Source organism: Neovison vison, chromosome 9, assembly GCF_020171115.1.
Source record: "Neovison vison isolate M4711 chromosome 9, ASM_NN_V1, whole genome shotgun sequence".
Taxonomy (NCBI): Eukaryota; Metazoa; Chordata; class Mammalia; order Carnivora; family Mustelidae; genus Neogale; species Neogale vison.
In genome coordinates, this window is record NC_058099.1 from 10331343 (window position 1) to 10610084 (window position 278742).

Here is a 278742-nt window from a genome sequence, read left to right on the forward strand (position 1 = left end):
CGGCGCTTTCGGGCTCCCGGTCCCGGGCGCCGTCGTTCTCCGCCTCCCTCGGCGCGAGTCCCCGGCGGGGTCCGGCCCTGCGGGGCCGCGCCTCGGAGCTCGGGCGCACGGGTCCGGCCGCTTCCCGCGCGTCTCCCCGGCCCCGGCCCCCTTGCTGGGCGCCTCCGTCTCTCCAGGTTTTCCCCCAGTGTCTCTGTCCCCCCTCTGCCTTCCTCCCTCCCGGGTTTCTCTCGCCTCTCCGTGTCTCGGGCTGTCTCTCGTCTACCGCTGTGTCTCTGGCTCCGCGTCTCCTTCTCAGGTTTTCTCCTGGGCCTCTGCCTCTCGGCGTCTCTGATCTCTCTCTCTCTCTCTCGTTCTCCACCTCCTTGTCTCTCTGTCTCGTCTCCCCCCGGGTTTTCTCTGCCCGGCATCCGTGTGTCTCTGTCAGCCTCGGATTTTCGTTGTCTCTGTCGCCCCAGGGCGCTCGCTCCGTTAGGCGGCGTCGGTCGGTGTCTCTCGCTCTCGCTCTGGCCGTCTGTCTGTCTCCCCCGGACTCTGTCTCTGTCTCCTTCGTCCCTGTCCGATCCGCAGAACACTCGAGGCCCCACTCCGGCCGGGCTCGCCGGTGTCTCCCCCGCGGCCGAGACCATCTCGTTTTCTCAGAATCGGGGTTTTGTTCTCAGACGAACGAATCCAGACCCGAGCGCACCGAACCGAGGGTCCCGGAACGGGCGCGCCGCAAACCCCGCCGGGGGAGCCCGCGGGCGGGGGCGGGGGGCGCGCCGAGCGGGAACCCGAGCAGGAGCAGAGGGACAGGGCCGGTGAGGGCCGAGGCGCGGGCCGCAGCGGCCGCATCCCAGGACGGGCTGCTCGGGGCGCTCGAATGGGCGGCCTCGCCCCGGGCGCGGTGATGGGGGACAGCGGCGTGGGGGCGCCGACCCCGCCGGCCCCGGGTCTGCCGCGCCGCCACTCGCGTCCCGCCCGCGGTGACCCTCTCCTCCCTCCGCAGGCGGACGCCGCGGGCATGGACTATTCGTACGACGAGGACCTGGATGAGTTGTGCCCCGTGTGCGGGGACAAGGTGTCCGGCTACCACTACGGGCTGCTCACATGCGAGAGCTGCAAGGTGAGCGGGCGGCGGGCGGCGGGCGGCGGGCGGCGGGCTGGGCGCTCGGGGGCCGCGCGGGCGGGCGGCCGGAACGCGGGGACCGGCCCGGGGAGGGGGACACGGGGCCTGCTCGCCTCCCGCGCGGACTCCGCTCTCCCCTAGGGCTTCTTCAAGCGCACGGTGCAGAACAACAAGCACTACACGTGCACCGAGAGCCAGAGCTGCAAGATCGACAAGACGCAGCGCAAGCGCTGTCCCTTCTGCCGCTTCCAAAAGTGCCTGACGGTGGGGATGCGCCTGGAAGGTGGGCGCGCGGCGCGGCGGCCTGGGACCGCTGACTTCTGACAGCCCGGCTTGGGGGGTGCGGGTGGTGGAAGGGGTGCGAGGAGGGCACTCGTGACCTTCTTAAAGTTTCTGGGGCCAGCCGTGGGCCCCGCACGTGGGGTGAGGCCGGCTCTCCGCGCGGAGGGGTAAGGAGTGGCTCTGTCTGGCGAGGGGATGCGTGCAGGCTCCGCGGGCTTGGGTCCAGAGGCATCCGCAAGGGAACCCCAGGGAGAGGACCGTCTCTCCAGCCTCTGAGAGGGTGTGCAGCTCCGGGCAGAGCCCGGCCTACCTCCTCCCTCTGTAAGGAGACCTAGGACACCCCCACTGACACCCAACAACCACGGGAGCCAGGGTGTTTAATACCTTAACCAGACAGAGTTCAAGTCCCAGGGCCACCACGCACAGGATGATTGATCCTGGGCAACTTCCTTAACCTCTCTGAGATGCAGATTCCCCATCTGAAAAGTGGACCTAACAGTAGTTAGGTCCTTCTTTATTTTTTTTTAAAGATTTTATTTATTTATTTGACAGAGAGAGAGATCACAAGCAGGCAGAGAGGCAGGCAGAGAGAAAGAGGAGGAAGCAGGCTCCCTGCTGAGCAGAGAGCCCCATGCGGGACTCGATTCCAGGACCCCGAGATCATGACCTGAGCCGTAGGCAGCGGCTTAACCCACTGAGCCACCCACGCGCCCCAGTTAGGTCCTTCTTGAGTCAGTGTGACGGAATTGTCAGTGTGAGGGAATTGAAAGGCTAGTATAGAGCAACTGCTATTATTATTATTATCATTATTTATATTATTATCTGTCCATCATTACAGCCTTCATTCATCCAGTCCACCCAAATGTTTGTCCGTCCAAAAGTTCGCTCAGGTCGATCACTTATCGGGTGAAAGTCCTTATACCATGTTCTTGGGAGGACCCTGAGAGGATGAGGGAAGGGGAACAATGGGTCCCAGAGGACCCAGGCCCATCCCTCCCACCCCCTCCATCCACAGGGGAGGGAAAACGTTTCAGCAGGAAAACCTCAAACTTTCTGAGTGTGGACAGTCCTAGGCGTCCGCCCTGCTGGCCCCAGTCGGGCTGTGTGCCGAGCAGGCAGCTGTTGGCTCAAGTTTTCAAACAATGTAGAAGGTCCCTAGTGGCTCTGGGAGCCACTGACTACAAGTCCTGCCACCTAGAGGAAGGACTCCCAGATGAGAGGGGAATGTCCCAATATCCCCAGCTCTGGGTCCTCCGGGCCAGGGGAGCTAGCTGTGTGCAAGGAGCAGCAACACTCCGGATGCAGCAGAGGGAGCAGAGCCCGGGCTCTTCACCCCTGGGGCAGGAAGATGGGCTGAATGGACCTCCAAGGCACTTCCCTCCTGGGCACCACCCTCTCCCTCCTGCTCTGTCCCTTTTCCAAGAACTCAGGGTGGGGTCCTGTCTGAGCAAGGCCTGGGGCCACACTCCAGCTGCAGAGATGCACCTGCTGGGTCCAGCTAGTGACACATTCTTGGCCAGGCGGTGGGACATCTGGTGAGCCAGGGAGGTCCCTTCTTCCAGCTGGGAACCCTGGCCAGCCCTAAATTCAGCGTCATATCTGAAGGCACTGGGGGAAGCCCGAGTCATTTTGCAGTAGGGGCTCGACAGAGTCGGCCAGTCGGTCAAGAAGCAAGCAGCTGGACCCTGGGCACTGGAGGGAGGTTGTGAGGAAGGCTGACCGGGGTCTGCTTCCTGCTGCCATCTCCCTGCTCGGCCTTGTACTTGGCACCTGAACCCGTTACTGAATCCCCAGAAACTCTCAGCCGGGGTCACATGGCATGATACCCCTCAGCAGGATGACAGCGGACAAGAGGCAGGACATTTGGGGCAAGGACAGTGGAGTGTGCCTAGATGAATCCAGGAACACTTCTGGAGGTGGTGACCCTAGGGCTAGATGTTTGGCAGAATGAGAGAAGGAAAGGGTTGGAGGCAGAAAGAATATGGGGGGTGGGGAGCAGGGGAGGAAAACGACACGTGCCAAGCCAGAGGAGCGGAGAGAGAACACGGTGGGGAAAGAACATGGGGTCTTGGAAAGGGTGATCCGGGAGGGCAAACAGGGCCTCGAATGCCAGGCTAAGGAGATGGACTTCCTCTGTGGGCAGTGGGAGCCACAGGAAGGTACTGAGCGGGGGAAGTGACGCAGTTTGGGAAAGATCTGTGACCGTGACCTTATGGTAGGTGGCTCGGAGGGGCTGAGACCAACGCTCTCCTTCTGCCCGCAGCTGTGCGTGCTGACCGAATGCGGGGTGGCCGGAACAAGTTTGGGCCCATGTACAAACGAGACCGTGCCCTGAAGCAGCAGAAGAAGGCACAGATTCGAGCCAATGGCTTCAAGCTGGAAACAGGCCCCCCGATGGGGGTGCCTCCCCCACCCCCTCCGCCGCCGGACTACATGCTGCCCCCTGGCCTGCACGCGCCTGAGCCCAAGGGCCTGGCCTCTGGTCCACCTGCTGGGCCACTGGGCGACTTTGGGGCTCCAGCACTGCCCATGACCATGCCCGGTGCCCACGGGCCACTGGCCGGCTACCTCTATCCCACCTTCCCTGGCCGTGCCATCAAGTCTGAGTACCCAGAGCCCTATGCCAGTCCCCCGCAACCGGGGCCACCCTATGGCTACCCAGAGCCCTTCTCTGGAGGGCCTGGCGTGCCCGAGCTCATCCTACAGCTGCTGCAGCTGGAGCCAGAAGAGGACCAGGTGCGGGCTCGCATTGTGGGCTGCCTGCAGGAACCGGCCAAAGGCCGCCCTGACCAGCCCGCGCCCTTCAGCCTTCTGTGCAGGATGGCTGACCAGACCTTCATCTCCATCGTGGACTGGGCACGCAGGTGCATGGTCTTCAAGGAGCTGGAGGTGAGTCCCTCCTCCCGCCTGGCTGGCCACTGGGCCTGGGGTGTCATCCTGGCGCCCGAGCCTCCGTCCCAGTTAACCTCTGGATGGAGCTGTCCTGCCCACTGGCTTCAGGCAGCATCTGGGCACAGGGAGGTTTCTCTGGGGACACTGAGGAGTGTTTCTGGCCTATCGCAGCCTTCCCTGCTCTTCACCCCCCTCTCCCTCACCCTCCTGCTCTCTTTCTTTCTCTGTGTCTTGAATCTCTATTTGTCATAGACTCTGCTGCTTTGTCTCTGCCTCTATCTCTTTCTGTTATCCCTCTCTCCCTGATGTGCTGTCTCTCTGCATCTCCGTTTCTCTGGGCCTCTAGGTCTCTGTTCCGTTCTCTTCTGGTCAGGGTCTCTGTAGGCATTTATCTCTCTTCCTCTGAGACCCCGAGCTCCCCCAAAGGACTAGCTGAGTTCTTTGGAAGCTGTCTCTGGCTGCCCCAGCCCAGTGTCGAGAAGAGGACACAAGTGATCCCATCCTCCTGTTTGGAGAGGCCGCCAATCCCTGCCAGCCTCAAATATGATAGGTGGGGGTCTTCGTATCTCGGAGTGTGGAATGCTTGTGGACGTTCTCCTTCCCAGCTAAGGTGAAAGTTCCTGCTGTCCCTGCGTCTCTCGTTCATGATGGCTGGTCTCGAGGGTCTGTGTGTGCAGTGGGGGCTAAGTGGGGCTTGTGCGTCCTTGTGTGTCTTCCCAAAGGAGCCCGACTACCTCTTGCCCAAGTCTTCCCTTCCCCTGGATTAAAGTACCTGCAGCGAAAGTAAGCAAGAAAGCAGCGGGAAAAACTGAGGCCAGATAGGATAGAGGTTCCCAGTCCTTCTGCCGGGCGGCTTAAAGGGCCCAAGGCCTGGCAGCTGCCCCTCTGGGGCCCTGGCTCCCTGCGAACAGGCTGCTCTGCCAACCTCTGAGGCCGCTCAAGCCCAGGCAAGGCCCTTCTCGCTGGCCGGCGCACAGACCATCTTTTGTCCGGGCTGATTGGTGTGCGGTTTTCCCCGGCCGGCCTCCCTGGCTGTTCCCGGGCTGGGTGTAAACAGCAAGGCCCGCTGCCCTCCCTGCTGGGGCCACCGCAGCCTTGAGCAGCATTGTCAATGCTGACGCCTGGGCTTCCTCCAGGGGCATGTGGCCGGATGGGCCGGGGGCACTGCCTGCCTGGGCTGGCCACGGACGGGATAAAATAGGAGGTTGGGCCTGTAAGCCCTTGAGGCATCATGGGGTTGGGGGCCTGGAATTGGTGGTGATGATTCCTGCTTCCACAGTGGAGGAGCTGGGGATGTGCCCTCCATCTGCCGCAGGGTGGGACTTCTCACCCTTGTCCCCACTCTAGGCCAACCTCATGGATGGGACAAGAGGCGGGACCTTGAGCAATCCCATCTGCCTTTCACTCCTGGCTGGAGGCCCTGGTTGGGGATGAGGATCCCAGGACCCTTGGGTTGGTTGCCAGCTTCCCCTCCAGACTTCCCATGAGCCCCTTGTGCAGAGGGGAGGAGGAGCAGAGCATTCCTGGCTTTCCAGAACCCTGGATCCAGGGGCAGGGCACTTCCTCTGGCCGCCTTCCTAGTCTCTTGGGGTTTTTCACGCAGGATGGGAAGGGCTTTTGTCCCAGCTTGGCTGAGTGTTTTTTCCTGCTTCTGGCTTCTCTGTGGTCCAAACCTTCCTGCTTCCCCTTCCCAGAATCTCTGAATCGAGCCCAGGAATATGAACCATGGTCACCATCTTCTGTAGAGGAACCTTGCAGCAGCCCAGCCCATAGTGGGCCTCTTCGTCAGCCATGCGGAACTTCTTTCCTACTGGTCCAGCGAGCCTGGCTGGTGTCTGTTTGCAAAGCCAGAGGTGGGGAAGCAGAAAAGTGGGAATGGGGCTGAATGACCCTGTTCTCCCTCTTAGGTGACCATTCACCAGCCCCCCCACCACCTCCAGCAGAATACATCTTAGGAGACAGAGTGGGGAGCTCTCGAGCTCTTAGAGTGGGGCACTGGGGCTGGGCAGTGGGCACCTTGAAATGAATTGGACCCAGGAGGCAGCCAGGATTTTGCAGGAGACAGTCATGCAGACGCCATCCAGGGCTCTGGGAGTGATGGAAGGGGGGTAGTGGGGCCCAGCAGCAGGGCAAAAGGCCCTATCTAAGGAAATCAGGGTTTTCTTTGATCTCTGCCTTTCCAGAAAGCAGTCTGAGAAGGTTAAGGACATCCCAGGAAGGGGGAAGAGCATAGGGAAAGACCTAGAAATGTGAAAAGGTGTCCTATGTCAGGGAGTTTCAGGTGGTCCTCTGTGTCTGGAGAGGTTGGCAGGGTCAGAAGCAGAGCTTGGACCAGGAGCCAGGGCTGGCAGAGGCCCCACATCCTGGGACAGGGACGGATCCTACCATGGAGGCTGAGTTCTCCCCAGAGGCCACCCAGCCCCCTGTGATGCTGATGACATCTCGCTGCCTAGGGGAGGGCCTGGGGTCCTTGCTGAGCTGCCAGGGATGCCGGGAGCCTGGACGCCCTCTCGGGGTTCTCCTCCTCCATCCCCTCTCCCAGCTTAGATGTCCCTCTGCCTCAGTTTTTCATCTCACGCAATTGAGGTGTGTTGGCGCTGACCGTGGCAGAGAAGTTCATAACAAAGACCAGGATCAGAGCAGCCTGTGTTCAAGTCGCAGCTCCATGGGCTCTGCTGCCTAACCCCGGGTGTGACAGTGGGCGAGGCACTACTCCTCGGCCCGCGGTTCCCTTAGCTATACGATAAGGGAAGTTGAAAAACTTCTGCCTCGTAGGGCTGTTGCAAGGATTTAGTGAGCCGGGACAGGTCCGCGGTCCCGCACAGGGCCCAGCGCACAGGAGAGTTTGGTAGGTTGCAGTGGTGGCTCCCATCCTTCCTGTCCCCTCTGCCGCTGCTCCCGACCTGCACTTGCAGGAGGTGCTCAGGCCTGGCCGGGAGGAGTGCGAAAGCATAGGCTTTACCCACGCTCCCCTGGGCACTATGTCCCGGGAGCAGACGCGGGCCAGGCCACCTTGCCCTGGGCTTAGAAAGCCACTGTGTGGCAGCAAGGTGGCAGAAACACCCGTCCCTGCTGCTCTGCTCGGTGGAGGGCCATGTGTCTGCCCAAGCCGTCAGCCTCTCGGGACGGTTCCCAGGAAGGGCAGGACGGCCCATAGGAGTCAGGGAGGGGGAGGGGAGCCCCCAGAGGGCCTAATGACCCATTTTGACATCACTTCACCCTCAACATCCAACTGCGAGGCCCCCGATGGGCAAGAGAACGGCTCAGATTGATGGTTTCATTTAAACAGCAGTAACTCTGTCACTCCCGGCCTGACAAACGGCGGCCGGGCGACCGCTCCGCGGGGACCGCGCCCCGGCCGGCCTGCGGCATGTCAGTCACTGGAGAGTTACAGAGCCCGTTGGCCTTCGGCTGCCAGACGGATCAGACCCCGGGGGGCTCCGGGGGGGGGACCCTGCTGGGAGGGAGGTCAGCTCGGCACCCATAAATACCCCTTCTCCAGGGCAGGCTGCGAAGCGTCAAGGCTCCGGGAGGATTTATGGCAGACTGGCGGGAGGGGTGGGCGGCTGGGAGGCTGAGCAGACAGGCCAGGCCGGCGAGGGACCCCAGGGCCAGGCCGCTGGCAAACGTCCTTGTTCCCTGGGTGCCAGGGAGGTCCGAGGGCAGAGGAGGAACCTTTGCTTAGGGAGAAAGCGAAGCAAGGTGAAAACCAGCCTCTTTGGTTAAGTGAGGCTCTTAGCCACCTGCTTTACTATGGAGAGGGGCCTGCAGCGAGGGCCTTCTGGTTTTCTTTGAAATAAAAAGAGATGTGTGTGTGCGCGCGCGCGTGTATCTGTATGCGTGTGCGTGCTCATCTGTGTGTGGGCAGTGTTTGAGAGTTTAGTATGTGTCCATCTGTCCACCTAGAGGAGGAACAAGTGACAAGTCCATTGGCCAGGGGTAGATGGGCACGTCAGCGGGGGCAGGATCTGCAGGAGAGCCTGCCATGGGGCCACAGAGCCCTTTGCAACAGAGGCCCCTGGGTTCATACATCTTCTCTAACCAAAAGAGGGAGCATTTGTTTTTCCAGTTCCTCAGAACAGAAAATCAGGGCAGAGGAGGATATGGGGCTGAGTGGGGACTCGAACAGAGGGACAGGGCACCGCGGCTCAGCCAATATGGCATCTGGCCGCCCTGCCACCCCTATCAGCCCCGTGGCCAGGGCTGCCCCCACTCCTGGGGTCTGAGGTCTGGGTACAGAGTCTGCTCCCAGGGCTTGGCCAGCCGGGTCACTGTGACCCCTCTTGCTTTCTGCCCAAAGCTCAGCCTGCTTATCTCCTAATTCTCCCCTTTATCTCTCACTCTTCCACCTCCCCACCCCCCTGGTCCTTTAAGCCAGGCCCAAGGGCCGCAGTGAGGGGTGAGCAGAGCCCAGCCCCGCACGTCCTCCCTCTCTCTCTGCCTCCATCTGGGTGGCCCAGGGTAGGCCACTGACTCCTAGCAGGCGCCTTCCATGCTGGCCTCGGGACTTCCCGGGGCCCTCCAGCAGCCCGGCCCAATTAGGGGCCTCCGGTTACCTTAGGCAAGCCTCCGTTTCCTCATCTGTAACATGGGCAGAATGTTGACAGGAGGGGTGAGGAGGCCGGGGCCGGCGTGCTGAGAGTGGGCCCGGTCACAGGCACTCCCCGAGCCTTGCCTTCCTCCTCAGAAACCGGTGGGGAGGCCTCCTGCCTGTGGGTCTCCGGGGCTTGGCCACTTGCTGAGGAGAGATAGGAGAGATGTCTCTGTGATTGACCCTTGCCCGGGTCTTCCTCTCTCCCGGCCCCTTCAATCCAGGGCCCCTTGCGGCTGAGCCTAGGACCCCGGCCGGGCTTCTTGCTCTGACCACAGCTGGGCTCTAGGAAGCACTTTCTGCTAGGAGGGGAGGGGAGAGGTGTGCAGGTTCTTGACACAGAGACGAGGTGAGCAAGGGAAGATAGGGGGCTGGTGACTCAGAGCAGGACAGAGACAGGCCCTCCCTCTTGTTCTCAGCCACGGCGGGCCATGGAAAGGTGCGCGGGCGAGGCCCCAAGGAAGCCTGAGCAGCTGCTCACTTGTTCTCTGTGCACTTGTTCTCTGCCTCCATCCGCCTGAGGATGGGCCCCAGGCTGCCCCCGGGGGTGGGGGGGAACCGAGGGGAGGAGGGGGCTTCAATCCCCAAGAAAAGAGAGCTGGGCACTGGGCGTTGCTAGTTCCCCTCAGGCCAGAGGCTGCCTGGATCCTTCTGGCCCCCCCAGGGTTGGGGGCAGCCCCTCTCTGCTCCCTGTGCCTATCTCGGGAGCAGATACGCATTCATCATTGCTCACTGGCCCCTCCTCCGGGAGCCCAGCGATGAGCTGGACACCAGCCCTGCCTTCCCAGACCTTCCCAGACCCCGCAGGTGTTGGGGGAGGCAGAGGCGTGAACTGGAGTCCTCCGATGTGGCAGGTGCCACAGCCAGAGGATGGTGAGGGCACCGCGGGAGGAGAAGGGATTGAGGGGAGCTTCGTGGGGGAGAGAACGAGTGAGCCGTGAACTCCTGAGTGGCCTGGCTGGGTCCTCTTCCATCCCAGGCAGTTCGGAGCGCGGATCTGGAACCAGATGGGGCAGTGTGACCTCGGGCAAGTTACTTGACTCCTTGGGGTGTCTTCTCTCCTTAGACTGGGGTTAGGGACTGTCCCAGCCTCCTAGGGGCATGGATCTGTAGCACGGAGACTAGTAGCTGTCAGAGTTGGCTCTCGTCACGGGGCAGGGCCCAGGAAGTACCAGCTGGGCAGATGGTGGCGGGCGAGCGAGCCGCGGGGGCTGGGAGGGACTGGCATCTGTAGCGTGTCTCCCCAGGGTGACCTGTGGGCCCCTGTGCCCCGGGCACTTGGGAGCACCCAGGAGAGCGCGGTATCTGTCACTGTAGAGGGTTGTGGACTGAGAAGGCCAGCCATGGCTCTGGTCTTGCTCTACCTCTTTGTGATCCCAGGATAGTCCCTCGCCTTCTCTGGGCAGGAGATTGTCATCGGAACAATAGAAGTTTTGGCCAGAGGTTGCCTGAGGGCCCTTCAGGCTCTGGCATCCCACGGTCCTGAGTCCCGCTCACCATGGTCACAAGTGTCTACTCTTGCGGTGCTAGAATGCCTTGACCCTCTGGGGCGGAAGGACCACCCCCACCGGGTGCTGTACTTTGCCCACTTCACAGGTGAGACACTTGAGGCTCAGAAGGCTATAGAACTTGCTTAAGATCATACTCCTTGTAGGAGCAGAGCTGGGGCCTGCAGCCAGGCCCGTCGGAGTTCTGAGCACCTCCAGTGGCTTTTTTTTTTTCCGCTTGATCCCTGCTACCCTTTGATGAAGCAGGCAGATAAGCAAAAAGGGCACAGAGAGGGGAAGCAGCTTGCCCAGGTCACATGTCCAGGTGAGCCTCTGCATCGTGGGCTGGGAGAGGCAGGGGTGGGAGGAAGGTCCCCGGCGAACCCGGCAGGACCCCAGCCCCACACGTGCCTCTTCCCTGCAGGTGGCCGACCAGATGACGCTGCTGCAGAACTGCTGGAGCGAGCTGCTGGTATTCGACCACATCTACCGCCAGATCCAACACGGCAAGGAGGGCAGCATCCTGCTGGTCACCGGGCAGGAGGTGACCAGACCCTACTGTGTCCTGTGCCATGCCCTGAAGGATGCTTCCAGAATTCTGAGCCCAGAAGAGGTCCTAGGCCTCTCCAGGGCTGGCTCTGGGCACCCCCAATGTCAGCCCTTTCCCCAAGTTCATGCCCCCACCTCCGTCTGACCAGCCCTGGCCCTGACCTCGACAGGTTCCAGCCCCGAGGAAGCAGCTCAGGGATGTGGGGAGGGTCAGGGAGGCTCTTGGAGGAGGTGAAAGTGGCCCTGGGTCTTGAAAGAACACATAGGGGTTGGTCAGGTTGTAAAGGGTGGTTGGGGCCAATCCTACTCCCATCACAGCAGAGGGGACAGCATGGACAAAGGCACACAGGGGGATGGTTAGAACCTCTGAGTTACCAGAGGCTGCCCGTATGTGGGTGCTAGTAGGTGGGTTTGGGGGACCAGGAGCCCTGTAGGCGAGGGGTAGGGCTAGGGGCAGGCCCTAAATCCTGGGTGGATGAAGGAATGGGTGAAGGAGTTAGGGACCCCCACCCCGCCCTGAGCAGGGAATTACAGGCCCTAGCATAGGAGCTGGGACCTCCTGAGATCAAGCAGGGAGCAACAGGAGAGTTTTAAGTGAGGAAGGGCTCATCCAGGTTGTATTTGAGGGGGAGAGATGGGGGTTAAGGAAGTCGAGGCCCTTGAGTAATGCTGGGGACCCAAGCGGGAGCAGTTCAAGGAGGAAGGCCCCTCCTGGGCTGGAGGAGGTATGGGAGAGATGGAAGGAAGGAGGGAGAGAAAGAAGAGAGGCTGATGCCGGGATCTAGGCTGGTGGGGGGAGCATCACTCCCAAGGGGGAGACAGGAGGAAGAGCAGTTGACAGGCACTCGGGGGTGGGGTTTGGAGGCTGAGGCCCTGCTCCCCATCCCGAATCTCCAACCCTGGACGTTAGTCCTCATGCCCTGTTCTCACCCTGGGCCTCCAGGGCCAGGGAATGCTGGTCCCGAGGGTGTGGCTTGGAGGTCCCCAGGAGTGCGGGACAGGAGAGTCTGAGGTGTAAGTGTGTTTGTTGGACGGTGCCAACTCGCAGGCCGTGGTCTCTGAGGCCGTATCTCCACACACCTAAGCCTGTGGTTGTTGAGATCTGCCTGTCACCACGTGTGGGAACTCATACACCGGTGCGTGTCCGTCCCCTTACCTTGTGAGTTGACCCTACAACCGCCTGTGTGTATGTGTGTGCGTTCACTTCCTGAAATGGCTGGGCCGCCCTGCAAGTGTGCCCAGGAGTGTGTGTGAACGAGAGCTGAGTTGTGACCACGTTCCCAGTCTGAGCGGCCGCGGGTAGGCGTGGGGGCCCGGGCAGTCCCGCGGCCAACGGGGATCGGGAGGACCAGGCCCCACCCTGTCCCCGCACCCAGCGCGTGTCTGCCGCGGACAGCGCACGAAACACAAAAGCCGCTCGTGCCACGGGGTCGGCGGCAGCTCTCTGAGCGTGAGGGACCCCGGGGTTGGCTCTGCGGACCGTGGGGCCCTCAGCTCGCCCGGCAGTGAGGAGCCCTGGGGAGGCGGGGCCGCGCTGTGGGGCTGGAGGGTCTCTGGGGCGCGGGGAGCGGCCCCCACCCCCTCAGCTCCAGGGACGGGGCCACCCTCCCCAGCCTCCTTCCGGGGCACCCCTCCAGTGCCAGCCGCGCCCCTGCCCGCCGCCCCGGGTCCCCCGACCCTGACCCTGCCCTCCGCCCGCGCAGGTGGAGCTGAGCACGGTGGCCGCCCAGGCGGGGTCCCTGCTGCACAGCCTGGTCCTGCGGGCGCAGGAGCTGGTCCTGCAGCTGCACGCGCTGCAGCTCGACCGCCAGGAGTTCGTCTGCCTCAAATTCCTCATCCTCTTCAGCCTCGGTGAGTGCGCCTGCCCACCTGCGGCGGCGGCGGGAGGGCGGCCTGAGGTGGGGAGGGGGCGAGGTTGCAGGCCCCGCCCCCCCCGCCCAGCTCCGTGAGGCTCCGCCCCCGAGGGGGCTTCCGCGGCGCGCGGGGACCCCTCCCGTGGTGAGTCAGGGCCTGAAGGGACCTGGCCCCTGGCCCGGCTCTTCAAATGGAGGTTGATTCCTCCCTGGGCCTCAGTTTCTCTGTTTGGAAGTAGGGCCGACCAAGACCCGGTCTAAGATTGGCCCTCTGTGGGGAAGGACTCCGGAGAGTTCGGTAAATTCCTGGCTGGAAGCACCAGAGAAGTGCCCAGGTCGCCTCCAGAAAAAGGCCTGTGTGAGCTGGGGAGGCTCTGTTCCCTGGCTCCCATCCTGGGGTCCCTGTTCTCCAGGTTCCCTGCTCTGGGGGAGGGGGCCCAGATTCCGGCTCTGGGCGGGATTCCCACTCATTCATCCGCTCCTGTATTCATTCGTTCTATAAACGTGCTGAGCATGGGCACTCTGCAAGGCACCGGGGACACAGGGTGTCTCCCTGTCCCTATTGTCGCCGAGCCAGCCCTATCGGTGGAGAGACCATAAGCATAATCCAGTTAGTAAGCTACGGACAGGAGTGGAATGATCAGTGAGATGTACAGCCCAGAGGACCATGATAGGGCTGAGGAGGAAAGTAAAGCAGGGAAGTGGCAGAGGGTGAGCCCAGCCCAGCAGCCCCACAACCTGAGTCAGGCGTCGGGGGGGGGGGGGTGGGAGGGGGCGGGGGGGGGGCGGCTCCGTCTCATCACCTTCTGACCTGCCCAGCCAGTGCCCCTCCAGCCTCCACCCTGCTCGGGGCTCTCTTCAGGCTGGCCTCCTGTCCTCCTTCCCCTAGCAAGCCATCCGTGCCTTCCCCGGGTTCAGCAGGGCTGTGAACGCGGGCGTGTCCTTGCTCTCAGGTGGCTCCCAGTCCAGTAGAGGCCTCCGGCTTGGCTCGTGCTGCCGGGGCAGGGACAGAGATGGGGAACTCGGAGTGGGGAACAAGGGCTCTGCCGAGAAGGCTTCCTGGAAGAGGGACATCTGAGCAGGGCCTTAGAAGCTGAGTAGGAGTTTGCTGGAGGGATCAGTCTTTTAGCAGAGGTGTAGACCGGATGGAAGGTCAGAATGGAAAGGCATGACTGCCTTGTCACTCGGGCAAGGATTCAGATGTCATCTTTGTGGTAATTGACATCCTAGCCCGGGCCAGGGAAGGGAGCGCCTGCCCGAGACTGGGGAGAGCTGGGCGGGTTGGGCGGGTATTAAGGGAGTATTGATTATGGTTCCTGGGCCGTTCTCTTCTCCCCACTACTGCAATAGTTGGAGGGTTTCCGTGCAAGGCTACAGGGCTTGGTAGGGGACAACCATGGTGCTGGCTGGGGACAGAATCTGGGGCAGCCAATTAGGAGCTGTGGCCTGAAGCCCGTGGAAGGGCCTCTGGGGCCGGGGCCACACTGTCTTCAGCTGGGGGAAGCCGTCCCTTCCCTCCAGCGAGTCCCGCCTCCGAGCCGTGTCTCTGTGAGCGGCCAGGCATGGTGGCGTGTGGTTGGGGGTGTGGAGACTCTGGGAGGCATGTGCGTGTTTGTGCCTTTGCTGTTTTCACATATGAGCGAACTATGAACTTTCGTGGGCTGGTGGCTTTTTCCATGTCCCGTCGTAGAAAGAATCTGTATGTAACTGGGGAGTGACGGGAGACTTGGAGACAAGAAGAATGTGGAGTGCACATAGAATTGAAGTGCGGGGTCTGTGGCGGTCCGGCTGCTTGCTTTCTTTCTTTCTTTTTTTAAAGATTTTATTTATTTATCTGACAGACAGAGATCACAAGTAGGCAGAGAGGAAGGGAAGCAGGCTCCCCACTGAGCAGAGAGCCCGATGTGGGACTTGATCCCAGGAACCCAAGATCATGACTTGAGCCGAAGGCAGAGGCTTTAACCCACTGAGCCACCCAGGTGCCTTCGGGCTGCTTTCTTGACCTGACACTAATCAGGAGGCCTCCAGGGAGGTCCAGAGGTGGGGTGGGTAGAAGGTGGGCTGCCAGCCACTAGCCTTCTTGGCCAGGCCTCCCTGTGAGTTGCTGCCCCGCTTTGGCTTTCTAGACCCCTAGAGCCCAAGGCACACCCCTGTAGCCCCTGCCCCTCTCCCAGTAAAGCCTCGGGGGCTGGGACTACCAGGCCCAGTGCAGCTCTGGCCTCAGCCAGGTGATAAATCCAGGACTTCTCCTTGTATTGGAGGAGGTGGGGGATAAGGCTAGCAGAACCCAGCCCAGCCCTCTTTCCAGGCTCTTCCGAAGCCAGAGTGCTGGCCCCTCCTTCTCGCTAGTCTTCCTCTTGCTTGCCAGAATGGGGCCTAAGAGACAGGGACACTCTCCAGGGCTTGGCTGGCATAGGCTGGAGGGGCTGGATACAGGAGGGAGAGAGTGTGTGTGAGTGTGTGTTCACACATGTGAGACACAGTGGAACAGTGCTTAGGAATGGGAACCAGGGACAGACCCCCTGGATTCTAAATCTGAACTCTCTCTCTGGCTGTGTACCCTTGAGCAAGCCACTCTCCTCTCTGAGCCTCTATTTCCCCATCTGTAAGATGACCATCCTGATAATCTTTAACTTCTATGAGGATTTCATGAGGGAATTCCCCCAAGGTGCTCTGCATCGCTTGGGCGCTTGGAAAGTGCATTGGTGGTGTTTTTCCTCCTAACCATCATTACCACCAGTGAGCAAAGGAAGAAATGAATGAATGAACTGAATGAATGATCAAGTCGGTCTCCATCTTCATTGCCTGCTGTCTGGCACAGTGCCCTATCACAGGGATGCAGGTCTGGCTGAGGTGGGTGGGGGAACGCCCAGCCCAGCGGGTCAGAAACTGTAATGAGGCTGAATCTGGGAGGGGAGGAGGAGGAGGAGGAGGCCCAGGTGCCTGCACTTGCCTGAGCTCCTGGGAGAACAGTAAGAGAGGAGGCCAGCTGAGCTACGAGGCTATCGGCTGATAAGATTCAGGTTCCAGCAGGAGCCTGAGCAGGCCAGTGTGATCAGGGTTGGGCCAAAAAGAAGAACCCACCCCACACTTAAGATATCAAGGAAGACTTCTTGGAGGAGGGACCTCTGAGCTGGGCCTTGCAGTATGAGTAGGAGTGTTCTAGGTGAAACAAAGCAAGCGGCCGCAAAGGCGTGTGCAAAGAGATGGGGAATCCGGGAGGTCTGCTGTGGTGTGGGGCAGGGAAGGGGTGGAGAGGAGCCTGGGGAGGCGGGCAGGGACTGAGCTGTGCAAGGCTTTGAATGTCAGGCCAAGGACCTTGACCCTTCCCTTGGGAAGGCTTTTCAGCTGGAGTAACATGATCGCATTTGCATTTTAGCAAGGTCCTTCCAGCTGCTGCAGGGAAGAAGGTTGGCAGTTGGCAGCCCAGAGCCCTGCAAGAGGCTAGACCTGGGCTGGAGTGAAGTGGACAAGTTTGGGGAAGACGAGAGGAAAGATCTGCCCAGAGTTTGGAAGGTGGAGGGGGGGGTGGCTCTCCCATGGTCCCAGGCCCCAGGAGTTAAGTCCCTAAGGGACCTGGAGCCCAGAGAGGGATGGCCACTTGCTCTTAGACCACCACCTGGCATGCTGGACATCACCCTTGGGGCAGTGCCTCCCTGGGCTGGGCAGCCCTGTCCCTTGTGACGACTGTCCCCCCACCCCCCCCCCAACTGCCTGCAGCCCCCTCGTGCCTCCTTCCTGCCTGTCTCCGCAGAAGGGTGCCATTTGGCGTCTAAATAGCCTTCTCCCTGCAGGCGTGGAGGCAGGTAAGGAGGTTTAATTAAAATTAGTGCCTCTCTCCTGGCAATCGCGGTGTTTATGAAGATGGGCTCGGCTGGCATTGTTCCGCAGAGGACTTAATCGAAGCTTAATGGATTGACCTAACATTCGATTTCCTGACTCCCATTGAGGCGGCCGCCGCAGCATTCCCTTAAGCGTTTGCAATTTACCCACTGCTCCGCGCCAACAAAAGGCGGCCTGAATAGCAGCCCCACTCGAGGGGCCATTGTGCGCGGGGGCGCCTGCCTGAGTCACCGCTATTGGGACAACATTCTTTATGCCTCGCTGGAATGAAAGGATTATTCAAATATTCAATTAAACCGTGAAAAGGGGGCTTTTCTGAGAACCTGGGGGCCCCCAGCTCCGCAGCGCTAGCAGGCTGCTCTCCGAGGGGGGGTGCCATCTCCCAGCCCCCTCCCGCCTCCCACCTCCAGGACTGCTGGGGCTAAGCAGGCTGGGGGTGGGGGGGGGGACACGGCAGGCTTTTCTCCCCTGGGCCCATCTCCAACCTGCGGTGTCCCGGGGCCCAGAGCTGGGCACACAGATCAGGCCCGGTTCCCATTTTGCAGGTGACAAACAGCTCAGGGGAAGGGCCTTGCCCAAGGTCACCCAGTTGATTATAGAGCTGGGATTTGAACCCCTGACATACTAAGGGGGCACCTCCAGGTCTGTGCGACTCCTGCTCCCTCCTATCTAGTGGAAGAAGGGCGTGGCTTCAGTGGGATGTTGGCTGTCACACCCATTATTCCACAGAATCTTCACGACAGTCCCTTAGAGGGGGGTGCGGGGAGGTGGGAGAGGGGAAACGACTTGACAGTGGTCTCCTCCAGGGTGAGGAGGAAGAGGAGTCTGGAGTCCACAGTAGCCTGGGAAACCTAGGATCCCAGGGGTGCGGGCCCTTGGACAGGACTCCTAGATGGGACAAAATATAAAGTTTTCGTGTCCCATCGCTCAGGAACTGATGTCCAAGCCTGACGCTGCCTGTGCTTACCTACCAGCCTTTGGAGCCAGGAGGCCTGGCTTTGCGTCCAGACTCTGGCATCTATTCGGTGTCCCAGGCGCACCCCACGCCTGGGGGAAGCCCTTTTCTGCCTGCCTGGGTGTCTTTGGGGATTAACTGAGCGAAAGCACGACACCCTGCGGGTGCCCGGGAACCTGGGTGCGCCTACACTGCAGGGTGGTCACTGGGGCTTAACTGGTGATGGCTTCCTTTCCCCAGCCCGGTAGCCCACCGCATGGGTGCGGTGGGGGTCTCCAGGCTGCAGAGAGCTGAGAGGCCCAGAGAACTGTTAAGAGTGAGGGCTGTCCCTGAGCGCTGTCCTTGTCTGCACCATCCCCTGCGCTCCACCCCATTGTCCCTGGTGTGGTGCTGCGGGGCTGTGGGGAACAGTAAATCCTGGTAAAGCCGAGGCTCTGGTCCTCCCAGCCCCCTCCCACTCCTGCCTCTGCTGCAGCATCCCAGCCCATCCTCCTCCGCCCCCAGCTGTTTCCTCTGGGCCCCCTTACTGCTGTGTGGCCTTGAGCTGGTCCCTACCCTTCTCTGGACCCTCAGCCTCCTATTTCGTATGGTCAGAAGGCAGTATCAGAAGAATTGGCCAGCCTGGGCTAGGGTCGGGGGGTCGGGGGGTCGGGAGCCGTGAGGAGAGGTGGGGGTGGGAGGTGAAGGTAGACAGGACTCTGTGGGATGAAAACAGGTTGGGACAGGGACGGGCCAGTAGCTGCCTCTTGTGCTTAGGAGGCTGGCTTCACAGAGGGTGGGGGTTTCCCATGACCTTTGAGTGTGTCTGGAGTAGTCCAGGCTAAGGAGCAGGGCTGCAATGCACAGTTGAACACGTTGTTCACTGCACAAGGGCCCCTAGGCAGGGGATGAATAGGGGCTGATAGCCTGCTTGTGAGCCCCTTGCCATACTGTCCCTGTGGACAAGGGGAAACTTCTTTCTAATTGGCACCAAGGTGCCTTATGGGCTCATGGTGATCATGGGGAGGCAAGAGAGAAAGTGACCCTGGCTCACTACAAGGAGGTGAGGCAGCCAGGGGTGGGGGTGGAGGACGGGGTGGGGGGCAGATCCTGCCATACGCCTTAGGCCCAGCTCAGGTTTCCCTAAATCCAACTTTGGACAACACAGGCCTCGGCAGGCGTACCGGGGGCGGCTGGGGATCAGGGTTGCCAGGAGCATCGAGCCCTCCTGGCGCAGTGGGTGTTAAGCGGGATTAGAAGGGCCAAGGGCTGCACATGCTGGGCTCCAGACTCCCCCGCAGCCACGGAGCTGATGGGGATGGGGGCAGAAGGGAAATGGACGGATGACCACTGCCTGAACCCCTGGAGGCCGACTCACAGGCCAGGCCAGGCCAGATTTGGGGCTGGGGGACGGATCCTGTAAATTCCTGCTGAACCTCAGTCTCCAGGTGAGGCACCAACTGGGGGTGCGGCCCAGGAGCTGAGAGACACCCACCAAGCCGTGATGAGGACTTGAGTGACAAACTGACCCTCTCTGGGTGCCCCCCGGGGCCCAGGTACCTGCGCAAAGTGGGCTGCCCCGTTCCCAGAGGAAGGAGGCCTTGCAGGCCAGGAGGGGACAGGGCACAATGCCACGGCTCCTAACCGGTGGGACTGGGTCTTGAACCCCAATTGCCTCTCTCCAACCCCAATTGCCTCTCTCCAAAGACATTTATTTTTCGTGTCTTCACTGCACCCCTCCTGGGCATGCAGGAGGCACTGGTCACACTCCTCTGTCCCTGGCACAAGCGATCACCAGTCCACGGAGAGTGGCCAGCCCTTGCCTCTGCCACAGGCAGCCACGCCTTCATGTTTAACTTGGATTCCTTGTCTGTCCCTGTTCTTACATAATGTGCAGGCTTCTGTGCAAGCATTTTTAATTTATGTAGATGGCTTTGCCATGTAGATTGAACTCTGGACCTTCCTTTTCTGTTTTTTTCCACATAGCTCTATGCTTTTAAAGATCTGCCTGTTCGCTCTGTGCTATGTCTGCTCCGTTGCTTGTGTCTCCCATGCGGGACTCCCCGGGGTGCCCCCCCCATAAATGCAGTTGCCGTGACAGTTGCCCCCACGGCCCCATGAGAGAATCTCCTTGTGGTACTGGTGGCTCTTGATCGGTAGACAAGAGGAGTGCCTGTCGCTGTCTAGAATTGGGCCTGTCCACTGATGGCGACGGGGGTGGGGGGTGATGCAACGGGATGGTTTTTTGTTCTGTTTGTTTAAAGTAGTTTCCACGCCTGGCGTGGAGCCTTACGTGGGATTTGAACTCATGACCCTGAGATCAAGACCTGAGCCGAGATCAAGAGTCAGATGCTTAACCAATGGCCCCATCCAGGCCCCCCACGATGGTTCTGACCGTCGGGCTGGGGTTGGTGTTGATCATGGTGGAGTGAGAGTAGGGGTTACAGTGGCGACACACTTGTGTTCAAGTATGTCACCACCTACGTGTTCTTACGTGTCCAACACTGTTCTCCAAGCACTTCCCACCAAGCATGTCCCTGAATTCTCCCGACAGTCCTGTGAAGTAGGTACTGTTGTCACCTGTCACATGCGCAGGGAGACAGCTGGTGAGGTGGGGATGGTTTTGGAGACGATGGAGGTGTTCATCCTGACCAGTGGGAGGGTGATGGTGGCAGTCATGATGGTGGCAGGTGATCGTGGTTGGGGGAGTGATGGTGGCAGTGGCCATGTTTGGGATAACTGCAGAGAGGGCAGTGTTGGTGACAGCTGCTGTGGTGGGGACAGGAACGGCTGTGGTGGTTGGGGGGATGGTGGCGGCGGTGGCCACATTTGGGAGGGATGCGGGGCTGTCAATACTGGCGATGGATGCTGGGGGCTGTGCTCCTCCCCCGCTGCGGTGGCGGTGTGGTGGCCACGGGAGGCCTGGTCGCGTCTCTGACAGTAGTGGCGCCCGTGTCTTTGGTGCTTCCAGGGGGTGTTGGCGTTGGCGTTGCCAGTGACGGCGGCTGATGCGATGGGCTGCTGATGGTGACGGAGCCCCTCCCTTTGCAGATGTGAAGTTCCTGAATAACCACAGCCTGGTGAAGGACGCTCAGGAGAAGGCCAACGCCGCCTTGCTCGATTACACCCTGTGCCACTACCCGCACTGCGGGGACAAGTTCCAGCAGCTGCTGCTGTGCCTGGTGGAGGTGCGGGCGCTGAGCATGCAGGCCAAGGAGTACCTGTACCACAAGCACCTGGGCAACGAGATGCCGCGCAACAACCTGCTCATCGAGATGCTGCAGGCCAAGCCGACCTGAGCCTGGGCTGGGCGGGGCCGGGGCGGGGCCAGGCAGGTGGGCGGGGCCGCAGCCGCCGCCGCCCCCCGCCAAGGCCCTCCAGGGGACTGAGTTTTTTCTGCCGGCCCAAGAGCCCCACCCTGCACGCCCCCGCCCCTGCGCTCTCGGCAGCCCCGTGTTTGGGAAGGTGGGTGAGGGGGGACGGGGTCTGGTGGAGGTAGGGGGGCCCCCGCTCGGAGGGCCCCCCCCGAGAAGGCGGCTGCTAACCACCCTCTCACCCTCCCCTTGCTCCCCTGTCTGTCCTGGAGTCTGGACGCACAAATCCGGGGAGGAGGCTCGGGATTCCCTGGTGGGCCTCCATGTCCCTTGGGTCCCAAGTTGTCCCTTTCTCCTCTCCGGGAAACAGAAGCAGAGGGACGTTGAGGGGGCACCAAGTGGAGGAGAAGAGAGGGTCTCCAGAACTCCCTCCCAGAGACCAGGAGGGCAGCCCTCTGTTCTGTCAACAGGGGTCACTGAGTTGGCGAAGTTGGTCAGGCACTGTGGGGCCTAGAGAACACTAGGGGGCGGGTTAGGACCAAGCCTCCCCAGCCCTTCCACCCCGTCTGACTCGTGCAGGGGAGAACTGTGACATGCTATCTGAAAAGAATTTCTCCGCAGTCAGCTCTCTCTCTCCCTCTCCCACCGAAGGAGAAGTTTCTGTTCCTCTCTCGCCAGGGAGCTAGAACATTCTAGCCCCACCCATAGTTGGCCAGCCCAGGCTGGTATGTGTCTGCAAAGGCTGTAGTCAAGAGGTTTGTGGGTTTGGGGGTTTCGTTTTTTAATCTAGTAATCTAGATACTCTTGGAAAGGTGGGTATGTAGTGGGGGGTGGGGCAGGGAACGGATTTGAGGACTGAGGCGGGGACTTGAGGATTACCCCCAAGTACAGCCTATGTTTTCTCTCCAAACACCGTGTGCCAAGGACCCCATGGGTAGTGCTGGACCATTGTTTTGGTCCGGAGAGGAGCTGTTGCTTGCCCCTCCTTCGATGAACAGCAGGATGGCCTGTCCGGTCTCAGAGTCTGTGTGTGTGGGAATACGGGTGAACTTGAGGAGGGTGTATGGGTCTCCAGACAGGGGACACTGCTGATAAGCCCCTTCTGCATTGTCCCCGTCCCATTGGATCCCTTGCTGCAAACCTTTGAAGCTGGGTCTCCGCTCCCTGGCCTCCTCCTGCCCTGTGTCCTGAAGGACACTCTCCAGGGCCAGGCGCTAGGGGAGGCCTTGGCTCTCCTTGGTCCCCGGGCTGGGTGTCCGCTGTCTTTCCTGCTTCCATGTCGCCATTGCAGCTTGTGCTGAGCCTGCCCAGTTAGAGGTAACTGGGCATCCATGCCCCCCTTGCCTCCCACCACCCTGTCTCTGTCCCCGCCCCTGCCCACTGAAACATGTGCCCCTGCCAAGGCCAGAGACCCACAGCCCCAAAATGAGAAGTGCCCTTAAGAATCTCCCCAGCCCTTGCAGCCCTGGAATAAATTTTGCAATTAGTTTCCAGGTCCCTTTGCCTGTTTACATTCTGGGGCCAAAGCAGAGCCTCCAAGGTGGGTTTCGGTGGTCTGGGGCAGGGCAGTGCTCTGACTGGCATGGGCATGACGGTCAGATAAGCTTTGGTTCAAAACACCAGGCACCGTTGGGGAGCCTGTGGGCCCCATGTCATTCCTGGGATCTTGCCATACCCAGGAGGCCTGGGAGAGGCTTGGGTCTTCCTGAGCCTCGGCCAGAGTTCTAGTCCGGCCATGCATCTCAACTGACAACTTGGGAAGAAGGGAACGGTCATTTCATGAGCACCTACTGTGTGCCGTCCCCTCATCTCTCTGTCCCTGCGGTAGCCCAGTCAGGCAAGGGCTGTGATCCAGGAGAGGGACTAGGAAGGTGCCCCTCAGTCAGGAATCTACAGGGACTGATTCAAACCTGGGTCCCTCTGACTTCAGAGCACCGGACAATTCCTCTCAGTCCCGCTGGTGGCCCGGGCCTGGGATTTCTTCCTGGCTCTCTTGCCTCGCCCACCGCTAGGAGGCAGCAGTGAGCACGGCTGATTTCTGAGAAGAGCTGCCTCTTCTGAGATGGCCTTCAGGACTTCACGCGCTTTGTCTCATTTTGTTGTCCCATCTGCTCTTCAAAGCCACTTCGGTAGGTGGCAGCTCCGGATTACAGATGAGGAAACCGAGGTCCGGGGGTGGGGGGCGGATGAAGTGGGCTGTCCAAGATCACACACCAAGAAGGGGCAGAGCCATCACGGCCACCTTCATCATCCCGACCTGACAAGTTTACCCCGGGGCCACTCACGGTATACTTCAGGTCTCTGTGCGGATTAGAAAAAAGACACCCCCTCTAGGGAGAAGTATCCCTAGGCACACAGCTTGGCAGTGGCTTTCATGCAAAGAAAGTGTGTCCCTTTCCCACCTGGCATCTTCAGAAGGGAAGCAGATGCTCTGGTTCCCGCCTCTGGGGAGCCTCTAGTCCCACGCGAGGCCGCTTTCTGTCATTTTGTGATCCTGTGTGACCCACCACTAAGAGCCAGCGAAGGGGAGGAATTCTTCCTCTGGGGCGCCAGGAAGTCTTCTCGGGGGAGGTGTCATCCAAACTGGGTTTTGAGGGATGTTCAGGGGTTTGCCAGCTGAGACAAGAGTTGGGGGCAGCATGGGCATGTGTCTGGGGACCTAAGCTAAGCTTCAGAAGTCTCGACAGCCTCCATCCGCGGAATGAAATACCCAGACCCCTGTCTCTGCATGATGGGCACCCCCCCCCCCACCAGGGTAGATTTTGTCCCTGTAGACAGTCCAGGTGGTGCCCAGAGTAGAAACGACACAAAAGGCTGTGGGGAGCTACTTGGGTCTGGCTGGGTCCCGGGGCTTCTCGTGCAGCCCTGCCCCGCCTCCACGCACGTGCACCTCCATCAGGGAGGCTGCTCTGATGCCCCTGGCTGTGCCACATCCTCCACATCCTCCGGCAGCATCTGGGCCAGCCTGAGGTCAGCAGGACAGGGTACGCAGTCCCTGGGCCCCTCCTTCGCCTGGTTTCCACCTCAGGGACCACCTGGTGCCAGGCCCTAACGCTGCTCACCTTGGCCCAGAAACCAGCTCTACCTAAGAAGCGACCCGGACTCACAGAAGAATCAGAATCTTGCCGCTGGCCACGGAATTAGTGGTGGCAGGACCTGGACCTGTAGCCAGAGTGTGAGCTGCGGTCTCCCCGCAGCATGGCCCATCACACCTGGAGCCTTCCCCCCTACCCCGGTGCCTTCTCTGAGCAATCTTGCCTGGGGGACTCCCCCTCACGTGACTGCCCCCCCTGGCCCCCATGCTACCGCCTGGGGAGACCCTCTCTGAGCCTCCGTTTCTTCCTCTGTACACCAAGGGGTGACGGTGGTCACGGGGCTGAGGGGGGACCCACAGCTCTAAGGTAGGCGGGGGCTCAGTACCAGCCGGGCACACAGTCGGTGCTGGTAAGTGTAAGTGTTGGCGGCGCCTACCCTGTTGATGACACCGGGGCTGTCTTAAGTCCCGAAGACAAAGAGGCCCCTTCCCTTGTCCCACCCTCCCGTCAGCATCCTGTCCCCCTCCCCAGGCCAGGGTGACCCCCAGGGAGGAACGGGTCACAGGAGTACCGTTTATTACGACACCTTCCATGGGGCTGTCAGAACTTCAAGGCAGGTGGGAAGGGTGTGCGGAGGACGATCTTGGTCAAAGTTGGGGGGGCCTGAGCTGTGGGGTGCAGCTGCGTTTGCACAGAACGCAGGCAGGGGTCCTACTGGAAGCAGGGGGAGGCTGAGGCCGCTGTCTGTCCCGCAGGGGCCCCCAGTGGGCCCTTTCAGAGGTCTCCCCGACGAGCCTGGGGGTCAAGTCTGCACACACTCTCTCTAGAAACCTGGGAGGAAGGCGGGGGGGGGGGGGTGCTGAGCTGGCAGAGGATCATGGTGGGGGTCCCTGGAGGGGTCTGGAAACTGAGGCTGGGGGGAAGCCCTCGGGGGGATTCTGGCCCCGGGGGACCCTGGGCAGTGTCCCCCATTCCCTCTCTCGGACCCTCAGATTCTCTCAAAGAACACCTGATGCCCAGAGGTTTTCAGGAAGGGCGGTGGCTGCCTCGTGAGAGACCGGGGCTGGCAGCCTTCGCTCCCCCGCTCCTCGTCTCGGGCCACCTGAGAAGGTCGCGGGGTGCGGAGGGGGAGGGGGGGCTAGGGCGTCCGGAGGGAGGGCGACGCAGGTTGGGGGTCCGGAGGGTGGGGCCGTCGCGGGCCGAGGTGGAAGCGGCTCGTTGCTACGAGCGGCCTTAGCAACGCACCCATTCAGCAGAGACAAAGGCGCTGTCACTTGAGCACAGAGGCGCCGCTACCGCTCTTGTTCCCACCGGCGCCTCGCCTGCGGGGGTGGGGGGAGGGGCGGGGTGGGGGGCGGGGCGCGGGGGCTCGCGGGAGCTGGGGCGCTGTCGGCCCCGCGGAATGCCCACCGCGCGCCGGCCTGCAGGGGGCGCCTCCTGCCCACGTTGCGGAAGGGGGAGCCGAGGCTCCAGGAAACTGGGGACACCTGGCAGGGGAGGAAGCCCGCGGGAGCCTGGGGTCCCACTGACTAGGGTTTCGAATGTGCCTCCGCTTACACCGGTGTGACTGCCCCGGTGCCTCACTTTCCCCATCTGCACAATGGGAGGATAGTTCCCCCAGGTCCCCAGGTTTAAAGGAGTCAGCCAACGCGGGGCTTTAGCCCTGAGCCCAGCCCCAGTTAGAGCCGGACAAACAGGCCTCTTGCCCATGCTGGGAAGGACCCCTCGGCCTGAGGCGCGGCGGTGCCTGGCAGGCCCTCCTACAGCCAGCTGTGCTCTAAGACTGGGGGACTCAGGCTGAGAGAGGCTGACAGTGGCCAGAGGGCCCTGGGTTCCCCTTGGGGGCCCAGCCTCGCCCCACTGCCTGCAGACTCCCCATCAGCCCTGTGGTTGGGGAACAGAGCCTGAGAGGGAAGTGCTCGCTTCTCACCAGGTTTGGAAAGTCCTTTCCGCCCAGGAGGCATCAGGGTAGGGGCTCCGAGAGCGCTGGGCCTGGGGGGTGGGCAGACAGAGCCGGTGCACAGAGGAAGGCAGGCTCCCGCTCACTGCCCCTCCTGCAGCACCCGCTCTGGGAAGGGGTCCCAAACCTATCCCCTGAGTGCGCCTCTCCCAAAGAGCACTGCCCTTTCCTGACAGGACCCCAGTGTGCTAATGGGGGACTTGGGGCACCAGCAAGGAGCAGAGCAAGAGGAAGAGCCCCCTAAGCCGTGGGAGGCCGGGTGCGCTCGCTTCTCCAATCGCTTCCATCCTGGTGCAGTGGGGCTGCAGGGGAGGGGGAAAAGGGGAGCCTCTTGGTGGGGGGAAGTTGTACCTGACACCTTGAATGCTGTCAGCTCCACAGCCTGAGGACAGATGAGATCGTCAGAGGAGGGGGCCCCCACTCCTGCTCCCCCTTGCCCTGGGGGCCCTGGGAAACCTTGTAATGACTCCCCCACCCCCAGTGGCCTTGGCATTCAGGTTCTGCCCAGCGGCTCCCAGGGCCCTGCCACCTGGTAACTGAGGAATGGGGCTCCTCTGATCTCCGGAGGAAGCCCCCCCTCCCCTAGTCCCTGTGGTTTCCTCTACCCTGTGGGACATACTTGCTCGCACCCTGCCACCCTTGTCCCAGCCTCACCGGCCTCTCAGGTTCTGCAATGGAGGAGAAGGTTGTGGGGATTCTGGGGCTGTGGGTCCCTACAGGAGAAAAACCCTTTTCAGAGACTGAGACAGGAAGCTCACTCTCTGCTCTCCTGCCCTGGACAGGACCTCGTTATCAAAGACCCTAAGGATCCACTCAAAGGTTTACTCCACAGATTAATGAAGAAACTAAGACCCAGAGAGGGAAGGTAACATACCCAAGGGCGCACAGCAGGTAAACTAGGAGATGGGACTGAAACTCCCGGCCTAGCCTTGAAGTCATTCAGCCCATGCTCTATCTCAGGGCCCCAAACCTCATCTACCCACCTGGCTTTGGAACCCCCAAACACCCTTTGGACAGAGACCCAAGGAACGTGACCCTGGTCAAGCCCTGCCTCTGGGCAGGGCAGCTGGGGCCCCTGTTCCCTGGTGGTGATGGAAAAAAAATAAGCCACTTCTAAGCCATCCCCCAGGCCCCGTGCTTGAATTCCCTGGGCCTCAGTCTCTTTGCCTTTCAGATGGGCTAATAGGATTGCCATCGCCTCCCAGCTTTACCTGCGCACCAGGGAAACCAAGGCTCTGGGTAGTACAGACTGGAGGCCGGTGTGGCCTTACCTCTAAGAGCCAAGTGTCTTCGGGCTGGAGCCAAGGCTGCAGGGCTGTCCTGAGCCACCTCCCAGGGACCCAGGGACCTCGGGTGGGATGCTGGGCCCATGGGGCTGGAGCAGGCCTGAAAGGAAGGGGTGTGGCATTGGCAGGGAGTGGGACCTCCCTCCCCAGGATCCCCACCTGCCAGCACCCACCGTGAATGCCTCTGTTGCCTTTTTCTCCGTCATCCTCTGTAGGGCGCTCCGGACCTGGGGGTTGGGCATCAGGGTCAGGCCTAGGCCCCTCTCCCTGACCCCCAGGCACAGGTGCCCTGCAAGTTAGCCCTGCCCATCCCCCCCCACCACCACCCATATCCCCAACTCACCTCCCCGTTGTAGGCGGCATAGACCAGGAAGATGTACGGCCCCTGGGGACAGACCCAGCATGTGGATGGGTGTCACTGCCTTGGAGCCAGCCCCCTCCACCGCTTGGCCCCGGGGCCACAACAGAGACACACTGAGAGATACCCAGAGACACTGAGAGACACAGGCGGACGAACACAAATCCTACTCTGTCCCCCTCCTGCACTTGGGAGGGGACATCTGTGACATTCTATGGCAGAGAGAACCAGAAGGGGCCCTCCCCTACCTGACCCCATACCTTCAGCCTCTGGCCACAGATAGCCTCTCTGCCCTCTTGTCCCTCTTTGTCCCCCAGCTCCCGCCTGCCCCTTCCTCACAGCCTCATCATGGCTGCAGGAGTTCCTGAAATCAAGGCTAATTCCAATCCTGGGATAGTAGATATGTGAATGCATGCTGATTCATTCCTCTAGCTGCGTGTCTCTCTGACCCTCTGTCTCTTCTTCTGGAAAGCAGAAGCCAGGACTCAGCTCCTGCTGTGTGTGAAGGACTTAGCGCAGTGTCTGGGCTGTAGCTGGCTCTTCCTGCTCACACACACGAGGCCCAAGAGGGCCTGGCCACTCACGAAGTACCGTCACACACAGGGGGACCACCCTCATAACAGCTCCATGCTGAGAGGGTGGGGGTGGGCTAATCCTTCCTGCTGGATGGAGCAGGACCCTAGGGCCTGGGACAGGGGACAGAACAATGAGTCCTAGGCCAAAGTGTGACCCAGCAGGTGGAATTCGGAGCCTAGGCCTTCTTCAGATTCAACCAGGACAGGCCACAGCCCCTGCCCTGAGGCTCAGACTGGAGGACACAGTTGGGGTCCAGGGGCCCTCTTTGAGGCTTCTAGCTTCAGCCTCAGAGCCTGGCTGCTCCCCCTGGTTCTTAGCCCCTAACTGGGTTCGTACCACCCTCCACCCTAAGACAGACCCTGGTGCCCCCCAGATTCCCGCCCCTCCCCACCCCCAGCTAGCCTGTCTTCCCTCTGCAGCCTTTCAAAGAAAGGCAGCTTTCCAAACTCCACCCAACCCCGCCAGCACCTCCCTGCCTAGCATTCTCCGAGAGCACCCCTGGGATGACATCCGAGCTCCTTACAATAGCTCTGGAGACCCTGCACGGTCTGGCCCCCATGTGTCCTCCTGTCCCATTTCTTACCAGCTCACGTGTCCCCCTCTTCATGTCTCTGCTGGCTCCCCCCATATTTCCCTGACCTAAAACATTCTTCTGTCTCACTGAGGCTCAGCCGAGAATCGCTCCCTCCAGGAAGCACCCTTTCTGTGTCCCCACGAGTGGCTCCTCTGTCCCCAGCCTGCCCCCATGTCCCCTCAGCCTCTCAGCCTCTGCCATGCCCTGCCGTGGGCGTGTGGCCCGGTGCTTGGATCCTGGGCACTAGCAAGCTCTCTCCAGCACAGAGCCCACAAAGGTTCTCCCGCCCATGGTGCTCCTGGAGGGTGCCCGGAAACCTGGCCCAGGAGCCACAAGAAGACACATCAGCCCTACCGAGGGAATGAGGCCCCGCTGAGCCCAGTCCCTCTGCCCTGGGCCTGCTGTAGGGAAGGAGGGCAGTCCTGAGGGCAGGTCCTGCCCAGCTGATGGCCCGGCTACAGTGTGAGAGGGACACCCGGAGGTGGGTGGGGTGAGGAAGACAGGGAGGGATGGCAAGAGGAGAGGAAAGGCCAGGCGTGGGGAGGGACCCAGAGGACGCAGCCTGACTGGGGAACCTTCCTGGAGACGATGTCGGGAATGGCAGGGTGGGCCCAGGTCATGCGTCCGCTGACCCCGGAAGGCAGCCTTTTCCCTCTTTCAGCAGGAGACCTTGGCAAGGAAGGTCTGTGGCTGACTGGCAGGAGGAGGGGGGTCAAGCTCAAGGACAAAAGCTGGGGGCGTCAAGGGTCAACAGAAAGGGACACAGCGGGAGGACCATGCCGGAGGAGAAGGGGATGGAGAAGGAACCTCAGAGAAAATTCAGAGACAGAGACGAAGACGCGGGACAAGGGGAGAGGAAAGGAGGGAGGGGGACAGAGGGAGGGAGGCGGGGAGGTGGCCACTGCGGTGGTGGCCTTGGCAATGGGCTGCTGCTACCTGGCCACCCCCGGAAGGGGGTGGGGGCACCCCAGGCAGGGTCACAGGCTAACCCAGCAGGGCCCACGTTTGAAGCCAGGATGCTCTGGAGGCATGGAGCTTGAGGAAGGGCTTGTCTGTATCCAGGAAGGGGTGTAGCGCTGCCCTCTGTCCCCCACTGCTCAGGCCCGCACAGGTGTCTGGGAGCTGTGCTTCTTTGGGAATATCTGGAAGCCCCGTTTTTCTTCATTGTCTGGGCCCTTCTCTGGGCATGGCGCCTCCATGCTCCCCCAGCAGTGGCCCCTTCTTTCCTCTCTCCACTCCCACGCCTGGCCGAGAGTCCCCACGGCCCAGGCTGAGAAGGCGACGTGGACCAGGACCTGGTAGTCACTACCCACGGCACCCTTCCTTGCTGCCTGCCTCCACCCAACACTTAATGCCTGGCCTTGGCCGTGGCCGGCTCCGCAAGAACACGGCATTTTGTAGCCTCCGTTCCTGCTCTGTCCCTACTGCCTGGAACAGTGTCCACAGCCGACACCTCCTAGACGTTCGACACATATCAGGAGGATAGATGAACGACTGGATCGGACCCTTCCTGATGCCAGCTCCGCCCCGCTGGCCGCCCTTCCCCCGCCCCCTGCTCCTTCCTCCCATGAGGCCTGGGCCGTGACTTCATGGGGTCTGTCTCGTCATGTGTAAGGTCTGTTCACAGATGTAAATACAGGACGGAGGCTCTGTCCCGGGCCTCAGAGCACCTGGGCATCTAAGTGGCTGTTAATACCCTCAGGCCCCTTCATCCCAGGAGGGGCAGAAAGGTCCCCAGGAGGACCTCTGGGACACATGGGGTCTGGACAGAATTTGTACCTTATTTCCTGAGCTTTGTCTATCCCTGAGCCACTCCTTTTCTCAGCCCTGACAGGACCTGGGCGGCATAAGGGCGGACAGCAGGAAGAGGGGCCGGGGGTGCAAGGGAGGCTGAGGGGAAGGGCAGGGGTGGAGAGGCCCCGCCTGGACCCACCTCCCTCCCAGCACTCAGGCCCCTGGGGTGTGCCTGTCTGTGTCTATGTCTAGGTCCCCCCACAGGACCGCCACCCCCCTGAGGACAAGGACCGAGTCTGATTCCTCTCAGAGACTCTGGACACAGGCCCATGGGAGGCTGAGTGTTGTCCTCCCGACACAGCCTCTCCTCACTGCTGTCCTCCCCAGTGCCCCACAGCGGCCGCCCCCCACCCCGAGCCTGAGGGCAGAGATCCCAGGGGCCCTGCGCCCCATCATTGGCTTCCTGCTGAGGCCTGAAGTGGCTCTAGCACCAGCCTGGGGCCTGGAACCGCTGCCACACCCCTGAGGGTCTGGACCTCAGCTCCCTCAACTGTAAAATGGGCACAAAATCCTCCCTGACGTGCTGCGTCTTTGATTCGAGGGTTGGTTCCCACTCTCGCCCTCAACTTCCTGCCTCTTGACAATGTCCCCAAGTCGCTGTTGGTGCCTCCCATGACCGACAGGACACTCCTTTTCCCATCTGCTGACAAGCCAGTCCCTCCCTCTGAGCTCCACTCTGCGTCAGAGCCCTGGTCCCAGGAGGTCCAGGGCCTAGAAGTACCTGGAAGGAATTGAGGCCCACGGCGGCGTAGGCCCAAGCCGGGCTGAGGTGCACCAGCACGCCGACCAGCCAGGTCAGGCCCAGGACGGGCAGCAGGACCAGCACCGGCTTCACCATGGCCCTGCAGGAGAGCAGGCCGGGCTGAGGGAGGCCAGGCTGGCCTGGGAATCCCTGCAGGCTGCTGGGTAGGGCGGCACGTGGGAGGTGCCTGGAGGGGGGGGTCGGACGTGCAGACCGGGGACGTGCAGACTGCTCAGGACTTAGGTGCAGCTGGGATCTTCAGCGCGACTTGGCTGTCCCTTCTCAGACCCAGAAGTGGTTGGCACTGGGGAGTCCCAGTCCCAAACCTGGCTCAGAGGAAGGGTGCGGCAGCTGCCCAGAGGGAGGGCCAAGGACTGGGGAGGGGATCCAGGTGGCATGGAGTCCAAAATCTTCCCTTCTCAGGGACCCCTGGGGCGCTCTGGCTTTTCAGGGACCCATTGGCTTGGGCTGCCCTGCCCTTGGCAGAGGACGGGGGTGGGGAGAGGAAGGCCAGGGGCATCTTCCTTTCAGCAGGACATGGCCCTGGAGAGTGAGGAGAGTTCTTGCAAGGGTAGGGACCTAAATCCTCACTCTGAACCTAAACTTCTGGGGACCGCCTGATCAAGGGGTCTCCCCTACCTTGTCCCTATCAGGCCATCTGTGCTGATGTCAAAGGTTCTGTGGGTAGACAGTGAGCCCCCAGGACAGCGGCTTGTATCTACAAACACCTCCCACCCCTCAGCACTTAGGACTGATTACTGCCCCCCCAGGTGACTTGCGAGGTCACGGGCTCACCCTTGTCCACACACATGAGCATGCGACACCTGCTCAGGTCCCGCCTTGGCCCCGCGAGCACACATGGCCTTAGGACCACATCCTGCCACCACAGACTCGCACAGGCCTCCATCCAGTGAGCCTCCCGCGTGCTCCCCCACTTCTGGGCCTCACCATGTCTGGATCCTGACCTGCTCCTGCAGGCAGGGCCGAGGGCTCAGCATGCGGGCACGGCGGCGGGCGCTGGCCACAGTGACCATCACTACGCGGACCAGGATGCACGTGTTGGCCTGGAGACCGGGCGTCAGCGGGTGAGAGGGCCTCCCCCTTCCCCAGCGCGAACTGCCTACCCCTCTAGGCCACCAGGTCACCCCGCTCACAGTCAGCACGAAGAGCACAGGCCCCACAAAGGCCCAGATGATGTCTGTGTGCACGTTGAGCCAGCAGTGCCCGGCCGCCACATAGTCATGGGGAGACAGGGCCAGGGTGACGGCCACAATGGCCGCAGGCACACCTAGGAGAAGAACGAGTGTCCCTCGGACCATGCCTCGCAGCCTGTACTCTCCCAGACCCGGACCCGCCCCCAGGACCTGACCCGGCCCCCAGGATCTGGCCCCGCCCCCAGGACCTCCCCACCCCGCCCCGCCCCGCCCCGCCCCGCCCCGGACCGGCCACCCAGGGCTGTCCGCGGCAGCAGGTGCACTGTGGGCACGGGGAGCTCTGGTTGGGGCTCTGGATCCCAGGTGGAGACGGTGACCGGAGGGTGTCGGACAGCGAGAGGACACATGAAGCAGACTTGAGAACAGAGCAGGAGCGGGGAGGGGGGGGGTCTCACCCCAGCCTGTGGTGTAGTAGAGCGCCATCCGGGGGCCCGGGCGCATGCTCACGACCACCACCTTGCTCCAGAGCAAGAGGCCCTCCACCAACATCCAGGAGAATGCCACCAAAAAGAGGAGGTGCATTACGGCTGTGACGGCCACACATGCCACCTGTGGGTGGGGGGGGTGGCAGAGCCCCACCAAGGCCAGCTGTGGGCGTATCCCAGCTCTGGGCCCCACGCCCGTGTCTGGCACCACCAATGCAAGGATGTATCCGTGGGGAAGGTCTCTGGACAACCGCCCCCCCGGCCCACCTCCAGCATTCGGGATTTTGTTCATCTCTGGGCCATGCTCCCCCCAGGAAATGGAGCCTAGTGACGTGGGGGGCAACCCAAAAACGGCTGGTCCCCCCTGAGCTCACAAGCACAGCTGCTGGGTGCCCACCTTATTGGCCTTTGCCCACTCGCTGGCCATGAGGAAGCCCTCGGCCGAGGCCAGGGAGAAGGTAAGGTTCTTGTGGACCGTGGCTCGCTCTGACTTGGGGACCCTGGACAGGCAGGGGTCCGTCAACAAGGTCACCACTAGCAGCCCCCACCCACTATCCGCCCCTGCCTGCTTGGGTCCCTGTGGGTGAGCTAATGAAGACAGAGATGGCGGCTTCATGGGGGCCCACAGCCCTAAGGGAGACCCCGGACCAGGGGCTTCTTGGACAAGGATGGACACAACGGGGGCTCGTCTCACCCGGCTGCCAGGAAGAGCAAGAACGTGGTGGCCAGGGCACAGAAGGACACGCCGCAGCCCACAAAGGAGAGTGTCCTCAGCAGTGACTCCTCCTCGGCACTCCTCTGCGGGCCAGCCGAAGACCCCGGAGGACAGTAACCCCATCACGGCCCCGACCTGAGCACACCGAGTCTCGCCCTGTCCCGGCCCAGCAAGGCTCCCCAGACCTCCTTGTCTGCGGTGACGCAGGGATGGCAACGGCAGCAGCCGGCAAGGCCAGGTTTACATACAGGAGGCACTTAATACAAGAGCATTCGCCTGTCCTCTCCTGCTGGCTCTCCCTAACCTGGCCCTGACTGGTCCTGCTTTCGCTGATGTCAAAGGTCCTGAGAGCCCTGGCTGGGAGGTGACTGAGGCAGCCACAGGGAGAGGATGGCATGTCACAACCCCCCACTGGGGGCAGGGGGCATGGAGCTCACACAAAAACATGGCCACTCTCTGCTTTTACAGGACAAATGTGTCTGTAGCAGGTTTCTCTAGTGTGCTCCCCAAAACACCGAGGAACCCTGGCATTCCTGAACCCTGTGTCACTCAGTCTCTTAGCAAGTGACCCCTCCGAGTCCCTTGTCAGCTTTAATGAACACACCGGTCCGGCTCTGCTCTTGGGATTGGGTGTAATTGCTGGGTCTTTCCAGGGGCGTCCCTTGCTTTGGTCTCAGTTACTTCTAACCTCATCTCAGCCACGGCTTCACCTGCGGGCCCTTCGTCGCCAGCTGAGACCTCTCCCACCCTGAAACCCTCAGCCCCGTGGCCTGCCCCACCCACCTCTGAGATGACGCCCTCACCCCTCTGGCTGCCCAGGCCTTTGTCCCAGACCACCTCCTCCTCCTTCAGTCCCGTGTCCTCCATTGGCCCGCTGTCCACCCCATGCAGGGCCTGCCCCCTGCCCGCAGACCCCTTGAGGCTCTCTGCCTCTCCAGCTCACTCCTGGCACCAGAGGGCGCCCTTGGGGCAAAGCCAACACCTGCTGAACACATTCACGACAGTCCCCTGCAGATAGGACCCATAGGATCGCCATCTGAGTGCCTGAGCATTCTGGGCTCTGACTTCTGCCACTCGTCCCTCCATCTTTTCCACTCCTGGGCGCGGCACAGGCAGCTCCAGAGACGTCGAAGTTCTCAAATGTGTCGGAGTCGGCCTGCCATTTCTAGTCTCCTTGCCTTTGCTCAGACTGGCCCTCTGCTGGGGATGCCTTTCTGTTCAGTTCTTGGTCACCCTTTAAGACTTGGTTCCAACATCGCCTTCCCCCACACCCCCGTCCCAACCCTACCTCCCTGGGACTCACCTGAACGTCATACACCTGCAGCAGGACCGCAAAGTTGGTGCTGTGGTTGCAGAAGCAGGCGGTGGAGGCCTCGTACAGGGCGGCCACAGAGCAGCCAGCGGTGGCCCATGAGCCCCCTGTGTCCGGGCTGGGGGAGGGCAGGGAACAGAAGGGCTCTTGAAATGGGAGGGACGTGGGGGTGGGGGTAGGTAGCAAGCAGGGGACAGCCTCTCTCCAAAGCTTGGGGCCCATCGCCACTCTGCCTCTAACCAACTTTGCGACTTTGGGCAAGCCTCTGCCCTTCCTGGGGCCTCAGTTTCCCATCTGTAAAATGGACTTAACACTATTAGGGATGATAAGGGACCATGGGGCCAAGACCAGTGATTACAACTGATTAATGGCATTAATTACTAAGTGACAGTGACTGACGTTCAGCCAAGGATCCAGGGCTGAGAGCTGGGCTCATCTCTGAACCGTCTTTCGCTCCTTCAAACATCGAAGCGCCCTGGCCTGGGACATATCATCAAGTCTAACACCTATTTGACGGATGGGTCTCTCCCTAGGCACCCCACAGTGTGAGCTCGTGTATCTCCCATGATGGGGAGCTCACTATCTCCTGGGTCACAGCTTCTCTTGCTCCAGCTTGTTCTGGAGTTGGGGAGGGGCCCGAGGCAAGACAGGTAGTGACTGGTGACCCAAAACACACCTCATCCTCAAGCAGAATGGATGGCTTAAAAAAAACAAAAACAAAACAAAACAAAAAACCCAAAAAGGGGCGCCTGGGTGGCTCAGTGGGTTAAGCCGCTGCCTTCGGCTCAGGTCATGATCCCAGGGTCCTGGGATCGAGTCCCGCATTGGGCTCTCTGCTCAGCAGGGAGCCTGCTTCCCTCTCTCTCTCTCTCTCTCTCTCTGCCTGCCTCTCTCTCCGTCTACTTGTGATCTCTCTCTGTCAAATAAATAAAATCTTTAAAAACAAAACAAAACAAAAAAACCCCCAAAAAACTAACACCAAATTGCCTTAATTAAAGAACTGGGAAGTTGAAACTCACCTGATACTGAAGTTCCAGAAAGCACAGACAGGCTGCGCTAGTCTCAGTGGGAAGGCCTGAGGGCAGGAAACAGGGACAGAACAGGTGCGTGAGGTATATGGGGGGCCTGGGGCAGGGGTGTGGATGTGTATGGAGAGCGGAGACCAGGAGGGTGCAGGGGGATGGTACACAGCATATACTATGGTTCCATTTATGGGAAACGCTGGAAAAGACAGAATCTACAGTCACAAGAAGCAGATCAGGTGATTCCCTGGGGTGAAAGGGAGGGAAACCTGCCTGGCAGGGGGACACAAAGAAGCCTGTTGGGAAGGTGTAAATGGTCTTTACCTTGCTTGGGGCAGTGGTCCCTGAGTGTATATGCCGGTCAAAACCCACCATGTTGTATAGTTAAAATGGACACTGCAGTGTATGGAGATTGATTTTTACAGTCTTGGGATGACATACCGAAGACGATAAACTGTGGGGGGTGTGTATGTGTGTGTTCGTGTCCCGGATTAGAAATCCCAGTTCTGCCGCTTACAGGCTGGGGCCCATCACAGCCCCTCTGCCAAGCTCACTCTTTGCTATGTCGAATGGGCAGTTGGAGGATTACATGGATGTTGCTTATTTAAGTCCCCCAGCACAAAGTGAGTGTATAATAAACCAATTCCCTTTCAGGTCCCTGGAAGGCAATGGGGTGCCTTGGGAATGAGTATTTTTCTTGTACATTTTTAGACCTTGGTTCAAATGAATGCATGTTGGGGAAGGGGGACACCAAACCAGGGTAAGTGTAGTGGGGTGGCAGTTCCCAGAAGTACCCCCCATGCCCAGTACCTGGGCCTGGTGCTTCAGGTGAAACGTCACGGCTGTGCTGACCTCCCCGGTCTCATCCCATACCTCAGAGGAGATGATGGCCGAGCCCAGCCGGGTGCTTAGAAACCTGTGGGGAGGGAGAAAGGGAACTTTTCAAGGGCACCAGCTGGCTGTGCAGGAGAGGTTGTGGATGGCTTAGATATGCACAGATGACACCCTCTGTGTCCAAAGAAACATCAGGAAATGTCCTGTGCTTGGAATTAGGGCATATGAGTTCCAGTTTTGCCTTGGGGACTTGCTAGGAAATTCATTAAGTCCTGTCTTCTCCCTGAGTCTCGACATTGAAGCCTGGACCCCAGACAGCGGTCGAGCCAGGTTCCAGGGGCACGCCCAGCGTTGTGAGTGTTGGGGATGGGGAGGGTTTGGTTCTGGGTGCTAAAGGCAGATTTGCCTCTCAGAATCAGGGCTCTGGCATGGGATGGAGGCCTGGCCCTCCCTGGGGAGGGGATCCAGACCCTCAGCAGCTGACTGGCTGGGCCCCACTCACCTCTGCGCCTTGCTTGCCTCTTCTGAGCTGTCAGGGGTCTGGGGCTCTAGGCCGGGCTCCCCTAGGGTGTGCTGGAAGATACTGGAGCTGAACCAGCTATGGATCACGGTGACTCTGGAGAGGCCTGGCTGAGTGGGAGGGGGCCCAAGACCCCACCCTGTGTCACTTGTGTGAGCAAGTGCCACGGGTTGGCCCCGAGGGAGATGCTCTGCTCACCTTACAGACAGGGAAACCAAGGCTCATAGAGATTAATTGCCTTCCCAAAGGTCACACAGCTAATAAGTAGTGGAACCGGAATTCCAACCAGCCACGGCTCATGCGCTTAACCCGGCAGCTCTAAGGCCCTTTGCTGCATGTCCTGATCCTCCCGCCCCGGGGCGGCAGCAAGCTGAGAGCCTCCTCCACCACCCGCTTCCAAGAGGCAACGTGTGGTTCAGTGGAGGAGACTCAGCGAACATCTATGATGTGACAAGTGCTTTTAACCTCATAATCACCCGCAAGGCAAGTTCCTTCCAGGCAAGGAAACAGGCTCTGAACGGTGAGGTGACTTATCCAAAGTAGCAGAGTTAGCAACAGGAGCTGACCCAGACCCCAAGAGGAACCCACTCTCCACCCCACCCTCCGTACCCACCTTTCCTGAGGAGCTGCTCCACTTCTCCCGCGGGGATACGGATGTGGCCGGGCCCCTCCGGATGTCCACGGGGCATCGTGAACACACAGCCCTCTCTGCTGGCTTCCCCCAGGTGTAGGCTCCGCACCTCCAGACCTGGGATCAAACGGGGCTGGGTGGCTGGACCTCCGGAGGGAGGTCTTTCTGCTGAACCAGCCCCCGCGGCAGGGTCGGCTTCCCCTCTCCTTCAAGCCCAGAAGAGGGGAATCACTGAGAGGCGTCCCTGGGGACCAGGATCCGAATATCAATGCACCCCAGAAACCAATGGGTTCCCAAAGGACAGAGGCTTTTGCCAAAATTCCAACCGTGAATCCACAAACACTGAGTGTGTACTGGGGTCTGGCCTGAGAGGCAGAAATGACTCAGAGACGGTCCTGGTACTCAGGGGGCCTCAGGAGGAAGGAGGTCTGTGGCGATGACCACAAATGCAAAAAGATGTGTTTGCGTATGGGGTGTCGGCAGAAGGAGGAAATGACTGCAGGAGAGCTAACACCACACGAGGCTTCCTGGAGGAGCTGAGCTCCAGCAAGGTTCTGAAGGATAGATAGGAGTCTGCTAGGAGGTCAAGGGAGAGAGGGCATCTGGAGGGAGGGCAAACGCAGGAGACTGAATAGAAGTGATGGAGGCTGAGAAGAGATGTCTGAGCTCCGAGGGCCCAGCTGGGTGGGACGGGAGGCTCGCAGGCTCACCGGCTCCATGGCGCTGGATGCGCAGTCCCGGCCGCTCGGAGGTCAGCACGGTGCTCAGCACGGGTGCCAGGCGCTGGACACTTGCCACCAAGACCATGGGGCCGCCGACCACCTGGAAGGAGCTGCACCTCAGCTCTCTCCCTGAGCTCCCACCTCAGCTCTGCATCCTGCTGCCACCCGCCCTGACCGGTCGTGAACGTGTTCCCAGGGATCTGTGAAGTGGCCGGCCTGCTCCAGACCCTTGGTGGCTGCTCAGGGCCTCCAGGATTGAGTCCTGGGTCCTCGGGCTGGTGTCTGAGGCCCGGCCCCATGGGCCTCCTCTGTCCTCTCCGAGCCTCTCCTGAGCGGTCATCGGCGCTGGCCCAGGCAAAGGCCTCCCAGGGCTCCGTGCCTGCTGGCCGCTCGCTTGCCATCTGGGCGCCCTCCGAAGCTCACTTCCCCAGGGGAGCCATTCCCTGGAACCAGGGCCGCCTGTTGTGTCATCTCCAGCCCGTTCCCCAAGCCTCGGGCCGGGTTCCGTCCTCTCAGGCCAAGAGGCACCACATGTGCTCTTCCTGCCCCAGAGACTTTCCGGTGATGTCTCTGACCCCTCGTCTCTCCCTTCTCTAGGCCGACTGCTCCCAAGCCTACAGCCACGTCTGCCCGAGGATGTTTCCGACGCCCCTGCCATCTGGATAGCAGCTGTCCTGTTCTCCTGAGCGTCTGGGCTGCTTTGGGAGACAAGATGGCTGAACACTCAGCAGAGACGTCCTCCCTCTCAGGGGGGTCGCCAGACTCTTGGATATGGGCGAGGTCCTTATGGATTAGTGGCTCTTATTTTCGACTGTAGAAACTATTCTTCAAGCGTGGTTGTGTGTGGGAGTCCAACTTTCATAACAGATAAAAGAGGAACTTCTGGGGTGCCTGGGTGGCTCAGTGGGTTAAGCGTCTGCCTTCAGCTCAGGTCACAATCCCAGGGTCCTGGGATCGAGCCCCACATCAGGATCTCTGCTCAGTGGGGAGTCTGCTTCTCCCTCTCCCTCTGCTGCTCCCCCTGCTTGTGCTTTCTCTTTCTCTGGCTCTCTCTTTAAAAAAAAAATATATATCTCTCTCTCTCATTTTTTTTTTTTTAAAGAGGAGCTTCTTTTGATAGACAGAGAGATAAAGCTCAGAAATGGGTGCTGACTGGCCCATGGCTACACAAGAAGCTGGAGGCAAGGACGGAATGGGAGCCCAGGCCTCCCCCACCGCCCCCACCGCAAGCCCTGCCCGCCTCACCTCACTGACTGAGAGCCACGTGCCGGCCAGCTGCTCCTCCAGGACCAAGCTGGCCACGGACACGATGCCCTGGCCAAGCTGCTCCCAGGGTCCTGTCAAGGGGTCTGGCTCCCCAGCCCCGAGGGCTGTCACCCTCTTCAGGAAGTGGATGATGGCCAGCAGTGCCGCGGGCCCCAGGGGAGCTGCCTCCTTTGCCAGGACTCTCTCCAGGATACCCAGGAAGCTGCAGGCCTCAGCCGGCGACAGGTGTCCATGGACTTCAGAGAGAGGGTCCGGGAGGAGCTGTGGGCAGAGGAGCTCCTTGTGGCAGGAGCTGGCTGTTAAGAGGGACCTCCTAGCGCAAGCCACACTTGAGCCCCACTAAGGTCTTCTTTTTTTTTTTTTTAAAGATTTTATTTATTTATTTGACAGAGAGAGATCACAAGTAGGCAGAGAGGCAGGCAGAGAGAGAGAGGAGGAAGCAGGCTCCCTGCTGAGCAGAGAGCCCGATGCGGAACTCGATCCCAGGACCCTGAGATCATGACCCGAGCTGAAGGCAACGGCTTAACCAACTGAGCCACCCAGGCGCCCCAACTAGGGTCTTCTTGGCGGCCCATGTCAAACCTATCACAAGCCCCCAGCTCTCAAAGGCTCCAAAATAGGGAATATGATCAATCTTGATTGCTGAAGACATGTTAGGTGGGTGTCCCCTTTGTAGGTGAGGAAGCTGAGATGCAGGAAGGTGACCCAGAGTGTCCCCAATTCTTCAGCTCCCTGGATGGGGGGCTCACCACAGTGGTGTTGGCCAAGGCATTGACTCGGCTGATAACATCCTGGCCAGGCCATGACGGGGCTTCCTGCAGCCGCTGGTAAGTCTCTGCAAAGGAGGGGAGGCCAGGCTGGGTCCCGAGCGACACAGCCCAGAGGTGCCCCATCCACCATTTGCTGCTCTAGGAGGAAGAGCATGTTCACTGCTACGTGTCTGGAGCCTTACAGTGTTCTAGATGGGAAAACTGAGTCATACAATAGCAGAATCACTTGCCCAGGGACACACAGCTGGGATTCACCTCCAGGTCTTTCTGGCCCCGACCTCGTCCTGTAGTTTGGACTCCAAGGAGGCCCTGAAGCTTCGAGAAGATTCTGAATTCCCAGTTCGTGTTAACTGCTTACTCCCCCTCGGCCTACACTTGTCCATACCCAGCCTCCCCTTCCGCAGAGCCCTGGGGACTGCCAGGAATCACCTGTCCGGTAGCAGCAGAGGAAGGGCCGTGGTTGAAGGCAGAGCGAAGAGCCTTCAGTACGGGATCCTGGGTTCCATGTAGGGCACTCCTCTGAAGGCACTGGCAGGGATGGGACAGGGGTCAGGACCGTATCGTGGCTCCCCAGGAGCACCTGTGACTCACCGGCCTGTTCGGGCTTTGAAGGCACTTGTACACCTTTGGGGGCCAAAACGCACAGTGTCTGACTTAGGGGGCAATATGGGAACCTGCGTGAAGGGTGCTGCAGCTAGCACAAGGGGGGGCAAGGCAGCTAAGGGGTGAGCCTAGTCAAGCTATTCGGATTGGGTATTTGCCTGACCGGCTTGGGGAGGGCGTGACCAGAGCTGGGCGTGGCCAGGTTCGAGAGAGGTAGGCTGGGTCGCGAGCTCAGAAGGGAGCCTGCGGGTGCCAGGGGCGGGTCCCAGCAACCAGGGGGCGGGTCCCAGCAACTGGTGGGCGGGGCCTAGCAGCCCAAAGGCGGGGCGGGCCGTACCCGGACAGAGAAGGCGCACCGGCAGGGGCGGCAGCAGCGAGGGCGTGACGTCCAGGGCACCCAAGTCCCAGCGGAAGAGCAGGCCGCCGACTGGCGGCGCGCAGGCTCGCGCCCGCCGCAGCTCCGCGGAACTCAGCGCCCGAGCCCACAGGTGGAAGTCGGTGAGGTTGCCGCTGAAGGCATCGCGCGCCGAGAAGCCGCCGCCCAGGGAATCCTGATCCTGGCCCAGCACGAGGATGCCGCCCGCCGGCACCGGGTGGCCCGCGCCCAGTCCCCGCGCCCCGGCGCGCCGCCGCCCGTCGGCGAACAGCGTCCAGCGCCCGCCGCGCTGCTCCCACGTGGCGCACACGTGGTGCCAGCGGCCGTCGGCGCGAAAGGCGGCGAGGAAGGGCGCGTGGTGGCCGCGCACCACCAGCGCCGCGTGCACCGCGCCGCCGGGCTCGGCGAAGGCGCGCAGCTGCAGCGCGTTGGGCAGCGCGGGCGCGGCGAGGGAGAAGAGCGCCGCGGGGTCGGGCGAGGCGGCGTCCCACTGCACGTGCGCGCACGCAGTCAGCGCCCCCAGCGCGGGCAGGGGCCGCCGCAGCCGTGCCGCCCTGTCCGCGGTCCGCTCCCCGAACACTAGCGCGGCCGACGTGAGCGCGCCTGCGGGGACACGCGGGCCGGCCCCTCAGTGTCCCCAGCGGCGCACAGCCTCTGGCTACCCACTGGCGCAGCTGCAGGGCCCCTTGTGGGCTTTGGGGTATCTCCCTCTCTCGGGAAGGAAGAAATGGGGGCTCCTGTGATCATACCCATGCGGTCGACCCTCTATTTTAGTCCAGGACAAGGGAAATGGAGATGCAACGGGGACTTCTTCAGAGCTCAACCCAAGAGGACTATCACTGTGGGCTCCATCTTTGGAGGTCTCCAAAGCCTCTGCACCCCCGCACCCTCGCCTCCTCCTCCCAGGTCCTGGGCCCACACTCACGCCTTTTCGGGGCTCTCCGAAGAGAGCCCTCTTTTTGGCCCACCCAGATGGGGTTCGGCAGCCGTAGAGCCAGGGCCCCAGCAGGGGGCGCGAGTGCCAGGTGGCCAAACCTCTGCTCACAAGCCTCTTGAGCCTGCCACCAGGTCAGGTGCTGCCCTGGAAACTTGCATACCGCATCTGCAGTCTCCACCACCTCCCCGGGACCCACTGGAGCTGCAGGGTCAGAGGAGAGAGTGTGGGAGAGCAATGTGTGGGCCATGTGACCCTTCCGGTGGGGCCGGCCATGTGCACTGAGCTAGGAGTCATTCGCAAGTCAATGCTCTGTGACCTGTCAGGTCTAGTCCCTTTGCTGAGCCTGTTTTGTCATCTCTTTAGAGCCAAGAATAAGATGGACACGGTTGAAACTTTCAGTCCAGGGTCCGGGGATGATGGGGCTGAACTAAACGGCATCTCCTCCTTTCCTTTGCCTTAGACGCCAATGCACCAGGTGGACCACAGGCTGGCTGAGCTGGAGGATGGAGGAACCCCTCTGGGACCCTCATACCAACCTGTGACCCAGGAGCCCCTTGATTCAGCTGGTGAGTTGGAGAGGGTCCCAGAGAGACTCCTTATCTGAGAAAGAAGCAGACATGTTGGGGCTGGGTCAGTCAGTTACTGATTATTTACTTCATGCTCCTGCAGGATGTGTTGGAAGCTCCAAGCTCTGAGTCAGACCTGGGTTCCAGTCCCACCCAGAGGGGATCTTGGGCAGGGAGTTTCACTGCTTTGAGCTTGTCCTCCAGCCCCCCTCCACTCCCCTCCCCCCGTGAGGAATTAACAAGCTGTTGAATGAATGTAAAAGGTGCAGCAGCAGTGGATGCTTTTACTCTTATTATTGCCAAAGGCTTATCTCGTGTTACCTTCACAGTGACCTCAGAGGTGCCCACTTGGAAGTCAGCAGCTTTGAGTCCCCTTGGCCGCCCCACCCCATCCCCCACGTTCAGGTACCAGGAGGTAGACGAGGCAGTAGCACCAGAAGGCCATTTGGAATCCAGCAGGGACAGGGGAGGCACAGCAAGGGTCACAGATGTGGCCACTGTGGACTGAAGAAGGAAAAAAGCAAATGAACATTCAGCGTCCTGACTTGCTACCCGCTCTGTCTCCTGCAGGGTCATCTTCCCCCAGGTTTGGCTTCCAGAATTTACTGGGCCGAGAGCCCAGGATGGTAATCTACTTGACATTTGCTTGCACAAAAGGATGGTCTCCAGGAGCCCTTTCTAGGACCACAGCTGGGAACGCTGTAGCCCTGGTGAGCTGGGAACGGCTGGGTGTGGGAAGGGAAGGCAGCAGCAGCTGACTGGCCAGAGAGAGGTGGAAACCGAGCACAGGATCCCTGTTAGACTTCCTTGTGTTCTTTTGGGCTCACAGCTTGGCATTCAAGGCCCTGCTTCATGAGGCCTCTGCTGAGCTCGCTGGCCTCACCAGTCTCCCTATCCACCTGCCTCCTAGCTCCCCTGCAGTCACCTTTCCCCTGTCCCCCAAGTTGCCCCCATTCCTCCAGGCAGCATCTCTTCTCCAGATTTTGGGGTGCACAGTCCCTCTTGCCTGGACTGGCCTTCCACTCCTCAGGGGCACCTTCTACAGATCAGCCTGCCGTCACGACCTCCACCTGCACTGATGGCCACACGCTGCTGTGAGCTGAGGATACCCTAATTGTGGGTGGCTTGGGGGTCACTCTTAGCAGTCTGGGGGGCTTTAGGCCTCCTGGGTCTCTACTCCAGCAGTGGCCGAGCACCAGTGGGTTCCAGAAAATACTGGAGAACAAAGAATGGTCCACTGTGTCCCACCAGTCGGCTTCATGCCAGCTGGACGTCTGGAGCCATCCCAGTGACAATTCATACCCTTTCCCCCTTTCCAGATAAAGTGCCTAAGTGTGGAAATCAGACCCATTCCTGCACAGGAATACACAGGGGTTCACACCTGGATTCTGAAAAGCACCAATTTATTGTCACTTCCCCCTTTTAAAAATAATTAATTAATTAGTTAATTAATTAAAATTAAGTGGGCTCCACACCCAAGATGGATCTTAAACCCACCACCCCGAGATCAGGAGTTGCATGCTGTACCAAAGGAGCCAACGAGGCGCCCCACTTTCCCCCTTTTAAAACAGCACCTGTGCCCACCCTCCACCCCCGCCTTCAGTGGGTGGGCAATGGTAGGAGTCCAAGACTTGGTCCCTAGCATGTGCTGTGCACATAATATGGGCTCAATAAGTGGGGACCGCCTCATTCCCGTGTTCGCGTTTGCCTGTATTTGCGCCCCCGACCCCAAACTCCTTGCCCCACCCTCCTCGCTCACCGTACACTTTTTGGCACCCAAGAGGGAGATGCGAAGTCCGGCGGACACTGCGACACTGCATGTCCTTCCCTCCTCTGTGAGGGCCCAGTGGGGAATGCCTCCTAGGCTGATGAGCCAGGACAAGGGCTCCCCCTCCTTCACCCGCATTGACCCCTCCCCTATTCAGAGCCGAGCTCCTCACCTGCTCCGTCTGGCCGGGCGCCTCCGCCGGCTCAGCCGCTGCGAAGTGTTTCGGGGACGGAGGAAGTCCGGTGGCTGCACCTCTGTGCTAGCTCTCCACCGGGCAGGGGAGCCCGCGGGCGCGGGGCGGCGCGGGGGGCGGTACTAGGAGACCCCGCCCCTCGGCCCCAGCCCCTTGGAGTCAGGGACTCCCCGCCCTCCTATGCGCGCGGGACTGTCCAGTCTTCCCGCCGGCCTGAGAGCCCCGGCGGGGAGAAGGGGTGTGTCCGGGAGTTCCTCGGTTCCTGAACGGGATCTGCTGTGCTTCTCCCCACAACACGCAGGAAAAGGCAGTCGGTTAGAGGGGTTCGCTCTGTGAGGCTTGGATCCCAAATAAACTTGTGGAAGTGGAAAGATCCTTGGAATTTCCCAACCGCATCTCCGGCTGGACGGTGGAAAGGAAGGAACGTTCAGGGCCCTGAGCTGGCCCAGACCTTCTCTCTTTTACCTTTAACCCCACTTTGAGGAGGGACTGTCATACCCATTTTCCAGATAAAGACTGAGGGCTCTCTCCAAGTTAAACAGCTGGTGGGTGGCAGAGCCCGGCCTTGAACCTGGCTCTTTGGGTCTTCATCCAGACCATTCAAAAGGTGAGAGCGAGGTGGGCCGGAGAGAATCCACGTGTGTGAGGTGGGGGGGAATTAAAATGAAAGGGTTTTGGCCTCTGAGGGCAGAGCCTGGGCTAGGTGGGTGGTGGGGGAAGGAGCCAAGGTAGGTTAAGGGGAGGGAGGGGGAATGCAGAGGTGTGCTCTGAGTAGCCCCCAGCTGGGACCAGAGGCACCCCCTGGCCTCAGTGGGGAGACTTCCAGCTTGGGAGGGAGGTTAGACCGATCCAAGTTCATCTTGACTGACTTAAGGCGCGTTACCCAATTTCTCTGAGCCTCGGTTTCCCCATCTGTGACATGTGGATAAAGTACACACGTCAAGGGGCTGCTGTGTGATTTAAGTGAACTTGACAAAGCCTGTGGCTCCTACCAGGCATTTAGTACATTTATCGTTCTTGTCAAAACTTTGCTTACAGTTACCTGTAACTGTAATAGCCTGCTGGCCAAACAGTGCTTTATGGGTTTTTCTCCCATAACTTCTTCTGTTGTAGTAAAATATGTAGAACAGAATTTACCATCTTATGACAGTTTTTATTTAGTTTTTTAAAGGTTTATTTGAGAGAAAGAACATGAGAGAGCAAGGGCCAGGGGCAGAGGCAGAGGGAGAAGGAGGCTCCCTGCTGAACTTGATCCCGGGACTCTGGGATCTCGACCTGAGCCGAAAGCAGGCAGACGCTGAACCAACTTAGCCACCCAGGGGCCCCATATGATGGCTTATTTTTGAAAGAAAAGGGCAGGGAATCAAACTGGATGATATATTGGTGTGCAGCGGGCTCTTCTAGCTTTATCCAGGTTTGAGAATTTGCAGAATAAAATCGGGAGATGGGAGGTCCCCATTGGGGCTGAGTCCTGAGCATTTCCCTGGTTCCTGGGCCTACAGAATGTCTGCAGGACTTGGCTGTCCCTTGTCTTTGTGGCCCACCAGCATCCCACCCAGAATGGAGCCCTTGCTGCCTGGTCCGGTTGGGCCTTCCCGCATTTGCACTGTCATTCAAGACAGGGACTCTTGGTGTGTGTGGGGGGCATTTTTACATACGTGCTAACTGAGCCCAGAGAGAACACAGGGCTTGGGGCGGCAAGGAAAAGACGAAGCCCAGGTCTGCCACTTTCTTTCTGTGGGTGGGGTGGGCTTGGTATTTACCCTAATTCTCCCAGCTTCGTTTGTACACCTTCTAAGTCTCCCGGCCTTCCCCATTCCCAGCCCCAATCTCTCTGCCCTGTCGCCTGAGTTACAACATTCCCAGCCTCAGTAATGTCCCTGCCTGGAGGCTCTGGGCCAACCCTCTTCAGTGGGGTCACATTTCCTGGGAGTCACTCCTGGAGATGGCTAAGTACCAGGGGGCAGGAAGTAGGGGTGGGGGCCTCCATGGACCCAGGCTGTTTGGGCGCTGTTCTAGCCTAATCTCTTCACCCCAGAGCCTGGGTATTGTCTGACCTGCAGCCCAGGGCCATTCATCGTGCCTGTGGCGGTGGTTCTGACAGGCCTCTTGTCTCCTTACATAGGGCCTGGAGGCTGTGAGTGAGTGATAGCCACTGGGGTCCCTGGGCTCGTTGTCTTTGTCGATGGGTTGTGGGGGGCGGCATGGGAGCAGCCAGTGGTGTGCTCATCCCGGGGCATGGCCCTGCCCTGTCTCCTCAGCTAAGTTGTGCACAGTCCAAGTGTAGGAATTTGGAAAGAGGAGCTGGCAGCTGGGACACTTTCACCTTGGGGTTGCCACAAGCCCAACAGAATTTGAACTTGGCCATCAGCCAACTTTTTTGTGACCTGGGCCAGTCTCTGTGCCCTGTGTCTTCTCACAGAGAATGTAGAGAATCACCCCCTTTTCTCAGGGACATAATGGGTGGCTGTGAGGCGAGACGTGTGAGTGTCAGGGTTGGGGGAGCCCCACAACCTGACCCCGTTGTCACTTTCTCTGGTGGCACTGGCCTCCTGCTCTGTAGGTAAAAGAAGAGCCCCTTCCCTTCCCCCCACCCCTGCACACCTTGGTTCCTGAGAAACCGATGTGCCCAGAACCAGCCTGCCTCCCGTCTTGCCCACTCCGGCCCCTCCTCCACTGAGCAGGCAGAGTGAGCTCTGTAAAATTTCCATCTGCTCCTGTCCCTCCCCTGCTCAAAACCTCTCTGTGGCTCCCTGGTGCTCCAGGAGGAAATCCAAGGTCAGCATGTGGCTAACATGATCTGTCTCTCCACCACCCCACCCCCACCGTCCTCCCTCACTGTGAGTCTTCCCCATCACACTCCATAGCCCAGCCTGTAGCCAGGGAACCTCTGCCAGTTCACACCCCCGGGCCTTTACACAGGCTGTTCCTTTGTCCAGGAATAGGCAGTCCTCCTCCTCCTCCAAGTCCTCTGTGGCTCATTTCTACCTACCCTTCAGGTCTCAGCTTAGACCTTCTAGGATACCTTCCCTGCCCCCAATATTAAACTGTTTCAGGAACCCCAGATCCCTGTAAATGCTGGGAAATTGTCTGCCTGTCTCTACTGCCCCCACCCGCACCGCCGCCCCCCCAGCGCCAGGGATAGGGCCTGACAGAGTGAGTACTTGTGTTTGTTGAAGGACTGAAGGAATGATCTAACAGATCTAGGCATACCCAGACAGATACCTTGTGACTCTAAGATTGGGGTGCGTGTGCCTGGGGGGTTGGTATGGGGGGTGATAGGAAGAGGATTCTGCTTAGTGGACCCTTACCCACAGGCCATAATCACCCACAGTGATTATGGCCCCAGGATACTGAAGCAACTACTTCTTGCCAAGCTGTTTCCAGCCATTCTCAGCTCTTCCTAGTCCTGTCCCCACCTGTCCTCACATGTCCCCACATGTCCTTACCTGTCACTAGGGCAGCTCCAGAAGCCAGTGGCAGCTGATGCAGAGGCCTTGAGCTGGGAGTCAAGGCCAGCCCCACGCTCCATTCTGGGCCCCTTTCTGTGACCAACAAGCATCGGGACCCAAATGATCACATCTCCACTCTTGGTCTTGGTTCCTCTCTTCGGGGCTTCTTACCCCGGTTTAGAGAGAATGGTAGTGCATATCTGTGACATGCCTGGCGTGGAACCTGGCACACAGCAGGTGCTCAATAAATGTCTATTTGTAGGGGAAACCAAGAACCAGAGAGGGAAATTGACCTGTGGTCACATAGTAAATCCATGGCACAGCCTAAGCCTTCACTTTCCTCAAGCAGCCTCCCCCCATCACTTCTCTCTAAGCTTAAAATAACTTTTACCTCGATCTGACATGACAGTGAATGCTAGGGGGTTCAGAGTTTCTTTTGGGGTGGGCAATGAAGTGTTCTAAAGTTGATTGTGGTATGGTTGCCCCATGAATGTCCTAAAAACCATTAAGTTGTATACTTTATTTTTTTTTAAAATTTTTTAAACTTTTTTTTTTTTTTAAGATTTTACTTATTTATTTGATAGATATCACAAGTAGGCAGAGAGAGCAGGGGAAGCAGGCTCCTTGCTGAGCTGAGAGCCCCATGCGGGGCTTGATCCCAGGACCCCAGGATCATGACCTGAGCTGAAGACAGAGCCACCCAGGTGCCCAAGTTGTATACTTTAAATGAGTGAGTTGCATGGAATGTGAATTACATCTCAGTAAACTTTTATTTTAAAAAATAAGTATACAGCTTTGCGCAGTGGCAGTATCGTAGCCAATGAGGTTTGTCCGAGGCGCGATTATTGCTAATTAAAAAATAACTATAGGGGCGCCTGGGTGGCTCAGTGAGTTGAGCCGCTGCCTTCGGCTCGGGTCATGATCTCGGGGTCCTGGGATTGAGTCCCGCATCGGGCTCTCTGCTCGGCGGGGAGCCTGCTTCCCTCTCTCTCTCTCTGCCTGCTTCTATGCCTACTTGTGATCTCTCTCTGTCAAATAAATAAATAAAATCTTTAAAAAAAAATAACTATAGTGTGCAAGAAAAAGTGCTGGACAGAAGATGTGTAGCTGCACGGGCTTCTTGAGCCACTACCCCTGCTTGTGCTCCTTCTCCCTATCACTAAATTAAAAAAAGTCTTAAAAATACATACATCAATAAGTAAGTAAGTAGGTCATGGGGATGTAAAGTACAGCATGGAGGCTCTAATAATATTGAGAGTGTATTTGAAAGTTGCTGAGAGAATAGATCTGAAAAGTTCTCAGTATAAGAAAAGAAATTCTTGTATGTATGGTGTGATGAATGTTAACTAGACTTATGGTGATGATCATTTTGCAATCTAGACAAATATTTATTTATTTATTTATTTATTTATTTATTAAAAAGATTTTATTTATTTATTTGACAGAGAGAGATCACAAGTAGGCAGAGAGGCAGGCAGAGAGAGAGGGAAGCAGGCTCCCCGCCGAGCAGAGAGCCCGATGCGGGACTCGATCCCAGGACCCTGAGATCATGACCTGAGCCGAAGGCAGCAGCTTAACCCACTGAACCACCCAGGCTCCCCTGCAATCTAGACAAATATTTAATCACTATCTGTACACCTGAAACTAGTATGTTGTATCTTAATTATACTGCAATTTTTAAAAAAAGAAAGAAAAAAGTAGGAAGTAAGAAAAGTAGGAAACAAACAAACAAAAAAGCAATCATATAATTACAACTAAGTACAACTCTGTGTAGACCGGCAGATATTGTTGGTGACTGACATAGCATTTGCATCCTTCTCCTCTGTTTTCAAAATGCTCTTTCTCAGCCTCCCTTGCAGCTGTGGGTTGTCATGTTACCACTAAGATGTAAACCAAAGTCTTCTGGCAGAACTCAGAAATATTTTGCTTTTCTGATAACAGGGATTGTTACTGTTTTCACCACCCTCTCCTCCTAATTTCTTCTTTTAAAAAAAATCTCTTCTGTCTTGGGGTGCCTGGGTGGCTCAGTGGGTTAAAGCCTCTGCCTTCGGCTCAGGTCATGATCTCAGGATCCTGGGATCAAGCCCCACATGGGGCTCTCTGCTCAGCGGGGAGCCTGCTTCCCTTCCTCTCTCTTTCTGCCTGCTTCTCTGCCTACTTGTGATCCCTGTCTGTCAAATAAATAAATAAAATCTTCAGGAAAAAAAAAAATCTCTTCTGTCTTGAACATAGGTGAGGTGCCTGGAGCTGTGGCAGCCATATTGTGACCATGAGGCTACAACATGTTATGTCAAAAGGTAATCTATTAAGAACGATAGGAACAGCAAGACTGACATACCATGGGTCCATAACATCATTGTGCAGCCTTCCAACTTAGATACCACCTACTGCCAGTCTTTTGTTATATAAGGAAAGTAACCCCATTTATTTAAAGCACTGTTGTTAGTTGCAGCTGGGACCATTCTCAACTGGCACATGGACAAAGATATGAAAATACACTGGATGGCGTATGGGATTTGAAGGTAGACAAACAGGGTTTCGAATCCCATTTCTCCCACTCTGTGTATCTGTGATTTCAGGTCAAGCCTCTTGACCTCTGAGCCTCCATTTCCTCAGCAATAAAATGGAGCTAATGACATCCACCTGTTGGGCTTTGCAAGGTTAGAATGACATGGCAGATTTGGAAGCACTTAGTGAACAGCAAAGTGATATTTGGGTTTAGTCTTAGCAAATTAAAAGTCTAAACTAATGCAAGAACAATGAAGGAGCTGTTGTGTTAGGAAGGAGAATTGGTCATGAATATTTTTCTTTTTCATTCATTAATTAAATAATTAATTTATGTTCCAGATATTCTTCAAGACTGCTCTGGCTCTCTCTCCTCCGGGCAAGGATCCCCACCTTGGAGTGGAAGGGTCTGGATCTGAGACCAAGGGCTGTCTTCTGGTCCTGTGTGAAGGTGGCGGTAGGTGGAGCTCAAGGCTCATAGCAGAGCTGGGCCAGGGCGCTGGGCTCTTCACCTGGTCCTGGCAGGCGGGCGGGCACTGGGGAGGCTCAGCGTCAGCGGCTGTGACTTGAGGTAAAAATAATCAGGGAAGGACAGCTGCTTCCTTGTCAGCAACCAAGAGGGAAATAAAGCTCATGTCCCCTCCAGCGAAAACCTGCTCTCCAGGTCCCCAGGCTTCTGCCACCAACTGCTCGACGTCTGCGTGCCAATCCAATTTGAACGCCTGCGATTCCCCCCAGAGAGGGCTTATTTTAACTTCATCAAGCACGGAGAAAAACATCCAGGCTAGAGTAAATGGAAGGAAGGAGCAGCTGCTTGGGGGCTCAGGCTGGGAATGGGGTCCGTGGCTTCTGTCCCGCCTGTGGTTGGACTTGGGGTCCCCTCCTCCTAATCTGGTTCAAAAATTGCCCATGTGGTTCATTCAGCCAAAGCTCGGTGAGCATCTAGTAGGTGTTCCCCTGAAATCAGGTGGGGGAGGTAACAATGCGGCCCTGCTCAGAAGTTCCTCTCTGATGTCATCATCTCCTCTCCTGTGCCCTCTCTCTTCTCCAGCGCCCGCTCTGGGGCTGTGCCGGGCTTTTCACGAAGGCCCAGACTTGTGTTCTCTCCCACCTTTGTGCCTTTGCACACCACGCCTTCCACCTGAACTGCCTTTCCTATTTCTTTGCCTGGTAGATGTCCACAAGTTCTAGAGAGTTCCTAGGCATTCCTCAAGACTCAGCTCAGTATCATTGGCCGCTTCCCCAACCCCCCAGGCAGACTTGACTTGTTCTCTGTGGGGCCCCGCAGGATTTTTTTGTTCATCCTCCTGTTTTAACAAGGAACTGGGGTGTCTCCCCGCCTGCTTTCCTTCTTCTTCTGTCCCACTCTTCTTCCCTCGTTTCCAACAATCACACTGAGCGTCTCCACCAGACCCTGTGCCGGCTGCTTGGGGCAGATGCAGATCCCTGCCCTCAAGTGGCGTCTGTGTTGACGGTTGTCAGCGTGATGAGAGGTGGCTCGTGGGCTGTGGGGACAGGCCAGCAACACAGCCACCCAGAAACAGCTGCTTCCCGATGACAAAGTGAAGAATCATGTTTTTGTCTCTTTTTATCCTCCTTTTTTTTGGTCAAGGGATGAGCATAAGAGGCGTTGCTGACTTCCACTACAAGTAGTGGAGACTTACATTTTTAGTGTATTCATCTCTCTAAATTTTAAATGGTAATGCATATCAGATAAACAGTAAATTAACTAAAAAAAATTAAAATGAGGCTAAAAATAGAAGTAATTTTAAAATTAAGGTTTACTTTTTCCTGGCTCGGTCTCTAAGGCCTGCCTCCCCAGAAGGACATTTTTGTTCAGCCTGTGTGGTTAGGTTAGGAGCAGAGTGTCCCTGGGTTCCCCCAGGACGAGGAGCCTTTGTCCTGCTGCCTCCCTGCTCTGGGGTAGGATCCCAGGGGCTGTTGATCTGTGGCCCCCATGGCCATGGCTGGAGGGAGTCACTTGTGCAGGGACGGGGCTCTGGATGGGATAGAGGTGGTCTGTTTTTGCATGTTTGGTAATTCGGAATATCTGAAAATGTTCACTGTTTCTTAGGCCTCATTGGAATGTGCTAGCATCCAGGAGAGTATGTCAGCTCAGTCTTGGCTGGGGGCTCAGTGGGTGGGTGGGGTATGTGCAGATAATGGGGTGGGGAGCGTGGGTACTGCTGAGGTAGGCCTTTTGGAGGATGGGTAGATGGGGTGAGAGGCAGAAGATGGGATCCTTGGTGTGTGTGGGGTTGGCAGGGAGGGAGTGACGATAAGCCGCCAGGTAGATCTGAGGGAATTGATACGGTGGTTCAGAGAGGTTAAGCAACTCACCCAAGGCCACACAGCTGGAGGGAGCTTTGATTTCAACTCTGTCTGACTCCAGCGTTCCCATTCACCTTCCATGAGTAACTGGCAGGTCTAGCTTGAGACATGATCCCTGGGGTTGACCTTGGAGTTCTCCACACCTTTGTCCTCCTGACCCCACTCACAGTGGACTCCAGATGGACCACACTGCAAGAGGTCCACTCACCTCAGTGGGTTCCTTCATGATCTCGACCGGATGGGGAAGTTGTCTTAATGACTGAACTACTGTGGAGTAGGGTGGAGAGTGCCTAGCCCGGGGTCATGTAAACGGGGACTCCCTGCATGTTTAGCTGTAGTGGGTGCCCATCACTTTCCACGACTTTGGGGGAATCCCCCTCCCCCATCGTTCATGTGATCCCACTCTGGTTGCCTCTCCTCAGAAGCAAGCAACAAACCACACAAAACATACCGACAGCGGTTTTGGGCCATGGCTTGGCCATTTCTCTGGTCATGTGTGTATGTGACACCAGCTGTGCCATTCAGAGCTCTGCCCTAGATGTCCTGTGGAGTGAAGAGAGCAAGGGTCCTGACGCTGGGGTTTCTGAGTAGGAACAGTGTGAAATCAGAACTTGCTTGTGGCCAGGTATCATGGAGTTAAGTTTAGCTGCATCTAACAAAATTTCTAAATAAAAGCAGTTTAAACCTGCAAGGGTTTGTTTATCATGGGAAAGAAGTCTGGTGGTGGTCAGTCCAGAGCTCATATTGCTGGCATGGACGTCCAGCCTCACGTCATGGCCCAAAATGGTTACCATTGCTCCAGCCATTACACCCATGTTTTAGGCAATAAGGAGAGGAAAGTGGGGAAGGGCAAGAGAGGTGCTCCTTCCAGCTGAGTCAGTTTGCTTTCCCTTAGGCAACCTTCCCAAAAGGACCACAGAATACTTCTATTTACATATCACTGGTCCCAAGGGAGAAATGGTTTTTTATCACCTGAGCATTTTACCCTCCAGATAAAACCAGGCTTTCATCTTTGCCACAGGCTACATTTCCTGTCCTTTCTGTCTGCAGTGGGAGGAAATAAAACCCAGCCAAGAGGAGGGCACTCAGGAGATGGAAAGGAACAAACAGAGAGCAGAAGGGTGGATGGAAGGGAGAGAAAGATCCTAACAGGCAGAGAGGCAGAGGGGGATGAGGACCTCCCTGAGTCCCCGACGCCAGCCCCACCCTCAGCCTTCCCAGCTGCCTGCGTCAGCACCTGCTCTCCTTTTTTTCTCAAGTCGGGCTGAACCGAGGAGTTTCTGTGTCTTGTAACAGGAAGAGTGTGCTCACCTTGGGGAAGGATTTACCTTTCTGGATCCTTTATTTTTTCCTTCTGAGAAATGGGGATCCTATTGCCCAGCAGGTGGCGCTGTGACAAAGACGAACGGTGACACTCTGCCAGGCGCCCAGGGACCTGCTGTTCCTCCTGGGACTTGCTCCTGTCCCCCCCCAGGTGATTCCCTGCCACTGCCCCGCCCCCATCACTGAGGGTTTACTGGAAACCGCCTCCTGTCTGACGCAGGGAGCTGGCTAGGCTCCGGTGAGTTTTCTGGACACCTGAGTAGTGGGGGGAACATTGAAGAAGCTGGAAACTGGAGAGAAGGGTGGGGCAGAGCTGGAGAAGTGCCAGAAGCAGACACAGCCCCTGCCACCCGGTTGTCTGAGCGTGGGTCAGACCCTGACGCCGGCAGTTCCAAGGGGCCAGACCGCAGTGAATGTTTTTTCAGGTTCAGCACTGCAGTTGACCTGGTCCAAGCCCCTTTCCCGCTTCTTCTGGGAACAGCACATGATTTGGGGGAGCCCCCTTCCATGGTTAGCCCCCGTGGTGTTGGGAGGGGCTGATTCGCTCCATTCTCCCTGTGCGGTATTTGTTTTCTATTGCTGCCAAGCGAATTACACCAACATGACCGCTTACAGCGTGGATCCGTGATCTCACAGTTCTGGGGGTCAAGGGTCAAGGTTGGCTCAAAGGCCTCCTCTGCTCTGGGTCTCCTAAGGCCAAAATCAAGGTGTTGGCTAGGCTGCATGTTTTTCTGGAGGTTCTGTGGGTCAATCACTTGCAAGCCCATTCAGGGTGTTGGCCAAATTCTGTTCCTTTGGTTGTGGGACTGAGGTCCCCATTTCCTTGGTGGCTGTCAACAGTGGCTGGGCTTTGTCCTAGTGGCTGGCCACAGTCCTTATGCTTCTCATGTGGCTCCTTCGGCAAAGCAGGGCTTTGCTTCATGTCTTGCCAATTTCCCTTTCTTTGTCCTCCTCTTGCACCTTCCTCTTTGGTCCCATCTCCTTTCTGTTGTTTCTGCTTTCCCCTTCCGCCTTTCAGGGCTCCTGTGGTTACACTGGGCCATCTGGAAAATCCAGTGTGACCTTATTTTAAGGTCAGCTGATTAATGACCTTAATTACATCTGCAGAGTTTACATATCAGGGTAACAGAACCAACTAGAGTTATGTATATGTATAATATGGAGGGAAAGACAGAAACAAAAGGACTTTTTTTTTTTTAAAGAATTGGCTTGTAGAGGATTTTAGAGGCTTGGTAAGTCCCAAGATCTGCAGAGCAGGCTGGCAGGCTGGAGACCCAGGAATGTCTTAATTCAAGTCCAAAGGAAGTCTGCAGGCAGAATTTCTTCTTGCTTTGAGGAGGTCAGTCTTGTGTTCCATTAAGCCCTTCACCTGATTTGATGAGGCCCACCCACATTACGGAGGGAAATCTGCTTTATTCAAAGTCCACTGCTTTATTTATTTTTTTTAAGGTTTATTTATTTATTTATTTGACTGAGAGTCATGGAGAGAGGGAACACAAGCAGGGGGAAGGGCAGAGGGAGAGGGAGATGCATGCAGGCTCTCTGCTGTGCAGAGAGCCCCATGCAGGGCTCGATCCCAGGATCCTGGGATTTTGACCTGAACGGAAGGCAGATGCTTAATGAGTGAGCCCCCAAGGTCCACTGCTTTAGATGTGATTCTCATCCCACAACACCTTTAGAAAAACGCCCTAATAATGTTTTACGCAACATCTGGGAGAAAGTTGACACATAAAATTACTATTATGTAGCAAGTAGTACCTAGGCTAGTGCTTAGTTGAATAACTAACAGTGGAAATCAGGTGAGAGGGGATCTTTAGAATTCTGCCACCCGTAGGGGGACAAATAACGGGGGTCCATCTAGTCAGGGTGTTATTGCACGTCCCCGGCCAAGGAGATACACCGTAGAATGGACACGAGACCCAGGTGGGTCCCCGAATCTTCTATGAAGACTCCTGGGAGAGTCATGCTCTTCTAAGTGGGGCGGCCAGCCCGGGAGAACCGAGCTTCATCTCTATTCCACACTTTAGGGAAAAGTCAAGTGAAAGCAAAGCCAAGCAAGAAGAGAGCAAAACCAAGAGCAGAAAAGAGTTCTTTTTTTTTTTTTAAAGATTTTACTTATTTATTTGACAAAGAGAGACACAGCGAGAGAGACAACACAAGCGGGGGAGCAGGAGAGGGCAGAAGCAGGCCTCCAGGATGCCTGAGTGGGCTCAGTTGTTAAGTGTCTGTCTTCAGCTCAGGTCGTGATCCCAGAATCGAACCCCGCATCTGGCTCCCTGTTGGCAGGAAGCCTGCTTCTCCCTCTCCCACTCCCCCTGCTTGTGCTCCCTCTCTCGCTGCCTCTCTCTCTCTTAAAAAAAAAAAAAAAGAGAGAGAGAGAGAAGCAGACCTCCAGCTGAGCAGGGAGCCTGATGCGGCCGATCTCAGCGGCCTGGGATCATGACCTGCGCTGAAGGCAGACCTAACGACTGAGCCACTCAGGCGCCCAGGAAAGAGCTCTTGAGGCCGTCTTTGTCTGCTGAATCCAGTTGTCTCTGAAGTCCACACTGATCAGTTTTGCTAAAACCCAATTCTCCAAATCCAGGTTCCCACAAACCAATTAACAGATGATTCCATCACTAAAGAAATGGGCAGTTTGCCAAATGAATGAAATGTATGTGTTGGGCATCTTTGGGATGCCGGAGTGGCTCAGCTGGTTAAGTGTCTGCCTTCTGCTCAGATATGATCCCGGGGTCCTAGGTCTGGGTCCCGAGTTGGGCTCCCTGCTCAGTGGAAGGCCTCCTTCTCCCTCTCCCTCTACCCTGCCCCTCCCCAACTCATATGCATGTGCTCTCTCACTTGGGTAAATGAAAAACAACCTTAAAAAAAATTATTTATTTTAACAAAGGCTTACAAGCAAGTCCATGACATTCTGTAGCAGAGAATTTGCTCCTGTGACCTGCTGGACCCAAGTAGAGCCCGAGCACCTGACCGTGGGACATCCAGTAACTATGGGATTGAGCTACGCGCCACGAGCTGGTATTTGCGATCCCCCAAGTCACAAGGTCAGGTGGGTACAGCAACGCCTCAACACATATGAAGATAGTACATTGGTGTTTGCCCAGCCAGGACTAGAGGACCGAGTTCTAGGACTCTGAGGACCGAGTTTTAGGACTCTGAGGCCCGCGTCTGGATGGCACCAGGTCTGCTGTAAATACCTCTCCCTTTCCTTCCCCATTAGGCCTCAACTCCCAGTCTCCTGCCTCCCTCTTAGAAGGGCCCCGTGATTACCCTGGACCCACCTGGGAAATCCAGGATAATCCTCTCGTTTCAAGAGCCTTAACTTTATCACATCAGCCAAGTTCCTTGTACCATGTAAAGTGACCCCTTCACAGGTGGCAACTTTGGGGGCTGTTGCTAAGCCTAGCACATTCCTTCGTCAGTTTCACCTGTTCACCCAGGGGCTCAGTACCCAGCCAGAGCCGCGCTGGAGAGGGTAAGAGCTCCTCCCCAGGGGAAATCAGAGGCTGCTGGGCCCTGCCCCAACCCCAGGCCCTCCAGCAGCAGCTCTGCTCCCCTCGATCTCGAGTCTTGGCCACGGTCCTCCTCGGGACGTGAGCATACACACGCGGGTCACCGTGCTTGTGCCTCTCTCGGCTGGAGACTGCAATGAACATAGTCTGCTTCTGATCCAACAGCACTCACAGAGCATCTGTTATGCACTTGGCAGTCACTCGCTTTTGCCGATCTGCGGGCTGGGCTTCTTATGTCCTTTGTGGGCGTGGGAGACCCAGAGAAGCCAAGTGACTGGCCGGAGGTCACACAGTGGAAGTAGCAGATTGGAAATGAGGTCTGGGGGACTCAGAAGCTTCCTCCTCCGTCTTCAGGAAGCCATAGATGGGTCTCCAGGATGCTAGCCTCTCATCGTCCCTGACTCACTTTCCCTGGGCCCCCAAATTTAGAGTTCTAGCTCAGTTAGTTCAGCAAGAGTTGGCTGGTGGCCCTTGGGAACAGAAGACGTTAGGTTTCTGGAGCTGGGGGCCCCCCCTGCCACCTGGCCCCCAAACTGCTGTCACCTTTTAATAGATTTCTCAGGGAATGCGTAATTTGTTGCTGGTGCCGGCTTGGCATTCAGCAGGAAGTCCCTGCAGGCCTGGAAGGTCAGCATGGAGCCCCTCAAAAGCGACCGCTGGAGGAGGATAGTGGGTCAGGGCTGGCCGCTCAGCACAGCCGCACGGCCAATTACCGCCCGGCCTGCTTCCTGCCGCAGACGTGCCCAGGGCCAGCGCTTTGAACCCTCGCAGGGAGGCCGGCTTCCAGTAAACAACCCAGGGCAGCGGGCAGATTGACAGGAGAGATGTGGGAAGCCGGCCGGCCACTGGTGCCGCTCACTCCTCCTCCTGGTAGATGGACAGGACCGCAGTCCCCCGGGGCATCTCCCCCAGTCAGGAGCTCGGGGGGACCATCTGAGTGTCCAAGCCTCAAGGCTGGGAAGACGGGATTTCAAGGCCGTTTTTTTCTGGACCACCGAAGATGTCTTTTTCTGGGTGGTGAAATGAGCCTGGCCTGGGATCCCTTCCCTGGCCACCAGCCTGGGAGTGGGGATTTGGAGAAAGCAGGGTCCTGCTTCTTTCTCTCTCCCGAGGAAAGCCTCAGAAATATGTGGGGGTGCAAAGGTGGGACTGCCGGACTTTCTACCACCATGTTATTTGGCACGGGAAAGAAAGGAGCTGCACTCGCTGCACGACCCTGTTTATGGAAGTTCTAGAATGTTCGGGTTTCAGAAAGTGGTGGCCTCTCCAAGGGACTGACTGGAAATGGCACGTGGGAGCTTGCTGGGGCTGGTGGAAATGTTCATAGCCTGGTTGGGGTGCTGGTGCCCACATTTATCAAAACCCACCCAGCTATATCCTTAAAAGCTCTTTCTTTTACTGGATGCACACTGCACCTCAACATGAGAAAAAGTAAGATAAAGAAGACGGGGGATGCAGAGGGCTGGGGAGAACCTGGGGATGTGTGCACACACGAGTGTGCATGCGCACACGTGGACGCCCACACACACACCTCCTGCAGGCACACATATGTTTGTCCTCCCTAAAATCAGAGCATTCTTCCCGCCTTTTCCTCTGTGAGGTTGAGCAAGAACACAGGTGTTCCTTCATCTTTGTATTCTATTTATTTATTTATTTATTTATTTAAGATTTTATTTATTTATCAGAGAGAGAGACGGGGAGAGAGCGAGCACAGGCAGACAGAATGGCAGGCAGAGGCAGAGGGAGAAGCAGGCTCCCTGCTGAGCAAGGAGCCCGATGTGGGACTCGATCCCAGGACGCTGGGATCATGACCTGAGCCGAAGGCAGCTGCTTAACCAACTGAGCCACCCAGGTGTCCCTCATCTTTGTATTCTAATGGATGTCCTTCCATGTGCCAGCAGTAAATAGACCGGACGTGAAATGAGGTGCCCAAGCAGGCTGGCACCCTGTTCCTAAGGAGCCAACTGAAGGCAACTGGCCCTGTCTGCCTGGGGTAGGACCATGAATAAAGCACCGGCTCGTGGTCCTTCTGGGGAGGGAACTTCAGGGGCTCACCTGCCCCCTGTTGCTGCACTCGCTGTCCGCTGTGCTCCTTCAAGGCCCGTGAGGGTCCAGACGGGAGTGGCTGTTTCTGGGCCCACAAGGCTGGATGCACGTAGGGAGAACTCCGCGGACATAACCCGCTGTGCTGGAAAACAGAGAGGAACTCGAACTTGTGGGGAGCTGGTTGGAAGGGGCTCCAATGGCCAGATTGGGGGCAATGGAAGATCAAAATGAAGAATAACATGAATGGATCATGACCCAGAGAATTTAAAATGTCCTTGAAGTTGGAAAACAAAAAAGAATTTAAAAAAACTCAGACGATCCAAGATAAGGAAAAAAGATTCCTAATAGAAGCGCATCAGCTAGGGGGACACCTGGGTGGCTTAGTTGGTTGAGCAGCCGACTCTTGGTTTCGGCTCAGGTTCATGATCTCAGGGTCCTGAGATGGAGCCCCAAGTTGGGCTCTGTATTCAGTGGGGAGTCTGCTTCAGATGCTCTCTCTCTCTGCCCCTCCCCGTGCTCTCTCTCTTTTTCTTTAAAATGTATAAATAAATCTTAAGAAAAAACAAATAAAGAAGAGGGTCAACTAGGAAGTGATGGAAACAGAAAGTGGCATCTCACAGTGGACACTGTAATAAGGGATTGGGGCAAAAATTCTCAGCAGGGGTCAGCATCGCTGGGAATAGGCCATGCCCTCAGGCTGGAAGAATGACCCACAAAGTGACATTTTATTTTATTTAAATATTTTATTTATTTATTTGACAGAGAGGCAGAGATCACAAGTAGGCAGAGAGAGGGGGAAGCAGGACCCCCACTGAGCAGAGAGCCCGATGCTGGGCTCGATCCCAGGACCCTGAGATCATGACCTGAGCCGAAGGCAGAAGCCCAACCCCCTGAGCCACCCAGGTGCCCCCAAAGTGACATTTTAATTATGTAGGGAAAATAATCATTTTACAAATGGAGAAATCTGACAGACACCACTTTACCCAAATGGTTGAACTTAAGACCACTAACCTCAGGACAAGACTATCGCTGGGGCCCTGAGAAAGGATACATTGCTTATGAGGAACTCCTGCCAGAAAAGCTTCCAGAATCATCAGACAAGTTTACCCTGAAGAGTATCCTTCAGAATGACTGACCTAGCCTCTTCATGAGAGACTGTTCCAGACTAAAGGAGGCTAAAGAGTCGTAAGGACCAATTCAATGGGAATCAGATCCAAGTCACAAAAACCATAAAGGTGATATTGGGGAAATTCGAGTGTGTGGACTAAATATTAGAAAATTGTATTGCAACCTTATTAAATTATCTGAATGTGACAGCGATATTATGGTTTTGTTTTTTCTTCCTCCCCAACCTTATTGGGGAATAATTGACAAGTATAATTGGGTACATCTACAGCATTCAGTTTCATTATATGCACGACAGAATGATTACGTACAACAAGAAAATTAACAGACCCGTCATCTCTCATAGTTAATGTGTGCCCGTGGTCAGAATGCTTCTCACATTCTCTGCAACTTTCAAGTATACCGAAAATGTCTGCATATATACATTTCCCCAGAGAATAATTAGAACGCTTCGCTTTCAACTCATCAACTATACTACCCCTGGACAGGGTGCCTAGTGCTGTTCTGGGTGCTGAAATAGAAGGAAAAGAGGACCTGCTCTCAGTCTCAAAGGAGCCCTGACCTCGTAGCGAGATCACAACTAGATTTGCAGGCTCTCAGCCGATCCCTAGTCCCCGATGAGACTGGCGTCCCAAGCTCTCCAAAGCCATCTGCTCTGTTGTGGGGGTTGAGACTAATCCACTGGTCTCTAAACTTCTTAATTTCTTGCTCCTTTATCTACAATGTGACTTCCACTTGGGGAGGAATTGCATAAAATAAAAATCTAACTTGAGTGATAACAATACGTCTAAATATTCTCAAGGATGTGTTTTTTTCCTTCCAGTTTTATCAAGATGTAATTGACATATAACATTGTCCAATTTTAAGGTGTAGAACATAATGCTTTGATAGATGCATATATTGAAAAATGATTATTAACAGTTCATTAACGTCCATCTCCTTATGTAGTTACAAATCTTTTTTATCTTGTGATGAAGCTTTTTAAGATTTGCTCTCTAAGCAGCTTTCAAATATAGAATACAGTACTGCTAACTGTAATCGCCATGCTGTATATTACATCCTCGGAACTCATTTATCTTTTTTTTGTGGTTGGCATATAATGTCCTTAGTTTCAAATATTAGTTTCAGGTGTAACACCTATTGACTGGACAGTTCTATACATTACTCAGTGCCCACCAAGGTAACTGTAGCACCGTCTGTCACCATACGATATTGTTACAATACTATTGATGCCGTTTTCTATGCTGGACTTTTCATCGCTGAGACTTACTTATTTTATATCTGTAAATTTGTATTTCTTAATCCCCATTACCTGTGTAACCTATCCCCCAACACCCCTCCCCTCTGGCAACCACCATTTTGTTCTCTGTATTTTTTTTTAAAAGATTTTATTTATTTATTTAACAGAGAGAGAAGTCACAAGTAGGCAGAGAGGCAGACAGTGGGTGGGTGGGGGGGAAGCAGGCTCCCCGCTGAGCAGAGAGCCCGATGTGGGGCTCGATCCCAGGACCCTGAGATCATGACCTGAGCCGAAGGCAGAGGCTTAACCCACTGAGCCACCCAGACACCCCTTGTTTTCTGTATTTAAGAGTCTCTTTTTGGTCTGTGTTTATTTTGTTTTTTAGATTTCACATATAAGTGAAATCGTATGCTATTTGTCTTTCTCGTCTGACTTATTTCACTTAGCATAATGCCCTTTAGGTCCATCCATGTTTTCATAAATGGCAAGATTTCATTCTTTTTTTTTTTTTTTAAAGATTTTATTTATTTATTTGACAGACAGAGATCACAAGTAGGCAGAGAGGCAGGCAAAGAGAGAGAGGGGAAGCAGGCTCCCTGCTGAGCAGAGAGCCTGATGTGGGGCTTGATCCCAGGACCCTGAGATCATGAGCTGAGCCGAAGGCAGAGGCTTAACCCACTGAGTCACCCAGGCGCCCCATGATTTCATTCTTTTTTATTGGTGAGTAATATGCCATTGGAGACAGATATATATATATATATATATATTATCTTCTTTATCCATTCATCTGTTCTTGGACATTTGGGCTGCTTCCGTATCGTGGCTACTGTAAATAATGCTGCAGTAAATGTAGAGATGCATGTATCTTTTTGAATTAGTGTTTTCATTTTCTTTGGGCGAATACCCAGTAGTGGAATTACTGAATCATACAGTGTTTCTAGGTATTGTGGTTTTGTAGGAGAATGCCCTTGTTTTTAGGAGAATCCTGCTGAAATATTTGAAGGACAACTGAATTCAGTGTGTGATAACTTTACTGGCTCCTGGATCACAAAAATCGTAATGGATGGGTTTCTTCTTTTTTTTTTTTAAGTTTTTTAAAAAAGACTTTATTTATTTATTTGACAGACAGATCACAAGTGGTTTCTTTTTAATTTAAAAAAAATTTTTTTAAGGAATCTCTATGCCCAGCGTGGGCCTTGAACTCATGACCCCAAGATCAAGAGTCCCACGTTCTAAAGAGCCCTCAGAATGGTTTTCCCTATAATGGGGACACTTGAGAAGTGGACTAAATATATTTTTTTAAGATTTTATTTATTTATTTGACAGAGAGAGAGATCACAAGTAGGCAGAGAGTCAGGCAGAGAGAGGGGGGAAGCAGGCTCTCTGCTCAGCAGGGATGCTGAGGCAAGATGTGGGGCTCGATCCCAGGGCCCTGAGATCATGACCTAAGCTGAGGGCAGTGGCTTAATCCACTGAGCCACCCAGGCGCCCCAGAAGTGGACTAAATATTTGATAACAATACTAAATCCTTACAATGGTAGTGTGAAATGTAGGAGAATGTCCTTGTTCTGAGGAGATCCGTGCTCTAGTATTTAGGGATGGAACCTTGTGTAAAGTCGTGTAACTTTCAGTTGATTGAACGGAGAGAGACAGAGACAGCAAGACAGAGAGAGGGAGGGTGGGAAGGGGAATGGTTCGTTGTATTACTCTTGCAACTTTCTGAAGTTTTGAAAAACTTCGAAATAAAAAGTTGGGAAAAAATAATGTCTATGTAGAGAATTTGAAAAATACTGTAGGAGGCACCAAGAGGAAAATGAGAATGATCTGATATTCTAGGGAGGAACTATCACTATTGGTAATATGATTCTTTTAAAATATATAATATATACATATATGTTATATACATATGTAATATGAATATATATTATAAAGTTGGAACCACATACATTCTGCTTGCTTCTCTTTCTTCTGTCATTAAACATGCATTGAAAAGCACACTCTTAAAGCCTCTTACATTCTGTCATAAAATATTCAGCCACTCTTCTGTTGACATTAAAGCAGTTTCCAGATTCACATTATCATATTGCTAGAGATTATAATATGCAGAATCCATTATAATCTCTATCTGTGTAATCCAATATCCTATATATATCTGACACATAATACATTATAAAATTCAGTATAATCAAATATGCCACCTCGGACATCTTTACACACCAATCTTTGTTTGAGGATACGAGTCTGAGGAGGGGAACTTGGGGGTTAAATGTTAAAAAAAAAACCAGCTTTACTGAGATAGGATTGATACACCAGAAAAAGATTGTGTAGATTTAATATACACTGTTGTAGGAGTTTGGACATAAGGATGCCTATACCAAGATGTTATCACCACGATCAAGGTAATGAACGTATCCGTCACCTCCAACAGCTTCCTTCTGTGCCTTTTTTCTTTTTGGGGTGTGTGTGTGTGTGCCAGCAACACATGGGAGTTACCCTCTTAACAAATTTGGAAGCTCACAGTACTGCGTTGTGAACTCTAGGCACTAAGTTGTCCAGGATTCTGAACCATTTTGGCAAGTGGCTTTTCAGAAAGCTTGTACCACTCTATACCCTTGCTGACAAACTACGAAAGTGCTCATGTAAGCACATCATTACTAACAGTGTGTATTCTTTTTTTTTTTTAAGATTTTATTTATTTATTTGACAGACAGAGATCACAAGTAGGTAGAGAGAGGCAGGCAGAGAGAGAGGGGGAAGCAGGCTCCCCGCTGAGCAGAGAGCCCAATGTGGGGCTCGATCCCAGGACCCTGGGATCATGATGTGAGCCAAAGGCAGAGGCTTTAACCTGCTGAGCCACCCAGGTGCCCCTAACAGTGTGTATTCTTTTTTTTTTTTTAAAGATTTTATTTATTTATTTGACAGAAAGAAATCACAAGTAGACGGAGAGGCAGGCAGAGAGAGAGAAAGAGAGAGGGAAGCAGGCTCCCCGCCGAGCAGAGAGCCCGATGCGGGACTCGATCCCAGGACCCCGAGATCACGACCCGAGCCGAAGGCAGCGGCTTAACCCACTGAGCCACCCAGGCACCCCAACAGTGTGTATTCTTATTAGGAAAAATGTCTTTGCTCAGTTTGGTAACAACAGCACAGTGGGTGAGAACGGTCCCATGGACTTGTTTCAGCCTTCTCTTGCTTGACTGTCCTTGGGACTCCCCCTCCAACCCCAGACTTCTCCCCCATCTCGGCAGCTCTGACATTATTCTCCCCTGTTCCCCACCTGCCTCCTTGCCTGCACCTTCTCACCCCACTTTGCACCTGCCTTGTCCTGACTTGCCTAATGAATTACTGACCGTGTCCTCTGTCCTTGGCTCCTTTCTCCTTCTGCCCACCCTCCTATGGCATCTTATCCACACTTGGGACCTGCACGAGCTTCTCAATAACACTTGCGCCTCTCCCCAGCCCTGACTTCCAATGCAAAGTGTCCCAATGGAACCCACAGGGGCCTTTCTGCCACCATCCATCCTGACCGCCAAGTCAGAGCCCTGGAGAACATTGACACCTCCTTTCACCACCCCCCCCCCATCGCTCTTCACTTCCAACCTCTGACCAACCGCATCCTGTCTATCCAACCTTCTGTAATATCTCCTGAAACTCTTCCCTTGGTGTGGCCACTGTCATCACCCAAGTTCGGGCCACCCTCCTCTCCTTCCTGCTCTATGGCTGTAGTTCCCTGTCTGCTTTCCTACTTCTGGTTTTTTCCTGTCCATCCATCCTCTGACCAGCTGCCAGGTTGATGATGTGATCACATCATCCCCCTGATTAACGCTCCAGGATGGGCTCCCGGGTCCTGCCTGCCCCTATCAGAAACTTCTGGTCTTTTAACTTTCTTATTTATTTCTATATTCATTTTCCTTGAGGGCAGAGTCTTTGCGTTCCTGTGCCCAGCACAGTGCCAGACACAGAACAGGAGTTTAAGGAATGTATGAATGAATGAGTGGGGTAGCTGCAGAAAGGTCTAGAACCATGGAGAAGACACAGAACGGGATGTGCCTAGGAGACACACAGTGTCCACATTCAGGGGTGGACCCTGAAAGGCTTAGCTGGAGAAAGCATCCATCAGCTCTGGTCTGGCAGCCTTCAGGATGCCTTGTTTGGGCAACACTCTCAGCTTAAACTCTCTTTGTCAAGTGGACAGCCTGTTCTCCCAAGAGAGGACATGCTGCTTCTCTGCTTGCAAGCTTTCTGCGGCTCCCCAGTGCCCTCGGGACAGGCCCAGGCTACTGAGCCAGCCTACAAGTCCCTCATAATTGGAGCTCAGCCAGCTCACTACCCTCTCCTCTCCAACCCTGCCCCGTAGCCATACCCACCTACCTGCTCTTCCACAGACCTGGCATGCCCTACCGGTCCTCCATATCTCTGTGTTGGCTGTCCTTTTATCTGGAAAGCTCTTCTCTCTGTTGCCTTCCTAAAAGATCTGGTGTCAGCTTCACCTCCTCTAGGAGACCTGCCCTCACTGACCAGGTACTCCTGTCCACCTGAATCTTCTGTAATGAAAACAATCACACTTTTGCAGCCCACCCTCCAGAGACCCAAGTCTCAGCCTTGACTCTTTCTTCCTGTGTGTCCCTAGCCCTTCTGAGTCTTAGTTTCTCTTTTGGTTCCTCCCCACTTGGGGCATCCCATCTGTGATTCCTGCCCTCGTGGGTTATTATAAGGACCAGAAACGTTGAAAAGAGAGGCCAGGTTTAAGAACAAATGGACAGGACAGGCTTGGGTTCAAATGCTGTTTCCTTTGCTAACCAGTGGCCTGACCTTGGGCCAGGCATGTGCTGTCTCCCAGCTGACAGTTCCGCACCGGAGAGGTAGAAATCTAGTAGCACCACTGGGGTGGTTAGGAGTATTCATGGGGTTCTGGAATGTACGGCGCTTAATAGCACCCGGCCTGTGGACAGCTCGCAGCGGGTGTGGACCGTGATGATTAAACCAGGTGGAGAAAGGATTTGTAAATTCTAGCATGCTAGGGAAGTGGGAGATATTCTCTTGATTTCCCAGAGATCTGCACAAACCCTAGATAGGAAAAAGCCCCACTACTGCTCACCATCAGCTGGGGGCCCTAAACTCAGGGCCCATCTCATTTCTGGGGACAGGCCGTTGAACACCCATCCCAGGCCCTGCTTACAGCAATTGGGACTCTGTGGGTCTCGTTGTCCCCAAACCTGCTAAGTGTCCCAGGGAAGTCTGGGACAGGTGGTAGGAATCCACACTGAGACACGGCCATGTGCCCCACTGTGCCCTCCCACCAAAGCTGTGTTTCAGTGGCTGGGCAGCAAGGCTCGGCACCTAGGTGCTGTGCCAGGAGCCCGGGAGCCTGAAGCAGCTGCTCTAATTCATGCAAAGGAAGGCGCCCAGGTTTGCCCTGTCTATTTATAGCTTATTTATGAAGAACGAAAAACAAGGGCCCAGTTGCCTTAGCAACCAGGAGCATCATGGCCTTCTTTCTCTGCAGTGGGAAATTGGCCAAGTCTTCTTGTGGGGGGCACCCCCAGATGTGTGTGTATCCTGACAGAGGACAGGGGTGAACCTTTTAAGACCTTCTGTCGCTGGATTCCTAGCGGCCTACAGGTTGGGGGAGGGAGCCAGCCAGGCCCTTGGAAACCCCTCCCTGATGCAGAGGGCTGTACACAGCTGAACTCTCTGTGGAAAGGCACAGTCTGGTCTCTTGGTCTCGGTGCTGACTCCTGTCCTCTGGGTGCCCATCCTGCTGCTTCAGGGAGAAGCTATTGGGAGCCCTTTCCTGGCTGTGCTCTGGTACATGTCCCTTAGGGCACTTAGGACAGGGAACTGACAGTGTGTTTCCCAGACCAGCACCCCTTAAGGCTGTGATCTGGCTCAGAGCCTGGCATTGAGGAGGGGCTTAATAAATAAATAAATAATGAATGACTGAATGAAGTGCTTACATTTATAGTGCCATGTCCTTACTCAATACACACAAGGTAAGGGACATACTGTAATGTTCTCCCATTTTACAGCTCAGGAAACTGAGATTCAGACAGATGAAGAGACCAGCCCATGATCAGCTGGGAAATAGCTGGGCTGGATGGATGAGAGTCCTTGAGGAGGAAACATTGCTTTTGCTCTGGCAAAGCCCTAGAGAACACGGGAACTTGGGGTCCAGCTGGGCCATAATTGATGGGGACTGGGGAAGGGCAGTGTGGTGCTGTGGCCGGTCTGGGACTGAGAGACTCGTGGCTTGAATTTTGACTCTGCCACTTATCAGCTGTGTGACCTTGAATTATTGACTTTCCCTCTCTGGGCCTCAGTTGCTGTGTCTGTAAAGTGGGGCAATGACGCCTGCTCCTTGGGGACTGGTAGCTCCTGGAGGGCAGGCAGTGTGTCTGTCTCTTGATATCTATTTTCCCTGTGTTGGCACAGTCCTCGGTGCCTAGAATGATCATGAGCTCTGGTATATAAAGTAGATTGGATGCTCCCAGGGAAGGTTGCTTGTTATTCCATTATTAGGGAGCTGAGGCACAGAGCATGGTGGTTCCCCTGAGATCACACAACCAAATCCAGAGCAGAGGTGGTGGCTCTACTGGTCTGTCGGGTTTGCCTGAGGCAAACCGTTGCTAGGGAAAAAGTGGGACTGAGTCCGGGCCCTGGGGAGGGCATTCTGGACTGGGCTGCAGTTCCGGGGGTAGCAGTCATGTTGGACAGGGCGGCTGAAGCAGGGGGTCCCTGGGTACTGGGGACCTGGAGCTGCCCTCCAAACAGCGGGAGGTACTGAGTCCCAGTCCTAGCTGAGCGCAGTTTGCCTGGCTTTGGGCTGGGCTTCTCAAGGTCCAGGCCCAGGCTGCCTGGAGGCTCTCTGTCGCCCTCTGCTGGGCCACCTCCGGAGGCTCCAAGAACAGGCAATGCCACCTCTTCAATTGTCTGGGCATGAAAACCATGCCCAAGAGATCCAGTTAAGACAAGGAGCGCCCGGGGATGAACTAGGATCTCAGATCATTTCCACTTCCTTTCCTGGCTCCTCCCACTCCCACTCGAAGCTATGGGAAGACACAGGAGTCCTGGCCTTACCCTCCAGGGCTGCAGGCTGCTCCCCTTCCTTCACTGCCTGCTACTTAATCAGATACATCACTGTTTCTGGAAAACAATGAGCGCCCAGGGTTTTTTGTTTGGTTTTGTTTGTTCCATATGTCAAGCCCTCGCTCATATGTCTGTCCCTTCTGCCTTCGGATTCCACGAGCGAGTGTGGGCTCTGTCCTGAGCCTCCAGGCTTCTGGAGGTCCCATCCCCCACCCAGCCCCTAGCTGGGTTGTGAATCTTCCTGGGGGCTTCTCTTCTCCCCTCAGTGCGAACTCATGAAGTGCCACAAACTGAGTGGCTCAAACAACAGAAATATATCGTTGCACGGCTTTGGAGGCTAAAGTCTGAAATCACAGTGTTGGCAGGATTTTGTTCCTTCTGAGGGCTGTTCCAGGTCTCTTGCCTGGTGGGTCCGGTGGTTTGCTGCCAATCGTTGGCATTCCTTGGCGTGGAGAAGCATCACCCCATCTCTGCCTTCATATCCACATAGCTCTCACTGTGTGACTGTCTGTCGGCAAATTTCACCTTCTTAAAAGGACAACAGTCATACAGGATTAGGAGCTATAGTAATGACCTCATTCTAACCTCATTTTAACTCAATAATCTCTGTAAAGGCCCTTTCTCCAAATAAGGTCACATTCTGAGGTATGGAGGGGGGTTGTGACTTTAACCTAAGAATTTAGGGTGGCACAATTCAGCCCCTAACACAAGGAGAGGAAGTATATCTGATCTACCTTGTTTTCATTCCCTTGGGGCTGAGCCCAGTGCAAGAGTGAGAGAATCTGATGAGTGTTCTAGAAGTCCTTCATCCTCGGATTATTTGCTGACACCCCCCCCCCACCACCTGGTGTCCGGGGTATGTCAAACTATGACCCATCCTATCTAGGTCTTATGGAGATGAGTCTCTGTCATTGGGAAATGGACATCTATAGAGCAGAGCTTAGATCTTCTTACTTTTGACTTTCACCAAAGGAGATGCTCAGACTTTTTCACCAGATTCCTGTGGAAACTGTAAGAACCTATTTAGCAAGAGGCTTTCATTAAGGTTAAACAACAACCTTGTTGTTTAACCCTTAAACTGTCCCTGCTCCCCTTCTCCCAGGGGATTTACTTAAAAACAAGTCCCAGAAACCAGCTCCAGGTATCAAAGCCCAGATACAAGGGTGGGTCAGGCCAGGTGGAGACATCCGATGGGGGGGGGTTGCATACTGTCTCCCTAGCTACCAAGGAGTATGGGCCCCCACCCTTTGGGAGCCTTTTGGGTGCCAATTCTAACCAAGGTGTGATAGGCTAGGTCAAATGTCTACTATAGGGTAAATTGTAATTCACTTATCACCTAGCATCACTGTGCAGCTTTCTCTGTGTGTAACTATCTCATTGGCCGCCTGTGCGTGGCCAGGCCCGACCACATGGCCTTTGCCCTTGAAAGCTAGTCTGTGAAACAGAGAAGGGTCGCCCTCTCTGTAAGAGGTGCGCCCTGGCTGGTCAGTTTGATTCTTGATGCCTGGCGCGAAATAAAGCTTTGCTTGACCTTCACTTTATATCAGTCTCACTCCTTTAATCACGGACCCATTTTTGGGGGGCATAACAGAAACAGGTAGGTGAGGCCTTAGTTTCCTAATTCCCCACAAAAGACCCAGAAAAATAATAAAATAATATTTAATTTTTGACAAATATTTATTGAACACACAGTTGTGACAGATTCTTCTTTCCACCAAGTTACCAATGTAACTTCATTCCACCATTCCTGAGGCTGTCGCTTACTTGCTATGAAATGAATGTATTCACATTAATAGCTCTTTATTGAAAAGCTGCTATATGCCTGGGATACATGGTTTCCACGGACGATTTTCAGTTTTCACAGCAGCCTTTTACAAATGGAAATAAAATTGGCTTAACATAATGTTCACCATTTAAAAATGCACAGCTCAAAAAAAAATAAAATGTACAGTTCAGTGGGTAGTAGTTTATTCACAATGTCATGTAACCATTACCACAGTCTAATTTCAGAATATATTCATTACCCCAAAAAGAGACTTTGTGCCCATTGCTCACTCCCCATTTTCTCCTCCCTTCATTTCCTAGCAAGCACTAATCTAATTTCTGACTTATGGATTTGCCTAGTATGGATTTCAGAGAAACTCAGGTTTTGTTTCGTGCCTAGTTTCTTTCACTTAGCACAATGTTTTCAAGGTTCACCCCTGTTGCAGCATGTATCAATGCTTCCTTTCTTTTTACGGCTAAATAATATTCTGTTGTGTGGACCTACCACATTTTGCTTATCCATTCATCAGCATGGACATTTAGGTTGTTTCCATTATTTGGCTATGCTGAATAATGGTGCTATGAATATCTATGTACAAGCCTTTGTGAAAATATGCTTTTGATTCTCTTGGGTATATACTTTAGAGACAAACTGATGGGTCTATGTTTAACTTTCTGGTGAACTGCCAAATGGTTTCCCACCGGGCGTGTATGAGGGTTCCAGGTTCCCCCATCACCACCAACTCTTGTTATTTTCTTTTTTGATTATAGCCATCCTAGTGGGCGTGCACTGGTATCGCGTTGCGGGTTTTGATTTGCATTTCCCTAATGACTAATGATGTTGGGCATCTTCTCACGTGCTTCTTTTTTTTTTTATTTTTTTAAAGATTTTATTTATTTATTTGACAGAGAGAGATCACAAGTAGATGGAGAGGAAGGCAGAGAGAGAGAGATAGAGGGAAGCAGGCTCCCTGCTGAGCAGAGAGCCCGATGCGGGACTCGATCCCAAGACCCTGAGATCATGAGCTGAGCCGAAGGCAGCGGCTTAACCCACTGAGCCACCCAGGCGCCCCTCACGTGCTTCTTCTTAGCTGCCTTTTGAGGTAGCTCTTATCTCCGTTGGGCAGCAGAGGAAAGAGATTCAGAGTTAAGAGGACTTGCTCAATGCAAGGAGGCGGTGGGGCTGTGCCTGGACTTGGGCGTGTCTGTCTCCTAGACCCCACGGAGTCTAAGAGTAGAAACGGTTCTGGTCTGGTCCACAGGAGTCTTGTCTTCCACAGGACCAACTTGGACCAGTCCTTTCCCGGCTCCGGGTGTTAGTTACTCCTCCGCGCCACTTGGGGCGAAATACTCCAAGCACGTGCGGACTCCTCTAGGAGCCCACAACTCTACGATCAATCGCCCCGGCGCGGAGTTTGCCCCGCCCCTCCAGCCCAGGTCGCCGCAGGCGCCGGAAGTGCTCCTCTCTTTTCGCTTGCTTCTGCCCGCGCTCCGGCGGAAATACTTTGTGGGGAAGATGGCGGCTGTGTCAGTGTATGAGCGGCCGGTTGGAGGTTTTTCTTTTGATAACTGTCGCAGGTGCGGCCATGCCCGGGGCCAGGTTCCGGGCGGGAGTGGGAGTGCGGTGCCAGAGTCGGAGCTCGGCCGAGGTCTGATCTGGGAAGTCCAAACGAGGGGTGAACGGCGGGCCCCGCGGCCTGCGCCCCGCGGCCCGTGTGACTCAGGGGAATGAGGGCCTGAGAGTGGGTTTCTTTTGGGGCCGAGACCGTCCTTCCCCTTGCCCGGCGCACCAGGCCAGACTCTGTCTCTTTAGGCGAGATGCAGCCCCTCTCCGACGATCTGCGCGCGGAAGAACGCGACAGTCGTCCCGATGTTGGGGGGATTCAGTGAACGGATGGGCTTGAAAGCGAATAGTAGCTTTTCTTTCCCTGAGTTCCCTATTAGACACTCTTGGTGCCAGCGCGGCGCGATGTGGTCCTGCCCTTCCATGCTTTATTCTCTTCTTTTGTTTCAGAAATGCCGCCTTGGAAGCCGATTTTGCGAAGAAAGGGTACAAGCTTCCAACGGCCCGGAAAACGGGCACGACCATCGCGGGGGTGGTCTATAAGGTAAGCCGGCCCAGGCCAGGAGCAGCAGTGACTGAACTGATTACAGGAACCAGGCAGGCCACTTGGCCTCCTTTACTTCTCCGCGCTGTGTCAGGAAGGGCTCATGTTTCAGAGAACGTCAGGAAAAGACCCTTCAGGATTTGTCAGGAGGCTTTGTGTACTTCTCAACAGTTTATATTCTTTCCTCACTTTTTAGAATTTTTGACAGGAAACTGGTACTTTTTTGTCTTAAAATACTACTTCGGGAGGCAGGGTTATATCCTGGGAAAAGATAGGATTTCGGATCAGACAGGTCTGTCTAACCGTTAAACTTTGATGCTGCTTCCGGGGCGCCTGGGTGGTTCAGTGGGTTAAAGCCTCTGCCTTCGGCTCGGGTCATGATCCCAGGGTCCTGGGATCGAGCCCCGCGTCGGGCTCTCTGCTCAGCAGGGAGCCTGCTTCCTCCTCTCTCTCTGCCTGCCTCTCTGCCTACTTGTGATCTCTGTCTGTCAAATAAATAAATAAATCTTTAAAAAAAAACAAAAAACTTTGATGCTGCTTCCAACTTTGGGCAAATCAGTTTCCTTCTCCCAGCCACACCTCACAGACCGTCAAATGGGCAAAATGACTCTTGCCTTAAATTGTTGAAAGCGTTGAAAAGAGTTAATGGTTATTGTTGTTAAAGAGAAAGACTGATGTCTTTTAAAAAGAAATCGACGAAGTGGTGTTCTAATGGAAGGATTCTGAATCCAGCGTTTTCTCATATTAGGTCTGTGGTTTGTAAGGAATTTACTAAACACTGTGAGCCTCATTTGAAAACGGGAATGATCATTCCTACCGCCTACTGGGGATTCCACTGATAACGTTAATTAACAAAGCTCTTGTATTCTGAAAGTATAGCACAATATTTTTGGTGGGACTTTTCAGTGCGGGGGAGGGGGTGGAGGTTTGGGGAAAACTGGGGTGGCCAACATTGTTTTTCCTAAACTAGAGAGTTGTGGTTTACATATGTGAAATTGTTTTAAAATGTATGTTTTTTTAAAAAACAGGATGGCATAGTTCTTGGAGCAGATACAAGGGCAACTGAAGGGATGGTTGTTGCGGACAAGAATTGTTCAAAAATACACTTCATATCTCCTAACATTTAGTGAGTATCAGTTAGTTTGAATAGCTCTTATATTTTCAAACATGTCAAGGTTAAAATTGAATTTACTTTGTTCCTCACTACAACCTGTTGTTTAACTTGTATTTTCTTTTCTATCTCCCTTAAGTGGTATTTTTATCTGTCTGTCACCTAAGCTGGTCATCCGCAAGTTCTGTCTTTGATTTAGTCTTTAATTCTCTTGGTCTCCAGTTCCCGCTTTCTGCCTCTTGAAACCATTCCCTCCGCTAAAGCCTTAGTTCACATTCTTAATTCTCATCTGTCCTCTTGTAGTCATCATTTAAATGATCTTTCTGCCTTTGGTCTCTTTATTTACCCTTTTGCCGTATTGGATTTTGTAAAACACAGATCTGAATATGTCCCTTCCCTCTTTAAAAATATTTCAAGAGACTTTTCACAAATCCACCTTTATTTTGTCTGCAACAGAATAAAATAGAAACTCTGTAGCGTGATATTTAAGATCTTGTGTAGTGCCACAGAAATTTACCTTTTCAGCTTATATAGCTGCCATCACCCTGTGTTCCCGTTACACCCAGACGGTCCCTGTTCCCCTCATCTCCAAGATCTTTCACCTTTGTTTTTGCCAGTCCCTCTGCTTAGAATTACCCTTTCCTCTTTGTTCATGCAGTTTTGTTTTTTTCTTTCAAATCCAGCTCATGTGAGACCTCTTCCCAAAGATCAGATTAATCGCTGTCTTCTCCCGTATTTCATAACGTTTTGTACCTATGCTACTATATCGGGTTATATGAGGTATTAGAATTTTTGCCTATTTTTGTCTCCTCCACTCAACTTTTGAAATCAAGTGCTAAGATGATGTCATACTTTCTTTATTCTCAGCATTTGTTGTGACTGGTACCTGGTAGTAAATACTTGGTAAATGTTAAATTGCAAGGCCTTTAACATGCCTTGCCCTTTGGTACAACTTGAATATATTTTTAGGATTAGTAAAATGCAGACTCTGTTAGAAGCACAGAAGCTAATGATTTGAAATGTTCTTTTGGGCCACAGAAAAATATGTTTACGAAGAACGAGATGCATATTCTCAGTTTCATGTTTATTTAAGATTGGTTAGACAGGGTTGTTACAGTGCAGATTATACTTAAAAACATCTCTCTTTGTACCTGAACTTAGTGGAAGTTATCCAAGAAACTCTACTTCTAATTGATCCCTTTGGTAATTGAATTGCAGCTAAGTTTCTTTTTTTTCTCTTTTTTTTCCCTAAATTTTTTAAATTTAATTTTTAAATTTTTCGATAAACATTTAATGTATTTTTATCACCAGAGGTACAGGTCTGTGAATTGCCAGGTTTACACATTTCACTCCATCGTAGCACATACCCTCCCCAATGTCCATAACCCCCCCACCCTCTTCCATCCCCCCTCCCCCCAGCAACCCTCAGTTTGTTTTGTGAGATTAAGAGTCACTTATGGTTTGTCTCCCTTCCGATCCCATCTTGTTTCATTTATTCTTCTCCTACCCACTTAACCCCCCATGTTGCATCTCCACTTCCTCATATCAGGGAGATCATATGATAGTTGTCTTTCTCTGATTAACTTTGCAGCTAAGTTTCTGATTGTACTTTTTAGTTGCTGTGGTGCTGGGACAGCTGCAGACACAGACATGACAACCCAGCTCATCTCTTCCAATTTGGAGCTCCACTCCCTCTCCACTGGCCGCCTTCCCAGGGTTGTGACGGCCAATCGGATGCTGAAGCAGATGCTTTTCAGGTAAGGTTCCGGGATGGGGATTTCTTTTTTTTAAATTTAATTTAATTTTATTTAAATTCAATCATCATAGAGTGTGTTACTAGTTTCAGAGGTAGAGTATAGTGCTTCATCAGTTGCATATAACATGCAGCGCTCATTACATCACGTTCCCTCCTTACTGCCCATCACCCAGTCGCCCCAGCCCCCTACCCACCCTGATTCCAGCAGTCTGCATTTTGTTTCCTAGATTAAGAATCTCTTGGTTTGTCTCCCTCTTTGATTTTGTCTTACTCTATTTTTCCTTCCCTTCCCCTATGATCCTGTATTGTTTTTTAAATTCTACATATGAGTGAAATCATAATTGTCTTTTTTTGATTGACTTATTTCCCTTACCATAATACCCTCTAGTTCCATCCACATTGTTGCAAATGGTAAGAGTTCTTTTTTTTTTTATTTGGATGACTAATATTCCATTGTGTATATATACTACATCTTTTTTTATCCATTCATCTGTCATTGGACATCTGGGCTCTTTTTATAGTTTGGTGATTGTGGACATTGCTGCTTTAAACATTGGGGTGCATGTGTCTCTTTGGATCACTATGTTTGTTCCAGGATGGGGATTTCTGTAGCATATTTTTCTCATATCTTAGATTTTCAGCTGAGGGGATCCTGGAAGCTAGAGAAAAAGCATTCATAAATTTTATTTTATTCTAGAAATTTTATTCTAGAAATCAGTTGTTATCATTTTAATATCAAGGCTTTTGATGATATATTTGAATTTATGGGGTCTCTCTTCCCCCCCCCCCCCGATGAATAAATCACATGTGACCAACAGTTGTTTCTGGAAGCATAGGGCATTACCGGATTTTAAAAAAATCCCTTTTATTTATGGTAAGAAAGTTAGAACTAGACAGAACCTTTGATTCATCTTATGAACACACTTAGACAAAAACAATTGTTTTTTTCCTCTCTCTTCTAGGGGCAAAATAACAGTGAAATGAAAAATTTATTTGTAGTTGACTGTGAGTGGGTATAATAACAGTAATATTAATGCACGTTTATTTTTCTCTTCATGCCAGACCCTGTGCTTAGTACTTTATGCATGATCTCATTTCATCCTTTGGTAAGAGAGGCCCCACTGAGATAGGAGTTGTTAAGATCTCCAGTATTTCAGCGAAGCTGAGCCTTACAGAGGTGTGGTTGCCTACCTGATCTGGTCTTCACGCCTCCTTACTGCCGTAGAGCTTTTAGTTTTGTCTCCTTTTCTTCCTTAATCACATCATCACTTTACATTTGTGTAGGTCTTCTCTTTCTTAGATTCTAAGTCTGTTTTCTCATTTGCTTTTCAGAGAGAGAAGAGGGGCAGTGTATTAGACCAGAGCTAGGAAATAGCTTGGACAGTCAGTCGTGGGTTAGAATATTGGTTTCTCCTTTTGGGACTTGCAGTACCTTTAACAGATTCTCTCCTTTTCCTTCTTTGTAGATTTGTAGAATGTAGAATTATGGTGCCTTTTTTCCTTTTTTTCTTTGTAGTTGATCAGAGACCTTTATTCTGGTCCTCATCATTCATTAAGCAACCTACTGAAAACAATTTCTTTTTTTAGAAAGATTTTTATTTATTTATTTGAGAGAGAGATAGAGAACACGTGGGGCGAGGAGAAGAGGGACAAGCAAGACTCCCTGCTGAGCAGGGAGCCCTATGCGGACTGGGTCCCAGGACCCTGAGATCATGACCTGAGCCGCAAGCATCCACTTAACCGACTGAGCCACCCAGGCACCCCTCAGATCATTTTCTTTATCTCTGCCCCAAGCAGCAGCAGCTACATCTAGGCCTGTGTAGAGGGAAGCAGGAATAGAAAGCCAAGCCAATATTGTGAATTGGCACTACTCAGGCCATATTCAGCTTGTAGAGAAACTGTATTTGGGCTACATAGTGGGTTTTTTTTTTTGTTTGTTTTGTTGTTGTTTTTTTAAATAGTGTCCAATAATATAAATTGGGAGATTGGAGTAAAAAATAATCTGGATATCTGGCTTTAAAATTTTTTTAAAATTAATTAATTGTTTCCTGGCTTCATTTGAAAGAAATTCATAAAGAGGGTGGGACAATAGATGGCCGCAGTCTTCTGGAGCTGGTGGCAGGTGTTGCCTTTCGAAGGGGCAGCCTGTGCTCCACTCTCTCAGTCCCTGTCTGCTTTGACTTCCCTTCCTGCCTGGCTCTGGGCTTTCTGTGAACTTGCTGGTCTTCATTCATGAGTCTAGCATGGCTCTGGGCTCTCAGCAAGTGATTTGAGGCACAGTGTAGCTGTGCAGCAGGGTCCGTAGCATAGTTCCCGTTTTACAGCTGAGAAGACCAGGACTTAAAGAGTCTGTGGGCAGGAAGGCTAGTACTGTCTACCTAATGTGTGCTCAGGCTGTACTGAGCCCTTAGCGGGTGATTTCCATTTATTTATGTGCATGGTCATCATCCTGATCCTGGAGAGTTATTGCCTACCAAACCAATTCTCCCAATACAGGTGAGAACTTGTTAAAGCACACCTGTTGCAAAGATTTCTGAAGACATCCGTGAATTTGATGTTAAATTTAAGGCTCCCTCTGGTGGTGGGTTTGGTGCGTTACATTTAAAACAATTTTTAAACTTGTGAAATTGCAAGTAAATAGTAAATTTTCAAGATTTCTTCCAGTGTCATTTAAAACATCTAGCTAAACCTAGCAGCTGTTTTTGTTAATCTCTTTAGAATGTTTTGGGAATTCTAAATTCACTTTTTTCAGTGTTTATTTTTAGATTAACATTATAAAAATTAAATTTTATCACAGTTTTCAGAGGAACACTTTTTTATATTTTAAAAAAATGATTTATTTGGGGCGCTTGGGTGGCTCAGTGGGTTAAAGCCTCTGCCTTCGGCTCAGGTCATGATCCCAGGGTCCTGGGATCGAGCCCCACATTGGGCTCCCCCGCCGAGCAGAGAACCCAATGCGGGACTCAATCCCAGGACACTGAGGCCATGACCTGAAGTGAAGGCAGAGGCTTAACCCACTGAGCCACCCAGGCTCCTCGAGAGGAACATTTAAAAAATTTAACCAGGATGGTTGTGGTTTGTTACGTGTCTTCTGACATTTTTGTTAAGTTACATAAAACGTGCAAGTGGTGTAAAGGAAAAAAGCATAGGATTTCACTTTATTATTTTTTTCCCTCTCTCTCTCTTTTTTAAAGATTTTATATATTTATTTGAGAGAGAGGGAGGGCGGAAAGTGAGCAGAAGCACGGTGATGGGCTGCGGAAGAAGCAGACTTTCTGCTGAGCAGGGAGCCCAATGTGGGGCTTGATCCCAGGACCCTGGGATCATGACCTGAGCAGAAGGCAGATGCTTAACCAACTGAGTCACCCAGGCACCCAGGATTTCACTTTAGGAGTTTGGTTCAGGTCTCATCTAAAGTGCTTAGAGTTGTGTGACCGTGGGCAGTTCAGCTTACCTTTCTTAGTCTGGGTTTCTTCCTCAATAAGATGAGGATAATAGTTTCTGACTCTCTGACTTTGGAGAAGGAAATGAATAAAGAAGCAAGACTTACAACAATGCTCAGTACAGGGCCTAATGCCTACTTAGATCCCCATGAAACTCAGAGGCTGAAAAAGAGAACAAGGTATATTCTTCTTGCTATTATTGTTCCATTTTCCCCCGAATAATCCATTTCCATGTCTGTGAATCAGTAAAAAAAGGGGGTTTGATAAACAAAAGTGGACATCTTTTCCTTTATGTAAGCAGTACTTTTATTTTACTCGTATGATGGCTGGATGTAGAAGATGTACGTGCTCTTTGATCCTTCTGTGTGAGCCTCCTAGTCGAGTTTAGTAGAAACCTTGTGGTCTTTTATTCTGTATTCCAGAAACTCCTTGAGTATATAGAGCCTCTTTTATTTATTATATTAATTGTGTTTTTTGTTCTATGAAAGTAATATGTATTCATTGTAAAAAATTTGGAAAATACTGAAAAACCCAAATTAAAAATAAAAATTTTACAGTTCAGGGAAAATCATGTTTTGGTCGGGTGTGTATACTTCCAGTCTTTTTAATTTTTGTTTACTCATTCATTGGATCTTTCTTTGCTTCTTTCCTTATTACTAGTACATGTTCTCAGTAAAACCTAAGATAGAAGATAGGGATAAAGTAAAAAAATAGAAGAATTATCTGAGTTCCTACAACCCGTAAGCAGTTGGTGCTAGTACTGTACGCTTTTCAGGCTTTTTTCCATTTACTGATACATAATTTATTCTGTACAAATGGGATCATAGTGGTACATTCTATCCTAAAGTACAGCCTGATCTTTTCATCTACCAGTATGTGTTGAATAGTTTCCATTTGAAGCATTTCAAAATGAAAATCACCTTTTAAAAAATTACTGTGAAAGTAATGTGTGATCATTATAAAAATTTCCAACACTTTGGGAATGTGAAAAGAAGGAAGTAAATGTCACCTCTTTTGTTACTTAGACACATACGTTGTAAATCCTTGAGAACTATTTTTCCAGACATTTTATGCTATGACATTTGCTCATTTATATATTTACAACCGTGGAATCCCGTTTGTTGTTTTGTAACTGACCCTGTTCGCATGATGGTATATGTTCACATGATGGTATATGCATGTTGTTCCCATTGGTAGAAGAGCTCGGCCTCCAGAGTTTCTGCCTTGAGCTTTAGAGGAGTCCTGGAAACCTGTGACCCTCCCGACATAGTAGAACTGTATGTACACTTACTGTGAGTCCTGAGGGTTCCACAGTGTTCATCAGTTTTTCAAAGGAGTCTGTGACCCAGAAAAGTTAAAAAAGAACCACTGATCAGTATCAATTTCTGGTGGTATCATAGTATTCCATTCTCTAGATGTACATAATTTAACCAGTTTTGCACTTTAACAGTATTGCTTGTGTTAAGGTATCAAGGTATTCCATCTTGGAACATAGAACCTTTAGGTACTTACTCGTATGACTAATTCCTTAGGCTGTATTCTAAAATAAATTCCTAGAAGTGGAATTACTAAGTCGAAGGTATGCACATTTTGATACATATTGCCAAACCCATCCTTGGGAAAGGTTGTACTGAGTTGCGCTACATCAGTGGTGTATGAGAAGATACCGTACTCTCTGGGTGATCTGGAGCAGAGCTATGTCAGTTTATTTAGCTCGTTCTCTTTTTCTGCTTTTTTGGCATCATAAACAGTATTGCAGTGAACATCCTTGTGCATTCATTTCTGTATATTTGTCTGATTATATCCTCAGAATTTGATTCCTCGAAGTACAGTTTCCGGATCAGGTTTTTTTTTTTTTCCTTAAGATTTTTTATTTAGTTATTTGACAGACAGAGATCACAAGTAGGCAGAGAGGCAGGCAGAGAGAGAGAGGGGGAAGCAGGCTCCCTGCTGAGCAGAGAGCCCAATATGGGACTCGATGCCAGGACCCCTGGATCATGACTCGAGCCGAAGACAGAGGCTTAACCCACTGAGCCACCCGGGCGCCCCCCGGATCAGTTTTTAAGGAATATGATAACTTGCTAAAACTTCTTAGATTCTTTTAAAGGCATCAGACAGAGGTTATGTTTTAGCTTGGAAGGAAGCTCGCTGATCATTACTGACTTTATTTAAGCAGCCTGTCTGGTAGGCAGTTGGTATAGTGCGTCAGGCATTGGACTGGGGTGGGAGTGGTGGGTCTGGTGATTCCCACTCCTCATCCCAGAACCCTGTGAGCTAGTCTTGGCCCTGCTACTAACGCATATGGCGTAGGACCAGTTTCTTTTCTGCTTTCTAGGCCTCTGTTTTCTTTTGAGACTGTTTTTAAAATCCTTTCCTGCTTTTTAATTTTTCACTTAAGGTTCTTTGTTTCTTTTTTTTTTTTTAAGATTTTATTTATTTGACAGATCACAAGTAGGCAGAGAGGCAGGCAAAGAGAGAGGAGGAAGCAGGCTCCCCGCTGAGCAGAGAGCCCGATGCGGGACTCAATCCCAGGACCCTGAGATCATGACCTGAGCCGAAGGCAAAGGCTTTAACCCACTGAGCCACCTAGGCGCCCCTGTTTCTTTCTTTTTTTAAGATTTTATTTTTTTAAAGTAATTTCCGTATCCAGTGTGGGGCTCAAAACCACAACCCTGAGATCAGGAGTTACATGCCTGCTGACTGAGCCAGCGAGGCACCCTTGGAATATTTTTTGTGAAAGAGCAGTTTGGTTGTCAGAGATGAGGAAGTAATTGGACTCGACTGTTGTGGCTGCCAAGAGTGCTGCTTCCTGACGGGGAGTTACGTCTCAGACAGTCTGCAGTTAGGACTTTGATTGGTTCTTACGTCTATTTGTATCAATTTTAGTTACTAGATCATTAGGCAAGTTGGTTTACTTTTTCTTCCCAAAGAGCTAAAGGCTCATGGTGGAAGACTTTAAATCCAACATATTTATTTAGCATAGCAATTCAAATGGTAAAAAATAGAACCGGATACAGGGAGAGCAGTCTGTAGAAGTAGAAAATCAACTCCGTGAAGGATCCAAAAAACAAGTACATGCACAACTAAATGGAGGTAGGGTGGGGTGGAAAGTGTGTTCCCATTCATGGTCCTGAAGAGCCGTAGCTTCATCCCGTAGGCAGTAGCGGTGGGTTTTACAGGCTGTTGTGGAGTGATTTCATCATTCACTTCCCTGCATGATGAAATCTTTTTCTTTTACTCAATAAGAACTCAGATCTATGATTATAATTGTGCCAGTTTATGCAAAAGAGAAGGTGTTTTGATATGAGCCGTTTTCCTATGAGGCTGTGGTGAGGTAAGGTTGCAGATTTGGACAGCTTGAGTCTAGCATCTCCTTGGTGTTAACTTTGAAAGTAGCTGATTTGCTGATCACTGAGCGGTGTGATGGGAAGGGTGCTGATAAATTTTGGAGTAAGCCAAGCTCGGCTCTGAGATATGGGGCTGGCACTTAATGCTTTGGGTTGGTTTTCTCTTCCCTAAAGTAGGATGATCCTTTTAAAAAAAATTTATTTAGGGCGCCTGGGTGGCTCAGTGTGTTAAGCCGCTGCCTTCGGCTCAGGTCATGATCTCAGGGTCCTGGGATCGAGTCCCGCATTGGGCTCTCTGCTGAGCGGAGAGCCTGCTTCCTCCTCTCTCTCTCTGCCTGCCTCTCTGCCTACTTGTGATCTCTCTCTGTCAAATAAATAAATAAAATCTTTAAAAAAAAAAAAAATTTAAAAAAAAAATTTATTTATTTATTTGAGTGAGAGAAAGACTCTGAAGCAGACTCTGGTAGATTCTGCATGGAGCCTGATGTGGGGTTCGATCTCATGAGACTGAGATCATGACCTGAGCCAAATCCAAGAGTTGGACTTAACCAACTGTACCACCCAGGCCCCCAAGAACAATCCTGTTTTTAAGATTTATTTATTTATTTGACACAGAGAGAGAGAGAGAGAGAGATCACAAGTAGGCAGAGAGGCAAGCAGAGAGCGAGAGGGGGAAGCAGGGTCCTTGCTGAGCAGAGAGCCTGATGTGGGGCTCGATCCCAGGACCCTGAAATTATGACCTGAGCTGAAGGCAGAGGCTTAACCGACTGAGCCATCCAGGCACGTCAGACAATCCTCTTTTAAAGGGAGCTGTACGATTGAGGAAATAGGCATGTTGGAGGGCCTCAAGGATTGAGTCTTTATGGGCTGATAGTCAATGTCCCAACGTAATATTCCTTCTGGTTCCCATCTTGTTCCCATCAAAAGAGTAACCACTTCATGAAACAGTAGCAGTGTAAGAAAAGCCTTTTGTTGTCTGACTTCTCATACAGCTTTTGGTTAAGTTACAGTGATGCAATGTAGACTTATTTTTTTTTTCTTATACATACTCTGATCACCAGGTATCAAGGTTACATTGGTGCAGCCCTAGTTTTGGGGGGAGTAGATGTTACTGGACCTCATCTCTACAGCATCTACCCTCATGGATCAACTGATAAGTTGCCTTATGTCACCATGGGTGAGTGTAAAATTTCCCTGATGTTTCAGAATCCTCTTACTTACCACGGTAGTCTCTGAAAGAGCTGGTCTGTTTTCTGTTAGAGGAGCCAGGGTAATACTGCGCTTTGATTCATTCCACACATATTTATTGATTTCCTCCTATGGATTAGGCCCTGTTGTAGGTGTGTGGGACAGAGCAGTGAGCACAGTTTAAAGATTCTTGCCTGCAAGGAGTTTGTATTTTAGTGTGGATAGACAGACAGTAACAACAACTATTATATAAATACGTTAATGTTAGAAAGTAATAAATATTAGGAGAGAAAAGTAATGCAGGTACTGTGCTACAGTTATGCAAGATACTACTTTTGGGGAAAACTGGGTCATGGGTATACAGACACTCAATGTTTTATTTCTTGTATCTGTATGTGAATTTGCCATTATCGCAAAACAAAAAGTTAGAAAAATTAATGCAGGGTACGGGGACTTTGGAGCATTGGGGTAGAAGGCAGATTATAGTGTTAAATAGGATGGTCAAGGTAGGTCTCAAGGTTTCAGTGTGGGAAACCTCCAAGGTGAGGTTTCAGTAGAGGGAAACTAGAGTGGAGGCCTTGAACATGTCCAAGATGCGCACTGTATTTTTTTTTTTTTGGAAAGCTAGAGTGACTGGGGCCCCTCTTGCTATCTGAGAGATCAAAAGTGTTTAATTCATCTCTGACCTTGATTTCCTCACCTGTGAAGTGGTATCAATAGTATTTCCTGTATATGCCAGGTTGTAATGATTAGAAATAATGTTTATGAAGAATCTGGCCCTGTGCCTGGCCTCTAATAGTAGCTACTTTTTTCAGATCAGCTTCTTACATTGGTACTTTAGCTCTCAGTGCTAGACAGAGTATTTTATTTTTCAAGATTTTGTTTATTAGAGAGAGCATGCGCAAGTGGGTGGGGGAGAAGCAGGCTCCCCACTGTGCTGGGGGCCCGACAAGCAGCTTAGGTCCCAGGACCCTAGGATCGTGATCTGAGCCGAAGGCAGACGCTTAATGGACTGAGCCACTCAGGGACCACAAGGATTTTTTTTTTTAATGACCACCAAAAAAAAGAAGTGAGAAAATGGAGATTTTCAAATTCTGACTTTTATGTTAAATTTGAGTCAAATTGTGTAGGTACAGAAATTTGAACAGGTCATGTATGCTGGTATTTTTCCAGCTGTTGTTTACCTGTTACATTTTTTGTGTTGGTATCTTCCCTCCGAAGAGCTAGGAAACTGCTTCCTTGAATAGTTTGGAAATTGCCAGTTTGAGATCTTGCTGTTCCATTGTGTCATCTAGCCTCTTTGAAGGTTTTTATACAACAGATGTTCCCTGTTTGTTGGGGAGAATGATTTACCCCCAGATACCATATGGATGAGTCTTTGTAATTATTTTAAAATGAAGATACTTACAGTAATTTTAGAATTGCTTTATACAAATATATTTGTTATCTCCATCAGAGTACTGTTTTTATTTCTCCCTGTCTGATTGATGCCTTTAAATGGTGGGAAAGATGAAATAGCTTTATCAATTCAGTGGTTTCATTTCTTTTCTTTTTTTTTTTAAAGATTTTATTTATTTATTTGACAGACAGATCACAAGTAGGCAGGCAGAGAGAGAGAGAGGAGGAAGCAGGCTCCCCGCTGAGCAGAGAGCCTGATGTGGGGCTCGATCCCAGGACCCTGGGATCATGACCTGAGTTGAAGGCAGGGGCTTTAACCGACTGAGTCACCCAGGTGCCCCTAATTTCTTTCTTTATTATTATTATTTTTTTAAAGATTTTATTTATTTGTCAGAGAGAGAGGGAGAGAGAGCGAGCACAGGCAGACAGAGTGGCAGCAGAGGCAGAGGGAGAAGCAGGCTCCCTGCTGAGCAAGGGACTCATGTGGACTTGATCCCAGGACACTGGGATCCTGACCTGAGCCGAAGGCAGCTGCTTAACCAACTGAGCCACCCAGGCATCCCAATTTCTTTATTTTTTAAACTGAAAAAAATTTCACACTTGCGTTTTAAAAGCAACTGAAATGTGCAATGAACAGTCATACACGCTCTTTACTCGTATTTGTCAGTGAACATTTTACCACTCTTGCTCTCACTTGCTCATACCTTATTTTAATGTTTTGTGTGGAATCATTTGAGAGTAAGTTGTAAGCAGTAAAGAGCAGATTACCTTCTACCTCTAAATCCTTTATGATGTCCTCTTATGTTACCTTGATAAAGTCACATTTAGGAAATTTAATGTTATTTCAAAACAGGTTCATTTTTAAGATGGGAAAATTGATTTGGTTTCTTTTGGTTTGGAACTGTAGTAATTTGCCTTCTGAGCACAATCCTGAATTTATGAAAAGTTGTTGACAGCGAGCTGTCAACCCCATGTTGTGCTCTCTCTTGGCCGACAGCGATCTTGCTGATCCCAGTGTAGTGGGAGCCCAAGGTGATGGTTCCACAGCCTTGAGTTCATAGTATGCTTGTATGTAGAAATCACTGTCCCACACAGTCTGGTTTTGTTATTGTAAAAAGACCGGATTAAGGAGGAGATACCCATAACATTAGATTTTAATCCACGGGTAAATAATTACTTTGAGCTTTCGTTTGTTCATCTGTTCATTTGTTTATCAGCTCTTTCTTGTGCCTCTGCGCCTAGGCACTGTGGCAGGCTCCACAGAGAGGGGAACGCATGGATCCTTATCCTCAGTACCCTCACACTGTACTGAGGGAGCCAGATGGACAAACTGACAAGGGCAGTAGGTACGAAGGTCCGTGGAGGCCCAGGGGAGAAAGGAGCACATCGAAATGGAAGGATTTCAGGAAAAGCTTCACTTCACATGAACTGAGTCTTAAAAGAAGCACAAGTTACTTTTGTTCATTTCTCAGGTCCTTATTTAACATTACTGCGGGCTAGGCGTGGTGCGGGGTGCTGGGAGTACAGGGGTCAGCACAGCACCTGCCCTCAGAACTTGCAGCCTCCTGTGGGAGACAGGAATTAAAGTCAGTGCACATTCATCTAAAAGAATGCGCTCCAGGGCTAAGTGCTCTGGAGGAAAAGAGCAGTAATAAGAGAGAGGAATAGGAAGGATAATGACCGTCTGAGACGTCCTTACTGAGCGAGCGACATGAAAACATTTTCTAGTGAAGGTAATTAATGAACATGACAAAACAGTCAAGTGGGAATATTACTTGAAAAATAGGTCTGTTTCGTATCCCTCCTCCAAAGTAACCACTCTTAAGAGTTTGTTTTTTCCAGAAAATGTTTTATGAGACACCTTCATAGAGTTCTGTCAGTCTGTGCCTATTAAAAATACACAAATGGTTGGGGGCGCCTGGGTGGCTCAGTGGGTTGAAGCCTCTGCCTTCGGCTCAGGTCATGATCCCAGGGTCCTGGGATCGAGCCCCGCGTCGGGCTCTCTGCTCAGCGGGGAGCCTGCTTCCTCCTCTCTCTCTCTGCCTGCTTCTCTGTGATCTCCATCTGTCAAATGAATAAATAAAATCTTTAAAAAAAATACACAAATGGGCCCCGAGTCGGGCTCTCCGCTCAGTGGGGAGCCTGCTTCCCCCTCTCTATCTGCCTGTCTCTCTGCCTACTTGTGATCTTTGTCTGTCGAATAAATAAAGTCTTAAAAAAAAAATACACAAATGGGGCGCCTGGGTGGCTCAGTGGGTTAAGCCCCGCATTGGGCTTTCTGCTCAGTGGGGAGCCTGCTTCCTCCTCTCTGCCTGCCTCTCTGCCTATTTGCGATCTCTCTCTGTCAAATAAATAAATAATCTTAAAATAAATGAAGTCGTTCTGTACACACCTTTCCTTTATTGTTAACTTGTTCTGAAGAAGTTCTTTATCAACACATGTAGATCTGTGTTGTAATAACAGTTACATAGAAATGTATTATACGACTGTATCATGATTTACTGACCCATTGTATTGGTGGGTATTTTGGTCATCAAATTTTTTTGCAACAAGTGTGTCTTGGTTTGTGGAGGTGAGTACAAACTTCAGATAAATTCCTAGTGGAATTTCAGGATTAGGGTCTGTGTATGTATTGCTCAGATTTCTCTGTTGCAAAGCAGTAGAATTCCTGAATGATTGAAGAAAAGAGGACTGTGTTGTAAAGGACAGTAGGTGGCTCAGCAGAATAGCTGGGAGGGCAGGTGCTGGCTTTGGGGCCCAGAGCGGTGTCAGAAATCCTGCTGCAGAGTAGGCCACGGCGGGTGAGGACTGAGTGCTCCAGACTGGACCGCTGCTCCGGCGGGGGCTGCCTCGCTGCTGGGCTTCTGGGGCCTGGTGCTGGGACCTGGCTCACTGCACGCTCAGCCTCCCTGACAGTTTCAGGAACCCAGTCTTCCTGCCATCCCTTTCACCACTGCCAGTGCGCGTTCCTTACAGGGGAAGGTGAGTGCTTCTGATCGGTGGAGCTCAGTCATTCACTTCTAGAGTGTTGAGATTCTCCAGACCTAGGAAGGAAGTCATACCATACACACTGTCTCGGGTCAGCCCAGGAAAGTAAGAGGGGGCCATATAGTGCATTCTGCTTTTTACTTTTCTTTTTTTTTTTTTTTTTTTGTCAGAGAGAGTGAGCACAGGCAGACAGAGTGGCAGGCAGAGGCAGAGGCAGAGGGAGAAGCAGGCTTCCTGCTGAACAAGGAGCCCGATGTGGGACTCGATACCAGGACGCTAGGATCATGACCTGAGCCGAAGGCAGCCGCTTAACCAACTCAGCCACTCAGGCGTCCCTGCTTTTTGAGAGCTGTTGCTCGATTGCCCTCCAAAGAGATTGTACTAGCTTTTATTTCTACCAAGAGAATATGAGAATGCCTTTCTCCTAACAACCTTACCAGCACTGCATATTTGTGCTGTCTGATGGGGAAAGATGGGAAGAGGGAACACGTAAGCTGAGACGTGAATGGTAGCTAGGAATTAGCCAGGAATTCTGTGGCCCTGCTCCCTGTCCTCAAGAAAGGATATCAGGCCCTGTATACACCAGGGTCTGGTGTGGTTGAGGAACTGAAGGGCCAGAGTTTGCTGGGTGGGTGAGGCAGGTGCAGTGGGTCGGGGGAGTGTTCAGTGCAGGGGTGCAGCTGAAGCAAAAGCGTTCTGGAGCGGGGAGCAGAGGTGTGACTTGAAAGTGAGGCTGGAGAAGGTCCTGTGATATAGCCCCAGTAGTTTGGATTTTGTCCTTGAGGTTCCTGTCTAAAGTTTTCATGCCAGAGAAGGATGGGATGAGGTTTGCTTGTTAGAAAGGGCAGTCTTGGGTGCCTGGGTGGCTCAGTGGGTTAAAGCCTCTACCTACAGCTCAGGTTGTGATCTCAGGGTCCTGGGATCGAGCCCCGCATCGGGCTCTCTCCTTGGCAGGGAGCCTGCTTCCTCTCTCTCTCTCTCTGTGCCTACTTCTGATCTCTCTGTCAAATAAATAAAATCTTAAAATTTTTTTTTTTTTTAAGAAAGGGCGGTCTTACAGCTTCTGGCTGGAGGGAGGAGGATTGGCATGGCGGAGTCTGGAGGCAGACAGGGAGGTTGCGGCTGGCCAGAAATATTGAGGGTGAGGCCAGGTCTGGTGACCAGAAGGATGGCCCCTGTCATTAGAGCAAGCACTCAGAAATGAGCCAGCCGTTAGGCCAGATCCCAGGTGTCTGTCGTCCATCCCCTCCTGACTTCTTAGTGTCAGTCCGTTCCTGGGCCTTGACTACAGGGGCAAGTTAAGTCCATCACCTGGGGCCTCTTCCCTTCCATCTGGGCTCTAGGCCTCTTCCTGTTTTGTTTCCTGTTCCTCCCCTAGGCCTTTGTGGCAGCAGAGGCACCTGTACCTCTCGCCCTCTCCTGGGCAGGCTCCCACACCCCATTCCTGCTCTCAGCTGGGGTCTAGCCCAGAAGCCATTCCCTCGTGACTGCCCCAGGCTGAGTTAGCAAGTCCCCTCGGGGGCACAGGTGTGATTCCTGCCTTGTCTGCGCACCACTTGCGCCGGCTCTTGTCTCTCCTGCACACGTGAACATTTGAGATCTCGGAGAACAGAATCTGTTTTACCTCCAGTCTCTCAGACTCCTGTGTGACTTGGTGAATATTTGATGGTGAAATAATTTTCTGGTTTGCTAACTTGCTTGTGTCAAAGAGTATCTGAAACTTAGTGTTAGAAACCTTAGCTACTGGTTATTTTTGGTGATTTAACCCTTTACAGTACCTTTGGAAGAGCGTTGCTTTAGATTGTGTTCCATTTGGGGCGCCCCAGGTTAGCTGTGAGAGAAGAGCACAGAGCATTGTGTATGTGGTAGGGTTGTTTTTTTTTTCTCTTAAAAGCTAAATATTATTTCAGATTTCAAGCATATTATGGAACGTCTCTGTGCCAGAGTCCGCTAGTACTGTCACATTATTTTCAGTTAAAATTCTATGTAAGGGATGCTGTGGTTGCTGTTTTATTGATGAGAAACCTGGACTTAGAGAAATTTATGGTAACTTGCTCGTTTTTGCTCTGCCTGTAAATGGCAAAGCTGGGATCTGAACTCTTCCTGCTCAAGCGAGCCCCCGTGCAACACAGCTGCTTTGATTTTCTCGTCTTACAGATGTTACTTCATTAAGCTATTAAGCCTTGCTTCTGAATACTGAAAATATCTATACAAATTCCCGAAGGGCCTTTATTTGTTTTGCGTATTTTTGACTGCCTATGTGCCGATTTTCTATCCTGCATATTAAAAATAGTATTTACCGAAACAGCTTTGTAGTTTCAAAGGAAAAATTTAAAAATTATACATAGTTTTACCATCCAAGACAACACGATTTTTATCTTTGGATTTTTTTTCCAATCCAAGTCCATTGGGAAGAGGTTTACCAGAGAATGTAAAATAAAATACAGCTTTTATACTGTCCTGGCTCTGTCTTTGTCATTTTTAAAGTTTCTTTTAGCCACTGTTGATTTCTAAAAAAAATTAACATATAATCTATTATTTATTTATTCTATTATTTATTATAATCTATTATATACCCTTCAGGGGTGCAGGTCTGTGAATCATCAGTCTTACACAATTCCTAGCACCCACCATAGCACATACCCTCCCTAACGTCCATCATCCAGGCACCCTGTCCCTCCCCCTTATCCCCCAGCAACCCTCAGTTTGTTTCCTGAGATTGAGTCTCTTATGGTTTGTCTCCCTCCCCAGTCCCATTTTGTTTCATTTTTTTCCCTCCCTTCCCCCTCCTCGTGATCCCCTGCCCTGCCTCTCAAATTCCTTATGTCAGAGAGATCATATAATTGTCTTTCTCTGATTGATTTATTTTGCTTAGCCTAATATCCTCTAGTTCCATTCATGTCATTGCAAATGGCAGGATTTCGGTTTTCTGATGGCTGCATAGTATTCAATTGTGTGTGTGTGTGTGTGTGTGTGTGTGTGTATCTCATAGCTGCTTTATCCATTCATCTGTTGGTGGGCCACTGAGCAGGGCTTGCATGTGTCTTTCCCTAGGACAGTGGCTGTGCTGGGCTGTCTTTCTTCCTAACCAGGCCATTCTTCTGGCTTCTGGTTGCTGCTTTCTTCCTTCTTTCCCTCCTGCCTTCCCTCCCTCCTCCTCCTTTCCTCACTTCCCTTTATTTTTCTTTTTTTTTTAGGGAGAACTCCACAATTGCCATTTGGTGGATTTTTTTTTTTTTTAAGATTTTATTTATTTATTTGACAGGCAGAGATCACAAGTAGGCAGAGAGGCAGGCAGAGGGAGAGAGGAGAAGCAGGCTCTTCGTCAAGCAGAGAGCCTGATGCAGGGCTCGATCCCAGGAACCTGGGATCATGACCCGAGCTGAAGGCAGAGGCTTTAACCCACTGAGCCACCCAGGTGCCCCTGGATTTTTTTTTTTTTTTAAAGATTTTATTTATTTATTTGACAGACAGAGATCACAAGTAGGCAGAGACACAGGCAGAGAGGACGCAGAGAGGAGGAAGCAGGCCCCCTGCCGAGCAGAGAGCCCGATGTGGGGCTCGATCCCAGGACCCTGAGATCAAGACCCGAGCTGAAGGCAGAGGATCAACCCACTGAGCCACCCAGGCGCCCCTGGATTTTGTTTTAATTCATATTATAGTTGACCCTTGAATAGCAGGGGCAAGGGGTGGGTTAGGCGTACTGTCCCCCTGCACAGTTGAAAAATTCACATGGAACTTTTGACTCTCCAGAAACAAGTACTAATAGTCTACTGGTGACCGTAGGCCTTACTGATAATATAAACATTCTATTGATGCATATTTTATGTGTCCTGTGTATCATATACTGTGTTCTTACAGTAAAGTAAGCTGAAGAAAACATTATTAAGAAAATCATAAAGAGGAGAAAATACATTTATAGCACTGTATCAAAAATAATGCATATAGAAGTATACCTGTGCAATTCAAACCTGTTGTTATTCTGGTAAGTGGATAAGCCAAACGTAAAGTTATAGATAGAATAGAAAGCCTTCTAAATGAAATGTTCCCATGGAGCATTAGAATTTACTGTGGGATTGAGGCTTTCCATAAGTTTAGCTTATGTGAGAAAATGAATATTTCATGTAAATTCTCATGTTTTAGTTAAATTATGAGTTTTTTATTACGAGAAATAACTAAACTTTGTAATTGATCTCTTTTTTTTCTGAGTGATTTGACAGTAAGAGCTGGAAGCTACAAATTACCCGTAAGACAAGGGTGTCTAAATTTTGTCTACCCATGGGCCTGTATTGGCAACCAGCCAGGTGCCTGAAGGCTACCCTTCATTTACATTGGATAGAAGACACCTGTCTTGTCTTGTGCATCTTTAACATGCTGGCACAGCTCGCTGAACACAGGGTCCAGGAGCCTCCTCTCTGAGGGCTTGCCTGCCTCAGGATTTACTTGGGAGAAGAATGTATCAGATTCCTTGTGGGGTGGCCCTTGGACACCTTCTGTCCTAAATCCTTTTTTGTGGACATGGCGTTGACCATAGTGATGGCAGCGTTCATCCAGCAGCTTCTAGCTGCAGTGCCGGCAGCTCTCGTGAGATGCTTTACTCATTTAATCTTTGCAACATTGCGAGGTGGGCACTATCATCCCTGTCTCACGGATGTGGAAATTGAGGCTCAGAGAAGTGTGCGGAGGTCCTATAGCCAGGGTACGCATGAGCCAGTGTGGGAGCTGCGGCCTCTGTGACTTCCTTTCCTCGCTGTGTTACTGGTGTGATGCACGTGGTCCAGACCAAATATGATTTGTGGCATGTGGTCCAGACCAAATATGATTTGGTGTGTGGCATGTGGTCCAGACCAAATATGATTTGGTCCATTCTTAAAAAAGAAGAAAGAGCCCCTTAGATTTTATTTAATCATTTCTTTTTTAAGAGATTAATTTGCAAGAGACTGTAGGTGATTGATCAGTGTGATTGTTGAAAGCCAGGCAGGATTCTTTGATTTTTCTTTATTAAGAAAGGGAAAAGGGCTTTGGTTGTATGTTTTATAGACAAAATGTGGGCTCTTTTAATTCTCAGATTAATTAGCTTATTCTTTTAACTTGCCAGCTTTTCTTTATTAGGCAAACTTAAAGTAGTGTCAGGAGAAGCTTGGGGACCATCTTTTGCTATTAGTTTGGCAGTGTTCCTTGTAGCAGCATTGGCAAGGTATATAAAATTTTTATTTTTGCCCACTTATTCACATAAGAATTAATATGAATAAAATTTCAAGCATGACATTCCTGGAAATGAGGCCCTTGGACAATTTAGGAATACCAACTTAAGGAATAAACATTGGTATGCATCATTAGGGAAGACTTGGGGTCACTGCCAAGGCCATCCAGGTAAAATTTGATCTCCAAATAAACTGGTTGTACATTTTCCTAATTACTGGAATATACCTCTTAAGCCCTAGTTTATAGAGCCTCCTAGCAATTAAAAAGATTTGGGACAGAGTAGTAAATATACTGGATGTCTCACCTTGTGGGTAAAAAAAGAATCTTGGAATTAAGTTGGAACATCGGTAGGGAATTCAGACCTGCCATTTTCTCCATATTTTTACACTAAAGTGCAACCTTTGTGCAGACATTTTGATATTTCCACATGACTTGATTTTGAGAATTTTCCTGCCCTGGATTGAATTAGTGCACTACAAGATGGCAAATGTTTCTTTCACGTTCATTTTCAACTCTGAAATCAGCTATGAACTCATCACTGTATGTGGTTCATCGGCCTACATAAAAGCCGCCTCAGAGGGCATGTGGACTTCATGGCTCTAGCATTGCTGGAAATTCTTTTTCCTAATAGTGTGGGCCATGTGACTGTGTGCGGGAATTCCACGAGCCTGGGGGTCTTCATCAGTATGAGAGTGATGCTCAGAGCCTGTTTTCTGTGGGGCTGTGCAATGGAGGGTACGCTATTCCGTTGGGGCCTTTGTCCAGACAGCTAGTGACTATGCAGAGTGGGGTTTCTGTAACCAGGAGTCCAGAGGCATAACCTAGAATGCTGGAAAAAGATGGGAGCCTTGGCTCAGTCTTGGTTCTCCTTGACCAGGGCTGGTCACCTAACCCTTCTGAACCTCAAATCCCACATTTTGAAAAAGAAACTGATTTTTTTCTTCTTCTTTTTTTTTTTTTACTTGGGAAGGTCCCAGGGTTATTGGGGGTACTGGAGTGTCATGTTGTGTGTGAATATACTGTAAAAAGTACATGTACTATTCTGTGTGTTAGTTGATCTTGACATTATTTTTCCAGGTAGCATGGCTTAGTAAAAAGAGCTAGTCTTTGGAGTCCAACTGGGTTCAGATCTAAGTCCCACATTTATTAGCTTTTGACCTTGAGCACTGATTTCATCTGTAGAATGGGGCCTAGAGGAGCTCTCCCATGGGAGACCATACATGATGCCTGGGTGGCTCAGTTGGTTAAGCAGCTGCCTTCAGCTCGGGTCATGATCCCAGCGTCCTGGGATCGAGTCCCATATCGGGCTCCTTGCTCAGCAGGGAGCCTGCTTCTCCCTCTGCCTCTGCCTGCCTCTCTGTCTGCCTGTGCTCACTCGCTCTCTCTCCCTCTATCTCTGACAAATAAATAAATAAAATCTTATTAAAAAAAATTCTTTGTTTTGTAGCACAGTAAAGATGTTTAGTGCATGATATTTTGATCATTTAGTGCTAATACGTGCCCTGTGTGCAGTTTTGTACACTAAGACTTCTGTCGGAGTTTTTCCTGCTTTGATTAAGTATGATACATTTCAGAAGATTTAAAATGTGCAACACATGGGTATTATGTTTTTTTTTTTTTTTTAAGATTTTATTTATTTATTTATTTGATAAGAGAGATCACAAGTAGTCAGAGGCAGGCTGAGAGAGAGAGGGAAGCAGGCTCCCTGTTGAGCAAGAGCCGGATGCGGGGCAGGCTCGATCCCAGGACCCTGAGATCATGACCTGAGCAGAAGGCAGAGGCTTTACATGGGTATTATGTTTTAACATTTACTCTGCTGTGGAATGCCAGGAAATGAAACAACTGGAAACCAAAAATCCACAAAAGTTGGATTATGCGTCTTGCTTTCTGGCTGCTGTGAAGGTGGTATAAGCCAATAGATGGTGCCGTTATGTTAGAAAATGAGAAAATATTTACTTCTAAAATTCCTCATGGTGTTGCAGGGTATGTAATTTAGCCACCCCTCACCAGTTCTTAATCTGTTTTGATTAGAGTGATTTTGTTCATGATTCCATGTAAAAAAAATATTTAATGCCTCTTGTGGGTAAAATTGAATTAGTGTAGATTCCTGTTTTTTTCTGCTCTGAGATTTACCATGATGTCTTTTCTGACTTGAGTTCAGTCCTTAGCCTACAACCAGGTAAAAGCCCTTGCCAGACATACATTTTAGAACAGTTAAATGCACTCCTTGCGGTTCTAAGTTCTTTGCTTTAGACCCTGCTGCAGGGAGAGGGAGGCTAACTAATTCATCTTTACTTGCTCTTGTTCTAGAATTGGGCCAGAATTGGCCTTGCTACAGAAAGGTGCCTTTGTACTCTAAGAACCTAGTGCTCAATTTTGACTTGCTTATAAGACAGACTACGTGGAAAGTCATTTTATGCATCAGAAGACTTCTCGCTGTGGAGTTCACAGAGTGAGGGATTTGCTCTCAGCCATAACGGCCATGACTAGCTTTGTGACACTGGGTAGGTTCCTTCTCTTGTCTGAACTTAGTTTTTTTTCAGTCTGTAAAATGAAGATAATACCAGCTGGTCCATAGATGGATTCAATGAGAAAATCGATGTACCTGTGCTTTGCACATTTTGTTCAGTATGTAGGATTTCTTATCGTTTGCACACAGGTCTACGGACAAGATAGATCTTTACTGATTTATCTTATCTTATCTTATCTGGGTATGTCTTATAAATTATTAAACTCTGTGGTTCTTTGTCCTTGAGAGTTCTGAGGGGGCATGAAAACCTGAGAAAGGCCCGCAAAGTGGAATAAACTGCAGTTTGGGAAGTTACTTTGAAATGTGAACCAGAGCAAAGGATGCCTTTGAAAGACCTGTCATTTCGGACTGCCTTGAGCTCCTGCAGCAGGAGGGAGCGCTGTGTGCCCTGTGCTCACAGTGCTGAGTGTCAGGGCGGCCTGGGGGAGCCTAGTGATATGGGAGACTGAGGAAGGAGAGGCCCTTTTTTTTTTTTTTTTTAAAGATTTTTATTTATTTATTTGAAAGATAGAGATCACAACTAGGCAGAGAGAGACAGAAAGAGGAGGAAGCAGGCTTCCCGCTGAGCAGAGAGCCCGATGCAGGACCACATCCCAGGACTCTGAGATCATGACCTGAGCCGAAGGCAGAGGCCTTAACCCACTGAGTCACCCAGGTGCCCCAGGAGAGGCCTATTTTAAGGTAATCCTCATCCTCTGTCTTATCCCCTCAGCATTGGGTTGGGTAACTCCTTTGTTGGAAGGAGAACAATGGTCTGTCCTCATACCTTGTGGATTTTCTTAAAAATATGTTAATAAAACAAAACTTCCACTTTTTAGGCCTGGATTCCCTGATTTATTAGTCTTTGCTTAAGAATTAGTGTTTTATAACCTGTCATGTTGATGAGACATTGCAGTTGCAATTATAAGAAAAACTCTGGGGTGCCTGGGTGGCTCAGTGGGGTAGGCATTTGAAGTTAGGTGTCTGACTTCGGCCCAGGTCATGATCCTCAGGGCTGTGGGATTGAGCCTGTGGGGAGTCTGCTTCTCCTTCTTTGGGTGCCCCTCCCTTCTCTTGTGCTCTCTCTGTTTCTCAAATAAATAAATAAAACCTTAAAAAAAAAATCCCTGTTTCCTTCAGGTGCTCTTAGATTATTTGATTTGAGTAAAATTTAACTCCTTTTTGACTTAATTTAGAAAAGGAACTGCATTTTTTTTAATTAGTTTTTGAGTGAAAAATGTCATTGGGTGCTTTCAAAATGTATTTCTAAGCATATTAAATGGAATAATTTTTTTTTTTTATTCATTGGGAATAAAAGGTAGATTCTTTGACATTGAGGTACATTTGCTGATGAAAAGGAAGCGTTCTTCCCCCTCACGAGGGGTTTAAATGTAATACTCAGTGCTTACTCAGGAGTGAAAACATCAAATTAAACTGTTTATGCTGACAAAGGACAAATCTGGATTTCAGCAACCCATGCAAGATTGTCTGATTGCTTGGCCTGCCTCTCCTTGAAGCTTTTGGCCAGGACTTATAATAAAAATGTGTGCATACAATTAAACCATTTCAAGTCGGTGTCTGAGTCTTCCCGGAGCGAGGAGAGGTGCTCCACTGCTCTCTAGTGGCTGAATGTGGTCCCCTGGCAGCAGCTTTGCTTTACATCCATAAATCAGCTCTTCACACATTGGCAGTGTTGGTCTCCAGAGCAGGCACCAGTACCAGGAGACTCGTCCTCATAGACAGGAACGGAGTGAAAAATGATCCCGATCCATGGGTCTCTAGAAAGCACCAAATTTTACCCGGGACGGGTGGCCACTTGACTAACAATGAGCAAGTGTGAGTAAGCACTCTGTCAGGGAGAGCTGACACTGATGGATTAGAATGTTCTGTGTGGTACTCTCCTACCGCTGCCTACATCCTACACCTTGGCAGGCCACAGTGGCACACAGGTCCTCGGGTACCTCTGACGGCCCGCTCCTTAGCAGAAGGAGCAGCTTTTTTCCTGAAAAGATCTGGTTAAATTGATTTAGGGAAAAGCAATAGAAATCCATTTCCTGCTGCCCGTCAGAACTTCGTGACTTTGAGAAAAGAAATTTTGAAGACCTCTGTTTCCATTAAAACCGCCAGCCCTGGAACTTGTTGAGAATGATGATATAAAACAGCTCCTGGAGGACGGGGACTTTGTCTTAGTGTAATTACAGTAGCTAGCCTTTACTGAGCTTTTACTCTGTGCCCGACATTCTGCTTTCCGTGCGTCATGCACTGCAGGTTGCCCAGCCCCCCCAGTGAGGAAGGCACGTTCTGTCCTCTCCCCCTCTCATGGGGGGAGAAGCTAGGGCTGGTAGGGCGGGTTGCTGGAGCGCGGCTTCTGGGAGGCCGTCGCCCTCTTCTTGAGGTGGCGGTGCCTCCTGGAGCGGCTTGCAGGGATCCGAGCACCTCAGTGCTGGGCTGGAGGGTGACCCCAGACTGTGCCGCCTCCTGCACAGCAGTGTGTGCCCAGAGCCTGCTCCCTGCTGGACTCCTGGGATGGTTGGTTGGAAGGAATGAGTGGGAAGTTGCCCTTCTAAAGCCTGGAGCCACGAGACCTAGGTTTGGATCTTGGCTTCCCTCCCTACTGACTGGACGGCTTTCACCAGCTGAGCCTGCCTTACCTGGTCTGTAGAAGGAGGAAATTCCTACCTCACTTGAGTTCAGGGTCTGGGACCTGAAAGGCTCCCGATAAATGCTTTCCCCTTTTCCAGTCTGGGAGTTTGTAAGCATGGACCTTATTAGAAAAAGCAAATTTCGGGGCGCCTGGGTGGCTCAGTGGGTTAAAGCCTCTGCCTTCAGCTCGGGTCATGATCCCAGGGTCCTGGGATTGAGCCCCGCGTCGGGCTCTCTGCTCGGCAGGGAGCCTGCTTTCCCCTCTCTCTCTGCCTGCCTCTCTGCTACTTGTAATCTCTGTCTGTCAAATAAATAAATAAAATCTTTAAAAAAAAAAAAAAGAAAAAGAAAATTTCTGCCTGCTGGCTTTCAGTTCCTTCTAGAAATTTGACTTAGAGCAGTGGGCTTTAGAAAATTATTTTAGTCTTTTATTGTTTCTTCAGTATATGTCTAAAAACATAGATTCTAGAATTGCTAAGTTTTGATTTAGTACTTGAGTGAACACTATAAAAATACATGGTTCATGTTTTCTCTCTCTCTCTTTTTTTTTAACCCTTCTGTCCTCGAGCCATATTAATGCAGGCATTCTTGATTATATGGAACAGGTCAAAGTGGTATCTTAGATGGTAAAATTTTCTTGATACATTTCAGATTTTGTCCTGAGTTGGGTTGTTCTCTCCGAAAAAGTTAAGTTCAAACTGAACTACCAGTGCTGATAAGCTAAGATTAGAAGTACTTTCAGGGGTTTTAGAAAATGGAGACTAATTTCAGTGTTCTTTTTTATTTAAAAATATTTTCTGAATGGGACTATTTTAAAATAAATACTCAGAACAGACAGTTGAGTGGTATTGCTAAGCAGTGAATGACATCTGTTAAATCATTTAGAACATTTAACTAAAATCCCAGTCTCATTTGAATTTCCGAGCAAAACAACACAAATTAACCATAACCAGATGCGTGTTAATCATTCTCCTGAAATCTGAAGAAAAAGCAATTTAGAAAGCATGCTTTTTTTTTTGTGGTAGGGAGCTAAGAAAATAAAGCTGTTTCCATGTTCACTTGATAATCTTGATTTCAGGCATTTGACTTTGCTACTTAGGAGGCAACACAGCAGAATGGAAGGAGCATCAGATGCTTTTTAAATGCAAAATGATACGGGTTCACAGTCTCAGATTTGCTAATCATTGGTTATGTGATGGGGCAAGTCTCCCATTTTGTAAGGTGGGACTTCTCGGACCTTCCCTGTCTGAAGAGCAGTCAGAGCCCATGGAACTCGGCTTTGACATTTCTTAGACGCTCTGTGTGCTGTGTTCATTGTGGTCTCTTTAGTAGTTCGTGTGCCACAGCATAGACTTCTGGAGAAGTGGGATCTGACTTGGGGCTGATCTGCTCAAAGGACTTCATTATTAAGAGGCTTTTTACGTTTCAGACCATCTGAAGGAAGCCTCCTAAGGACAGTGGTAGAAAGACATGGTGTGTATATTTGTTTGTGATGATTGATTGCTGTCGTTCCTTGGAACTGTTGTTGACTCGTGCCTGGGTTGACCTTCAGGCCCCTGTATACGAATTTCAGGAGCGAGCTGCGTGCTGCGGCCGTTCGCAGTAGGACCGTGACGGCTGGCGAGGTCTTGGGTCTTTTTCTTTTTAATTTTTCATCCCTGTACCGTGGCAAATTCTTATTTTCTGCAAGTTTATCCTTTAAAATACTGCAGGTAATGCATGGTCTTTTGAAGAAAAATAAAGTATGAGTAAACCAAATAGTACCACCCAGATGGAAGTGTACTGTTTTGACTTACGGTTTTTCCAGATTTGTGGAATCTGTATCCTCTAAGCTTAGGTGTTAATACTGCTTTTGAACATGTTTTTGCCCTATTGAATATTTTAACATGGACATCTTCTCATTGCCAAAAAAGTATTGTCATGTTTAATGACCGTATATATAATAATTTTTTTTTTCTGTCAGCTGATTGTTGGACCTTTACATTTACCTCTAGCTTTTTTTTTCTTTTTTTGCTAATCTAAACAGTGATCTTTTTATATACATAATTTGCGTACTCACCCATTTATTTCTTTAAAATGACTCTCTAGCAGTGGAATTGCTGGGGGGGATATATACCTTTATGCTTTCTGATTGATGTTTCTAAATTGCCCGTTAGAAAAGTTCTCTTCATTTTTGCTTCTACAAGTGTGTTAGATTTTCCGTTTCACTGCACTACAGCCCTGGGTAGGATTCTTTTTAATCTTTGTTAATGTAAAAAGAAAAAACAAAGGTATTTAATTTAAATTCAGATTTCTCTGATTACTAGTGCCCTTGAATAGCATTTTTAAATGTGTACAGGCCGGTGCCTTTTTTCCTTTTTGTCAACTGCTGTGTCCTTTTTTCTGTTGCCAGATTGGCATATCTGTGACTCTTTTTAGTTACTAATGTCCTACATGCTGTACATCTCTTTTTGAGTTTCAGGGCATATATTTTACATTGTTTACAGGAGTTGGTCTCTCCCTACCCCTCCTTAAGCCAGTGGCCTGCTACTAATAAGAGCAGATACTTCATTTTACAAGATTGGTTGGAGCTGTGGCCTCTTGTGGCATTTTTGCCTGGGACCCCCTTCTCCTGGAGGTCAGCAGCGTGGGTGACCCACACTGTCATCTTGAAGTGACTCAGTCCCTGACAAAGATGGGGTGCAGACCTTTCTGGGACCCTGCAGGGCATCTGCTGTGGGAGGAATTCTTTGAATGGCCCCCGAACAGGAGCAGCCAGGCTGAGGCTGTGCCCGGCTGATGGCTGCAGTGGGTTGGGGCGTGCGGGGTGGTTCCTGGCCCTCGGGTGGAAGAGGGCTGAGTTGCATGTCCTTCCCCCATCTCCGTCTCTGTGCACAGTCTGGCTGGTGTGGGGCTCGGGGGTCTGGAGCGGCTGTGGGTAGGCGGTGAGCTGGGGAAGGACAGCGGGTGTGGGAGGTGAGCCGGTGGATAGCTGGGTAGCCGCCACTGTGTCCTGTACCGTCTTCGTTCTAAATGCTGGTCACTGATTGCTCCTCGTTTTTCTGTTTTAAAGAGCTTTGTTCTGGAAGCAACACTGGCTACTCAGCAACTGTGGGTGGGCTGAAAAAAGGCAGACTTGGTGGAGGTTGCTAAGGAGCAGCTACATGAAAACTACTGATGAGACGAGGTTGTGGTAGTAAAATGCAGGAGCCCACGGAGGGCATTTTACTCCTGTGGGATCACAGAGGTTTGGACCAGACTAGGACATACAATATGACATGGTTTTGTGGGTATAAAGCTTTTTTACCCCCCTTTTTTGAACATTGAACTTGCTGCACACTTGAGTTTGTCTTATATTCATCCCAGTATGGCAAATTAGGCAATAAATGTTCTTGCCCACTTTATCAAGGCATTTACTGCTATCATCACGCCTTCAGGGCCAGCTCAGAGTTTTCCCCAGCTCCTTCATTTGGACAGTTGTCCTGAAATCAGCCCAGCTTAATTCAGCAGCTTCTGTTTAGTGCTCGCTGTGTGCCCGAGACCCAGATATGAAAGGGTGGACGTGTTGCAGCGAGGAGAGAGCTAACCTCTCGGGGGGCTTGGTCAGGGAAGGCTCGTGGGAAGACGTACTCTCTCAGCCGGGGTTTGAAGGGCGCCTAGGAGTTCTGTGGACTGTCGGGGGGGCAGAGGGCATAGCCTGGGCCAAGGGGGGGTTGGCTTGAAATGGTATAATTTAAGAAATTATTCTCAATTTTATGTTGGTGGGGTTTCAAGTGTGAGGAGGGGGACAAGGGAGACAGAGCCCGGGTCCTGGGAGGTCATGCATGTGTCCTCTGAAGTGTTGTGGCACGAGAGAGTGACTGTCTCCAGTCACACCTGAGACAGGCCGCCTGCCCTGCGCTTCTGAATCCTGTAACACTAGACGAGAAGCTTTATCATGCAGTGGGACGGTTAAATGGCCTGACGTGATGTATGGCAGGGAGTGGCTGCTCCACAGAGTGCTCTGCTTTCTTCCTCCTTGGCTGCCTTCTCCTCCCTACCATTAGCTGGGCTTTTTGAGGGCAGGCCTCACACCCCTTACTCCTGGAGCCCATCCTGCGTTTGTGGAAAGCATATGCTGTCTGGAGCAGAGGCCAGTGTACGCTGTCTCCTGCTTTTCTGTTCATTTCTTCCTTAATGGAAAACCAGAGAGTTCTGACCAACTGTCTGAGGTGACTTTATTTTTGGAATAGAGAATCAGGGTAAATGTTCCTTCATGATTTTTTGCCTTGGTTTTGGGTTCGAAAGTGCCAGGTTGGTTTAAGTCAATGCCAAAGTCATGGAATGTCTCAGGGCATTACTGTGGCTTAAAAGTGGGCTATAAGGATGCGTGGTGCGGGGGCTCTTTCGGTAAGCGACTCCCTTTGGCTCGGGTCATGATCCTGGAGTCCCAGAATCAAGTCCCGCATCGGGCTCCCCGCTCAGCAGGGAGTCTGCTTCTCCCTCTGATCCTACCCTCTCTTACGCTCTTTCTCTCTCAAATAAATACAATCTTTAGAAAAAAGGGGGGTAGAATATCTAAACATTTTGTAGGTGTCATGGCTGCTGTACTAGTGTGGCACTAGCCGGGTGGTTTACTGCAGACGGTTTTTTTTTTTTTTTTTTTTTTTAATTTATTTATTTGATAGAGAGAGATCACAAGCAGGCAGAGAGAGAGAGGGGGAAGCAGGCTCCCTGCTGAGCAGAGAGCCCGACGTGGGGCTCGATCCCAGGACCCTGAGATCATGACCCGAGCCGAAGGCAGAGGCCTAAACCACTGAGCCACCCAGGCGCCCCTACTGCAGACGGTTTTAAGTGGCACCGAAACACCTAGGAAGCCTGAGTGAAATGACTGAAGAATACTGGTCTCTTCAAGTTCACCTTCCTTTTTTCTTTTTAGTGGCCAGTTCCTCATTCCTTCCCGCAGTTGCCTTGCCTTGAAATTATGTGAGGATTTGCGTCTTGTTCTTTTACCTCTTCGGGCAGCTGTGGTCCTATTTGAAATTCTGACTTCAGTGTTCTACATAGACACACGTTCAGGGTTTCCTGGAAACCTGTTGACAAGTCAGTTACTCCATCTCCTAGCACTTCCACATATTTCTGAGAAGGGGGCGCCAGAGTCCTCCTTTCCTAAAAAGCTGGGAGCAGGAGCTAATTTGCAAGTGACTTAGAAATTGTTTTTAATGTTGAATTTCCCTTTCTTTTCAAGTTTATTTGGAGGATGCTTATCTTTGATCTCAGGAGCAGCAGAATCAGGCAGTTTAGCGAGCTTCCGCTTTCCAGAAAGCTTCTCAACATGGTGCACGTGCTGTATAGGTTGGAGTGTGTGTATTGAGGGGGGGTGGGAAAGGGGAAGCAGAAGTACAATGTAATAAAGACCCCTGTCCTATTGAGTCCTCTCTTCATTTACCTGGATGGCACCTTCCAGCTCTTAAAAAAAAAAAAAAAAAGAATCAGTCTCTGATAGTGTGAGAAGCATCCCCACACTGGACAGACACTTTTTATTCCAAGAGTTTAGATTTAGCATATAATTTCCACTTAAAGAAATTTTGTCTATAGCATTGTTCTAAGCAGGGAAAAATAAATTTTTTTTTTTGATAAAGGAAGAATTATTATATTGGGAAGAAAGTATTTTTCATTCCTTAAAATACTGGATGAAGCCAAGCAGAAGGAAATATATGTGCCCAGGAAAAATAAGAGTAAAATTAACTTACTTATGGTGAACTGCCAAAGAGAGGATGGCCCCAGAGAAAAGAACAGGGCTCCGAATTTCTAAGGAAGAATGTCTTTTATGGTAAGCTTGGTTTTTTTCTTTTAAAATAATTGATTACAGTTTTCCATAAAGTTGTTTGCTCTTAGGTTACCCACCCTCCCCTGTCTTTTTTTAATGTTTATTTCAGGCTTCTGGTACATTTACCGTTGGCTTTTCAGAGGGAGATTCTGGGACCGATAAGGCAAGCCTGCTGTTGGGCACTCTGCGGGAGCATTTGTATCTAGAAGTGTTTTTTCCTGAGCTTTCCTTATTTGCAGTTTTCTTATTTCTTCATGACAGCTGTCCTTTGTTTTCCACACAGAACCAGCTTGTTTTTTTTACTAAGTCCAAGATTAGTTCTCACCTGTGTCTTAGAACAGCCACTTGGGTTACTTTTTCCTCTTGATCCCCGAATCTCAGAGTAAATGTGTGACTCACAAAATATTGGTGGACTTTGACTCTGTTTTCAGATTTTCAAGGACACATTTATTAACGAAATTCAAAGGTTTGGCTTTGGTGAATTTGCTCTTGCTTATGTGCTGGTTTTATTTGGGTGCACACTGGTTTTATAGCTGCTTAATTTCTAGCTTCTTTCCGAAGGGCTTTTAATATCTCTTCAGATTCCCACCCTTTTTCTTTAAAGGAGAAAAAATGGTAAGAGGGGAAAATGGGGCTGCCTTTTGCTCCCAAGCCTAAATGAATAGTCATTGCTTGTAATACCGGTCTACACTTGACGCTTCCCACTGCTTTAGATGTGATGTATCCAGTGCTGTGAAGGTAATGATCCTCAACCACAGCAATATTCCATAACAGGAGTATCTGTCATATTCGTCGGGATTACCATGTTCATTGATTTGTGTCTGTAAATCTGCTGTTTCTACCCTTTAAATTTGATCTATAATTGGACCTCCTTAAATGGTTCAGAGAAGGTAGTCTGTATTTTCTCAATGCAGCGTGGCTGTCAGCTTCTCCTTTTTCATTATACATTCAGCAGACTTGATAAAATCAGCAGGACACCTCATTTGAAACTGTTTAATCGCTGCCTTTTTCCTTTGCTAAAACCATTGAGGTGGTCAAGCGATGTACACAAATCATTTTAAATAGAAAATATGGTTTTCTCTGTGACCCAGCTAAATAGATAGTGTTATGCAAAACAAGTTAAAAAGTAATAAATGCCAAAAAAATCTTCTAATTGGAGTAAAAAATTGTGGGCAACTCTATCCTCTCTCCAAAAGTAGAGTATCCTGAAATATTGCAGGACCCTGTAAAGACAAGATGATGGTTTTCTAAAGATTCTCTGGTTTCTGAACAAAGCAAGTTTAAATTTTCAAATAGTGCTGAGCTGCCTTTTACATCCATTGAAAGGGAGCCCACACTTATTTGTAACGCCTTTATAGCCTACTTTTGTAGGGGATATCTGCTGTCTGTTAATATCTATGCAGCATAACCTTTCAGCCATTTGCTATTGTGATAATAAATTTTTGTTTCTTTGTCTGTCATTTTGTCTACTCAGCTGTTACTCTTCAAAGTACGAACTAAAAATAATAGCTCCAAATAAATGCCACATAATAAAGTGTTTTACAGTGGAAGCCGGAATAACCTGGTGGCTGTGGCTCGCTGTCCTTATTACCATTGCTGGTGCCGTAGTGTCTTCCCCGAGTGTCAAGGTGACTCTACCAGGGCCAGCTCATTAAAACAATCTATTCTTTCTAACGGGCTTGGTACTTAGCGCTCTACCCAGCAGCCTGCCAAGGCACAGTTGTGAAGCACAAGACTCACGGCATAGCATGTATGAAGTTATGTGGCATCCACTTTCTGAAAAAATACCAATTCTCCATAAGCTCATTTTCCTGCTTCAGCATTTTATTGTGACTAATTTACAATTACTCCTGTCAGCGGTGAGAGTAGGGCCAGTTGCAGGTGTGCCCGAGACGGTGGTAAGTATGACCTCAGGCTTTGGAGGAGCGTTGTTGACCTGGTGGATGTGGCCCTAGAGGATCAAGACTGACACTGTGCTCAGGCGGGACACTGGCTGTGGTGCGCCATTTTTGCTGCCCCGAAGTAAACTTGGAGGGAGAAGCCGGAGTGGGTGGATAACACTAAAGGTGCATCTTTTTCTTTCAGGTTCTGGCTCCTTGGCAGCAATGGCTGTGTTTGAAGATAAGTTTAGGCCAGATATGGAGGTACGTAAGTCCCTGCAGTTTTCTTCTCTGTCACAGGTTTTTCCAGCTGTGTGTCGGACATTGGCAAGTTGACGGCCGGTTGCTCCAGAGCTTGTACAGCACTCTTGTTAGCTGGAATGCTCTTTGGCACAGGTCGCCGTGTTTGCCGAGAAGACTGGTTGGTTGGGAGAGCTTCGTTTCAGAGTGGCCCTGCTGTGCCCTCCCTTAGGCTTGGGGAGCCAGCGCTGGTCAGCCTCTCGCTTTGGCCTCTGGGCTGTCTGGGATCTTCCCGGCTGCACATGCTGCTGCAGCGTGCACGTTGTGCTCTGCACTTGGCTCTCTGTGTCTCGGTATCTCAAAATGACGAGGGTTTTTTTTTTTTGTTTTCTCACTGAGAATAGAGAAACTAGGTCTTTGTGTGACACACAGACCTGGTCTGAAAATGGAAGCAGCTTAAAAAGCTCCTATAGATTGTTCTGCGTCTGGAAGAAGAGGGGGACAGGACTCGTATGTGTAGTGGAGTGTTCTCAGAGGGTGACGGATCTAGTGGCGCGAGTCTGTTTGTGCGAGATCCTTTGTTCTGTCTTCTTTGGTGGGGGGGAGGTGGTACCTTCTGAATGGCATCCCACCTGTCTGCTTTAGTGATGGGTGTCCCCTCCCCATTGGGCAGCCTCCCCACCCCCTAGATCTCCAGGAATAAACCCACCAGTCTTCCGTTGTCACTTTTGAAGGGGTGTTCAGTGTGCTTGGGTACTTGATGGTACCACGTTATTCCCCCGCCGTGCTTATCCCTGCCGCTCAGCCAGCTCGTGGGCACAGAGGTCCTGTGAAGTCAGCCTTCATTGTCTGCTCTTGGTTTTTGATCGCTGTTAATGTTGTGATGGTGCATAGCAACTTGTTTTCAACAATTAGTAGGCTGTTTATGAGTGGTTTACCCTATTCTTTAATATGTAGGCATCTGCTGTTTCTGCCTTTGCAGTATTGTTCTGTTCAGATACCAGAGGATGTCTCCGGGAATTACTTTCTGACAGTGCTTTATGCCTAATCGTCTTTGGAAGAGATTGCATATTTAAACATTTTGTTCCACCAGCTCGTTGTCTTTGGAGCACCAGCTGTCGTTGGAACTCTGAAGCTCTCTCTGCCCTTTAGGTTTGGGCCAAGTGCCCTGAGAGCCAGAGGATGTAGGGTTGTGGATGCTGCCCATCCAGGACGGGGGTTTCCTGCCAGAAGCTTCTCTGCCTTTGGTGTGTGAGGTTAGCACACGTAAGTGACTTGGTCACTGATGGCTGGATTGCTCTCCTTTCTTGGGTATCTGCCAGAATTAAAACCTATGACCAAAGGTAGGATTTAGCTGGGTGTTTTGTAGTAAAAATAATAGTGTCTTGCTCCAATTAAGAATAGTAAACAGGTCCAAGTATCAACTGTAAATGAGATTAGAATTCTGTTCTCATTTCTCAGTGTGAAAATTTATTCCTATCTCAGCATTATTTTCTGTTTGGGGTTCTTAAGTACAGAGGAAAAATAAGATGTACTAGGTCACCTAAAAAAGAAAAAAAAAAAAAAGGTCTCCCAGTCTCCAGTCTAAAGGAGAGAAGTTCCTGAGTCTTCACGTATCCATTAGAACTAACGAAAGTATGGGGAGAAAGACTGATGATTTTTGTTTAGAAAATCGCCTTAGGGAAAAAAAAAAGAAAGAAAAAGAAAACCACCTCAGTAATGTCAAGCCCTCCTTTAAACCACATTAATCTTTTCAAATTTTCTTGAGAGCTTTGTCTATTTCCAATTGATTGGAACCTCTATATGTTAGAGACAAATGAGAATTGCAGAAAAAGTTGAAAGCATGAGGTATATTAAAAGTGACTTAACGCTCTACTAAAGTAATTTTACATTATTCAGAGTTTGGATTTGAAGTGATTCAAAGGCCATGAATTTAATATTGATGTGATTCGAGGAAGTAAAGGGACATGTGATCATCCCTTCAATAAGATTTGTGGTATTGTCAGTCTGGAGAATGTGGTCCTTAGATCAATTTTATATGCCGCTCAGACCACTCGATGTTCTGTATCAGCTGTGAGACCTTGAAATCGCCTGGCCAAATTCCCATTTCAGATTGATTAATTAATTTTACAATTTCACGTGACTGGTTTTGGTCACGGAAGTTGTTGAAACTTGACGCGGGCTGACAGTGAACACAATGGCTTTATTGTAAAGAAGGTAGTACCAGCTTCTTTGGTACATAATAATAGAACAACTGTCAGGAGATAATACCTAAAAAATGTACAGGGTCGTTGATAGATACGAAAAGAATTTATTGTGAAGACCACACCGCTAACTACTGGCCACCTTGCTTTTTGGGGGGAAGATTAAATGATGCGCTTTCCGTGGGAGGCTGAGTCTGGCTGGGGAAGCTGAGAGGATGAGTTTTAATGACTTCTTTGTTGTGAAAGAGAATTCGTCAGGGTGTCATTTCTGGCTCCGCATTTGCGTAGAACTTGTGGAGACATCTTGGTTTCAGATTTCCCATCTTTATTTTCCTTCTTTCCAGGAAGGCTGTCTGTCTTTCTGCGACAAGAGGTCCTCCATGACTTTTCTTTCTCACCTCTTTTGAGACTGCAGGGTTGGATGGCTAAATCTGCTTATTTCCTTCCAGTATGAGAAAGGATTCTGGACGTGTCTCACACACAAACCCAGGAGAGCGTTGCTGCCGCTCAGATCTTACGTGGATTGCCCGGACAGGAGCTGCTGCACAATTCACGGAGAATCGCACAAGAAAGGGACAGTTTCAGGCTATCATAATTACGTATTCTTTGCCAAACAGTAATTTTTAGTCCAGACTTATTAAACAAACTCTTGGCTTTATTGTTAGGACAAATCAATTAGAGGTAGCTCGTAGTACACCCCCCCCCCTTTCTTTCTTTCTTACCTTCCTCCTGCCCTCCCTCTGTCCCTTTCTCCCACAGCCCTGTGCTTTGGAAGTGCTAGTCCTAGACTGCAGTATTTGTGGGATGAAAGTACCTATCTCCTTAAAAACCTTTATTGTGTTTTCATTTTCTTCAGCTTCATAGTCCATTATGGTAGCCAGCAACCACATGTAGCTATTGAGCGTTTGAAATGTTTCTAGTCTGACTTGAGAGTGCTTTAATAGAAAATGCACACTGGATTTTAAAGACTTAGTACAAAAAATTTAAAAAATATATTTCATTGGGGCACCTGGATGGCATAGTCAGTCAAGTGTTTGACTCTTGGTTTCAGCCCAGGTCATGATCTCAGGGTTGTGAGATCAAGCCCTGCATTGGGCTCTGTGCTCAGCGGGGAGTCTCTTTGGGATTCCCTCTCCCTTTCCCTCTGCCCCTCCCCATCATGGGCACATATGCATGCTCTTTCTTTCTAAAATAGATCTTTAGGGTGTCTGGGTGGCTCAGTGGGTTAAAGCCTCTGCTTTCGGCTCAGGTCATGGTCCCAGGGTCCTGGGATCAAGGCTCTCATCGGGCTTTCTGCTCAGTGGGGAGCCTGCTTCCTCCTCTCTCTCTGCCTGCCTCTCTGCCTGCTTGTGATCTCTGCCTGTCAAATAAATAAATAAAATCTTTAAAAAAAAAAATAGATCTTTAGAAAGTATGTATATATTTCATTAATAATGTGTGTATTCATTGCATATTGAAGCAGTACTACTTTAGGTGTATTGGGTTAAATACCAAATGACTATTCTTATTTTTAAAAGATTTTATTTATTTATTTGACACACAGAGAGAGATTACAAGTAGGCAGAGAGGCAGGCAGAGAGAGAGAGGAGGAAGGAGGCTCCCCGCTGAGCAGAGAGCCTGATGCGGGACTTGATCCCAGGACCCTGAGATCATGGCCTGAGCTGAAGGCAGAGGCTTAACCCACTGAGCCACCCAGGCACCCCTTTGCCCTTAAATAACAAATTATTAAAATTTAATTTCACTTCTGTTTATTTAAGATTCTACTTACTCACCTGAGAGAGAGAGCATGTGTGAGCACGATTTGGGGGAGGGGTAGAGGGGGAGGAGAGAGAGAGAATCCCTTACAGAGTCTGCACTGGGCACGGAGCCTGACGTGGGGCTTGATTTCACAACCTGAGCTGAAACCCGGAATCAGATGCTTAACTGACTGAGCCACCCAGGCACCCCTATTCTTATTTTTTCAAATGTAGCTACTAGAAAATTTAAAACTATGTATGTGGCTCACAAATTTCTATTGACAGGATTAGGATAGCATTGAGCTTGTCATTTGACATCACATTTAAGTTTTCTGCCGTATCCAGGTGACACCTGTACTATTATTTTTCTTGAGAAATTTTTAAATAAATTAATTCACTATTTTATAAATTGAGATACCATTTACATGTAATAAAATGCATGGATCTTAGCTATATAGTAGATCTTGGCGTTTGTAATTCATTTCTTTTGTCAGTTCCCTTTCTCTTCCCTACAACCACTTCAGTTCACCTCTTTAAGTTAAATTTTGTTTCTAAATATAGTATATATCTGTGAAGTCCTGGGTTTGATGCACTGGTTATTTTTTTCCCTGAGACACATGAATGTGAGTACACACTATTAATATAAATAAAAAATATATTCATGTGTCAGCCATTGTGTGCAGGCTCGGGGGTATGAGTATTAAACTTGGAGAAACCTAGGGCTCCGTCTCGCTCCGTCCCCCACAGCCCCTCTTGCCAGCTTGCTGTTGTTCTGTGCGGGGTGTGCTTGCTCGGCATTGAGTCCTCCCTGCTGGCGTCAGTCCGCGGTGCCCACGTGGCTTCTTCATTTGTTTGTGTCCTTGTCGTCCATTGTACACACGTGTCTCATTGTTTATGGCTGTTTGGGGGGCATCTGTCTCACTTGTCCTTGATGGGGGAGAGCCTCGAGGGCAGAGGCCATGACACCGTTTCTGCTCTTCAGCTCACGTTCCGTATGTGCTGAGCTGAGACACGATAACCCTGCCCTAAAGCAAACTGTGAGTCATCAAAAACCACCTGGGCAATGGAGGGGACTTTCTCTTCTTCCGATCTGGAAAGTGCTGCGCGTTTTTCTGAGATAACCGAGGAAGATAACACTACACTTCTAAGTGATACACAGCGCTGGGGCGGAGTCAGCAGAGCCAACACCCCCTTAAGTACACAGGCAGTACCGAAGCTGGGCAAAGGGCGCATGCGCATTGGGAAATCATGGGCCAAAAAGCAGAACAGGGAAACCCAGCGGGGCTTCGTGAATGGTTAAGACAGGCCTCCGCTGTTTCCGGTTATCCGAGCCAGTGACCTGCCTCAGGTGAAAGCCCTGGCTGAAGGTTGCTGAGAAACAGCCGGCTAACCATGTGAGTTTAAGAGTCCTGACAATCTCCACAGATCTTCACCCGGCTGTGACCCTGCGCCTGCCCTCAGAGGTCTTGGAGCTTTCATTTTGTCCTTCTGTCCTTACGGGTTAGCCTGGAAGTCCTCGGAGGGTAGGAGCTGTGCTGCTTCTTCCTTCTCTTTCCTTGCACCTAACGTGCTGGCTGCTGTGCGGGAGGCATTCAACCGGTGTTTGTTAAGCAAGTGGATAAGAAGGTGTCAGAAGCAGCTTTACTTAGTCGTTCCCAGCTTAACCCTCCTTTGATACAGTTTGATTACTTCACCTTTACTGTTGATAATACTCAGCTGTGATAGCAATGAAGGTAGAAGACGTTGTATTACTTCTGCTAAATCTCCCGCCTTATTTTTATCAGCAAAGGGGTTATTTGCTATGTATTAGCAGAAGAGTGGATTTGGAAATGTGTAAGTTGACCTAATGACAAGGGGTCAATTATATGAGAGGTTTGTTTTTGGTGATGCTGGATCGCACGGAGCCATTCCCCTAGATTCCACCCCCCCATTGTTAGAGCTAGTATAAGAATTAAGCCAGTGACTTGCCTCGTTGTTACCCCTAGGCTGGCTAGGCAGGAAACTGGTGATAACCACACTGTGGCCTTTTGAGTCCATTTTCCAGTTAAGTTTACGGAATTTGACCAAAATACCCAAAATTAGTTTTGTGAAGGTATCTCGAAAATTGCTAAAATCACTCACGTAAAAGCAGATTTGAATTTAAGGCAGGAAGGGAATTAAGGGAGTGCATCGGATAACTTCCATTAGTCTGCCTTCCATCCTGTTTCTTTGTAAGGAGGAATGTTTTCATTTGGTCCAGTGAGAAATTTAAACTCTTGACGATTATAATTCATTAAAACGGGTAGAAGATTAATATTTAGTCTGTCAAGATCAATACTGTCCCCTCTTCGCACTAATTGTCAGAATAGCGCGCGAGGGCCGCTGAAGGGTAGTGGTGTGCGGCAGGACCCTGACATCACAGGGAGACGATTCAAAGGCAAACTGTCCTGCACCCTCTGGTATCGACTTGCAAATTAGCATCTGGAATCTAATTAAACAAGCTTAATGAAAGTAGCAGCTGAATGCTGCTGGAAAAGACAATCAGCTTTTTTCCCCTTCTCTGATACATATTCTGTACTATTGAAGTTGGTCACCAAACACATCGTGTGAGCACAGTTAAAAAAAATTAGCATTTATTTGAAGAATAGAAACTGTTTTTCATTCTGTTATGCATTTGGCGTGCTCTGGCGTCCCATGAGAGCCATGCCACAGCAGATAGTGCACAATATTTATAAATCCATGACAGGCAATAATAGCAACTTGAAAAATTCTTTTGCTAGAATCTCAAGTTGAGAGCTGCCAAAAGCGGAGAGGATCAGATCTGCAGTGGCAGCTGCTGTGCCCTACAGTTAGAATTCTAGACTTTGAAGATGCTCAACTTAAAGAAATGAAGACTGCAGGCTTAGCCAATTTTTGCAGGTTTCTAGAGCTCTGGCTCTCTGCCTTTTGAAGATGAGTTGCTGAAGCTTCTACCACTGCCTGAGGCGTGCTAACACCAGCAGGATCCCCCCCCCCCGTCTTAGTGTGTCTTCAGTTTTAAGTAGCACATGCTTAGTCAGTGCCAACTGTGATGGTCCTTTCTCTGGTCACAATACTGAGGGATGAGCTCTTAGCCTCTCCCCTTCAGAGAGAAGCCGCGAAGATAGATGGTGACGTGTACAAGTGCCACTTCAGCCGTCTGATTTATGGAGTCATATTTCATCGCGCGGCAAGTGCTGGCCTCTAGAGAAGCCCGTAGAGATTGCTAAAGATGTGAGCAGCTCTCGCCCTAAAGGCTTGTGGTTACCTCGCAGACGTGATGCCAACACCTAGCTATCGAAGAAACAGAATTAATTTGTCATTCCGGGCAGCGATAGATCCACTTTAAATAATGAAAGAGTTCATACCTATGTGGTGTCGTGACAGCACATCTTCGAAGTAACTGTGGTGGGTTTTTGTTTTAAGCCTGGTAATAGCAAGACACCGAAGTTGCAGATTCGTCTCTGCTTTGCGAGATGGACAATAGTGTTAAGAGAGCTGCATTATTTTGATTAAAAAGAAGAATTTGTTCAGCTTGGCACAGAGACTGGTCCCAAAGGAAAATATAGAGCATGGGTTCGGTGTGGTCACGTGGAAAGGGGAATGGGAGCTTAGGAGCTAGAGGATTGGGCTGTGAGTCTGTTTCCACTGTCCTTGTGGCATGACTCTGGGCAAGCCACGACCCAAGACTGTTCGTCTAGAAGATGGGGATCCCGAGTCCTGCCTGGAGGTTGCTGTCAGAATTCGATGTGGTCTGTGAAACACCTTAAGATGGTGGCTCGCACGAAATTGGCTCTAAAATACGGTAGCTAGCTGCTCCTGTTTTTCCATCATTCAGTAGCAGGATACAAACATCCCATAGCAACGACTAGTACAGTCAGCCATACTTGCATCAGGCTTGGAGATGATAGCGTAATATGGACAGATGGGAACCTTCTCTTCCATCCAAAAGCTTAAAATCTGAGACAGACTTGTGTAGAGGTCATAGTGACAGTAGAGGAAGCCTGTGTAACACATTCCAGAGGCTATGGAAGTATTTGGCTTTTTGCAAGGGTAGGGAAGAAGGTATTGAAGATACAGTCATCACGGTAGCTAGTGCTTGTGGCGTGCTGGTACACTGCAGCGGACTCTGTTCTAGCAGCTTCCTCGGCATTCTCTCCTTTACCCTTCAGTAACTGTGCAGGGTCTCAACTTTGTTAGCCCCATTTGGTGGAGAAGAACAGGAGGCTGCAGGGAGGTCAGATACCTTGCCCCAGGACCCATAGCTATGAGTGATGGAGTCACTGAATCCTGGTCGGTCTGGCTTTAGAGCCCTCCGGTGTGATCCATCACCGTACCATCCTGCCTCTCTGCTAGGCCTCCCATTGTCTGCCCGTAGAGTGGGGAAGGCATCTTACTCCAGGTGAGCTGAGGTCTGGGCTGCTTGGGCTGTTCTCTCTGACGAGGGAGCCAAACGAATGTCAGTGGAGGTACGCAAGCCTCTTCAGTGAGCCCAGCGATCAGAAGGGGCCCTGGAATAGAAAGACACAAGGAAATACAGAGATCCTGGGAGATATGAAAAAGTCACTTGGCTGTGAAAAATATTTTTTTCTTCTCTTTGAATTCATCAGATGAATCTGCTGAATTCATCCTTTTAACCCTCGTTCACCCCAAATACCTTTTGATTGGTTTTCCCCCAAAGTTTTCAGATATTCACAAGAGAGCTGTTTTCTCTATATAGCTTATGTTCAGATGGCATAGACCTCTTCAGATTTAGTAATGAGACCAAGAAGTCCTTAAATACTGGTGAATGGCATTTGTCCATTTGAGACAAATCATGAATAACTTGAACAAAAATAAAAAAAAAATAAGCAAGACTATCACATTTGAATAATGAGGTGCTCTTTTTTTCCTCAACTGCCAAAACTTTTTAATCTTCGTCAACAATTGTTCTGTCCTCCGTCTTATTTAGGTTGCATCTGTGCGACTCTGAGCTCAGGAGCCCTGACAAGCGGCATATGAATTCTGTATTCATTAGTGATCTTGATCCAAATGCCTCTGTCCCTGCCACGGGGGCTCAGGTGTGGAAGCTGCTGGCTAATCCCACCAGCTGACATTCAGAGGTTTAATGACTCCATAGGAAGGTGGCCACTCGCTGGGAGGGTTGCTGGCGGGACCCACACAGCAGACAGTGGAGATCAAGGAGGACTATCAGTGTTGAGCCGGAGCACCTTCCTGTGCGACTTGAACCCTGTTGGCATCAAACGGAGTTTTAAGTAAATGCAAAATTTAAAAAAAAAAAAAAAAACCAAAAACAAAAAACCTGACCTTCGATAGCTCTCATAAACAATGGTTTTTCTGTCTGTATTGATACTGATGGTGTTTAAGACTTTTTCTTATTGCACTTTAATGGGTGTCAGCTTAATGAGCTTAACTTGACACACTTTTCCAGATTTTTAGATTTTAAGGTTATGTTTGTCTGGTTGCTGCATCTGTTTAGGTATCTTAGGTATGTCTGGGAAAAAATATATAGTTAGAGCCAAATTCTTATTAAATGGTTTTGAGGATCTGTGCTGACGTTTTTGCTTATTGTGATCTCTGGCTTTGAAAAAATACTGTTAGAATGTGAGTTCTTTGACTTGTGACATGTCACAGGATGTTTTGATTCCTCTAGTCTAAAAATGCTGGATGCCTTTTCTTTATATAGTAGCTTCATCGAGATATAATTTACATCTGTACAACTTAGCTACTCTAAGTGCACAGTTCATGGTTTTTAGTTATTCTCAGCGTTGCACAACTATCACCACAGTCGAATTGAGAACATTTTCATCACCCTCAAAAGAAACCCCGTAACCACGCAAGTCATCCCCATGTACCCTCAACCTTCCCAGCCCTGGGCAACAACTCGTCTCCCTTTGTCTCCAGAGACTCGCCTTTTCTGGACATCTCATGTAATAGGAATCATAAAAATACAGGGTTTTTTGTGACTAGCTTTTTTAACAAAAAGCTCCTTTAATAAAAATATTTTCGTAATATTTAATCATCCATGTTATAGCATGTGTTGTTACTTCATTCCTTTTTATGGTTTAATAATATTCCATTGTGTGGACATACCACATTCTATCTACCTGCTTGTTAGCTGATGGACATTTGGATTGTTTTCATTCTGGCTGTTATGCATAATGATGCTGTGAACATTTGTGTACGAGTTTTTGTGTGGACATACATTGTCATTTCTCTTGTCAGTCCCTTGGAGTGGGGTTGCTGGGTCATACGATAACTCTGTGTTTAGCCTTTTAAGGAACCCTCAGTCTGGTTTCCAAAGTGGCCAGGTCGCTTGATGTGTATTAGATGTAGTAAGTTGCATCTTTATTGTTCAATCAAGATAATGTATTACTTTTCTTCAATAATTTTCTCTCTGGTTGTATTTAATGTAAAACAGTAGTTTTTTTTTTAAATTAAGATTTTATTGGGACGCCTGGGTGGCTCAGTTGGTTGGACGACTGCCTTCGGCTCAGGGCGTGATCCTGGAGTCCCGGGATCGAGTCCACATCAGGCTCCCAGCTCCATGGGGGAGTCTGCTTCGCTCTCTGACCTTCTCCTCGCTCATGCTCTCTCTCAAATAAATAAAATCTTTAAAAAAAAAAAAAAGATTTTATTTATATTTTTATTTGAGAGAGAGCTAGCGAGCATGAGCTAGGGGAGGAGCAGAAGGAGAGGGACAGACAGACTCTGTGCCCAGCTTGAACCCATGACCCTGAGGTCATGACCTGAGCCGAAATCAAGAGTCGGACACTTAACTGACTGAGCCACCCATATGCCCCAGCATTAGTTTTTTTTTTTTAAAAAGAGATGTCAGAACCCAAAAATATAATCCCAGGGGCCCAGTGTAGGATTAATCTTAAGTAGTGATTTCCAGTGGAGTTAAACAGTTAATTTTAGAAATGATCAGATATTGAAATTGGTGTAATGATTCCATGGGTGATTCGGAGAAACACTTTCAGCTTCTAGAATAGATGATGGTGAGAAGACACTGTTGATGGTTAGAGCTTCTCACCAGACCCAATATTTTGAGTTGTCCCCCGTTTATAAAGTAAGTTTGTTCTCCTGGGTTTGAGCACTACTGAGCCAACTTTGGAGAGATAGGAAAGGACTTCTTGAGTTAAGGTTATTCCCTTGGATCTTTTCCTTTTGTGGTGTTGTATAAGGCAGGTGGATGTTTTCTTTGGTCTTTCTCCTGATAATTCAAGAGCAGGACTTTGCTCCCTTTATACAGAGTTTGGAATTTCACAAGTAATTGCTTCTCTCCCTCTGATTCTGTAGGATTGCTTCATCTACCTGACTTAGGAATGGCTACTTCAATGTCTGTTCGTCTGGCTGAGTCTGTGTGTCTTCCGTATCTCTCTGTCTTCAGATCCTCAGTTAATAGGTGTTGGGTGGCTATTGTTTCCATCCTTGCCATTTTATTCTGCCTCTGATACAAGTTGAAGTTCAAAGTGGGGAGTGTTTTGGGGAAGGGGCAAAGGAAATTCTAGAAAGAGTCTTAATTCTTCCCATTTAGCTTCAAGAAATAAAAGAGGATTAGATGGGAGGAGGCCCAGCAAAAAAGGTGTAGTTTACTGAAATCTCCAGTGAGCTAGGAGTGGATTCCTCTGGATGCCAGGCATCTAGAATTCATGAGTCAGCAGATCTGAGAGAAGTGACCCTATGTAAAGTTTGAAGTCCTCTACCGCCAGATCTCTGAGGCCTGCTGCTGAAGGTACTACAGATGCTGCTCCGTGGTCACTGACTTCGAGAAGTCTTTGTTGATTTTTCTGCCAGAAATCTTCCTGTGCAAATTTTTTTTCACACTATGCTGTGTACACACGGAATTTCCTTTTCTTGTAAAGTCAATATGTAATCAGTCAGCAGGTACTTATGGGTGCCCGCTGAATGCGAGGCATTACACTATACTTGGTGCTGTGGTCTGGAGGTGGTATTGCAGGAGGCCGTTCTGTATGACGGTGGAAATTCCTTCTACAGCTGTGGACCGAGTACATTGAAAAGGAGGCATTATTTTACTCTGTGGTAGATAGGTAATTATTTGTGATGCATTTCTTTGGAGCAGGTGTTCCCATTTGAAATGTTTTCACTTTACATATTTCCTATAACTGAGAAAGGCAGGGGGAGATACTCCATATAGGAGAAATATTTCACAAAGTATATTGCTTGCTGCACCTGTGGCAAAGATCCAGCAGGCAAAATGTTGCTTCTTTGTGACCTGCAAGTCTTTAATTAGAGAGAGGCAAGAGCTAGATTCCAGTGTTGACTAGAAATAAGTGTTTCGTGACTTTCAACTATATGAGTAGAATTGAAAGGAAGTTTTGTTAATATATTATTCTACATCATGATATCACAGAGAAAATGAACTTCTTTATTCATCTCTTACCACATTGGTCAAAGGGCTAAGGGTCTCAGGGACATAATTTAAGACACTAAAAATGTCACCTTTATCTGCATTGTCCTTTTCTGTTACTCAAGCAAGCCAGGCCAAGATTGGACTGCCTCAACTCCTTGGGAAAAGAAAGAAAAGGCACTCTTTTTTATTATTCACTGATTTCATTCCATCCTGGAACTATTATTTTGTGAAAATTTTGCCTCATAACCCCTTACTGAACAGTGGCTTTCAGGAGAAGAGGGGAAACCCCCCCTGAATTTCACTGTCAGAAGTAAGTCTCTGTGTCAGGAATCTAAGAGGTCGTCTGTGGTTAGAGGCCGGCAGCTCTTAAACAATGGATTTCCACTTTTCTTGTATGTCGGTTAGAGAAATACAAGAAATGAAATATAGGACTGAGTGTTATTGGATGGTAGCTTAGAATCTTATAAGTTTTGCCTTGGCAGGTAATTTGGCATAAATTGTTAATGTAAATCTGGGTTAGTGGTGAAGACGTTATTTTAGTAAAAAAGATAAACTGCTGATTAATTCAGCATAGAACTCAATTACAAATTGGAAGTGTCTCTGCGGGACTCCCGGACCCTAAAGACAGCAGATGTTGAATTGATACTCCAGCATATTTCACAGTGGTATGAAATATTAACATGGTTTATTATACTTGTGTGGTGTGTGATATCAGAAAAGGGGGAGGCGGTGGGCATGTGGGTGTGCAAAGCAGCCGCACGTTACACATTCGCTAATACACACTCAAGCGTGATTAAGAATCGTAGGAAAGTTTCTTCTTTTTTTAAAGTGAAATAGCTCTGGAAAAATTAAGTGTAAAATAACACTTGGAGCTCAATACTTAAATGTGGTGCCTGTGTACGTTTATGTTATACCTGTAAATGAACATAAAATAAAAATGCTAAACTTACATTACATATTTAAATGTTAAATGGGACCACTGCTGCAAGAGAAAGGGGGACTTGAGCACTTGATCTGTATTTCAATAACTGTCAGCTTGCATGGCTTGGGGAAGTTTTCCTGGGCTGCTGTACTATTTTTACCTTCTGATCTAGAACATATGGTAATTTAATAATGCCCCTGTAATTTGCACAGGCAGAGAAGTTTTGTTTCACAGTTTTCATAGATCTGTATCAACTCAAGGGGGGAAAAGTCGGCAAATACGATGTATCAGAAGAGCTGAATAAGTGGAACTGCCAATATTTGAAGGGATTAGCAATTTTTAAGAGGCGTGAGAGTGAAGTTGGCTTAGATGAGATATTTCAAAGCCATTACTACAATTACGACAGGTTTTTTTTTTTTTCCCCTCTTTGCATCACAGCCTAGTCTAGATTTTGCTAGCTGAAGTAAAAACTGTTCCAAAAATCGCCAAATGATTATGGTCAGAATGAACATAGCCTGGATACCTTCTGCCGTTATAGAGGCTTTAAAGAATGGTGCTTTCTCAAAAACATCGAAATTGGCAAAGGCAGAAGGGCCGTGGGCGAAGAAACCAGAAGTTTCTTGGTACCTACATCACCAGAAGAACGTCTTTTATATCCCCATTGAGAAAGCCTTTTGTAAACTGTTGTGAGGCGGGGGTCATTCAGAGATGTGAAGGGTGGCCTTGTGCTCCATTCATCTAAGTTGCGCTGATCTCTGGCCCGGTGCCGAGGTCTGTGCGAGGTTATGAGCCATGGTCTCTCCATTTACAGCTTAGTGGGCTGGACCGGCCTACGGCACCTACTTGGAAGTGCGGTGTGAAAAGCACAAGAAGGGTGCATCTGTGGGGGGCGCAGAGGTGACACAGAGGGGGACTGGTGGAATCTGGGGACTTTCGGATGGCTTGAAGTGCATGTGACTCGTTGCTTGAATTTTTTGTCTTGGTGTTGGAGGAAGGGTGGGACAGGGAGGCTGCAGAAAAAGAGAGACCGTGGGGCATCACATCATGCACAGAGGTGCAGGACTGGGGCGGGGGGTTGGGGAGGAAGCGCCTGCTCTAACTTTTTTTCAGTTGTGGAACCCTGGAAGTTTGGACAGCTGAACATATTTGGAAATAGGAAAACGAAACTCCGGAGGGTGTCCAGAGTTGTCTGGGTGGTCATTTCCTGAGTCGGTGTGGCCTTTTAATTAGCATCCGCTCTTCAGTGTGGGATAAGGCCGAGCTTAGCATCCCTGTCCCTGTGTGTGAATATTTAGTTTAGAAAGCTGCCACGTTCCATTAGAGGTGGTTGTGTTTCGGCAGTGGGTGCAGGAGCTGTGTAGACTTTTCAAATGTCCTTTGAGATTTCCGTTGCAGTGTAATTGGGAGATGCTGGTACTTAGTGTGGTGTGCATGGCGGGATGTGAGCTTACCTGCTGTAATGAGACCCCAGCAGCATACCTCGGGAAGGGAGTTAAAGTTTTAACCTTAACGGATAATGTTACTTGTGGGTTTCTGTGAGGTAATTTATACTACTCTTCCCTAACCCTGAAACGGTACAGGAACAAAAATAAGAAAATGATATGAAGTTGTGCTAAGTTGATATTTTAAAATTCCACCCAGTTGTACAGATTTTGGAAACTGTCTTCAGCAGCCAGTGCCCAGAGCGCAGTCACACCTGGAATCGTTGTCACCCAGTCGTCATGTCGGAGTCTAGTTTTTCTGAACTTGGAGCTGTGATGATACCAGGAGATTGAAAAGATCCAAGGGAACATTAACTTTGATTCCTTGACACATACATTGGTTTCTTTTAACTCTGATAAATTGAATTGGGGTGACAGCAAACCGGGCATGAAGGAAAGTGCATGTGGGGGCTTTGAAGAGGTCTGGGTGCGAAGATTGATTTTTGTCTCTGATGTAACCCCTGAAACCCCGGTTTATAAAACCTAAACCTCGTTCGTGACGTGGGCTTAAGTCAGTACTTGAGGGGATTGTTAGTAAATTGCACTCAGGCTCAACAAAAGTTTCTTCTCTTATTCTCTGACTACTTCTTGCCCCAGAATGTCAGAAGAAAATGAAAGCGCTCTTGCCGTTCTTGGTCTGTTCTGGTTAAGATTTACAATCAACAAATGGCCTGATGGGAAAATTCAGTTAAATGGTATCTTTTTTTATTGATAATACAGGGTAGTCAAGAAACAACTTGACTCATTCTGTTTGCTGAGAGGTTGTAGGGAAATGGAAACATTTAAAATGTCGGGCTGATGCAGTGAATTAATAGGCTGTTGGTTTGGGGTTTGATGAGTGTACATTCTGTATTAGGGAGATTCATCAGGACGCTCTTAGTTTTACCAAATGTTAACAAGCATGACGAATTGATGGAATGATTGAGTAGCATTATTAAGCAGCGTATTTGCAACTTTGAAGAATTTCCGAGGTCAGCTACTTTAAATAGGCAAACTCAAGCACGGGTATGTCAGTTATACCTAAGGAGTTTACAAGCATCGTTAGTGATTTTGGAACTAGTTGTATGGAGGTTCTGTTGTCTTGAGTGAAAAAACAACAACAAAGACAAACAAACAAACAAAAAACCCAGGGGCTTGTGAGTCAGACAGAACTCTGCAGAATCTTAGACTTTCCGGTTGTCTGGGTTAGTCATTTTCCTTCTCTGAGCCTCTGTTTCCTGGATTTGTAAAATGGACATACGTGTCGTCCCTACCTTAAAGGGTTATTTGGAATAGTGAGTGGACAAAGTGGAAGAATGTACTAGGCACAGGGCCTGCACACGGTAATGTAAGTTCTTTTTCTGCCTTATTTTTTTTTCTGCCTTATTGTAGGATATAATTTCTAATGAAACATAATAAGTGAAAATGTGCCACTTAGTACGGTTCTTATTGGCGTAGCAGTAAATTCTGTATGGAGCGTGTTCATGTGTTTTATGGCATCACTGTGAATTTCATTTTTAGTACGGGGGCTATTCTCATAATTGATTTGCTTTGAATTGGGGTTTGATAAAACAGTACTGAGTTATGATCAGTTGCCCCTTGTGTTGGTAGTTCTGCAGGAGCTAGCCTTTTGGTAACGGTGTTTGTGAACACAAGAGAAAGGGGAGGATTGGATTAGGTTAGCACCCACCATGGATTTCCTGCATGCCGGCGCTGTGCTGGCGGTGTCTGCGGTGCAGAGAGTGCTCCGTTTAATCCTCACAGCCCACTCCGGTGCTACGTGGTTCAGGCCTCCTCTGCAGGTGAGGACATTGGGACTTAAAAATGTTGACTTTCCCAGCGAGGTCACATAATTCCTAAGTAACAGGACTTGGCTCTCCTGGGTCTTCATTCTCTTCAATGCTTTGCCTCTGCTGCCTCCCTCCTCCCCCCAGCCCCACCACTGCAGTCATATTGTGAATATATCCATCAGCTCCAGAAGTTTCTTTATGCCCCTTTGGGAGGCATCCCCATTCTTCCCAAGAACCTTCGATAACTGAGGGGGCATCTGATGGCTGTGTGTGTGCCTGGGATCCCAGAATGAGGTGATGAGCCAGGGGCCTCATGGAGAAGAGTCTGACTCGGTAGTACCTCAGGATCTCTACTCCCCCGCCCCCCCCATCTGCTCTCTGCTTGTCTGTTTTACTTAGGTTTGTTCATTTCTACTTTCTCGTAACTTTACTTTGCAATGGCCAAACCCTCATGACCACAATTTCCCCTTAGAATTTCCTTACATTCTTTTGGCTCCTGCCCCATAGTTAATCAGCCCCCTAACACCCTTTCTACCATACTCCAGAGGCCAGACAGGCATAGGTTGCGAGCCCTTGCCACCAGTGAAATGGTGTTCCCCACCCTCCCGCCAAACAGCAGCTTCCACTGGCTCTTCCTTTATCTTGTCTCTTTGGTGACACCCATTAGAGTGCCTACCGCAGAAGCTTACCAGTGTCTAGAATATATAATTAGGTTAATCATCGTCTCCTATCAACCTGCCAGAAGAACAGCCGCCAAGAAGTTATAAAAGGCCTTTCTGTGATGGCTGAGTTTGTTGAGAATTGGGTCAGTGCCCAGGACCGGTGCTGGACGTCCAGGCGGCACCCGCCGCCCCTTCTCCTGCTTTCCCACCTGACCCTCACCTTCACCGGTCTCCCAGCCCTGTTGATGGTCCTCCTGCCTGCCCCTGCCGGCCCACCACCGTCTCACTGGGAGCATTCCTATCCCTTGTTCTCTTTTTGTCTGCCTTTGGCCTTTCTTCCTCTCCTGCCTCCAGGTTACAGGTTCATAAAACACAAATCTAACTACGTCATTCGTCATTTGCCAGCTTGAAATTCTCCACTTCCTGCCACTGCCTTGCTTGAGGGCCGGTTCCTTCTATGGCCCAGGAGGTTCTCTGATACTCAGCCACGCCTTTCTCCTCCCCACGGTTTTCCTTCTTCCATCACATCTGCCCCTTGGCTTGGCAGCCATTTATTTGTATGTCAGGATTCAGCCTCGTCTTTGTCACCTGCGCCCTGTGAGACCTCTGTACCCCTCTATAGTTCCGGCATCAGGTCTGAGTTTTTTTTTTTAAAGATTTATTTATTTATTTGACAGATAGAGATCACAAGTAGGTGGAAAGGCAGGCAGAGAGAGAGGAGGAAGCAGGTTCCTTGCTAAGCAGAGAGCCCGATGTGGGGCTTGATCCCAGGACCCTGAGGTCATGACCTGAGCCGAAGGCAGAGGCTTTAACCCACTGAGCCACCCAGGCGCCTCAGGCCTGGAGGAAGCAGGCTCCCTGCTGAGCAGAGAGCCCGATGTGGGACTCGATCCCAGGACCCTGAGATCCTGACCTGAGCCGAAAGCAGCAGCTTAACCCACTGAGCCACCCAGGTGCCCCCTCAGGCCTGATTCTTAAGACCTCTTACTATACTGTAGTGCTTTTCTTCCTGTTTCTCTTCTGGACTCCACACTCTTCGGGGCAAGGTCTTTCTGTGCGGACCTTATGCGCAGTGTTCAGTGGTGTCTGCAGAGCACGTTAGGAGCAGAGCATTAGGACAGGTTTGCTGAACTCAGCTGAACTGTACATTTTTTTCAGGGGTTTTATATCATGTGAAACTTGCTTCATAGGGGGTCTTTAAACTTCGTCAAACAAAGGTGCTCTGTACTTTCATGGATCTCCTTCTAGGCCTTTCTAATCCTTATGAGGCTGTAGAAGCAGGATCGTGCAGTGTAACCCAGTCCCCACAGTAACCTTGCCCCATGTGCCCTGCCCCCTGTCCTGCTTTCCGTCCTCCAGATGTGAGTGTGGCTCTTGTTCGTCTCTGAGTGACCCAGGGAACACATTCACTTCATTTCCCCTCTGTTTTCATCACCAGGAATTTATTGGCAGAGTTATCACTGACCGCTGGGGAGAGAGCGAGATTATGAAGATCTTATTACCACCCGGGGCGGCTTGGTTTCCATTTGGAGGATAGTTCAGCATATTTCTTACTCTTCCTTTAAACCTAGTCTTGTTTTTTTCTCTGATTATATTTGATTCACTGCAGCCTTGGAAATATATATTTGTGTACACATATGCTGCGAACGCTGATTTCTTCTTCTTGCAGAAAGCAATATGTTCCTGTCTCTCTTGGTCCTCTTCCCTCTGGAAGCTTAGGTGTTTTTCCTTCCATTCGGTGAATCCAGCAGGACCGCTTGCCCACCACCGGTGTTCCTGTGGCCGGGTACGAAGGTGGGCTTCAGTGAGGCAAGGCCCTACCCCGGCACCGATCCCCGAGTCCCACTCAGACCCAGCCCTGCGCCCTCCGTGCGGCAGCCAGCCGTTCCAGAGCCTCAGTTTCCTCTGCTCATAGGCGGTGAGGAGGATTGAGTAAGTCGGCACAGACCCAGCGGAGGTGGTTGGGTGTCCCCTGTTCTTCACACCCTGGCCTCTTGCCTTCTGCCATAGAATTTGCTCATAATTCTGTTTGTGAAGTCCATGTGTCAGGGACATTCCTGTCCCCGTAATCTTCCTAACAGCCCCGGACAGAGGCGTTGTCCCCGTTCTTTCAGCGGGCAGCCCGGGACTCCTGGAGCTCAGCGCCGTGTCCGTCAGTGCCGCAGCTGCGCTGCTCTTTTCTTTTCTGTGGCGGCTGTTTCTGGCTCATTGCGTCTCCGTAGCCCCAGAGGTCTGCTGTCCTGCCCTGAGTTGTGATCAGGCTTTCGTCCTTCTGTGATCTGGCACGGGCCGGCTTGGCAGTGGTGTGGCTGGCAGTTCCTTGAATGTGAACACCCTCGCCCATCCCTGCTGAAAAGCCCTCAGCTTGCTCCTGCGCGCACAGCACGTTTGCCCTTCCTTACTCCCATCACCCACATCCGAGGTGCCAGAAGCTGTCGGGGAGGGGGGCGGTGTGTGGAAGTGGCAGTGCCCTCTGGACCTTAAAGACACAGTCCCTGCCTCACTCGCCACTCTGGGCACACGCAGCACCAGCTGTGCCTCGGTTACACCGAACAGTTCCGGGCGTTCTCACGAGCAGCTGTGTTTGCCCACACAGCTCAGGCCAAACCCAAAAGTCAGACACCTTTGCTTTTGTCACACAGCCCTGTCTGAAAAAATACTAAATTAACCTTTTCCACTGTAAAATATGTCGCCACACATGGGATACATCATGTCAGTTACAGAGTGCAGGAAGCAGTCTGCTTGTGGGGGGGCTGTTTTAAACACTTTTTTGAGCTCTTTAAATTTTATTCAACCATCAGCCACGAATGAGTCCTTCAGGCCGCATCAGTAGCATAGGCAGAACCTCAGCGTGTCCACAGGCCACTACGGGACACTGTGTTTAAACCTCTTCCTCGCGGTGTTTACCGGGCTTGGAGCGCTCTTGGTCCCTGGTCCCCAGTTGGAGCTGGCGCACTTTTGGAACTCCCCCTTCCGTATGCTGCCGTCTCATAACTCATTTCACCTTCCAGTTGGGCAAAGCTGGGAATCCATTCGAAGATGGTGGTTCATGTTTTCATTTGTTGACATCCACGCCAGGCCCTGTGCTTGCTGCCTGGGGTACAGAAGGGAGATGGGATAATTTGGGTCCTCTTGTTAGAGCCCAGACTCTTCGTGACACCCAGACTTCTAGTCTGCTCTGCTGCGGCTCATCGGAGCAATACCGTTTTTTTACTATTTCACATCAAAGTGACTAAAGACAGTGCAGGTTTTCCAAGATGAATTTGGACTGCTTCTGTTCTCATTGGCTAAAATTTTTAGGTTTTTTTTTTTTTTAATTTTTTTAACTTTATTTATTTGACAGGCAGAGATCACAAGCAGGCAGAGAGGCAGGCAGAGAGAGGGAGGGGGAAGCAGGCTCCCTGCTGAGCAGAGAGCCCGAAGCGGGGCTCGATCCCAGGACCCTGAGATCATGACCTGAGCTGAAGGCAGAGGCTTTAACCCACTGAGCCACCCAGGTGCCCCTAAAATTTTTAGTTTTTAGTAAAGGAGCAAACTGTTGTGAAATAAATGGTCCTTGCAGATTTTGTAGCAACTAAGAAAACTGATGGGAGCTGTGAGAGGGTCCAGCTGCGATGCTGCCCCATGTCTCATTCCTTGGAGCGGACGGAGGAGAGCCAGTGGCCCCGACTCCTGGCATGACGGTGGGACACACGGCACAGGGCCGCGTCTGCAGGGCCCCAGAGGACAGCAGAGCCAGGGAAGCTCTGTCCTTCATGCCAAAGGCTGTTTCTTCTGTTTTCAGCTCCTTTAATGTCAGCCCCTCAGCTACCGAAATGGGCTATATTTTCCAGCAAATAACCCATTTTATTATTTTTTTAAATTTCTTTAAAAAATTTTAGGTACAAGTCAGTTGTTTTAAATGACTTGCCATACACACTTACTTTCACATTCCAAAGCTGTATCTAAAATAGTGGTAGGTTTTCCAGTGCATATTTGATATTTCGCCTGCTCCTACTATAAGTAAAATGCTGTTCCGAATGCATAAGTGAATGTGGTGGAACGTAGAGGCTTTATTTAAAGAGCATTAATTCGATGCTGAACTGTCCAGAGTGCCCATTGGCTGGGGCACCAACACTTTACTCTGGTGGCATTCCGCATCTAAAAATCACTTAAGTGAGAAGAGAAATTCGATTGTAGCTGTAGACAAGAATAATGTGGAAAAGTTTCTTTGCAGTACTATTTTGGACCTGCACCATAGTGGCTGCCGAGGTAATCTATCAGTTTGTGAGTGTCTACAAAATGCAACTCTCTAGATAACAGGTTTAAAGTAAAGATTTAATACAGTCTCCATCTCCTATGATGTTGCAGTGACAGTTTAAAACTCATTCTCTAAATCTCAGCAGACTTTATAGCTAGCAGTGGGCCAATATAAAGTTTAATAGCATTACAACACATAAATCATCTTTTAAAGATGCTACTAGTAGCTCCAATATTAAATGCAGACAATCGCCTGTGTTATAAATAATTTATCAAACACCGTTTCAGATTAGCCTTCCATGCTGAGTTATTTATTTTAGCCTTTTCTGTACGATTCCTAAGGCACTTTTTGAAAGATCCATTACTGGTCAGTTTAATGAACTTGGGGGTCTGTTTTGTCCCCTCAAGCACTCGGGTACAGCTGTGGTGACCATTACATGGCCGACGTGGACCTCTTTGTGCCTTTTACAAGTGCTGCCCATTTGTCATGTGGCGGTAAATGGAGCTGCACATTGGAGTCCGGGGACACATTGCGCGATGCGGTGATGGAGACAAACAGATAGCTCTATAAAGTGCTGCTTGTCACAGCTGACTTGTACTACACTACATCACTCTTATTGTAATCTCATTTAAGAAGCAGGGGCGGCCCGGGGGACTGATATTCCCAGTTAGTTTGGTCTTTGTAGCCATAAAGCAGGAAGTGCTCCTTTTATTTTCTCTGAACTTTTAGGGAGTGTGCCTTTTGCTTGGATTAATTGTTAGAGGAACTTCTTCACAGAACTGTGTGCAGATCTGTCAGCAGGTTTGTTTGGACCTTCCTCTCCTGGCCTGGGGTTTGGTTCGGGCAGTCACTGCTTGGAGGTAAATTTGGTCTCCGTGCTTCCAGGAGCCCTCTGGCTTGCTTGCTTAAGTAAGTTATGTTTTATTACGCAACAGCTGTGTGTCAGACACTATAATAGGTGCTTTCTATACCTTATTTCTAATTCTTGCATTAGTCCTTGGTAAATCCTAATGTATTGTCACTATACTTAAACTATAAGGGAGGACAGTGAATTCGGAGAGGTGAAGTGACTTGCCCAAGGTTGCACAGCAGTAAGTAGGAAATGGGATTCAGACCCAGTCTGCCTCCGCATCTGCTGGATTAACTTCTAATCACCAGGTAGTGATATTTTGGCTGAGTGTCTCGAAGTAAGAGGAAGCAGCCATTGGGCCAGAGGGCCATTTTTTTGGGTAGCCAAGATGAGTCCTGCTGGTCTGTGTGCACACCGAATCCAAGTTCCCTTGTGACTCACAGCGTAAATCCGTGAACAGCTGGTGAGGGGGGTAGGGGGAGGCGGCCGGCCTGGCAGTGGGTAACAGCATGGCACCGGGGTCTGCTCAGCTGGGGCCACAGGCTCTGCAGGGCCCTCGTCAGAGCCCCTCGGTAGCAGATGTCTCTGGGCAGATGCTGCTCAGAACTCAGGTTACCCTGCAGCTTCCAGAAAAGGAAGTGCGATTTCCCTGAGAAGAAGGAATCCTAAAGGAAGGAACAATGCTTCCTGCATTTATTGTGGGCCAGAGACAGATAAAAATGTGGTGTTTTCCCCACCTCTTGCTTTCAGTTGGTGGTTCTTCTTGATGGTTTTCTCAAATATTTGGTAGAACGTGTTAAAGACAAGAGTTGTTTAATTGTGAAACTCCACTATAAAGAAAACAGTATGAATATGCCCGGTAGCATATTTGCATATGTGTCTAGAATTCTGCGTCTGGAAATACGGTGGTAAAAGACAGTGACATACAAAGTGTTTCCTGGAACATAGTAGGTATCTCTAAATATTTGTTGGGGTGCCTGGGTGGCTCAGTGGATTAAGCCGCTGCCTTCGGCTCAGGTCATGATCTCAGGGTCCTGGGATCGAGTCCCGCATCGGGCTCTCTGCTCAGCGGGGAGCCTGCTTCCCTCTCTCTCTCTCTACCTGCCTCTCTGCCTACTTGTGATCTCTATCTGTCAAATAAATAAATAAAATCTTTAAAAATAAATAAATAAATAAATAAATGAATATTTGTTTAAAGACATTAACTAAGTAATGGGTAGACAATAGAGCCTTGGTAAATTTTCACCCTGTTTGCCTTTTGAGGGTTTTTGCTAGGAGTGGGGTACATGTGAAATAAGACATGGGTTTTTTTTTTTTTTTTTTAAGGTTTTTATTTGAGAGAGTGCGCATGCACTGGTGGGGGTGGAGCAGAGGGAAAGGGAGAGAGCATCTTAGGTAGACTCCCTGCTGAGTGCGAAACCCGAGGCAGGGCTTAATATCATGACCTGAGCAGAAATCGAGTTGGACGCTTAACAGACTGAACCACCCTGGTGCCCCAAGACATGGGTTTCTAATATTGATCTCTGCTGTACTGCATTGTAGAAGTGTTTAAGTGGTGTTTGTGGGCAGTTTGGGAAACGCAGTGCTCCCCCACCTCTGTTACGGAAATGACAGTTGGAGAAACTGCCTGTTGGCCCAAAGACTACTTGACAACCACCGTCCACTTTGCCCGGGTTCTGAAGATCTATGTGATTGAGGAGTGACATACCCTCAATCAGGCAACTGCTGTCCACTGTCCCCAACTCACTACGGAGCCCCCAGCTGAGACAGGTTGCTTGTGAGCTGGTAGGGTGCTGTGGCATTCTGGCTCTGGAGCCCCGTGGACCTGTTTTAACTGTTCACTAGCTTGGTGACCTTGGGCAAGTCATACACTCTCTCAGCTGTAGTTTCTGACAGTACTAACTTAAGAAGATGGTTGAGGACAGAGGTAAAAATTATGATCATCGGGGCGCCAGGGTGGCTCAGTGGTTAAGCCGCTGCCTTCGGCTCAGGTCATGATCTCAGGGTCCTGGGATTGAGCCCCTCATCAGGCTCTCTGCTCAGCAGGGAGCCTGCTTCCTCTTCTCTCTCTGCCTGCCTCTCTGCCTGCTTGTGATCTCTCTCTGTCAAATAAATAAATAAAATCTTTAAAAAAAAATTATGATCATCAATGTGCCTAACTCGGTACTTGGCATATTGTGGTAGGTGGTCATTAAGGTTCATTCCATTTCATAATATTTAGTCCTATGCATATTAGATGAGGGTAGGACTGGAAAAAAGACCAGAGACTTGTAAGATTTTTTTTCCTTAAGGAATCGGTGGAGAGGAAAGGAATTTAAATGTGTATTTTCCCAATTTTAAAAAGCCTTTTATACTTAAATAACAGCACATAATAATTTTATGAATAAATCAAGCTATACATAATGCTTTTTGCACATTTTTAATTTTTATAAGTTCTTCTATTCACATTATGGAATAGTTGCAAAATAGAGGACGATTTGCCTGTGATCTGTGCATGTTAGCATTCTGGTATCTGTGTGCCCAGTTTCACTGACAGATATTAGATGCGCATGCCTGATATCATGTGTCTATCTCTGTGTCCTTGGAGTCTTCCCCCATCCCCAAACATAGAATGACTTGGGAAATTTAAATCTGCAGTCCCGAGTGCAGCCGGCAGGGTTGGTGACATCCACTAGGTATGTCACCTAGGTACGTCACCTTGGCTGGCTCAAGGCACTGATGGCAGTGATGAGAAAAGCAGTGATATCAAAGCAGAGAAAATCGTGAAACAGAGAAGAGAAGGGAAGAGGAGAGAGGGTAGGTGAGGAGCGGGGGAATAAGGAAGGTGTCCCTACACATGCGCAAATCCAGAATCTTTTAAGAGAAACAGTTTGGAATGAGGCCGTGTTCGTTAAATTACGGTTGGGTTTTGCTGTCTGTATGGTAGCCGCCATCTCTAAAATGGTTTCTTTGGTATCCCCTTCATGGGCTTTCGGCCTCTTGGGAGCCCAGGAGAGAATTCCTGATTGGAGGATCCTGTTTGAATGAATTCTCACGGGGCTGTATATGCACAAGAGAATAATGGGCTCCGCTGGCCCAATATTAGAGGCCACTCAGGAAGTGAAAAAACCTGGTAGGATAAAGATCAGAATAACCCCTAGCTCCTACTGCTGGGTTGCTGAGGATCCCACTTCCAGCAGAGCCTTCTTGATCCTTCTCGGAGTCTGTAGAGGGCGCTCATGTCACTGGAATCCCACTTCCTGGCTTAGGGCAGGCAGAGGAGTAGGAACCCTGAGAGGCTCAGATCTCACAACAGGAAGTCAGCAAATCTGCCCTTCGATGATGCAGGCTGGACTTTGAGGCAGGCGGGCGTGTTTCTCAAAGAGCGGCACTTCGATGAACTCTTTGGTTCAGGTTGCATGCTTGTGGGCTCCACAGTGCTGGCGCGTGGGGGAGGGGCAGCACAAGCTAGAGTCTCTTCCTCGGGAGAATGGTTCATCTTTTTCCTTTTCGCCTACAGAGCTTGTACTTAGTGTTCCCCAGGTCCCCACCTTGCGGCTTCCACTACCAGCCTTCGGTGTTACTGGCCTGATTTGTGTATTCCTGGTGCATGGCTTGTCTTGCAGAGCCCTCCCTGGAGCCTTGCTGAGGCAGCTGGTGTTTCCACAGCTCTGTCTCAGTTATCCATTAGCCCTTAGCACAGCACTGTAGCTACCTGTGGCTGATACCCGCCCCCCACCCCCGCACGCTAAACCCCCACAGGGCAGGGACCTTGGGGCCTCAACCGTCTCTGCAGCTCTGCCTCCTAGCATAGGACCCAAGATCTGAAAGGCCTTCTTGAATCCGAAATGAATTAATCCGCCTTTTTACAAGTAACTGTTGGTGACTTAGACTTGCTCCTAAAAGAGGTAGAAGAGAGAAGAATTCAAAGAAAGGAATCACTTTAAGTGAAAGAAAGCAGTAAATTCTCTTGGACAAGAGGCCCCACCCTTGACTTTGCCACCATTTTGCTAGAACTATAATGTTTTGGTTTTAGTTTTCCCCCTTGATAGTGACTTCTTCATTAGGTTACCTGAAAGCAGGTTCCAACTGTTACGGAACAGTTTTGATCAGGGGTTAGCAGACTACAGCCCATGGGCCAGCTCTGGCTCTCCGAGGCTTTTTGGCACACAACCACACACGTTTGTTTGTACGTGGTCTTACGGCTGTCTTGTGCTACTGTGGCTGAGTTGAGTAGTAATGACAGAGACAGTATATCTACAAAGCCTAAAATATTTAGTACCTGGCCCTTTACAAGAAAAGTTTACTGGTCCCTGTTTTAGATGATAAATGGCTCTCTGTCAGCCCAGAATCCTCAGTCATGCAGGGATTATCTGATGTGAAGTGGCATTTTGAAGAGATGCATGTGTAAAGGGTTCAAAAGACCTGATTTCTGTACTTACTAGCCAAGGAACCTTCGGCAGGTCGTTCTGGTACTCGGAGACCTTGCCTTCATCTATAAAACGGGCACTGAAAATGTCCACCTCGCCAGGGATTCTGCACACTGCTCTTGAGGGCACTCTGTGGATGTCAGAGCAGCTCTTCCAGCGACTGTGGCCATCCATGATCGTTGCCATTCTCTTGCTCAGGAGGAGGACGCCAAGAAGCTGGTGAGCGAGGCCATTGCAGCGGGCATCTTCAACGACCTGGGGTCTGGAAGTAACATTGATCTCTGCGTTATCAGCAAGAGCAAGCTGGACTTCCTGCGCCCGTACTCAGTGCCCAACAAGAAGGGGACCAGGTAAGTGGAGAGATGGAATTTTGCCTATGTCCCCCGACTCCTGCGACTACTTGTGATCTCTCCATGGCACTTAGAGTTTTCTTGATTAGTAATTCCAGTGTCCCCAAGCCAGCCTGCCACACAGACCTTTGAGTCCTTATTTGCTTTATTTGGGTAGCTGGCAGGTATAGAAGGGTGGTTTAACTTGTAAAATGTTGGTGGGAGAGGTAGAGCAGGGCCCAGTAGAGAGTCTTAGCCTGGGGGTTTGCCGGGAGAAGTTCGAATCACCTGCTGTTCTTTCTCTAGTTTCTTAAAGGGATCCCCTGAGTTCCTGTGTGAAATTCCACGAGAAGCACTTTTCAGGGGAACCAGCCACAGCTTTTCTCAGAGTGGGGGAGGAATCGTAAGCAGTTACAAACCATGGGTTAGGAGTCTTGCAAGTTAGCCTGGGGAGCTCCTCAGTGCCTCCTGCTCCCCAGGGAGCCAAGCCGGTCCCCCCGGGGACACAGAACAGCAGGCCTGTGTCTCAGCGGCTCGGCCCAGGCTCAGAGTGGGGGACAGGGTTCCAGCCGGTTTGCTGACTAGAACTGGAAGGTTTCCAGCCCTCGTGACTGGTCTCATCTGTAGTCTCGCATTGTTGTCCAGCTGTTTGGCCATCCTCTGGCTCCTGACCTCTTCCACGGTCCTGACAGCTCAAGATGGGGTTCCTGAGCACTGCGGGCTTCACAGACTCGACCACTTCCCGGCAGCCCCGTAGCGAGGCCAGAGCGTAGCAGGCACGTCGCCTTAACTCTCACTGTGTATACACGAATTCCAAGTCGGGAGGAGTTCCAAGGAAAGAGCAGAACATTGAGAGCCAGCACTGCACTCAGCATTGTGGGAACTCCGTGTGCTCGCAGTAGCAGAGAGTTCTGGCTCGGGCTGGGAAGCGGTCATTGCCCGGCATGGTGACTTGGGCCCGTCAGTCTCCTAGTCCTGGAAATGACGGAGCTAGCTAGGTGAACGGCCCGTGGAGTACCTGGCCTTTGAGCTGGAAAGGAAACCACCTTCCAGGCCTGGGGCTGTGCTGGGGGAGCAGGCTCTGCCAAGCTCCCTGACGGCTTGGGTCCCCCATTATATGCAAGATGCTGCAGGAACTGAGAGTTCAGGCAGGGCGACGTGGTTCCGCTCCATCCAGACAGAACAGCGTCCTGGGTGAGGAATCTGGAAGCCACGTTTGAGCCTCTGAAAGGAGTATTTGTGTAGGACAAGGAACCTGTGCTCAGCAGTGGCGCATCTTAATTCTTCAGGACATTGGCACTCACAACGTGTGAGTAAACCGACAAGAACAGACACAAAATGACCCCCTTGGCGAGTTGTAAAGATTCAGTGAGCTGGTACGGAGGGACTCAGCCCGTGGCAGCTGTGCGCCCCCTGCCCTCTGGACAGAGCCACTTGCGGCTCAGGGCCTGGGCCCCAGGGCAGCGCTGCACTGCGGAATCCCGTTGCCCTCTTTCCTGCCAGTGGCTGACTGGTGGGCGCCGCCTGGGATAGCGGAGCCTTTCGCAGAGTGGGCAGTCAGGGGGTGGGGTTGGGGGCAGAGATTCGGCTGGGCAGTTGTCACCCAGCCCTGTAACTTCCTCTTGGCTGCTCTGCTGCCAAGCCCGCTGCAGCCCTGCTTGGGGAGGCCCTCCCTGCCTGCTGATACCAGGCGCCCGTGCCCCGGGGTGGTGAGGAGGCTCTCGTGTGTCGGAGCCTCCCATGGCCATGGTGGTTCAGAGGAGTCAGGCACACAGGAGCCACAAGGGGCTCTGGCTCCAAGACCACAGGCTGCCGGGGGTCCATTCCAGGCGGCGGCGGGGGAGGGGGGGGCCTGCATCTTCACGCCAGCAGGGGAGGGGTGGGGTGAGGCACATCTCCGAGAAGGTGCTGCCATCTGATCCTTGGAAGAGAGTGTGGTGGAGCCCGAGGGCCGGGCAGAAATGAGGCCAGCCGCCTGCTGCACGAGCTCCTGGGTTTCTGCAGAGCTCTGACATCCGCTTCTTCCTGCTTCCTGCTCCCAGTTTGAGCACCAGTGCCCATCTGAGGGGATGGTTTTCAAGGAGCACGTGGTCACAGCATAGCCAGCGGCCTTCTGTTAATCCACGCCAGATTGACAGAAATAATGTCCCAGCTGGGGAAAGACCAGAGGAACAGTTGGATTTGTACTGCTGTTTGACGATACTGTAATTCCTGGCCCCAGTGTGAGAATTAGCAGCTCAGATGTGGCTCTTACAGACTGTGCTCGGAGAAACCGCTGTCGAGTCACCCCGAGAGAAGGCGTGGGGCAGGATGTGGTGGTGACCCCGCCGCGCTGCCGCAGGGAACAGCTAACCCTTCCCGAGGCTCAGGAGTGTGGTCTAGAGGGACAAGTCCAGAGTCTGCCTGCGGGTCATTTTTATACTGTTCTCGCTTCCACATGTTTTTAGTGTTTAAGGTAATAATTAGGTCATCCTTGTTTCTACACAAGAGAAGGGTGATGACAGCCTAACAAAAGGGCCCGCTTCCTGCTGATACGGAAGGGTGCTTTGGGGGAGTTGAAGCTCAAAGGCAAATGGCCAGGTGCTTTCCAGCATCTTTTGGGGACGGTGAGGTGGAAGGGAAATGTGAGGGCCCACTAAGTGCCAGGTGCTCTCTCTGAGCGCTTTTGGGGCACACATCTACTGGCACCCCTATTTTGTAGTCCTGGAGCACCGGGGAGAGTGAGCCTTGGGGCAGTGGAGTACCTCTCCGCCCGGGGTTACAGAGCTGGGAAACAGGAGAGCCAGGCTTTGAGTCCAGTCCTGCTTGCTGCTTTGCCTGAGTACTTGTCCCTCTCTCCAGGCCTCTGTTGGGCTCCTTGAGGGGATCCTAACGCTGCTTTTGTTTCTCTCCCACTAGGTTTGGCCGGTACAGGTGTGAGAAAGGGACGACTGCGGTCCTCACTGAAAAAGTCACCAGCCTGGAAATCGAGGTGCTGGAAGAGACAGTTCAAACAATGGACACTTCCTGAATGGTGTCCAGGGAGAACCTGGGCTCTGAGCAGCACAGGAATCACCCTGATGGGCTGATCTGTGCTCTATGGGGGGGGGAGGGGGGAGTGGAGGCTCCCCCGTAAGACCTTCATTTAGCGCAGTGTCTGCTGAATGAGACCCAATAAAAATGAAAACCGGATGGAATGGCTGAGGTCTGGAGGTTGTGTGGTTTTTTTAGTCACTAAAGCTCATCAACCTGCCCCCCCCTTTCAGGATAGGCTTGCCTCCCCCAGTGCCTGTCTGCATTCACACAGGTCTAAGAACAACGGGACCCTCCTCCCAAAAGCAGGTGAGGCCTCCTCTGTCGTGGAAGTCACATGAACCTTTCTGCCCATCCTTGTGCAAACTTCTCCTCTTTGTTCGGGGTGGTCCCAGGTTTTCTTGTTTTGTTTTGCTTTTTTTAGAGTGAGGGCAGCACAGCCTTTTAAATTAGCAGCCAAGTAGGAAAAAAGTAGAGACATCAGTTCTAAGTACCAAGAAAAAGCAGGTAGGTGGACAGTTGGCTTCGCCATTAGCTGCAAAAAACTGGGTCCACTGCTCGTCGGCCACTTTCACAGAAGTCAGTGGAATGCTCTGCGGCTTGCTGTTTGTAATAATTAGGGTACCATCATCTCACAGGCCCTCGGGCCTGGTGAATGGTTGAAATTTCATGCCTCCAGAGGGTCCTGGTGGGCAAAGTTGCTCTCATGGTGTTGAATGGAGCATGGTGTACAGAAAGCAAGTCATCCGCGTCTGATTCTGCCACGGTGACACAGTAGAGGCTCTGAGAGCCATAGCAGAATATGTGCAAAAAACTCTGTGTGGAATCAGAAAAACTTTTAGTGGCAAGTGCTAGGCAGGAGATCGGGCCTTGACTCTCCCCCAGAGAGAGCGTGGCTGGGGTACACGGGAGAGTCCCAGCACCATGATCTTCCAGAGCGAGCCCATTTTGGGGGCAGCCTCCTTTGTTAAAACTGCAAGGAGTAGGGTAGGGGGAACAATGGAATTATTTAGAGCAGTGTCTTGGCTGATGATGATCAAAATTATCTGGGGAGCTTAAAAAAATTCCAAGATTACTCAGAATGTCTGGGGCCTGAGAAATTCTGTTTTTAAAGGCATCTGGGGAAATTGTGCTGTAACATGAGGCTGTTTTTAAGTTACCTGTGAATCGTATTCACTCGCAGAAGTGACCCCACTTACCCCATTTTATTTCAAACATGGAAAACAAGTACAAAGCAAAGGTTGCATCTGAAGAAAATGTCCCAAACCCGGCAGGGTTACAGTAGAACAGAGTTCACACGTGGAAACAGAGCCATGGCCCAGCCCAAGTCCTTTACCCCCAGGGAGGCCTGGGCCCCTGGTCAGCAAGTCGGCTGCAGTCAGAGCACCTGGCCAGGACGCTGAATGGGCGGGCACGTCTCTATCTGGAGGCTGAACTGTCACCAGGTCGATGGGTGACAACTTAGACCATATGAGGATTAACTTGAGTAGAAAAGCAAAATTCAAACTATTTCCTTCAGAGCATGAGCTTTCCCTAAGTTCACATTTATAAATTAGTCTTCACAGTTAATCCTATTTGGGAACAAGAAATAAATGAACATAATTCTGGTTTCCTACGCATCATACAGTTGTACGTTAATTCTTGACTTACACGGTCCATGGACTTCAGTTTTATGAAGGGGCAGGTAAGTGGCTACCATTTTTGGGATCATCTACAAAATGCTAGGTAACGTGCCTATTTTATTTCCAATTCTGACAGCAAGGCTGAAGGTAGACACTATTAGTCCCATTTTACAGATGAGGAAACTAAGGCTCAGAGAGGCTAAGAGAGGTGCCCAGGGTCATAGTAGGCAGTTGCAGAACCAGAACTTGTACAGAGAACAGCCTGAGGGCATGGTTTATATTTCTATTTTTTGTATCCCGTGCTTCCCACAGAGGAGAATAGACCCTTAACACTGTTAAATGAACTGCCGGCCTTCCAGCAGGCGATGGCGGGAGTGCCCGAGGTGCCTGGGACGGAGCCGGAGGTCAGGAGAGGAGGGCTAGGCCAGGCCACACAGAACACACCCGTGGCTCTCGGGAGACCAGGTGCCTTCTGAGACTCTGTGCCGGATGCTGGGCTCTCCTCATCGTCATTTATCAAGTTATAAATGTAGATAAAAAATATTTGGAAAATCTCCACTCTAAAAAATTATTTCCACTTTATCCTTTTACAACAGAGCAAGCACAGAGCTTGATTTTTTTTGAAAAGATCCTAAGAGCTAAACTGAACTTGCTACTAACCATTTTGAAAGGCTCACTACAAATCACACAGTCTCCTGCAATTCTCCCGTTCTTACAAACCTTGACGGGTCGCTGAAGGAATCATCCTAGACATTCACATTACAATCCGGATGCGAGGGCTGCGCCGGTGGCTCGCCGAACCACCCACCCTTGGTAACAAGCCAGCCGAGATTGTCCACAGTTTAAAGAAAGGACTTTCGAATGTGACCACCAGTGACCCTGTGACCAGTGCCCCTCCCCGAGCTGCTCTGCACTCAGCATCTGCTGCGAAGCCCGGCCCCCTCTGGGGAACCCGCCGAACCCTCTGGTCTTAGTTGATCTAGGCTACCCGGCGGCCACTTCGGAGAGAAGACTCAGGTGAGGCAGAGTGGAGCGGCTCAGACGGCGCGCGGCGTCCGCGTTCAGGTGCTGGAGGTCCACACGTGCATCTGCTTGGCCACCTGGTGCACGTAGCCGATGTCGGGTCTCTGGTTGGGGTCGGGGTAGATGCACATGCTGACCAGTTCCCGTAACTGCAAGGGAGAAGATAACATGTTACCCCTCGGGAGGCTCCGCCCTCCTACCGGAGGGGACGCCTGGCACATGGGTGAGCGAACACAGGGGCCCACCACGGCCACCGAGGGGAGCCAGCGCCAGTGCTAGGCCTGTCTGGCCCCAAGGCCACACTTGGAGACCCTGTGAGTGGCTCCGTCCAAACAACTGTGAACTTCCAACTGCCCACACTGCTGTGTGTGTGTGTGTGTGTGTGTGTGTGTGTGTCTGCTGTCAGTCATGCCGACACCCAAACCAGAGGACAGAACTCAAGGCAAGGGCTTATTGATCATAATAAATGCATTAACATGCAGCAGGGCTGCAGTCTGCCCACCCCCTGGCCTCTTTATTGTGCTCATGAAAGACGGAGCTTTTAATTATACAGACACTGAAGGCTGCGCCTGCCTCGGGGTGGGGGAGGGGCGCCTTGAGCCTCTGATCGCCCCGGTTCTTCTGATAGCCAGAGTGCCAATTATTTTAATGGTAATTAAAATAATGACCTTAAAAAGCCTACATCTTAACTTGCATCACTGGGCTCACTGCAATTTTTTCATTTAAATACCTGGTGCTGGAGGGGCCGGCTGGCCCTGCGGGGTTGGGGGGCTGCAGCAGAGAGAGGGCTGGGCTGGTCCTGAATAAGAGGGCTCCTGTGGACTTGGTGGCTGTGCTCAGGGAGTCTGCCGAGGCTGGAGGGGTCAGGCGGGGGCCCTGGGGCTACTGTGCTCCCATGTTTCACACCCGAGGTGTTTCAGGCTGCAAACGAGCTTTCCCAGGGTCGGGCACCGTGAGCTTCTCTGCAACCCGCGTGCTGCCTTTCTGGGGTTTTGCTTCATGAACACTGGGAAACCCCTGGCCTGAAAGCTGCGGCTGCGCCCGTGGGCGGCCTGAGCACTCCTGGAGTGGGAGGTTGCGTGTGACCAGACAGTCCATTTAGGAATTTGCGGAATCTCACAATATTCAGGGGAAGGCAGCAGTAGTGGCCCCTGACAAGTTCATGTACCCAAGGAAAACGGAGGAAGGTAAAGCCATCGTAACTCCCAATTACGCAGCGAAGAGACTACACAGTTGGCAGTGAGAGCCTGTTTGAAAACCTGAGAAACAACAATAACGTGTCTTATACCCCTAAGAGGTGACACGTGAACTTCAAAAGTGAGGTGAGCTGAGCAACTCCAGTGCGGAGAAGCCCCTCTGGCTTCCTAACACCCGGCCTAGAAATGCTGCACGGAGCTGGCGACAGCCGGACGCTCTAGGGTGTGCGAGGCCACAGAGTCGGAGTGACTGACTTGGGAGAAGGGGGCGGAGGACTTTATGCGGTTTGATTTCATTTCAACTTCTGTCTACAAGGCAGAGATTATGGTTCCCATTTATAGGTGGGAAAGGGCCACAGAGAAGTTCTGATGTGCTCCAAGGTCCAAGTCTAAGCTTCTTCTAAATAACACAGATTTTCAAATTTTAAAAGGTGAGAAAAGAAAAACCAAATGCAACTATGAACTTGGTTAGGAAATCCCTTAACTGGACCTGTCCTGCCAACTCGAAGTCCAGGACTTAAGTACTTCCTTCAGGGAGACGCAGAAGAACTCTGTCAAGCCGCTGAGGCTAGAGCCACAACAGAGAGGGCACCAGACGACTCTCCAGGAGTGTGTCCTCCCGACCCTGACCCTCGTCCTCCGGAGTCCACGATGCCAGTGAGCGTGGTGTTAAGTGTGGAGGCTGCCAAGAGGGGTTGCTGATGACCCTTTTGATCGGCCTGCCTGGACACCGTGTGAGTGGACACGCTGCAGCCCAAGCCCCTGGTGCACGAGGGCTGCTCCTTCCAGAGCCTTCCGAACCTCCAGGATTGGGACCGCAGCAAGCTGCACAGGTGGCACCTCAGCCCAGCGGGACCACTGGCTCCCGAAGAGGCGTGGCATCAAGAAACAGGACTACACAGTGGCCGCGTGCAGGATCTCTGGGTTCCAATCCCGCCTTTGCCACTTGTGAGTTACGTGACCTTGGGCAAGTTACGTTAATCTATCCGTGTCTCAGTTTCCTCGGTAAAACAGGAGGCGGGGAAGGACCCCACGGTAAGTCATAAATGTGAGCTGCTGTCCTGCCACAACAGCCTGTGGTCTGCAGGGTGGGCCCAGGGAGGTCCCGGAGTCCGCCCCACGCCCACTAGTGCGGCCCTCGACAGAAGGAGCATGGAGAGTCGGCACAGCATTTACCCAGAGCCAGGCCCTTTGTTACAGCTGGTGGCTCCTTTTGGTGGCGCTGGGGTCAGTGTGAGCCCGGTGCTAAGCTGAGCACATCACATGCATTACCGAATCCTTACACTGACCCCGGGCGGCCACCTCTAGGATTATCCCCGTGTTACAGACGAGGAGACCGAGGCTCCGAAGAGTTCAATGACTCGCCCAGGAACAGGGAAAAGGGGCCACACCCTTAGCCACGCTGTGTTGTAAACCTGTCGTTTCATCTGCACATCCTATTTACAGGGGTGAAACAGTAGCCCTGCTTTCCAGAAGATGGCACTGAGGGAGGAGATACGCACACGCAGCTGGGACCTGGCACGGACCCAATGCCAGAACTGTGTCCAGAGCCCTCGCACCCAGAGTAAAACGCTGCAAATAAGAGCCCAAGGAGACCAGGCTGTTTGCCGTGGTTTCCTGTCATGGGAACGGAGTGGCAGCCAGCGCGGGGGATGGGGCACCCGAGGTCCTGCCACCTCCCGCCTCCGCGTCTGGTTCCTGTTGTCCCACACGGCACAGAGCCTGCCTCTGGGACCTGCAGCGGCCAGCCTCGTACTCAAGCACTGGCTTGGGAGCCAAATGGGCAGAAGTGTGCCAACGGGGCCTCCCCGGCCAGCTCCTGCTGGTTTCTGGGCCATATACTGCTGTGGGGGCCCACACTGGTGTCCATGAAACCTCTTTAGTAAAATTAATCTACTTTTCCCCCATACCCTGCCGCCCCGTGTCACTTTCCCAGAAATCTTTCCTTTTCACCCAGTTAAGAGAACCCAAGTTCATACCCACAGCCATGGCATTTTGGAAATGGTTCTCCTCTCAATCCACTGCTAGCCGTAAAGCTTCCCAGGCCTGGCGGCAGCAAACTCACCTTCTCCGAGTAATGTTCTCCAGGGAGAGGCGGGTAGTCACACTGCTCGATCTTCTGGCAGAGGGAGAAGAGGTTCATTTTATCTCCATAGAAGGGGCTCTGGAGAGCTGCCATCTGCGGGGGAAAGGGGGGATAAGAAAAGTGAGTTTTCAGCCTTGAGGTCCAGGGGCAAAAGGGACCACTCCAGATTGGGGTACCGTCCTCCTCTGGTCCTGATGGAAGACTGTCCAGAAGGATCTCTTAAAAACCCTGAGGGAGCTGGGATGCAACACAGTAGCAGTTTGAACTGAACTGAACCTTGTCATGCAAGCAAATTCAGTGGCACGAGGCTTCAGTGGTAAAACTTTAAAGGCAACAGGGAAGGGGGAGCTGAATAGGGAGGGCCAGCCGCGTGCAGTCACACGACACGCCTCACGCCGCAGCTCTCCAGGACCGATTCTGGTCGCGTGCACACGGCAGATGGGGAAACAGGCCCTGCTCACTGGGATTCGTGCCTGCGCCCAGCAGGCTCTCTCTGGTGCATTGTTCCATTCCGAAGACACCCATGGGAGGATGTCTAAGTAACGCACTGAGGAAATTACCCAAGGACTAGCATTTTGGGGGCGGGGGGAGGTGAGGCCTTTCATTTTTGGTTTTCATTAGCCTGAGGGCCTGGAGTTCGGGGCAGTGGCTGGTGCTCTCTGCAGAAGCCGGCAGCCCTGGATGCGGGGGTCTGGGACCCCATGCCTCGCAGAAGCTCCGGGGTGGAGGGGCAGCAAGCGCCTGGCTCCGCAGCCGGCCGCAGCCTGCCCGAGTCCCAGCTCTTCACTCTTGCTGGGTGTCTGGCTTCCTGTTTCTTAGTCCGCAAAATGGGAAAGGCTCCACCTGCAGGGCTCCGGGCAGGCTCGGCCGGCACGGGTGTCCCCAGCCTGATGAGGCCGGGGACACCAGCTCCACCCTGGGGCACTGGGAAACGAGAGGCCTGTGATGGTGGCCAAGCGGGGTCTCCCCCAGTCGGGGAGCTACCAGTCTTGCCCTTTCAGGAGGGTATCCGGATTCCCCACCCTGTCCCTCACGGCACTACTCGGGGTTCGCGGGAGCTCAGGGCAGCTGTGCCCGGCACACTGCCCGGCGCCCCCCCCACCCCGCTGATGAACCCGTAATGGGATTCAAGTGCTTCTTGTCACTCCGGCTCACTGCTGCCTGCCACCAGAAGACGCCCAACGCCTCCTGCTAATGAAGTGCCGTCGGGTCTTTGTGCCTGCCTGTCCGCTGGGGAGCCGGGCTGCCAAGGCCATTCTGTGCAGACTCCTCGGCCAGGGCCTCCCCGGCCCCCTGAGGGATCCTCACTTGGCCTCAGGCCCCGAGGGCCGGCCAGCGAGCCCTAGCGCAGGGCGGGGAGAAGGCCGTGAGTGTTGGGTGTGCAGGGCCCACCAAGCTTTAGTGTCCCAGTCTGACCCCATCCTCTGCTCACCCCCACGGGCAGGTCTGGCCTCCTTCAGGAGGGCCTAGGCGACGTTCTTGGGTTTACAAAAGGCCTCTGAGGAGGCAGCACAGTGCGGCCTGGGGACTTTGTGGTTGTCTCTGACCCAGGCCCAGGGGTCTGCACCTGTGGGCCCAGGTGCCAGGGCCATGCCGAGTGATTTCAGGGGCGTTCGGGGCCAGCCTCACCTCGCCGCCCGTGACCAGGGGCTCCGAGCCCCTGGAGGAGGGCTGTGGAACCCCCCCTTGCAGGTAAGCTGCAGCGAGGGAGCCCTGGGCTGGGAAGGGCATGTGGCGGCCCTGCCCACTGCGGGCCCCACCGGCCTGACGGGGAGCCCGGCCTACTGCCGAGTGTGCAGAATGGCACCGGCTCGGGTGATGCGGTTCCAGCAGCTGAAATGAGAGCCTCGGTGCGAAGGGCTAATTGGGCAGTTTCAAAAGGACATCTGTTGCCACGGTAGAGAGCAGCTGAGGCTCCAGGGCGGTCACTCGGGGTGAGCTGGGTGCCCTCCGAGTCGTGGCTGCATGATTAAGATGGATTTTCCTAGAAAGTGTTTCTGTTCAGAGTAGAAAGAACATTTAAAAACGCTGGTGCCCTAACACAGGCCCTGGTTTCCCGTGTGTGGGACCCGGGAGGGAGACTGGCTAATCCTCTCCACAAGCCGTTGGGATGTGCACAGACCTTGCTGGTGAGGATCCCCAAAGGGCCCCAGAAATTAGGGGGGACGCAAGCCCCTTCAGAGCGTTCCTCCTCCCTTGCGGGACGCTCCCACACCGTCCTCAACGGGGTCAGCAGAGGGCTCCACCGCGGGAGGCCGAGACAGCGGCTTCATCCACAAAGGCAGCGTCTAGGACAGCAGCGTCGCGCCCGCTGCCGGGCTACGCGCCTTCCACCGGGATCAGGGCGCCGGGCTGTGAAGGAACCTCTGGGCCTGCTCGAGGTGCTGGGATTAGAACAATTATCCGGAATGAGGAGATCCTGGCACGGGTGACCAGGAGACCCCCACCCCCACCCCCTCGCCGCCTGGTGGACGTGGCGGTGGACCCGCCGTTCGGGCTGATCCTGGTGGCCGCGTCAGAACACCAAGAGCCGTGGCTCTCAGCGCTGCTCCTCAGATGCGTAACTTGTCCTCTCTGGCATGATCGGGATGACACACAGCCAGGCACGTGGGAGACTGTGGCCGCTCGCCCCCCGCCAGCGGGGCTCAGACACACTGGTGTGTGATCTGAGATGCCAGAGGGAGAAGGGGACTCTGACTTCAGAGATGACAGCAAATGCCTTAGACTCCTGCCCTGTCAGGACACCCAACTTGTCACCTAGTATCTCCCGAGCACATCCAGGAACGACAGACGCCGATCACCCCGTGGTCCACAGCCCTGGTCCCTCGCGAGCCAAAGGACACCCAGACTCTTCTCTGGGTCCAGCCAGAATTCCAAACAGGGCTCTGTCCCAGGGGCAGCTGGTCCTCAGTCTGGCTCCCCCGCAGCTTTCTTGCCAGCTCTCAGTCCGCTGAGGCTGCCGTGAGAAGGTCCCCTGCCGAGGGTCCTGGGGCCGGCACTGGCCCAGCCATTTCCGTCAGCTCGGTGCCCAGAGCTGAGCTCGTGTGTACGTGCGCGCTGCGGAGCCCGCCCTGTGGGCCGGCGCCTCCACGGGGCGTGCTGGAGAAGGAAAACAAAGCCCTGGGGTGCCAGAGCTCCGGTTTCTCTGCTGGGGGCTCCTGCCACTGAGGGGGGGGATGCTGCTGTCACCTGGGGCTCCTCACAGCCTGGCCTTCCTCTCACAGGGGCTCTGGGCCAAGGCCATGCAGGCCCCTTCTCCATGCAGTCATGCCTACCCCCAAGTGGACCCGCTGGGGAGAAGGGGCCTGGCCCTGGCTCAGGAAGGCCCGTGCATCCAGCCCTGCTTCTGGCCAGGGCCTGGCTCCTGTCCACGGGGTGGGCTCTGACAGGCGGCCTGGGGACCAGTGCTCATCTTGGCCACTTCCTGGCTGTGTGACCCTGGGGTGCCTCTCCCTGAGCCCGTTTCCTCCCTTATGGCCTCGTGGGACTCTTGTGATTCACCCCTAAGTCTAGGGCAGTGCCGCTCCCCGCTGCTGAGCCGTCGGCCTGTTCCTTTTCAGGCTGACCTCTTTGAGATGGGTCCCAGCAGGCCCCCACGCCAGGGGAGGACGAGCCAGCCGAAATGCTCCATGACAGCTCCTCACCAGCCTGGGGTCAACATCAGAACCTTCAGGGGAGCTCAGGGGGTCCTCAGCAAACACCTGGCTGCCCAGGCGACAGGGGGTACAGTGGGCTGAACAAAGGCCCGCAGGGATGTCTGCATCTTCATCCCGGATGCCTGTGAACCTGTTACCTTCGATGGCAAAAGGGATTCAGCCGATGAGATCCCTTCAAGGACCCCAGGTGGGAAGGATGTGGGTGCTCCAGGCAAGTCTTACATGTAATCACAAGTGTCCTCGTAAGGGGGAGGACGAGAAGGTGAGTTGCCAGAGGGGGACAAGGAGGGGGTCAAGAGCCAAAGAGTGCAGGTAATCTCTCCATTTTCCACGGAAGAGACAAGGAAGCGGATTCTCCGTAGAATCTGTGGAAGGAACCGGCCCCGCGAGTACCTAGCCTTTTGCCCACTGAAGTGGCTTTTGGACTTCTGGCCCTCAGAACGGCAAATGAGTAATTTTATAAGTTGTATGAAACCATCAGCTTGGTGGTAATCTGTTACAGCAGCCGGAGAAAACCAAAACAGGAGGCTCCCGAGACGTCCGGCCCAGGCTGGGGTCGGGGAAGGCCAGGGCCGCGCTCCGTCCCTTCAGGTCACCCTGGCTCAGGAGGCCTCCCCCTGGGCCACGCTCAATCTGCAGACGTGGCCTGAAGGGGGTGTGGGTGGAGCGTCCCCGCCACGGCTCTGCAGGCTGGCGCTCCTGGAACATGCCACAGGCTGGGGAGCAGGAGCGCCAGCCGTGTCTGCGGGAGGCTTTCTCCCAATTACCGAGCCCTGGGCCCAGATGCATCTCCCTCCCTGTCTGCCGGGGAAACATCCGCTCCCCGCAGGGCTTGGGAGTGGGGAGAGGGGTGACAGCCCGCGGCAGAGCCCCTGGGGCCTGACATCCTCCCGGGCCCTCGCGAACCCTCTTCTGTGGGAGGCCCCGGGCCCTCGGGTGGAGATCCGGGCCCAGTGCCCCCGAGGACGACCAGGCCCAAAGGATTTGACGGATTTCCCTGACTTCCCACTGCCCAGACGTCCCTCCCCGGTTGCGAGCCGCAGGGTCCCACACGCTGCCAACAAATTAATGAGCTCGGCTGGCCCAGGGCCTGAAGCTGGGGAGCCTGGTCAGACGTTGTTCAGGGGCGGCAGAGGAGACGAGACGCCGAGGACCGCCTCCCGGGACCCCAGGCTCAGGCGGGGCCTGGGTGGGGAGCAAGCACGGGGAGTCAGCTGCCGTCCCCTGGCCGCCGGGGGAAGGCCACCGCTGCCCGTCACAGCCAGGACTCACACCCTGCTCACCCGAGTGTCTGTTTATGTTCAGAGACCCCCAGGGTTCCCCAAGGCAGGAAGCAGCTTCCGGAAATCCCAAACCCAGAACGGAAAAATGAGAAGAACCAACCCACCCCCAGCCAGGGGACAAGATCTGTGAGGCCTGGAGGACAGAGCCGAGTCCTCCACGGACACAGAGGCCAAGCCGCACTTCAGGTTCCCGCTGGCCAGAGCAGAAAGGGGAAGGTGGCCGGGTGCGGGGTCCTCGCCGCCGCAGGTGCCGGCCACGTGGCTGGTGTGGGGTCAGCGAGGGTGAGTCGTGGACCCCCGCGTGCCACTGCTGGGGGCCTCCTCTGAGCCAGCCTCCCTTTGTGCACACTGCGGCCAGGGAAGCTCCCGGAGCGAGATGCTGACTGGCCCCCCAGGGCCTCTAGGAAGCGAGAAGAGCAGAGCTTTGAACTCAGTTCCCTCCGACCCAAGTGGCCCACGCCAGGGCCCCACACGCGCTCACCTGAATTACCACCGTGAGTTAGCTGCCTGCACGCACACACGCACGTGCACACTGGGATTCACACTCGCACACCCTGGAGCCCTGCCACACTGAGGGCATCTGCTTGGTCCTGGGAGTCCCCGAGCAGCAGGACCTAACCCTGCAGACTGACGCCGTGGACGATGCCCAGGCGGCGGGGGATGGAAGCCGCTCCTCAGACCCCAGGCGGGGCAGGGTGCAGGGCTGCTGATGGCGTGCACAGAGCCTGCAGAGGGCTGGGCTGGCCTATGACCTGGGCTTGGCACTGTCACTGGCCTTCGCAGGCCCGGTGGCCACGGTGTTCACCTGGACTCGGAGAGACGGCTGGACAGACCCTGAACTTGTGATTCATCTTGGGTGACAGACCCTAGGACCAGAGGTTCTGTGTGATGCTGAAGGTTTGGCCACCTGGTTTTAATTCCTCCTCAGCAAAACCAAATCAAACCTGCCCTCTGGGGCTGTTAGGGACGTGCAGGCATGTGGCACACCGGCTACACGCCTTTCTTTCCTGTCATCCTTGCTGACGACCATGCTGACTTTCATCTCTTTTCTCTTGTTGCCAAAGATGCTGATTTCCCTCCTGATTGCTTCCTGCACCCGCTGTCCTTCCCTAGCTCACCGCCTGCCCACAGCCACTCCAGACCCCCGAGCCCCACACCAGCCAGACTGTGCACAGAGACCGAGATGGGGGAAGAAAACGCAACTCAGCCCTCCTCCACCCGAGGGCCAGGAACCGCCCCGCACGCCCCCACCCCCTGCGGCCACCAGCCGGACACCGCCTCAGCCTGGCTGCTCCTGTTGGGGGCCATTCAAAGAATTCCTCCCACAGCAGATGCCCCACGGGGTCCCAGAAAGCAGGTCTGTGCCCCGTCTCTGTCAGGGACCAAGTCACTTCAAGATGACAGTGTGGGTCACAATGACACGCTGCTGACCTCCAGGGGCAGGGGGTCCCAGGCATAGACACCCCCTGCTTCCTCTGTAACCACTGGGCCAGTTCTTTAAAATGAAACATCTGCTCTTACAACAGAGACATCACGAACTTTAAACCTTGGGAAGGGACCCGTTCTGACCTCAGAGTCTCACTCAGTAACGCAGGGACAGGTGGGCCGACTGCCAAAGACTCGGCCACAGGAGCCACGGCACGCCCTACGCGGACCAGCAGTGGACAGCGTATTCTTCAGCTTATACCTAAGCACCACGTGCTCCAGGCCCAGAGTCCACAGTCCCAAGGAAGCAAAAAAGCCAGTCTCTGTGACCCCCAAACACCCCCGGGCACCCCCTTGGCACTATCTTGAGCGTCACTGGCCTGGCAGTCACGGGCCATGTCAGCATGGTAACAAGCCTCTTTAGCTTATCCACTCCCAGCCAGCCCCCACACATGCTGAAATTCGCTCTGGGGAAAGCAGACAAACTATGAAGGTTCCTATTTTGAAAGCAAACTGTGCTCCTTGGAGGATTTTTCAAAGCCTTTCCAGTCTGTTCTTTCATTTATCCGGACGAGGGCGGTGCGGGGTGGGGACTAGGCCCATTTTACAGATGGGGAGGCGGGCTCAGCAAGTGGACAGAATCCCAGAATTGCTCAGCCCTACATGGTCCAGCCCAGGATGCTGGAGGCTGTGGCCGCCAGCTCGGAGGTACTGAAGGGCTCAGGCCTCCCTCCCTCCCCTGGGGGCTTGCAACACCATCGTGGCTTTGGGATGGCCTGTGCTCCCAGACCTCTGGGGTGGCTGGTCACAACGTGTTCATGTCATCTCCTGTCTGAGCCTGCCAAGACTCAGAAATATTCCCATCCCTCCATCCAGAATGGCCACCAGATCTGGAAATGGCCATGCGGTGGCTCCATTTCACGGCTCAGGGGAGGCGACAGCGGTCTCGAGTGAGGCCCGTGTTGCTGAGCCTGGGAGAGCGTGGACGCCCTCTGTGAGGAGCGTGTTGGGAGCACGGGCCAGAGCTGACCCCTTCTGTCCCCAGGGCCCTGTGTGAGGCCTGATGCACGGGTGAATGACCGACAGTGGATGGGTGCATCCTGGTTACCAGGGAAACTGGGGCAGCCTGTGCCCCCTCTGTCACCCAGGCAGACATGGGACCCTGTTTCTCATTGCAGCTGCCCAAGGGTGATACGGGCCCCTGTCTGTCACCAGCCATGCCTCTAACAAGCTCCTCCAGCCTGACGTTAATAAGGCAGATCTTGGGCCGAGTGGGGTGAAGGCCAGGACCCAGACGGACCCCATGCCAGAGGAGGATGGATGTCACCCATCCCTGCGGTCCCACCTGGAGCTGGTGGGGTAAGCCCTGCCCGGGCCGGGCCCCTGCCACGCACACCCCACCGAAAGCCCAGAGACACTCACCTCATACAGTAGGCAGCCCAGAGACCAGATGTCGGACTTGAAGTTGTAGCCGTTCTCGTGGATCCTCTCCGGCGACATGTAGTAAGGTGTCCCCACTGAAATACAGGATGGGAGTGGGTGGGCGCTTCCGCTCTGTGCAAGAAGGATGTGAGGGGCGGGGAGGCTTGGGCATTGGGGAGACTGGGCCTCGGGCTCCGTCTCCTCCTCTCCCCGCCTCAGTCAGATGAGAGGGCTGGGCCAGACTGGCTTCCACGCTGGCTAGGGCACGAAAAGCCCCTGGAGACCTGACACTCAGTCTGGGGACGGGGTTAGGTGTTTCTGCCAAGCGTCCAGGGGACTGGGATGCGGGATCCGGCTCTGGGACACGATTGGTCAACTGTCCTTTCAGGCGAGTGCTTGACTCCTGGAAGAGCCCCGATAAGGCTCTCCACAGTGGGGGAAAAACCAACCCGTTAAGGCCGACCAGAGCGTTCTTGTTCCCGACAGTCCTGCAGTGAGGCACACCCACTTTACAGATGGGGAAATGGAGGCTCAGGAAAGCGGCAGGACTGAGGTTCAAACCCAGATCTCTGGGCTCTAGAGAGCGAGCTCTTGGCTGCCACCGACAGGCAGGTCCAAACTTGGGGTTGGCCAAGACTTCTTATCTCAAACCAAGGACAGAAAAGATAGTGACCATAAATGAAAAGACTGATAAATGGGGACTTCATTAAAATTAGGAACTTCAGTTCCCCTGCAAGACTGTTCAGAGAATTGAGAAGCAAGCCACAGGCTGGGAGAAAACAGTCAGGATACATATACCCAACAGTGACCCCGTATGCAGAATATATTTTAAAACTTCTATAAATCACTAAGTAAAAGACAAACCACCACCACCACACTCAAATTTGCAGGAGACTTAACGGGGCACTTCACAAAAGAGGATATCCCAAGTGGCTGGGGAGCACATGAAATGACCTTCTTCTCGTTAGTCATCAGGGCAATGCAAATTAAAAGCCTCATCAGTTACCACCGCCCACCTGAATAGTTAAAGTTAAAAAGTCTGTTATAAATCAAGCTTAGTGATGTGTGGAGAAACTGGACCCCTCGTGTGTTGCTGATAGTGACAAAAAATGGTACCTCTACCTTGGAGAACCATCTACCCCAGCATCTATTACAGCTGAAAATACCACCAACACCATAACCTGGCAAGTCTGCACCCAGGGAAATGGCCAAGAAAAACAAGTGCTTCTGACCATCAACAGACATGACCAAGAATGTGCAAAGTGGCTTTACTCCTAATAGCCAGAAACTGGAAACAAATGCCAGTCAACAGAAGAATGGATAAATTGATAGTGTGGCCTACTCACACAATGGAATAGTACGCAGCAACAAACAAGAACGAACCTCAGGTACACATCCCCAAAGGGATTGAAGTCACAGACAGGAGTCTGAGTGAAAGCCAGGCCCAGAAGAGCACACACTACCCGATTGCATTTTTATCAAGAATGGGACATGTATGGATGTCACATCTCAGTTAAAAAGCAGAAGGGCACGCCTGTGGTGATCTGGAACCGTACAGAGAGAAGAGGATTTCCTGAGAGGGGGAGAGCTCCCTGTCCCCAGAGGCATGCACACTGCAGCAGAGGGGCTGCTTTGGCCGGGCTGAGGAGGGGCTCAGAGTCTGGGTTTGTAGCCAGATCTGTGGTCTGATTGGAGGACGATTGTTCTGGATACTTTGAGATCAGACCTTGAAGGCTGCTACACAGAGCATTTTCACAGACCTGCGGATCCCACACAAACGTGGTGGTGGTGGCTGTTGATCCAGCTAAAGTCAGGAGCCGGAGTCCAGCTTGGCAGAGGCTGGGCCCGAGACATGGCTTCTGACCTAGGAAGGAGGGAAGTCCTGCACCATGGAACTCACGGGACGCTAGGGGAGAACAAACACCCCATGGCAGAGGTCCAGGCTTCAGAAATCTGTGGGCCAAAGAAGTCTCGGGACAACTTTGGTTCTGCTAGGTAAGGGTGTTTTATAAAATACAAAGCCCCAACTACCATTTGATGGTGTCATTATTATTTTAAAAAGAGACGACAGCGGAACACCAGAATAAGTGGAAAAACTCGTAAGCTCAAACTTAGGGACAGTCCTTGCCACTGAAAAGTTTAGCTCTTTGAAAATTTTATTATCTTCCTGTGTGTCTCATCTCGTTAGAGACAGGTGAGGAGTAGTTACGGCGAACTTGTAGAGGAGGGAAGTCCTGCTCTGGGCTTGAGCTCCCTGGGGCAGGACCTTGTTTCCCAAAGGGTCCCAGTGCCCTGCCCAGGACGAGGTCACAGGGGGCACCTTCTAAGCACCTCTTCACTGAGCTATGAATCTGTCTGCGTCGTATCACTGCTAATACCATTTTCTTGCAGCCTAATGCACCATCTACTTAATGTACCACCCCAGAGGGACTCCCTGATTGGTGCCCTGTGTGGACACCAATCACCCTTGGGTGGTAATAATCCCCAATAAGGACAGCAGCCATCACTTAAATACATGTTGGAAAGATGTGTCATCCTATCAGCGGGCTAACTGCTGTTCAGCAGAAAGAGCTGTCAGTGAACATATGAATCCTTGGGGGGTTTTGTAAACAAACTGCACCTTCAAGTGCAAGTCCCTTCAAGCAGCCCCTTGTATATTCTGGTCACGAGGGAGCGAAATGAATGGGCAAGTACGAAATGAGTGACTTGTTACTTGGAAACCACAGCATGGGATCCAAACAGCTCTCAGTCAGCGGCTCTGGACCACAGTGTATGTGACTCTGGAACCCAGGATGCTGTGAATGGAGGTCAGAGGTCCCATCCTCAGCGAGGGACAGCAGTGTCCGCCACTGGCTGCCGTGCATTCCTACCCCCCGCCCAGCCCCTGGGGACCAGCCTGACCCTGATGCCTCTCGCCACCCTCAGTCTTGTCCTCTGCTCATCTGAGACCCACCTGGGCTTCCCGAGGAGGAACTCGGGGACAGATGGCCTGCGGAGGGCCCAGGCCCACTTTAGAGAAAACAGCCAGTGTCAGGTCCCTGCTTGAGTCCCACACACAGCTACCCTGGCCCAACCCCTCCTGTTCTTCAGTTCGCCTCCGTGTCTTTGCACCTGCTGGTCCCCTTGCCTCCGGGGCTCTCTGTGTTCCAGAGAGGTTCAGCTGCCCCCCCACTCCCCTCCCCTGCCCCACCCCGGCCAGGGAGAGCCAGCTGCTCAGTGAGGCCTGGGCATTCGGTTTGCCCCTCTCTTCTGTCACCACTTTCTTCCTCTGCTGGGGCTCCAGATCCTTCCTCAGGCCTGCATGTGAGGAAAGAGAGTACTACGACCCCTTCTCCTCCACACTCCCCCCCGATCTTCAACCTCTCCATAGCTCTTTCTGCTTTTACCCCCGTTTCCACAGTGCAAGGGGAAGGCAAACCCCCAAAGGTGATAAGGACCTTCTCCCAAGATGTCAGGGCTGCAGGCGGCCATCTATCCACCCTTCCATCACCTGTCCATCAATCTCCCTACCTACCTGTCTGTCCATCCATCCGTCGGTCCGTCCATCCACCCACCCACCCATCATCACCCACCTATCGTTTGCTTATCTATGCACCCATCAGTCTGTCCAGCCATCCACCTGTCCATCTGTTTATCCGTCCTTCTGCATCCAATGTTGACTGAGACTTGATGTTGTGCTCGGCCCTCCTGGGAGAGGGCCCATCAGGAAGGAGTGAGTTGCCAGCCCCCGGAAGTGTCCAGAAGGACACAGAGAACGGCTGGGCTGACCAGGAGCTGCGGCTGAATCCCCTGGGGGAGACTGTTGATAATCTGGAAGCTGGCCCAACCCCAGACCTGTAGGCTCAGCATCTCCAGAGCTGGCACTCAGACACTGCCTCTCTCGAGAGCTCCCGGGAGATGCTGACGCCCGTCACAGTCTGCGGAGCTGAGCACAGCCTCCCCCAACCCCCGACCTGCTTTCAGATGCTCAGACACCTGGGGAACAAATGAACGTGCGACGCGTTCACTGAGTGTTCACTGGCCTATCCCTGCCGGGTACTGGGTCCTCGTGTCCCCAACCCTAGGCAGATTCTCCAGGCCCCTGGACCCCATCTGCAAGCCTTAAAGTTGGGGTGTTGGTGTTTTGCCTGCTGTTCCTTGGACTCAGTCTGTAACACCCGTTTTCCAGCCCAACAACAGATACTCAAACATTACGAAGCACCACGCACAACTTGCATGAGTTTTCAAGATAAAATGTGCCACTTCAAAGAAGTTCCAAGCTTGCAGCAGGGCCCCGAGGATGTAGCCGCAAACCCCCGGGGAGCCGCGATTCTGGGGAAGAGTGGGAGAAGTTGACAAGAGGAGGAGCCCCCTGAAGGCCTCACCCGGCTGGGGCCATAGTCCTGCCCAGGGGCCCCGGCCAAGCAGCCGCACAGAGTCCGCAGGGGCTCAGACTGTCCAGGCCCCTTCTCCTTCTCCTTGGCCGGCCCCCACCATCGCTCCCTGCAGCAGGGGACGGGGCTGCATATGAAACAGGAGCCTAGCAAACCCCGACCTTCCCAGCGCCAGCGCCCCAGCGCCGTCTTTGCCTAGAACTCCCGGATTTCAAACTGGGTGGATATCAGAGGAGGACGTGGGAGCTCAAAGCGGAAGCTGATTAAAGAGGCCGCATCCAGGAGACGAGCCACTCCTGTCAAAACAAACTTTGCTACGTCTGGAGATGCTCGCCGTGTTTGAAACGTGTTCATTAGATATGAAAAAGGCAGAGATTTCACATGAAGGAGAGGCTGGCGTCTGTGGGCCGCACTTCTTCCCTGCACAGCGGTCTTGAAAACGGCCGGAGAAACGTGGGGTCCCCCCCCGACACCCCCCACTGCAGGTGTGCCCGGACACTGGGACCCTGGGTGCAACCCGAGCCGCACAGGCCGGTGTGTGGACGAGGGGCTGCACGCACTTCTCTCCCCAGCCTCAGTTTGCCCACTGGGGCCACAGACGGGTTGCACTCAAGGGTCCTCAGAGTCCCCCCCTTCACCCTTGGGAGCCTTGATTTCCCTCCGTGGAAAACAGGGACTGAAAACACTGACCCTGCGTGGGTCAGTGCCACTGACCCACCTGTGCAAGGGGCAGGGCTCTGGGAAGGCCCTGCGAGCCCAGGAGGCTGAGGTGAGCTGCGGACAGGGGGACTGAGGATGGCAAAGGGAGCAGCAGGACGACGCGGGAGGGAGCGAAGACCAGATTCTGGAACCTGAGCGGCTTCCTCTGAGCTGGGCCCTGGGATCTGCATTTTTGTCTGTGATCTGTCCTAGGAAACCCCCCACCCCTACCACCCCACCAGGTCCCCCATCCTGCGGGGGCTCCCTCTTCTCTGCCCCCAGTGGCTGCCCCCACCTCACTGGCCTGGACCACGCACTGGCTTAGCCTCCCTGTCCTGCTCTCCCCGCCCTTCCTCTGCCCCCCACATCAGACTGGCTGCTCAGCCCCCACGGGGGAAAGGCGGGGTCGTCCGCTTGGCAGGCAAGGCCTCTCCGGACTGTCCTTGCGGCCCCCACTCTGGCCCTCTGGGTGCGTACACACACACGCGCGCGTGCACACACACTCTCACACACCCCTACCAGGGTCACCTGTATCACAACACGTCAGCAGGTCCCCCTCAAACCACCGGCCAGCCCTATGCTGAGCGGCCCGCGGCCCTGGGATGGGGGAAGCCCCGCCCTGGAGGAAACGCTGCCCTTTCCTCAGCAGGGACTAGTTCTGGATTGTTACATCCATACAAACATCGGCAACATCTAGTTCCCACACCGACGGTCTCCAGCGGAGCTGCCCATCGGGTCACACAATGCTACAATGCTGCAATTCTGGGCAGCACCCCATTATCCACATGTCGGGGTCTCTCTCGAGGTGAGGGGGTGTCTTAGATGGCCCCTCACGGCTCTGGCTGGAGCACCCTGCAGGGCGTCACACGGCGAAGGTGCTCCCCTCGTGGTACCTGGGGCTTCCTCCTCTGTTAAGGGGTACAGGGGCCTTCCTGGGGAGCGGCCTGGGGCCCGACCCGTGCCCTGCTAAGTGGACAAGTGAATGCACAGCTGAGCTGTAGTCTGTCTCCCAGCCAGGCTCCATTCTTCCTCTGTGGCCCCTGGAGACTCTCTTTCCCTCCCTGGCGTCAGCTCATCTAGGAAGAGTCTGTGCCCTGAAAATGCCAGGGGTGTGGCAGACAAGCCAGGTGCCTCTTGCCAGCCACATGCAACCTCCTGGGACCCCGCCTCCTGCCAGGTCAGCGCTCAGAACCTGGATCCACCTCCTGAAGCAGGTTTTCTGGGCCAATGGTTCCCCAGCGACCTGGGCTGCAAGGATGGGAAGTGTAGGTCGGGGGAAGGGGTCTGCACGGTGCTCTGTGCCCCACTGATGGGATCCCCTGCGGTGCCTAGCTGTGAGGACCTCGTGCCCACTCAGCAGATGCTCCCCAGGGCCCACCAGGGGCCGAGCACGGGCAGGCTCCGAGGAGTTGCAAGTGTGGCAAGGACGGGACATTCCCTCCTCCTTCCCTGGGGCCCAGAACAAGCCCCCAGAGTCCCAGGCGGCCCCTGCTGGCAGGGTGGGAGGGCTCCTCGCTCCCGAATGTCTGGGTGTCCAGTGAACTCAAGCTCATCGGGACCCAAGCCCACCTCCCAGCATGCTGTGGCTCTGCCCGGAGGAGAGATGACACCCCAATGGCCTCTCGTCCCTGCTAGCCAGGTGACTACAGGGATGTAGTACCCCTCCCTCTGGGCCTCAGCATCCTTGTCTGTCAAATGGAGATCAGAAATCTTGTTGGGATGACTTTTTAAAAAGCAGAATGCTTTCTCAACATCTTTTAAACCTTGTCTTTTTCACTAAATCACCTCTTTGGTGAGGTCAGTGACAAAAGAAAACTGAAGTAAAGGACAGCCCTGGAAGGGGGAGATGCAGCCCCAGGCCCCTGGCGGTCCCCGGTCTGGCAGGGCACTTAAGAGATGGGGAGGCCAACACCATGCCTGTGCACAGCAGGCCCTTGGGAGACGGTTCTACCTACCCCTTTATCAGTCCACTGCGGGACTGACTGTCCCTGTCCCCACACCAGTCTGCAGGCCTCCTCAGAGCAGGGAAGGCTGCATAATCTAGTCCCTAGCCCCTAGCCCAGGGCCAGGGCGGTCGGCTCCGGGAAGGGAGAAGGAAGGAAGCTATGCCCTGTGGTCGGGCCAGGGGTTGACAGCCTGGGGAAGCCAGCGCACGCTGACTACTGCACCCGATGGGGCTTCCCCAGCCCCGAGAGGCAGGGTGAGGCCCGGCACTGCCCAGCCCTGGGCCCAGCCTGGGGCCGCCCTGTCACTGCTCCCGAACAAGCGGGGCCTGCGCTCCCAGCCCTACCATTTGTCTTGCAGCTGCTGCCGTGGCTCGGAGCGAGACACTTGCTTGTAGCTTGTGAGCTGTGTATAGGCAAATCTTTCATTTTTCTTTCATTACGCCGGCGTGTACTGTCACTTAATTTTTATGTATGCAATCCTTCCTGACAAATATGATCTGCTGCCTGGTAATTCGTCTGACGCTCATTCTGCTCCACGCTCTAATTACGGCTCCGATTCCTGACACCGAGGCAGCCGCTCTGCCACCGCTGGGTACCGCACCTGTCAGCCCGGCCATGGCATGACTAATGCCCTTTCATGCCAGCCTCGTGTTAGCAAATACAGGGGCGGGAAGGGGGCTGGGGGTGGGGGGAGGCAGGAGGGGATGGGATTTGCATAAGCCTTACTGGGGGTCAGCGGCCAGGAGAGGAGGTGGTTGCCAGGGCAACGTGGCTGCACCCCCCCACCCAGCATCCCTGCATAGTAGGTGCCCAGGTGCGGCAGATACATCATTCACAGCCACGCATGGAGGGCGAAGGAGCCCGGACCCTGCATCCTCACGGAGCCACAACGCAGTGGCAATTAGTTCAATCTCTGGCCCGACCAAGTGCGTGTAGAAGGCTCAGCTGGCTGCTTGCAGACCCTCACGGTGGAGAGGGGGCCCTTCCCCCGCGTCTGGGGGATTGCGTCCCAGGTTACAGCTCTGGGCTGTGCCTGTGGTGGAGCCCAGCCCTCGGTTCTGAGAGCAGGTCCTGGGAGCAGGGCCGGGCCGTGCTCCCCGCAGCCTCTCAGCTCAGGGGAATGGGGGGGGTGACTCCTGGACACGGGTACGCGGCCCCCAGGAGGGCTCCTTCCATCCGTCACTCAGCCGGGCTGCTGCTCGGAGGCCTCGGGAAGAGCCCGGCCTAGCGAGCAGCCTTTTCCCAAGTTCCAATTCTTTCTCATTAATATAATAAGTGCACCAGTCCGAGTCGATAAACTCACCCTGTCGGACGAGCCCGTATTTGCGCCCGTTCCTAATGATGTGATCCTAACGGGCTCTGACGAGCGCCGCAGTCTCTGTGTGGAGGGACGGAGTGGAGGGGCCTGCCTGACAGGGGACAGAGCCAGTGGCTTGGACTCTTCTCTTCTGCAGTTGCCCTTGAATGTCTGACCTTTTGAAGCTCTTAAACCAGAAAGATAAACAGTCTCAAACTCACCAAAACACTTGGATTGCCCTAAGCAAGGGTCGGAGGGGACGGGGGAAGCCAAGGCTTCCTCCCAGCACGGTGGGCTGGGGGCTGCGCGGGGAGAGCCGGCACCGCCCTCCCAGGCCGGCCCCGGGCTTCCGGAGGAAGCGTGGGCCCCGCAGGAGAGGCCGGTGTTGGGGTCCTGGCTCTACCACTGCGTTAATGGGAGGAATCAGCCCCGCTCCCGGGTCCCAGATGCCTCTTTTGTACAGAGGATCTGATGGACCCTCGGGGCCGTCGGAGGTGTGAGTACAGCGTTGTAAACTCAGGGGATGGTGGGTCCTGCACGTGCTCTCAACCCCCACCCCCACACTCAGATATCCACACACTTGTGGGCACATGCACGCGTGCACACACACTGGCTCACACCAGCCAGCAGCTCAGAGCTGTTGAGTCCCAGTTAGCACCTCTCCCCTGACGGTGCACTTCGCCCCGAGAGCTCCTGAGCCCTCGGGAGCGTATGGGCAGTGACAGACTCCACCAGGAGACAGTGTCTCCCAGAAAGCTCCTCCGCGGTCGCCGGCAGCTGCTCTCTGTACTCCCGGCGTGCTGAGGCACTTGGGGGGAGCGTGGGGGCCTGCTCAGGGCGGAGAAGACCACGGAGGACGGGGTGGGATCCGAGGCAGGCGGTCAGCCTTGGCACAGGAGCGCCTTCCCGGGCGGACGCCACCTCAGAGAGCCGGGAAGGGGCCGGGGCGGGGCGGGACGTGCCTGTCGTATCTGAGTCCTTCCCGCCTGGCCCTGGCTCAACGCTGAGATGCCCTGCTGTCACGTATGGGGGACCCTATGTCCACGTTCCGTGGGGGGCTCTGCGGGTTTCTCTATCCTAATCAAACGCAAACGCCTCACCCTCCCCCATTCCGCGAGTCACACCCAGTCCCGTACCGCTGTATGGATTCTGAACTGGGCATCACTGCAGGTACCCCGAAACCCACACCTGCCCAAGTGTGTGCCCAAGTCCAGCCCTTGGGTGCTCCCGAGCTCCTGGAATGGTGCCAGCCTGGCAAGCTCGACACTTAGGCCCCCCGTCCTGCAGCACCCTGTGCGCCCCGCCCTCCAGCTCACTGGGTCCCTGCTTCCTGTCCCCACGAGCTCCCTGGCACTCTGTCTCCTCCTGTTGGGTAAGAACTTTGTCCCTCAAGCTTCAAAACTAACTGTTTAGAAGCCAAAAACTGGAAATAGCTCCAATGTCCCCCACCAGGAGGAGCAGACTGAGTCCCACGTGGGGAACACAACACAGCAATGAGAAAGACGGACGGCTGCCTCGAACCGCAACAGAGCTGCACAAGATGCCGTCCTTTCTAGAAGGGGCGTGGAGCAGAGTGAGGGTGCAGCGGAGCCCCACCCAAGGCTTCTCAGGGCCTCTGTTTACCCCCTCTGGGTCACTGGCGTGAAGTGGTAAGCGAGGTCTAGGGCTCAAGAAGGCATTTCCTGGCATTAACGAACCAAAGGCTGAGTGGGGAGAACACTCGCCTTCCCCCACGCGGTCACGCAGGACCTCCAGCCACTGCTGGGACGTGGGACAGGCCTCCTTACCTAGGGAGTGGGCTGCGGTGGTCTCGGAGCTAAAGAAGCGACCCAGGCCAAGGTCACCAAGCTTCACGACCCCCGTGGCTGTGATGAACACGTTGGCGGGCTTGATGTCTGCGGAAGAAGGGGAAGGTGGTTGGCGCGGGGCTAGGTGAGGGCGCGTGGGCGGGACGGGCTGCACGGAGCACCGTGGCCGTCCTCAGAGGCTCCGAGCACGGGCACGTGTGGGGCCCCGAGCTGGACTCTCTGATGCCCCTAAGGACAGGCACCGTACTCGACACCCGCCTGGCTGGGTGACATGGCATGGTTCCACCTCCTCACGGATGTCCCCAGAGCTACAGAGAGCAGAGGCAACGTGGCCTCCCGGGCCTCGGGGGCACCTGGCCTCCCCCCCCACCTCCCCCCGCTCAGGGCCTGCGGCTCGGGGAGGGCCCCGCACGTACCTCGGTGCATCACACGGCGGGAATGCATGTGTTCCACGGCGCTGCACAGCTGGGCGAAGTATTTCCACACCGTCCGCTCGGGGATGAGCCGCTTCTGCTTCTTAAAGTACTGCGGGGAGCGAGGGGTTACAGGTCTGGTGACGCGCCGCAGGGCAGGGCCTCTGTCCTGTCCCCAGGGGCAGCCAGCACCTGGCACGGGCTAGGCAGGCAGGCTGATGAACCCACAGTAAGTCTGGGATGAAGAGGGCTGTGTCCCCAGCAGTGCCTCAGCCCAAAGTGCCATCCACGGTCCCCTGCCAGCCCCTGGCCCTGCACTGACCTCCCTGAGGCTGGGGCAGCCCAGGCCCAGTGTGTGTGTCCTTGACGGCTGTGCTGACCGCACCCTGAAGGCCACTCACAGTCACGCCTGCGCAGGCATTTTCTAGACGCACGCCCGTCTCTTCCCACAGCCCGCTGGGGAGCTCCCTGCAGCAGGCGGCCGGCAAGGACGGTCTCGGCCCCAAACCCCAGCCTGGCCCAGACGGTGGGCACCCAAGGCTCGGTGGGGAAGTCCCAGCTGCCCCAGCAGATCTCAGGACGTGACATGGTTCACCAAGGCAGTGGGGACCGCGAGGACATGGCTTGACATTCTTCAATGGACTCCCCAGTTTTGACAGGCCATGAACTGACCTCATTGCCTGAAGAAACGTATTTAATGCTCCAGAAAAGCAAACCAAAGGCCCAAACCATCCAAGCTGCCCTGAGCGCGCTGAGTAACCACATGTCTTGGAAGGAGCGAATGGAGAACAGGTCGTCGTCCACGTCCCTCTGGGGAGTCTCCCGTGCGTGAGAGCGGCGGGGACAATGACGCGTGCACACCAGGAACCTGAGGACCAGGCTGCTGTCCAGAGGCTTTTGGCCTCAGAACGACCATCGTTTCCAAAGCAGCCAGTGGCGAAGCCATAGGCCCACCGGTCCTGGAGCTGCTCTGTGCACAGTCTGACCTGGGACACACGCCTGGCTGGGGAAGGGAGTGAGGCGTGGAACACAGGAGCTGGTGTAACAGCTCCCTAGCACCTGCCTCATGCACCCTCCGTGCTGGGCCCTCAGCAGGGTGACGGCTCCCATTTTACAGATGAGGAAACTAAGGGCCGCTCGGGGGCTGATAAGGGGCAGTCACAGACCAGCCCGGGCCTTCAGCCTACAAAGGCCAAGCTCTTTTTTATTTTATTTTTTTTTTAAAAGATTATTTATTTATTTATTTGACAGAGAGAGAGAGCCTGAGCAGAGAGCTGAGCAGAGAGCCTGATGCGGGGCTCGATCCTGGGACCCTGAGATCACGACCGGAGTCGAAGGCAGAAACTTAACCCACTGAGCCACCCAGGCGCCCCAAAGGCCAAGCTCTTAACTTTAACTCGAACATTAACTTCGAATGATACCAGTAACCATCAGATGAGCAACTGAGCTCAGAGAGGTTCAGGAACTTGTCTGACGTCACCCGGCTGGAATGCCAGAGCTGGGACCAGATCCAGATACTCCAACAACGGGATCGTGCTAGCTGGAAGACCGTGGTCTGGCAGGAAAGCCCCGGAGGCTCTCCTGAGGCTCCATTCTGGGAGGGGGACCTCATGGATGAGTGAGGCTATAGCCCAGACTGCTAGCACTGGACCCCAATCCCCCCCAGGCCACCCCAGGCTTCCGTGGTGGGCTGGGCTGCAGTGTTATTTACGCTGCGATGTTGGTTAATCCTCATTACAGCTTTGAAACTCGGCTGTGAATGGTGATTTTCTAAATGTCACGTCCTGTAAGTGCCGTGTGACATTTAGCGGGAAGGCGCAGAGTCTCTGGTGGGTGTTGGGGTGGCGGCAACTCTCAGCTTCACTGTCCATCATAAATAACGCTGGCACCGTGGCAGTGGTGGCACTGCTCGGCCCGAGGCAGCAGAGCCCCTGGGACGCAGGGTCTCCTGGTCAGCAGCCTCCCGGCAAGCCCAGCGGGGCGACCGTGGTGCGGCGGCAGTCCACAGCCCTCGAACGGCCTGATTTCCCCCTCAAGCCCAGAGGCAGCCAGAGAGTTAGAAAGGCCAGGGAAATGGAGCTCCTCCCAAGCCCCAGGCATTGCGCTGGGTGTATTACAGATGGGGAGTCTGAGGCATAGGGACCAGCCCAAGGGAGGAGGGTTGAGCAGCTGTGTCGGACTCCAGACCGAGGGTCTCTCTCCTGCCCGGCCCTGCTCTCCCGCTTGCTGGGGGCAGCACCCAGCCAGGCCCTACAGGTAAGGGGCCTGGAGCTGCAGCAGAGGGAGGAGGAGGCAGGAGGCAGGAAGGGGCAAGGGCCGCATGACCGGGAGCGAGGAGGCCCCGTGCCCGGAAAAGAGGGCTCCTGAGATGGGGCCAAGAAGCCAGAATGCTGCCCCAGAAGCTCCATGAGGGAGCAACTGACTTGAACCTTGGGCCAAGGAGGCCAGAGAACTGCACAGAAGGGGAGGAAAGCTGGCGAGGGGGCACTGCAAGGTGTGGGACACCCATATGTCTCCCTCCTCCCTTTTCCCTGGAAGGAGCCTACACTCAGCCCCGTGGCTCCCACAGTCCCCAGAATGTCTCCAGCGCAACCCCAGGACAGAGAGGGAAGCAGAGCTTTGTGGGCAAGGGGTTTGATTTGCTGTCACTCCTACCCCCCCACCGTTTGACCCCAGTCCCCACCCTGTGGACTGAGAGGCTGCAAGGAGTCCGGGGTCTGTGGGGGCCTTAGTGGGGAGCACCCTCACCATGGGCCGCACTCCAGGGCCCTTCCTCTGTCTCCTCTCCATCCCCTGTCCACTACCTCCGTCCCCACCCCCATCCCTCCTCTGCTGAACATCTAGCCTTTCTTCTAGAACACAACGCTGACCATTTCCACTCCCCATTGTGAGTCCTAGGAAGCTCCCTGCTGACCTTGAGGCAAGGTCTCGAATCCTGGGGCTGGACGCTGAGGCCCTGGGTGGCTTGACTACCTCGTCTCCCTCTCAACTCCTGCCTCCACCTCACCCAGAGCTTTGTGGACCCTAGACTGTTCGTGCCCCTGGGCTCTTGCACAAGCTGTTCTGCCACTAGACCGCTGCTCTTCTTGAAGGTCTCAGGTCAGGTGTCACCTCCTCCAGGAAGCCTTCCTGGGCTCCCATAAGGCCCTGAACTTGGCTCACTCACACCGGCTGGTGACTGTCCATCTATGGGCCTGCCCTCCTGTTAGAAGGTGAGCTCCCTGCGGGCAGCACTCACGCCGTGGTCTCAGCACGGGGGCTGGCACACAGCGTGCGCAGGGTGCATGCGTGTTTGGCAGGAGAACGACATGAAGGAGAATGGCAGTGGGGGTGGGAGGGGAGAAGGAGGAACTGAGACATGATAGAGCACATCTGTTCCCACCAGGGATCCGTGTGGAGATTAACATCCCTGCAAACACATTAATATGTCAACGAAAATATAAAAGCAGGTGATAACAGCTCAAGTAATGCCGCTTCCCAACGACGCCCCAATTCCTAGGAGCCAAATTTCAGAAGAGCAAGCGCGGAGCAATTGCTCAGAATCCCCAGTGCCTGGTGGGAAAGATGGAGAATCCACGTCTGGCCCCGTTTGCAAGTGTTGCTGGGAGCGGGGTGGGGTGCCGGCGTCGCTGGCCGAGCTCGGGAGCCGTGGGGAGGCTGATGGGGGGCCCACAGCACCGGCATGCAGCCTGGCCAAGCCAGCAGAGAGCAGGCTCTTGAGCTTGGGGCCCACACCGAGGCTGTGCAGCCTCAGGCAGGGAACTAAACCTTTCTGAGCTTGGCTATCTGAGGGCAGTGTGCACTCGGTGAGTGAGTTGTGTGCTCTGCATGGCTGTGGCTCAGATTGGATGCTCCGTCGATGGGACTGGGATGGTTCCCAAGTCCAGACTCACAGTGGGCCTGGTCCTGGGCCTCAGGAGGAGGGGCGCTGGGGTCAGAGCACTGCGGGGGCTGCCGTGGGAGGCAGAGCAAGAGCCAGACCCGGCAAGTCACTCAGCCTCTCCGAGACCCCCGGCCTTGGCCATGACACGGGAATGAGGGTGTCCCTCAAGCGCTGGAGGGGACCCAAGGTAATCACTCAGCTGCTGGTGTCTGGAGGGTCACAGGCTGGGAAACAGAGCTGGGCCACACAGACATGGCTCTGTCCCCCACGTGACTGGGCATCCTTGGGTGAGTCTCATAGCATTTCTGGGCTCAGTTTTTCCTTTGGGAGGTTGGGTGCACAACACACTTCCCCAGATTCTGTGAGCTGGGCTTCTGTCCTAACACAGGGTTCTGGCCCCGTTCCTTCTGTGAGGCAGAAGTGACAGGCTGTGGGACGCCAGAGGACTGTTTCTCTCCTTGGCTGGACCTCTCCCAGAAAATGGGGCTGGAGCTCGAGGGGGCACTCGCCAGGCTGGGTTGCTGCCTGACCCTGGGCTCCATGGGTCCTTGCACACCTAGCCCACAGCTGGCCGGCCTGCCAGGCACGCTTACCTTGATCATCTGCGAGAGGTCCCCCGCGTCGGCCAGCTCTAGTACAATGTTCAGCTCATTGTCCTCAATAAACGAGTCCAAGTACTTGATGATGTTGGGATGGTTCAGTTGCTGTCCAAAGAGAGAAAGATGGGGAGGCAGAAGCAGTGAGGGCCAGTTCAGCCCCGCGCCTGCCCCGTGCTGGCTCCCAGCTGGCCCTTGTTAGCCAAGCCCTGGCTTTGTTGCAGAGAACAATGTCGCCTGGGAGTTAGGGAGGTCTGGGCCACCCTGGGAAAGCCCTTCTGCATCTCTGAGTCTCAGTGTCCTCATCTGTATAATGGGCACAATGCGCTGAAAGGCAGTGGTAAGGACTGGATGGGCTGAGACCCCTGCAATGTCTAACATGGAGACTCCTGTGCTGAGACGCCATGGACACTCCTGGACAGGGTCCTGCACCTCTTCCTCCTAGTCCCCCACAACCTTCAAGGTTAGGGCCCCCACCCTCTTCCCCCTGCTCTAGCGCTGGGCTCAGCAGGCCTGCAGCTGGTGCTCCCCGGTGTGTCCATCTCCCTTCCTCCTTCCCACCCTCCATTTGACACACCCTTGTGAAATCTGGAAAAACCCCAACTATTCCTGGCATGAAAGCTGTCCTGAGTGCTTAGCTCTGCGCCGAAGCCCGGCCTCTGGCCCAACCACCGTGGTGCGCGCGTGTTTGCCAGATGGGACAGCACCCCACTGGCTGGAAGCCAGCCCCCGCCTGGCCGAGAGGGGACAGACCCTGGCAACTGCTTATAATGTAAGCTGACGGTTTCCACCAAAAACGATTCCAGGGTCTGGGAAAACAGAGGGGACTCGAACATTCTGCCAGAGCCGGGTCGGCCAAGTCCACGGGGGCGCCCATCAGTCGACAAGCAGAGGCCACCTTAGCACACATTTTCTAGAAGGCCTGGAAGTTGCAGTGAGGGGGACGTGTGTTTATGCTGTGCCGACCTATGCCCAGCTTTGGATTCTAAAATGAGGGGGGATGTTGGGAGGGATTATGTGGCTATGCCGTCCCCCACTTATTCCTTCCCCCCCACTTATTCAAGCCCACTCTGGATGGCGGGCACACCTCAATCAGATGGCCTCTGTCGCAGGCCATGTGTCTCCTTGAGCTCCACTCTGCCTGCTGGAGTCTTCAGGTCCCTGCTCTGGGTCAGCCCCTGAGCCGCGTGTGGGCGCACTGGCTCCTCCCGCCCCCGCAGCCAGCTCCTGCCCATCTCGACCGGCTGTCCTTCTGGGCTGCCCTGCAAACCTTCTAATTCTAGTTCCAGCTTCTACATTTGGGTCTATGATGCATTTCAAATACATTTTTATGTACGATGTGAGGTAGGGGTCCAGGCTCACTTTCGTCCATCTGGACATTCAGTTTTCCCAGCACGGGGGACTGCAAATCTTTCTTTTGTCCACTGAGTTGTTCTGGTGCCTTTGTCAAAAAATCTTACCCAGATGTTGTCTTGAGGTCTCCCTGGAGCTAACACTGCCCATCACACCAGCTGCCCTCAGAACACATCACATTCCAGATATATTTTTCGTTTACAACAAGATACCAAAGTGGATGGAATGTGGCACTTCGTAAAGTTGGTTGCTTTGCTGCTGTTGTGGTGGTGAACACTAGTCCCCCCACCCCCACCCCCGCTCTGTCACTGCCCCCTCCTGGGCCTCACCTCATGACTTCCCTGGGACACCGCACACCCTTCTCAGGGAGGAATCCCAGAGACCCTCCAGGGTCATCAGCAGGTCGGGCATCACCGTTCCGCAGATGACTTAGAAAAACTGGAGGGGGTCTGGGTGGGAATTAAAGCTTCAGTCAAAGGGGCTGTTCCCTCCAGGTGTGGGCTCCTGGGGAAAAGATGAGGAGGCCTCTCTCCCTGCTCGTACGGCAATGCTGAGGAGGAGAGGTAAGGCAAAGCCTCCCTCAAATACCCAGCTGGGCACAAAGGCACAGACTGGGGCAAAAAGGGACCCCAGAGGTCAGCTGGTGGAAATCCCTGAGGCCTGAGGGGATAGGTTGACTCTGGGACCAAGCTGGACCCAGAGCCTGGTCTGGTCACCACAGACCACTGTCCACCCAGAGCCCCCTTCTCAGCCCCCTTCTAGTCCGTTGGTGAGCCCCAGTATGTAAAGATTTGTTTGAGTGAGAGACGGCGCGTGTACGCACACACACAAGCAGGAAGGACAGAGGGAGAGACTCTCCAGCAGGCTCCACTCTTAAGTACAGAGCCTGATGCAGGGGTCAATCTCCCAATCCTGAGATCTCCACCTGAGCTGAAACCAACAGTCAGACACTTCACTGAGGCCCTTCAGGTGTGTCTTAAAGTGGACAGGTTTGGGCCAAAATATAAGAAGAGCTCCAAAGGTGCGGACGGCTTAGGTTCTGGGGTTTGTGGGTGGGGGAGGGGCAGCCACTCTGGCTTCAGGTATCTGGGGTTCTAGATCCATCTCCAGTGCAATTTCTCCTGGCAGCATCGGCCACCCTCTCGCTCCCCCGTGTCGCCACGACCCACACCCATCCCTCTCCTCACAACCCGCAGCTCCACGGGGCAGAGCTGTCCCTGAGGCCCTGGGCCAGGCCTGGCGGTGGTGGCAGCTGCCGAAGGCTGGATGCTGGCCGGGGGGTGGGGTGGTGGTGGTGGTGGAGGGGGAGGGCAGGAAGGCAGAGGTGACAATAACGGGCGCAGCTTTCCTTTTCCAATCTCTGTCCCACCTGCGGCCCCTCTGGGACGTGCTACAGCGGGCTGCCTAGAATGTGTCTCCCCTGCTGGCTGCATCCTTGTGCCCAATGCTGGGGGCTGCCCACAACCCTCTGTGTGACGCATGATCTGCGCCTGTCTTCCAACAGGGCCCACCACCCTGCCCCACGTCTGCCAGCCTCTGCACTGGGAGGTTTTGGGGTTTGGTCCTGGCATGAATGAAGCAAACAGTGTTGCCTCACAGCCCCTCTGAGAACTGTGTTTCCCTTTGTTTTGCAGGAAACACCTCGTACCCGGGGAACGTCCTGTTGACTTCCCGTGGGCAGGCTGGGGAGCCGGGAAAGCGCTGGCGTCGAGCAGCAGATGTTGTAACTGTGAGGACCTGGGCTGCCTGTGACCGAGCTCCTGCCACACACTGGACGCGACACCCAGCTCTTCCAGCCCAGCTTCTCACGAACCCCGTCAGCGGAGGACAGAACGGGTATCATCGCCCCCTTCTACAGATGAGGAAACAGAGACCCTGAGCATCGATAGCAGCCACACAGCTAGCGATGGAGGGGCGTGCCGACTTCTCGAGCCACAGTCAGTGGCGCGTGACCACACGGCAGCCCAAGAAGGGACAGAGCCTCCCAGGTCACACCAAGCCTGGCTCCCTTCACTGGAGCCCGGGGACCGGGGACTATGTGCGCACACGCAGTTCCTTCCTTGCTGTGAAGGGCACACGTGCGTTCTTAGCCACAAGCAGGGAGAGAGTATGGGTGACCGGAACAGCCAGTCCCCAGCGCTGGGGAATCAGAGTCCTGAGATCACACCCGGGGCCCAAAGTTGACTGTCACGTAAAATTTAAACCATGTTATTTGAAGGGACTTTTTGGACCTGTGATAGCTGGAATTGACGACTCCTCCTGATAAGCTTCCCCGTGACCCCACGTGGCCGGGGTCCCCTCCCAGGGAGGGCTCATGAGTCCCAGGGGGCCCCCTACCTGCTCTCTCAGCCTCTTCAGGGGCTCTGCTGTTGTTCCCACATTCGAGTCCCACCTCTTGGATGTGGCATCCAAGGCCACCACCGCCTGGTCCCACCAGTTGCTCATGGCCAGGACCCCGGCAGCAGGCTCCTGTCGGCTTCCAGATTCTGGGACGGGGCCCTGAGCGCCGCAGGGCTTCTCCTGCACTCCCTGGGCCCAGGGGTAGCCAGCCGCACCCCCACAGTCACGCTGCTGGGCTGCTCCCCACTGCCTGGGAGTCGCTGAGGGAAGGGATGGGGCCTGAGAGCCCAGGGCAGACCCACCAGTGCAAATGGGTTGTCTAGACCCCGCGGGAGGGTGTCCATGTCCTCGCCGCCAGCAGCCCCACACGCCAGCAGCTGTGGCCCAGCCCTCCGCCCCGCAGAAAGGGCCAACGCCAAGTGCGCGCCTGCAGGGTGCTCCACTGCACTGGGCCCTCTTCAGACACTACTTAATCTTCTCTAACTGCCCATATTCCACACGGCAGATACTCTCACCGCTGAGCAGACGGGCAAACGGACACTCCCGGAGGCTCCGTCACTTGCTTAGGGTCACAGGGCTTGTAAATGAAGACATCAGGATTTGAACTCGGGCTCCTGGGCCTCTGAAACCCATCCCATTCCTCCTCCACCATCACCTCTGAGACCCCAGGTAGATGCCTAAGCCTGGGGAACAGGGAGGGATCTCCAGGAGGGAGCAGCCCTAGGCAGGGGCGGAGTCTAGTCCAGAAAGTTCTGCTGTCTCTGACGCTGGGGAGACCAGTGAGGAAGCCAGCGGGGGAGGGAAGGAAAGATCACCATCCCCCACCCCAAGGTGCCCTGGCACGTGTGTCCTTCCTGCAAGCCACTCCCATGTGGACACCCTGCCTCCTCTTTGGGGAGGCCTGGGAAGAGCCCAGCAGGGTGACTACCGGGTCCCTCAGGCACCAGGAACCCTGGGCCACACATCTGGTTTTGCGGCCTCTCCACCATTCTAGGCCGGCCTCGCTGAGTCCCCGGGGGGAGCTTCTGCTGGGTGGCAGTGACTCGGTGCCCTGAGGGGGAAGGCCTTCGGTACCATGCGCTGCCGTCCATAAGCACAACCAACATGGGGCGAGGACAGTAAGTCTGGGGGCGCCACGAGGGCTGGGCAGAGAGGTGAGGTGGGGCCTCCACTCACCCAGCCATGAGAAAGCCACCTGTGCTGAAAGGCTGTTGTCTCGGAACCTAAGAGGCCCCAGGCTGTGGTGGCCATGAGGTGGCCCGGTCTGGGGACCAGGCCACCACAAGGAAGTGAGGGTCTCCTGCTCATCCCAGGGTGCTTACCTTCAGGAGGCCAATCTCCTTGACACAGTCCTGCCTGGCTTTGGCGTCCATCATCTCGAATATCTTGAGCCACAGGAAAAAGAGAAAGACTAGTTAACACCCAGCTCCCAGAGCCCCCACTGGGAGCCATGAGGACTGGAACTCCCAAAACCCATCTTGGCACAAAAAAGCAGGACAAAGAGCCAGGTGAGCCCCTCCTAGGAAGACCAACGGGTCTTTTCCCAGCAGAGGGGCCCGTCTCGCCTCCAGCAGCCTGGAGCCCCGTGTGGTTGGCAGTCTGCAAACTGGCAAGGAAACCACCCCGGGGCAGCGAGGCAGCATCTGAGTCACCTTCTCTCTCCCGGGCCTCCTTTGTGGCCCAGGCTGTTAATCCTATTCTTAAAGGACAAATGAGCAAAGTGAGGTGTCAGGGAAGCTCTGCGGGGAACAGGGAGGGATCTCCAGGAGGGAGCAGCTCTGCGGGAAGGTTTAAAGCTCCTTCTGGGGCCAAACCCAGTGGCCCTCAGTGAGCCCCGTTCCTACGGAGGCCAGAAAAGGCTCTCAAGCCCAGAGGCGAGCAGCAAGTGTGAGGCTCAGGGTGAGCAGGTGCGGGTCCAAGTCTGAGCTCCCCAGCAGCTCGCTCTGTGGGCCCGGTGAGATCAATACTCAGGCCTCTGCAGCTTTCCTGATCTGAAAAAGGGGGTGACCCGGCAGGCCGTTCTCAAGTCATGGCCCATTATACAGTGGCGCTCAATGTATGCTCATTTTACTTTTCCTTTATGGCTTGCAGTGAGCTTTCAGCAGCAGTAGCCCACCTAATCCTTCCCATGGCCCATAGAGTAGGGTCCTGATTGCAGGGGAAGGGGACGAGAAGGAAGGGGCAGCAACTGGCTCAGGGTCACAATGTTTAGACACAGAAGCTGGCTCCTGTGACCGGGCTTTGACCCCACGAGGGAGATGGCTCACCTGCACCTTCTTCAGAGCCACCGTCTTCCTGTCCAGCAGGCAGGTGGCCTTGTACACCTCGCTGAACTGTCCTCGGCCTATCTTCTTCTCTATCTGGAAGTCGGCCAGTGAGCAGCGAAAAGACAGGGTGTTTGGGTGCCTCTGGAGGAGAGGGACAGAGGCCATCAGCAGGCACCAGGCTGCAGTGAGGGGCCGGGACCTTGGCAGCCGGGCCCCCTACAGAACCCGGTGACCCCCCCAGCTCCTCCAAGGCGAAGGAAGGACTGTGACTGCCAGCGTTACTGCCAGAGACTTTACCGCCCCTCCCGGGGGCTGTCCACGCCATGACACCCCCACTCTGCAGACAAGACCCCGAGGCTGCAGGTTTCCACCAGCCCTCATTACCTGATCATTCATTAGACTGCGTGTTCCTATCTCCTGCTCCCAGAAAGGTGAGTCCCTGGGGCCAGGGCCTTGCCTACCTTGTTCACTCCTGAATCCCCTGTGCCCGGGTCGGAGCCAGCAAGCAGAACAGGGGCAATTAAGGGGTGAAGGAAGTGATCTGTCAAGGTCACACAGCGAGGGGGAGGCCCTGCTGGGTCTCCCTGGCCCCATGGCCTTCCACGTGTAGTCCCCGACCCTGCCCCTGCAAGTCACTGTCAGATGTGGCAACTTCCCCCTCCTGGGCTGACTGCTCCCGTCTCGCCTGAGAAAACCGGCTTCCGTCGGCAGCTTTACCATTCTGAGCCCTTGTATGGAGAAACAACCCCCTTTACGGCGACAGGAAGAATCCGGACGCTTCGTGCCAACCTGCCAGGGACCCGGACTGAGCCCGACCATGGAGCAGTCGGACCTGCCCTGGGATTGAGATGCTGGGTGAGGGACCCCCTCCCCATTCCCACAACACAAGTGGGACATGCTCTGGGAAGAAGGAGAGAAAGGGGGGCAAACTCAGGCCCTGGAACCCTGGCGGTGGGGAAGGAGGGGCCGCGGCTCGGTTCTGCCCCCCTTCCTGCTACAGCCCCCACTCCCCACTCTGGGGCGGAGGTCACTGCTGCTGGCGACCCTCTGGGCTGGGAGCAGTGCGAGGACAGGGTCTCGCATGTAGAAGGGCCACAGAAACATCTGCGGAGCTCATCTGGGGATGTGGGGGTGGGAGGAGAAACACCAAGAGCCCCACCAAGGCAGGAAGGAACAGGTTTGCGTTTCCCAGTCTGAAAAGGCCTCTTCCAGACTGGGGCTGGAAGCACCCACGGGGGTGGAAGATCGGGCATTTTATTGGGCTGCGTTCTAGAACTCTCCTTAACCCGAATCCCAACCTCTTAGACAAAGAAGCCCTGGCAGGAGCCTGGGGAGCCCTGTGTGACTGGCATCCTGCTCGGGACGTCTGTTCTTAATCAACTTCCATTTTTCCTTCTTTGTCTTTACTACACCAATGTTCAGGGTTTGTTTGTTTGTTTTTTTTTTTAAGATTTATTTATTTATTTGACAGAGATCACAAGTAGGCAGAGAGGAGGAAGCAGGCTCCCTGCTGAGCAGAGATCCCAGGCTCAATCCCAGGACCCTGAGATCATGACCTGAGCCGAAGGCAAAGGCTTTAACCCACTGAGCCACCCAGGTGCCCCGAGATGGCGCACTTTTTAAACACCCAGAATCATGAGAAGACGTTACTCTAAGACCGGCTCCTCCCTCTCTCAGTAACTGATGGATATTGTCAAATGATGGGGATTTAAATAACTGTACAGTACTCTATATGCTCTCTGGTAAGCTTGTTTCCAGTCTGTGGTCACCATAAATAATGGTGCAATAAACATCCTTATGTATATTTCCTTATGCGTATTTCCTGGGTGCCTGGCTGGTGATCTTGGGCAGTGACCCAAGCCATCCCACTCTGCCCCAGTTTCCTGTCTGCAAGGCAGAAGTGTGGAAGCATGTCTGTCTCACAGGGTCTCTGTAAGGACCACGTGAGATCGCTGAGCGCCCCCCCCGCAACCACACACACAGACACACACACAGTAGGTGCTCAGTGGTCCTTATGACCAACCAGCCGGGGCTGGAGCAGGAGAGAGGGCCCCTGAGCAGCTACTCCTCACTCCCACTCTTGGCCTTTCTGAACCTGCTCAGACCCAGCTCTGTGCCAAGGAACATCCCCCTCACTGACCCCTGCCAGGAGTGAATGATGGAAGTCTGAGCCTCGAAGCCTGCTGCCTCCTTCCCTCAGCAAGGTAAGGGTTGGGCCAACTTTGACTCTGAAGTCCCTCCCCTGGTGAGGGATTTGAAGCCGCTCCCTACTGGGGGCTGAGCAGTGGGGGAGGAGGGGCTGGTGGAGGATAAAGACCACATTCTTATCCAGCACACGCCAGAATCTGTCAGCTAAGTTCCTAAATAAGAGCAATTAGCCCACCTGTATACTAAGCACCCATTTAAGAAGAGTGAGCATTTATTGAGCACTTACTGTGTGCTGTGCACTGTGCAGAACACTGCCCATGACCCCGTAAGTAGGCATCACCATTATCCCCATACTTCAGGAAACTGAGGCTTGTGGGGAGGCAGGGACTGGCTCCAGACCTCACAATGAGTCATGGGAGGGATCTGACCCTGGACTGGGGACTCTGCAGTCTCTCCCACTGAGCTCTACAGGTGACCTCCCAACTCTGATTACTCTGATTCGTCCTCTGCATTTCCTTCACGATCTTCGTCCCCTCCGTGTCCCCTGAGCGCAGGTGTCTGACCTGCCCAGAGCAAGAGCTCGGGGCCTGTTTGTCCAATGACACAAAGGAATGTGCTCCAAGCAGCCCAGTGCACCGTGGGCCTTTGGGATGCAGCCACTGGCTCTTCCAAGTGCAGCTAAAGTCCCACCGCCTTTGAAGGAGGCAACTTCCTCACACCCGGAGGGATCACACTTGCCCTTGCCCGCGAAGCTGCCAGGACGCCCGTGGGGCATTGGGCACCTACCACGTGGCAGTTCTACACCAGCTGCTCCCACAGGTTTTGTGACTGAAACCGCCTCACGCCCTGGTAAAGCAAGGCTCCTTCATCCTATGTCATAGAGAAGGGAACGGAGGCGCCGTCACACGGCTGGTCCGTGGGGAGCTGAGACCTGGACTCCCCGATAGACCCCACTGCTGCTGTCCCAGGAAACTCCCGGAGAGGACAGGGGACATCCCAGCCGGCATCCCGGCATCCCGGCATCCCCAGACTCCAGTCGCACATCTGCATATGCAATGACCCAGATTTGCATTTCCTGTCACAACCCATTTGACCTAATTAGAGGAATGAGCTGCTACGCTGGGGCAGGGGCGCGTTCCTTCCCCTGCAGGCAGCACCCCGTGGCAGGGGGACAGTGTGGGCAGGCTCAGGGACACCAGCATGCTCACGGGGGTGAGGCTCACAGGTGGGGTCCCGTCCCCCCCCCCACCCCGCTCTCTGTTCGGGCGGGGGCAGCACAGGGCACTGGCGCAGCGCCTGAGCAGTAGGGCCCAGACTATGACGTAACTCAGGGGCTGTGAGGGCAAGAGGAGAAGGTGAAGGGAGTTCTTGGTCCATAAGACCAGGCCTCTCCCCACTGCCACCTCCAAGGGCTTCCTCCACTCCTCCCTAAGCCCTCAGGGAGCTCTGCTCTGGCTCCTATAGCCGAGTGAGTCCATGCGCGACATCAGGGGGACATCAGTGATCTGGGCCCTGGGGTTTCTCTGAGGATTCCAGGACCTGAGGTTGGTGCCAACAGTCTGGGAAGCTCTGAGCTGGGGGCCCCGAGCGGCTCACACTACGCTGGTGGTAATCCCAATCGCCTTTCTGAAAACTGCTCTTCTTGCTGTCTGCACTGGCCCCCATTCCGTCTGCAGCCCCATGCTGGCTCCTGGGGAAATGAGCACCAGCCCGGGGTGGGGGCACAGCCTGGCAGACGGGTGACTGCCACTCTGGCTCCCTCAGCGGTGACACCGACACTGGGGAGCAGAGGGAGGCCTGGGTTCAAACCCCAGATCTGCCAAGCGCTGGCTCGGGGCTGCGCACAAGCACTCTGAGCCTCAGTTTCCTCCCATGTACAATTCAGGTGATAACGGTGCCCCCTTCCGAGGGCTGCGGGGGGTGGGTAAGCAGGTTACTGAGTGAAGGCACCGGGGAGACGCTATGTGGCTGTTACCGTCATTAGGGGTATCGCCGTTGCTCAGTGTGCAGAGCGAGGACTGGGGCTACCGCACCTGCCTCCCAGGGGGCTGGGGACGAGCCGAGCTCTCAGGGGCTGTACCGCCATCCCCATCCCTTTGAGGGTCTGTGCTGGGGCTACTGCCAGCTCTGGGCTCTTCAGCTGTGAAAACTAAAATGAATCTTGAGATCTAAGAACAAGATGGGGGACAGCCATGACGTCAGATGCCATGCTGGGGTTTCAGAGTAGCCCATCTCCCTCAGTCTTCACGGCCCCATTTCACAGATGAGGAAGCTGAGGCTCAGAGAGGTCGCTGATCCACCATCACCTGACTGCAGTAAAGCAGGGAGGTGCCTGTGTCCCTGCAGCCTTCTGACATCACTGTCCCCTGCACGGGTCACACCCAGGACTGTTTGCCAAGGGACTGTGCTACACAACAGGCTCGCCTCACCTCCCTGTCTAGGGCTATGCTGTGGGACACTCGCAGGGAAAATGCTGGCAGAAGCCATTTCTGACTCCTCACCTGCCTTCTCCAGTGTGGGAGCCCCTCAGGTCTCCCCTAGAGGAGGGCCAGGGGGGTGGAGAGGCTGGGAGGAGGTGGAAGGGATGCTGACCGCAGTGGGCAGAAGGAGGGGGTCTGCACTGCCCTGGGCGGGGAAATGCCATCTCAGAGAGAAGAGAAGCCTTGGGGAGCAACTCCCTGGACCACAGGAGGCTTGGCAGAACCGGGAGCCAAGGAGAGGGCCAAGGTCCCCAGGTCACCTCTATCCCCAATCCCACCGCCCCCCACCCCAGGGTGCATCCATCCCAGGGTGGAAATGGGTGTGTGTGTGGGGGGGGCAGTGAACCACTCTGGAAAGCTCAGAGAAACCGAGGCTCTCTTCTCCAAGTCAGATCAAATCAGGCCACAAACACCTCCCACCCCATGCTAATTTGAGTTTAAAATGTTTGAACCACAATAAGCCTCAGCCATCGACAAATCCCTTTAAAAAAAAAAAAAAAAACCAGGAGCATAAAATCACATGTTAAAAGAATAAAAATGCATTCGCCCAATTAATTTCCTGAAATCTCATTAAAAAATTTAGCCTGACTAAGTCAGACTTCTGACCTGAATTTTAATCATCTTTACACTGAATGGGTCTTTTTTTCCTCTGATATTTGCAATGCATCATTAATTTTAAGGCAACTGTTTCTGTGATTTTAAAAAGCATACTTCATCAGAATGACATTTCCTGTAAACGAATTTCACCTTTAAAGACATCTGACACCGTGTATAGGGAGTTCTAATGGATTCGGTATATGTGTATACGGTGATGGGTTTTAAGTCTGTGTAACACAAAAGAAGGGCAGGGTTTACACAGAGTCCATATATATTGTCAGGCTCTTTACGAGGCCGACCCCACTCAGCTCTCCACAATCTGGTTAATTTCAAACCCAAAGCTCATCTTCCGTCTTGCAGACCTGGGGGCGAGAAGGGATGCCGTGGGTCCATGGGACGTGGAGACCCCTGGCTCTGCCTCTCAGGACCAAAACGTACCCGGTGTTTATCTCGGTTACCTCCCCTGCCCTAGTGAGTTCCTGGCCGGTGGGAGGATGGGATGAGGAAGAGCCAGGTTTCCTGCTTTTGGGCAACCACCGCCCAATGCCTGTCCTAGCCTGGAGGTCTCACTCAGCTCCCAGGGCCATCAGCACATGGGAATAGCGTGCAAGGTGCCCAAATCATGGGAGTCACCTGATAACAAAGCCTAGCATCACCTCCGCGCAGTGGGTCCCTCAGGACAGTTCCCGCTGGCTGAGCTCAGAGAAAGCTGAGCCTACACATACCTAAGAGAATCTGGGTCTGGCCCCAGTGACTAGCATCAACCAGAAACCTGGGTCCATCCTCGACTCAGCTCTCCCTCATCCCTTCAGCTACCAAGTGCACTTGGCTTCATCCTGCAATCTTCTCTGGAATCTTCTCTGGAATCTTCTCTCCGAATATCCAGCCATTTAAGACCACGGAATCCTCCCACCTGGCAGAAGGCAGCGGCCTCCTCATCTCCTATTTTCATCCCACTTGTGCCATGAGTGCCCGCAACCAGTGATCTTTCTAAAATGCGAGCTCCCTTGTCCACCCGAACCCACTAACGGGCTCGCCCCTCATTCACCATAGACTCAATTCCAAATGACGCAGCCATTCATACAGACTGGCCATTCCCCATCCCAGCACCGGTGTTTAAACACCTGCCTAACCTGACTGGTCCTGCACCTTCAGGCCTGGCTCCTTCCTCTTCCCGGGACAGCCACCTCCCCCTGTCCTGCCCCAAATCATCGCCAGCCCACCTGTCCTCTCTCTAGAACCTTCCCTGCCCCACCCCCACCCTCTGGGCTCTCTCAGCGTCCGCCCATCCCTCTGTGGGACCCTGCCCCTTGCATGAGGCCCCACTTCTGTGTCGGGCAGAAAGGAGGCAAGAAACGAGACAAGCATTTGCTGAATTTACAACACGTCAGCAAACACTTCTTGGATTTTAACAGCTGTTAATATGTGGTCGTTAAATCTTACCTAATTGCCAACACTGCTTTGGGAAGATTCTCATAAAGGTTTTGGCCTGTGCGATTCAGATCTAGAAGTGGCCGCCCCATCCTGAGAAGTAAGGCGCATTCCTCTTTCTCTGAACAGGGCCCAATATAACTGAACTTGGCACGCTCCACGCAGCTTTGCAAAGACTTTCCAGATGGAAGACACATTGACCAGGCCATTCTCAGACAAGAGCACCTTTTCCCTTCTTGCAAATTCACATGACTCTTAGTCGGTCAGCTCTGTTTCATTCCTGATGAAAAACGCTCTGCAGCGAAGTGGTAAAGTCCTAGAGCATCCGGCATTAGAGCTCTTCCCCTCAATTACATGCACGCCCCCATTCACTCATCTGAAACCTCAGTAATTTCACTTGTGACTCCACCGGGTTCAGCAAACATGTTTTAGTAAGCGGACAGCTCTCACACCTAGAAAACTCCCAGAAATGATAAACCACCAGCCTTGGGCACAGAAACTTAACAGAACCAGTTTGAGTGGTTGCTAAGTGGCCTCTTCTACACTGTGGGCATTTCAGCTCTGGGCTCCTGAGCCACGAACATGAAAATGAAGGCTCAAAGAGAAGAATGAAATGAGTGGCACACATTTCCTTAACACCCACGACGTCCGACGCCATGCTGGGGGTTTAGAGTAGTCCATCTCACTTAGTCTTCATGGCCCCATTTCACAGATGAGGAAACGGAGGCTCAACTCATCTCGCCATCAAGGGCCCCAGCTCCTTTTTCTAAGGATGATTTCAGGGAAACAGCAGGGCCTCCTGCCTTCAAGGAAAATGCCTCTGCTGTCAATCTGAGGTGCTTCTATGTCCCGAAACAGGCAAGATTGGGGCCACGATGTCTCCCCAGACGGTGTTTAAATACCTGTACTTCATGAGCAGAGGAGAGAGGAAGCGGCTGCCTGGCCTCATTCCCTTCCCGCCCCGCCCCAGGCCATGCTGGTGTCTACACGGCTGCGCACCCTGGTTCGGCAACCCCGGCCAGATGCTGGTGGGACGCAGGGCTCCTTTACTGACGGCCGCTGCCCAACGACAGGAATCGTGTCTAATTCCACTTAACTGTGTCATTACCCACTCCAACATGTGCAACCAGACGCCCGGACGCCGCCGCCCGCCGCCGCCTTGCCTTGTTTGCGAAATAATTACGGGGCTCTCTCCTCTGCCAAATGAGGCTGTAATTAACCCTAATTGCTCAAAATGCAACTGGCTAATTCTGGGAGATTAATCAAGGGGGACTCAATTGTTAGTGAATGACTTAATATGACAAATTGCTACATTACCCGAGGAGGCCGCACTGGCCCCAGCATCAGTGAGCTGTCCTGGTGGACTCGGCACCAGCAGCGTCCACGGGCCTTTGGGCTTTCTGGGATCTACCTCCCCAAATTCCACCTGGGAAATGGGCCCGTGTCCCATCCAGTAATGGGAGTGGAAAGCACCAACAGGGCAGATGCCCTAGGACACTGTGTGTGTGTTGGGGGCAGGGGTGTGCATGTGCACACAGACACATGCGTGCGTGCACACACACACACTAGTCTACTAGTTCACATGTCTCACCCCTGTGTGAATCTATAAAATTGTTCCTTCTTTTGGGCTGATGGAGCCCCACACAGGGAGCATGGGTTGATGAAAACTCAGGTGTAGGAGAAGGATCTCAGACTCAGCTGCCTCCTTGACCAGGCGCTTTTGTGCAGTGCACACCCGCACAACTGCACATGGCAGCCCTGGCCAAGTGGGTCAAACAGCAGTCCACCTGACGTCCTCCAACAGGAAGGAGTACTTAGAGGTTGCGATGAGCCTTCTGGGGCTCGAAAAGGTAGCTGTCTCAAAGTTTCCCCCTGATTTGGGTCTCCTAGCTTTGGGGAAAAAGCCAATCCTAGACATGACTTTTCATCATCCCAGGCTGTCCCCAAGTACCCACAGCACCTGGCCCTGTCTGACCTGGCCTGCCTGCCCCCACCAGACCTCTGCGTCCCAATTCCTCAAGGCGGGCTCTCTGGCCATCTAGGTCGGATCATGTGCTTTCTGGAGCTCCAAGGGTCCCGGAGTTTCTTCTGTCCTGTTTCCTCCCTTTCTCTCCCATGAGGCTGTGTGCCTTCTAAGAGCAGACCTGCCTCTTCCCCACACACAGCCACTTGTATCTGCCGTTCATGAACTCAGCCGGCATCGAGGGGCTCCTCTGGGCCTGGCCTGGGATGATGGGATGGGTATAGCCTCGCCCCAGACCTCCCATTTAGGAACAGGAACCAGTTCCCCAGTGGGATGCTGTGGCCAGAGCCCAGTGCCTGGGCCGCACAGGGGAGGGAATGGGAGGGAACAGGAAGGCTCCCTAGAAGCTGCAGCATTTGGACCAAGGCCTGGAGGAGGAGCGGGGAGAGGCCCTCCAGACCCAGGAAACAGCACATTCAAAACCCGCAGAGGATGCATGAGCTGGGGACCCCAGAAGCCACCTTCGGAAAAGCTGCGGGAGGCGGCCTGGCTCTCTGAGGATCTGCAGCGCATGGGGCAGGTGTAAAGAAACCAGTGCCCTGAGGCTCTGTTGGTTCTAGATGAAGAGGGCTGAAGAGGGCTGAAGAGGGCCAGGACAGAGCTAAAACCAAAAAGGGAAGCTGACTTCAGCTGAGAGTGAGGAAGCACTTTCTGACCCCACACACTGATGCCTGTTCCCCAGAGCCCCTCAGTCTCTCCTCTCTCCTGGCCTTTCTAAGCAGCCCTGATCCCGCTGAGACAAAGTTGTTCCATTCACAGGGAAATGCGGGAGTCCGGCCCAGAGAAGGCATCTCTGAGTGCTGCTGAGTGCTATCAGGGCTGACCAGGTTGGTACTGAGATGCACTCGCACCCTTGGAAACATTCCAGAAATGACTCCATCTGGGTGGAGTAGTCAGGGACCCGAGCTGGGTGGGGTAGTCAAGGACCCGAGCTCCTTGTCGAGGCCCCAGCGCTCTGCAGACAAAGGTAAAGGGCTCACCTGTGGGTCCGGGGCATGGGCAGGCCCTGGGCTGTGGCAGAGGTTGTTCGGGCTCCCTCCAGGGGGCATGTGGCTGGGCTGTCCGGCCATCCTGCATGCCAGCCTCGCGGCGCACGGGGCTACAAAAGAAAACGCGGGCTTTCTTAGACACATGCCTGTTCACCTTCTCCCCTTGACGGCCCTGGGCTGGGGGAGGTGCGTCCATTCATCCCAAGTTCTGGTGGGGGTCCTGGAGTGCAGGGCTGGGACTCAAGAGCCCACGTGACACACCTTCCCTCCAGTACCCCGTCTGACAAGGTTGCGAGGGTTGTCCCCACTGCGGGGAGGGGAAACAGGCTCTGCGCAGGGCAAAGTCTAAAGGCATCCCCTCTGCCCCAACCCGGCCAGCAAAGGAGGTGCCCATTCAACTCCACAAGTACTAGGCTCCACAGCCTGGTTCTTACTTTTTTTTTTTTTTCTTTAAAGATTTTATTTACTTATTTATTTGAGAGAGAAAGAGATAGTGAGAGAGAGCACAAGCAAGGAGGAAGGGAGAAGCAGGCTCCTTGCTGAGCAGGGAGCCCGATGTGGGGCTCCATCCCAGAACCCTGGGATCATGACCTGAGCTGAAGGCAGACACCTAAGCGATTGAGCCACCCAGGCTTCCCACCAAAGTCTTGTTCTTTCCCATGATTGTCCTCCCTGTCTCCTGGGGGCGGTTACAAAGCCCTGCCCCCATGACCACCCCCACAAAAACCCAGGTTGATCGCCTGGGTGGCCAGGAGAGAGACGCTGAGTCAGACTGTGTAGCAGCTGCAGAAGGACCTGACGTCTCCATCCTTGCTGGGCCCTTGTGCTCCAAGTGCAGGGAAGGCCAAGGCCATGGGTTCCCCCTCATAGGCATAAACCTCTGGGCAGGTGCAGAGCCCTCTGCACAAGGGAGCAGTCCCCTGTACCTCCAGGGTTTGGGCTGCTATGTCAGAGGCCCCTAGGAGAGTCAAGGTTGCTAGCTGCCAGTTGCCATGGTAACTCCAGCTGACTGAGCGACCACTATGTGCCCGGGCCTGAGCAAAATGTCATCTAAGAATCACTCCCGATGCCAGCCTCCCTGGCAGAGCGCTGCCTCTGGGGCAGGGCCCAAGGCTGAGGCACACAGAAGCACTGTACAGCTGGAGGTGAGAGCCGGCACCTGGCCACCGCGTGCAACCCTCTGGGACGCAAGGGGAAAAGCCCTCCTCCTTGGGAGGAAAGCCTGTCCTGTAGCCATAAGCGTTTCTGCAGCACCTCCTGGGTCCAGGGCCAGGCCGGGGCTCCCACAGGGCTGCAGAGAATAAAAGGGGCCAATGCCCAGGAGGTCCCTGTTGTAGAGTAGGCATGGGTAAGGGGCCCCTGAATCTGGCTGCTGCTGCTTCTGCCAGACCCCTCACCCCCGGCTGCCCCACAGACTCCACACACCCCAAACAGAGCCCCTCGGGATTGGCCCAGGCTGTCGGAGCAGCTTTGTCTATACCCTCCGGAGAGCCCGAGTCCCTAGGAACTGGCAGCCCCTGGGACAACTATTAATCAATGACCACGGGGTCCAGTGTGAAAGTGCCCTTGGCTGGGTCAGGACACTCAGACAGTGGGAGGCGTGACTCACGCTCCAGGCCCTGGGTGGAGGCTGCGGGTTTGGTCCGAGATCACACCCCAGCTCATTGGCCTCTCCCACTCCCTCATGGTTTGCTCACTCGCAGGGTCTGCGTCTGGAGCTCCAACCAAAGACAGCACTTTCTCCCCAGACCGACTCTGCCTCTCTCCATCTACACCCAGCAGCCAAGCCCCAGGCTGAGAGCCGTCCCCGGGTCCAGCGGTTCGGCCAGCTCTGCTGCACAGACCTCCCAAGTCAAGGCGCACCCTCGTGAACACGGGCGTCCTGGCAGCGGGAGAGGAATCTCTCCTTTCCTGCTCCGGCTGCCGCGGGTGGCACCCAGCCCGCCCAGGCTCAGGGATGTCTGTGATGCCTCATCAAAGGATGTCCCCCTGAGCTGAACTCTCCAGTTCTGCCTCCCTAGCTCTGCCCTCGAAGGTTCCCCAAGCCTCTCTAGGCCTTCTGGGGTCCAGCGCCCACTCTTCCTCGGTGCCCTCAGGACAGGCCGACTCCTCCCTCACATGCCGAGCACGGGCAGCTGCTTCGGGGTCAAGCTGCTTTCGAGCACACAGGAGATGGAAGAAAGCAAGGCCACCAGACTCGGGCTCACAGGGGCGCCCTCGGCAGTGGGGAGTGCGTGCGGGGCGAGGGTCGTGTCCAGCCGGGCGTGGCCTGTGCTGTCCCTGGTTGTGAAGCTGCCGGCCCTGAGCCGGTTTCAACCCACAGACATGGCATTTTATGGACCGATTTCTTGCTCTCTTTTATCTCTTGTCCCGGATCCGGGGCAGGAGGAGGGTGCTGTGGGGGTGTGTCTGTACTTTGGAGGCCTCTCCTGCCCGCCCTCATTCCCCTCTGTCCCAGTGTGGGACTGACCTCCCACCCCGGCCCCTGGGCCTCCCGGGGCTCATGCCTTGCTCACCAAGCCCTCCTCTGTGAGGGCCACCGAGGCTTCCTGAAATGCAGATGGGACCATGGCCCCCTCGGTGTCTCACCACCATCTGTGCCTGCGCTCTCACCGCGGAGCGCACACCCGCAGGGGGACACAGTGAGGCCCTGGAGGAAAAGCCGCAGGATAAACACGCAAACACGAGTGGCTTCCGGAGGCGGTGCTGTTCCGGAGGTGGTGCGGTGGGGGGTCGGGGGGGATGTGTGCGTGATAAACGGATTCACAGGGAAGAGAATGTAAAATGCGCATGCATTTTAAGATAAAACCCCAGAATCCTGCAGGCTCTGCGGGCTGCACCCCCCAGACCCCTCGGGGTGACATGTTCACCGTCCTCTGCCCTTAGGGAGACCTCCAGGGAGAGGGTGGAGCAGAACTGTCTTCAGCAAGAAGGTTCTGTCTTTATCTCTGAAAGTGTCAAAGCCACCCAGTGGCCAGGCCCACACAGGAGCCCACCCACCGGCCCACAGACTTCGTGTGGACTATGAGCCACAGCGTGCGTCTCTACATCTCCCCCCACCCGCATCTAACCCCGCTCAGCCTCTTGGGGCCAGTGGGCCTGGGCCTGTGTCTGCTTCTTGGCCCTGGCCCTCACCAGCTGGGAGACTGGGCAAGTCATACTGGGCAGAGGCTTAGCAGGTGTCTGCCAAGGTCACCTCCACTTGCCCCTTGTGGTTATTAGCGGCACCCTCCCAACAGCTGCACCCAGAGGCTGTAGACTGCACACTCAGGAGCCCACCCCAGGCCTGACACAGGGCTCCAAGAGCACGGCCGAGGGGTCCCTGGTCTCATCAGAAATACCAGCAACAATAATGATGAGTCAACAGATGTGTGCCCTGATCATGCTAGGCCTTGCTCTGCACACTTTACCTCTTAGCCCCTCTCATTTAAGAGACCCTGTCTCTCATGGGATAGGGTCTATTATTGTCCCATTTTACAGAATGGAAAACGGAGGCACAGGGAGGTTAAGAGATCTGCCCAGATCCGTGGCAGTGGAGCCAGGACTCAGAGCCCTGGTGGCGTCTTTGTCCGAAACCACCACGCTGCCCTCCTCCCAAGCTCTCCGTGACAATCCTCTTCCTTTCCTTACACACAAGGTGGAGAACTTCCGATGTCATCTCCCCACCGAACAAGCCCCTTTCCTCAAAAATAGGGCTCGTGCTGAGTGGGCAGGGGTAGTCCCAAGGCTGGAGGGCCACAAGGGGCCATTTCCCATCACAGGGGCCTCAGGGACATGAGCCCCTGGAGTCTGAGCCCTCTGGGACAGCATCACGATGACGCAGCTCTGCTGTCCATGGTACCTTTTCTGCCAACGCCCTGGAGCTTTGGTTAAGTTACTGTTCCTAAGAGCTGTTCTGTCCAGAAACTAATGGAAGGGTTGCACCACGTATTCCCCAGGAAGAGAAGAGGGGCCTTTGTTTCAGGAAAGAAGTGGCCAAGGAGGATTCCGCAAGTCACAGTCTCCGAGTGTCAGAGAGGGACACTGCAAAGGGGAAGGAGGAGGGGAGAGGAAGGGTGGGGAGGACAGGCAGGGTGTGGTGGGAGGGAGGGAGGCAGAAAGGGAAGGGGGGATGTTTGGGAGGAAGGCAATGAAGGCTCTCTGAACACTTCCAGTGGGCCAGACCTTTCCCATGCATCCTGGGGCTCTTGGTAGACCCATTTTATAGATGAGGAAACAGGCTCAGAGAGAGGAAGCTCAATGTAGTGAGGCCAGTGAGCTACACAGGGGAGATTTGCTCTCAGTGACTCCAAAGCCCCTCCTGGGTCCAAGATACCCCTGCCTCTTGCTCTCCCGGGTGCTACATTTGCAGAGACAACATTCTGTCTGTACCCCAGTGGAAGCCCAACCCCTTTGCTGGAGATTCCTGCCCCAAACTTTTTCTTAGGGGGTGTGGACGCAGAAAGACCAAGGCAGAGATTCAGAGTGCCGAGCCACGGAGCGTGGGGAAAGCCCTTCAGCACACACACACGCCTCCCCGGGCAGCCCAGGGCGCTGGCAGCCTGGGCCAGGCAGCTCCTGCCAAGTCACAGAACAATGAGATCCAGGCTGCCAAGCTCAAGTCAGGGGCCAAAAATGCATGGAATGTGAGACCCAGGAACAGGCCGCACTGAGGACCTTTCTTCCGTGGGGAACCACAGCCCTGCATTTTGGAGGCAACATGAACGCCTAGTGCAGTTCCCAGCCCGGGCTCCCCACATGCGTGTGTCCCCCAGGGGCCCAGGAACCAAATCAGGATGCGCCCAAGGGTTCAGCGAGGCCTGCCGGGGAGCCCCAGTGCCCTGGCTCAAATCCTGGCCGGGCTTCATTTTGCCATGCAGTGACTCAGTTTCCTCTTCTGGAAAGTGAGATGTTCCTCTGAAGATCGAGAGGACCGAATGTGTTCACAGATGAGAACTCCCTCCAGCAGAGCCTGACACACGTGAATGTCCTCGGAGACTCTGTCGTCTGCACTAACCCTCACTGGGCAGCAGACGAGCGGCAGACGTGGGGCCTGGGGCTCAGAGAACGGTGGGGACTTGCCCAGGGCCACACAGCTGGTGAGCGACAGAGCCGGGGCTGTTGGCCCCCAGGTCAGGCTTCATCGGCCTCACCGCATGTCCTCTTTGGGACCACTCTGGAACAAATGCCTCCATCGCTAATGTGAACTGTGGCTACCTTTGCAAAGCACCATGACCCTCTCCTCGCGGCCTGGCCTTCAGCTGGAGCTCCTACTTACGCGGGCCTTGGGTTTCATTCAAGCATCCCCGGAAGGGGCTTCCTCCTGGGCTGGGTGAGGAGGCTGCTCCATGGGCCTTTCTGTCCCCTGGATAGACTGTCACCTGGCCGTTGCCTCCCAGTTTCTGGAAACTTCATCTAGAGGCGTCGTGTCCCTCCTTTCCCTACTGTGAAATGATACAGGTCGTGGAGGCTGGTGGCCCACAGAGGCCCTTACCCTCCCCCCGAAAGACGACTTGAGACCCCAGGAAGGCTCAGGGCAGGTTTGGGGGTCTATGCGTGTGAGGCTCTGTATGTTGGGGGGGTCTTGTGGTGATGTATTCATACACCATGTGGGGTCAAGTATTTGATCATGTTTCACTTTGTTCTCAGACCCTGAGGTGGAAACAGTGTCCTGCCTGCCTTTTCTTAAACGTATGTGCTCACATCTGCATGCGGTCAGGGTTCTCCCGGCGGCCACAAGGCCACATTCTCGCTGCGTCAGCTGAGGCGGGCACGTCACCTGGACGCCGCACCCCAGGCCAGTTTCCCTGAGGAAGGCCTCTCCTCTTCTCAGCCCTTCCAAGTGGTGAACAGCTTTATGGGTTGTTTTCCCAAAGCAGGAAACCAGCGCGGTGACTTCACAACCTCCCCCCACAGTCCTCTCTCCTCCCTGAGTAAGTGACCCTGAGTGACCCAACACGGGCACCGGGTGTGGGCACCTGGGGGTTATTTCCACTCGGCCAGTAGGCCCCTGGGGGCAGAAGCCTAGGACGGGTGCCTGCTGCCGGAGAGGAGAGGTGCCACAGGCCAGCCCGGCCCAACACACCCCTGTGGGCCCCTTCGCGAGTGGAGATCTGAGGCCCGGCAAGGAGACACTGCAGCTCCTGGAGCCCGGCCACTGGTGGGGTCAAGGCAGGACCAGCTTCGGCCTCAGACAACACCCACATGAAGCGCCTCCCCTGAGCTGAGCGATCAGAGTGGCTCCCAGGCAGCCCCAGAGGGGCCGGCGCTCCCAGAGGCTTTGAGGAGAAACGGGACTTGCCAGAGTCTACACGTCGGACAATGCTGCCCTTTACACTTGCTTCCTGGACCGGCAAGGCTGTGAGCCTCCAAAGAAACCCGACTTCATGTCCGAGTGCAAGGGCCTGGGACCGGAAGGAACATCCTGCACACGCAGACGGGTTGGCAGGGAGGGCGGGACAGCAGCCCCCCCCGCCCCCCAACTAACGCGGCACATGCTGTGTACTCAGCAGGCACACGCCAAGTGCTGTGCATACCTCGTTCCCTCGTGGGCACGCTAGGTGGGAGCTGCTAAGATCCACCTGGTGTAGAAGAGGATACAGAAGTCCAGACTGGTTAAGGGATGGGCCCCAGGTCACACAGCAGGCCATGGGCAGGACTAACACTTGGGACCGAGTCTGCTGGACTCCCCTAGTCCATACTGCCTTGGAAGAGTGAACAAATGAATGAATTCCAGTCCAGAGGTTTGGCTCCAGCTGCTGTGTCCTCCCGCTACCCCAGCCCCACTTCTCTTCTGGTCTTGGGATAAGCAGACGTTACCCATTCATCATTTGACAGGAAGCAGCCAGATCTCGGGCCAGAGTCACCGGGGCCTGGGAGCCATAGGGGATAAGCCACAGACGGCGTCTGGTTTCCTGACTGGTCCTACGTCCCCTCGCTCCCCACCCCCAAAGCCAAACATGCTGCTTGGATGTCTAAGCTTCAGGACCTGCAGGAGCCTGTCTTCTCGAAGACCCGGGGCCATGACCAGCCTCTTCACAGGGAGGGTCTTGCAGAACCCAGGGCCGGCCACTGATCTCCTGCTTGCTAAGCCAACCTCCAGCCCACGGCAGGAAGTCTCCCCTCTCCCCCAGTCCCTAACACACCCATCGCAATCTGCAGCTCCCACCCGAAGGTCCCCAAGACAAGGCCCGTAGGCCTGCACAAGGCATTCCAAGTTCTGCCCAGCTGGCCTGGGCCTGCCTCCTACCTTTTCCAATTCTTCCACTCCAACCCCAGGCCCCTGAGCAGAGGGGCGTCCCCTTCCCAACCACACACACCCACGGGGATCCTAGGACGGTCACAGGCAAAGTCACACACGTACAGCAGAACCAGATCCTGGTCCTACTCAGGATGGACACCTCCTGTGGGTTCCTGGGCAAGTCGCGCCTTGTCTGTCTCCATCCATAAAGAAGAAACAGTCGGACCCCAAAGAGTGGGTGTGCAGGGGCAGCTGGGGACTACGCAGGCCCCTCTTCCCCCTCTACTGGTGTCCACAGAGCAGAGTTCTTCCCGAAGCCCACCGTAGGGGCACCAACTGGCTCCTAGGCCACCCTCTCTTCCTCCTCTGCAGGCCTTCGGAGCAGGAGCCAACGTCTGCCGTCATCTCGAAACCACAGGTGCCTCGCCTGGGGCCTGGATGCACACACTTCGGACCAGTCAGGGATAGAGGGCCGGCGGTTCCTGCGTCTGGAGCCCCAGGCAAGGAGCACACGCCCTCCTGTGCGTGGTTCCCACTGTCTGAGCTCTGGCAGAAGTCGCCAAGCCATTCAAAATACACCTCCCCTCCCACAGCACGGCTGCCCAGAGCCTTTTTAAAATTGAGAAGGTCCCTAAGCACCTTTCATTTCCTCCTACTAGGATAATAAAACTCAATTCTGGAAGAAAAAAAAATGTAGGCGCTGTAAACATCTCATCTTTCAGGAAAGGAGCAACAAGGCCGTTGGTTTATGTCCAGGAAGGTCTCTGGTTCCGGGACCCGGTGAAGGCCATGCTTCATCCCACCCACTTGGAAGAGGAAGATATCCGGCACTTTCTAAGTGCCAAGGAGTTAAAAGGCCGCGCCTCCGCACAGCCCTGCGGGGATGTCTGCAACAACCCTGTCTTACAGAAGAAGAAATCAAGGCACAGATAAGGGCCCCGCCGAGCCCCTGGCTCTAGCAGATGGCAAGCCCTGTGTTTAAACCCAGGCCTAACTCTAAAGTCTGAGTTTTCTTTTTTTTTTTTTTAAAGATTTTATTTATTTATTTGAGAGAGAGAGACAGTGAGAGAGAGCATGAGCGAGGAGAAGGTCAGAGAGCGAAGCAGACTCCCCATGGAGCTGGGAGCCTGATGTGGGACTCGATCCCGGGACTCCAGGATCATGACCTGAGCCGGAGGCAGTCGTCCAACCAACTGCGCCACCCAGGCGTCCCTAAAGTCTGAGTTTTCATCTCACGTGCTTGGGGCAAGCCCTGAAGACTGGAGCCAGAGGAAGGTGGGATCTCAGCCTGTTGGGAATGTCACACCCTTTAGGCAGTGCCCCCGTGCTGAGGACCCCTAGCCCTCCGATAAATGAACTCATTCTCTCCTCCAGGCCTTAGCAGACTTTACCCCCCTCCCCGGAATGAAGTGCCTCTGGCAAATCTGGCTCCTTCTTCAGAGCTGGAGCGGAGGTACCTCCTCCAAGCAGTCTTCCTGGACTCCCCCGGTCAGTGACTCCCTGGCTCCACAGTGTTTGTGCCCGTGTTGTCACTGCCTGCTCACGTTTTTCTCTCGCCAACCGGAGATTTCCGCGAAGGCAGAGACCAAGCCACTCACCTCTGTGGCTCCAGCAGGCCACAAAGGGAGGGCCAGGTTAAAGGCTGCTGACCCGGTCTGTAAACACCAGAGGCCAGGAAGGAAAAGCCTGGGGCCCCAGGTCAGCTCATTCCGGGGGCCACAGGGAACGGGCAGTTTCAGGGAGAAATTCCTCTACCCCCCCCATCCTGTCCCAGACCGTGGCTTCAGCCCTGACAACCAGTAACGGAAGGAGGAAACCCAGCGGGGCAGCCCCCAGCCTCACAGTTCGTAAGAAGTTGGTGCCAGGCCCCAGGAGAACGACCATAATCCCAGAGACGGCATTTTCTGGTGGGAGAGTCTTGCGGAGAACTCACCACTCAGACATCAGAAACGAGCCCAGGCAGCCAAAACTCATCCCAGAAGGGGAAAAAAATGGCTTTTTCTGCTTCCCTCATAACCTCAGGCGTTCTGTCAAAGCCCGTGATCACTCAGTGTGAAGCCCGTTGTTGGCAATGGTCCTCACCTCCCACCTGGGCGGCGACAAAGGTCATGCCAGGCCGAGGGCGTTCACCCGCCAGCAGCCCCCACCTGGAGGTGGTGGCAGAGGCTCGGCCAGGCCAGGTTCCCTAGGAGCCCAGGCTCCAGAAGTCTCTCCCAAAGGCCTCCCTGCCACTGGCCAGGCGCACCCTCAGGGCAAGGGTGGTGGCCCCAGGCGGCAGGAAAGAGTGAGGGGTTTCCCGCGGCCAGGGGCAGGGCAAAGGCCAGTACCTTGCAAAGTGGCTCCTGAAGGGCTCAGGAGGAGGGCTGCTCAGCTCCGGTGGAGGGTAGATGTGTGGTGCAGCGGCCTCTGCGGAGCTGGGCGGCCTCCCTGTGCCAGGGCGGCTGAAGGAAGAGGGGCTGGCCCTGTCTCGGTACGGGACTTCCCCTGCCCAAGACTCCCATCCCCAGCCACTGCCAAAAGGAAACTCCCCCACCACGCGCTGCTCCAAAAATAGCTCCGCTGTCACCTCCGTGGTGACTGGAACTTGTCACAGCCACCAGGGAGCCCGCTGCTCCCCAGGGACGGGCATCCGATGGCCGTGGCCACCAGTCTAGGAGAAAACACTGTGTGCCCCACACCGGCAGGCTCGGACCGCCATCAGTCCTGCTCCCCCATTTTACCTCCCAGGAAACTGAGGCTGGAGGACTAGAGACTTGCTAGAGCCGTGAGCCCAGCCGTGGCAGCACCTGGCCGGGCCCTGGCCTCCCTAACCCATCCCAGGCAAAGCTTGCTCTGCAGGCTCTTTATGAAGCCCTCGCCCCCAACCCGGAACCAGGCACCCTGACAGCAGACGACAGGACTAAACCAGCCTGGGCTTCAGGAGTGCCGAGGTACCCTTCCCGTGTCCCTTGGACTCCAGCCCCACCCATCCCGAATGGGGCCCACCAAGTGCTAAGAAGTATATAAGTCCTTGCTGTCCCTCTCTAGTCTCTTCCTTTGTAAGGGGGGCCAAATATATCTGTTGCCCACAGGCGAGAGCTCTGGTAGGCGGCCACCGTGGGTTTGAGTCCTGGCTTTGCCCTGTCCCAGCAGGTATCACTATTACATTCTTATTCGGGCCCCATACCCTCTGAACAAGACCACGGATCCAGGAACCAGGACTCGGGGTGTTCCTAGCTGCTGTCTGTGCAGGGCCTGGGCTGAGGGTCACTCAAAACCCCCTTGCTCTTCTCGCCTCTGCAGGAGAGAACCCCTGAACCCAGAAACAGATTCAGAAACCAGAAAGGAACATGAAACGTGCCCGCTGGGAAAGGACGGCCGGATTCTCACTTTGGGCCAGGCGAGGTCCTGGACAACTGTTTACACCAGGGAGAGGCTGAGCTGGCGTACGTGAATGGGCAGGTTCAGAAGCAGAGGGGAACGGCACTCTGCAGTGGGCTCAGAGCCGGGGACCTGCACGTATATGGGAGGAAGCGGGAAGGCTCCAGGCTGGCCCCAACCCTCGGTCTCCCATCTCCGAGAAGCACTCCCGCGGCAGACACCTGCCTCCCTCCTCCAGAACGAGAGTCACCTCCACCCTAGGCACCACCTCGCCCCCGTGCCCCATCTGCAGCCCGAGCACTGGGACTGACACAGGCATATGGCAGCTGAGGCCCCAGAGGACACACCGAGCCGGATCCTGGCACTGCAGCTCGGCCACCTGCCAACATACCTTCCCCGCTGGCCGGGCCCAACTGTCGGGCATATGCCAGGTGCTGGCCCCCTGGGTGGCTGCTGCTGGGCCCAGGCCAGCCTTCCCCAGGCCTGTGGGCTAGGGCCCCCACCCAGGCCCTGGTACATGCCACACGCCTCAAGTCCTCCACGACCCAACTCTGTGGGTGTCATCAGCCTTGACTCGAGAGGAAGCTCCCGAAGGGCCAGGTCAGGCCCCCGAGTTGGGCACCTTCTGTCTAAACCTTGTTTTTCCTCTGCTTCTGGGCTCCTGTCTCCTGGAGAGGAATTCTCCCCAGGGCAGGGACCTGCCTCTAGGGGCTCCTGTGCTCCTGCCACTGGGGACACAGCACGGCACCCAGGGAAAACAGATCCACGCTGGGTGAGCCAAACCCGGGGAGCCTTCCTCTTCCTCCTGGGCCTGGGGAGGATGGTGAGGGCAAGAAATTTCCAGAAGTCTAAGTCAGCTCTACTCAGCCTACACGCCCTCCCGCATTCATGGTCACTGCTGGTCACAGCCCAGCTATCCACCCCGGACATGGATGAGAGGATAGAGCAGCGCAGAGGGGCTTGGACAGGCACCCCTACCCCTCCGCCCACTGCAGGGCTATTGGAGCCTCCAGAGCCAGCATGCGCCTCCAGCACCATCCCCACGAGGCCAAGCCCTGCTTCTCCGTCCAGTCCCGCCACTGGTGTGGGGACCAGAGCAAAGTGCTTCTCTGGGTTGCAAAACCACAAAGGGGGCCATTGCTTCTAATCTGAGCTAATCGAGGCAGCTTCAGGGAGGTGGTGGCACTGGGTTCGGCTGGGACCAAGCGGCCAGGCCGTAAGGAGGCGGAGCGGCAGCCCAGCACAGGCTCTGGAGTCAGAGAGCCTGAAGTTCAAATCCTGCACTGCCTTGGTCCACACGAGCTCCTCAGGGCAAGTCCCAAAGTCACCTCTTTGCTGTTCCCTCTTCTGCAAACGGGGGGCCAGGTAGGACCCACCTCTTAGGGCTGTTAAGCAAGGACTCGCAGGCAAAGCACCAGCCTAGGACTACCAGGACCCAGGTATACACCAGAGCTCCGTAAACGTGGCCCCAGCTACTATTATGATTACGGTTATCCTCGTAAAAACCATGCTCATTCAACAGCAAGTATTTCTGGCAGCCCTCTCTGCAAACCGACTGTTCACAAAAAGACAGGGCGGGGAGGGGGGCTCCCATCGCATGGCCAGCTGGACCCCTGGGCCTGCGGATGTGGTAGGAGGCACCCATGGCCTCTGGAGGATCCCCCCTCTCAGAAGGTTGGGAGAGGCCCCACTGGCTCCCGTGGCATTCTCTTGGAGGCGGGGAAGTGACGGCAAAGCATTTCACAAAGTCACCAAGACGAGGAATCTGAGCCATCCCCCTCCCCCAGCTGCCGCAGTGAAATAAATCTTGGCTGGCGGCTGGTGAGAGACCCTATATATTTATGTGACGATCGTGCCTCATGATCACAGGGCTCGAGGTTTCGGAAGGCGGCGTGCGGCAGGGACGCCGGTGGTCCTAGGAGACTCACTATTTTCCAGCGACTTTTATTGTCCATTACATCCCGGCGTTTACAGGGCTCTGCTCCGGGCCCGGCAGGAACACCGCACACGGTGGGGCTGGCAGGCCTTACTACTCCAGGCGCCGTACTGCCCGGGTGTCTGCGGGTCTCATGATCCTGCCCAAGTCTCCGTGTGACATGGAGAACCCAAGACGTTCCAGGGGCGCCGGTGAGACAGGACTGGGGATGTGCCCGGAGGCACACATATCCCCACCCCAGCCATTTGCCTGCTTCCAGTCTGCTGTCCCGGGCCGGGGGCCGCTGCTAACGCTGTGGTCTTCCTTGGGCTTGCAAAGCGGGGTCGGGGCGAGACACACACCGGAGTCACTGCTGGCTCAGGAGGGCTGTGTGCGACATTCTCAGGGATTTTGTGAGACAGTCTGTGTCACTCTGGTTGCTTGAAATCAAACACGGGAGGAAGATTTACACCATGGAATTTGGCAAATACTACAAGTCCGGGCTTTGGACAAGTCCCTCCCTCCACCGCCTTCCAGGGAACCATTTATTAAAGACTTACCAGCACATCTGGGGAGGGGGTGACCCAGTGGGCCACCGGGGGACACATGAATGTCAGAGTCAAGTGTGAATCCTAACTTCCTCAACCACTGGCCGTGTGACCTTAGGTAAGTTATTTCAAGCTTTGAGCCTCAGTTTTCTTATCTGTAAAATGGGGACATACCTAAATTCCCAGGGCCATTATGAAGCTCAGAGGACCTTATAGAAAATTCCCTGTGTGGCGCCTGATTTGTATCAGATGCTTAATAAATAACTTTTGTCACCTATTCATTCATCGATCGCTTGTCCCCCTCCCCACCACCCTGGCTCCCATGGGCCAGCACTTACTCTACACCTGGCACTGTCTGAGAGAAAGGGACATATGAATGTCCCAGTGGGTGCAAATATTAAATTCTTCCCATATGGACAGTTCTTGAATGTCTGCAAAGGGATTGATATTTACACCATCTTAGGAAGCAATGTGACAACCTTCCAAGGCAGGCAGAGCAGCATTTTTGAGATGGGGGCTCAAGGGTGGGCATTCCTTGCCCGAGGCCACTGTCAGGAGGTAGGTAGCAAGGGGGGGGGCTCAGCCCTGAATCCCTACCTCCTGCTCTAGGCCCAGCATGGCACCCATCTCTGAATTCCTAAGCCCAGGTGGACTGGGCCCCTGACGGTGCCAGGCTGACCTCAGAGGCCACATGGAGAGGACAGGAGGACTAGGGGGTGAGGCCAGGTCCTCCAGTCCAGCAACCTGGCTGCTAGTCTTGGTTCCATGGCCTCTTTCCTCCAGGCCCTCCCCTTCTGGGCCCTAGGCTTCCCCTTAAAAGGCTGGGAGGGCTCCAGTTGGGATGCTGCTGGCCCTCCGAGGCCAGCATCTGTCTCCAGGTTTCCTGGCTTGGCCAAGGAAGAGGCCTCAGGAGTATCAACAGCTCCCATGCTCCAGCTGGCTCCCTGGTAAGCCAGGGCCTTGGGGGTGGAAAGGAGAAGGGGAATGAGAAGGGGCAGGATCTCGATCCAGCTATACTGGGCTGGAGATCTCACACCCTGCTGGGCAGAGCTCATCGACCCATTTCACAGATGAGGAGAGTTAAGTTCAGGGGCCTGACCTTAGGCTGGCAGCACCCAGGGCCCACAGCTGGGGTCCCTGGCAGAGATCAGGAAGCCACCAAGACCCTCAGTTCTGACACCCTCGGGGCCCACAGATGGGATGCTCCTGGCCACCCCAGAGCGGCTGGGGAACTATTCTGCTGAAATAGGAGAGTGAGAAAAATGCAAGCAATTCAGATGATTCAAGTAACCTTTGAAACTAGGAGGGGGGCGGAAGTGGGTGGCATTTCTGGTGGATTTCACCTCACTTCCTAGAAGGATGCGTCACCAGCTTTTGCTTAGTCAGTGCTCACACGACCGTCAACACGATGGCCCCAGGGTGGCACCTCCTAGCTAACTTGTCCCCGGAGCAATCACAGGCTGGCAGGTGGGCTGTCCGCCCATCAAGGGAGGGAACATTTCCATTTCACAGATGGGGAAACTGGGGCCCGGGGTTGGTGGGTGGATGGGCTCAGGGACACACAGTAGGGATCGAAGCCTTCAAACTCCTTTACCAAAAGCTGACTTTTTCTATTTGGGAGACAGGAAAGGAGAAACCCTCTGGAACTTTAAAAGGAAAAAAAAAAAGGAGAGAAGAAAGGACTCGCAGGCAAACAGAACTGCAGCAAGGCCCCCAGCCAGCCCAGAGAGGTTTCTGAAACTCTGTGCAGTCTGAATTTTTTTGCGGGCTGAAGGGTCACGCGATTTCCTTTGCAGAAGGCAGAGTTGAAGAAGTCTGACTGAGGGCGAAGGGGGAGGAGGGACGCGTCCACGAGACTAGAAGTCATGAGCTTCAGCCTGGCTGCTCCAGTGACCGGCTGGGTGATCACAGATAAGTCCTTTGTCCTCTCTGGGCCTCGGTTTACCCTTATTTATTTGTCAAGCCTTGTTCTAATGCACTTAAGTGATGTCAGTCTCCTCACCCCTCACGGGATGTTATCATCTGTATTTACAGGAGGGGTAAACTGAGGCATATGACGATCAGGCCCGCTGTGCTGGTAGAAGGGCTGGGATCTGGAGCGAAGTGGTATGGGTCCAGAGCCCGCTCTCCCGACCACAGGCCCTTCTAGCTCATCTCCAGAAATCCCACTTTCAGGGGCTTTGCATCTGGGGCTGGGCTGCCAGCAGGCCTGTTTCTGGAAACACCGGGCTGCCCTCCACAGTCTCGGCTGCCGCTCTGTGCTGCTGTCTTTTCCGTGACCTCTGATTTCTTCTGTTCGCTCGGCACACTTGAGAGCCACAGCCATCGGCCCATCTCTCTTTGAGCCTCACTGGGTGCCGGGAGTCCGAGCTGGAGTGGACGGCCCCACTCTGATGTCCATTTTGGAGTTTTCCATGCAGGTCGGCCTCTGGGACCGCAGGAGGGACACTGCCATTCAGGCGTCCAAGAAAGAGGGAAAAAAACATCTATTCATAGCCAGACAGAGCCCGCTCTGTGGAAACGACGCTACTGACGCGACAGGCAGCCCAGCTGTGTAAGAGATTCCCGAAAAGCCTGACCTGGGAACATCCACGTGGAAGGCTCAAAGGCTTGGGTGGCCACCAAGCTTATAAAATGTGCCTGCAGGCTCAACTGTGAAATTCCTGAGGGAATAAGGTTCTGACCCAAAACCTGTCTTCCAAAACAAAATTCTTGAGACAGCAGACATTTCTTGGCTTAAGCAAGCAGGCTGCGGATCTGGTTCGCCCCGTCTCTAGAGTCACGGATACTCGTGCCAAGAACAGCCACCGTATCATGTGTTCCTGCCCCAGGCCACACACTGTGCCCCGTACTCGGGGTCCACTTGTTCATTCCCACGAGGAATTACTATCTCCATCCTGCAGATCTGGAGACTGGGGCTCAGAGAGGGGCAAAGTTTGTTCTGCTGGGTGATAACAGAGGTGGAGGCTGGAAACCAGGTGCCAGCCTGGAGCACAGGACCGCAGCAGAACCTGCGGAGTATGTCCTCGGGACAAGCCCTGCCCAGACGCAGACGTGCAGAGAGAGAGCTGGGGGAGGGGGGCAGGTGCATACATTCTTGCCTCCACTGGTCTGGGGAGAATTCTTACAGAGGGACAGGTGGGGAAGGGTTGGCCTGACTGCGATTAAAATAACTCCATCAAGGCTGCCTCGGTCCTGCCCTTTCAAAGACACCCAGATCGATTAACTGGGAATGTTGTGCTGAGCACCCAGAAAATTCCCCATGCTCCGTGCATATCCTCCAATCACAGCATCGCCATTTGGCACACATGCGCAGTCGCTGCCCTGCTCCTTCTCTGTTTCTGGGAGCAGGAGGAACTCACTTCAGAGTGCATGTCTCCAGAGACCTCAGAAAGACCCCAGGGAACCCACCAGTCCACATCCTCTATCTCAGAGACAGGAAACTGAGGCTCGGAGCTGAGAAGTGATGTGTCCAAGGACATTTAATCATCTAGCCACTCAATTTTTCAAACACATACTCGGACCAGCCTCTGTCTTCAATGGGGCTCCTCACTTAGAGACGGAGTCCCAAATCAGCACCTGCCACCCAGGGTGATCACTGCTTGGTACGCCCAGGGTGTGGAAACACAGCAAAAGGGATGTGCAATCCGTCTGGCCTGTGTCAGAACAGGAAGCAGCTCTGAGCAGAGGAGCAGGGGGAGGGCATGCCAGGCGGGGGCGGCAGCAGGTGCAGAGGCCTGAAGGCTGGCATGCCCAGCATCGGTTGTGGGACAGAGAGGGCGGCTCAGTAGCACTGACGAGGGGCAGCAAACCTCTGCACGTGGGGCTGGTAAGGGCTGCTAAGGCAGACTCCCCTTCCAGTGCTCTTCTGCACACTCTGCCTCCCACGGTACCAAGCCCAGGTCTAAATTTACTGAACGCATCATGAGTGGAATCAGAGCCCCCGATGTAGCATCTTTTCTCCCCCCAAAGCTACCTGCACCGCACTTGACCTCCCCACGCCTGCCCGGGTCAGCTCAGGTAACCGTGTTGACCCACGGAAGGAAGGAAATGCCTACACAACCTCCCTCTCAAGGGACTATACAGGGACCGTGTCGCAAGAGTGCTGTGAAGTTTACATTCCAGGCTCCAAGCCACTTTCTCTTATCTGGCTTGTATTTACTGAGCACCTAGTGTGTGCCAGGCTCAGAGCTAGGCACTGTAGGGATTCACAAAAGGGCGGTACAACCACTAAGCCACAGCCTCATCTTTCCAGGCTAGCATCACAGCTTGGATTTCACAGGAGGGGAGCCGCAAGGCTCAGACGGGCCCTGGGACTTGCTCGAGCAAGATCACTGGCTAGGAGGTGTCGGGCTGGGACGCTAACCCAGAAACGTCTGACCACAGAACCTTTTTGCCAAAGTAGATAAGGGTCCCTGGAGGAAGAGAAGAGCCTAGATCCTTCCTTCCTGACACACAGGCAGGCAGCCTTTTATCCCCAGAGCAGGCTTTCTGTGCTGGTGGTACTGCCCAGAACGGTGGGGCCCTGGCATTCCGGGAGGGGTCCCACTCCAGGCAGGAGCACAGACAGGGCTGGTGGCCGGTGCCGAGCCCTGAGGGGCTCTCGGCTCCGCGGGTTCCTAGCTGGGGCCACCAAAAAACTAAATGCTGATAGCATGTCTTTCAAGAGGCTCAAGTGGGCCGAGCCACTCATCGTTGGCCCCTGCATTAAAGGATATAAACAAGTGTAGGGCACAGAGCGCAGACTTGGAAACAGAGCACAGGGTGGCTAGGTCACCTCCCCTGAATTACACCACCTGGCCCCGGCTGTGGTGCCAGCTCTCCCTCCCTGGACCTGGGTCCTTGTGTGTACCAGTCTCCTCCGGCAGGAATGTCAGCGGGGACCCCGGGACCCTGCAATCACAGGAAGTCACGACAGTCCCTCTTGGGAATCCTGTTTTAACGCAAACAGCCGCCAAAGCTTCAAAGCACTAACACTCGGCGGTGCCTGCTGCAGACAGGCCTTCCTCCTCCCCCCCGCCCTCAGGCCGCTGTCCCAGTGTCCCCGCAAAACTCAGGTGTACCTGAAACCTCGGATTGTGGCCTTATTTGGGAATCGGCTCTTTGCAGATATTATCAAGTGAAGAGGACGTCACGCAGATTCGGGTGACCCGAGTCTAAGGACTGGTGTCTTCATAAGCGGACAGACATGCAGGGAGAAGGCCTTGTGATGGCAGAGCCTGGAGTCCTGCGTCTACAAACAGAAGGACACCAAGCCTTGCCCGCCGCTGCCGGAAGCGAGGAGAGAGGCGTGAATCACGCCTTCCCTTGGAGCCTCCGGAAGGATCCGAACCGGCCAACACCTTGATTTTAGACTTCTAGCTCCAGGATCGTGAGAGAGTAAACCAGTTGCTGTGAGCCGTCCAGTTTGTGGAAACGAACATGAACACGCTTTCGCCCCACCTCACGCACGGCCGGTGCACACAGCCCGCCAGCGTCCCGGGGTCCCCAGGCGCTGTGGGCTTCGTGGAAGGCTCCAGACTCAACTTGGGCTTCTCCTGCTGCAGAGGAAGTAAACCAGTGGTTCCCAGGTCTGGGGATTTCACAGGCCTATAACGTTTCCCCTACATTCCAAAGACGGGCGGAAGGCCGCCAACTTCTTCTGGCATCTACAGGAAAACCTCCATCTACTGTCACTATCCTGCAGCAAAGAGGACCCCTGACGTAAGAAAGGAGCTGATGCCAGGCCTGTCCTTCAATTTTCTCATTTCGCTATGGGTGGGTGAAAGTCTCACGCAGCCCTGGGCCTAGCCTGGATCTTGCATTCGGGAACCAGCTAACTCAAGCCACTGGGCCCTGCTGGGGGATTTGCTGTGTTACTGTTTTCTCCCTCTGGTCCTGGCCGAGGAGAAGCGAAGCCTGTCTCCCCGGTGCTCCTACGTCCACAAAAAAGGTTTTCTCCCTCTCAGCGATCTGTCCAGTCTCTTCTGGTTAACCCGGGGATAATTCCGGCAAATCCCTTCTGAGGACTGGGTGATCTCCCCGCCCTGGGAGGACGCCTTCCAGGCCAGTCACCGAGGGAGGGTCACCAGGAAAAGAAAATATAAGGGAAAAGCAGGGCAACGAGGCAGAAGCACAGACCCGTCTCTTGATAAGGAAACCGCACCGTGAAATGACTCAATGTACAGACATCACGGGCCGGGGGACTCTGGCTCTCTTCAAAGATGCATCGTAAACCCACGCCCAGTCTCGGAGGCGACGGCCAGAGGCCAGGCACTCAAGAGGTGCACGAGACATCTGGCCCTGGAAGCCCGTCGCCCTGGGCTTCGTGAAGTTCACCCCCGTGTGGCCCCTACGTCTGCCACGTGGTACCCAGTGAGGTGTGCTGGGAGAGCCGTCTGGGGGTAGAACTCAGCCTAAGGGTGAGGGAGGCTCCTTTTCCAGTAACTCAAGAGCGCAATCCCCCCTCAGAGGAAGCCTTAGATGATGGAGAAACGTCTGCCTGGGTGCCAGGGTTAATGGCTGTGCCAGGGCGGCCTCGCCGGGACAGTCTCGGGCACCGGGCAGCCGACCTCAGACAGACGATAAGGTCTGATGCTGTCGCTTTCGGGGCCGGAGTCCATCTCTCCTCCCTTCCATTCTGTACGCCCAGGCCAGGGGCAGGGTGGGCCCCAGTTCTCAGGAAGCCAGGAAACACACTCTTTTCTGGGCGAAAGGCCCAGATTCCTTGAGGAGTCACAGGACACGCTTTTTCAGAGCCGATCCAAAGCCACAGGCGCAGACTGGAAGTTTCTTCGGGCAGTGTGAACCTTCGGGGACACAGACAGGCGCACCTGGCGTCCTGGGCTGAGAGCCGGCCCATGACCGAGGCCCCTGCCGGTACTGGACAGGCGGGGGGCTCTGCCTGCTGCCTTGGTTTCCTCTTCTCCCCATCATCAGTCGTCAAACGTTTCTTCAAAGGCTCGCGGAGCCGAGTGCTGTCCGAGGTACACGGCGGAGGAGGTCCTACCTGCCCCAGAGGTGCCGAGCAGTCGAGAGGTGGACACAGACACTGGACAGCAATAAATGCTCGGAGGTGGGGGGGAACGGAGCCGAGCAGGCTAAGCAGATAAGGGGATCCGGCTTCCCACGGTCACGGTGAAATGAGCTCAGCTATGTATCAAACTGCTTGGCACACATTTGGCACTTGGGGAATTCGGGTCCTCCTGTCCTCCCACTGCACAAGGGCAGAAACAGAAGCCAGAAAGAGATGGGCTGGGGTGGCCACACAGGGACTGAGTGGGTCTGGGGCCCGATCTAGCCTGTTCCCGGGGAACCAAGGGCCTGCCCCCCCCTCCACGCCCATCAACCCCGGCAGACTCCCTGCTTTTTCTATGTGGGAAAGCTCTGCTTCCAACATCATGACTCTGATTACGGGTCCCAGCCACCTGCTCTCCAGCCAGCTGGGACTGGCCTTCCTGCATTTGAATTTGGGCTCCTTCCCTTACTTGCTGGGAAACTCTGGCCAGGCTTCATGCATCTCTCTGAGCTTCACTTTTGTGATCTGAACACGGGGAGAAGACCTACCTAAAGGTTTGCTTGTTCAATGAGCTGGTGTAGGTCAAGTGCCCAGCACACAGGAGGCACCCCCGCCCCCATCTCAGCCCAGCACTGAGTGGGGGGTGCTCTTTCGAAGGGATTGGCCCTGAGGTGGAAGCTGGAGTGCAGACTTGGTCTGGGCAGGCTACCTCCAGCCCTGGGGGAGCTTAGCGTCTAGAAGGCAAGGTCAGTCCGAGGGTCCAGAGCTCTAATGGGAGTGGAGGGTCACACACATGGGCAGACCAACCAAGGTTTCTCTGCTGAGTGTCTTGGCCATAATCCTCACCTCTCTGAATCTCAGTCTCCCCAGCTGAAATATGGGTTCTGGTCATGATAAAAATGAGACTGTAGATCCATGAAGTCACCCAGCCAGCATGGGGCCCGTTTATCTCCTTACCCTCATCCATCCATTCAACATAAAAATATTCGGGGTCTGGGGCACCTGGGTGGCTCAGTGGATTAAGCCACTGCCTTCCGCTCGGGTCATAATCTCAGGGTCCCGGGATCGAGCCCCACATCAGGCTTTCTGCTCAGCCCGAAAATATTCGGGGTCTGTCCCCAGGTGGTGCTAGGCCCTGCGGTGGGCAGGGGGCTGAGTCCCTTAATGGTGGGCAGAACCCCATCTGCTTTGGAACCACCTGCTTCTATGGGAGGGTGTACAGCAGGCTAGCCCAGGGAATCTTGCCTCCATGGAAAACCTGGCCTGGACAGATCCTGGGTTCAGCCAGCTTCTCCTCTGGGTGCACCAACGGCTCTGTACTGTGGCACACTGAACCCAGGGCAGTGAGCCCCACTCCCAGCATGGCTAATGCCAGCTGCTAGACGGGCCGACTCCTGATGGGTGGGGAAGCTCTGCTCCCAGCTCACACAACGTGCCACAGATGTCCATCAGAACTCAGAGTCGGTCGCTTTCACGGCTTTGCCTCTGACTTCGCCAGATCAATCCATCAATCAATTGATCAAGGGAGAATCAGAATTCAATCGTAGTGACAACACCAGCCAACCCTGGGAAGCACGTTAGAACCAGGGCTCCTGCAGATTAGTGAGACGGCCTGGAAATCAGGAGACGAAGGTGTTTGGCAACAGACACCTTGAGCGGGCCAGGCCTCTACAGATGCCCTCCCATTAACTCCGATTTCGCTCATCCCCAGCAATCAAAACAGCTTTTCCGACAGGGAGGGAAGAAACAACAAGCAGAAGTCGGATCTGGGGAACATCACACATCCACGGCACCTTTCTCCCCCCTTCCCAAAGCAGCGCTGCGCACTTTACATATTTTACCATTTATTCTCACGTTGTCCCCAGCAAGTCGCAGGTGCTGGCCTTGCTTTTCACAAGAAAGCTGTGAGAAAGGCTGGGGTTCAGAGGTGAGGGGCCTCCCGCCAGACACGCAGCAGGAAGGGCAGGGATGGGGGGTGGGAGAGTTGGGAGTGGGGTGGGGTGTAGAGCTAAAGGCCCTCCTGGTGGAACTGTGGCCTCCGTGTGACCCATCTACACTGGCGCCCCCTCCCCAGCCTCCCGGTCTCACCACCGCCCTCACCAGACCATTTTCCACACATGCCACCAGAAACACGGCCCCTCCTGTATCAGCCTTCAAAGCTTCTGGATCAAGTCGTCACTCCAGAGCTCAGCATCCAAGGCCACCTGGCCTGCCTGACCCTGATCCCTGCTGACTCCTGTCACTGACCACACTGGCCCCAGAGAGCCTCTTGCCCTGTCTTGCTAACCCCTGTTTCTTGCTTCCCAGTGCTCCACCCAGCCCGCCCTCTCCACCAGGCTCTCTCCTGCAGATCCTTACTGGCACCAACGCGGGGGCTTCTGGGGGAGATGGATCTGGGTCCAAAGCGTTGCTGTGTGACCCCAGATAAGTCACTTCACTTCTCTGAACCTGGGATTCACTTACAAAATGGAGCTGTTTCAAGGGGAAGCCTTGCTAGCTCATGCTAGCATGTGTAAACCCCTGACGGACATGGATGAAAAAGCACTCACGGCAACAAGACAAAGAACTGTTCTTAAAAAGACAGGGGGTAATTCTATACAACCAACAACCCTGTTAAGAGAACCGGCATTGCTGAAGGAGGTGCTGGGCATGGGGTGGGGAGCCTTCAGCCCCGGCAAGGTGGAAGGTCTAAACTCAGGACTTTCCCCCCGGAACACACCCGGGTGACTGCACCACTGTTTTGGGATTCTCGCTTGCCCTCCTGCTGTTAGGCCAATCCTGTGGCTTCTGGGGGCCTTGGCCTCACCCCAAAGCCAGGTATCGCGGGCCCACCAAGGAGACTCAAAGGGCAGAGAGCTCCTGGTCCCTCCCTTACCGACAAGGACAGAGAGACGGGGCCCACCGCGCGCCAGCCCCCAGCCACCCATCAGGAAATCACTCCGACATCCTGACGCAGCTTAAGCCAAGGCAGAAACAGTCTTTCTAACCTGCAGCCCCAACTTCTTTGCTCCCTGACACAGGGGTCTACAGGTAGGATCCCAGATTGCCAACCCCAGGCCCCATCTCCTGGGTGGTCCGCTGTCCTCCGAGAGGGGTCAGGCACTTCCCGCCTGGGAACGTGAGCAGGAAGCAGAGCTGGACCCGCCCCACAGCCCCTTTCCTCTGGGGCCCAGGCCCTTCAGACCCAGGGAACCATCCATTTGCCAGAGTTCCGTTTTGCTCTCTTTTTCTGTCCTTTCCCCTCTAAGCAAAACTGCGTGGTGGCTGCTCCTGCCTCCATCCCCAAGGCTGTTCCAAAGGGCCCATCTCATCCCTGCAGAAGTGATGGTGGTAATTCTGTTAATGGGAAGCAAGACGGATGGTCCACGGTGCCCGAAGTGCAGGAGGCAAGCCACATCGGGCGGCCCCCGGGGGAGAAGGAAAGCCTTGCCGGAACACACCCTCCTTTGGGGCCTTATTAGGTCTTGAAAGAGCTGCCGCGTGCGCTAAAACCTGCTTTTGCCAGCAGAAGCCTCATTTTACAAATATACAACAACAACAAAAAACCTGTAAATGGGAAGAAAACCCTGAAGATTAGGCTCCCCTTGCTACAGCGAGGCGGCATGTCCGCTCAGAGCTGAGGTCTTTAGCCTCGTCGACTCTGGGCTTAAATAAATAGGTCTGATCGCCAGCTCCCCATTTTGTGAAGATGGAACACGGCGGTTTCCTTGCTGTTGAAGGACTGTTTGCTAATCGTGGGATGGGACAGCTCTGGAAACGTTTTCTTTGAAAGGGCTTGTCTGCACCCTCCCCTGACCCACCATGTCGGGAAACCCCATCACCCTGGTGTCAGGCCAGCGAGGAACCCTTGACCCAGCTCCCTTCCCTAGCCCCATGCCCACGGGCCCTCACGGCCCAGTAGAGCTTCTCTGGTCTTCTGCCCTGAGAATCGGTGGCATCTCAAAAGTGATTTCACTGAGGGAAGGGTGTCCATTTCCAAAATTACACAAAGGGCTCACCCGCCTCCAATCTGGAGTTGAGCCACTGAACTGTTCTTTGGGCTTCGGTTGGTTCAAATACAAAATGAGGGCAGAGGGTGAAGCCGGTCTGAGACAGTGGTGGTTGACGACAGGTTGTCTAGGGCTGCGTGACTTGCCAGCTGGGGGAATTTTCTGGGCCTCAGCGTCCTCAACCCTACCACAGAGCTAACCTTACCCCCTCACAGCCCTGGAGCAAAGACTTCCTGGCCAGTCTGAGCATTCCTTCCGTCTAGACCCTCCTGCGGCGCCCAGCACGGTCCAGACACACAGTAGGGGCCTTGCTGAGCCTCTGCTCCTCTGAGAAGAACACATGGCTTCCTTTCACGTCTGGAAACACAAAGACACCCACCCACACTAGAGCAGAATGGTTTAGGCAGGGTGTGTGCTCTGGGAGCCCAGGGCCCGGGCTCGAAGCCTGGCTCAGCCACAGACCTACTGTGTACCCTTGCGCCACCAACTCAGCTTCGCTCAGCCCCCCTTTCCTTGTCTGTAACACGGGACTAAGGGACCTGTCTCTCAGGGTCACCAGGAGGAGTCGGCACAAGAATATGTGGCCAGGACCTGCCCAGGTCGGCGCCGGTAACTAGCCGCCCTGACGCGGAGCAGTTCAAGGTCTCGGGAGAGCCCAAGGGAGGAGTCCTATGTTCTCAAAGATAGTTGAGGCAAAGCAGGTCTGAGAGGCCACCCCAGGTCCCCTGGGGGAGCTGGGATCTAGAACAACGGACAACACGTGAAATCTCAGGAGGCCGTGGGAGTACCACCCCAGGAGAGAGCCCCCATCTCAACGCCCCTGCGTCTGTCTCCCACACTGGGACCAGCGACGCAGGACGTACTCTACTCCCGTCTTCTTTATGCCGGCTCTCCCCAGCCAGAAGGCCAGCTCCGTTTTGTCTCTTCTGTTTGTCGTGCCTCTTAGAACCGTGCCTGGCTTTGTTGGCTCAGCGAATGACCGCACAAAACGGTCCCAGGGGGCAGCTCTGGGCTGAGTGACTGCTAATGTCCCAGCATGGAGAGGATCCCCAGAGTGTCACAGGTGTCCCCAAGCTGCCGTCCTCGCCCCACACGGTGTCCTTAATTGTTCAGTACACTAACAGTAACCTCTGTTACAACAGCCTAACTCACTGAGTTGTGAAACCCCCCCCCCCAGGGACAGGAACTGAGACGTGCCCCTGGATTTGCAAGTGAGAAAACTGAGGTCCCCCAGCGGGAAGCAACAAGCCAAGGGGAGTGGCAAGCAGAAGGCAGAGGCCTGGCTGGCATGCAGGGTGTCCGGGTTAACCCACCACCTCCCCCCGCCCCCTGTATCTCAGCCTGAGACTGGTCTGGGGAGGCGGGAGCTACAGCTAGAGCCTCGGGACCTGCTCCCTGCCAAGGAGGGGTTGACGAGCATCAGCGGCCGCCGTCTGCCTCCTGTCCCGTCCCCACACACGTGCAATGGAGCGTGGAGGCACAAGACTCAGCCGGGCGGGGCCCCAGGCCTGGGTTCAAACCTCAGTTTCCAAACCACGTGATTTATGGCTTCAGAGTGGTGGCTTCCATCTCTGAACCTCAGTTCTCCTCCTCTGGAAAATGGGGCCAGCCCAACGTTATTGTGGGGATCGACTATGGCAACACAGATGAAATACTTGGCCACATCGCTGGCACACAGTAGGTGCTAAAATAAACAAGAGTGAACTTTCCTGAGCCTCCCTCATTCACGTTTTTGAGAGTAGCCAGATGTCCACATCCTGCGGCTGCCCGCCCCAGCCCCGTTTCAGGGCAAGGAGCAGCGTGGGAAGCTGGCGGAATCTGAGCTCCCCGCCCTCTCTCATCCTTCGGGCACCACCTGCTTGGCGTTCTTCCCGAGCGAGTGGGTCAGCAAGCTCATCATCTGATTTCGGACCTTGTCACACGTCACGCAAGGACAAGAAGTCGGAAGGGATGGGTTTGTCGATGCAGTAACACTGGGCAGCTACAGGAGGAATGCGATGAGGGGGCATTTCCAGCGAGACCCATGTCCACGGTGTGTCCTTGGCACGAGAGGCCCGGGGTGAGGCATGAGACCAGCCGGCCAACCACAGCACTCACAGCCCAGGCTGGTGGTCTGTAGAGAGGACCTCACGGTGGAACTTCTCCCCCAGGTAAAATCCGGCTCCAAGCTCTGCGCAGTGTGCCCGCCGGTGGCAGGAGGCTGTGGCTCTCCATCAGGGCCAGATTCACGGGCACGTGACCAGTGCAGTTCCATCTCCCCCTGCCCTGTCCTCTGGAGGGAGCCCCCTGCTTGGGGCTTCATGCTCTGCGTCCACTGCCTTAAAGTCTTCATCTTGGAATCTGTGTGGGGTAAGTGAAGCCTTTGGTGGGACGATGAAGCCTGAGCTCATGGGTAGCTCTGCTCCTGACCCCCATCCCCAGTGACTTCTGCCATCCTCCAACCTTGGCAGGGGCCTGGGTGCAGTCACGGGGGCAGGTGAGTGTCCCTGTGCCCGAGGAAGCATAGCATTCAGTCGCTAAGAAAAGCCACCACGACAGGTAGGAAGAGATGGTGAAGGAAAAAGCTTTTTTCTGGCTTTTTAAAACAAGGGGAGCTGCATTTTCACTTTGTGCTGGGCCACACAAATCACGTAGCAGGCCCTACCTTCCATCTATATGTCCTTCTGACCCCCAGCCCCTGTCCCAGAGGCCCCAGGGGGATATCCACGTGGTCTAACACAGTCACTGGCCCAAGAGCTTCTCAGAACTCAGCTCTGCCCTCACCCCTGTCCCTGGAGCTTCTTTTTTGCAGCTGAACCACTGGTCACTTATTGTCATCTTGTAGACCAGGCCCTTTTCTGGTGCTGGGGATGTGCCAATGAGCAGGACACTGAGCAGTGATGAAACGGGCAGGACCGATGGTGGAGGCACAGCCAGTGGGAGGAGATTGACCCAGCAGAGCCTCTGGGAGGCCGTGGAAGGAATGGCTCCCGCCTGGAGGGACTAAGCTCTGGGGGTCGGCAGGTGCCTCTCATCTGTAAGGTGGAAACAGGGGGGCTTCCTCACAGGACTGTCGGAGGCTGGGAGGTGTCTCAGCTCTGCAGGGTCGCATGGCAGGGAGAGGGGAAGGTGTATGCGAAGGCCAGGGCCCCAGGCACTAACTTGGGGACAGTCTACAGACAGCTCCCCGCACGACCACAAAACCAGCAGCGAGCTGAATGGCCGAGGGGCAGAAGTGCCAGTTCCAGGGCCCCCACCGTGTGCCAGGCATGGGGCCTGGTGGCTCTGCGGGCAGCGCACGATCGCCCCTCCTGGGTTACAGATTTGTTCCTGTGGCTTCTAGTCCTGCCCAACATTTCACAGTTGCCTTTTTTCCTGTGATTTAGAAATCCAGTTAGTACCAGGTGGTGGCGGCAGCTTTTCGGACAGGACTGGTCATGGATGGAGCAGAACACACAGTGAATATGAGCTCAGAGAGCCGCCGACCCGGGGTGCACCCCAGGCCACCCCCGCCGTGGGGTCTAGGGCAGATGTGACCTGCGCTGGGCCTTAGTGTCCCCTCTGTCACTTGGGATTACTAAGAGTCGCATCCTCGCAGGGTGGCTGTGAGGACTGGACGAAATGACATCGGTGAAGGGCACGGCTCGCAGCAGGTGCTCAATAAACACTGGCCGCTGCTGTCGTCCCGAAACCCCAAAGCCTCACACCCCAAACCTGAGCATCGCGTGCCATTTCCCAGGATTGCATGGGTCTGCTCCCTCCTTTCTAGCATCTGCCCCGACTCTGCTCCAAGACTCTCTCCCCCCATTGTCATGGCGCATCAGTCCATAAATATTTAAACAACATGTCATCAGATTATTATAACATATGATCTATAGCACTGATGTGCTGCAGTTCTGCGCATTTGGGCTTCGTTTTCAGAATATCGAGACATAAAATATTTATGTATTTAGCCAACCACGAGATCTCACATTCTGTCTCAAATTGCTGGGTGGCGGCAAGATGTGGAGCTGAGACGCAATGTGTGAAGGGGATGCCTTGTTCTCACGTTGGTTCCTGGGGCATCTGGATTGTTTCTGGTTCATTCGAGGACCTGTGAACGGTGGCTGGCTGGATTTACCACAGAAAGCAGAGGGCCAGGATCAAGAGACACCATCAAAATGCAACAGGAGTTCAAAGCACAAGGCACCGTGTCATTTTCATTCAGTAGCTCCATGGGCCTGCGCATAGTAGGTGCTCAGTAAATGTTCACGGGGAGGGAAATGCACCTGTCACCCACAGCATCACCTGACGGGCTGGCACCCAGTGGGACTTCAGTCCTATCTGCTCTTCATTTTCATCCTATCCCCGGTGTCTAGCACCGGTCCAGGCACAGAGTAGGACCCAGCAAATGTTGCCAATGAGCAGCAGAGGGAGGAATAAATGCATGACCAGATAAATCACTTAATTAGCTAATAAATTAATGAGGGATAATCACTCCCTGTCTGCTGGTCCGGATTACACAGTGTGAGACCTTCCTCCTGAGAAATAAAGGCTCTCCAGTAACCCGTAGTGGATAGGCAAAGGGGTTTTTCTGGGTAATTAAATATCTCGATTGCTAACATTAGCACATCACAGTGACCATATGTCCCAGAATTTTCAGCACTGTGCAATTTCAAAGATGCCACCCCATAAGCCATTCGAGGATCCAGAAACTTCTTATGTACTGGCAACCAAACAGCATCTTCCAAACAGCCTCTCCTGTCCCCAAATGTCACTAAAATGCTTTTACAGACCACTGCCCTTTTGAGAGTTTGGAAATTGTGGTCTTCACATGCCTAACCGACAGACGGGTGATAGCGGAAGGCCTGGGATGTCATAAAAGCATGTGCAAACAAAAGTTGTTAGCTTGGAGTAAAAGTATTTTCTTTGCATAGTTCCCAAATGCTGTGCTGTCACCATCAAGAGTGGGCAGCCCTCACCCTTGTCCCCAGGCTCTGCATAGACAAAAATCCAATCCTCATTTCCTCCTGGGTGAGCTGAGGAGGCTGGCAATTAAAACAAACACAAAAGGCTCCGAAAAGTCCTGGGGGAGATGAACAAAAGAAATGCACACACTGACTCAGGCACACCAAGTCCACACTTTAGATCCTGGTGTAACTAAATCCGGCTGGACTCTGCGGGACCCGCCAAACCTATGGGTGGGCTCTCTGTCTGTCTGCCATGTGGTCCCCAGTGGTCCCGCCATCTGGGCACCCACCCTGGTAGCCCGCCAAGGCCACACCAGCTAGGCAATCCCTTTCCCTTTCAACCCACAACTCCCCATTCTCTGGTCTGGGTAGACTCTGGAGTTGCTTGGGAGAGTTAAACACCTCCCTTTCCCTAAGCAACCCTCAAAAGATAAGCCCTCTTAAAAAAAAAAAAAAAAAGTATCGATAGAAAATGCACTTGATAGAAAATGTAGCTTGAAGACACATACCCACCCATTCCAAACCAAAGCCACTCCTATACAGGCAGGCATCAGGAGCCCCATCAGTAGGAAAGGAGCAAAGGAAGAGACCCTGATAACGTTGGGAGGTACAAGCCCTTCTCTAAGCCTAGGCCCCACTCTAGGAATAACCTGAGCCATTATCTAAGAAACCTTCTCTGGACAGCAGTGGCTCAGTAGGCACAACGCAGCCCTTCCCCGCCCACTGGGAGAAGCAGTGTTTGCTAACAGATTCAACAAGTCCACATAGACATTTTTCCAGCATCCTTCCACTTGCCCACTTGAAACTTCCCGTTCATTCTATAAATATTAACTGAGCACCTACTATGTGCCGGGCACCATCCTGGGCACCGAGGACCCAGTGGTAGTCCACAGACCAAGTCTTATCCTCACGGAGCTTACATTCTAGTCCGAGAGAGGGATAACAAACATACAAAATCCAGATAGGGTAAGGGTCCTAAAGATACATGAGGCCAAGTCAGGGAATGGAGAGTGAAGGAGTGACGGGTTCATTTCAACAGGACGGGGACAACAGGGCCTCTTTGGAGAAGTGACTTTTGTGGTGTCCTGAATGAGGGCTGGGGGCAAGTCATGTGAGCACTGGGGGGGGAAAGGATTTCAGGAAGAGAGGACAGAGGGGAGCATAAGCTTATCACGTCTGAGGAAAAGGAAGGAGACGCCAGGGCTAGAGCAGCGTAAGCAAGAGAAAGACCATTAAGAAGTGCGAGGCAGAGGTAACAAGAATGTTTCTTGTTCTCACAAGAATGACCAAATCTCCCCCAGATCCCCAGAGGCCTGGGCAGCCCCTTCTCCCACCATTTGCTCCCTGGTACGTGCTGTTCCTTCCAGCTGCCTGGGAGGCCGTCTCCGGGGCCCTGCGCCTGGGCACCAACTCCCAGCCCATACGACAGGCGTTTCCAGATGGCAGCCTCTGTCTTTCGACTCTGCAGACCAGGCCTCGGTGCCGTGACAATTAACTAAGCGTCACACATCTTCGAGTCTCTGGTTCTATTTCTCGGTCTGTAAAATTGACGGAACGACACCCACCTCGGAGAACTGCCGGGAGGAGGAAGGGAGCTAACCCGCGTGCAGGGTTAGAACGGAACGTAATACAGGGTTGGTCCCCGTACAAAGAACGGGGACAACAGCTGAGGAAGTGACAGAAGTTCCTGGCTTCCCCCTGCTGGGGGGCTGCCCACAGCCTAGGACCCCGGCTCCCAACTCCCCATCCCGCAGCCCCACCCCCTGACCCCCACCTGGGGGGGGGGCTGGGGGGTTCGGGGGGTGACCCCCACCCTGGGGTCCACCAGTCCTGCGCCCCAGCGCTCTCAGACTTCCAGGCTTTCCCGCACCCAGCCTGCTGGGCAAACGTCGTGTTTCCCTCGAGGCCCACTCGGAGGCCCTTCCTCCCTGGAAAGCAGCCCTCCTGCTTCCCCGGGGGTGAGCCAGGGACATGTCACCTGCAGGCACCCCCAGGGGCATGTGACACAAGCCCTGTCCTCCTCCTCAGGTGGTTAGAGGGCTGTGGGGCGGGGCCGGGAGAGGGGCTCCGGGCCAGCTCCCAGAATAACACCTGACCCCCAACATCGGGAGCTATTTCTCCAAGGAGTGCGCGGACGGACGGCCATGTGTGGCGAACCAGGGAGCCCGCTCCGCCCACGCAGCGGTGACCAGGTCTGTGTTTCTGCCGCAGACTCTCTGCACCCAGCCCGGGCCCACGCCCCACGACCAGAGCCTTGGCCTGATGGGTGGGAAAGCGTCCTGGTCAGCCACGCCCCTGGAAGCTGCTCATAGCCTCCCTGGGCCTCAGTCTCCCCAGCTGTAAAATGAGAGGCTTTCATGCCTATATTTTTAAGCATCAGAACCTTGTATAAAAAAATTTTCCACGTGACATAAAATTTTCCACGTTTATAGTGAACGATTTGGTGGCATTTGGCGCATTCACCACCTCTCTGGGTCCGAAACATTTTCATCACCCAAAAGGAAACCCCGTTCCAAACTGAGCGGCGGCTCCTCGTGCCTCCTCCCTCAGCCCCGGGGAACTGCCACTCTGCCTTCTGTCTCCACAGACGTCTAGATTATGGATATTTCATAGGAGAATCTTTTCTTAAAATGACTCCCGTGGGGCGCCTGGGTGGCTCAGTGGGTTAAGCCACTGCCTTTGGCTCAGGTCATGATCTCAGGGTCCTGGGATCGAGTCCCGCATCGGGCTCTCTGCTCAGCAGGGAGCCTGCTTCCCTCTCTCTCTGCCTGCCTCTCCATCTACTTGTGATTTCTCTCTGTCAAATAAATAAATAAAATCTCTAAAAAAAAAAAAAAAAAGACTCCCGTGCAAACGGGAATCCTTCTAGAAAACACATAACAGGGTCAGTGCTGTGGGAAGGGTTAGGGCTGCCCTGTCCCCAGCTAGCGTCCCTCACCCTCTATGGCTTCTCAGGGAAGGCACTCATCCGAGACCCCTTCCTTTTGACAATGCTAGTCCTAAAGTTGGGTTTCTAAGGCAAATCACCCCCTCCCCCACCGGCCCAGTGTCCAAGAATCCAGGGCCTTGAGCCTGGGGCTACTGGCCCATTTTCCAGGTGAGGGAGTAGAGGTGCTGGATTCAAGGGTGGCTCCACGGACCACTGATGCTCGCCCCTTACCGCACGCACCAGGGTGGGGTGTCAGGTGTGAAGAGCTGCGCAGATGCCCACAGAAGCATCCTCTGGAAGGGTGGCCACTTCCGTGGGCCCTGCCCTCCCCCTCAGGACAACAAGCCAGCCCCACACAAACTCGAAGGGACACCCCCAGGCCCTTGAGGAGGACTCCTGCCCCCAGGCCCAGCTCTGTGACAGCCGCTCCTGTCAGCACAGACCTCTGATGGGCCCCCTGCCCCCCCCCACGCTGTGTAAATAATTAACAAAACATCTGCCTTGCTTAATGACACACTGTGGCTGACACCACTCTCGGGGCCTCCCGAGACCCTCCAACGCCAAAAGGACGCATCCAAACCTTCGAAGGCTCCCTTTCCGAGCGTCGTGGGGGAGCACAAAATGCTGACTTCTGAACGTTTCCCTGAGCCACTCAGAGCACCCTAACTTGTGTCCCGCCTCGTTTTACCAAACTGCCATGTCCCCTCCCAGCTATTTTGAGGGTCATGACCACAGGGCCAGGCTTCAGTGGACCTGAGAGGTCCCAATGCTGCTTGCGGCCTGATTTAGGGCCTCGAGATGCAGGAGCGCTGAAAATGCTCTCGACAGGGAAACAACCTTTCTGCCCAGTGACCCTGGGCAGGTCCTTAATAACCACATAGTTTCTTCGCCTCCCATAAAATCTCAGGCAGCGAGCGTCAAGCATTTCTGGGGAGAGACCTGTGTGCGGAGGGCTTTACACCCATTATTTCCTGTCATTCTTCCCTCAGCCATTGGAGGTCATAATGTTGTCTGTTTCCCAGATGGGGAAACTGAGGCTCAAGGAGACAAATGACTTGCTCTGGGACACCGCACCTCACTCCACTCGGTGCCAAAACTCAAGTTCTTGATGTGATTGTGGGTTCGCACCCTCCCCTCCTTGGGTCTCGGTTTCCATTCTGTAAAATGGGCATGTGGCTCTTCTCTGGATGGTGAGCCTACTGGATTTTTTGGGGGTAGAGCCGAAGGTCATTTGCAGGGTACCCAATGCCCCTTTGCAAATCTCTTCCTGACAACTCCCAGTTGTCAAAGACTTTGGGGACAACAAGGAAAAGAGAGGGCTGGCCTTGGGGAGAGGGGTCGTGGATAAATATGACTCTGCTGCTCACCTGCAGGGAGGGGTTCGTCCCATTTCCTCAACTAGAACTTGGGGACTTTGAGGAGTTCTCCTCTAAGGGAGTCTTAGGCTTTGGGGACGTCTCCCTAAGGCGCCAGCTCCGTTCTCCAAGGTCAAGCACTGCCCCTCCTCCAGCCCAATTTTGAAGTGTGAGACTTAAACAACTCAAGGAAATGCAGCCCGACTGGTTCTCAATGGCAGCTTCCCTCCCCCTTCCCTCGCAGAAATTCCTTCACACTCTATGGAATTCCTACATAAAGCCCCTTTTTCTTTTCTATGAGGTCACCATCACGCAGATGTGGAAGAGAAAGGAAGAAAGGCTCCATGTGGATCAAGGTCCTTGGAACTGAATGCATTTCAGATCCCGGCTGCACTTTTCAGTTCTGCAGGCCCCTCACTCATCGGTCCCCCAGAGCCCAGCCAAAGCCGCCCATTGGGTTTGGGGTGCAGTGATCCTGCTGGTGGATGCCGAGAGGCCTGGCCAGAAGACTGGGCCTTTGCCGCCAGACCACCAGAGCAGTCGTCTGTGGAAAAATCCAGAGTTGGAGACAACACAGCAGAGAGGCTGTGTATGTGGGTCTGTTTCCACACAGGCGAGTCTGTTAGAGGGACAGATGTCAAAATGCTAGATCACACACCACGGTCAAGTTCCCAAACTGAACGTCACAGGAAGTTACACCACCAACCGATGTGCCCCAATGTCCGGTCCTGTCTGGAAGCGGAGTCTGAGGAGGCTGTTGCTCTAATTCAGTTTGGGCCAAAGAAGGGGCTGTGAGCATGTCACCCAGCTCAGAGAGGAATGAGTGAAGCCACTGAATGACCTGATTTTTTCTTTTAAAATAAAAACATTTTGGGGGCACCAGGCTGTCTCAGTCGGTGGCGCGTCTGACTCTTGATTTGGGGTCATGAGTTCGAGCCCCACAGTGGGCAATGGGCTTGCCTTAAGTAAATAAATAAATAAATCACTAAAAAATATATACTTAAAATAAAAAAACATTTCCCCAGAGACCATCTTGTCACTACCCAAGAGTCAGATATAAAATGGCCAAATACCAAAAAATCCACTGAGGCTCTTTGGTGAATCCTGGCCATCTACCTCCCATTCATTTCAAAGCAATTTCACACACCCAGGGGGAGACCACCCCAGATGACCTCCCTACACATACCCCGGGAGCACCCTTGCTCCCCAGGACCCTTGCACGTCCTGGTGACCAGCATATTGGCAACCATCCACAGTGACAGCCAGGGGAAGGTCCATGCTGATGTACACACCGCTTCAGAAGAATGACATCAGCAGAAATAAATAAATAAATAAATAAAGATGAAAAAATGTAGAAACAAGGACTATTTTTACCTCCCCAAATCACAGGCCAGACGGGAGAGAAATCCATCAATGCCAGAAACGTGGTTGAGCCTTCGCACAAGATCTATTATTTCACACCTTAAATTAACGCATCTCAAAGCAATTTGCAAATGTTCATCAATTCGCAGAGCGTACTTGGGAGAGAAATACCTTTTCCTTCCAACATCAAAGGACCCTTGCAGGGGCTGCCCGCACACCCCCAAACCGCACAGTCCTCACACACTACGTTCCTTTCGGGAACCGCGTCTTGAAGCCCGTGATAAGAATGGAAATGAAAGAGGCAGAGAGACAGGCACACGGCCAGAACAGCGAGTGACAAGAAACCTATGTAGAAATGATCCTGTTGTCAGATGTTCAGAACGGGGAGTCCAGGGGTAACTTGCCATCACCAAGGGTTGGAACACACTGGGCGCTTCCTGAGGGCAGTGCTCCAGCGGGCTCCTCCCCGCACAGGCCTGGAGATGCCAACCCGCATTTCATCTTGGATGACTCACCAGGGTCTTCCTCCCTCCCTGCTCTAACTCCCTTGCTTGGCCTGACCAGAGAAGAGGAAGGGGATATTCTTCTCTTTTTGACGACTGTTTTGACACTTCCCTTCTGAAACCAATCTCTGGCACTTCATGAGGAAAGAAAAAAATGTGAACTGTGAGCCCTTTCTAGCTGACAGTCCCGGCCCTGGGTGTGGGTTGTCCACAGCAGAGGGGCAGGAGAGGACAAGGAAGGAGGGCAGCCCCTTCAGGAAGGCCTCTCCCCCAAGCTGGGAGCCTGCCGAGGAACCCAGCCCCAGAAGAACCTGGAATACAGGGACCATGACTTTCCAGGTCCTGTGGGAAGACAGTGCAGGCTCTGCTCAGACAAGTCTGAGTTCAATCCCAGGGTCAAACGCATAGCAGTCCATGACCTCTGGTGCATGACTTCACCTCTCCGTGTCCCCAGTTTCCTCACCTGTAAGATGGGCGTCATGATAGCTCCCATCCGCGTGTCGCTGAGTGGACTGAATGAATGAAGGCCCTTAAAGCTTTTGGGACCATGCCTGGCACACAGCATAGCTTTGATAAATGGTGGCCATTAGGTGTGGGCTACTTTTATGAAACCATGCCTGGCATTTCATCTCTCTGAGCCTCAGTTACATCATCTGTAAAATGGAGATGACAACCCCCTACCTCATGGGGTAGATTAAAGGAGCAGGTATGAATGAAAGCACTGGGCACCCCATCGGTGCACCTTCAGGAGACAAGGGTCACATCCCTGGTGCAGAGGACAGGTTTGAAGTCAAGCAGGTGACAGGACTCTGCCTCAACCTCCTTTTAGCAGTCCCAGGCTGGATCTCTCTGTCTCTCTGCACAGTAGGTCCTCCCTAAACATGCCTTCCTGTCATCCCCTTTCCCTGCTCCCTCCTTGCTCAGGGCCACTGGAAATGCCCACCCCCCTACCCCCAACCCAAAGCCAGGAGCTTCCATTTTTGAAACCTGAACAATCTGAATGGCCCAAAGCCCAGACCAACCTGGGCCACGGCTTCAGTCTGAGACTTTATTTTCTGAATACAGAAACTACTTTTTAGTCATTTCCGAAGTAGACAGGACGGCAGAGGCTGACAAACCACAGGGACCATTTTAAATCCTGGGCCTTTTCTTCTGGGAAGTTAGGCAAGAACCTTCCCAAATGTTTGCCCGTGGGGCTCTCTGCCAGGGAGTGACTCATTCACAGCTCCCCACAGGCATATTTTATTTGGGGGTGGGGGATGGAGGGAGGGCCCGGCCTTGAGGGGAGAGGAGAGGCAGCATTTCCAGCAAACCCAGAAGGTATTTTGTGTGTGTGTGTGTGTGAGTGTGTTTCATTTTTTTAGGACAAAAAAGAAAAAGAATGTGGATCTTTTTTGTTTCCTTCCAGGTTTTGTTTGCTAAAAGAAGACGTCCAAAGTTCACTCGGGAAGCTGCTGCGTTGGGAACAGACGCTTCCAGCCGGCTCGGCTCCGCGCGTCCCTTTCAATGAAATTCTTCTTCCATTAACACCACGATTTTTAAATGTGCCTCCAAGATTTGCCTGCGCACGACATTTTCCCCGCAGAAAGGCAAGCTGAGTTTTGAAAATTCAGGGCGAACAAGGGAGCTCAGTGTTTCTAAAGTTGCCCTTAAAGCAATGAAGACTTTGGACAGCAGAGATTTTCGACATTTATAAAGCCCCCCCCCCCCAAAAACGGCCCATCAAAGTTGCAAGACAGACTTTGGAAACCGGTGTCCCAAGCCTGCTGTGATCAATTTGTTACTGTCCTGAGGGCTCATGCTCGGAGCCCAGGCTCAACAAATGAATAAATCAGATTAATATCTATCTACTTAGCAGAGCAGGCAGAGAGGGAGAGACCCTCCAATACACAGACAAGTGTCCTGGGACCCTTGGCCTTCCCAGGGTCAGGACCTTGTCAACCCCAAAGGCCTGGGGGAAAGGTTATAATCTGCCAGGGCCAGAGAGGGGCAAGAACAAACCCAAGAGACCCAGAGGGGTATTTAGGAAGAACTGAACACAAGTCCTCTAGTACCAGGCCAAGTAGCTCTGCTAGGCCCACCAGAGCCCCAGCCCAGCATGAGCATCCTGGGTCCTGCCAGTTGGCCCCACCAAGGCCTGGCTCCAAGGCCTCCCCTACTCTGCCAAGCCCAGCCTAGCTCTGCGGGTCTGACCTCCGCCCTCAGTCACCACACAAGGCCCAGCACCCAGTGGGTGCCCACCCCCCAGCCTACTTCTCTCCGTGGGCTCCCTGGCATGGGGGCCAGGGGCGGACACATCCTACAAGACCCCTGGTGGGTGCAAGGGGGGGACCCTCACCCTCCATAGTAAACACACTCACACAGTCCTGGGCACAAAATACTCTTTCGCGGCGTACACAGACACTTTTGTCCTCGCAAGCTCACTAATGCACACACAAATCACTTGTGAACGCTCACCCACGTGTGCACACATACTCCCTGAACCCACACAACTCCTTCACAAAAATGGGATCCCACGTGAAGTCCTTAGCACACTCCCCGGCAAATAGTAAACAGTAAATGGCTACAGGGGAGCCATGCCCGTGTCCCCCGCACACATTCACCGCAAGCCACCCAACCCAGACCCTCCGACGTGCACACGCACCGTGTCCGCCCCAGCACGCACACACCCCCCCCCGGGGCGCACAACCCGAGGGACACACAGACACACGCCGCCCACGCACGCTCGGACGCACGGCCGCCGACACGCTGAGACTTGCTGGTTCACTCGCGCCCCGGCCTCCCGCGTGCACCCCCGCCCGCTGTCCCCCACCGAGTCGCGGCCGCGCGCGCGCACGCGCACCCGTCACCCCGGCTGGGGGTGACCGCCCCGCCGTCGGGCCCCCGCCCCTTCCCCGGTCCGACCCTGCCGGGCCCCGGTCCCAGGCCACTCACCGAAGCGCGGGCGGCTCGGCTGCTGGCGGGAGGAGCGGCGCGCGACCCGGCGGGCGGCCGGCCGGAGCGGAGGGTCCCACACGAGTCGGCGGCGCCTCGGCCGCACGCCCGTCCGCTGGGTTCCGCCGCCGCCTGCGCGGGCCCGCGCGCGTTCCCGCCCCTCCCCACCGCGGGGCCGCGCCGCCCCCTGCGCTCGTGCGCGCTGCCGCCACGCTGGCCCGGGGGGCGCCCCGCGGCTACCGCACGGCGCCGGGACCCTTCCGCGCCCCGGAGCCCCTCAGACCGCGAGTGATCTGACCAGCCGAGCCCCCCATTTCAAAGACGGGGAAACTGAGGCCCATACTCTCAAGGCGAGTCAGACCCAGCAGACTCCCCTCCCCCCTTCTCAGGTTCTAGAGATTTAGGATTAGGGTCTGAAGTCAGCGAACTTCGTGGACCCCTCCCCCCCATCCTTGGGGACCCATCTACTAACATTGCTCCATTCTCGGTCCTGGTCACACTGGCCAGTCAGCTAGCGCTTATTATGTGCCTACTGAATGCAAACACACATTCAGAAGTAGGCTCCAGGGCTATCTCCACATGGTGGTGAAGGTGCGGCTCCTTGCCTAAAAGTGCCAGCATCTCCTTATCTGGAACTCCCCAAATCCTGTGGACCCCAAGACAGTAAAAGCCAATGTGCAAAGGTTTTTGGAAGGCTCTACTAATGAATGCTTAAGACCCCCTCTAAGGAGACAGAGGCCCCACGTAAGGCCCCAAAGGCTGCCTGCTCAGTTCCCTGGTCCACTTCTTCTTCTTTTTTTTTTTTTTTAAAGATTTTATTTATTTATTTGACAGAGAGAGATCACAAGTAGGCAGAGAGGCAGGCAGAGAGAGAGAGAGGAGGAAGCAGGCTCCCTGCTGAGCAGAGAGCCCGATGCGGGACTCGATCCCAGGACCCTGAGATCATGACCTGAGCCAAAGGCAGAGGCTTAACCCACTGAGCCACCCAGGCACCCTCCCTGGTCCACTTCTTAAGGGAACAGACACCCACCCCCTCCCCCAAGAAGGGCCGGTGCCTGGTTCACACAGTTCCTGTTTCCACACTGACTGCTTCTCCTCCTCAGGCAAGAACTGTATTGTGTTCCCCCAAAAAGACTGGAACCAGGGAGGGACACTGACCGCTGAGCACGGAGCGGTTACCCCAGCACTCTGCCTGGGTGTGATCCATAACAATAATGACGCCAACTGAATACCCCCCGTGTGCCAGCCTCACAACTGCACAGACATTCTCTGAAGGAGGTCTTATGCTACCTTCATGCCCATTTTACAGATGGGACAAAGGAGGCTTAGAACAGAAGCTAAGAGAAATAAATTCTCTTGCTCAGAGTCACCCAGTTAATAAGGGGTTGAGCATGTAGCTCGACCACAGACCGTCTAATTCCAGTGCCTGTGCGCCTAATCTAGGCAGTCCTACCTTCTGAACAGCATAGCTCTGGGCTGCTGTGTAAGAGCAGACAGGTGGGGAAGCAGCTGGCCCAGAGGACCCAAGTCCCAGACCTTCCACAAACCAACAGGGACAGAACGGGTCATTTTGCACATTGGTTAGCGGTTTCGCTGGGGACCTACTTACAATCTCACTTCGCATGATATGCATTACAGTTAATACCAGAGAGACTGAAGAGGCAGCTGTAAGAAATAAGCATGGCAAAAAGTAACAGAAATAAATATGAAAGTTCTGAGACCGTGTTGCAGTGTGACTATCAGATCAGTGATATTGACCATATCAATGCAGCAAAATCAGTTTCTTCATTCAATCCCCGACACACATCTACGAGCACCATATATGGATCACGTGCTATTCTAGGCACTGGGATATGCTTGTGAACAAAATATAGCCCTGACTCTCTTGGGGCTTCAGACTGGGGGTGGGGCATGTGGGGAAGCAATGCAAATATCTGCCATGGTTGAGGTTAAGAAGTTTGGTGGAGAAAATAAAACAGGGAAGGGATAGGAAAGCCCAGGGGTGCTTTTTCATAGAGGGTGCTGGAAGAAGGCCTCTCTGATGAGGTGACATTTGATCAGAGGGAAAGTGACGAGAGGTCTTCTGTATGTAGGACAGGCCCCAGGTTCCAAGAACAGTCCTGGTAAGCTCCAGAGCAAGAACCTGAAATTCCCCTTTGACGGAAACTTTGAGAGTAGCGACAGACCACCAGGAGGAATAGCACCGGGACCACTGCAGTTTGCAAAGCCCTAACCCAGGTGCTCCTGATATCCTCATTTTCCAGTTAGGAAACTGAGGCTCAGAGAGCAACGTGCCCCAGGTCACACAGTACACATCTCTGCAATCAGCAAGGATGGGTCTGACTACAGGCAAGCTGACACTAATGCTAAGTGTTAGGGGGATAAAGAAAGCTTGTTCACTTCCACCCTCTTCCTGCCCTCTTGGACTATAATTCAGGAGCTGGCAGGGTGGAGTGTTCACTGTTTTCCTCACCCACTTCCTTCCCTCTGGCCTGGTCCCAGCCCCAGGTGATATGCTGGGGGGAAAAAAATCAGGTCAAATTCAGCCCAGAGACCCTCCAGATTCCCTGCACTATCCCCACTACCCTGGTCAGGGTAGGGGGGAGAGGGAAAAGGGTGCAACCGGAGCCCCATTCAACTTTTGTTTTTAACTCAAAGGATTTTTCAGCGAGTCCCCAAATGAGTCACCTCGAAGAAGTGCTTCACAAACTGACTCCCAGAATTAGAATCAACATGTCCCTGAGCGTGCTGCCTGACACTTCCTCCCACAGGGGCATTTGTGAATCTAGTCTGGGAGAAAGGCTCTCTCTGTTCACCACCAAGAGTTTCGGGATTAGGCCTGTGTCGTTTCATTATTTCTCTGCATTAGAGGAAGAGAAGCTACTACTGCCAGCACAGTCTCTGCACCCAGCTCCGTGTGAGACATTTCATTCTCCCAGCAGCCCTCAAGACGGGGGTCATGCTTTCTGTTTCACAGATGGAGAAGCTGGGGCTCAGAGTAGTAATGTGGTTTGAACACAGCTAGGGTTTGAACCCTGGTTTGCCATTGTCGTCAGTATTTGGAAAGGAAGCAGTGGGAGACGAGAGGAAGCATGAAAGATTAGAATCAGACCAGACCCTTTGGACAAAAGGTCTTCTTGCCAGTGTCCCGATGGTGGGGATTTTTGTGGGGGGGACAGTCTCAGTTTTCCCAGGAAGTCTCATTTTTGCTTATTGTCTGGGCGACATTGTTATGAAGAGCATCCTTTTCAATCCAAAAGTACCTTGGTTTGGGTGATCAACGTTAGGGTCACCCTGGCTGTGTGCAAAGCCACTGTACTGGGGGTTTCCATTTTTACATTCTATTCAATACAGAATGGGGGCCTCTTGTCTGAGGGGTCTTCACATCCCGATGGCTATGTATTCAACCACGAGATGACAGAGCTTTCCAAGAGCCGCAATCCCAGCTGGCTGCGGAAAGAGTCAGGTCTGTGTGTCAGGACTCCCTTTCTCCCACCCCAGCTCTGCCATGTGCTCCCTCTGTGATCCCGGGCCAGTTCCCCAGCTGGCCAAGTGAGGAGAGGATCTCTAAAAGTCCCATCAACTTTGACCTTCTAGGGTTTCCTGTTGCCCAATGAATGCTGGGAAGTCAACTACCCATTTGGAAATCAACTAACCAGGAACGCAGGGAGCCATTCCTCTCCCCATGCCCTCAGACAGTTCACTTTTTAAAATGGTATACCTCGTTTTGAGCGATTTTAAGTTTTAAAACATTTATTTTTTGAAGGGCTGTTACCCACAGTTCAAAATTCAAAAGGTGCCAGAAAGATACGTGGGGGAAATGTTTCCTTTCTTTTCCCCACCAGCCACCTCCTTCTTTCCCCTGGAGGGAACGAGGATTGCCAAACACTCTGTTCCCAGACAGAGTGTGTTTTGTGTGTGTGTGTGTGTGTGTGTGTTTTCTTATTTTTTGTACAAATGATAACTGATCCACACTGCTCTACACCTTGTGTTTTCTTCACTTCTTGGAGACCAATTCCTACCACTTCATTAAGAGCTACTTTCTTTTTTATGAGTGCATAGTATTCTAAAATATTTGCATGTAATCCCTATTAAGTTGGCACTCGCTCTGTGTACCAACCAGAAGTTTCAGCCTTAGCTCTGACTCTCGGGGACTTACAGTCTGGCTGAGAGACAAGCAAAACAGAAAATACTGGAGATGCAAAGAAGAGAAATTTCTCTAACGGCCCCCAAGTTCATTTGTGAGGTGTGGCTTTGGGGTTCATTTTTTTTTTTCCCCCCAGCTCCGGGTATCTCTAAAGGCTGTTGAAGGAACCCAGGCCTGGGTTCTTTTGAGACTTGAAAACTCAGTAGTGCAAGTTCAGGCAATCTACTTCTTTCTTCTGGACCTCAATGTGCTCATCTGTAAAATGGGGGCAGTTGGCCCCTTCTGCAGGATTGTGGTAGTCACAGGAGATCGTGTTCTTCCTGAGAAGGTTTGGTGAAGAGTGAGACGCCATGCTCCCGGGCCGGAAGGTCTGGGAAGGCTAAGAGGCCGCTGTAAGGAACGGTATGTTAGGTGCTGGGTATCATGGCTCTTCCTGCCCAGAGAGAAGCATCTCGTAAGCTTTTTATGCTTTGCTGATCCTGTGATAACGGCTGATACACAGCTATCTCCTTCCATCTTTGGCAGTGACAGTCACCAACTCTGCATGTGCTGTGGGCTTATCGTGGTAGACCCCTCCCCCGGGGATACTGCCACACCCCTGCAGCTCCCTGCAGGTCCCTGCATCACCCTCTGGGACTTGCTATTTCCATGAACAAATTCAAGTGCCATTGACTCGTGACGAACACCAAGCACCCCAGCATCATTAAAAACAGTGTCCCCTTTGATTCTCCAAAGTGACTTAGATCGGACAATCGATGATAAGGCCACCCCGTTATTCCTGTCAAATGGAACAGTTACGGTCCAGTGAAGAAATCCATCATCACCTCAGCCGGGGACCGAGTCAAGCATGCGTGTGGTCCACGTAGCCATTCTGGGAAGTAGGCGTCCATGTTCCCGATGAGCACGTTTACAGATGAGAAAACGGATGTACACAGAAGTTAATCAGTTTGTCTAAAACAAAATCTAAGGAAACAAAATTTAAGAAAACAAAATCTGCATTCTAGCTCACTCTGCTTGGAACTCCGTCAGCAGGGTCCCAGGCTGGCCATATTTCTCCCCCAGGCATCCAGGCATCCACTTGGCTTTGGGGAGCCAAGAGAGGGGCTCCAGCTGCCCTTCTGAAATTCCTAGAGCATGTGGCAAAGGTGAGCCTCCTCTGGGCCTGAGGCCTCCCCTGCGTGTCTGGTGGTGCTGGCCGCTCTCCGAGCAGATGGAGGGAAAGGACCCTCTGGATTTCGGGCCGATGACACCCCCCACCCATCAGGACGTGGAAGAAGTGCTGCAAAGGAGGAGACGGGTATTTGGTTGTTGCATTTCTCAGCCCTGCCCCCCCAGTTTTCTGGGAACAGGTGCAAATTTTCTAGGCTTCAGGACATGCCAGGCTCATCGTGGGGGCAAGGAGAGGAGAAGGAACCAGATGGAGCTTGGAGACTGGCCAACGAGAATGGGAGCAAGGAGGATGGAGGCAGGGGCAGGGGAATCGGAAAAGGGTTGATTGTGTTTATTTGAGAAGATGCTTGCCAGACTCTGGGCACTGCTCCTCCTTACCTGCTTCCTTAAACCAGCCCTCTGTACCAGAAATGGGAGCAACAAGTGGTTAAGCAACCCATCAATGAGAAAGAAAATCCATTTTCCCTCATTTGATCATGTTCTGAGGCACCTGGTTCTGGAGTGACCATTGCTGTTTTGTGGTGATTCCCTGAGGCAGGATACCTGGGTAGCAGAGCACACCCAAGGAGAGGCAGGGTGTCTGGGGATTCCAAAACACTTGAAAAAGAGACTTGTGTGGACACTGGTTCAAAATTAGAGGCTTTGGGCTCTGAGTAGGGTTGCCCTGGCAGACCCCTGGGACAGGCAAACATGCTGACCCCATGACTTCTGCCAGAAGCCAGTGGCCACGGCAGCCCCCTGTCCCCCACACTCAGTCCCCCAGAACTGGGCTGGGGCCGAGGGGCTTGGCAGAAACCCTGCCTTGGAGCCAATCAGGCCAGGGTTCAAAAGCTGGTTTGCCACCTACCAGCCATATGACCATGAACCAGGTTCTCCGTTTCCTTAGTTGGAGGTGATGACATCTTTCTCATAGGCTCGTGATTAGGTATGGAGAGCGAATTATCATCTGGCTGAAAATAATATTAATACCAAGTGTTGATCAGACTCAAAACCTAGTGCTTTACATTTTACCTGTGTTGTTTCATTTCAGGTTCCAACGAGCCCATGAAGTGGGTGCTGGTGTTATGCCATTTCACAGAAACCCACACAGCTGGCTGTTGACCTCAGTTTCTATGCCTGACCAAAAAAGCTCAGGAGGTGAAATGACTTGCCCAAGGTCTCGCAGCCAGGGGAAAATAGTGAAGCTGCAATTTATAATAGATATACAGATATAATGAGCCAGCACACCTAGCCCCAGACTCTCATCTATACAACAGGCATAATGATATCGTGAGTCACTTCCCACTCTTGGCAAATTCCATACTATCTGCTTTTATTTAAAAAAAAAAAAAAATCCCTGATTGTGGTGTTTGCCAATTTCCGTGGTGTAAAGTACACGCACCATGGCTGGTTTAAGGCTACCGACAAGAGCCTTTGCAATTCCCAAGCATTTAACAACGAGCTCTTAAGACTCAGCTTTCGCCAGACACATCGCTGGCTCGCACATTGCTGGCCCAATCTATCCCCCTCTCCAGGTTCTGTAAAGGGAAACCCTGGTCTCAGTGCCTTAAGATTCCATTTTCCTTTGCAAAGGAAGAAGGAAGGCAGCCAGTCTGTACTGAGCGCCTACTGTGTGCCAGGAACTATGCCACTGCGCCCAAACCCAGGACCTCCTTTCATCTTTCCAGCGCCCCTCGATGAAGATGTCAAGATCCCCCTTTAATAGGCGAGAAGAGTGAAGTCCTAAAAAAAAGTAACATCCACTGGCCAGGGTCACCCAGAAAGTAGATGGCAGAATCAGGATTCAAGCCTAGTCTGTCTGCGTGACCAGACCTGCCCTCCCTCCCTCCCTCCTTCCCTCTTTTCCTTCCCTTCCCTTCCCTTCCCTTCCCTCCTCCCTTCACTCTCCCTCCCTCTCTCTCTCTCTTCCTTCCTTCCTTTTCATCCCTTTCTCTCTCCCTCCCTCCCTCTCTCCTCCTTCCTTCCTTTCTTCCTTCCCTTCTTTCCAGACTCTTTCCACTGAAGCAGGCTGTGTGCCAGGAGGCCTGGGTCTGACACGAGCAAGTCATGGCCCTTTCACGAGTCTAGGTTATCCCACCCACGAGGAGAAGGAATTGGACAAATCAATATCTAATGATTATTTCAGGTCTACATGAATCACAAATTTAAGACTCCAAGTGGGTTCTTAGTGGGGGCTGGGGGGTGGGAGGTCACATGGATGGTATGAAGGCATCCCTGAAGGAAAGAACGGCTTCCTCTTACCAGGGACAGAGGTGGGCAGGACGGCCATCCTGCTGATGGCACCTGGGACACGTGTACTTGGAGTCACTGTGGTGTGGAACCTACTCGGGTTTGAACCCCAACCCCTCCACCTCCTGGCCATGTGGTCCAGCGCTCACGGCTTCATCTCTCTGGTTGTTTTTGGTCCTGCCCGTAGTCTGCCCTGTTCTGGAAGCCTACAGGGGCAAAGAAGGGTTCCTGCTGGGGAAACCTTTGCATCAGGTAGGAGTGGCAGACGTCCTCTGTATTTGCAAACTACTGTGACTCTTTTTCTCCAGCCCCCGTCTCCCCAGGTGGATTTTAGCAAAAGCCAGAGCTCTTTGCTTCCTGGCCTGGAAGCCCAGAGCCGCTGAAAGTGGAGGGGAAGGCCTGAGGTTTCTGTTTCCAGCGAAGGCAGAGCCAAGTCCCTCCCTGCCCCCCACCCCCGCCAGTCTCGGCCCACCTCCCTCTGGCCTGCACCGGCTGGCTGGTCTTCTCAGGTTTCTGAAAGCCTGTGTTCCCAGAGGAGGCATTAAGGATGGAGGAATGCAGACCCGGGTGTGACGGTTGAGGGGCTGTGCTGAGAAGCAGTCTGGGGAGAGCCCCCCCACCGGCCGGCCAGCTGCGCCCCAGCCCAGCCTCCACCCGGGAGGAGGAGAAAGGAAGCGGACAGGAAGCCAATCCCGTGGGCTCTCCGAGGAGTTCCTGTGCTCTGGGTTAAGAATTCTGGTGTGGGGGGGCGGGTAGGGGGGTAGTGGAGGGGTGCATTGAGAGGGCTCAGCCCACTTGCAGGGAATGAAGGAACTGGTTAGTCTGGGGACTCCACACAACCAAAAACAGGGTCCCGGTCAAAGGTGCTTGTTGGTGATCATGAGAGGGAAGGAATATTTACTGAGCAACTATTGCTTTCCAGACAGAGGAAAGCCTCTTCACCCGCAGAACCCGGCCCAGGACACATCTGAGCAGGGAGGCACATCCAAGAAAAAAATGAGGCAAGCAACCAGCGAGCAGATGCATGGGATTTAAAAAGGATTATCCGACCCAAATCCAATTCCCAAACTGCTGCAAGGCAAAGCTCTTGACTGAAGCCCTCCTGGGACGCTGCAGATGGAGACCAACCTCATCAGCGTGTCCTGGAGGAAAACTTCCTAAAGCCAGCTCTGGAGGAAATCCCACGTCTCCCGCCCCCGCAAGTTTGCTCCTCAGAGCTCCGCGGAGGTCTCTCTCTTCACCTCTGTCTCTCCTGAATTTCTGGTGGCCTCTAGTCACCGGGGGGTCCTGGATTCTGCTGGCCTTGGGTCAGCCCTGGATTAACGTGACTTGGTACTGACAGCGCCCCCCCTTAAATGCTCAAGAGGGTCGTAAAGGGGGCCAGTAAATAGTATAGCTTTCTTCTTCACTCCCTGCTGACCTCCAGCTTCAGCCAAGGCCCTGGGGCCAGCAGAGCAGGCTTGCAAGCACAGGACATCCTTGGAAGGCGAGGAAGGGAGGGTTCTACTGTCTTGTCTCCTGGACCCCAGAGTCTTCTCACTTGTTCCATACAGTACTGACCACACCAATCAGTCTACACTCTCTCCGTGAGAAAATGAAGGCCCAGGGCTTACCACCTGCTCAAAGTCAAATACCTAGTGTATCCCAAAGTGGAGACTCAGCCTCAGCTCTGCCTGAGGCCCCATATGTTTGCCACGAGACCGAGTACAGCGACTGAGGAACGAACAAGCTTCCTCGTGCTACATACAGAGACCCTAAGACCCAGAGAAGGTTGGTGCCTTCCTCAAGATCACACAGCACATCGGCAGCAGATGCTGGGCTAGAACCAGGCCCCTTAGCCCCCAAACATCCCTAAGTTTTTCCCTGAGCAGACAAGAAGGCTTGGTGCTACTCTGGAGGAAAGCCCGCGTCACCCGGGTTTCCACCAACCCCTATGTGGGTCCCACCCGTACAACTAAGGGTCTGTCTTAGTTTCCATGTCCAAAAGACTCTCTAGAGGCCCTTGAAGGAGCTCTTCTCCCCGCCTGCCCTTGCTGGCCCCTCTCCTGGAGAAAGGAGGCTGTACCCAGACCCCAAGCTACCTCATTTTCCTAAGGGGGTGTCACAGGGCCAGAATGGGAGTAGCGTTCAGACCCTGGAAGCTCTCACTGGAGTGTCCACATGTCAGAGTCGCCAGAGTGGAAAGCCACATCAGAGGTGTCCTGACCATGTCACCCAAGCTTAGTTTGGTATTTAAGACCCCCTCTTCCGCACCCTCTCCCCCGTACATGGCCTGGGCTCTAGCCGCATCCTTCTAAGCATCCCCTCCTTTTTTAGTCATCAGGCCTTTGCTCATGCTGTTCCATCTGCCCGGAGGGTCCTTTCTGCCAGCTGTCGGAAGAACTCTTATTCGTCCGTTGGGATCCAAATCAAATGCCCCTTCCTAGAGCATCAATAATCACACTGATGGGTTCTTTGGAGTATCTACAAGCAGTGTTCCTTTTGATCAGCCAGTGACCGCGACGGGCAGGTTTTTAAATATTTAGATTCTCCCCTAGACTTTCACTCTGGGGAGTCTTCCCTGGCCCCAGATAGGGTCATCCTTCTGTCGCCTAGGATCCCTGTATGTCCCTTCTCCTGCTGGCTGGCATGGTTCTGCCTCCTCCCTAGACGGCGAGTTCCTGGAGGACAGGGCCTCCGACTGGACATCGTTTTATCTGCGTCCCCTCCTTTCCCCCGGGCCCCCAGAGCTACACCAGGGACTGAGCAGCCATACTCACTCTTTGGGTACAAAGTTGATCCTTGCGGGTGACTGCTAGGACCTGGGGGAGCCCCAGGACACTTTGAATAGCCCCCACTTTTGATAGGACGGGCGTCCCATGGGCGCTCACATCCTGTGTGTTCTCACAGCAACTCACCCCTTCTATCTGACCAGTATTGGTCCCACTTTACAGATGGAGAAAGCAAAGCACAGAGGAAAAAAGAAACTTGGCTAAGCAAGTGATGAGCCTGGGTTTCGAACCCTGGTCTCAGCCCAATGTGCCTACTCTTGCCATACGGTCTGAATCCCAAGCAGTCTTGCTTGGGCAAGAGCAGTCTTTGGGGTTTCTCCGCAACCTGCCAGACCCATGCTCAGGATAGTGGGGAGCTGATGAGCCCAGACTCACTCCCCCACTTGCACTGGGCCCAGGCAAGGAAGGTCACATAAGTAGGACTGACCCTTTGCCCTGAGTGCCCATTTATAAGCCCCTAGGCCAAGCCTGGCCTTTGGCTGCCCTTGGCATCAATTCTGGAGAAGGATTCTAAGAAGCAGTTCTGCAAATGGAGAAGGATTCTAGGAAGCAGTTCAGCAAATGATATGGGGCTTTCCAGGGTGAGCCAGAGAGACAAGACACAAATGACCCTCCCATAGGGTCACATTTGCCCTGACCACTTAGAAGATTCTTTCTGTCCCAGATGACACCTGCATGTCCAACTCTTTGTTGCTCTCAAGGGGACTTCAAGGCAGCTTGGTGGAACCAGCCCCAAGCCTTGAGCCACGAGATCTGGCTTCAGATCCTGACCCCCGTGTTTAACTTGCCCTATGACCTTGGCAAGCCACTTGACGTTTCTGACCCTTGCTGGCTTTGTAAGTCAAGGGGTTGTTGGGAAAACTAAATGGGGTCATTAGTGTGACCGAGTGACTGGCATGGGCTGAAGTTTCCGCTACAAAAAGATGGACTCGGAGTTGAAAAGATCCGTGTCCTTCCAGAGAAAGTCCCTGGTCTCCTTCCCTCCCCTTCCCAAAGGAATGGGGGCTTCCTTTGAAACGAAAATGTGAGTTGCCAGTCTCGGTAATCTATAAATTTCCCAGGTAAGATCACCACGCCCCCTTCCTTAACAACCAGGTTTGACCTTCAGGCTCGTGGGTGGGGAAAGCACAGTCTCTTCTTTCCTCCTCTGTCCAGAACTCTCTCCTTTGAAGCCCATGTGGGAGGCCCCGGGCTTCTTTTAGATAAGATTTTGCTTGGGAGAAAGTCCCTGTTTTCCAAAACACAGAAAGCAAAGTCCTACCACCTCCGCCTCCACGTGGTTTGGACAAACTTTCCAGAACTTGGCTGAGCTGAAAACCCGAGATATGAAAATTCCAATTTATTGAACACAAAAGTCACACCTGGGGATTCACTGCTGGGTTCATATAAGTAGCCTGCTCCCCCATTTATATCGTCAATGGGTCTCCCTTGGTAGAATTTCAAGCCACACACAATTTCTCAGATGCCTCCTTAGAGTCAAATAGCCGTCTTCCTGAAGTTCTACCATGTTCCAGAAGCCACCTGAACAGGCATTTCCAGTGGAAACTCCTACCCTGAGCTTTGCAGATCACAAAGCCTGCTTACATCCAGCATCCCACCTAAGACTCACAGGAGAAGCCTATTATGCCCATTTTCCAGTCTGAGAAACTGAGGCTGACACAGTGGGAATACCTCCCCTCTACTCTCTCTCTCGACTCTGGGACAGAACAGGACTAGAGTGACCTCACCCCTTTCCCTGTGAACTCATATCTTAAGGCTTGTGACCTTTCCTTCAGCTCACCTAGAGTACCCTCGGTGGTTTCCCTTCTCTGGATTCCCTGCAACCAACGATGTGAAGTCCTGTCTCCTGAGAGTGACAGCCTTGTGCTTCTGCCATCTCCCAACTTCTCCAGCCCCGTAACCGGCATTGCCTGTGTGCTCCAGCGTCCTCTGTGGCCCCCAATGTCAACCACTCTGCTTCAAAGCTGCTAATGTTGGATGGGGATGGTGGTGACATGGGATGAAAGTCATAAATGGGTGAGTGTGCATGAGGCTAAAGCAATCTAGATGCCCACGGTGCAATGTGGAAGGAAATGATTTGTCGATAAGTAAAACGTAGAATTAGCGTATGACCCAACGATTCTACTCCTAAGAACTGAAAACCGGTGTCTACAGCGGCTCTGGTCACAACACAGCCAAAAGGTGGAAACAGTTAAAAGGTCCATCAACAGACGAGTGGATAAGACAAAAGGTGGTACGACCATCCAGTGGAATATCCTATGGCCAAGAAAAGGAAGGAAATACTGACACCAGCTACGAGATGGTCGAATCTTGGAAACATTCTGCTAAATGAAAGAAGCCAGTCACAGATGGCCACACGTGGTCTGACATCCAGAAGAGGCAAATCTAGAGGGACAAAAAAAAAGGATCAGTCATTGCCAGGGGCCATGGCAGGGGGGCATGGGGGCTTCCTTTTGAAACGAAGAAAGTGTTCTGGAACTAGATAGTGCTGATTGGTCCACACCTTGTGAATGTAGTAAAAACCACTGAATTATAGACTTCAAAATAGTTTCAGTAGCGAATTTCATGCTGTATGTATTTCACTGCAACAAGAGAAAGATGTAAGGAAGCGGTCACTCTTGGGTGCCGACCTGTGCTTGCCCACCCTGACCGTATGCACCTCTTCCCGTGTTGTGCTCTGGGTGCCTCGGGTGCCGACCCTCACCCTGGTCCTGGTGTCCACAGCCACCTCCACCACCAGATGAGAGAATTCTGCGTTTGCTCTGTCGCTTCTGTACCCGCCCTGGAGAATCCTTCCTTGGACAGCCCAGTTCACGGGCTGATACAGAATAAAAACATTTGGTGAAAAGAGGCAGCGATAGGGAATTAGGAGCCGGAATTGCTTGGGAACAGCCAAGAAATACTTATTGGAGGGAAGACAAACTGTGGAGAAAGAACTTGGAGGGGGGAAGAAAGGGAAGAATTGCCAAGCTCAGTTCTGTTTTTGGTTTTTAAGATCTTACTTATTTATTTGACGGAAAGAGAGAGAGAGAGAAAGAGAGAGAAAGAGAGAGATTGCAAGCAAAGGGAGCAGCAGGCAGAGTTGGAGAAGCAGGCTTCTCACCGAGCAAGGAGCTCAAGATTCGGGGCTCGATCCCAGGACCCTGGGATCACACCCTGAGCCGAAGGCAGACGCTTAACCATCTGAGCCACCCAGGCGCCCCTGCCAGGCTCAGTTTCCAAAACAGCTTTATTGAGATATAGTTCACGTATCATATAACTCATCCAATGTGTACCATTCAATGGTTTTGAGTAGAAAAAGGGTACAAACTGCCAGTTACAAGATGAGTAAGTTCTGGGGGTCTAAAGTACAGAACGGTGACTATAGTTCGTGATATACTCGGAAGTTGCAGAGGGAGTAGATGGTGAAAGTGTGCACACACACACCCTGCCCAACACACACAAAACACACACACACACACACACACACACACACGGTAGTCAGGTGAGGTGATCTATGTGGTTTTTTTTTTTAATTTTTTTCCTTTTTATTTATTTGATAGAGAAATCACAAGTAGGCAGAGAAGCAGGCAGAGAGAGAGACAGGGAAGCAGGCTCCCCGCTGAGCAGAGAGCTCGATCCCAGGACCCTGAGACCACGACTTGAGCCGAAGGCAGAGGCCTAACCCACTGAGCCACCCAGGCGCCCCGGTGATCTATGTGTTAACTAACCTGACCCATGGTACTGATTTTGGAATATATGCTTACATCAAATCATCACATTATATCCCAAACTTACACAATGTTGTATGTCAATTGTATTTCAAGACAGCTGAAAACAGAACAAATTTTAAAATGTTTTTTTGTATAGTCACAGCAATGGGCACTCTCTCCAGTGTCCACTTTGGGATATTTTTATAACCAAAGAGAAAACATCCTCCTTCCCTCCTTCAGCTCTTGGACACTGCTTGGGGGGTCAGGGTCAATGTCTGTGCCCACGGGGATGGGAAATCTCTAAAAGGAGGGGCGGAGGCCAGACCCAGGATGGAGCCCGGCAGCAAAAGGCCCTGTGGAAAAAATCAAGTTGTGGAAACCTGTATGAAGCTAATATTCCATGTGCCACATTTTATCATACGTGAGCAATCATATTTTTAACTTTTTATTTTGAAACAATTTCAGACTCAGAGAAAAGTTGCGAAAGACAACAAAGAATGTCTCTATACTCTCAGGTTCCACAAATGCTTTTTTAAAGACGTTTATTTATTTATTTATTTGAGAGGCAGAGGGAGAGAAAGAGAGAGAAAGAACGAGCGGAGGGAGGGACAGAGGGAGGGGGGAAGCAGGCTCCCCGCTGAGCAGGGAACCCGAAGTGGGGCTCGATCCCAGGACCCTGAGGTTGTGCCCTGAGCCGAAGGCAGACACTTAACCGACTGAGCTACCCAGGCGCCCCAAGATTCCTTGAATGTTAACATTTTGCCAAGTTTGTTTTATCAATATCTTCTCCCACTATATAAACACAGACATGTGCTTCCTCGTTCCTACCCATCTAATCTCTGTAGGTGTATAGATATGGATACAGATATCTGACACAAACATACATATATACATGTACCTGTGGGAGGCATGTTTGGGTGTGCATAGATATACACGTATAGGTATTCTTCTCTGAATTATTTATGATTTTGTTTTAAGTTTTTTGGGGCTCCTGAGTGGCTTAGTTGGTTAAGCATGTGACTCTGGATTTCAGCTCAGGTCATGATCTTAGGGTCATGAGATCAAGCCCCACATTGGCTCTGCTGAGTATGGAGCCTGCTTAAGATTCTCTCTCTCTCTCTCTCTCTGCCCTTTCCTACCCCCTTGCATGCACTCTCTCTCTAAAAAATAAAGAAAGAGGGCACCTGGGTGGCTCAGTGGGTTAAGCATCTGCCTTTGGCTCAGCTCATGATCTCAGGGTCCTGAGATCAAGCCCTGCTTCAGGTTCCCTGCCCAGTGGTGAGTCTGCTTCTCCCTCTCTTTCTGTGATCTTTCTCACTCTCTCTCAAATAAATAAATAAAATATTTTTTAAAATGTTTAAAAAATAAAAATAAAAAAGAAAGATTTTATTTTATTTTTTATTTTTTAAGATTTTTCTTTATTTTGGGGGAGGGGAGTAAGGGATAGAGGGAGAGAGAGAAAAACAAGCAGACTCCTCACTGAGTCTGAGTGTAGAGTCTGTCATGGGGCTCAGTCCCATGACCCTAAAATCATGACCTGCTCTGAAACCAAGAGTCAGACACTTAACCAACTGAGATACCCAGGAGCCCCTAAAGATTTTATTTTTTAGGTAATCTCTACTTTTGAACTTAACACTTCCAGATCAAGAGTCACATCCTCTATTGACTGACCCAGCCAGGTGTCCCTTCTCTGAGCTATTTGAATGTCAGGTTTAATGACATATAATTTACATACGATAAACACATCCCTTCTTAGTGTAGGGTTTGATGAGTCTTGAAAATAGAGTGGGAGGGGGAGGGAGAGAGAAAATATCAAGCAGACTGTGCTGAGCACAGAGCCCTATGCAGGGCTCGATCTCATGACCCCGAGATTATGATCCAAGTCAAAACCAAGAGTGTGATGCTTAACCAATTGAGCCACCCAGGCGTCCCTGTCTGGCTGGAGTTTTATCAATTTTCTTGACAATTTCAAAGAGCCAGTTTATGGTTTCATTTATTTTCTGTATTGTTTTTCTGCTCTCTATTCACTGATTTCTTCTCTTATCTTTACTATTTCCTAGTTTCTGTTTTGGTTTTAATTTGCTCTGCTCTATCTAGTTTCTTAAGATCAAAGTTTAGATAATTGATTCTGGAACTTTCTTCTTTTCAAATATGTTCATTGTTAATACTATAACTTTCCCTCTATTATGCTGCTTTAGCTGCATCACACAGACTTTTTAATATGTTGTGTTTGTGTTGTTGTTCAGTTCAAAATATTGTCTAATTTTCTTTGTGATTTCTTTCCACATACGATTTGCTGATGCATACAGGTGTATTAAAAGTTAAAACAAAATCCACAGATGATAATGATATGTAACAACCTCCAAATGGGGCTTATCTCTGGGAGTGAGGGACAGATGGAAACAAGATGGAAAGAGTGGTAGATATTAACAATGCTCACCAACATTTCCGTTCTCTTCATCTTCTGAGCACATGAGAGGATCACACTTCACTGACCCTTTGAAGTTGTACAGGGACATACGACTTGCTCTAGGCAATGAAACGTGAGCAGAAGTGACATATGCCACTTCCAAATGGAAACATCTAAGAGCGAACGTGTGAATCTTTGGGCTCCTTTCCCTGCATGGTGAGCCCTGAAGTCTCGTGCTGAGATCACAGCATCATAAAACGAGGGAGCAGCCATCAGTCTGGTGTCCTGGGAGACTACAATAAATACAGCTCTCTTCAGTCAATCCTCATTGGATATAGAGAATGAGAGGAAAACAGACCTTTTTTATTTAAAGCCACTGGGGTTTGGGGATTGTTTGCATAACCTAGCCTTTCCTAACTAATACAGGAGCTTTGACTGGGTAGTTGAGACATGAATGTTTGTCATGTAATTTTCTATGATTTCTGTATATTTTGAATATTTAGTTTTTTCAAGGAAAGCAATATTAGGGGAGGAGGAGGTGACTGGGGTATTGGGCTCCTTTGTTCTACCCCACAAGGTGTTTCTCCATCTAGTCTTTGGGTCTGGGCAAGTCAGGGGAGAGGGGCTTGTCTGTTTCTCCAGCCAGATCGTCACCTGGGGGGACAGGTGTTCCCCCTTCCCTTATTTCTTCAGACTTGTCACCATCTCATACATTCTATATTTATTTGTATGTTTATTGTCTCTTATCCCGTGAAAAGTGAAGTCCTTAAGACCCAGGACTTTATTTACAACCCAGTGCCTAGAACACTGTCTGGCACCCACGAGCAACTCAGTATCCTTTTATTAAATGAAAAAATGCAGAGGATGTCTTCCATGGGTCATCTCTTCCCAGAGAGGAGAGGGGCTCTGTCTCTCTGCTCCACATTCCTTCTCCTTTGCCCTTCCCCCAAAGGGAACACACAATGGAGTCAAGGAAAACATAGACAGCTCTCTACTCAAGAGCTCAGGTATAAATTCCAAAACGATGATTCCATGGAGTGTGTGTCTCTGTGCCCGCATTTGTCTGTCTGGGGATGGGATAAGGGCAATGGGGGCTGTAGACATCTCCTTCTTTTTTTTTTTTTTAAGATTTTTATTTTTATTTTTTTAAGATTTTGTTCATTTATTTGAGAGAGAGTGAGACAGACAGAGAGAGCATGAGGGGCAGAAGGAGAGGGAGCCCAATATGGGACTCGACCCCAGGACTTTTGGATTATGACCTGAGCTAAAGGCAGATGCCTAACCAACTGAACCACCCAGATGCCCCCTAGACTTCTTCTGCTCCATATCCTGCCCAGGTGGCAGTCTGGTGGAGAAGGTCCAGAGAGGCACAGACAGACAGCACCTCCCCACCAAGGTCTTCCTCACAGCCTCAGGGAGGAGCCTGGAGCCTGGCTTTCTCCAGTAGATGCAGATAACAAGGGTCTTGCTACCAAGGCTGTTGAGGGGGCCTTTGGCAGTCCCTGCCTCACAATTTAGCTGAAGTCCCCTTGGACTTGGCCACTTGGGTATGGAGATGCTCTGGCTCCACCAGCCCACACAGAAGCCTGAACTCGTGTAATTAGACATAATGACACATGGCGGGAGCTTCCAGCATCTCATGCTCTAATGACATGTCCACCTCTCGGCCCATCTCAGGGGCCAGTGAGTCTCTAATTAGGTCTGGAGTCAGCAGGTGGGAGAGCCAAGTGACAGGGAGCAAGGAGAGAAACTTGGCCCTGGAGTTCATCAACCTGTGTGCCAAGTCCAGCCTGGCTAGTTTTTGACTATGAGACTCTGGGCAAAGCCAGTTCATTTTCCCAAGCTTTCATTTTCTCATCTGTAAAATGGGGCTATAAATTGACACCACACAGGGCTGCTGTGAAGAGTAGTCTTCTCGAGGGACGCTGCTGGTGGGACTGGGGTTGGACTGGGGCTGGACTGGGGAGGGAATGACCCGCGTCTTGAGGAAGCTCTCAGGGCAGAGGAAACCACTGCCCCGCCAAAGGCCAACTTGACCAAAGTGAAGGGTCATAAGACATGTACTCTTCTAGGGTATTTGTTCTCCTTTTAAACCATGAATATTTTTTTTCTTTGTAGCGCATGGGAAATTTTCCTTTTAGGCTGATTTTTTTACAAATCCCTTTTCTGTCTTCTCAGCACTTCAGTATTTGGGGGATTCTTGTGCAGATTCTGCTAAATAGGCAACTCCACAAATTGTCCAAATTTGTTGCTTTGCTCAAAAGGCATTTCTTTTAATTATATTTTTCTGTTTTGATTTGAATTTTTATTAAAACTGTACATGTCCTCCGTTCTGCAAGACTTAGAATGGAGCGTCCTATCTAATCTCTTTGCCCTCAATTCCCAGCCACCAGAGACAACTGCTTTCAACAAGACACAGCGGTTTCTTTGTCATTTACTTTTGTGCTCCCAAATAACGTGCTCTGTTTTTTAAAAATTTTATTTAAATTCATTGTATATTGTTGAAAGACTTTATTGAATAAAATATATAAAATACCAATGTATATAGAAATTGATTTAATACATAACATATACAATCATCTTTTAAAAAGCAGGATAAAAATCATAATAATGAGTTCTTTCCCTTTCCTTTTCTTTCTTTTTTTTTTTTATACTTTCTGTTTGTTTGTTTAAGAAAACTCTACGCCCAAAGTGGGGCTCAAACTCACGTCCCTGAGATCAAACAAAGTTGCACGCTCTGCTTACTGAGCCAGCCACGCGCCCCACTCCCTTTTATTTCTTGATTTTCAGTTTTAGATTTAATCTCCTGCCTTCTTACCTTGGAAAAGAAGAGTTTCCTTCCTGTGCAATCTCCCCTCCATGTTTTTTTCCTGGTAACATCTTCCTTAGATGGTCATATCATAATTTTGGGTTAGGTAAATATTCAGGGTTTATCATGTGACAACCTAAATGTTGACAGCCCAGGCACATGGAGTCCTATGATTACATTTACTTTCTTTTTTTTTTTTTTACTACATATTTTTAAAGATATATATATATTGAGAGAGAGAGAGATAGCAAGAGAGAGCATGAGTAGGGAACCCCGCATGGGGCCGAGATCATGACCTGAGCTGAAGGCAGACGCTTAACAACCGAGCCACCCAGGCACCCCTACATTTGCTTTCTTGTATGTGTTTCTGTTTCTCCTGGGATTTTTCATCTTTTTTTTTTTTTTTGCTCACTTGTAGTCGGTGTCACCTGATAACCCCAAGCCTTATGCCAGGAGATGAGGTCATCAGACAACCCTCAGCTTCCTCTTTTTCTTAGAAATACACAACAGCAGTCTCCCTCAACACTTTCACAAAGTTATGCTGCATGGGATTAAAAAACAATTTTAAGATACATCGAATTGCAGAAATATGCAGGAACGGCGTGAAGAACTCCATTTGCCCTGCAACCAGACACCCCATTCACGTTTCACCTGTTGCTGCCACAATGTCACCGATGGAAAGTGGCCCAGCCCAGCATCCCGCGTCCTTCCTCTCCAGTTGCTCCGTCCTGCCTTGAACTTGACACTCTTGATGTTTTATAGAGAACGGGGCAGTCCCTTGGCAGAACGGTGCTCGATTTGGGTTTATCTGTGTTTCCTGGTAATTATGCCAGGACCGTGCATGTTGGGGGTGAGGACATCCCAGGAGAGACGCTGTGTTCTCTCCCTGCCCCCCTCCTGACACTCAATGTCAGCTCGTCCTCACGGGTGGTGGTAACTTCGAACAACTCACGTTTCTCCATCGTCAAGGTCTTGTGTTACTATCGTCCGAACAGAGTTTCTGGGGGGAGATACTCCAACACTACATGAAAATTCCACTCCCAGTATCACTTATGGCCCTAGTTTAAGCATCCCTCGATGTCGCCTACCTGAAATCATCCTCATCATCCCAGTTACCAAGAGGTGATTTTCTTCTTCCCTTATTACTTCGCAGGGAAGTAGAGAAAAGCATTCTCTTCTGCTCATTTATTCATTTATTTGTTCACAGCCCCGTGGACCCACGGATTTCTATTTTCTCTATTTTGATATTTGAATTACCCCAGGTTTGGCCTGAAGAAGCCCCTGCCGGCTCTTGTGTCCCTTCGTTCTCTGGGCACTCCTTCCCTGGGTGACCCCTGGCTCGTCTCGTGCTTTCTCTGGCCCCTTCCGGGAACCTTCTTTTCCTGCATAGAGCTTGATATCTGTCTGGGGGGAGGGCGATATCTTGAAAATAAGATCTCGGTGCTAGATGTGCTTGTTGCTACTGGTGTGTCGCTGCTCACAGATCTTCTTGATGAGCAGAGCTGGAGGAAAAAAAAAAACATGCGGGCGCGTGTGTACACACACACACACACACACACACTTTAAATCGCTGACAGCTCCAATTCCATCCCAGCACCACGGGGTTCTTCAGTGTCCTCCTTTCGGTATTTGTGTCTCCCTTGTCAGCGAGAAATCTGCCTCCTTTAATCCATGGTGGAGGACGCAAGCGCCCCACCCCCTGCATATATCCGTCCTCTGACCCCCCCCCCCAAGGCTGGGGTCCCACCCAGCTTTAACTCTGGCCTCACGGGGGCCACCAGGTCTCGCTACCCATACCTGCCCGGTGACCTTCTGCAGCGTGAACTGAGAAAGGCAGGCAGGCAGGGGGAAGAAAGGAAAGAGGGAAGAGTGGGGGAGGGAGGGACAAGGGAAAGCAAGAAAAAGTAGGCCGACAGGCATGGGATGGTTTTTATAGCTTGAGAAGATTTCTGGGATTTTCAGGAATGTTCCTGTCGTCTCTCCCCCGTCTCTCTGATGTAGCCGCTAGAGGGAACTGGAATGAAGACTCCAGGGAGAGGGGCCGCACCCCCATCTGAGCTGCAGATGGCAGAGGTGGTGGGGTCGGAGACCCCCTGACCCTGGCTTCCCTTGGCCCTTTGAAGGACTCCTGTGTATTGTTAAAGACCACACATTTAAAACATTTTTTTTTTTTGTCGGGGTGAACGTAGTTAGCTCTGTGAGTTGGTAACAGGGCAAACTGGTTCTCCGGTCAACTAAGTCCTGGTGAGGACTGGGGGGTGACGGTGGTCACTGCTCAGACTCTCGGGTCCCCTCCTTCTCCGCCCCGAGTACCTCTGCTCATCTGTGTTGGAACTACTGGGTCTCACTGTGATCTTCTTAGGTTTAGAAAGAAAATTGAGCAATCCCCGCTGGCCCTCCGGCTTGCTGGGCAACCCTGGGCAGGCCCCCCGCCTTCCCTGGGCTTCAGCTTACCCATGGGGAAAGGAGAGGTTGGCTTCCAACTAGGTTCTGGGCACTTCTGCCTTAGGCGGTAACACACACGGCTGGGGTCCGGGGGGTCCTCTTTGGCCACCAGTCCCCAAGGCCAGGGAGAGAGGAGCCAAGGTCCCTTCCTCTGCCAGAGGAACAGGTTGGCTGGTTGGGCCTGGGCCTGTGGCCAAGGGGAAAAGCAGACAATACGCGGGAGTCACCCTGACCGCCTGGGACCAGTTGTGCAACTTCCGCCCCGGGGCCTCCAAATAAGACTGTGGCCCCTGGACTTTGAGCTCTCGGCAGCCCTCTCCCCTCCCCCAGGGCCCAGGCCCTCCAGCTTAGGGGACAAGGCTGGGGAGTGGACAGGGTATTTTCTTAGTCCCAAGGGTGGCCAGGTGGCTCTGGGTCCTGGGAGAAGGGTCTCACCAAGAGGGATCAGAACACACACCGAGCCAGTAGAGGAGGCCGGCCAAGCGGAGGCTCTGTGTGAAGGCGTGTGCACTTCTGTGTGTGTGTGCGTGTGTGCGTGTGTGCGTGTGTGTGTGTGTGTGTGTGTGTATGGACAGCAGCATGAGTGAAGTGAGTGGGAGGTTGTGCCTGGGGCATAGTCATCCCCATGGTCACGGTCATCGGGGAGTAATCCTAGAGGGCTGCCTGGCTGCTGCTCTGAGCCCATGGAGGTGCCTGGGAGCAAACGCACCAGTCTGCCTGGCAAGTGAGTCCAGGAGTTCAAGGGCGCCTGGGTGAGCTGCTGGGTGTATGCGTGAGTCCTTCGCCTGCATGCCCGTTGTGGGACACGGTGTGGATGGCGTACACGTGAGATGATGTCCACGGGGGCGATTCCATGGGGCCACGTGTGGGTTGTATGGCTCTGAGTGTGTCCTGATGAGTGTGCATGTGAGTGTAAAGCCCTGTATGTGTGAACACTGCGGGGGGTGCTTTTGTCTGTCCACTGTGGGTACAAAGGTATGGCTGTGATTGTGGCTGAGGGAGCCCCCGGTTGTTGAGCCTGCCAGGTCCCCGTGGCGGTGTGCTGGTTTAGGGTCACGTGTGGCCTCTGGTGCGGGTGACTGCACGCGAAGTATGGAGGCTCGCGCGGGTGCTGGTGTAGGACTCGGGTCCCTGGGGACTTGATCCAGCTCATCACACGCTTCACCCCATCGCTCCCCGCAAACCTGCCAAGGACTCTGCATGCTTCCACCGAGTCTGCATTCTGAGCCCCAGTGTGTCCCCCTGTACCATGGAGGGTGAGGTTCGATGGGAGGAGTTATCAGCCTCCTCCTACCATTGTGGGCACTTGTGTAAGACCCCTAAAGGACACATATAAAATGAGGAAATCAAGAGCCCGGACATCCTAGGACTTACCTTGGCCCCTGGGTAAGGGGCAGGAAGCTTTAAAGTAATTTAAAGTAAAGCTTTAAAGTAAGCTTTTAAAGTAATAGGAGAAGCCAGGAACCCGGAGCCTGAGATGGGGTACATCCAGAAAGGGCCCGAGGGACCTGCTGGACCTCCCAGCTGACCAGGCCCTGCTGTGGCCTAGAGGCAGGGGGCTGTCTGGAGTGACCTTGACCTGGAGTTCTGGAAAGGGAGAAGGGGCGGGTCATGGCCAGGAGACCTCTGTGAGCAGCCCCCAACAGAAGTCTCAGGGGCACTGGTTGGAAGGGACGGCACCGCTCTACTCACTCAAAGGAGTCTGGCCTGGCTTCTTTGTTCCTTGACAGGTGAGGCCCTGGGTGACCTTCCTGTCAGGGAGGAGCCTTCATTCCCCTTGGGGCTGGTTTGAAAATTCAAGGCTTTGGCCTGAGCCCAGGGATGATCCCAAAGCTGGAGGAAAAGATACACTCACCGAATGCCTGCTAGGTCCAGGCCCCCCGCGGGCCAGCGGCGGGGGGGGGGCAGGTAGGGGTGCTCCTTGCCACCATCACCACCTTCACCCCCTTCTCTACCCCAGCTCCTAGCAGTTCCTCCCAGCCGCGGTGCAGACAAGCCTTTGTGCAGCATAGTAATGAGAGAGCATTGAAGCATCATTGCACAATATCTTTGCTGCAAAGGGCAGTGTGAGCACTAGACAGTTCTGGTTGCCGGGAGCAGGTTCACTGCAGAAAGCTTGAAGGAGCGGCACCTTGGTGGCTCAGTTAGTTATGCGCCCGCCTTCAGCTCAGGTCATGATCCTGGGATCCTGGGATGGAGCCCGCATCCGGCTCCCTGCTCAGTGGGCAGTCTGCTTGTCCCTCTGCTCTGCTCGTGCTCTCTCTCAAATATATAAATAAAATCTTAAAAAAAGAGAGAGAGAGAGAGAGCACGCTTGAAGGAGCTAGAGCCCATTCAGCCCTGGTGTGATGTGCCCACAAGGCTTGGATTCTGACCCCAACCACTCAGGGCAAGGACCCTGGGCTTGGAGAAGAGGGAGGAGATTCTAGGGGAAGGAAAGTCCTGGATGTCTTCCTCAAAAGTCAGGGCCAGCATGAGCAATAGACAATTCTGTCGGGGGCGGGGGCTGCCTGATTCAGGACCAGAGTCCCTGTGGGGCTGAAGAGAAGATAGTTGTCCCAGCTTTGGAGGAGCTGAAGACAAGATAGTCGTTAGTCTTGGAAAAAGGACACCCTGCCCCCACAAAGCGGAGGGAGAAGAGGAGAAGTAGCTTGGTTTCTCCCATCCCCCCAGTCCCTTCCCAGCACTAGCCCAGCCCAGCAAGAAGCCAGTTGGCCAAGGAGCCGGGGAAGGGCAGTTTGTAGGAGCCGGGCAGCTGCGTATGAAAGCAGATGGGCAACGCCCTGCACTTGCCCATGTCCCACTCTGCAGGCGCTGGGAACTCGGGAAAAGCAAAGAAAGACCTGGCACCGTCCCCGGGACTGTGGATATGACAGAGTTTTGATAAGAGATGAATGGATGGTTCATACACACACACACACACACACACACACACACACACCCCTTTCCCGGTGCCACGTGCTCCCTGAGTGGTGGCTTCATGCTGTCCCTGCCCACAGCCCAGCGAACTCAGGACAGGGCCCCCGTGCCGTAGTCGAGGAAACCGAGGCTTCCAGAAGGGAAGTCGCTTCTCTCGAGCCCCACAGCTGGAAAAGGGCAGAGCCAAGAACCCACCCCGGGCCTAGGACACAAATGGGAAGTCTGCTGGCAGGTCCTAGTGTTGGGAGCAGATGCTGAAGATGAATCTGGGTTGGAGGGGCTGGGTAAAATTCTCTGAAGAAGAGAGGCCTTGGAGGGGTGAGGCCGGCTTGGGGGGGAGCCACGGATGGCAGATTGGGGAGCGGAGTGTAGTGGTAATAACAAGACTTGGGGGCCCAACAGGCTGGGTCAGATGTGCTCTGCCACATGCCGGTGGTACGACTGGATCTCCGTGCCTCCGTTTCTCATCTGTAAAATGGGCGTAATAGTGGGAGTAGTCCCTGCTTCGCAGGGCTGTGTGAAAACCGAGAGTTGGATAAGCGTTTGCTGCTGGTACGTGTCATTCTTATTTCTGTTTTATAGGTGAAAAACGGAAGCTCTGAGAGGTAGAGCAGATCAACGAAGACGGCACCACTAGGAAGCAGGATATGATTGAATCTGTGCCGACCCTGTGGCTCTCCTGCCCACCCTTTCCTTCTCTGTCTCCCCCACCGACCCCTCCTCAGACTCCTTCTTTACCTCTGTGGCCCACACAACCCATCCCCGCTGTGATGTGGAGTTGCCCTTCTCCTTGTGTCTCCCCTCTGATAAGTCACCTCCTCCTGTCGGGCCTCCAGGCTTGGGGGTGCCACCAGCTTCCTGCTGTTGATGCTCTCTGGGTTGCAGCCTCATCCCCAATGGGTTTCTCAGCTCTTCTAATCCTTCCAGCCAGCCCCTGTTTTAACGTCCCTCCCTGAGAAACCTAGTATTTCAGTGTTCCTGCCAAAACCCCGAAGTCGCTATCTATTGTGGGATTCCTTGGACCAGGAACCCTTCCCCATGCCTTTCCTATGTTAATGTACTGATTGGGAACCCTCACCCCACTTGACAGAAACAGAAGCAGGGCATCTGGAGAGGAGAAGCCATTCACCTGCAGTCACACCGCTAGTGACGGGCAGGGCTGGGGTTCCCCGTCGGGAGGTGGAAATCCAGAGCCCGCGCCCCGCCACCTCGCCTGCCGCTGGCTGTCCTAACAGCCAGGTGACTATCTAGGCACCAGAGCCCTGCTCCGATGGTGACATCGCTCTGGGACTTCTCCATCTGGCTGCTCTGCCCGATGATGGACCTCAGAGACCCGACTGTGCCTCTGCATCCCTGCAAGTTCTCTCCAGCTGAAGACCCCAGTGTCTGCCAAGGGTCCAGCATGTTCTGTGGTCTCCCAGATGCGGGAGTCTCTTTCTGCCAGCCTCTCCCCGCCCCCACCCCCCGCCGCTGCTGTCTTGCCACTCTATGCCAGGACCCTCGATGACTCACCACACAGAGCTTTCACTTCCTTCTTCTTGCAAAGGCTCCTGACCTCCTGCAGCTGCAGAGAGGCCGGGGGCTTGAAGGCCTTCTTGCAAAGGCTCCTTGAAGGCAGGAGGAGCAGCCATGGGCCCTGCTGAGGGCTCCTTGCCCGACACCGGCCTGGGCCCGACTCTCTCCAAATGGCCAGTCATCTATACAGGCTGGCATACCGGGAGATCGGCCTAGAACATTTAAGCTGGAATGGAGGCTTTCATACTTATTGATGGCATTGGAGGGACCCACCTTCTTTCTGTCCTTCCTTCCTTCCTTCATGCATGGATGCATTTATGCTTTCCTCCCTTCATTCCCTCATTTAACAAATCTGGCCTGGCCTCCTATGTACCAAGTAGTTCCCAGTGGACCAAGGAACCAGGTTCATTCTCTGCCCAAGAGGAGCTCCCATGAGGAGCTCCCTTTCTGTAAACAGAAAACCCAAGCAGGATTAAAGAAAACCCAACACAGTAGGGAAGCCTTGGAGATACTCCTGAGATCTCTTCTCACAGCTTACCGGTGTGTGTACACAGAAATGCTTCCTCATCACCACCTGGGTTTCTCTCTCCCTTTACAGCACTCTATGGCTCCCAGGGGCTCCAGGGAGCGGGCAGGGGGCCAGGCTAAAAAATAAAGCTTCACTGAGCCTCCTAGGTACAGGTGTGTTTTACAACCTCCTAGACTAAGAGGCAGCACCTGGTTAAATGACTCTGATGTGGAGTCAGACCTGGGTTACACACTAGTCATTTTCTGACCATGGGACCTTAAGGAAGTTGATCGTCTCTGAGCCTTGGTTTGCTCTTCTATGAAATGAAGCTGTTGATGGCCTCAGTGTTGTGTTTTTGCAAGAATTCACTGAGACCCTCCCTGCAGAGCACTGGTACTCTGAGCGCTGCAGTGCTTGGGAAACGCCAGCTGTCCCAGTGACTGCTGCTGCTCCTTCTGAGGCTCTGTGGGTCCCCGATCCTGCCCGTATGTACGTGCGTGTGTGCACGTGTCTGTCTAGGGGGTGGTCAGGGAGGGCTTCCCAGGAGAGGTGACACTGGTGTTGCTTCTTGAAGGAGAAAGTAGAGGAAATGCATTGCAGGTAAAGGGAGAGGCCTGATGCGGTCAGAGTGTGGGGAGTACTTTGGGGGCAGGCAGTGGCCTGGAGGAGTGAGCCTGGGCTCCTCAGGCCTCAGTGCTGCAGCCTGGGGGGGGCCGACTGTTGGATCTGGGTGGGCGGGGGCTGCCCCAGCTTGGTATCTGAGATGCTGGCAGCTCTCACCCTGCTGCCCCCTCCCGTTTCTGGGCCTCCACTTCCTTCCCCTGCACACACCACAGAGGCGTTTCAGAGGAAGCTGCTGCTTATTTTAGCCGTGATCCCTGGACACCCCCACCCACAGCTGCCCCTGCCCCTCTGGGCCCCTGAAAAGGCATCAGGCCACTCTTTTGAGTCACGGCCCAAAGCACTTATGGGTGAGAGCCAAGTCCTGCCCCCCTTCCCTGCAGCAAACAAAGCCCAGTCTCAAAGCCGGGAGACATGGGTTCGAGCCTAGATCTGATGCTAACTTACTAGACCACGTCCCGGTCCCTTCGCCTTCCAAGCCCTGGATTCCCACTGGGGCTCTGGGACCCAGCACTGGGCAGGCCCCAACCTCTGGATGGACAGATCGAGTTGGGGGTAGAAGTTTACACTTTGGAGGTCTGTCCTTAAGAAAAACAATCACAAGTACAGATTTATTTATGAAAGTACATTTCTACTTAGAAAGGATCTGGGGAATTGAGGAGCCTCAAAACTCTTTTTCTCTTCTACAAATCTGCGTTGGAGAGGGTCCCCCCCCAATCCTCAGGAGGCAGTGGGGAAACTGAGGCGAAGAGAGACGATGTCACTGTCTCTACAAGGTCCCATAGCTGGGGACTGGAAGGCTAGGATTTGAACCCAGATTTGTCAGGCATCAATGCCCACATTTTACCCCCTTGTAGCCCCTCATAGCTCCACTGGGGTGAGGAGGGCATGAGGGAGGAAGGGAGAGAGACTGCGAGCACAGGACAGCAGCCAACCAGACTCACCCAAGTCCCAGCTCTGCCCCTTTCTAGCTGTGTGACCCCTCCGGAGCCTCAGTGTCCTCATCTGTAAGTGGGGGGAGGGAGAGCCGTGGGGGGCTCTCTGCAGCAGCTGGCACGTGGGGGTTCCATTTCTGCCTTCACCTGGGTCTTCTAAGTTGCCCTGAGCCACACTCAGAATGCTGATGACTAACCCTTGTCTAGCGCTCCCCTGGGGCCGGGCAGGGCTCTGACTACAGCCACTGAAACATTAAACTTCGAATCCTCCCAACAACTTGAAGGGGTACGTGCTCCCGTGTCCCAAATGAGGAGATCAAAGCCCTGCATCCGTGCCAGGAGCTGGGCTGGGCACCGGAGATGCAGCGGTGACATGGCGAGGGCCTTTGGTCCTGAGGATCTCAAAGCTGGCGGGATCAGAGGAGTCAGCACCTTCACTCTTAGAACCCCAGGAGGATGCTGGCAAGTGTACCATCTGGGGTCTCAGGGGAGTCTCAAGGGAGCAGAGAGGAGGGAGCCCTTCCTTCGGACCAGAGCCTCCGTGCAGGGTGTGGCACTTGGAACAAAGCCCTGCGGATTCCCAAAGGAATTTTCCAAGTTGATCAGAGTGGAGGGGCGTTCTAGACACAGGGCACAGCACATACAAAGTCAAGAGGCAGAAGGATGCTTGTGGGGAAGGGGAAGGAACCAGGAGTTAGTGGATTTGGGGAAGTTAGTGGGCGAGGAGCAGTACAGAGGAGGCTAGAGAATGAACTCCCTGGCTTGGCTTCCAACCCAGCTTCAGTCCTGAGGGAGCCGTGTCTGTGAGGGGCCGGGCTGCTTGTGCGCAGGACAAGCGCAGGATGCAGGACCTCAGTCACGGGCGGTCCCTGACATTGGTCTTTGGGTTGGGAAGCCCGTGGCAAGGCCCTAGCATGACCCTTTGCTGCCTCCTCTCCTGCTCTACCTTTGACAGTTCGGAAGCCTTCCCCAGTGACGTGAAGCAGGGGAAGATGAGGGTCACCTGTAGGGTCGCCCCACTGACCAGTTTCTCGCCTTCTCAACTGACCGACCACCTGTCCCCCCTTCCGTCCACCCAGGAGCCCGTATGCACATGCTTACCCTGGGCAGCACTGCTCCTGCATTGTCTGTGTCCCCTCAGACCACCTCTGAGGTCCTCGGCTCTGCAGCGACTATCCTGGCTGCGGGCGGGGGGGGCACACCCCCTATCCCAGCCCCAACCCCCACGTCTCCTAGTCCCTGCCTAGAACTTTCTCTGGTGCCACGGAAGCCAACTTCCCCCAGGGCACCCAAAAATGCTAGGGCATGTCCGCAAGGCACCTTCACCCACTGATAGATGAAGGACAGTGATCAAACACTCCAGCTTGCCAGTCTCTGGGGAGGGCGACTCTAGGGACATTGCACTGTGGCTCAGTGGATCCCCAGTGGGACTGAGGCCTAGGCGCCCAGCAAGTAACCTGCTCATGGTACCCTTTATTGGGTTTTCTCCCTTCCCTGTCATATCTCTCCCCTCCCTTACTCCTCCCTCCCTAGACTATCGCTTTCCAGAGAAGCTACCTTGGCTCCCACTGTCCTCCTCATGTCCCCTCCCATTCACCTGTTCATGCATTTGTCCAGTTGGCAACTATTCATGGTTCCCACTCTGCTGGCCCCTTGCGAGATGAGGGGGACACAGCCTTGTCCTCCAGAGCCTGTTAAAGTGTGTAGATGGACGCAGGCTCCTGGGCGGCACGGCTCAGCCCTCAGCCTCCACCCGCCTGGCACAAGAGGAGATAAGTGTTGGGTGAAGCCACTTCCTTACCCAGCTGTTGTTCCCCACCCTTGGCTCTCTCCTGTGTGTAACTTTCCAAGGAAGCTTCTAGCAGCCTGTGCTGTGTGCGGCAGGAAGGAAGGAAGGAAGAACAATAGTTAGCACTTGTGTGCTCACTTCACTTGAGCTGCCTTACACGTATGAAGCCCATTCATCTTCCCAGCAGCCCCAGAAGGGAGGGACACATGTAATACGTGCTCCATTTCACAGATGGGGAAAGCGAGGTACTAAAAACCTCACCGGAAGTGATGTGGGTAAAAAGATGCAAAGCTGAGATTTAGGTCCAGACAGTCTGACCTCAGAGCCTCTTGTTTAGCTTCTGTGCTTTGCTGTTTGCAAAAGGAGGGAAGGCGGAGGGGAGTCAGTATGATGCAGAAGAGAGGATTCAAATGCACAAGAGGGTCTGGGAAAAGAAGGCAGATCAGCACCAAAAAAAAAAAAAAGTAAAAGCCTGAAAACATGCTTCCACGTTAGTGTGCTCTAGCACTCCCAAATCCACGAATGCCGTGTGCACACAAAGACAAGCCTGCACAAAAATGTGTGTTTAGCTAAAACATACGTATCCGTGTAAGTGTGCAAACACGTACGTGCCCTACGCAGATTTGCATGCATCTGGATATCCAAAGGCCACCACCCACCCGCACACGTTTGCACACGTGGGCAGGCACTGACACGCATGCATGTTCAGAGATGGATGCACGCATCCGCACATTACATGTTTATTTGCACCCGCGCGTGTGCCCTTGCACACGGGGGCCCACACAATACAAATTTGCGGTCGGTTCGAATTCTTTGCTTAAAGAAAACTTGTGACTGTATTAAAAATGTAGGACACATCGGCCAAATAATTAAGGCGAGGAGGGAGGCCGTGGGACTTCTCGCCGCTCTCTCGGGGCCGCCTGTGCTGGGCTGTGCTCAGCGTGGCTTCGTCCTATATATTTGAGGAAGAGGCACTTTATTACAGTAATTTATCACCCCCATAAATGTGGCTCCTCTGTAACGCGGAATAATTTGGGAAGAAATATGTTTTAAAAATTAAAAATGCAGTCGGCATGCGCCCCGGCGGGTCTGCGGGGACACATCGGCGCACCTCCAGTAACTGCCCGTATAGCTCTAATACCTACAACTTCCATTATTTAAAGTGTGATTATATTTTTCCTGCTTGGAGCTTTGTCAGCTATAAATAAAAGATAAGGGTGAATAGTTGCGGGGCCTAGTAAGCACTTCCATTATTGGTACTTAAGGGGGCTTGGGGATGGAGGCAACGGGCAGGGGTGGGGAAGGAAGGGAGGCCACTCGGGGGTACGGACGGGCCGGAAGCCCAGCTGTGGGCATGGGTGGGCCCGGGCCTCTCCCTGGTGGTGTTTTGCCGCTGGATCCAGAGTGACATGACCCCAGGGACCTGGGTTCTCTTGTCCACCCCTGACCATGGTGGAAGCCACCCACAGAGGTTGCTGTCTGCCGTGGATCTCTACACGCTGACCACTTCCCGCTCTCCCCAGGGATGCCGCAGTCACGGGACACCAGGGGAGAAGGGGCCTTTAAGAGAAAGGGACCCGGGCGCCTGAAGATGTTTGGTTTTTCCCATCCAAGCATTGTTTTGAAGTGAGTCCAGGCTGTGGCTGCCTGAGAAAGGATTCACAAGGGAGTGCATGTGTGTTGTGGGGAGGGACGTGCCTTTATTAATTTTTTTTTAAGTGTTTTTTTTTTTTTTTAAGATTTTATTTATTTATTTGACAGAGAGAAATCACAAGTAGTAGGAGAGGCAGGCAGAGAGAGGGAAGCAGGCTCCCTGCTGAGCAGAGAGCCTGATGCGGGACTCGATCCCAGGACCCTGAGATCATGACCTGAGCCGAAGGCAGCGGCTTAACCCACTGAGCCACCCAGGCGCCCGGGACGTGCCTTTATTAGGCAAGCCAGGTCCCGGCTTTCTGAGCCAGAGAGCTATTCTAATGCAGCAGAGAGTAACTGGGAAGGGAAAGATTCTCCTCTAACAACCATCAGATCGGAAAACAAACGTGCTTGTTTTGTCACAAGAAAAGGACCGAAGCAAAGCAGAATGAAAAAGAAAACTAGAAATTGTCTCTTTGCCCCGTCTTCCCTCTTCTCTAAAGATTTTTTCATGTCCTTGAGTCTCGGTTTGCTCATCTGTGAATCAGGGCTGCCAGTGCCCATTTCCAGGGTTACAGTGGCAATAAAATAAGATAAGATCTGTATAGCGTTGGGACTGGCTGTCGCCATACCCCATACCCCAGGTACTCGATAACGCTGATGAAATCCAGCCAGACAGAGATCCAGAGATCACATTCCTTGGTAATTTACCCAGATGAACTGGACACTTAGGTCCACATAAAGTTTATAACGGCCTTGTCCATGATTGCTCAAACTTGGAGGCAACCAAGATGTCCTTTGGTAGGGGAACGGAGGCCCAAACTGAGGTATAACCAGACGGTGCACTGTTACTCAGTGATAAAGAGACATGAGGGGCGCCTGAGTGGCTCTGTGGGTTAAAGCCTCTGCCTTTGGCTCAGATCATGATCTCAAGGGCCTGGGATCAAGCCCGGCCTGGGGCTCTCTACCCAGCGGGGAGCCTGGTTCCCGCCCCCCCTCTCTCTGCCTGTCTCTCTGCCTACTTGTGATCTCTGTCAAATAAATAAATAAAACCTTAAAAAAAAAAAAACTTTAAAAAAAAAAAGGAAAAAGGAAAAAAAAAAAAGAAATGAGCTATCAGGCTCTGAAAAAAAAAAAAATAACCAAAACCATGGAGGAATCTTAAATAGTATTGTTCCGTGAAAGAAGCCAGACTGAAAAGGCTACACATGGTAGGATTCCAGCTGTATGACGTTCTGGAAAAGACAAAATGGCGGAGGCGGTAAAAAGATCAGTGGATGCCCGGGGCCTGGGGTGGGGGGGAGACGGGGTTGCAGGGGGGATGAGCAGACTCAGCTGAGAGGATTTTAGGGCAGGGAAGCCATTCAGCTTGATTCTGTAATGGTAAATGCACGTCATCACACCTTTGTCCAAACCCGTAGAATGCACATCACGAAAAACGAGTCCTAACATCATGAACCCTGGGCTTCGGTCGATAACAATAGGGCATCGATACGGGCTCACTGAGTGTAGACAATGTGCCTCAGTGACAAGGCGTTCATAATAGGGAAGTGAGTAGGGAATTATATGAGAACTCTATACTTTCTGCTCCTTTTTAAACCCACAACTGAAAAATCAAAGTCTACAAATTTCAAATTCAAATAAAATATAAAAACTTAGGATGAAAATGAAAGCTCTAAAAAATAATTTAAAAAACTGGACCAAAGTCAACCCTGGCCTTTCCTTTGCACTTGACACCACAGAGAGCGGGCTGGAAGCCTCGGAGCACTCATTCCGCCCAGTGATTTCCAACGCTTTGTTTCTTTTTCAAAGCAAAAACGTATGGGGCCCCCCAATCCACCTCCAAAACTCACGCTATGACCAGAGCAAACCGGATGGGACCGGCAAACAGGTTTGGTCTGGCTCAGGCTACATCCTGCCCGCTGGGGCTCCCTGACCGTACCTGTCCAGCCCTCCCGGGGTTGGCCTGCGTTAGCCAGGCTGGATCAGGGGAATTTGCCTGAGCTACATAAACTGAAGCAGCTGATTCAGAGCTTTTGGAGCGGGTCCTGGCTGGTTGTATTTGTCCTAAATCAGCTCAGACCCTTTGCAGGTGGCTGAAATTAACACCAAACCTGGCGTCTGGCGAGGGGAGGCGGGGGTGGGGCTCTACATGGAGCCCCAAAGGGCAGAAAAGCTGAGATTCCACTTGGGGTGATCAAACGGAAGTCTGGGCACAGCTCAAGTTGGATCAGACCAATTGGGACTGCTGAGCACGTTGCTGCTGAGGCTGGAGAGAGAGGCCCGGGCAGACATAACAGCTCCTCACCTCCTGCCTCTCTCCCAGAAGCACCTCCCTGGGTCACTGACTCAGAGGAACAGAGGCCATTTGGATCGGGCTGGGAGAGGCTCAGGCAGGCGAGAGGAGGGACTCTCCTGAGAAGTTGGGGGTAGAGGGGGTGTGGTGTGACCCAAAGGGGGCCTTTGTAAAGAAGCAAGACCCGGGAGCCCTTCTGTGAGCTGATGGGCAAGGACCTGAGGGGAGGGAGGGAAAAGGGACATAATAAAGGGTTCAAGTCCTTGGAAAGGGCAGAAACAAGAGGACTCAGGCACAAGAGGCAAGATCAGCCTCTGAGAAGAGAAGAGTCGTGGCCTTCCGGTGTCAGGAGGGAGGCAGTGAAGACCATGGCAAATACCGTAGGTCCACAGGGTTGGGGGAGACTAGGTTGGCAGTCATATATTTTGAAGCCTGTTCTTCCAATGACATTTAGGGGAAGGTCACCTACTGAGAGCAAGGCAGCTGGCATGGGGGTGGTGAGTTTGAAAAGAGAGAAGATAGGGCATGGTCCCCCCCCGAGAAGTGAAACACAGGGCACTGTGGGGCAGCTTGAAGGGCCCATCGGACGTCCACGGTCATGAATTTAGAGTGAAACCTGGCAGCTCAGTCGTGTGATTTCCTCCTGCAATATTCACCGGCGCGTGATAGCCCAGGTGCCCAGAGCCACCAGTGGAATATGACGATGTGATGGTTGGGTTGAACAAGACAAGAAGCGAAGTCAGAAGGGAACCACTGGACGGGACCAATGGCAAATGGGAAGGGAGTCCACTGAATGGACGGCAGGTCCCTGAGAATCTGAGAATCCTGGAAGAGGTGGCACTTGAGCAGAGACAGGGGTCAGTATGGGGTGCTAAAAGAGTGGGAAACGGAGTCCAAGCTGGAGAGGAGACTTATCAAAGGTCACACAGTAATCCGTGGCCAAGGAGGAAACTTCCAGCTTTTGGTTACTTCTTTTTTTTTTTTTAAAGATTTTATTTATTTATCTGACAGACAGAGATCACAAATAGAGAGGCAGGCAGAGAGAGAGGAGGAAGCAGGCTCCTTGCTGAGCAGAGAGCCCGATGCGGGACTCGATCCCAGGACCCTGAGATCATGACCCGAGCTGAAGGCAGAGGCTTTAACCCACTGAGCCACCCAGGAGCCCCGCTTTTGGTTACTTCTTACATCATTCATTTATGTATTCAGTAAGTTTCCAGTGAGTCCACCTGTGGGCTGAACACTAAGGCCAAAAGATCCGATTCCTGTTCTCAAAGAATTCACAATGCATATATTTGAAATTAATCCATTGCTCACTTAATATACCAAGTATATAGTAAATATTAACATGGCTGAACAAAACTCAGAACGGTTGTGGCTTGCGGGGAGTTTGAGGTATAATGATTTACAAGTTGTAGGAGCTCGGGCAAGAATGTTGGCTTCAAATCTTTGTGTCTCAGTTTCCTCATCTGTAAAATGGGGATTTTAACAGTAGTCACCTTACGGTGTTAGTATGGTGATGAAATGAGTTTATAGCGTATAAAGAGCTTTAGCGTCATGTGCTCTCAGTAATTTAGCTATTTTTGTTCTTTAGTAATTGGAATGCATGTATAGCCTCGATTCTCGAAAGACCTGTTGCAGCAGCCACGGTGGGCATCCCACACACAGTCCTCAGCACTCACTCTCCCCATATGTGGTGATGGCGTCAGACACAAGCTCCTGGGATTTTTTTTTTTTTTTTTTTGCCCATGTGCTTCCTCTTCACCCTGCTGCAGTGTAAGTTAGCACGGACCAGAAGCCCTGGGTGGTTCACACGTCCAGGAGCAGCATTTAGCCAAGGATACATAAGAATGGAAAGATAAATGATCCCCCTTCCTTGCCCCTTGGGTCAGATGTCTCTTGAACATATTCTAGCCCATCCTTTCCCCACTGAGACTGAGTCTCAGTTGCCTCCGGTGGGAACCTGCTCATTAATACACACATGACAGCCTTTCCTTCTCCATGTCCCTTCCCCATTCCCTGTTGCTCCTTCCTGGGATCGGCTTTAAAACAAACCAGCTGCTTCCAGGGGAGCCCAACTCAAGACGGTTCGTAATACAAATGGTCCCAGGAAGGAGACTTCCAGGACGGGCTTCTGGAACCGAATCCAGGACCACGTTGCTGGTGGGAATGGAGAGGTGCCAGGAGCGCTGAGACTCTCCGCTGACCCCATCAGAAAGGCGTGCAGAGGGAAGAGAGTGCCCGGGCTTATCTAGTGGCTGTAGCTCTTGAGAGATGGGGATTAGGAGGCCAATGGTAACTCCAAGGATCACAGAGCTGTTCAGGTGGGGTTAACTGTTATGAAGGCCCTGGAGGAAGAAAACGACAGGCTTAGGTTAGCCCACGATCAACTCAGGGCCCAGGGTGAACCCTGGGAGTCTGCCAGGACAGCCCTTAAATAGACCTTTGGTTCCCAGAGCTGGGGGGCGGCTGCGCCGAACTTCAGACCCAAGATCTGATTGAAAGAATAGAGAAGGCGCACGGGAGCCTTCATCCTCCGTCCCAGCGAGCCTCTGTGTTGAGGTCGAAGAGATGATGGAGAAAGGCCAGGGCTCTGGGATCCGGCAGGGGAATATTCATGCGGATCTGCTTGATAAACCTGAGCCCCTGGCCGGGTCGGGGCAGCCGCTCGTCCTTACTAGAACTTCCCCTGGATGGGAGACCATGCAAAGGCCTCATCTGAGGGGCGCCTGGGTGGCTCAGTGGGTTAAAGCCTCTGCCTTCAGCTCAGGTCATGATCCCAGGGTCCTGGGATCGGAGCCCCGCATCAGGCTCTCTGCTCCTCGGGGAGCCTGCTTCCTCCTCTCTTTCTCTCTCTCTCTCTGCCTGCCTCTCTGCCTACTTGTGATTTCTCTCTCTCTGTCAAATAAATAATAAAATCTTAAAAAAAAAAAAAAGGCCTCATCTGAGCTCAATGTGGTTGGAGAGGTTTAGTATTGTTTCTTTAGTAGGAGGAAATGGATTCGCTACCAGAAGAGGTGCAGGGCCTGGCTGTGTCCTGGCAGGGACTAAGAGTACACCCCCTAGGAATGGGTCTTGAAGGTCCTATAACAAGGGAGGGAGGATATAAGGCTGGATGGGGACATTCTCCATCTGGGAGCACTCTGCTGTGAGTCGGAGCGGGAGCTCATCTCCTAGTGCTATCGGAATGGCTTCCAGAGGCCTTGATATAAAGCGAGTCCATTGTGAGTGTGGGGGAGATGACAAAACGGCCTTGGCAGATCACAGAGGGAGGGACTCAAGTCTCAGAGAGCTGGACTTGTTAGAATGGACACATGCCGTAAGACCAGAAGATTCGCTAATATGATACGCTTGGTGAACACAGAAAATGGATCGCTGGCCAGAGTACTTCTCCCGGTGGGCCTCGGGGACCCGCAGACCCACGCCGGTCATCCCTCCCGTCCCTGAGCAGGTAAACAGGATGGATACCCCCACAGCTGGCAGAACCCTCAATTTGCTTCCTCCCCCGGGGGTGTAAAAGGCCTCCTGAGAGGGAAGATGGAGTGAAGGCCCCTAACACTGCCGCCACCCCAGCCAAGACAGTGAATCAGAAACACACCACGTGCTGGGAGGTAGCACAGACGAGAGCCACCCTCCAGGGCGGAAGGAATGCAGGAGCACTGGTTCCTATCAGATCCCAGTTTGGTTCAGCCCCAGGGTCCCTGTAAAACCGGAAAGGTCATCGCGGACGATGGTGAACTAGCCCTCCACGAGGTGGTAGCCTCAGTGTCACTCAGGGCCAGATCACCGTAGCCGATGGCGCTTAGTACGCGCCTGCTGATCTGCAGGATGTCCTCTTCCATGCCTACCCTGGACGGAAGAAGGCATACGCATGTCATATTCACCTGGGGCAGAGGACAGTGTGCCTTCACGGTCTTAGCCCTGCTCCCCCTGTCCCAGAACGTATGTTAACTGTCCTGCTCTGCCACTATGTAATCTGGAGGGGATCTTGGCCATCTGAAACAGCAGGCTTTGCACCGGGTTAACCTACGTAGAAACTGTGTTTCCCAGAATTCCCCTTTCCTGCGTAGCTCTGGGATAGCCTGGCCGCGATATACTTGGAGGGAGATTTTGTAAGATGGAATCCAAGCAGCAGACGTGTTCATTTTTCACCTGGGAGGTGGGTGCCTGGCGTGAGGCCCCCTTGCAGCCCAGCCTGTGGTTACTGAGCCCTGACTTACTTTGTCAGGGGGCAGACGCCGCGTCTCCTGCTTCTCCACCTGTCCCCACTATGCACGCCAGGCACTGCCAGGGGCTGGGGATGTGGCAAGACAGGACACGTTACTGCTTTCGCTGAGCTTATGTCCTCCTGGAGGTCAGTGAGTGAGAGAGAAAGGGCTTCCAAAGCCAGCTCTCCACAGCAAGCCTGTGATCTCAACCCTCCCGGGTCCTAAACCACCTCCCATGATAGTTTGATCCTGCGGCCGTGGTGACAATGACCGATGCTATCCCCAGTCTTTCCAGCTCTCTGTTTCTATCTTTCTCTGCCTCGTGGGTTTGTATCTGTGGGACAAGAGTATGCAAAGACATGCTCTGCTCCATCAGCCGTGGCTACCTCTGAGAAGTAAAATTGGGAAGGAGGGTTTTCCTGCCTTTACACACAACTGAGGCAAAGAGAGATTCCATAATGTGCCCATGATCACACAGCTGGGAATTCCGGAGCAGAGCTGAGGCCTTGTTTCCCCTCTGGCTTCATACATCCCATTTCCTCCCATGACCAGGACAGGTCTCTGCCCCTCTCATCCCTTCCAGGACTACCCAGCCTTCAGACTTCCAACTCAGACTTTCCCCTGAAATCCCCTTGTGCCCTCAATGCCTTCCCCACGGCCCTGAGGTAGGAGGACAGAATTAGAACTTGCCTTGTGGTGGGAGGTGGTAGCAATGGCTGCAGAAGAGAAGTGACTTTCAACTTCTAGGAATTGACTTTGACAATCAGATGAGGCAAGGGGCTGAGTCACTGGCGGGCCCCTCTGGCTGGGTTTTAATCAGGTCAGGCGGTGCAGCGGTGCAGCGCGTGGGGGTGGCCGGGGGAGAAGAGGGTTCGGTTCCACTTCCTCCCGCGGAGGCCCATGCCCTGTGATGAAGTTTCTGTCTCATTGATGGGGAGGACGCCCTAGCAGGTGTTAATCCAGGCCACCTGGTGGGCTAAATTTAGGTCTTAGGCTCTCAAAGCTGCAAGGACTCAATATTTTGTTTTTGCAAATGAACAAAGTCAAATGGAGAGAGGTCAAGAGACTTGCCCAGGTCACAGAGCTGGGGTCACAGCTGGGACTCAAACCCCGGCCTCTCCAAAAATCACCACACTAACTCCAGAGTGGGTGCTCCTTCCAAACACCCCACCACCCACCCCCACCCCCACCCCACCCCCACCAACCTGGGCCACCATCCTGAGGTCTGCCCCTTCCTCCATTGTGGTCGAGGGTAGGGAATGGGACCAAAAACACTGATTTTGGAGGCAGATGTCTGGCTTCTGATTCTGGCCCCACAACTAACTGTATAACCTTAGGCAATGACTTCATTTCTCTTTAAAGTGGGCATAAAGGGTGTTGTTGGATTCAAGACACAAATGTAATACAATTGCCTAGGACAAAGCAGATAGTCAATAAATGTGAGTTCTATTTTCTTTATATAATGATTTCCTAACTGACTTTGGTGGAAACAACCTGGGCTCTCTGACAATATCTCCGGGGTCCTCCTGGGTGGGTGGGAGTAAAGAAGGAAGCCAAAAAAGAGGCTTGGAGCTCCCCATTATCCTTCTTTCCCACTCCCACTGCCATACGTGCATATGCCCCATAAACCAGAGTATTTCTCTCTTTACCTGACTTATAATTTGAGTTCCACCTAAATTTTTTTCACTGGTTCTGCTACGAAAAATCTCGCTTTCCACCACTGCCTAAAGTTTGCAAAACTCAGAGAAGACCTACTAGAGTCACAGAGAAATGAGAATCACAGCACTATTTTAACATTTATGCATTCGATACCTGCAGTAGGAGATATAACATTTGATCGTTGGTTTCCTGGGGCAGCAGGAGTCTGTGGCTGCATTGTGGGTTCCCACTCAAGGGCTATGGCCCACTTCCTTCCATGCAGATGGAACCCACAGTTCAGTTGACCACTGGGTGCCCCTGTGATTCATGGAACCCCTTCCCCACCGCAAGGAGGGAGGAAATGTTCAATAAGGTGAGCAAGTCACGGTGGTACCTTCCTTCTTGCCAGTGATCAGTTAGGGTGCAGGTGACAGGCCTGGGACAAGACTCTGCTCATGAGACTGGTGGAGATGTTTATGGGGGAGGAGGCTTCTGGAGAAAGATGTCCCTTTTGATTAAAAACAAAAAGCTCCAGGGAGAAAAGCTGTCTCCTTTGCCTGCCTGCCCACGTGATTGTCACCTTGCAGCACAGATCTAAGACCTGGGGACACATGAGCCCCCGAGAGCACCTGCACTCATCAGCTTTGCTATAACAGTACCACAAAACAATCGTCCCCCAAACCCAGTGACTGACAACAGGCATGTCTTTGCATGCTCTCAGGTCACGGGCCGGCAGGTTGTCTGTGGTTCAGCTAATTTAGGCCGGGCTGGCCTGGACCGCTCTGCTTCAGGCTGTGGGTCGGTTTCCAGTCTGTTCCACGTATGCTTATTCTGGGTCCCAGGCTGAGGGGGCCTCCTGGCCACCAGGGAGAGGTTTTCCTCTGGCAGATCACAGGAGCTCATGGCCAAATAAACTGGTACAGGTATGTTTAAAGCCTTGGCTCAAGTCATGTCCCCTGTATTCCAATGGCTAAAGAAAGCCACAGGCTGGGCCCGACATAGGGGGTTATGATGTCCGTTCAGCCCAGGAGAGAGGACAGTAAACATCTACTGACCAATACTACCACTCCAGCCTCTCAGGGAGGCCCAGACCTGAAGATGGCCCTGCCTACCACAGCTGCCTCATTGTGACACAGGCCATTCTGCCACGTGTCTGTTACTGGCCACCAAGGACAGCCCACGGAAGCCGGGGTGCATGGAGGGACTGCATGTCCTCCTGGGGACAATTAATTGTTAGAAAATGTGGATTCAGAGTAAGCAACAGGGCTGAGCAGAAAGGAGGGTCCCAGATCCGAGGCAGTGGCTGGAAACCGAAAGTCCCCGCACTCCACTGTCCTTGTGAGGTACGTGCCACACCCGAGGGAGAAAGCCATCGTGTGGCTTTGAACCAAAAGAAGAGCTTTACTGGGGTGCCTGGCTGATTCAGTCAATAAAACATGTGACTCTTGATCTTGGGGCTGTAAGTTCCAGCCACACGTCGGGCATTCAGCTTACTTATTTAAAAAAAAAAAAAAAATCGTCTCGTTCTCTGCAAAAGGTGGGCCTGGGCCTGGGGTGCTGGCTGTGACCTCTTTGCACCCATAGCCTGGTGAGACCTGGACAGCCTCAGGTCATGGGCTGAGGTTCCCCAATTCAGGACCCACATCTGCTGTGTCTGTAAAGCCCAGCTCCCAGCCCCCACTCAGAAGAGAGTCCGCAGTAGAGTCCGCAGTCCGGATGTTTGCTCAGTGGGTGGCCAAATGATAACACTAACAACAAGAAACATAAAAACAACAGCTGCTTCTGTGTACAGGATGTAAGGGGTGTCCCAGGAGACCCTAAAAGATACCTGGGACATTTGATGTCTTTTAGGCCCTGGTGAGTCCCTGTCTCCTCCTCCTCCCCCCTCGACCCTCGTGCGGCGGGGTGAGCCCCACCTGATGTTAGGTGGAGTCTCGGGGGAGAGGCTGGGCCACAGGAACTCCACCGGGCTGACCAGGAGCCTCAGTGACCGAGAGAGTGGTCAAGTTCATGGTTTCAACGGCCGATCGATCGCAGGTGCGTGTCCCATATTAGTGAGATACGTGTTGTGTGGTGGTGTGTGTGTGGGGGGTCTCACTGGGCGTGACCACAGGTATCCAGGGGCCAGGCTGGCAAGTGGGAAGCGTGATGGTGACAGAACAAGAGAGGAGGAGGGTGGTGGCCGGCAAGGAGCAGGGGAACTTCAGGGACTTTAGGAAAGTCAGATGTGTGTCCTGGTGACACAGCAGGTGGCCAGCTTGGGCGTTGGGCCTTCTGCCCCCGGGATCTCATGGACGATCTTACAACAGCCCTGTTTTGCAGGTTGTCCCCATTTCACGGAGGAGGAAGCTGAGCCTCCGATGAGGGCAGCGGCCTGGGCTGGAACGTAGAGATCAAACAATCCTCCAAATGACAATGGCCCCAGGGACGGGGGATTCAGGCTGATCTCTGAGAGGGTCCAGCCAGGCCAAGGCAGGGTGGTGGGCCCCCTCTGTGGTCCTGCAGGCTCCGGCTCCTTTTCTGAGACCTGCCCCTCTCCCCAGGGTGGGGCCCCACAGGCCCCACGGGTACCCCACCTCTCTGCCCCCCCAGATGACACCAGGGATGGACACCAACTCAAGCTGGGCCAATCTGCTTCTCTCTCTTGCAACTTAGCACCGAGGGTCAGCAAAGCTGGGCTGCCTTTTTGGCTGGTTATTTGAAATGCAAGATAAAGCCGGGTCAACTAGCTGTATCTGGGCCGCATGTTCATAAAACAGCAGAGAAAAGACACGATCATAAAGAATCTGCGGTGTGCTCAGGGGAGAGAAGGGGAGACAAGGAGGAAGCCAGGCAAGCTGGGGCCAGCATCAGAGCGTCAAAGCCAGAGGAGTCTGGGCAAACACCGGAGCTGCCATCACCCTAGAATCGGCAGGTGCCCTCCTATCGACAATAGCGACAAAGCCCTAATTTGCAGCATATGCCTACATCCATGTCGTAAATATTCCCACCAGGGCCAATGTCTATGGCCATGGATGGACAAGCTACCAATAGCTGTCCCTGGGAAGGGATGGACTCCATCCAACACATCCAGCCAGGAAATGGGGATGAAGAGTAGCTGTAGGATGCCTGGAACAGACCCTGGGGGCAGGCAGGGGACAGGGCAATACCCCCAGAGTATCAGTAGATGGACTTGGCATGGGTCGGCAGCTCCCTTTAAAGGAGCCAAGAGAGACAGCAACGGTCTGGTCTGTCTAGCGCCTGTGTTTGGGCCCCCAGGGGACAACACTAGAGAGGCCTCCACCTGGGAAACAAGGGGATAGAACATTTCTCAGAACACTGGCCTGAGAGCAGGGCTAGATTAGCAGTGAAGGTGAGGGAGGTTTCATTCATTCATTCACTCATCATTCATCATTCATTCATTCAACAGGCAGTTCATGATCTCTGACTGTGTGCTCCTCACCAGAGCTGCAATAGAGAACAAGACAGTGCTTTCCCCTTCCCTCCAGGATCCTGGATGTGGGCATGAACACAGGCAGAAAAGGGCTAAATGGGGTGGATGGGTGCACAGAGACGTGGGGAACTCAAAGAAGGAATATTTAACCCCCAATGGAGAGGGAGCATCAAGGAAGCCTGCCCAGAGAAAGGGTCTGCAAGGTGAGGGCCGTGGGAAGTGTGGAGGAAGGGACATGGGGTGAGGGTAAGAAGAAGGTTCTAGGCAGGGGAACAGCCTGTGCCAAGACCCCAGAGGTGGAAGAACTGGGGGTCATGGGGTGCCTGGGTCGCTCAGTGGGTTAAGCCTCTGCCTTCAGCTCAGGTCATGATCTCAGGGTCCCGGGATCGAGTCCCGCATCGGGCTCTCTGCTCAGCGGGGAGCCTGCTACCTTCTCTCTCTCTGCCTGCCTCTCTGTCTACTTGTGATCTCTCTCTGTCAAATAAATAAATAAAATCTTAAAAAAAAAAAAAAAGAACTTGGGGTCATTCAGTCTGGTGGGAGGGAGGGAAGAATATGAGAGAGTCAACTGGGGAGCAGTAGTTGGAAGCCATCGGAGGCTTTCTTTTTTTATATATTATTCTTATTTTTTTTATTTTTAAAGATTTTATTTATGTATTTGACAGAGAGAGATTACAAGTAGGCAGAGAGGCAGGCAGAGAGAGAGAAGGGGAAGCAAGCTCCCCGCTGAGCGGAGAGCTCGATCCCAGGACCTTGGGATCATGACCTGAGCTGAAGGCAGAGGCTTTAACCCACTGAGCCACTCAGGCACCCCACATCAGAGGCTTTCAAGCTGAGGGACTGTGATCCGATTACCCACCTGCCACAAGATCGTTCTGGTTGCTCTGGAGGTAAAAATGTCCCAGCAAGAGTCAAGAGGGGCTTGAGCTGAAGAGAAGGAGACTGACTAGACCGACTCAAAATACATTTCAGAGGGGGGTGGGTGAATGTAGGGGATGAGAAACAAGGATCAAGGTTCATGAAGGATCATGATGGCAAGATGGTTGGTCTGAAAAACGGATGGTGGTGCCATTTACCAAGGTGGGCAGGGGTTCCTGTGAGAGGAATGAGTTGGGGTGAGGAAAGCTTATTGTGCGGGGTGTTTTGCCATTTTTGACCCTAAGCTTTTTCATTCCTTTGGGGAGATGCCCACCTCAAAAGTCTTGGAAGGAGTAGAGGGCAAGGCCCATTGCAAAATGCAAATGCAGAGCCCCTTGCTCAAAAATTATGATGAGTTTCAAGAGGGTGAGAGCAGAGCATTAAACCAAGCACGGAGCTGTGCAGACCACATGTCCTTGGAGCTGAGCGGAGAGAGGCACTGATTTCCCCAGTACCACTCACAGCTTGGGAACCATATGGACAAAACTTCAATAGGTCGCTTTAGATAAACCATGGAGTCCCGTGAAGAAACCTAGAGATAGGGGGAAACAGAGGACCCATCACAGCCCTGGGCATTTAACCCTTTAGAGATTAATGGAGGAGAAGGATCAAGGAAAAAATTAGAAGGAGCCAGAGATGTAGAAATAGAAGTCATGGTGTGTCGGAAGGCGAGGGTGGAGACTGTTTTTTAAGCCCAAACTCTTCAAAGTGTTGAGTCCCCAAGAAACCACTGGGCAAGGGGTGAGCTGAGGCTAAGATGACGAGGTCCTTGGAGGCCCCATTTAACCAAATTTTAATGTGCACCAACTCATCTAGGGGTCTTGTCAGAATGTGGATTCTGAAACCTCAGGTCCTGGGTGGGGCCCATGATTCCACATTTCTAACAAGCTCCCGGGGCGGCTGCTCCTGGTGGTCCGTGGACCACCCTTTGAGTAGCAAGTCCGCAGGGTGGCAGTTTGGCTGTATGGTAGCAATATCTGGGGAGCTTGGCTGGCGTGAAGCACGCCCTAGACTCATTGAATAAAAACCTATAGGGGTGGGGCCGAGGCACTAGGAATCTTTAAATTCCCACAGTTGATTCTAATGTGTAGCTGGCATTAAGGACTCATACTAAGGAGTTCAGAGCATAAGGCAGTGTCTCTGGCTGTGGATAGCTATTCCTACTGAATATTATTATGAGTATTTATATTATGTATCTGATTATTATCATTATTACAATTTAATACTATTGTTCTTAAAAGTACCATTTGCAACTCACTGAGCTGGGCACTTTACATTCAGTATCAACATCATTATTATTGTGGTTATTTTAAAACATAAGAAGAGCTAATGTTTATTGAAGGCCTATACTAGACCAGACACTGCACTAAGTGATTTGCATACATTGTCTTATTTCACAAATAAAGAAACTAAAGTTCAGAGTGGTTAAGAAATTTCGCATAGGGCCCCTGGGTGGCTCAGTCGGTTAAGCATTTGCCTTCAGCTCAGGTCATGATCTCAGGGTCCCGAGATTGAGTCCTGCACTGGGCTCCTTGCTCAGCAGGGAGCCTGCTTCTCCCTCTGCCTGCCACTCCCCCTGCTTGTGCTCTCTATCACGCTCTCTCTCTCTCTCTCTTTCTCTGACAAATAAATAAAGTCTTAAAGAAAAAGTTTTTTTCCCCATGATTACACGGCTAATGCATGGTGGAGAAGTTTACAATCTCAGGTCGGTCTGAATCAAGCCTATGAAGTTTTCCATTATTCTGTGAAACTATTTCTCAAATGTTCCTGATAATAAAGATGGTCATCGGCCATTTGTTTGGAAAAAAAACAAACAAACAAACAATGCAGATTTCTCGGGCCCTCCCTTAGAGAGAACGTGGTTTAGTAGTTCTGACTTAGGATTCAAGTCTCTACATTTTGATCCCCAGAAGATTTTTAGTGTCAGGCAAGCTTGGGAAACACCACTATAAAACCTAGGGATAGGATGGCGGTGAATTCTTTTGTCGTTGACAACCATTCATCCCTAGTGAGAGGATCATAGAGCCCCACCATTGTCCTACCTCCTGGGCGAAGGGATGCGGTTCTCAGCCCCAGGGCCAGGCTTGGCAGCATGAATCGCTCTGACCACTGGAAAGTGAGCAACGTGACATCCAAATGTCTAGCACAGGCTTGGAAGGCGGTGGCACGGATCAGCTTGCTCTCTTGCCCGTCTGTCCTCTGCCATGAAAACAACCTGCCCCAGAGAAAGGGCTGTTTCTTCAGCCTGGATTCCAGAACAAGAAGTCATGTGAGACAGTACAGACTTGCAGCCCTTGTGGAAAAAAAAAAAAAAAAAAAAGATTCTTGGTTGTAAGCCTTTGAGATTTGGGGGAGTTGTTTGTTACACAGCACAGCTGATGAATACAGTATTTATTTACAATATTATATAATCACAGTGACACCTATTGAGGACTTTTTAGTGTGTGAAGCATTTTATTTACATATTTTGTCTCCAATCATAGCAAAAATAAATTGGAATCCAGGGATTATTAGCTCCATTTTAGACACCAGGAAACTAAAGCTCCAAGAGGTGAGGTAACTTGTCAAAAGTCACAACGCCAGGAGCAGCGGGCCCACTGTCTGCTTTCAAAGCTCTTCCTCCATGAGTGAACCCTCTGGCCCCCTCCCCTCCCCCTCCTCCTCTTTCCCACTCTCCCCTACGCTTTCTGCTACCATCAGTCTCAAGTGCAACCTGTTGGCAGAAACAGACATATGCAATATTTAATTCACTTTAATTAAAATATATTTTAGTGGATTTTTTTTTTCTGGGACATAACTCATTTTGAAGGGAACCCATTGGATTTTAATGGGAAACCTATTAGAGGAACATATTGTGATCTTTAATGAAGCTGGGCTGTGTGGAGAACCACCTACAGGTAATTAGAAACCCTCCAGGCCCTTGGGGAATAAGGTGAGATGAACTTCGGTTTGTTTAAGACAATTAATGCAGACAATGATCTGGGAACGAATTAAATGGTCCTTGATTAGGAACAGCTGTGCAGGTGGCGTCCTCAGGAAAATGGGACATGCAAGCAGGGCTTTTAAGAAAGAGTGATTATTAATGCTTATCTGTTTATATTGGCAGCTGGCACTTCACCAGGCTGTGGGTTCGATCAAGTGGCTCCATCTCCCCACCCCACCTCTTCATGCTGCCTTTCCTCATTGATAACTTCTGGGTCTACCAGGTGTCTCAAGGGCCTACTTGCCTCTGATAGCAGATGGTGCATTCATGTTGGCAGGCTGGGAGCCCCCCACCCCCGACCCCCACCGGTAGACGCTTCCCTATTGATGGGCACTTCTACACGGGTGGGATTGGGAACCTCTGTGTTCTCAAATATGGCTATTTCTACAGGAGTTAGAATGGGAACTTCCAGGCTTTTTCACACGCATGTTTTGTATTGGCAGCTCAAAGAGCCCTGCGCTCCTAAAAGGAGCCCTTGCCCCAAGTGTGGACTGGGCTTATCCTGCTGGAATACCGAGGAAATCCATACTGAAAGAAGGAATGAACCGTGCTCTAGGCCAGAAGTACTCTTGTACTGTAGAAAGGAGCACATTTCCCCTTGGCCTTGATTGAGGGTCTCTGCACATGCAGGGAGGGTGCACCCTCACTAGAAGAACGGGAAGGCTGCCTGGAGGAAGGAACATCTCAATTGGATCCTGGTGGGAATTAAGGTTGCTTAGAGGTCACTTCTATATGGACAGGAATGGAGCTTACAACTGTGGGTGCTTCTACGTCCATTAGAATCAAAGCATCTGCAGTGGTTGGGCTGGGAATGTCCCCAGGGACAGGAATGGGTATGGTGACCTTGAAAGAAAGAGCTGGTGAAAAAAAAAAAAAAGAAAGAAAGAAAGAGCTGGTGAGTCTATAGTGGCAGGGAAGGGTGCTACACACAGGTAAAGATGGGGCGCTTCCACACTCGCATGTATAGGAATCCCTACATTTGCTAGAACAAGCACTTCTGTAGATGGGTATGTCTATATTAGCAAGGATGGGCATGGCTATGCCGGCAGGGGTAATTCCTAGAAAAGAATGGAACTTTTGCACGGAAAGGAATAGTTGTCTCTTCATTGGTGAAGGTGAGCACTTTTACACTGATCTCTGCCATTTCCTGACTCCTGAACAGTAAAACCAGAATGATTTCATGGACTTTTCCAAAGTCCCAGACCATTCCCTCAACCCACAGCCCAGGACTACTTTATCCAGGGGTGGAGGAGGCAGTCACAGTGTGGGTGGCATGGGGCAGGGAGAGACAATGGAGAGAGGAAGCAGGACCACTAGTTACCTACCTGCCCAGGAGTAGATTAGGAAGGGAAGAGCCCAGAGTAGTTTCCAAGCAACTTTCTCGTACTCAGAACCAGTGAAGCCAGGGAGGGTGGCAGCCAGGACCCCCCACCAACACCAGGCAGCCCCGAGCCCCTTTCCCAATCCCCTCACAGCTCAAGCTTCTGGCAGGGGCTGCTGTGAGATTCCCCATGCAACCCTGACACGGGGCTGTAGCTAAAACATTGGTCTGGCAGTTTTCCCTCTTTAAGTTGAAGTGTGATGTTGGCAGGCAGTGAGCCGTGGTGGCACGCTGCCAGAGGGAGCATGTGTTGGAAATCCTTGTTCCACGTTGCAGCAATCTGGGGCTCCCCCACCCACAAACTGCTCCAGAGCCAGCCAGCCACGGGGGCCAGAGCCTCCCACTGATGGGGAGCAGCCACCGAGAACAGGGAATGATGAGGAACAGGCTTAGAGAAACCAGGGAGAGAGGAAAATGTGAATAGAAATGGAGCCACCAAGAGACATGGACACGGAACCACAGCCAGAGGCAGACACAGAGAGACCCATGGAGACCCAAGGTCAGAGAGATCCAAGGAAGACAGAATCGAAAGAAATTAAGAAGCATGGAAGACTGGGTAAAAATGACAGACTGGGTCTAGTCCTCTCTCCCCAAATCTCCAGTTAGAAAAAAATATATGTATTGATGTAAGTGAATATACTATTTTAACAGTTGTAGAAAACAAGAAAGTTCTCAGCGGATCAGAGAGTTTGCGGAATTCCTGAGAGACGGAAAGCAGACAGGCCTGAATTGACAGAGGAGCCCATAGCCCAAAACATACAAGGAGAGCATCACTCTCCTGCCCTGCAAGATGGGGCTGGTTCCAGGAACGCTCCAAACTCAGCGTCAGCGGGACCACAGGATACCAAGAGCCACAGAGAGCCCAGGGCAATCATGAGAACAAGGAACTGAGAAGCTGCATTTGAAGCAACCAGGCTGGCGTATCCTTGACCAACTCCCCCCCACCACCACCAATTGCTCATGCTGAGCATCCAACCCTGGAGGAGTTTACCCATAAGCCAGAGCAATGAGTAGACAAATTTAGGTATGAGAGTCAGGGATATGCCCTGGGGAAACTAGGGACACACAAGGAAGTGGGAAGAAGTCCAGCTTTCATCACACACCATTGACAACACTCCTCCCCAGTGATTACCAGAGACAAACTCTTGTGGTCAAAACCATCCTTTAGAGACAGGCAAATAAAGCCAATCACCACAGAAAACCATGAATGCCAAAGCATTTCAGAAAAATCAACACTGTGAAAGAGGGGAATCAAAATTAACAAACAGAAGACCTAAAACTCAAGGGAATAGACTTAAGGGGACAAACAAAAACAAAAAGAAAACTTTGAAGTAGTATAATTACCATCCCCAGGGAGACTGGAGAAGCTACCATACCCATAATTTGAGAACAGGCTGTTACTAAAATGAATCACTAAGAGATCTTGAAAATTTAAAATAATTGTTCAAATTTAAAACTCAGTAGGTTGGCTGAATAGTACAAAATATAGCTAGAAGGAAAGTTGGGATAGATTTAAAGACATGCAACCCCTATGCCATGTCTAGGTGTAGGAAGAGAGAAACTTACGTGTGTGTAAGGAATTATGTGTGTGTTCACTACAGCATTGTGTGTGTAAGGAATTATGTGTGTGTTCACTGCAGCATTGTTTGTATTAGCAAAAAATTGGATACAACCCATAAGCTAAGAGAGAACGGGCAAGAAAAATTGTGGTTTGGTCACATTACGTATCTTATGCAACAGGTAAAATGAATTACCTACAGCTACATGTATCCACGGGGATCAATTTCAAAAATATAATGATGAGTGACTAAAAAGAAATTGCAGAATGATAGATTAGTACAATATCTATTACACAATATCTATTATATAAAGTTAAAACATGAAAACAATAGCATATACCTTTCCTATGCATTCAGTATAACATCGATGGTTATATTTTGAGAGAATTTACATTAAAATTGGAAAATGTGTATCTAAAATACATAAAGAACTGTTACAGTGTGATAATAAGACAAACAATCCAGTAACAATGGAGAAAAGATTTAAACAGAAATTCCAAAAAGGAAGATATATGAATGTAATAATCACATTAAAAATCCCCAGTTTTATTAGTCACTAGAGAAATACAAAGTTAAATAATAATGATGTACCACCATACATTAACGTTAAAAAGATTGGCAATATCAAGTGTTGGCAAGGATATGAAAAAATGGAACTCTCATAGGTTGCTGGTGGGAAGGCAAAACAGCACAGCCAATTTGGAAAACAGTGTGTTAACATAAAGTTAAGAATATACTTCCCTATAATGTAGCAATTTTACTTTCATGTATTTACCCAAGAGAAATTAAAACATATGTCCACACAAAGATCTGAATACAAATGTTCATAGTTGCATTATTCAGAATAGCCCCAAACTGGAAGTAATTCAAATGTTCATCAACTGGTGAATGGATAAATGAATTATTGTATATCCATATTTGGGAATACTACCCAGCAATAAAAAGTAATCAAGCATGCAAAAACATGGCTGAATCTCAAAAATATTATGTTATGTGAAATGAACCAAACATAAAAGAATATACAGTATCTGATCCCATATATGAAATTCAAAAAAGGAAAAGCAATAAGACAGAGAGTTGTTGTTATCTAGAGCCAGGATAGAAGCAGGTAATCAACTGACAAAGGGCACAGGAAAACTCTTTCGGGTGATGGAATTCTTTTTTATCTTGACTGTGATGGTGGTTACACAATTTTGTACAAATACCAAAATTCATCAAATGACACACTTAAAAATAAGTGAATTTGTAATATACAAATAATACCTTAATAAAAAGGTAACTTAAAATCATAAAGACCAAATTTAACATAGTTGTTACCTATGGGCAGAAAAGAAGGGGAATGGAATTGGGAAGTGTACACAAAGAGATTCAACTCCATTGACAATACTTAATTGCTTAAAAATGGAAACGTAAAGCAAATATGAGAAAACATTAAAGCTGGGTAGTGTGTGCTAGTGTGTTTGTTATATTATTTATGCTTTTTATATATTTTATATTGAAATATTTCCAAATTGTTTTTGAAATAATGAATTAGTGAGTTAAAAATAAGCAGAGGGATGGGGTAGTTGGCTAGGTTTATCAGCTGAGTGCTTCAGTTGATAAACTGTCTGACTCTTGGTTTTCTCTCAGGTAAGGATCTCATGGGTCATGAGATCAAACCCTGTGGTGGGCTCTGTGCTCTTTGGGGAATCTGCTTGAGGACTCTTTCCCTCTGATCCTCCACCAATGTGTGAGCATGATCGCTTTCTCTCTCTCTCTCCCTTTCTCCAAAATAAATAAATAAATCTTTAAAAAAATAAGCTGAGGAACTGTCTTAGACTGTGGTGTAAAATGACTGAGAGATATGGAGAACGAAAAAATAGTTAAATGATATAGAAACTAGATATAGAAATTTCAACATTTTTCTAGTTCTTAGTAGGAGTTTCATAAGCAGAAGATGTGGGGAGAGAGATGATTAATCAATCGATAGGAGAACATTTCCCAAAACTGAAGACAGGCAAGAATCTTAAAGCTGAGATCACTTAAATGCTAAGCAACATAAATGGAGGGAGAAAGAGTCATTCCTGACACACAGTGGTAAAATTTCAGAAGAAAAAGTCTTAAAAGATAGAGAGAGGGTGGCACTGCTTATTTTCAGAGGAATAAGATTCAGATTGGCAAATGATTTTTATTTGGCAACACTGAAAAACAATGGGAAAAGAGCTTCAGATTTCCAGAGAAAATTGTTTTGATCCTAAGATCCTGTGCGTAACTCAACTAGCCTTGAAGAGTGAGAGGGGATCAAAGATATTTTAGAGTATCTCTGAACAAATATATTATTCTCAAACTCGCTAAAAGAATTACTCGAGAATGTACTGCCATAAAAGAAAAAGAAAATGAACACAAGACCAAAAAAGACACAGGGTATGGGAAATAGTGATTTAAAAACAAACAGTAAAACTTTGTTGTTAAGTCAAATATTGAATGCATAATCCAATAGCAGCAGCAGCAACAACACAACGACAATGGTAACAACCCAGGAACTCACAAGCCAGGTGATCTCAGTGTGGAATTTATTCAGGAATGGAGATGGGGAGTGAGAGTGTTTTAAAACTTGTCCAAGGAGAGGATAAAGATCCTGAGGAATTCCAGACATATGAAGTGCAAGTTTAAATATGTGTCTAAAGAAGGAGATTTCTCTTTCTGAGTAGGCTATGGCAGACCATGCCCTCACTACATTAACTAGGGGAAAAAAAGAGATAAATTACAAAATCAAATTATTAAAAACATCACAGAGCTGTTGGTGATCAGCCTTGGAAGGATTTCCCAATTCTAGGCTTGCCCTGAGGACCTTATTTGGCTCAAGTTGAGAGGCACTACCAAAGCAAAGGGAACACAGCAAAGCTTTTGCTGGTCTTGTAGGACCAGTGTGATGGGAGGGAACTGTTAAGTTCATAATGCGATGTCCCCACAGAAGAGTTTTTGAGATCTGGGCTGTGTTGGGAGGCTGACTGACTGGACCAGAAACTTCCAAAAAATGATGTGAAATCTGTGGTTTCACAGCACTTGGTCCCACTAGAGAGAGGAGATAACCTCAAACACTGGTGCTTTCTCCATCAAGAGGTCAAATCTCCAAAGAGAGGAATGGGACCTCTCAGTCATTTAGGGCTGAGGAGACAGAGACCTTCCAGTCTCTCAATCCAAAGCCTAGAATGGCCATATCCAAAAAACATGAATAAATCAGAGATAGGCTGAGACTTACTAAAAGTGCAACTCAGTCTTCATCCAACTCAAGTCCTCATTGTACTGATCTGATCAGCTTCCATCTTATTTGTCTAACAGAGGAATGGGTAAACCTTCATCTGGAATTTCCATGATTCTTTTATACATAGTGTGTGTCATAACATTTTTTTAAAAGATTGTATTTATTTATTTGACAGACAGAGATCACAAGTAGGCAGAAAGGCAGGCGGGGGTGGGGGGGTGGAGGGGGAAGCAGGCTCCCTGCTGAGCAGAGAGCCCGATGTGAGACTCAATCCCAAGACCCTGAGATCATGACCTGAGCCGAAGGCAGAGGCTTTAACCCACTGAGCCACCCAGGCACCCCTGTCATAACATTTTTAAAAAATTGCTAAATATGTATGGGGCAGGGAAATGTGGCAAATAATCTTAGGAAAAAATTAACAATAGAAGAAAATCCATAGATTGATGAAATATTGGAATTATAAGACAAAGAATTAGTAACTATGATTAATGTTTTAAATGAAATCATTGAAAAAGTGGACAAGATGAATGAAAAGATGAAGAATTTCAAGATAATTGAAATTTATAAAAATAATCAAAAGAGAATTCTAAAGCAAAAAATATGAGGGCACCTGTGTGACTCAGTTGGTTGAGCATCAGATTCTTGATTTCAGCTCAGGTCATGATATCAAGCCCCACATGCTCGGTATAGAGTCTGTTTGTCTCTCTCCCTCTGCTCCTCCCTTTGTTCACACACTCTCTCTCTCTCATAAATAAAATCTTAAAATAAATAAAATAACATAAAATAAAAATATGAAAATTGAAATAAAAACTATTTAAATGGACTTAATAGAAGTTTAGACACAGCTAAAGAGGTAATTAGTGAAGTGGAACATAGGTCAGAAGAAAATATTCAGATAGAAGCATGGAGAGAGGGAAAGAATGAAATACACAGAAAAGAGACAAAGACATCTGAGATACAATGGAAACAGGGATTTTCTCTCTCTCTCCCTTTTCCTTATTATAACTGTGTAATTGTAGTTCAAGAAGGAGAGAAAAGAGGAAATGAGGCAGAAAAAATATTCAGAGGGATAATGCCTGAGAACTTTTCAAAACTGGAAAGGCAGTAACCCCTAAATACAGGAAGTTCAGCAAACTACAAGGGGATTAAAACAAGGAAAACCACATCTAAGGGCATAGGTATCATCTTAAAAAGGAAAGAGACACAGAAGGGAAAGAGACACATTACCACATTTCCATCGAAGCCAGAAGACAATGCAATGAAATATTTAGAGTGTTGAAGGCAAAACAAAACGAAACAAAACAAAACAAAACCTGTCAACATAGAATGCTATACACAACAAACTGACATTTAAAATAAATAAAAGATGAAAAACTAATTGCCAAAACATTTGCAGTACAAGAACCACTAAAGAAAAATCTTCAGTCTAAAGGAAGTTTTCTCAGATTAGAAAAATGAGCCCAAATGGGTGCATGGAACTGCAGGAAAGAATGAAGAATGAAGAAAATAGATAAGCATAAGGCTAAAAACTGCTTATAAAAACAATGAGGCAAATGTGTTGTGAACTTACAAACTATGTAAAAGTAAAATGTATGATAACAATACCAAAAAGATCATGCAGTGATAAGTAGTTAAACAGCTATGATATTCTTACATCTTTCAGAAAGTGGCAAAAAAACTAACTTAAGCGCTGAAGCTGAGGGACAATATCAAATGGTTTAATATATATGTAACTGAAATTCCAGAAGTAAATGAGAGAGGAAAACTAGGTCAAAAGAAATATTTGTAGTGATAACAACTGAGAATTTCCCCAAATTAATAAAAGACACCAAACCACATATCCAAGAAGCTCAGAACACACCAAGGAGGATAATACTTTTTAAAAAGAGAGTTACATCATATTCAAACTGCTGAAAATTAAAAATGAATAGAAAAACCTTAAATTTTATAGGCAACCAGAGATAAAAGACACATTACAAAAGAACAAATATGGGAATATAACAGACTTCTCTTCAAAACTACATAAGCCAGTAGCCCTTAGAGTGTCATCACTAAGTTTTAAAAGAAAAATAACTATCAACTTGGAATTATCTACCTAGTGAAAGTATCTTTCAAATATTTGGGAGAAATTAAAACTATCCCTCTTTGTGGGCACCTAGCTGGTACAGTGAGTTAAGCATCTGATTCTTGGTTTCAGCTCAGGTCATGATCTCAAGGTCATGAGATCGAACCCCATGTCAGTTCTGTACTCAGCACAGGTCTGCCTAAGATTCTCCCCCTCTCTTTCTCTGCCCTGCCCCCGGTAAAATAAATTAATGAATAAATAAATCTTTAAAAAATAACCTAAATCTTTGAAGATTGTTATCTTCAAAGTAGAAAATCCAAGAGGATAACCTTGAAAAACTATTATAGACTAATAAAGAATTTAATAAAGAGGCAGTTATAAGAACAACATACAAAAATCATTGCGGCACCTGGGTGGTTCAGTGGGTTAAGCCTCTGCCTTCGGCTCAGGTCATGATCTCAGGGTCCTGGGATTGAGCCCATGTTGGGCTCTCTGCTCAGTGGGGAACCTGCTTCCCCCTCTCTCTCTGCCTGCCTTTCTGTCTACTTGTGATCTTTGCCTACCAAATAAATAAATAAAATCTTTAAAAAAAATCAATAGCTTTCTGAGCCATCAGTGCTAACCAATTACAACATTTCAGAGGGAAAATCCACTCATGATAGTATAAAAAAAATGAAGTGTCTAGGAATAAGCTTAATAGTAAATGTGTTAGCATCTATGAAGAAAAGTACATAATTTTATTGATGTAAATAAAGGAAGACTTTTTTTTTCTTTTCTTTTTTTTCTTTTTTTCTTTTTTACTTTCTTCCCTTTCAGTAAAGGAAGACTTAAAGAAAGACACACAGCATTCTGAAAGGGGAAGACTTTATATCATATACTCAAAAAATTCATTTTCCCCAAATCAGTTTATAAGTTCAATGCAATCTCAATTAAAATTCTAATGGAATTTTGGTGTGCCTTGGTGACTCAGCGAGTTAAGCATCTGATTCTGGATTTCATTTCAGGTTATGATCTCAGGGTTGTGAGATTGAGCCCCCTCTTGGACTCCATGCTGTGCATGGAGCCTGCTTAAGATTCTCTCCCTCTCCCTCAGGCAGAGGAAGAGGGAGAAGCAGGCTCCCCACTGAGCAAGGAGCCCAATGTGGGGCTCAATCCCAGGACTCTGGGATAATGACCTGAATCAAAGGTAGACATTTAACCAACTGAGCCATACAAGCATCCCTAAAAAAAATATTCTAATGGAATTTTTCTAGTTGATTCTAAAGTTTCTTGGAGGAGGAAACATGTACAAGGATCACCAAGAAACTTTATAAAGAGAACAATGGAGACTTTAACTATAACCTATCCAAATACAAAGTTATAGTTATTAAAGCATTATGGTATTGATGAGGAAAGATATGAGCAGACCAATGAAACACATGGGATTTTGAAAATAGTTATATAAAAGCTTTAGAAGAAAAAGTAAAAGAATATTTTCATAATCTCATGGCAGGAAAACCTTTATTTAAAAACAAACAAACAAACCCTCCCCACCACACATAACAATAACAACAGAGAGTAAACCTAAAAGAAAAAGATAGACATGGAAAAACATACAAAATTTCTGCTTCTATCCTAAGGGCTAGACTGGAATTGCAAACAGCAAGCATCTCATGGCTTACTGATTGTCCACCTGTGGCAGACATCATGAATCAGCATCATGAATCAGAACACTTTCCTGCTGAACCTATACAAGTTTTTACAGTTCTCTCCAATAGAGTACTTTGGACAGCCACCACCAACCAGTTCATTAAACCCTTAGCATAAAAAAATGAAACCTTCTGATGCACCAGGGATATACAATTCTTCCCCGTGGCTGTGACCTATAGGGGTATTCCTGAACTTCACAGGGTAAAAGTCTTTTGTCAGCACATCCTCCTGGAGTACAGCTCTTTTAGAGCTCTCCTTGGTGCTGAAAATGAATCTGCATTTCCCTGTAGGTCCCTGGATCTTGCCACTTCCCACCCTGCCACCATTGCTCACATGAACCAAATTTCCCTCAGCTGTTAGACATCGATCTTGTAAATAAACAGGACCCAGACTATGCTAAGGATGAGAAAAAAACAGTTTGGAAGTAACTAATTCTGAAAGGGAAGTGTTAGAATTTGTTATGAGGTATGATCTAACAAAACAAAACCCAGGTAATTATGGGAGTCAGAATCAGAGAAGATGTGGTGAACATTAGAGCATCTTGCAAACCATGAGTGAAGGTGTGTGTGGGTGGGTGTGTGTTGGGGGTGGGAGGGAGTGAGAATCTAATATTTTCAACCTGAAGCCCACCTGAGACAGAGTGAAGATGAAGCAGGTCACAGAGACAGGAAATTCAGGCACTGGGAAGGGTGAGTGACAAAGAATTATATGGAACTCCATTAAATTCAATTGAAAAGATCTTTGCTGGCTAATGAATACTTCTTTGTCGTGTGGTTCAAAGCCCCAACCCTCTAAACATATGGCTTGACTTTCTGGAATGGTCAGTCTCCATTCTGAGTCATCTCATTAGCATACACTTTCTTGGGGTCTACCACAAGTCACCTAATTAGCATAAAATATCAGGTGTGGTCCGAGAGGCCTATCATGAATAACAAAGACACTCCTGTTACCGAGAAAATTCCAAGGCTTTGGTGATCACCTCCCAGGAAGCAGAGGCAAAGGCCAGCCAAATTCTTTATTACACTCTGTTGGTACCTTTATAATTGTCCTTATATTTATCTCTCCTTGATTTACCCGATTTGAGGGTGCCATCTCTTCTCCACTGTGACCCTGGCACCCTGACTAGTACAACAAATGAAACTGAAATTAAACACATCCTTTCTAGGGGCCCCTTGCTGGCTCAGTGGGTTAAGCCACTGCCTTTGGCTCAGGTCATGATCTCAGGGTCCTGGAATCAAGTCCTGCACTGGGCTCTCTGCTCAGCAGGGAGCCTGCTTCCCTCTCTCTCTCTCTCTGCCTGCCTCTCTGCCTACTTGTGATCTCTCTCTGTCAAATAAGTAAATAAAATCTTAATAAAAACCACACACATCCTGTCTAGCACTCATTGGCAAGAACTTAGTGACGTGGCCATACCTGGCTGCAAAGGAGCCTGGGAAATGTAGTCCATAGCTGTGTGTCCATGTGTCCACCAAAAACCCTGCTACAACTGTAGAAAGTAAGGGTGTGTTTGGAGGAGTAAATAGTGGCCTGTCACACTGTCTAAGCATTTTATTTATCTATTTATTTATTTATTTATTTATATTTATTTGATAGAGAGAGGACAAGCAGGGAGAGTGGCAGAGGGAGAGAGAGAACCCGGCTCCCAGCCGAGCAGAGAGTCCATGTGGGGCTCGATCTGAGCCGAAAGCAGTTACTTAACCCAACTGAGTCACCCAGGCACCCCCTGTCTAAGCATTTTAAAAATTTTTAAATTATTTTTTAAAAGATTTTATTTGTTTATTTATTTATTTGAGAGATAGAGAAAAAGAAAGAGAGAGAGCATGAGTGGGGGTAGGAACGGAGGGAGAGGGAGAGAGACATTCCCAGGCAGAGTCCATGCTGAGCATGAGGACCGATGTAGGGCTCAATCCTAAAATCATGACCTGAGTCAAAATCGAGAGTCAGATGCTCAAACAACTGAGCTACCCACGTCCCTGTAGGCATTTTAAACATCTTAAAATCTTTGCCAGCTTGACAGGCAAAGGTAATATTTTGTCATTATAATTTGTATTTTTTGTTTGCTAGAAAGGTAGAACATGTCTTCATTTTCTGTTAACCATTTGTCTGTATTGTACTGTGATTTATTTTTCAGGCCTTTGGTCCCTTTTTCCCATTGACTTTTTAGAGAGTTTTATTGATCAAATGAGCTCTTTTAGGCTTAAAGATAACTCTCTTTTAAGTCAAAAGAACTTAAAAAAATCCTGGCTCAAAACTGAAATGAAGAAAGTAGTAGAAAAATCACAAAAAAGACGAACTTCATTGAACCTCACATAAGGTGAC

General features: G+C 52.5%; 4 protein-coding genes and 1 non-coding gene across 6 annotated transcripts; 3 read left to right on the top strand and 2 right to left on the bottom strand.

Annotated features, from left to right (window-relative positions):
* The first annotated feature begins 1003 nt into the window (after positions 1-1003).
* NR5A1 (nuclear receptor subfamily 5 group A member 1) lies at positions 1004-20838 on the top strand. The gene is made up of 6 exons (XM_044264226.1): positions 1004-1105; positions 1250-1391; positions 3654-4279; positions 10785-10904; positions 12613-12760; positions 20591-20838. Exons 1-6 carry the CDS (start codon positions 1004-1006, stop codon positions 20836-20838), a joined length of 1386 nt encoding a protein of 461 aa, XP_044120161.1.
* A 4038-nt stretch (positions 20839-24876) lies between these two features.
* On the bottom strand, positions 24877-43536 carry ADGRD2 (adhesion G protein-coupled receptor D2). Its single transcript, XM_044264379.1, has 26 exons — positions 43501-43536; positions 43062-43125; positions 42514-42726; positions 41550-42191; positions 41039-41137; positions 40589-40674; positions 39819-40100; positions 38562-38673; positions 37834-37968; positions 37203-37326; positions 36677-36782; positions 35864-35919; positions 34836-34962; positions 33512-33615; positions 33215-33317; positions 32788-32941; positions 32333-32466; positions 32127-32242; positions 31158-31278; positions 27478-27519; positions 27308-27361; positions 27120-27234; positions 26503-26561; positions 26200-26230; positions 25134-25210; positions 24877-24990 (listed from the first exon to the last, which is right to left on the bottom strand). Exons 1-26 carry the CDS (start codon positions 43534-43536, stop codon positions 24877-24879), a joined length of 3306 nt encoding a protein of 1101 aa, XP_044120314.1.
* Positions 43537-49295: 5759 nt separating this feature from the next.
* LOC122917821 lies at positions 49296-49429 on the top strand. Its single transcript, XR_006386475.1, has one exon. It is a non-coding gene; the product is annotated as a U4 spliceosomal RNA (small nuclear RNA).
* Positions 49430-72903: 23474 nt separating this feature from the next.
* On the top strand, positions 72904-137193 carry PSMB7 (proteasome 20S subunit beta 7). Its single transcript, XM_044264935.1, has 8 exons — positions 72904-73011; positions 73448-73541; positions 74570-74667; positions 76269-76409; positions 84260-84375; positions 107003-107061; positions 133883-134034; positions 136912-137193. The coding sequence occupies exons 1-8, from the start codon at positions 72950-72952 to the stop codon at positions 137021-137023; spliced, it is 834 nt and encodes a 277-aa protein (XP_044120870.1). The 5' UTR covers positions 72904-72949; the 3' UTR covers positions 137024-137193.
* A 1018-nt stretch (positions 137194-138211) lies between these two features.
* On the bottom strand, positions 138212-219461 carry NEK6 (NIMA related kinase 6). 2 transcript variants are annotated; one of them, XM_044264937.1, is made up of 10 exons: positions 219421-219461; positions 181373-181491; positions 171714-171854; positions 170769-170831; positions 165751-165861; positions 161278-161386; positions 160841-160948; positions 150739-150833; positions 142932-143045; positions 138212-139819 (listed from the first exon to the last, which is right to left on the bottom strand). In XM_044264937.1, exons 2-10 carry the CDS (start codon positions 181460-181462, stop codon positions 139709-139711), a joined length of 942 nt encoding a protein of 313 aa, XP_044120872.1. In that variant the 5' UTR covers positions 181463-181491; positions 219421-219461; the 3' UTR covers positions 138212-139708. The 2 variants fall into 2 exon arrangements, with proteins under 2 accessions (XP_044120872.1, XP_044120871.1); XM_044264936.1 differs by lacking the exon at positions 219421-219461 and adding an exon at positions 190928-191033.
* Positions 219462-278742: the final 59281 nt, after the last annotated feature.

What these genes read in the sequence shown, in the direction of transcription:
- NR5A1 (XM_044264226.1), top strand. Translation starts at nt 1,004, where the DNA reads ATGGACTATTCGTACGACGAGGACCTGGATGAGTTGTGCCCCGTGTGC. An exon ending in TCACATGCGAGAGCTGCAAG is followed by an intron (nt 1,106 to 1,249) that starts GTGAGCGGGCGG and finishes GCTCTCCCCTAG; the next exon opens with GGCTTCTTCAAGCGCACGGT. An exon ending in TGGTCTTCAAGGAGCTGGAG is followed by an intron (nt 4,280 to 10,784) that starts GTGAGTCCCTCC and finishes TCTTCCCTGCAG; the next exon opens with GTGGCCGACCAGATGACGCT.
- ADGRD2 (XM_044264379.1), bottom strand. Translation starts at nt 43,536, where the DNA reads ATGGCCTTCTGGTGCTACTGCCTCGTCTACCTCCTG. An exon ending in TGGGCCTCAATTCCTTCCAG is followed by an intron (nt 27,520 to 31,157) that starts GTACTTCTAGGC and finishes GTCTGTCCCCAG; the next exon opens with GGGCCGTACATCTTCCTGGT. An exon ending in GACAGCATTCAAGGTGTCAG is followed by an intron (nt 25,211 to 26,199) that starts GTACAACTTCCC and finishes CCACCCCCGCAG; the next exon opens with GCGAGGCGCCGGTGGGAACA.
- PSMB7 (XM_044264935.1), top strand. Translation starts at nt 72,950, where the DNA reads ATGGCGGCTGTGTCAGTGTATGAGCGGCCGGTTGGAGGTTTTTCTTTT. An exon ending in CTGAAGCAGATGCTTTTCAG is followed by an intron (nt 76,410 to 84,259) that starts GTAAGGTTCCGG and finishes TCTGATCACCAG; the next exon opens with GTATCAAGGTTACATTGGTG. An exon ending in GTTGCCTTATGTCACCATGG is followed by an intron (nt 84,376 to 107,002) that starts GTGAGTGTAAAA and finishes TTTTTCTTTCAG; the next exon opens with GTTCTGGCTCCTTGGCAGCA.
- NEK6 (XM_044264937.1), bottom strand. Translation starts at nt 181,462, where the DNA reads ATGGCCGGACAGCCCAGCCACATGCCCCCTGGAGGGAGCCCGAACAAC. An exon ending in CCCATGCCCCGGACCCACAG is followed by an intron (nt 171,855 to 181,372) that starts GTGAGCCCTTTA and finishes CCTCTCCTCCAG; the next exon opens with AGGCACCCAAACACCCTGTC. An exon ending in CACCGCAGCCCACTCCCTAG is followed by an intron (nt 150,834 to 160,840) that starts GTAAGGAGGCCT and finishes CCTGTATTTCAG; the next exon opens with TGGGGACACCTTACTACATG.